Raw genomic sequence first — 257,460 nt, forward strand, 5'->3', positions numbered from 1 at the left:
CCAATCAAGTCCCAGGTCTGAATCAATAAGACATGAACCCTGGGTATTTCCCATCCCAGGTAACAACCTAAACCACTATTGAGTATTTCTCTCCATCCTCTCCTCTCATTTTAACTAGAAATTCCATCATGGAGTTGAGAAACTTTTCCAGTTTAAAATGTAGTTAGTTTGTTCCCCTGAAAAGTTTCAGTATCAACTTTTTCTAACAGAAAGTTTCATTATAAAATTCCTTACTAGCAATTTTGAAGATGAGACCACTTTTCCCCGGGGGTCTAATAAAAATTTAGTTTTAGGAAATTATTTTCCTTCTTCCATACCAAAATGCAATCTTCATATAACTTTTGGCAATGTATTCTTTGTTAATTAACATCATTTTTTGTGACAGAAGGGTATTTTTCAATATGTGCTGTACAACTTTGCTTAGCTGAAGTAACCAGACATCATAGCAAATCGCTCATAATTACGACTAATTCTGTGTGTCTGATGAGTCACCCAAGGAACCATTAATTAAAAAGAAAAGTGTAAAGGTTATTGGTGACACTTAATCTATCACTTCAGTTTTATTTATTACATATCACCAAGAATGGGAGAGATGTCCTGCTATAAGATACCCTTCTTCTATAAAGCAAGTTCCCTACTTTTGCCCAATACCCAGAAATGTTTCAGTAAGAGCATAACTGCAGCAGAACTCATTTAATTTTGTCATGCATGTTGTTGGGTTCTAAATGAGCTATCACATCTTAGTGGGGAAAAAATAGAAGATGAGGGAGAGAAGATGACTGTGAACAGTTTCATGACGCTTTGTAGCATCCAGATGAAAAGACTGAGTGGATGTTTCTTTCAAAAATCAGAAAATGGTATAGAAAAAAGTATAAAGGCTTTGTTGAAATTAACAATACATGGATATCTCCAGTGTTGTCTGGGGAATAATAATGGCTGACCGTCTTTCACCCTTAGGTCAGTATTTCAATTCTAGATCAGCTCAATGCTAACCAAAAGACATTACCGACAAAGGCTTATGATCTGTTGTTTAAGGGCCCCTGTAACAGAGAGCCAGAAGGCTCCTGTTACTTGAGAAAGAAAGAGCAGTAGGAGCAGCTAATTACAAGGAGACTGGACAGCCAGAGAAGAAAATAGAGGCCAGGAGGGCGTATTGTATAGCTGGGTACTTTGCAATAGTCCAGCAGGGAGTAGTAGGGCAGGGGAAACAAGACAGTCCTACAGTGGCTAGGCAGCAGCAGTAACCTACCCTGGGGTAGAGCCAGCAAGCCTAATCAGAAGGCACCTGTGGGTTGCTGGGGAGGTCACCTGATTGGAAAGGGGCAGGGCCTGGGAGATACAAGCTCAGGGCTGAGCCAGGGTAGGCAGTCTGTCCATGCACGCTGCCAGGAAAAGAGATCTGCAGAGAGAGATGCCAGTTGCTGGGTGACTGATTGCGATTGTGCTAGACCAGTGAAGTTACATAAGGGCTGAGGGCTGGCAGGGGATTAAGATCCAGATGAGTAGGGGTTGGTATACAGCTAGTGGACTAAGAGTTTAGTTATGACCAGGGGGCTTACGGTTTTGGTTTGCGTTTTGACCAGTGGTTCAGGTTTGGGACTACAGGGGAGGTTTGGATGTCCCAGCTGTGCCTACAGGATACACATGCACCTTGAGGGGTAAGGCAAACAGTGAAAGTAATGGAGAAGGGGCTAGGGACCTGGAGCCTGTGACAAGCGAGAACCAGGGCCAGGGACCTGCAGCCCATGAGGGGCAGGAGTCAGAGCCCATGAAGGGCAAGACCAGAAGCCAGGTCAGATACAATGGGCCTAGGCTAAGGGAACCAACGAGAGGGAAGAGGTGCATGTCAAGAAGGCTGAGGTCCCACCAAAGGTGTTGAGGCCTGATGTGGCCTTCTGTTGGATTGGGGCCAAGTGCCCACCAAAGGCATTGATTGTTAACATGTGTAAGGCAAGGGGACAGCTGTAGGGGAGGTCAGAGGCTGTGAATAGTTCATAAGGCAACAGGTGCCCTGGGGGGCATGTATGGGCCAGAAGGACCAACAGAGTGTGATCCTAGACCCTGAACAGGAAAGGAGTCAAGGGGCCAGCTGCCCCTGGAAGCTCAGGACTTTTATAGCCTCCTTTTGATCTTTATGAGAGGGACAAAAGTGGGACTGTCATGGTCCAAGGTCAAGCCCAAAAGATCCTAGACCTCCTTATGAAGGTAGTTCAGGATGTACAGGACAAGAGGGCGTACCAGTCCAGCAGAAATGAGTAACAGCCCAGTTTGACCTTGCTCAGCAGCAGCTGTGGGTATTAGAAATACCTCAAGGGAGGAAGGGAGAAAGGATTGGAAAAACCACTCCTGAAAGGAGTTGCAGGCATTTACTCCAAAAAAAAATATTCAAAGGTGATGATCAGGGATCCGGGTTTTTCGTTCACCATGGAAAAACACAATGACAGACAGATTTTCTCATTTTAAAGAAAAAAAATTTTTTTTTTCTCCTTTAAAGGAGAAAGATGCAGGAAAGGTGGGTTTCCCCCTGCAGGCTGGCAGAGTTCCAGCCTGCAAGGGGCTGGGGGGAGTGGAAGGAGGGCGATCAGGCAGGGGGTGCACACATGTGCATGTGGCAACCAGGAAGCAGGGACTGCAGCTCTCTGCAGGCAAGTCTGGGTGGGGAGCAGAGATTGAGACCCCCATAGTGAGAGAGGGAGGTAGGGAGTTGGACAGGGTTGGGGGTAGGGGCACTGCCCAGCTGGGGTGGGGCTTGGGGCTGGAATTTGTGGCCATAGGGCCCAGGTGGGAGTGGGACGGAGCCATGGGTGGCTTGTCCAGGGGGCAGTGTGGGAACTGGCTCCCCACTGCTGAACGTATTGCTGGGAGGAATGGGGGGAACATGCCCCCTAGATTTGTGCACGGGGTGGGGGCAGATGCGGGCTGGCAGCTGTGGGCTTGGGGCTCCCTGTCCTGCTGCCTTCCCCTCAGAGGTCTCCATGGCCCAGTAAGTAGGGCTCAATCTGTTGGTCATGCATCTGCTAATGCATGATAAGGTGCGACTGGCTTTGTTGATGGCTTCATTACACTGCTGGCTTATGTTCATCTTGGAGTCAACTATGACTCCAAGATCTCTCTCAGCATCTGAGCTGCTGAGGTCATCCCCCAACCTATAGGTGTGCTGGGGATTCCTCCTCCCTACGTGGAGTACCTTGCATTTGTCTTTGTTGAATTGCATCCTGTTTTGTTCTGCCTACTGCTCCAACCTGTCCAGATTGGCCTGTATCTAATCCCTGCCCTCCGGTGTGTGAACTTTGCCCCATAGTGGCCTATGAGGATGAGGCCTATGAGGTTACAACCTAGGTGGGACTATGAGATGTGACAACCTGATAAAAGGAAATCCAGACAGATATATCATGTAAATAAGGAACCATGGAAGGCCAGAGAATTACTGTTAGTATTAATGCCCTACCCAGCAGAGCAGGAGTTTGGGCCAAGCACAGAGGTGAAAGAAGTATTACAGGTAATACTGGGGACACAATTTATATCCCTTCAACCAGAACAAGCTAAACATCTGGTAAAGGAATGTCCAGAACCAGGCCTCTAACAATTATGTAATGAACAGGATAGAAACTCCTCTAGGTAAAGTTGTATGCAAGGAGTGGAGGCTTACTCTTAAGAAGCTTGCAAGTATAGGTGAAGACTGAACTGAAAAGGATGCTAGAGATGGGGATAATTAAAAATCTCAAAGCCAGTGGAGGAGCCCCATAGTAACAGTAACCTGTTCCTGTTGCTATTCCTATTCAGTATTCAAAGCTGTTCCTATTCAATATTCCTATGTTTTGATTTCCAGAAAGCAAATAGAATGGTACATTTATCTGCCTATCCTGTATTGTGGATGGATGAGATTCTGGACCCTAGAGCTAATGGGGGAATAATGGCAAATTCCTCTGGATCATGAGGTTCAAGAGAAAATGGCATTTCCAATGTTGTGGGGACTTTTTTGATACAAAAGAATGCCTTTTGGACTACATGGAGCCACAAAAACCTTCCAAAGACTAATGTACCAAGTACCTAGACTCCATTAAAAATATGTGGCTATCTATATATTGACAATATAATTATATTTACAGAGACTTGGGAAGAACACTAAAGAGTCCTAGAGGCAATGTTGAGGGGCTTGAGGAGAAAGGGATTAATGCTGCACCCCCGAAAATCTTATAGGAAAAGAGGAGACAGGCTACATCAAATTTCAAGTGGGGAGGAGGCAGATATAGCCCTTGGTAGTCTGCCTTCATCCCCTAAAAGTACCTCTTTCCAAGCACAGAAGAGAGCAAGGACATTCTTGGAATTAATTGCTTGTTGTAGACCAAGATTTTGTATGCCAAGATGTTGGGAGACTATGGTCCTACTATCGGACCTTATAAAAACTTCAGCACCTACAAAGGTCAAGTGGACCGTCGCATAAGAACCTGCCTTCCAAAGAGTAAAAGCAACATTATGCAGACATATGCCTCCAACCATAGGAGCAGACTAGCTGTCTTATCATAGAAAGAAGGAAACCACACACAACCTGTAGCATACATAAGCAGGAAATTACAAAATAAGAAGAAAGCATATTCCACAATCAAGAAGGAGCACTCAGCCCTTAAATAGGCTATCAAAACAGTGTGGTAATACCTCTTAGGAGGTCATTTTACAGTAATCACAGGCCACGCTCCTCTAAAATGGTTCCAACAAATGAAAATTTATAATGCCAGTCCAGATACGTCAGTACCTAAGTCTACAACAGTACCACTTTTCAGTAGTACACCTGTAAAGGAAACAGCATGTGGATGTAGGGTGTTTTGCTGTGGGAAGAGCAAAAAGGCAACTGAAAGGAAAAACAAACTTAGATCTACCTCTCAAGCAGGAAGAAAAGGAGGGAGAAATTTGTAAAAGGACCGTCTCTCACCCCAACTACAAAGAAGGAATGGAAAAAGGGGAAGGGCCCTTTAAGAGTGAGAACACAAACTGAGAGGCCTGCCCTTCCAGCTATATGAAGGAGGGCCCCTACAAGCCAAGAGCAGAAGGATGTCAGCAGCAGGGAAGAGTAGAGTATCTGCAGGAGGAGACTGGACCCAGGATGCAGACAGATTTGGGGAAAGTGCCAAAGTGGAGTGAAACTAGACAAAGACCAGGTAGGCCAAAAGGAAGACTGGGAATAGTGAAAGCATATGAGAAGGAGCCAGCTTTAAAGAAAGGCTTGTGCTGGGAAAGTAGATGGATGGGAGCAAGTCTAAAGAGGACCAATAGCAAATCCTAGGGGGGGCATTGGAAGGGGCAAGCCAGCTATCAAGAAGCCACAGGAGACTGCTAGGGTTGCCTTGGAGTCTCTAGGAATTAGATATAATCTCCAGGAGACTGTTGAGAGTCACCTGGGAGATAAATGATAGGGCATTCATTAAAATAAATCTTAAATGTTGAATCCAATTTATACAGTAGTCCAGTGGGTTTTTTAAATGTAATAGTAATGTACATTTGCCTTCCTGAGTACAGTACAGTAGATCAGTCATTAATGTCATTGTGATGAAACATCTCGGAATAGATTCAAACAGAGTTGGCAACCCTAGAGACTGCACACAAGGAGACCCTGAGGAGCAGAGGTGTAACTGGGCAATTCTGTCTTCTGGGTAACCCTGCTGCATGGGGCTGCAGCTGTGTTACCAGGTGATAGTGGCATACAGGCCAACAGCATGGCTGCTGCCTTTTTTGTATATTACCCCCATGGGAAGTGGTGCTTTGGGCTGGTAACCCCTTTAGTTATATTACTAAAGAGGAGGCTCGGTTGTGAGAAGCAGTGTATCCCTGCAAGCAAGGCCCCATCGCCCAGTGACACACTTACTGAAGTAATACCAAGGCATGGCAAGCAAGTCAGGTGGGGAAGCTAAGAGAAAGAGCTACCTAGTTCATGCAGGGACCATAAGAACTGCATCTCATCTGAAAAAGAGGATGTTGATGCATGGTTGCACTGTGAGATGAGCAGAGTTGGTGACCTCAGTATCCACATCTGTAAGTGTGTCAGTTTTGTACACTTCACCAACTTATATTTTGCATCTTTCATGAGAACTACATGTCCTTAAACTTTCAAGGAGAAGGGTGCCTGCTCTCCTGCTCTGGCTAACTTAGTCTTGCAAAGAAGGCATACTGAGTCCAAAATAGACTAACAACTGCCCTTCCCTGCATTACCCTAACTCAAAGCTGACTGTGATTCCAAAAGAAAAAAGGCCAAAGGGTATGAGACCCCTTGACATACAACCTAACTCAGTTTCTTTGCTCATCCTTCTGCTGTGTAAAAGCTCCCAGACCAAGTAGGAAAAGGATAGGAGAAGGCTGAGGTATAAAAATCTTGTTTAATTGTACCAAACAGGCTTTTCTGCTGAAAAAAACCCCAAATCCAGTCACCCGAGTTCATGTCTAGATGGAAGCTCATTTTTCATTTTGTATCGACCACAATAGCAGATGCACTGACTGGGACTCTTAAGCATTCGTTGCATGAAAATCCAGTCACTGGGAAGACAAAATGTCTATTCCACAATACCAAAATATCTCATGTCTCTATAACAGGGAGTTGTCCAGGGAAGGAATTTGCAGAACTTGAATATACCTGGGATATCATCATTTCTAGCTGTTTCAAGCTACCCTCACATTTACCATTTGCTCCCTTTAACTTCCACTGTTGGGATTCTGCTGAGTTTAGCAGCAGTCAGGGTTATGCTAGATGGCTGGAGTGGTTCAGGGAACTGGATAGGAATGCTAATTATTTTTTATTAGTCTCCACTTCTGCTATGGACCATCCAGCTTTTTTTGGTCATCAACAGAAATTAGGGCTGACTCCTTAAATCTATTCCAGAGAGCAGATGGCATTGTTAAACTGCATCCTTTCAGTTAGAACAGTTCTGAAGAAACACTGTGATTCTGCTGTGAAATAAGAATAACTTCACTGAAGACAGTGAAACTACACTAGTGGAAGGGAGAGCAGAACTGGGTCTCTTGAATTTAAAATCAGAGGGTTTCCTAATGTCTCTATGGATTGTACTCTATGTAAAGGGGCAATTTAGTTGTTGCCTCGTATAAATAGATGAAGGAGTTCAGCAGCAAAAAAAGCATTTTAGCTGGCACAAGCTCTCTTCCTGGAGATTTAGGATTGTAAACTATTGGACAGTACTGACAATCAGACTATAGACAGTTTAGCATAAAAAGAATTCCCACCTTAGCAGGGAGTTGTATGAGAGCAGGGTGTGGAGTGGTGCACTAATATTTTACTGGCATTCCCCACCTCTAAGCAATTTCTCTGGAGGCTTCTCTATGCCAGGAATTTCTGCTACCATTTTTTCTCTGCTTTACTGGTAGTAGTAACTGTGGAAAGCCAGGATGCCAGTGTTGCAACTTGCTACCACCAAGTCATTATAGGCACACTATTATCATCAGGCACAGACAATACCTGGGTTAAAACACTGATGGCTTCAGAGATGTTGCCTGTGCTTTATTGTGGCCACTGACAGAGGTGCACTGGTGATTGGAATTGCGTTTTTGCAACGGCCCATCTATCCCTTCCTCCAAGTAACTCTAAAAGGAGTGGGAAGCTGAGTTACAGTTCATACACTCTTCATCTTGCTGCCCATGAATCTTGCCTTCTGTGTTTCCTTTCCCAGTATTTCTTTGTCCTCTTCTGCTGATTTGAAGCCAACTACAAACCCACTCTCGGTAGTTGGGATAACATTTTCAACAGTATGAAAGGCTATAGATGTCAAAAGTCCCATTGTCTTTCAATGAGACTTAGTGTTGTCAGACATTTAAAAATGTTACCTTTTTATGTGATTAGGAGCTAATATATTAATAGTTCATTATTGAAGTTCTTTTATTTCTAAATATAACTTATGTCAACACTTTCATCTTGATTTTCCGACTGATGTTACAACAATTGCTATCAATTAATTGTTGTGACTTATTAGTTATAGAGTGTAGCGTGAACCCTTGGTACCATAAAACAGATAATATTTTTTATTGGACATTTACTAGTTACCAAGCAGTCATTTCAGTGCTGCTAGAGCTGGCCAAAAATTTCCCCACTTAATACTTTTCTGTAGGAAAATTTTGATTTAACTGAAATTAGAATATTCAATAGGAGCATGTCAGTGTAACACCCCCTTCCCCAAATTAAATTAAAATATCACAATCAAAATTAACCATGCCACTTTTCCTAAAAGGAAATGTTTGAGTGACCTAAATAGATTTTTAATTTCATTTAGGAGGAAATTTTAGTTTTTGATCATTTGTTCCAGTTCACAATGAAGCAAACTATGAAATTGGAGAATTTCACACGGAAGGGAAAATCCTGTTCCTTCCCAGATCTAAAGGGTGCATAAACTGTTCCTTAGCAGTGCTTACATGTAGATTTAAGCAGTTATTTACATCTCATCACACAATTATATTCCAGAGAAGATAATTCTGCTGGTACCTTTGGTGAAATCATTCATGTTTTGAGCACTGTTGACTTTAGCTATGACTGCTTTTCTTTCCTCTGTAGCAGAGCCATTGGTATGAGCAGAATTTTTTTAAGAAGCTCATCAAGTTGCACTACTGATGCACTATATAGTCAACCTTCCTAAACATGCTTTGCAGTTTTGCTGTGCTGCTTTCCATTCCTTTACTAAAGCATGCTGCTCATTTGAACCTTGGCTGTACTTACTAGAAATACAGTGACGCAAAAGTTGCCAAGATGCCTTCCCTTCCTCAAACCTGTCCCATCTTGGCCTTCGCACTGGGGACTGTCAATAAATTGTACTCTGTTAAATTAATTGATAGATTTTGGTTTTAATCCAGATAGGAACTGATGAGATGCATGCACAACATAAGGAGCATCTTACAAACCTTCACTGCTCTAACATTCACTCTCCCACACTTGCTGCTCCTCCTCCCTCAGCTATTACAGAATTTAGAAGATGGGTAGTATGAATTCAAATAGCTTGTAAGTGGTCTAGTGGGCTGCTTCTGCTGTAGAAGCCACCAAACCTAAAGGAACAGAGGTGCAGCTAGAAGGGTTTTTTGGTGTTATTTAGTAACCATGTCTAACTGCCTCATATTCTTTAACATTGTGTAAGCAGCAAGGATGCAACAGCTTTGCTCCACTGTATTCCCTTTTATGTATTGCAACCTATTTGGGCAGTGAATATATCTTCTTATTTCCGTCATCCATCCCTAGCACATTGAAATAAGAAATTAATGCTATGTGAGATCAAGGCACTTACCTATTATCCTTCCATTTAGGGGTGGATGATTCAAGGATTTTAAAAAAAGGCTCACAGTCAGGCACTTGGCTCAAAAATACAGTACTAAAAGCAGGGTTAGAACATTTCTGCCTGAACCCTGCATGGGCTCAAGCATTTTGTTTAGATTCCTCTATAATATTCTTTAGCTTGCACATGGAAGCTGAAAATGGCATTAATGATCATAAAGTCCTCCAGCCTTTCAAAAATCCAGCCATATTTATTAGTCTCAGTGACCTCTTGCTGGCTGCATTACACAAATATAATGTTCCCTTTTGGTTTGTACTAAATGTAATGTCTTTCACTTTCTCGTTGCAGACAGAGTGAAAAAAGCATCTCAACCAGTTTTCAATGTGCTGTTCAGTATTTTGTACCCCTCCCTCCCTCCCTCCCTCCCTCCCTTATTCTTCCTTTTTTTCATCTAAGTACTCTACTTCTTCTCAGCTTATTCCAAAACATAGTGGGAGTTGAGGGCCTTTAAATAGGTTCATCATCCTATGCATCTTTCTAATTCTTAATATGGCCCTATGCCCTAGGCCTGGCCCACACTTGCTGATACCATGCTGATGCCACCTGGTGCCAATTAGAATGGATTCTAATTTGTTTGTCTGGCATCAGCAGGTGGCAGCAATGGTTAGGTGGGTTACATCCTGCTCGCTTCTATCCATGACAGTTTCTGCAGCCCAACATAAGGCTCACATGGCTTGCACTGTCATTCATTTCACACTAGTACTGTGACCTAAATAATCTCTGGAGTTCCACATGTATCTTTTCTCTTCTCCCAAGCATGGCCCTATGTCTGATTGAATGTCACTATGACTATCAGATGCTCTCAAGAGCACATATTCTTTCTAGTGGTTGCAGCTTTCAGTGAATATAAGTCCTAAGAAAGAGGAAGATGATAGAGAAATGAGGAAGAGAAGGTCAGGTGAAAAGGGTGAGCTACTAATGGTACCACCTGTCCTGGAAACATTGTCATAGGCATCAGCTACTAAACTTTCAGGGAGCTGCAATTAAACACAAACAGCCTGTAAGACACTAAATTCATCCAACTTTTAAAGTGGATTAGTTAAATACCATTACATCCCTGTATGTATACTGTGCACAGTTTGGACGTGAATTAAGATGAATTGAATTAAGGCTACTCTAATTCTGAACAAATATGTCCACACAAAAATGTAATATGGTTTAATTAATCTGCTTAAATTAACACCTTAGTTTAGTGAAATTCAGCAACAGTAATTCATGTTGCTAAACCTTGAAGAGATTTTCTTGATACTATCCTCAACTAATTGTCCTTGATTTCCAGCCAGCTAATTTAGAGAACATTTTTAGGCTATGAAACCTATAATGCAGTAAATACAATATTGTAAGGGCAGGCATTGAGTTTATACAATGAATTGTATTTAAAAACTAACCCTCAATTCTAAAGTTTTGCCAAGAGCATTATAGAACCCTTCCTGTTTCCTCCATTTGTTCATATTTAGAGCTGTTCTTTCCTTTATTTGGCTATATCACTATTCAGTAAATTGTGTAGATCTGCTGTTTAGTTTCCTTACATGCTTATGGTGCACCGAAAGATGAAATCTAATTTCCAGGACACTTTTACCCAATAATATCAGAAACAATAGTTCTCTCCAATCGCATCTAGCTTTTCATCTTGTTATTCTGAGTGGGAAATTTCTAACAGTGAAAAACATCTTTTCAGTCTGGATTGTGGGGTTATGAAAACTCGTTCTAATGACATAAAAGTTTACATTTAATGATGCATATATCCAAATCTCTAATAGATAACCAATCTCTGAATGTAGAGCTCTGAGTATGATAACAATGAAATTGCTGATTTGACAGGGGGAGTATTAGGAACCTACATCTTGGTTTGACCTGTGTACAGGGCACACTTTATAGTGTGCAATCTTATTTCCCCTCTAGAAAAATACTTGAGGTTTCTGTGTTGAGTAGTATTACTAATGTGCGCATGTAGGTCTTATTTTGTGTAGCAGAAGAGTTATATAGCTAGTAGTTCTTTGCTCAGACAAGCTTTTTCTCATTATTTTGAAGACAAACCCGAACTAGAAAAAAACTTGTATAATGTATTTAATAATGCTTCCATTAGAATATAGATTTTATTTAATATCTTAAAAGTCAGTTTGGTTTTAATTGGAGGGTGGTTTTTATTCTATTTGTTATGACATCATGTGCTTGGAACTGAACATAGAAGAATACAGAGATCTGAAATCATAGCTGTGACTCCCAGCAAATCTGCAGTAACAGAATCTGCTGTCTAATAAAGGAGGTAATAGCAAGGCTGTAATTCACAGCAATAGTCTTTCCAAAAAAATATGTCAACCATCATTGTATTGGTACATGCAATTAATAGCTTTTGCTGAAGTCCTCTGTGGTTCGTATAATTTGTTTTGTTTACTTAACTCTTACAGTTTTTCCAGCATTGACAATTTTATTTGAAATAAATTGAAAAGTTCACTTTAATGTAGAAGGCATACAGCAAGTTACATAATTTCTATATATAGCTGCAGAAAACTCTGATTCTTCCTCCTCTAAGTCCTGAGAGAGAATATAAATATGTACACTGTATATGTTATATACATTTATATAATATATACATACAACCACTCTTGTAATGCAGCATATAATTATAATCTTGTGCATACATATAACCATGGTACTTGGAAATAACTTCAGTGGCTAACGGCTGTATTTTCTTTGCCACTGCTATAAATACATTTATACCAACCCTTCCAACTACATCACTATCTACAGCAAGATCCCACACTACTTGGAACTTTTTCCACGTCAGCTGTCCTGATTGAAATCATTTACAGTCATATAGCAGAAATTCAATATAATTGTTTTCCTATTCCAAAGATCACTTCTACAAGAAAATCATTGTACCTGATGTTTAATGTTCCTTTTTTTTCCCCACAGGTATAAAAATAATCTCAGGCATAGTTACCAAATTTTTCTGTCTCCCCCTTCAAAAACATACAGCACTACTTGGTGACAATCAATCAAAATTACCACAATAACAATTTTCAACCTAGTCTTCATAGAGACACTCACTTAAACCAAGTAGATGCATTCTGTCTAATGTGAGAACTAAGAAGTGGGAGTCAGAATTCTTGGAGGTTTAAAATCCTCTGTCACTGACAGAGCAACAACATTTTTATACCATTCTCAACACAGTGTGCATGCACACAAGGTGTCCAAAACTCACCAACACACATTACCACTCCTACTCAAAGATTTTCTTCTCTAAAGAATAGTAAACTGCAAACCTCATCTTCTTCCTAATGTTAATGTTTCTAGGAATTTTCCCTGAAAGATTTCTTGTTGCCCACCCAGTCTTTTTAAGAAAGATAAACATGCCTCTTATCCCAGATTGCAGCTAATAGGATCCACCTCATCTGCCTGTTAGGGTGAGTTTGTAGAAGTGCCCTGCATCTCAATCCAGATTGTTAATGTCCAATTCGTTTTGTTACCAGTTTTGCTGTCTGTAATATAGGTATGTAAACTCAAAAGGAATTCTGTGAAATTCATTACCTTAGTGTTTGTAAAATGCTTTGAGATTTTGGACTGAATACGCTGTAGTACTTAAAAGTTTTGGTTTGGGGGAGGGGAGGATTTGGATCACATAATATAAAGGGAAGTCTATAGTAATTTCATTTTAGCTTTAATAACAAATGACTTAATAAAACAATGCTAACAATGTAACAGAGCAGTATGAAGAATACATATTATTGTTATTGGTACACATAGTGGCCATTCATCCTTGTAGCTGTTGACAGATAATATTCCCCATTTCCTCAGTTTTCAGGTAAAGACAAATTGGTGTGTTGTTCATACCTGAGGATGCATGTATTGCAGTGTGACAAGCTAGCTCTTAGTGACAACTGCAAGCATATAAAATATAGCCTCTCCATAAAATAGCACAAAATAATGCATGTTTCCACAGGTAGAATAAAAATAACCTCTTTTTCTACATATTTCACATCCACAAAAGGGATCTGCAAAAGAGGATAGAGATAGGAGGTTTCATAGGCAACAGCTTACTTCTTCAGAGACTATGAATGGATTTGCACAGAGCAGGGGTACTAAATAGAAAAGAATAAAGTTATATAAATTCAAGGGGGTGGAAGGGAGGGAGCACAGCTGAGAGGTGAAGGTGTCTCTTGCCTTTAGTAGTGGTGCACAACCTTTGACCCCATGAGCCGGATGAATGGTGCGGAGCTTGTCTACAGGCAGGATCCTGCAGGTGGGGTTGGTCCACAGGCTGTACCCAGAGGAGGGCTGTCACTCAGAGTCGATCCATAAGTGTGATCCAACATGCTGGCCCAGCTCCATGTGCTGGATTTGGCCTTGGCCTGACCCCCCAAGCTGGCGTGATCTAGAACAAGGGGGGCATGCCATCCAGGCCACAGGGCTCCCCTGAGTCTAGAAAGTTGGCAGTAGGGGAGCAGTGGCAGTGATAAATTGCCATAGAAGCCACAGCAGTTAACACTGTCATCACTCCTCCACTGCTAAGGTTCTGGACCCATGGGGAATATCATGGGCCAGATGAAATGGCCAAGTGGGCTAAATTCAGCCTGTGGGCAGGACTTGACCACCACTGCTTTAATATTTTCAGAGTTTAAGCAAAAGGCCATGGGCAGAGTGGCCAGACAACTGTCTTTTGGGCCCTTTCCACAATGGATGTTCCTGCTGTTGCTATCAGTGGAGATGGAGCAGCAGGGGTACTGATAGTATATTTAAAAAATAAATGTGCCAAGAAATCACAGTCACTTGACGCCAGTTGTCTTCCTGCCTAGAGTGGGGTAGGGGGCTGGACCCAATGATCTGCGAGGTCCCTTCCAGCCCCTAGCAATCTATGAATCTATGAAAAATGCATTAAAAAAAACTTGACCATACTGCTGTTGACATCACTGGGAAGTTAGGCAATGATTTCATTGGGAACCAGAATGAAAGCAAGAATCTTTAAAGCAGTGGGATGATCAAAGCTGCACTGGGGAAAACTTTTCACGGAAGAGGATGGAAATATCTTTTTATTGCGCTACAAAGATTTGGTTGTAACAAAACCTGATAAAATATACTCTAAACAAAAAAAAAAGGAACAATAGTAGTAACCAAAGGCAACTGATTGGAGCCCATTTTTTCAGATGTAGGCATAAAACAAGGTGGCATATTTCTTTATTACTTTTCTTGTTATGGTCTGTTTTTGTTATCACTGATTTCTGAGGGTACAAGACTGAGCTTGCATTCCTTAAGGCACTAGACTAGGGGAAAAAAATGACATGCTAAATATAATGAGATTGAATACAAGGAATATGAATGTAAGACAGTATATAGCTAGCATATTCCTGTGGATAGTAGTAGAGTTTAGAAATCTGGATTCTAGTTTGGTGTCTCTTCCATCATTTGATTTTGTACAACTCAGATAACTGTTCAGTTTCTCAATTTTTTCATCTGTTAAAAAGCAGAATAACCATTCAGAGCGATCTTTGTAAACTGCATCAAGTGCTAAATATTATAATAATTATAGCACTTTGGGCTCTTGGACTTGGAACTTATGTGCAAGTAAAATTCTATTTGTAATTATTCATTATTAATGAACTCAGAATGTCAAGGAGAAGGCAAGAAATATAGGAATGGGGCTTGTTTGTTTAACAATAATAACATGTTTTGGGATATGGAAATGGAGATACAGTTAAGCAATAATGCTCATCATTATATTCCTGGGGTGTGCTTCCAGTCTTATGTACTGTTATGTAAACTAAGTGTAAGTCAGAAGTTGGCGCATCTAAAATCATTGGGATTACCCCCATATGCAAAATCAGAATTGGGTTACCAGTCATATATATGTAAGTTAGGACTTAACCTGTGACAAAATAAGAAAAACAGTAAAGAAATGTTTTACAATATATTTTGGAGAAAAACAGGATTTATTCGGTAAAACTGAACGAGATAAAGCAACTAAGAGAAAGGACACCTAAGGGACAGTCATTAAAGTTCAATGCAGTATTATAAATATCCCAAGATAAGCATACACTTTAGCAATAAACAAACTAAAACAGTGGTGCCCAACCTCCTGGGCCAGCAAGCTGGGTGAGCAGCATGGCATTGGTCCCCAGGCCTGATCCTGCACAGGATTGGTGTGTAAGGTCAGTGTGCGGGTGCAATCCTATGTGTTGGTCTGACCCCATGCGCCAGAACCAGCCATACACCAATCTAGTCTAGCACACAGGGCCATGTTATGTGGTCCACAAGGCTCCCCATGGGTCTGGACATTTTGCAGCAAGGGAGCTGCAATTAATAGTACCTGCTGCCAAATTTCCGGGCCTGTGAGGAGCCCTTTGAGCCAGGTGACATGGCTCTGCAGGCCAGATCTGGCATGTGGGCCGGAGGTGGAACACCACTGAAATGGAATAAGAAAGGCTGAGGTGGCTGAAAAAGGGAAAAAGTGAAAAAAGTTCTTCAGGAGAAGGGAAATTGCAAGGACAGGTTTTAATCACACTGGTGCTGAGTCAGTGAGGGGGCATGATTTATTTAAAAAAAAAAAAAAGACAGGAAATTAAGTTAAGGAATAGCCTGAGAAGGATATTGAAAATATCGATCCTATGACCCCAGCTGACTTCCTGCCCTTTGGGCAGGGGGCTGGACTCGATGATCTTCCGAGGTCCCTTCCAGCCCTAATGTCTATGAAACCTATGAAATCTATGAAAACGGGGAATTTAAAACACAAATGGCGAATGGTGTAAGTATGCTCAACTACATGCTCCTTTTTATCCATATCATAAACACAAAACTAAGCGGAATGTATAGAAAAAGGATACAAATATAAAACTGATATATATACCATAGACTGTTACTTGTTGAAGTAGCTGGCCTGTCTCGTGAGAAACAGAGAGATTTCAACCGGTTTTGAATACTACTTATATACTATTTATATAGTATACTTTAGATGGTATAAACAAAATTACAGGGAATACAAAACCTCACACTTAAGGATGTATTCCAAATACTACCAAGAGTAAAAAATTTAGGGAGAAACATCTCTTCTCCTTTAAATAGGTTATTTTTAACTCTGGTCAGGGATTTTTCATCTTCCTCTGAGACCTCTAGTGTTGGCCTCTGTTCAGCTCAGGTATGATAATTATGATATGTTTAAGGATGATGCACTGACTGAACAAATAGATGGTGCTAAAAATATGAAATGTTTCTTTGTTTCAGTCTTTAAAAGGCAAATCCATGACAGATGCCAGAACCAGGCAGATGTGAGGTTCCTTGAGGAAAAAGGAAATATTGAAAGAACTTGGACTTGTGCTAGAGTAAATGGTAAATACATTAAAAAAATCTAAAGCCTGACATAAATCAGGGTCATGTACCTGCCACAAAAATTCTGAAGGAATAGGTAAAAGAGGTGAAGGCTCTCTAGATATATGTAAGCACTTTTTGAAAGAAGGTTTTACAAGTGCTGAAGAAAATTCAATGTAACATGTATGCCAAAAATATTAATCCAGGAAGCTGTTGTCATTTACTAAATACTTAAAAATCATGCACAATGGGACTTTAGAAATATGTGACTATGATTCTGAAACTGGATTCATCTGGGTAGAGGCCTATCTGCCCTTACAAAGTCCCATGGATATTAGCATAGCTCTGAACTTTCAGAGGTGTCTGCTCTTGCAGCAGATTGCAGGGCAGGGGCCCTGATAGAAGGTGAATCTACCCCGATGTTCTTTTTCTTAGGGTCTAATCATGAAGGAAAGTACAAAATCAAGCCCCCAGGCACCACTAACCCTAACTGCATCTGATTTACTGGGTGGGTTGGAACAGCCTCTACTCAGCCATTCTTGTCTCTCAAGTAAAATTAGGCAAATGTTTTGCACCAAGGATTAGGCACAACTCAATAGTCTGGGGGTGTACTTTTAAACCTTTGGGTCTCTCCTGACCATTCAGGAGGCAATTATGGAGAAACTGCGCAAGAGTTACAAATTATCTCTAATTATCTTGGACAGACGCTTGGCTGGGAACTTCAGGAATGATCCTGACTTGAGCAGGGTGGTGGTGTGAGGAGTAGGGAGGGGGCTAGACTAGATGAATTAGTGAGATCCCTTCTACCTCACAAATAATCTTTCCTATGATCCTGTCTTCATAGATTCATAGATGTTAGGGTCGGAAGAGACCTCAATAGATCATCGAGTCCGACCCCCTGCATAAGAAGGACGGAGTGCTGGGTCTAGATGACCCCAGCTAGATACTCATCTAACCTCCTCTTGAAGACCCCCAGGGTAGGGGAGAGCACCACCTCCCTTGGGAGCGCGTTCCAGACCTTGGCCACTCGAACTGTGAAGAAGTTCTTCCTAATGTCCAATCTAAATCTGCTCTCTGCTAGCTTGTGGTCATTGTAACCCCCGGGGGTGCCTTGGTGAATAAATACTCACCAATTCCCTTCTGTGCCCCCGTGATGAACTTATAGGCAGCCACAAGGTCGCCTCTCAACCTTCTCTTGCAGAGGCTGAAAAGGTCCAGTTTCTCTAGTCTCTCCTTGTAGGGCTTGGTCTGCAGGCCCTTGACCATACGAGTTGCCCTTCTCTGGACCCTCTCCAGGTTATCCGCATCCTTCTTGAAGTGTGGCACCCAGAATTGCACGCAGTACTCCAACTGCGGTCTGACCAGCGCCCTATAGAGGGGAAGTATCACCTCCTTGGACCTATTCATCATGCATCTGCTGATGCACGATAAAGTGCCATTGGCTTTTCTGATGGCTTCGTCACACTGCCGGCTCATGTTCATCTTGGAGTCCGCTAGGACTCCAAGATCCTTTTCCACCTCTGTGCCACCCAGCAGGTCATTCCCTAGGCTGTAGGTGTGCTGGACATTTTCCTCCCTAGGTGCAGCACTTTGCATTTCTCCTTGTTGAACTGCATCCTGTTGTTTTCTGCCCACTTGTGCAACCTATCCAGGTCTGCCTGCAGCTGTTCCCTGCCCTCCGGCGTGTCCACTTCTCCCCATAGCTTTGTGTCATCTGCAAACTTGGACAGAGTACATTTGACTCCCTCGTCCAAGTCACTGATGAAGACATTAAAGAGTATCGGTCCAAGGACCGAGCCCTGCGGGACCCCACTGCCCACACCCTTCCAGGTCGAGACTGACCCATCCACCACGACTCTTTGGGTGCGACCCTCTAGCCAATTCGCCACCCACCGGACTGTGTAGTCATCCACATCACAGCCTCTTAACTTGTTCACCAGTATGGGGTGGGATACCGTATCGAAGGCCTTCCTGAAGTCTAAGTATACGACATCCATCCCTCCTCCTGTGGCCAGGCGTTTCGTAACCTGGTCATAGAAAGAGACTAGATTGGTCAGGCACAATCTGCCCGCCACAAACCCGTGCTGGTTTCCCCTCAGCATAATTTGCCCTGCCGGGCTCTCACAAATGTGAGCCTTGATAATTTTTTCAAAGACTTTACCAAGGATGGAGGTGAGACTGACTGGCCTATAGTTGCCCGGGTCCTCCTTCCTCCCCTTTTTGAAAATGGGAACCACGTTAGCCCTTTTCCAGTCCTCCGGGACTTGGCCCATGTGCCACGAGCGTTCGAATATTCCCGCCAGTGCCTCTGCAATGATGTCGGCCAGTGCCTTCAGCTCCCTTGGATGGAGCTCATCCGGGACTGCCGACTTAAAGGCATCCAGTTCTTCCAAGTGACTCTGCACCACCTCAGGATCTACGTATGGAAGTCTGGCGCCTTGCTGCTGCCTCTCTACAACCCAGTGAGAGATTTGTCGTGCCCCTCACTTAGGAACACTGAGGCAAAGAACTCGTTGAGGAGTTCAGCCTTGTCCCCCCTGTCTGTCACCAATTGTTTCTGCCCATTTAGCAGGGGTCCTATTCCTCCCTGGGCCTTCCTTTTACTCCCAATATATCTAAAAAACAATTTCTTGTTGTCTTTTACTTGGGTTGCCATCCTCAGCTCCATGGTAGCTTTGGCCCGCCTAACTGCCTCCCTACAAGCATGAGCAGAGGAGGTATATTCATCTTCAGTGATCTCACCCTGTTTCCACTTTTTATGTGCTCCCCTTGTGGCCCTTAGGCTGCCCTGGATTTCTCTGGTCAGCCATGGAAGCCTCCTGGCCCCTTTCCCTTTTTTGCCTCGCTTGGGGATCGTCTTGCTTTGTGCCCGAAGGATCGTTTCCTTTAGGCACAGCCACCCTTCTTGGGCTCCCATTCCTTCAAAACTCCTACTCTGCAGTGCTTCCTTGACTAATCGCCTGAGTGCATTGAGATCAGCTTTCCTAAAGTCTAGCACTTTCACCCTACTAGTTACCTTACCCACTCGATGTCTTATATTGAATTCTATTATTAGGTGATCACTGTCTCCCAAATGGCTACCGATCTGGAGGTCCCCTATCATGTCATCCCCTGTTGCCAATACCAGATCCAGTATGGCATTGCCCCTAGTGGGACCGTGTACCTCCTGTGTCAGGTGGAGGTCCTGTACACAGGTTAGAAACCTGCGTGAGGGGTGGGACCTTGTTGTCTGTGTCTCCCAGCAGATGTCCGGGTAGTTTAGGTCCCCCATGACTATCGCCTCTTTAGCTTTTATGGTCTCCGAGAGTTGCCGCAGGAGCCCCGCATCTATTTCTTCCCCTTGGTGTGGGGGTCTGTAGTAGACCCCTACCACCAAATCCCTTTCTCCTTGCCCCCCATGTAGCCTAACCCACAATCCTTCTACTTCCTCAACCTTGGATTCTGTCTTGATGAGGATTGATGTATATTGCTCACTGACATAAAGTGCAACCCCCCCCCCTTTCTTCCTCGACCTGTCCTTTCTGTACAAGTGCCCAAGCAGTTCCTCCCTACTAGGAACTGACGCCTGGCCAAATGCATTGATTTAGAAGTCCAAATGATATGGCCCCTGCTATGTTACATACATTACACAGTTAACTGGTGAACCATGCAATACATTTAGACCTGCCACAAATGCAAAGTAATTATCACATAATAAAAATGACTGTCCAGCTACAAAAAGAGCCAACCAGCTATAAAGTTAGTGCTTGAAAATGTGTAACAACTCTATAGCTAGTTTCTATCCAGCTTTCATTTGAATGTGTAGCAGGGCCCATAAACTGACCACAAGTGCAAAGTAATTATCATACCATCTACTGGTGAGTCTGCAATAAATTTAGGTGGGACACAGGTGAAAGGTAAGAGGGACCACAAATGCAAAGTAATGACCATATAATTAATAGGTTAATAATGCAATAAATTTAGATGGGCCACAGGTGCAAAGTAATTATCACAATTAACTGGTTAGTGGTGCAATAAAGTGAGACTGGCCACAGGTGCAAAGTAATGATCACACCATTAAGTGGTCAGTGATGCAATAAATTCAGACTGACCACAGCTGCAAAGTAAGACCCACCACAAGTGGAAAGTAATGCTCACACAACTAACTGGTTAATCACACAATAAATTTAAAGTAGCCACAGGTGCACAGTACCAATCACACAATTAACTGGTTAATCATGCAATAAAGTAAGACTGGCCACGGTGCAAAATAAGAGTGGCCACAAGTGCAAAGGAATGATCACACCATTAACTGGTTAATCCTACAATAAAGTAAGACTGGCCAGAGATGTAAAGTAATGATCACACAATTAACTGGTTAATTGTGCAATAAATGTAGTGTGGCCCCAGGTGCAAAGTATTCATTACACCATTGACTGATTAGCCAGCAATAAATTTAGACTGGCCACAGTGCAAAGTAAGAGTGACCACAAGTGCAAAGAAATAATCACACCATTAACCTGTTAATCCCACAATAAAGAAAGACTGGCCACAGGTGCAAGTAATAATCAGACAACTAACTGGTTAATCAGGCAATAAATGTACAGTGGTCACAAGAGCAAAGTAATTATTGCACCATTGACTGATTAATGTGCAGTAAATTTAGACTGGCCACAGGGTAAAGTAAGAGAAGCCACAAGCGCTAAGAGTAATAATCACACCATTAACTGGTTAATACTGCAATAAACTTAGACTGGCCAGGGTACAAAGTAAGACCCAGCACCCAGGGCAAAGTAATGATCACTATAATTTAACTGGCTAATCGTGCAATAAATTTAGAGGGGCCACCGTGCAAAGCAGCCATCACACCGGTGTTGGCCATCACAGAGGACATTGCGGTTTTCTGCTATTCTGTCCCCTATTGAAACGAAACCCAACGCCTTTATGTCCTCTATTTTTCTTTTCAAGCAGGTGTCATCACTGCCTAAATTTGTTGCACGATTAGCCAGTTAAATTACAGTGATCGTTACTTTGCCCTGTGTGCTGGGTCTTACTCTGTACCCTGGCTAGTCTAAGTTAGTCTAAAGGCGCCAGGTTGCGTGTCAGTAGAGGACAACCGGCCTGTCCTCTATGATGGCCACCCTAATCACACCTTCAACTGGTTAATCCTGCAATAAATGTAATGCTGGCCGCAAGCCCCAGCTGACGATCGCACCATTCACTACCGAGTCTGCTATACGCTTATTCGGAGGGGCCACGCGTGCAAAGTGATGCTCAGGGGACTCCGTCCAGCTAGGAAAAGCAGCCAGCCCGCCCCAGCCTGGCAGCGCTTGGACACACGGACTAGCTGGAGAGCCGGGCGCGTCTCGGGGGGTAGGTTGCGGCTGTGTCCGAGGGGACAGGCAGACGAGTTAGTCTGGGGCAGTAGGATCTCTCTGCCGAGCCCGACCGCAAGAGTTGGGGAAATTCTTCTTCGTGAGAGGGCCCGCGCCCCACGGCCGGGAGGCGTGGCGGGCCGGCGGGGGCACGGCGGAGGACTGAGGCGCGGGCGCCGGGGCGACGCGAGCGAGGCATCCGCGGGAGGCGGGCGGCGGCGCCGAGGGAGGGAGGCGCGGGGCAGAGGGGAGGGGAGCGAGCGAGAGAGCGAGCTGCAAGTTTGCTGGATCCGGATCGGGAGCGCGGAGCCGCTGCGGGCTCGGGGGCTGCGAAGAGGAGCCAGGACCCGGGTATGGCGCCCGGAGGTGGGTCCCGCGCGGGAAGGCGGCCCCCGGAGCCGGGGCAGGGCGGCTGCGAGACACCTGCGGGGGGGTTGAGGTGGCGGGAACTTTCTGCGCTGCTTTGCCCTTTCGGCGCCTGGCAGACTTGGTGGGGTGGTGGGGGGAGCCCCTGGTTGGCACGCGGCGCCCCTGCCCCCGGGCCGCGAGGGGACGCAGAGCCGTTCCCGCCGGGACTGCTGCCCCCAGCCCGCAGCGGGGGGAGGGGGGTCTTCTCCTCCGCTTCACAGAGCCGGGAGTCGCAGCACGGGAGAGGATTGGGTGTAGGGAGCTCCTCGGGAGGTGCAGCCCCCTGCTCCGAGCTGCACCGTCCCCACCTAGCCCAGCCCAGCCCAGCCCAGGGTCGGAAACCCCTCCAAGGATGCAGGTTCCCCAGCCCCCGGCTTCACCAGCCTCCTCGGTAGAGCGCCTTTGCGAATATCTGACCTAGACTTCCCCTGCTGCAACTCAGGCCCCGTGCTCCTTGTTCTGTCATCTGCCCCCACTCGGAACAGTCCAGCTCCATCCTCTCTGGAGTCCCCCTTCAGGGAGTAGTTGGAGGCTGCTATTAAATCCCCTCTCAGCCTTTACTTTTCCAGCCCTGGTGTCTGTGAAATCACTTCTGCAGACTAAATAAGCCCAGTTCCCTCAGTCTCTCCTTAAAAGTCATGTCCCCCCAGCCCTCTCACCATTTTTGTTGCCCTCTGCTGGACTCTCCAATGTGTCCACATCCTTTCTGTCATGGGGGCCCAAAACTGGGCACCGTACTCCAGATGTGGCCTCACCAGTGCCTTGTGGAGGGGAAGAATCACTTCCTTCCAGTCAAGGCAGAGCTGCCTCGTTCTGGGCTCTAAAGGACTTGACCGTGGACTCGAGTGCCCCTATCCCTGTCCCTATTCTTCTGGTGTGAGACATTAAAAGTTAATTGGTTTCAGTGAGCACCTCAGGTCCTGGACCAGGGGTAATAGCTTAATTCAAGATCTATTTGAGTCCCTCTGTCACTAGGAGGGTAGTCAAACCCTGGAACAGGCAGGCAGGCTGCCTGCCTGAAGAGGTGGAAGGATAGCCAGCCTCAGAGCTCTCTAAGACCGGGACTGACAAAGCCTTGGCTAGAGTGAGATAGTTGGGGCTGGTCCTTCTTGGACCAGGAGGTTGGACTAGATGACCTTCTGAGGTCCCTTCCAACACTCACATCTTATGAGTCTACCTTTCCCTCCCCTGCCCCTGTATAGACACACCTTGAGGACTGAGGGCTTTAAACTCCCTTGCCATTTCTGCCTTGAAACTTTGTTTGAACCTTCAGCTGCTTGAAAAGTAATTGACTTGGCTTTTGACACTGTTTGGTCAGGGACCACTTGCTCTGCTAGGATTCCAGGCACAAAGGTCAGTTCTTGGTTAACTGGCACAGGGCATCACCGTGGCATTTTGGTCTGATAAGAAAAGTGTGGGTTTTTCCCTTCAATGCCAGTTGAAATAAAGCTGCTGTAACTAGGTTCGCAACCAGGTAGAAGCAATCCATTGTTTTTTCCAGTGTAAGAGTGATATAGCTGTGATAGTTCAGAAATGGTGTAAAAGGGAAGGATTTCTTAGGATGAGACCAGTTACTATACTAACTGCAGAGTTAGGGTAGTTAGACAAGCTCTCTTTGAGGAATGTCTTGCATTAGAGTTAGACAAGCTTTCAATTTCAGCTATGCAGTTGGTCCAATAAGAGATACCTTCCTAAGAAAACCTTGCGCCTCACGTTGATTTCAAAGGCATTTTGCTCAAGATATGTCTAAACTTGAACTTTTAATCATTCCTCTCTTTAATACAGTGTTAATTAACATGGTTTATTTACGATAGACACCAAACAAATGTTTTTTCCAAGTTAGAGATGTGTTATTTTTGTCACATCTGTTGACGCATGTTAATACATTACTAAATCCTGTATGTACAGTGTTAGCATCTTTGTCAAGATTGGTCTGAAAACAGAGAATCACTGCTAGGGTCAGTATTGATTCAGGTGCATGTTGTTTAACTGTGCTGTGTATTCAGCATCGGTCCTGAAAACTGTGGTTAAGATGTATCAGAAGAAGAAATTCCTTATTTCTGGCTGCTGGAAGTCATGCTCGGCTACTTTCTGAAAATGTGGGCTCTCACTTGGGTGAAATTTTTGTTCTATAGTTGATTATATTTTACATAAGCCTCTGGTTCTTAAGGGAAAGATTGTCCAAGTCCACAAAGAAATGGTAAACCCCACCTGAATTACATATGGGACAACTTTTAGTACAACTTAAAACACTAGTACTATTCCAGAGGGGAGAAGTGTCTTTCCATTCTGTTTGTAGTCCACAATATTTCTATGGCTCTGAAAAGACTTAAAGGTGGTCCTTAAAGAAAGAAAAAGAAGTGTCTGTTCAGCTCCTCTAAAGCGTTGCTTATTTGCTCTTGTTACAGTTTGTATAACTCCAATAAATTTTTAAAAATTACTAGAAAAGCTACTGTTGAACATTTGACACTTCTTTCCTTTCAGATAAGGGCTGAAAAGGCCCCCCAAGTTCACATGGTTTTAAGTCCTTGAAAGATTTCCAGCAAAACAAGGAAGACCGGACCAGATGTCGTATGACTAATGTAAAGAACCAGCAGGGTGTGTGGGGGGTGCCAATCCTACCAGACCATCTTACACATTGTAATGGGGGGAAGTGTTGGGGGTGGTGTTAATAGACTCCAATTTATTTCCACTACAGTTGCTCTTATTTTGATGATCAAAATGTCAGCCATTGTGAATAATTCCAGAGTCAGACTTCTATCATCCTAAAAATTATTTCACAATCGCCACATATTTTCAGGTTATGCATGCCTAAAGCATTTATTCACTTGTTGAGGTGATTAAAGTTATTTGATTTGGCCTTAAGCCTCTGGTTTGATGCCTAATAACACATTCAGTAATTGTCAATAGATGTCTGTCATTTTATGGGCTCCATCATGAGGTGGTTTTAAAGGTGTTCGTGCAGAGCTTTCTGCTTAACATATATCTGAATGGCCAGGTCCTGCATTTGAATCCCTGGGAGCACCTGCAGAAATCCAGTTGTGGAGTCTAGTCCTAAATGCAGTTTTGTCTCTTGAGGGGGTTTTTTGTTTGTTTGTTTGTTTTGTTTTTAATGGCTCCCATTTCCCAATAGCTTTACACCTTGAGGGGGTTGTTAAATTTCTTGGGTGGACAAGGTGTTGAAGGATGCTTTTTGTCACATTTCTCAGTCTTCCCTCCTTGTTTGTGGTGAAGCCTTGGGGATATTACCTTTACATACCTGAGTAGGATTTAGGAAAAATCAAAGAGACTGCTCCCAGAGAATCTCTCTCTGCTTTTGCACTGAAACTAGCCCATGTTGGGATTAGGTTTTAGAGGTGACCATTAATGTTCCTGATTACATAGTTTCTTGTGATGCCTCAGAGCTTGTCTGTGCAAAGAAGCTTGTGTAGAATAAACTAGGCTGTGAAATTAAAGCATAATAGCTATTTCCTATTTGGATGTTTTTTCTTTGTTTTAAGTAGATATTACTTAATTGTGTACTCCCTTTTGTGTCGAAGTTCCCAGTTATTTGTTTAAGGAGCTCCCACTAAACTGGAAGACTATCCAAAATGGCTAGTGCTCCTTGCTGTTCCTCTCTGCATCAAAAAAGATTATCAAGCCCATTGAGTTAACCTGTTTAAAACACACTAGTGTCTATAGCTAGCAACACTCAAGGTAATAGCTGGCCACCCTTGACTCACCGAGTAAAATGACTAAAATACCCATTTACAGCTGGAACTAAGGGGCAACCTTTGGAGCAAAGTTTACATTAAAGCCCCTAGTAGTAAGATCCTTTACTCTGCTGCTTCCACATCTCTCTTCTTTTTGTGTGGTTGTTCTCAATGACTTGCAGAACAAGACGAAGGCACAGTAAAACTGAATAGATAATAATAGCAGGGAAGCAAAATCCTGGGTCCACTTCTCGAACGGGAAACCTTTCGTCTGCATCAAGACTGTGGGATGGAGTTTTGTCTTTTTCTTGCCAAGGGGAAAAGAATTAGATATAATCTGCCCTGAAATAATTGAAATTGTTATGCCCCTGGATGGAGAAAGTGCAAAAAGTGAAATGCAATTGAATGGGGACTACAACTTGAGAAGAGCCCAAGTCCTAGGTCTCATTTTCAAAAGGGTCTTTGGGTACTTACTAACAGGCTTTTAAAAGTATTAAGTTGGTTAGTGATGAGGACATGAGCCTATTGGACATTTAGGCTCTGATCTTTTTTATTTTTTTTTTTTTTCAAGAGATATGTAGGTAGCTAACTCCCACTAAATTACTTATTTCTATGAGAGCTAGGTGCCTGATTGAGTTTAATTATCGTAAGTCACTTGAAAATGGAACTTAGGCTCCTAAGTTACTTGCCCACTCTAGAAAATCTTCCCTGATGGGTATCAGTTCCACTTTGAATGTCTTTTAACAGTAGCACAAATGAGAGAACTACAAGAACTTTTGGCCTGGCACCTCTCCAAGCATCTGACGCATTGCATTGCACTGAGCTTTTTATTTGCTTAATTCAGATGTCACTTTTGAGTTACAAATTGCAAATTATCCTCTTGAGATTAATATCTCTGTCAGATTGATTTAAACAAAAAAGGTGTAGTAATCAATGGACTAAAATGTTTTGTGTTGTACCAGTTGGACCTTCTTGGGTATCTGTTAATTAGTCTTGACGACTCAGAATTACTTCAGATTTTGTGTTACTTGGGAGCTGTGATATGTATTCTTGTTTTGTGTTGCCTCAGAATCTGTATTCCATTTTGGAAAGCAATTTAACTATATAGAAGGCCAAATTGTGCCACCTCCATTCCCACTGGACATTGTTTCATGGTGTAAGAACTCCGTGCATTTCTGTGGGACTTTTGACAGATGGGGATTGAAGAATGGCAGAAGTCTCAAGCTGTTGCTGTTATAGTCAGTGACTTTTTTATTTTATTTTTTTAAAGCCATCCTATTATATGTAAATGGCTTTCTCCTCAATCCCCAGGAGACCATGGGTCAGAGACTCCCATCGTTACTGAGGATGAGAGATAGTACGTTACTTGCACAGGAGTCCCTCTGCCTCCAGAAGTCCACCTGGTGGGGAATGGCCCTGTGTCCACAGCACTCTAATTCTGCCCATTGCAGACTTAAACCCCTTTACAACTAACTGGAGACTAAGGTGGTCCAGGGGTGAGTGCTTTACCTGCACCCATTTCTGATGCTTCCAGTGACCTTAAGTGCACATATCCCAATATGAATACAAATCGTGGAGTTTGCAATAAATATTTTAAGTTGTATTTCGCTCTGAAAGGGTACAGGGAGTATATGGATTGAAATTAATCTTCCCAGATTTTCAATAGATATTGAAATCTCTGATGAACAGCCAGATTGTCTCAACATGTTTGCCATTTAATACAATTATATTAATAATAATAGTAATATGCAAAACTTCACTTAGTCACAGCTGTCTAAAAAGAAGTGTAGTATGCATGTTTTCATAATGCAAGGATAATTTAATGGGACATTTTAAAGCCATCCTATTTTATGTAAATGTTGTAGTCAAAGCTCAGAATGTGACCATCCTTGACTTTACTGTGGATGGAAAATAACTGCAGGAATCTAAAATTGTCAAAGATAAATGTTCTTGATAATGGTTCTTACTGTGCCACTGCTGGGAAAAGATGGAAGCACTGCTGCTATATCTAGGAATGCTGGCATAGTGGTTAAGGTGTTTTGATATGAGGACTTGAGTTGCACCCCTGTTCTGGACTTGTGTGGATAGCTAGGTCAACTGCGGACAGCCATGAATGCATGGCTGTCCCCAGTTTGTCTGGCTATATATGCATATTAGGCCATTCAGGCTTAGGATCAAAGACCGCAGGGCACTGTGGTAGGCATGTCACACCCTGTGGTCCATTGGCAGTAGAAACTAGTGCATCTTTGCTATGCTAGTTTGAGGGGCCATTTTGCTTATGTGGAACTCTGACTGTTTATATAGGACTTGCACAAAAGCAGTATTTCCCTCGACCTGCTCTCCTGGTTTATTAACAGTTGACAAAAGTGATCTTCAGTGTTGTCCTGACTGTTGGTAAAGTTCATCTACAAAAGGGAGAACTGAACAAGCCACGTTAATTTCCAGATCCGTAAGAGAGGCTGGAGACAAATCAATATTGGACAAATGGCAAAGAACATAAAGGGAAACGTTGTTCTCAAGCTTCTAAGAGCACTAAAAGTAACAGAGTCAACAACAATGAAATGATGAAAAAGGTGGACAGTGTCCTTCCAAAAGATGAAATGCAATGAATATTTAAGATTGTTTAACATTCTGGAGACCTGCTGTTTCAAAGGTTTGCTCTCCATTAAGAAATATGCAGCTCTTCAGAATGGAATGGCATCCTCTACAAGCACTTTGTAAAAATTAATGTTATCTTTTGTTGGCACTTTAATTAGGATTGTTTGCCTCCTCCCTTCTATTAATGGGTCCATTAGCAGAATAAATGTGCTGATTTCAACCAACAAGGGAACAACAGTTCCCTTGAACTGCCTACTGTCTTCTCTTTTGGCACTCTCACTTTTTCCTTCTTTTTTTGTCCTTGTGACCAGGTATTTAGCAGAACTCGTAGATTTGTTGGAATCTGGCTGGGCTGGGCTGGGCTGGGGGTACTTCTGCTGTGGCCTCATACTTGCAACCTCTGGGCTGTTGACCATGCATCTTAACCTCCTCACCATCCTAGCTCCTGCACTCCTTATCGATAGGAGTAGAAGCTGCATACACACAGTTGTGGACCATTTAATGCTCCTCTGCACTTGAACTGGTCTGCAAAGCCAGTGCCTAGTACAACAGCTTCCCTTTTGCTCTCCAGAAGTAAAATTTAGTACAAGAAGTTTGTCTTGAGAGAAATAAAATATTGACTTCGGTCATCACAATCAGAGTTTGTGCCTGGTCCCCCAAGAGTTTCATGAATGGAACAGATGAGCATATTTGTTTTCTGAGAGCTGCCATTCTGAATCTGTGCAACTTTTACCAACATTCAAAAATCTCTAGTCAGGCAGATTATTTGGATTAATTGAAAGCGTGGGTTCTCGGGTATACCGTAAAGTGACCTTCCTTTGTGCTGGCCGTGGAGTAAATTTCACAACAACAGGTTACCTGGTATCTGAATTACATGACTCCTGGAAATGTAAAATGTTCAGAAAGGCTGGGGCACAATACAATCAGTGTTAGATTAATTATGCCTCTAAGCAGTCTGGAAAGGTGTGTGTTTTCCAGTAATCTTTGTATCTTTGAAAATCTCCCTGAAAACATTTTAAAGTCTGACTAATATCAGGGCCTGTGGGGTTTGTTTTACTGAGTGAGTAATGAAAGCCAGAACATTGTATTTAGCATCAACAGCAATACTTGGAAAATGCTAATGCATACACTAAAAACTTGTTGCTTGTTCATATGACATAATGAAAAGATACATGATCCTGTTTAACAGGTTGAGGTTATCTTGTCCACAAGAATTACATACAGAAATCCCAGCCTGTGATTTATCATTGTTTCATGTGTGGATTTATTTATTTTTTAATTAACTCTTTAGGAAGAAAAAGAATAATGTTTCATGGAAGTGAGATGTGATTAACTGCTAAAAATGCATTATTAAGAATTAAAAGATCTGAAAGCTCAAATAAATAACCTTGAAGATAAGATAAGCTTGAGGAACATTAAGTTTGTTGACCTTCTAAGGATGAAGCAGGGAAGTCCTGGGGTGGCATTTTCTGACTGGAAAATGATGGTCGGCAGAAGAAATGATTTTGTTTGCCTTCAAAACATCATTGTAATGTATCGTATACATGGAAAGTCATGCAGGCAATGCACTTCACTGAGAGTGATCAATTCATGATACAGAATGAATACTGTGATATAAAACAACATCCTGAAGATAATACCTAAGTTGGTGAGGAGGTGGGAGAGTGTGGTTGTGATGATGTTGTTGGTCTTAGGTTTTGTGGGGGGCAAGAGGTGTCTCTGTTCTTATTTTGTTTGTTTTTCAGTTTAGAGCTTTACGCATGTTGTTTTGTAGCTAAAATCATAAAGGGTTTGGATTCTTCTTCATTCTGACTTAGACTGAAGCTTTTTCTTAGTGACTAAGTATGACACTCTTCCCCCTCAAATCATTCTTGATGATGATATCGGGCTGAGAGAGAAAAAGCCCCCAGATATTTTTCCTAAGAAATGGAACCCATGTCCTCGGAGATTTCTTAGAAGACATTTAAGTTTCTAATTTTGACATTTGAGACCGACTGCAAAAGGAAGTTTTCAAGTGTTGCTAGATGATGCATCATGACATCATTACCATTCTTAATATTGTTTTCCCTGCTTTATTTCATGCTGTCTTTTTTTCCTTTTTCCCCTCCTCAGTACAGAAAAGAGGACCATTGCACCCTCCCCATTGGGATGTAAGAACTGCTATTTCCTTAACGGAGGTGTATTTCTGTGTTGTGATTTCTGGACCTTTTACCTATTTTTGAGGACAATTGGAACATTGTCACACATCAAAACTCTGGTTGATCTAAGAGCACACCAACTTACTTCAGCACTTAGTGTATATATTGCTGTTGGTCCTTATCCATTTCATGTGGTCAAATCATTTTCATTGAAGACTGATAAGGCCTATTTACATGAAGGCCAGAGTGATAGCATTTATGTCCTATCCCTGTTTCCAGTTGTACATATGATTTTTAATCATGTAGGTAGTCTCTCTGGATAGTCAGTGGGAATGCTTAATAAGTGTTTTCAAGACAAAACCCTTAAACCCTTGAGCTAAGTTTATGTGACTGTCCGTACTTTCCAGTGGTAGCTTACTTTGTGATGTGCGAGTGTACTTAGAGCTTGTCTTCACTGCTTAAAATATAGGATATTTTTTGCCTTGGGGATGGTAACCACAAGCTCTTTTTGTTGTTGTTTAAAAAAAAAAAAAAGGTGTAGACAAGGCACTACAGTATGACTGAAGTGTGCTGTATTCACTAGGTTTTGTTTTGTTTTGTTTGCTTGTTTTTTATTTTGTTTACTCGTGGATATTTGCACATTAGTTACCACAAGCTAAAAACACACTGCTCTTCCAGTAGTGAAGGTGAGCTGTTTATTCAGGTTTGGATCCCTTCTGGCTTTTAAAGAAATCAAGTACACTAATTGATTCTCTGTAACAAGGTTCTTATTTTATCTTGGCTGTTTTCTTACTATCCCAAGCTATTTTCCTCCTTGTGCTCAGACTGCCAGCTCTCAAGAAGATAATTCTTTGGAGAAGTGAACTGGTTTGTTCCATGTTTGTACAGTGCCTGACCCAAGGACATCCTGGTCTACATCTGGGGCTCTTAGGTGCTGTCCTAATCTGAATTAATTGTGCTCCCATAATTAATAGGAGTTCTGCAAAACGCTCCACACTTCCCCTTACAACTCTAGAAGTACCTTAAAAAACCCCCATAAACTGGCTACAAGCTTTTTTATATGAAGAGTAGTAGAAAGGTATTATGTTACACTATCACTTTAGAAACTGCTTTGTTCCTCAGCCTGTGTTGTTTCACTAAGATTCTGAGATTTAAAATTTTATTCAACAATGTTAAAAATCATGGTTATTTGCATGGCTTTGTAGAGCTGTAAGATAACCTAGGACCCCATGCATGGTAGCTATATGGGTACACATTTGGTGTATGTTAACACAGTCAAAGGCATGCAATTGGTCATGCAGCCTGTGCTCGCTTGAGAGATAGGGGATTAAGAAGTTCCAGTGCCATACTATGATATGAAGAGAGGTAAGATCTGAGCATAGTAATTGCATCGGGACACAGTTGTGAAGTGGCAAGACATTTTTATCCAGTGATTTTTAGTATGCGCTGTACAATTGCTTGGGTGGGGAATAGTCAAAGGCATTAAAAGACTTTGTCAATGAATGCCTTGCGCCTCCCAAGGCTGGGGGGGCACAGTGACCAGCCTCAGATGCTGCTGGCAGTGTCAGGGGAAGGAGGAAGTGGCGAGTGGTGACCGGCCGCAGATGCCACCGGCAGCGACGGCAACAGCCAATCTCAGGGGGTGCATGTGCACTCACATGCACCCCCTATGCATCGCCAATGTTTTTGTCTGTAAATAGCATATGATGGAAAAGTTCAGTTCGCCATCTTGGTTTTGCTTCTGGCCAGTGATTTTGGGTGGCTGTCTTCATATTGGCAATGGCTCATGATATGTTCAACATCTGATGGTATCAGATACTATTAGATGCCTCATTGCTTTTATGTGGTGGTGGGGTACTCTGCAGGCTCACAGGATGCTCTCATTGCTCGGGTCCCATGCTCCAAGTGCCCCAGTGATCAGGGACTGTACCATCATGTCGTACCCCTTTCCTTTAGGGCAGCGGTTCCCAAACTGTGGTACGTGTAGCACCAGTGGTATGCAGACAACCTGTCAGTGGTACACATTAACAGATTTATTATAATTATTTTTATATGACAAACTTGCTGGTGGTACTTAAAGTAGAAATGAAAAATGTGCTAGTGGCACTTAATGTGATATCATTTTAAATTGGTGGTGCACAATCTGTCAGAGTTTGGGAACTGTCCAGTGGCTTGTATTTGGACAGCTTTTGCTCTTGGGCTTTGATAAAAGCCTGCCACCACTTCTCAAACAAGATTGTTGCATTGATTTTTTTTTTTTATTTTTTTTTTTTTTTTTTCAGGACCTTTGTATTGTCCTCATCTATTATAGTAATGTCCAGGTGCAGCCTGCTATCGCAACCTGGGCAATGTGGTTCATAGCTATCACCTGAACCCACACCAAGATGACCTTTACCAGCTGGTCCTGGATGGCATTGTGATCCAGGTGCCATGCTCTCATGTGGGGCTTGTAGCAATGTGGAGCAAAGTCTCACTCTCATAACTGCATCTCGGGCACCTCTTACCTTGGTGTCTGTAGTAGATGTTGCAGTTGAGATGGGCCTAGTGGATGAAGCACCAGTCTGCAGAGTGCAAAGTTCGACTGGAGCATGGATACCAGCAAACACTTCCTCTTTGAGGTCAGGTTTCCCCATGGGCAGTTCTAGGATTTTGGAAAGGAGGATGCAGATGGTGTGGTGCATCTTCACATAACACAACACCTACTTTTCTCCAGTTAAAGAGAAACTAGAAACCTTACTAATATGCTAGGGGCCTACCTAGCACTATAGTATTCAGTTTAAGATCAAAGCAAAACCAAATATAACTCTATTAGAATGTGCACTAATTACTTGATTAGTGTATAGTCCAATAAATGCAACAAACTAGGCCAAAAAAAGGCAAAATAGTGAGAAGATGTGGATTTATTAGTTTTGTAGTACTAATAGTAGTAGTATAAATGCACATCTCTTTATTCAGATTCATAAAACAAAATCTAGTTTTCTCAGGCACCTGGACATGGCCTCCAATACTTCACTGTCGATCATTTCTACACCTGAGTTAAGGTCTAGTTAGAGCTGAAAACAGATTGCAGGGCTGTGAAATAAAAGACAGATATTACCAGGAATGGCTAACAGGCAACAAAATAGCAAAAGAAAGGATAGTCTGAATAAGAGAACATCATGACCATTAAAAGTGAGAGGGGGTCCTTAATATCTATGGATATTAAAAATGAGAGGGGGTTCTTATCTATTAGGAACTGGATAGATTATAATGAGCCCTGAAGTCAGTTGACTCCCTCAGTGCTGCTCAAATAGAAATGCCGCTGTTCTTCCCAAGCAGTTGGTTTCCAAGTTTGGGTGGAGCAGGAATCAAAGGGGCTTTATCTGCACCACTTCATTCCCCTACCCCCGCCAGATCTATTCCTGGGTTTCTTCTTCAGATCACCAATGAACTTGGTCTTCACGGCATACTGCAGGAAGTTCTCCAGGACTGAATGTGGGAGGTTGATGCCTTTGGTAGTTGGGAGTGGAAACAGAGAGATCCCCAGTTCCTTCCACTGCTTGCACCAGGTCCAGCAACAGCCAGTGTGCTTGCTGAGACACCATCTGGTGTTGCAGGCTTGGCTCCACCACAAAGCAAGGTCTCCACTATCTCACCCAAACTTGCCCTTCATTGACCCGCTTGAGAATGTGGCCAGATCTTTGTGGATGGCAGCCTGGCAGTTGGTTTCTCAGGATTGACTGGGCCATGGGCAATCACTTAGTGAGTTACTGTAGGCAGGCTGGGGTCATACCAGGTGTCTGTGGCAGTCTGAGTAATCAGGCCAAGGGATGAGGCAGTATCATGGTCAGGGGAGATAGTAGATCAGAGCCAGAAGGCTGAAAACAAAGCAGGGGCAGGGATTGTGATGACTGGGTTTAGACAGGAGCAAGGCACAGGTCTAAGGAGCATGCAGGATGATGTTGCTGGGACAAGTCCCATGGGAAGTAGGAGGGGTTTTATAGTCTCTCTGTCAGGGGCTCCCCCCAGTCACCTGACTCCCTGTCAATATCATAGAATGGTAGAAAATTAGGGTTGGAAGGGTCCTTAGGAGGTCATGTAGTCCAACCCCTGCTCAAAGTAGGGCCATCCCTAACTAGATCATCTGAGCCAAGGCTTTTGTCTAGCTGGGGCTTAAAAACCTCCAAGGATAGAGACTCCACAACCTTTCTGGGTAACCTGTTCCAGTGTTTCACTACCCTCCTCTTGAGTTTTTCCTACCATCTAACCTACACTTCCCTTGCTGCAGCTTGAAACTATTGCTCCTTGTTTTGTCATCTACCACTGAGAACAGTTTAGCTCCATCCTCTTTGGAACTACCCTTCAGGTAGCTCAAGGCTGCTATTAAATCCCCTCTGTTTTCTTTTCTCCAGGCTAAATAAGCCTAGTTCCCTCAGCCACTCCTCAGAAATCATGTTTCCCAGTCCCTTAACTATTTTTGTTGGCGTCTACTGGATGCTTTCCAACTTGTCCACATCCTTTCTGTGGGCGGGGGGGGGAGTAAAGCTGGGCACAATACTTTAGATGTGTCCTCACCAGTGCTGAATAGAGGGGAGTAATCACTTCCCTTGATCTGTTGGCAATACTCCTACCAATGCAGCCTAGTATGCCATTAGCCTTCTTGGCAACAAGGGTACACTGCTGGCTCATACTCAGCTTATTGTCCACTGCAAGTCCCAGATCCTTTTCTGCAGAGCTGCTGCCCACTCAGTCAGCCCCCAGCCTGTACTGGTGCATGGGATTGTTCTGTTCTAAGTGAAGGACTTTGCACTTGTCCTTATTAAACCTCATCCGATTTCTTTTGGACCAATCTTCCAATTTGTCTAGGCCACTCTGAATCCTAGCCCTACCCTCCAGCATATCTGCTACTCCCCCCAGCTTGGTGTCATCTGCAGACTGGCTGAGGGTGCACTCTATGCCATCTTCCAGGTCATTGATGAAGATATTGAACAAAACTGGCTCCAGGACCAATCCCTGGGGTACTCTACTTGATATCAGCTGCCAACGAGACATCGAGCCATTGATTGCTACCCTCTGAGCCCGATGATTCGCAACCAGTTTTCTATCACCCTTACAGTCCATTCATCCAACCCATACTTCCTTAGCTTGCCTACGAGAATGTTGTGGGAGACCATATCAAAAGCCTTGCTAAAATCAAGGTATATTATATCCACTGCTCTCCCTGCATCCACAGAGCCAGTCATCTCGTCATAGAAGGCAATCAGGTTGGTCAGGCATGACTTGCCTTTGGTGAATCAGTGCTGACTGTTCCTAATCACCTTCTCCAAGTGCCTAGAAGTGGATTCCTTGAGGACCTGCTCCATGATTTTTCCAGGGACTGAGGTGAGGCTGATGGGTCTGAAGTTCCCTGGATCCTCCTTTTTCCCTTCCTTAAATATGGGCACTACATTTGCCTGTTTCCAATTGTCCAGGACTTCTCCAAATAACCACGAGTTTTCAAAGATGATGGCCAGTGGCTCTGCAATCATGTCAGCTAACTCCCTCAGCACCCTTGGGTGCATCCTGTCTGGCCTCATGGACTTGTATATGTTCAGCTTTTCAAAGAAGTCCCTAACCTGTCCTTTCACCATTGAGGGCTGCTTACCTCCTCCCCAAATTGTGCTGCCAGGTGAAGTAGTTTGGGAGCTGACCTTGCCTGTGAAGACCAAGGTGAAGAAGGCATTGAGTACTTCAGCCCTTTCTGCATCCTCTGTCACTTAGTTGCCTCCCCCATTCAATAAGGGACCCTCACTTTCCCTGACCTTCCTCTTGTTGCTAACATACTTGTAGAAACCCTTCTTGTTACCCTTCATGTCCCCTGGTAGCTGCAACCCAAGTGCTGTTGAGGACTTACTGGTTCAGCTGCTCCAGGTTCAATTTCCCATGGTCCTAACATTATCCTCTTGATGGTCTCCTTCAGGATACTGATGGTGATGCTCCTTACCAGTTTGTTGAGACAGGTCAGGAGGCAAAAGGCATGGGTGATTATTGCAGTGTTGCAGAGGTCTCTCATGGGAGGGGCTTTGGCACCCCTCTGCTCTTAGGGGGATGTGCAGCATTTTGTTGCTGGCTCATAGCACCAGGTTCATCCACCTAATTGAGGAGCCAGCTGATTTCACAGTCCACTTTCTTGAGAGTTATCTTGGACTGCTGAGCCTCTCAGCATTGAACAAAATGTGGGGGATGAGAAGGTGTTTAGACTGCTGGGGTTTTTTTTGTTTTGTTTTGTTTTGTTTTGTTTGTTTTTCCTGCCAGGAGGGGGAGTCAAGTGTTTAGGTATCCTGCATGATCCTACCTTCTCTTCCAGCATTTGTTTCACCTGGTGGCCAGTAGGTGGGCCCAGGTGGAGGTAGCTCTCGTTTTCCTTCAGGTGCCTCATGGGCTCGCCCTGGATCCTGGCAGTGATGGCCAGGATAGGTTTCTTTTTCTGGAGCCCTATTCACTTGACTGCCTCAGAGTTGATGTCCAACATCCTCTGGAGTTGGTTGGGCTAATTGGCAAGGAGAACTAGGTGGTGTCTGTAGGCCGGGATGTTCAGTTTGTCAGCTGACCTTGTCTTTCCCTTCCGTACCAAAATTCTTTTCCCCATGGTGTCAGTCTTATTCTCGGGCATTAGCAAAAGAGACCTTTTTCTGATCGTGTTTCTTTTGCTTCAGGCATCTCCTCTAACCTTCTCTGTGTGAAATGAATGGCTTAGACTAAAGCATGTACTGTTATATAAAGTATAATCAAGCTTGGCTGTATCAGTACATTTTCTTGGATCTCGGTGTCCATGATGTAACTGTTGTTCCCATTCAGAGATGGCTGGCTTGCTACATCTAACATTCTTCACCTAGGGATATTTTCTTGCAGTATTTTCTGGAACATTTGATTCTCTCATTTATTCAGACTTGTCCTTTGAATCTTGGGGGTTTTATGTTGTTTGGTAAAGTATGCCCTGTAAAGTACTCTAAAGTGTTTCGGGGAAGGGCTTATCTGAGCATGACACAAAAGCCTGTGAAAGTCTTTGAAAATGTGTGTGGGTTATGTAAGTTAATTAGGGTTACGTGAAAGGGAGAAATAAAAGGAACAATTTAAACCTCTCTGACAGGTTGAAGTATTCCTGTTACAGGTATATGCCTCCCTGTTCTTTGTATTGTATTTGAAACAACAAAAGGTCAGGACCAGTAGGGATCAGAAATGCACAGAATGTGCAACCTTTGCTTTATCCCTATAGAGTAGAAGCAGAACACCCCATGTTACATCCATAATCTTGACTTTTGATACTGCAGGATTGTAAATCTTTCCTTTTGATCTGTATGCACTCTAATGTAAATATCACTGAAATGTTTCCCTCGGTCCCTGATTTTGAGATTTATACGTTCAGTCCTCCTCAATATTTTTTCCAAGGCTTCATGCAGTGTAGCTTCCATGGATACAGCAGAAGTTGAATTTGTTCTGGAGACTTTTGATTATGGACTCTGGCAATCCTGCTTGGATGGAAAGGAGTATATTCATCTATTGCACTGGAGCAGTTCCAGTGATTTACAGCAGTGCAAATAAGAACAGATCAGGCCCCTAGATGTTTATTTGTCTGTCTTTTAGTTTTAGTATTGTATTTGTACCATATTCTAGAATAAAGTTCTCTCAGTGGCTGATGCCTTGCCATATTACACTATGTATTTACCAAAACAGAAATGATATCTAAAATGAGAGCGATCACTTAAATTTAAAAACAAAATTGATAATTTCTGCTGGTGGCCTAATATATGGGGTCTGATTTTGCAAATCTCTTCTCTTGTGACTAGTCCTGACTAAATAAGCAATCTTACTGAAATAAGTGTGAGTATTTAGATGAGTATGGGTTTTTCTAATGTGAGTAAGACTTTGCAGAATTGAGTACTTACGGCAGTTAAACATGTATTTACTCAGTCTCTCACATGCTAATTACTAGTTTAGAGTTCTTATGCTCTGTCACATAAGTATGGTTGATTGATTCTTTTTAATAAATACTGTATTTATGTATAGGTTTTATTCGCTCCATAGCTTTGTAAAACTCTGCCCTCTTCCATGTTTGACACCAAAAATGATTCCTTATGCAAGGACATGCCTCAGATTTTAAATGTTCGTTTTGAGGCACTTCAGCAAGCTCAATCTGTTCACTAAATGAGAGGAACTTCTCAGCTTGCATGGGAGAGACCTAAACCCCACATTTTACCCCACAGTATGTTTGTTATTTAATAGGCATTTGGGATTTAGTGTGCAGCAAAGGAGCTAATCTATGGGTGCCACGCTACATTCAGGAACACAGCAATCTTTGGTATGTGTTTTAGTTAGGGATTTGCGGTGTTTCATTGCTGCATTCTGATTCTTGCTCCTTTTGGTACCTCCAGCAGCCACACTTCCTGGGTATTTCTCATGCCAAGTCACAGAGGAGCTTTCTCAAGCAAGGCTTAGAGCAGTGGTTATCAACAAGGGCCTTAAGATCTTTCCATTGGTGTTTTGGGGTGTATCACAATGTTAGTCCTGTTATCTTGTGAATAATGTTTGCACACCTAAGCCCAGAGGTTTCAAATAAGAATTTACAGTATTTAAAAATATTCTGATCTTCTGTGGTCTTTCAAAATTGTTTGCAACAGAATAACAGTACTGTAATTTTTCTGTAGTTTGAAAAAAATGAAGATTAAGAACTGGCATTTTTCTGAGGCATGCCTTGAGTGTAAAAAGGTTGAGAAACACTGGTATAGAGTTGAAAGACTGATCTATACACTTCCCATGAGTCTCCCTTGTCCAACCCTTTAAATTTTTCACTCTGACCTGTGCTTGATCATTCTGGCAAAAATGATCAGTGTAGCTAGCCGTATTAGGACACTGTGGATACCTCTAGGTTGACCACTAACTTTGTGCTAAATTATTTACACTAACTTATTTTTGTTGGAAAGTAAATATTATTATTCATCTTGGAAAGGAAAAAGAGAAGGGAAGGGCTAGATTTTGCATGCAACCTTGTTCAGTAGTTGCTCTGTGCTAACTACCCCTCATTACTCTCTCTGCCTGTAGTAGAGTATGTCCTTGCACTTAAGCATTTTAGGCCACCAAAGAACACTTTCCACTACCTGCCACCTTTTTTTTTTTTTTTATTAGGAATTATGGTCCATAGTAAACCCCCTAGGAATAGTGGGAGGACAAATACTATCCCGTTCTTTCTCATCACCTTCTCCTGAAAGTGCAGAGCTTGCTATTAATAATTGTAACTATAAACCAGATACAGTTTATTCTGAAGGAGAGGGGAAAACAGATGCATAAAGGGAGTGGAATAAATCACAAACTATTTCAGTTTATGTAAGGTTGGCTCTTCAGATTAACGGTTGTTTAATTAGTAATTCATCCCTTCAGAAGAAATGCAGAAACTGATGATCCCTAATATGGTAATTTGATATACCAGTAGCATAACCAATATGGAATTGAATCTCTCTTTGCAAGCAAATCAGTGTGGTTTACTACCATCTCTTTAGAAAGCTCTCAATGGAGTTGGCATCCTATACTGCACTCCTTACCCTTAGCTCCATTGCAAGAATCATAATAAGCCAATAATGGCCTACTTAACAGAATTTTGATGGCTCTTCTCTTTTCAATAACCCAGTTATAGCCTGTACACTTGCTTAGTTCAACCAACCTCAAAATAAGGCAAATCTATTGAGGAGAGAGAGTACAAATCTCAGAGGAATTAAAAAAAAAAAATAATTTACAGTTCTTGGCAGGGGCCAATATTTACTTACTTTGCTTTTTCTCCTGAATGCTAGAACCCACTTCAGTGTGTCAGCTCATGCCATGTTTTGCATCGGCAGAAGTGGACCATTATTATTATTATTATTTTTAATTGTACCTTGGAGTCACCTTAATCTACAATTTTGAAGTTATTTTATGCATCACTGGACGTTTCAGTGCAAAGTAGCGAAGCAAGAGGAACAGCTGCAGTTTATATTAAATAGGATAAAAGTGTCTAAGAGAAATCAGACCCTTAAATTTTAGGGCATAAGCCAAACGCTTTGTTTGGGACTAGGAGCAAACTTCCCCTAAGGGCAGGATGTGTCGTTATGGTGCATTATGATGTTTTGGATACCTTTTTCATGAGACATTTGATATTTATCCTATTTTCTGTAATGAGCATTAGTAGGATGGTCCTGGCTTTGAGCCATCCAGTGATGGAATTTTAGATGACCATCAAAGGGAATCAGTTGGGCATAAAAGGATGAAAATCCTCCTCGCTTAAAGTGAAAAGCTAATGTAAAATTGCATACACAAATACTTTGGCTGGAAATTATACCAAATGGGAGAGGAATAACAACTGCTCAGGTTTGGCTTGGCGGGCTGCTCAGGATGGGACGAGCCTGCGCCGGTCAGTCCCGAGCAGCACACGGCTCCGCCGTTGCTTCTGCTGGCTGGTGCAGACCTGGCCGGCCTCCTCCCATCCCCAGCAGCACATGGGAAGCCGGCTTCAGGTGCATGCTGCTTTTCCTGGCTGGTGCCGACCCAGTTCTGCCCAGGCGGGTCCTGCAGCACCATGTCAACCTGGGTATGGCACGGGCAGGCTGGGCGGGCCCCAGGTTAACCCCAGCCTGGCCCTGAGGCTTCTCCAGCACCAGGTCAACCCGGTTGTAGCCAAGTGGCTCCTGCAACACTATGTCAACCCGGGCATGCGTGCCATGTCAACCAGCACCATGTCAACCTCTCAACTTCATTGGTGTCAAAGATCACGTGACATCACTTCCTGATATGATACCACTTCCTGTGATGTCTTTGAATATGTCTCGCCAGCCCACTGGGTGATAAAACGTTTGTGATCCAGCCCCACATTCAAAAAAGGTTGGACACCCCTGGTTTATAGGCTTGGTGCAATGCTCGGGTGAGGATGCATCTCCTGAAAATGTGCATTTATAGAGACACAATTGTTAATTGAACTATAGGAGGAGTTTCCAACAGCAGCTATGATCAGCTGACCAAACCATACAGAGCTATGCTGTATGAATAGAGTATATCTTGCCCTTTTCCTCTTGAAAGTGGCAATGGATTGATCTGAACTTCTCAAAATCTATTAGGTTTGTGTTTTTCTTAAAAGGTCAGCAAAAAAATTGACTTCATCCATCATTGACTTCATAAACCTCTCTGCAGGATTTCTTTTGCTTTAGCAGCTGAGTAAATTACCACTATGCTATTTCAAGAAATCAGATGTACCCAGCACAGAGTTCCTAGGTAGATTCACGTGATTTTTTTAAAAACCGTTCTTCCCCTAAGTTCTTCCTGCACCATGAAAATCAGGACTGTACATGCCCTTTTGCCCAGGAGTGAATTCCCCCTACTGAGAGCAGACAGACCATATGTCTACTATGAATTTCCCCTGGTGCCTGCCATTGGGTGTGCCTAGAACTATCCCAGTATGAGCAGCCAGGCAACTAGCTCCTGTGCACATCTCTGGAGGGAGGCCAAATCCACGTGGTGTACACTGAGAACACCAAACATGCGCTGACAGCACTGAGTATATAGCATAAAGCACAGCAGCCACTGGCCACTTTCATTCAGAAACAATAAGTGCTAATGGTGCTTTTTCTCTAATAGTCATGATTGGACCCCTTACCCAGGAAGTGGCAAACTCCAGTTTAATTTATTCAGTATATGAGTTTTAAACCCCCCGGTCCCCCATCACCTAAGGAAGTGTGCTAACTGCCGAATTATCGGTCACTTTGCAGGAAAGTACCCTTCATCCTTCCTGTTGAAGCTAGGTCACTGGGTAATGAAGAATGCAAGATTCATTGGGCTAGAAGGATCACAAAAAAACCCTGTCTGACTATTGGCCAGTAGTGTGGGCTCTCATCTGGGTGGAGCGGGGTTTACATCTCTGGTCTCTGCCCTCTCTCTGGGTATACAATTTATATTAAAAATGTAACTTGGATATAAAAAACCTTGAAATCATTCATGGAGCAGGGACCAAACTAGAGTTACCAGCCCTCCAAGATTGCCCTGGAGTCTCTAGAAGTTAGATATAAATCTCCAGGAGACTGCTGAAAGTCACCTGGGAGATGAATGATAGGGCATTCATTAAAATAAATATTAAATGTTGAATCCAATTTATACGGTAGTCCAATGGGTTTTTAAAATGTAATAGTAATGTGCATTTGCTTTCCTGAAGTAATGACCCGTTAATGTCATTACATCATGTGATAAACCTCCCAGAATAGATTCAGAGTTGGCAACCCTAGACCAAACCCTAGGTCTAGACAAATTCACGATTTCATGGTTTTTGTGGAAACCATGAATTTGGTAGGTCCTCCATGGAAAAAGCAGGAAAGCGGCCAGCAAGTGGAAGGGAAAAAAAATGGGAGGGTGGGGGAGGTTCAGGGGGGTCCTAAAGTATCTGTCAATCTCCAGAGAGTGGTGGGACTTCCAGGGCCCCTCAGCCAATCAGAGGCATAGGGGTGGGGCACGACACTGCCACAAAAATGGCGACTGGCACTGTACCAGGACTGTGAAATATGGAGACAGCCACCACCAATTAGGTAGGTCCCACCCCATGACCCATCCTCTGAATTTGGAACCAGTTAGTTGCTGGGTGACAAAATGTAGGGAAAAGTAGTAGGTTTATTTTGTGGAGTTCTGATTAAGTTTTTTAAGTGCTCTCTCATTTACCAGCTCCTGTTATGTTTCTGCTGTATCTGTGGGCTGTCTACGATGCAACTGAGTATGTTAGTACAGTCAAGTGCTTTGTTCTAATAATGTAAAAATAGTACAATTAATCAATTCTTATTTCCCACCTGTATTTTTAGTTTCATGTGTTCTCTGCAGCCTATAAGCTTCTCCCAAGCAAACAGTCTGGAAGAAGTAAAGACCACTAAATTCACAACACTAAAGAAAATGAGGCACTTAAATAGAAAAGGCAAAGACTTGACTCTGCAAGGAAATGTTCTTATATGGGTAAACGTATGTGCTTGTTTTCTCCCATTCGCACCTATCAGCTTTGAAATGTTTAGCTAAAATGCCTATAGCTAGCACCTGTTCTCAGCACCCACCTAGCAGATCTGTTTCATGTTGGGGGATAGGGAGAAGGCCAGGACCCTCACGATTTTTGTGCGTGCCCAGAAAGGGAGACTGAAGTTGATATTCCGCCCCCACCCCCCGTTGCCTCTCCGCTCCCTCTCCTTGTCTTGAGCCTGTCCACCTTTGCCCTGTTATTTATTTGTTCATCATTGCCCCAAATCTATCTCCCCTTTTTCCTCCCACTGCTTCCTCACCCACATACATTCCTGCCCATATTTACTTCCTCTCTATCAAAGAAAAGTATAAAAACTTTTAAAAGGTAACGAGCAGTTCACATTAGGGGTCTTGTATTGGGTGCTCCCCCAGGCTGAAATATAAGCATGCTTGGTTCCATCCCTCAGGAAACATAATGGTATTTCAGCTGTCTTTTTGCTTCCCTCTAGGCCCCCTCTACATATTACATGTATTATGCAATTAACTGGTGAATTGCACAATTCCTTTAGATGAGCTATGTGTGCAAAGTAACTATCATGCCATAAAAAGGTCCAACCAGCTATAGAATTAGAGCTGGAAAATGTGCAGTAACTTTTATAGCTGGTTGTTATCCAGCTTTAATTTGCAGGTGTAGTAGGGTCTGCCCCTTGGTTGGGAGCCCCATCAGTTGGTGAGACTCTCACCTGCAGCTGAGGAGACACTCAACCCTAGCTGTGCAATGCTCCTAGGAGAGTCCCAGCAGCGCTACAGTGCTACCACGTCTGCAAGTCCCATCAGCCAGGGGATTCACACCTTCGGGAGCACCCTGGGTTCCCCTTACATCAACAATAAGGTGTGACTGGATCTGATGCTGGGTCCCACAACTGTGCCTCCTTCCTTGCACGTGTGGCATGACCAGAGCTGAGGCCCAATGTGCATCAGATCTTATCGTGCCTTTACCTGAACATCTAGGGAGGCCTCTTGTTAATCAGGCATTATGCCAAAATCCAAAACCTGGTAGAAAAGTAGTAATGTACACCATACTCTCCTGTCTTCAAATAACGGGGATGCTTTTTCTTTTCCTTTTACCAAAAGTATGAAATGCCCTTAGAAGAGCAGACAGTAGCGGCATGCTTCCTGCAGGTCATTCTTGGATTTCTGCCAGGGACTGGGTTTAGTCTCACAGGCTAAGTACAGACCTTCAATAAGCCTAGGCCTGAATCAATTCAGTATTTACGGGTTAGTCTAAACTGTGTAGATTGAACCAAGGAGCAATTGAATAGACTTTTGCTTTTAATTCCAGAAATGCAGCACATGCCTGCAGTGGCTCAGGCTAGAAGCCAAGGGCGTTCATCAGTGGCGGGAAGGCTCAAGGGAAACTGGGAGAGAAGCCCTCCAAGCTTTTCCCCACTCCCTGCTCAAGCTGGTTGGGGGTGTGGCCAGGCTCTGGCAGGCCGAGTATGATTGGGGAGGGGTTTAAAACCCCACCCTGGCCTGCACTGTCCCCAGCTGGGGTCTGCCTGGAGGGGGAGAGAGAGGAAACAGCCCTTGCCAGGCTTGTCTCTGCCAATCAAGCTGTGAGCAGGGAAAGGGGATGTGGCCAAACCCTGGTCCCTGGCTGGCATGCTGAGGCAAAGAAGGGGTTTTAAAACCCCCTCCCCCCTATCTCCCACTGGCATGGGACCCCAGCAGGGGTCTGCCTAGCAAGGGTACAGCAGCCCCTGCCAAGCTTGTCCCCACCACTCCCCACTTGAGTGGTGGGGGCGGGGGAGGGGGTGTGGTCAGACACTGGTCCTGGGCTGACGGTCTGAGGCAACGGGGAGGCGAGGGAAGGGGGGAAGCCTGGCAGGGGCTGCTGTGCCTCTGCCAGGCAGACCCAGGCAGGGTTCCATGGTGGTGAGAGGGGGGAGGGAAGCAGGGTTTAAACCATGCCCCTTGCCTCCAAGCTGGGAAAAGCCTGGCAGGGGCTCCTGCACCCCTGCCAGGCAGACCCCAGCTGCAGTCCCGAGCAGGGTTTCCCACCTCCACCCTCTTCTCAGCCAGCGGGAGTAGTGATAGTGCTCCGGCTAGGAAGTAGAGGGGCAGAGCCAACCTTGCTCTGCGGAAGCAAACTGCATAGCCCAGCCCAGGGCTGCAAAACATTCTGGGATGCTGGGGGACTGCAAGTTAAGTTAAATCAGGCAGGCATCTTGGATAGAAGTTCCTTAAACTGGTTTGACCAAAATCGGTTAAATCTGATGCTGTATTCAACCAGATTTATCTTAAACCAGTTTCAGCCATTTTGAAAGCACTTTACTTGAGCTAAACTTCTGTTCGGTTATAGATTTATCTGATTTTCTGTTAACCTGGTTTATGTGTAACTTCTGTCCCTAGCCACAGTGGAAGAGTCTTATACCAGTCCAGTGACCACAACATGCCCCTTAGATCAGGTGACTGACAAAACGTCCCATCTTTGCAGGGACAGTCCTGTTTTAAATACCTGTCTTTGGCATCCAATCATTTTGTTTAAACAAATGCTTTTGTCCTGTTTTCAGCGAGAGTGCAGTGGCTATAGTGTTCAACTAGGGTGCACAGTAAGGGGTTGCTGATCCTCCAGCACCCTGCAGTGTTCTGCACCCCTCACTCCCTCTTCCATGGTGGTAGGGGAAGTGCTGTGGTATACTGGAGGACCCTTTGAAAAGAAAGCACTTGGGTAACCCTTATCTCCACCAATGCTGTTCAGGTAATTTGTTTTGAGACTTGTGGAAATGTGGTCACCCTTGGAACTAGCCAGCAACTGTAACAATAGGCCACAAGGAGCTTTTCTTACTCTAGTCTTGCTACACACACACTTCTGTCTCTTTAGCCTAGTCTTGGCAACTCTGTGCTCAGAAGACTGTGTAGTTGAACCACTAAGAATACTCCTCAGTACTGTGAGGCACAGAAAACGTCAAGATAATCCAAGTCCTAATAATACCTACCTCTCCATATAGTGGTTTGCAAAGAAAAATATTAACATCCCTACTCTATGCATGGGGAAACTGAGGCACAAGGCAGTGAAGTGACCTGCCAAGCTAATGACAGAACTGGAAATGGAAACCAGGTCTCTTGAATCATGATCTCTTGCACTGTCCACTGCACCATGCAATCTCCCTGTAAGAGTTTGCATTTTTGATCACTTAGAAGAATTGCTAATTGTGAAGACAGTGCTCTTCAGCCAGTGACATAGCAGAGCAGGTGCACCTACACACTAATAGGCACATAGACCATTAGAAATTTATTTCAGCACCTTCTGGTGTGATAAAGCAGATTAGACCGTAGCTAAATGTTGGCCTTAAAGTACAGGCGATTGCTGGGGAGATCAAGCTAATGAACTGAGGAAATGGAGTTGGTTTGGAAGTAGTTCTAAAAAGCTTCTGAGAGAGTAAGTGGTAAAAAAATTACTTGCTCTAGTCTGTAGAGTGGCTAAGTAAACATGGTACCACCTGACTCTACAGATCTGCTCCCTGTGGCTAAGGACAGACATTCAAAAAGCCAGAGCCAGAACTGATTCAACCTTTGTTGGTTAGCTTAACCTGCCTAGGCTGAACAGGTTTGTAATGGGACAAACATGGGAAAATACTAGAAAAAATCATCAAAAAGCGTATTTGTGAAAGCCCAGCAGGGGAAACAATGCTGAAAGGAAACCAGTATAGGTTTGTCACAGGTAGATCCTGCCTGACAAACCTTTATAGCTTTTTATGACCAGGTCACACACTGCCTTGACACAGGAGCGGAGACCGATGTCATCTACATGGATTTTAGGAAGGCTTTCGACACAGTTTTGCATCCTATTCTCATAGGGCTGTGGAGTGGACACCTACACAGTCAGGTGGGTGGCCACCTGGCTTAGGGACCGCACCCAGAGAGTGGTGGTGGACGGGTCATCCTCGGCCTGGAAAGAGGTGGGCAGTGGTGTCCCGCAGGGTTCAGTCCTTGGGCTGGTGTTATTTAATATCTTCATCAGCGATTTGGACATGGGCGTGGTGAGCACCCTTGCCAAATTCGCGGATGATACCAAATTATTGGGCAAAGTTAATACACCAGAGGGCAGGGAGCAGTTACAGGCTGACCTGGACAGGTTGGATCAATGGGTAGAATGAAATAGGATGCAATTCAACAAAGATAAATGTAAGGTACTCCACCTAGGAAGGAGGAATCCCCAGCACACCTACAGGTTGGGGGATGTCCTCCTCAGCAGCTCAGATGCTGAGAGAGATGTTGGAGTCATAGTTGACTCCAAAATGAACATAAGCCAGCAGTGTAATGAGGCCATCAACAAAGCCAATACACCTTGTCGTGTATTAGCAGATGCATGACCAACAGATTGACGGAGTTGATGCTCCCCCTCTGTGGCATTAGTCAGGCCACAGGTGGAGTACTGTGTCCAGTTTTGGGTGTCGCACTTCAAGAGGGACACGGAGAGTCTGGAGAGGGTTCAGAGGAAGGGCACCCGCCTCTGGTCTCTGAAAGACCCTACGAGGAGAGGTTGAGAGATCTGGATCTCTTCAGTCTATACAAAAGATGGCTGAGGGATGACCTTGTAGCCACCTATAAATTTATCAGGGGAGGGCAGCAGGGAATTGGGGATGCGCTGTTTCCCAGAGCACCCCAGGGTGTAACTAGGAATAATGGGTGCAAACTAGTGGAGAGTAGATTTAGGTTTGACATTAGGAAGACATTTTTTATAAGGGTGGCCAGAGTCTGGAATGGGCTTCCGGGAGAGGTGGTGCTGTCACTTAACTTGGAGGTCTTCAAGAGGAGGCTTGACAATCACCTGGCTGGGGTCGTCTGACCTTGGTCCTCTTTCCTGCCAGGGGCAGGGGGTCAGACATGATGATTCATTGGGTCCCTTCTGACTCTACAGTCTATGCATCTATGCTCTCTGCACTGAGGCAATGTGGGCACATGCCTGCAATTGCTCAGGCTAGGTGCAGGGGGTGCTAGAGCTGGCCCTCGGGTGCAGGGAAGCTGTGCTGGGGCGGGCATGGCCAACCCAGGCTCAACCAGCCAGAGAGGGGCTTAATTCCCTCTCCCTTTGCCACTGGCAGGGACCCGAGCTGTGTCTGCTCACGCTCCCCCCTCGCTGCTGCTGCAGCACAGGGGCGCCATGGCCCCTGAGGCAGAGTGGGGCTGGGAGCAGAGTTCATTTCCCCTCTACCCCACTGGCAGCAGTGTGGCTCCCTGCCCAGAATAGGCCCCTAGCTGTCCCCTCCGCCAGAGGCCGGAGGAATAACCCTGTCCCTGCCTCCCCAGGGGCCCTGCCTGGCCGTGCCCCCTCCCCACTGCTGCAGTAGGAGGGGCAGAGTCCTTATTGGGGGCTGCAGCCCCTGTCACAGGGTGGGGGAGAGAGAGCCCCTTCCTGGTGAGGGGCTGTGCTGTGGGCTCAGGCTGTGGTCTGGGGCCAGAGCCCTGCAAGCCCCTACAGTGCTGCCATGCTCCACAGCCGCTCTGCGGGCCCCACAGCACAACCCCACTGAGAAGCCATGATGGGCTTCTGCCTGTGGGACATGCACCACTTGCCGCTCCAGCTGCCGGGTGGGGCTGGTCCTGCTGCTCATTGTGTGCTGGGGGCATTTTCAAACTGGTTTATGTGCACTGAATGTCTGTTCTGTTACAGGTTTAAACCAGTTTCCGATCACTTAAACCATTTTATGTGTAATGTCTGTCCCTGGCCTGTATGACTGCACAGCCAGATGTACTTGCCTGAGAGAGAAATGTAACTTTCTTTTCTACTGTTTTCTCCTGTTTTGAGAAGCAGCACAGTTGGGTAAGTGGGTTTTCTCCTGGCTTGTATCTTATTCTAGGATCATCTGTGCATTCCCATTTGTCTTTGAATAATACCCTCACTTACACCTGTGCACCTTCTCTAACCTCTGTAGAAATGCACACTTGTAACAGGACAGATGTAGGACCATCCAACAGTATTTGGCTTGCTGCATTTTTATTGCTGGTGGTGATCCGTGAGCCAGGAAAGTCCCAACTTGTTCTTCAGATTCCTTTGTAGACTTCTTTTAACTCTAAACATTTTTTCTAAGCTGTGTAAATTTGACTGAGAAATTCAAGATGCAACAAATATAGAAGTGTCTTCCTAAGTCAGAGAGGCAGTTAGCTGTGTTAAGCTAAAGTCAGTCAGAAGGCAAGGTAGATGTGTACCTTTACAGATTAACTAAATAAAATATGTATTTATATATAGAGAGAGTGAGCACAAGCTTTCGTAAATCCAAGTTCACCAAAGTGTGTTTAGTTAGTCTATAACGGTGCATATCTACCCTTCTTCCTAAAACAGAGCTATGCTTTAAGCTGTGAAGCAAATAGCTTGTATAAGAATGCTTAGGAAAATTTTAAGACCCAAAATGCTAAGATTTTTGGCCAAACCGTGATTTAACTTTTAGGTTTCTAAGGTGTCTGTATACATACACAGGAGGTGTGAGAGATATGCAAGAGAGCACACCTCCTCCTTGATTACCACCTCCCCTCTCCATGTGGTAATTAAGGGACTGAAGTCGGAGAAAAGGCTGCGGTGTTCTTGTGTCTTTTAAAAGGCGTGCAGTGAGAAAGAAGGCATGGTTAATAGGAGAAGGGATTTAGGAGGAGGCAGTTGAGGTATTAAGTATTGTATTATTTCTGCCATGCAGGAAGTGTTGATCTTGTACACCTATTTAATGCTGCTTGAAACTGGATTAGGCTCAGAGAATAAAGAGGAGCTTAAGTGCAAAGGTAAGGGGGAGGTTGGATCGAGTTAAAAAAGGTCGCCCTGTCTAACTTAGTTCACCCAGATGTGGACCTTTACACTTAGACGTGGTCTCAGTGATCAGAAATCGGTCTAGACCCATAACTGTACAGAAGTTCCGCACACGCAGATCAGTCTAAAAATGGCAGAATGCAGTATAAGATGGACGTGGATTCACGTACACTCAAACTTAATCGTTCTAGTTTAGACTGGTGAATGGAACTTCTGTACCATTACCTGCACAGCCCCAGGACTGGGAAAGCCCAGCTGCTTGCTCCAGTCCCAGGGCTGTACTTCCCCTCCCCTCCCAGAACACCCCATCCCGCAAGGTTCTTCAGGTGCCAGTTTTATTGTTATTTGCTGCTGCCAGGAGCTCAGGAAGTAAGTGTTGGTGTGGGAAGGGATGGGAAGGGATAGGTTCACCAGGGAGCTAAAAATATTCCCTGGTCACCCCTGAATCCCCCCCATGGATCCCACAAACTCCTCTGATCCTACCACTCCCTTGCAGATCCCGCTTGCCCCCCTGATTCCCCTACAGATGCTGACTGCACCCACCCCCCGGTCCCCCTGATGAATCCCATGGATGCCACCTGCCCCCCTATTTTTTTTTTTTCCCCCCTGCCCCGAATCCTGACTTGCCTTAGATCAGGTGGCCATTGTTACTGAGATCTAACCTCCCCCTAACGCCCCAGATGTCTGTACTTAGCCTGAGTCACCTTGGATGGGTCACAGAATGCAGGTCTGGATAGGCCAGCTACTGGTTGCCTGATCACTGGCACCACTGTGTTGTTACAGCTTATGGGGAAGAGACAAGGCTGTGTGGAAGAAAGATGGCTCAATGTAACTAGTTGGAGGTTGGGAGTTTGATTGCCTTAGGCATCTGTGGACATGTTTGTCTTTGTGGGAACTTTAGAGATGTCTCTTTGTTTTCAGTGCAGGAGTTTCAGCAAAAGACCCATGAAGTGTTTCCTTAAATAAAAGCTGGCTTTCCCATGTGTCACAGCAATAGCTCAGTTTTTTTAAATATAGTACAGAATTTGCACAGGTCCTCACTGAAGAATGGATTCTTATGGCTATAACTAACCATAATGCAAAAATAAGTTTATCGGAGGAATATGCTATTGACAGCCTGACAGGAAGGAGCAGAATAAAAAGCAGTAACTGATATCAAACTAGTTCATGGATAGCAACAACATGGAAGCCAAGGGTGACTTGATCCATGGTTCCTGACATGTAGTAAGAAATCTGAAGTAGGAGGAATTAAAACACTTGCTTGTTCATTGAACAGGACAGCTGCTTCCCCGCACAACGTGTGAAGGAAAGAGAGAATTTCTGATGGAGGGGTACACTTTGGATTATGTGGCTAATACACTACTCCCGAAATATACTTCTAGGTGTGGGGTGACAGATGGGATAAGATTAGTCAAGATTCAGTAGAGAAGCCTACTCAATACTTATCTTGTTGTTAAGGTTGCAGATAGTACCAACGTGAGCCCAAATAAGGATTGCATTTCAGCAAACCAAATTTCAGATGATTTTGAAAAGTCTGAAGTAAAATCATGTGAAATAAATCAATGGAGGGAAGAAAGGGTTGGTTGCACAAATAGAAAGAACAACAGTCTGTAAAACCAGACTGACTTTGAATATTAGAAATTTAGTGTTTAAAAATACCTGCTAGGCAGGACACCTTGTCCAAGCAGTAAATTATGATACTGAAACTTAAAAATTACTGCATAGTGGACACTGTCCCCAAGATCCCAAAGGCCAAGCTTTCAAAGGCCTTGCAGTCTGTGAGTCTACATCCATGTAAACATGCAGGGCTCTGGAGCATAAATTCCAGTATCTGAGCAGGCAGTTGGAATAATATGAGAAGAAATATGCATGCACATTTTTCTCTTTTATACAAAGAAACTAAAAGGCAAGAGAAATTTGATCCCAAATATCCTCCCCCGCACCCTTTAAATGCTGCTTGGTAGTTTTTAAAAAATCTTTAATTATCAAGGGGTAGGCAAAACATTTTGTGTTCCTATATTCCCTCTATGGTGGTAGTTCATTTGCAAATCCTATTTGCCTTAGTTCATAAAACAGAAAGCAAAGGTGATAAAGAGGGTGGCAGTAATGCATGAAGTGGTGAATGGAAAAGTAGAGTTCATGTCAGTGTCCATAACAAGTACAAGGAAAATTTGTAGGGGTGGGGGGTTGTTGGGGGGGTTTTTTCCCAACTGAAGAGTCAGTTTGAACTATGATCCCTAAACTCCATTTAGGGCACTTAGATCATGTCTTTGGTATTCATGGAATCTTGAGAGGGAAGTCTGGAAGTTAGGACTAAAAATAATCATTTTCAGTTTGTTTACCTGTCTCCACTGGTGATGAAGGCCCACCTGTTGAGTGAGAATATGGATAATTGGGTCCTGATTGCAAAAAAGCATCTTTTCATTTTGTTTCTTGGAGACGATGCCTGCCAAATAATAGTGCATCTACCTCTAGCTGAAAGCAACTGTGAGTGCACTTTCTAAGACCTACACGTCTAGCTACCTGATGTATACATGGTGCAAAACATAACTGCATTTATGAGTGTCTATAGAATTGCGCCTGTAGCTATTTCCAGGTGCAAAAACTCAAAGGATGAATTGAGGTTCTTTTAATAATCAGCTGTTGTTAAATCTATATACTGATTTGCAGCTGGATTAATCAAAGGAAGGCTGACTGATAGTTTTCTGACAAAGAAGTATATGGGCCTGATTTACTCGGACTTAAGGTTTTTTGCAGCTTTTCTTCAAAAAGTTGTCCTCCTCTCCCCCAACTTGCAAAAAGTCATCATGTATGGTATTTGCTGAAGGTACTTGAGATGGATAAAGAACCACTCGGAGCTCAAGGACAGAGGATACTTATAACCTCTAGTATGTAAGGAAAGAAGAAAACTAATGGAAAGCCTAAAGGATCCACGTTGGACCTTATTTTTCATTTTGTTAGGAAGAATGTGCAGTGATTTATATAAAATGCTTATGATGATATAGAATTCTCCAGTTCTGTAGGGGGGCAGACAATGCGAAGGACAGTAACTGCTGAGATAAAATAAGTTGGAATGCAGTTTATTAAAAAAGCTGTTGGGGGGGCGAGGGGGAAAGAAAGAAAATGCTGGATTGTTTGAATAAAAGTGCCCCAGGGGGCGCACATGCACCCCATACACGTCGCCACTGTGCTGGGGCCCTAAGCTATGTCAAGCTTAAGAGGTCCCATAGCATTACCAAAAAAGAAGTGTATTATTCTAACAGAAAGGACAATGAAAATAGAAAGATTAAAACTCTATATTTGCATATATACGTAGGCAAAGGTGCAACGAAAAACTAATTAACTAAAACATATATCTTGCAATAAGTCTATTTGCATTATGAAATACTTTCAAGTTAAAATACTTTATGATTTCTTAATTAGCATATCTGAAAACTTTTAATCTACAGCAATACAAGAGCAATTATACAGATCAGCAGTTCCTAAATGGAAGCAGCAATACAACCTGTTCTATGTCTGTTTTGCACATCACATAAAATTTTAAAACATTTTCTTTCGTGATTTTTGGAGAGCAAATTCATTGATGTCCTCAAATGATGAGCTATGAAGTTTATCACTTTCTGTGCACATAATGCTTAGTGCCGACAGCTTTTCTTGCAGCATTGTTGTTCGCAGTTCATTCTTGATCTTTTTCAGACGAAAAAATGACCTTTCTTCTGCGCATTTTGTTACTATTAGATTCGCAAAGAGCTGCAATAATGCTTCTACATTAAGGAAAGCCAACTGAATCTTATCTTGGATGACGACTTGATACAGGTCCTCGTGGCATAAATGTCCTTTATCTGAACAATTTTGCTTGATATAAGAATGGAAGTGCTTTATTTCTCCAGTGAGTTTAACATCAATGTCATCAGGATAGTCTTTCATCAGAAGCTTTACACCTTCACAACTGTTTTTCTGAGGCATCAAAATCGACCAAAAATGAAAAAAAAAATTGCAAAATTTCGATATATGACCACTCTTTTCTTCAAGTTGGTTTCAAGTGCATCCATCATAGGAATAAAAGATTTCACTCAAAGCTTGTCTCTTGGAGAAAGCACTTCATTAGCATTAGGTGCATCACCATCCTTGACTTGTTTTTTTTTTTCTTTCTTTTCCTTTTATTCATAAACTTGTAGTATACATCAGGCAGATTTTTGCTTTGAGTTCAATTTCATCAAAACTTACTCAGGCTTCTTTCGAGAAGTGAAAGAGTGATGTGTAAAGCTTTGCACATGTACTAAGGGCTATTTGTATATCCTGTAGGGCCTTGCTGGTTTTGTGGAACTGATCTAACAAACGATTCCAAAGTTCTTACATGAACACAAACTCTAATTTCTCCATTTTCTCCTGAAGAATGCCCACTTCTCTCCTTGTATCACCTTCTTCACTGTCATCAGTATGAACATAAATAAGAGCATCAATAATTGAAGCATAACTCAAAGCTATGGCTAAAGTAGCCTTTACATGTGTTTCGCACCTAGTGTCAGAGAGATGTTTTGGTACTGTGGAATCAGGACCCAAAAATGATTTGAGCACTGCCCAGTGTTTTGTAGAGGCAGAGAAGAATGTGTATATTTGTTGCACAACAGCAAAAAAATGTACTGCGTTTAGGCAGCAATCAACTGCAGCTCGGCCAACACGATTCAGTGAATGTCCAGCACGTGGAATATATATAACATACTTATTTTTCTCTAGAAGTGTTTGCTGCTGCCATTGTACTGTCGTGCCGTGTTGGCTGCATTATCATATGACTATCCTCTGCTCTTAATGACTTACTAAAGTCAACTTTGCAGTCATTGCCTAGATAATCCAGCACCATGTTGGCCATACTTTCACCACTATGATTTTCTAATTAAAGGAAAGTTAGAAAGCGTTCAACTGGAAAACAGTCATCAGGTGACACATCTTAAAATAACAGTTAGTTGATCAACATATGAAAGATCTGGTGTAGAGTCAATAGACAAACTGAATTATCTCACTTTTCTCAAGTCATCCAAAATAGTAGGCCTGTGCGGCTAGCATTCAATTTGGATTTGGCCAATTCAGGGGACAGTGATTCGATATGGTGATTCGAATCACTGTCCCAAATTGATTCGGCCGAATCTGATTTGGAGATTCAGCTGCTGCCAAATCGCCCAGGCTCATCCCCCACCCGCCCTGGCTCTGGGCAATTTGGGGGGGAAAAAATGCCCAGACTCGCTGGGTCCTGCTGAGCCAGGGGGGAACAATCCCTGCTGCCCCCCACTGTCCCATGCTGCATGGGGGGGCTCTGCACGAGCCCCTGCCCCAGCTCCAGCCCTTTTAATGAAGAGAGAAATCCCAGACTCACCGGTTCCTGCCTGGTGGGGGATAATGCCCACTGCCCCCTGTGCCATGTGGGGGGCTCTTCCATGAGCCCCCTGAATCCCCAAGGCTGTTGCAGGAGCTGGTGAGTTCCAGGGGTTTTTTTGTTTTTTCTTAAGGGCCAGAGCTGGGGGGGAGGGGGCCTGGGGGAGTGTGGGGGGTTGGGGGGCTCATGGCAGAGCCCCCCATGTAGCATGGGGCAGTGGAGGGCAGCAGTATCACCCCCACCCCAGGCAGCACCCGGTGAGTGGGGGTTTATTTTTTAAAGGGCTGGGAGCTGGGGCAGGGGTGGGGGGGATGGGGGAGCAGGCAGGGGATGGGAGTGGGCAGAGGTCCCCTCCCCCACCTCCAGCCCCCCTCCCCCGCCCCCTACTTACCAGTTCCAAGTCTGGCTCCAGCTCCCTGCTGAAGTGGACAGGAACTGTTCAAATCATCAAAGATCTCCGAATCTTTTCGGAATCAATTTGGAGAGCTTTGAATGGATTCAGACCGTTTTATTGGTCCCCTGATTTGATTTGGATTTGGAGATTTGGCCACCGAATCGGGCCGAATCTCCTCTGAATCAAATCAGCATCCGAAGCTTCGCACAGCTCTATAAAATAGATCCTCTTACTTTTTTTGCCATAAGCTGGATGAGTTCATCACATATTTTTTTTAGATGAGTATGAAGGCTTCCCAGATCCACTGCTTCCATAATGTTTTATATGGTTAGCAAGAAATGGATCAAACTTAGCAATGAGTTCTGTTAAGCCAGGGATCCTGTCACGTGGTGAGCCAAACTTTTCATTGCCTCCCCTAAAGGCTAATCCGTGTTCTGCTAAAGTGCCCACAACTGCAATAACACGTTGAAGTACACTAGTAGTAGTAGTAAGAGTAATAGTACACCTGTACAGTGAATACTACTCTTGCTCCTATTTCGTCTGTTCCTCCAGGTATGAATACAAGGTTAAGCCATGTTGCCTTGTCAAATATGTAAGCAAAGCTGTTCTATGATCCTTAGAGTTCTCATGATTTTGAATTCCAGCAGGGTTTCGCCAGTCATTAAACCCATCACTAGCTAGTACTGTTGATGTTGAAAAGAGCTTGCAGACAAAACAGTAAACACAACCGGTTGTTGGAGAGTATACTAGTCACTCCCAATTGTATTTTTCACCATTTAGCTTTCCTTGAATAAAATAGGCCATTCGAACAATTTCTAATTTGGTCTTTGAATGACCACTTTGATTTCTCAAATAGGCTGTTCCAATGTTGACACTCTGAGGGACCTTTCTGTATGCGGAATGAGATATCGTCCTCAGTCAAGACACCCCCAGAGACCAAGATCATTGGACTTTGTGTATCTACTTTCTTCAGCTGGGATTTTAGGCTCTGTAACGTTCTCAGATGTAGTAGTCAAGTTCACCTCTGTATAATCTATCCTAGTAGAAGAGGTGGATGCCTGTGGTTGCTGTGGTCCTGGCTGACTGTCTTGAGTATGAGGTCCCTCCTTTATTACAGTGAAATAACTGTCAACTTTCGGTAATTGTTTTAGATGTCCTTCAACCAGCTGCTGCTTTTTTCTTTTCTGACATCCACTTTCAAAAGTCCTCTTTTAATTTTTAACAACCAATTATGTAAAACTTGAAACTTCATATTACAGTATAACCTCAAGAATCCAGATATCAAATACACGACATTCTCAAAATCAGGCACTTCCCCCAGCACTTCGGGACTGGCCGCCGCTTCCCCTTGCCAGCCTGGAAGTGGCAGGGGAAGCTTGCATGTGGCTGCTGCTGCCTCCATCAAGCACCCTGTGCCGCTGCTCTGGAACCCACCACCACTATCCCTCCACCCCTCCCCAGCTCCACAACTGGCTGCAGTCGTGGTTTCAAAAAACCGGCATTTTCAAATTTCCGATGTGCTCAGTCCTGAGCGCACTGAATTTGTGAGGTTTTACTGTATTTCTTTTTTTTCGTATTTGGAGGCCCCTCGTAATATGAGGCCCTAAGCTGTAGCTTACTTTAGCTTGTGCTTAAATCTGGCACTGCATAGCAGCTTTCAGATGTCAGAGATTTAAGAAGCTCAGATTTTGCGACTGCACGCCTCTGCCAATTTAAGTACCTACTATTGGATCTTTCCTTCAAGAATCTGCCTAATCCCCTTTGGAATTAGGTTATCTGGAGTTATCCACAGTTTGAAAGTTGCTGTTAGCCACCCTCAAGGTAGCATTCCAGCTAAGTGTCAGAGCCCAGGTTTTCTGATGCAGTGTTCAGATTTCCCCCCCCCCCCCATACCCTGTTAAAAAGCCTGTAAATCTCTTGTTTTGATTATTTTTTTTAACTAACAATGGCAGTTTATCCACAGTTCTTTTAGAGATCATTTGTTTTTTCTCTTATTAGCTATGCTCTTACCCCTTCAACCACTGAAAACTATAGCATCAACCTGGAGTTCATGTTCCTAAGAACTGATCTTCACCTTGCCTTCATGTATCATTTGGGAATGGGAGCAACAGGGGTTGAAGAAGCAAGTTTTCTCCAGCTAGTCTAGAATCTCTTGGGAGAGGAGGGGACATTTTCAGAGATAAGTGTCCCCCTTTCCCTTAAGAAAAATGGTTTTCCTTAGTAGTTGTTGCCTGTTTCAGAAAATTGACTGAACGGAGAAAGTTTAGGCAGGAAAGTGGAACCTTGAGAAAAAGCTGCAAGCTACTGCAGGTCAAAGAAATAAAAGGAAACTAAAAAGAAGATGAACCATAGAAGTATTGGCAGGGTCCTGTAGAGAATAAGAATGTCCTTGACCAAGAACTACAGTAGTTGCATTACTGTCTGCTATCCTGTCAGGTTAGATTATATCATTTATCTAGGGATCAATACTGTGCCATGAGTTGAACGAGGAGAAATGTAGAAAATGGACCCTGATGGTGAGGAGGTGGGACTGGTACATGATGAGTTGATATCTGTGGGAAGTTCTGTTTGGAGTGAAGGGGTGTGTGAAAAGGGAAAAGGAAATCTAGTGCTCTAATAGAGCATGACTTGGAGAGAGTAAAATTACTCAGATGGAGAAGAGATTCTGTCAGACTGGGATGTGAAACAGACTCTGCAGGCAGCTCTTCTACTTTGTCTTTTCTTCTTTTTTTTAAACATATATGAGGAAGGTGGCAGGTAGGAGGATGGCACAGAGGAATAAAATGCTTTCATCATGCTCCAGTAAAGGATGAGATTAAAATTTGCAGGAAACACCATGGTAATTAGTGACTTGGTACTGTACAGAATGTGTTTAGAGTAAGAACAGCATTTACACGGTAAGAACAGCTATAGTCCAGGAGAAAGCAGAACCATGATAGAAAAGTGGCCTGACGCAGGAAGTGACAAAAATTGAGAGCTAGTTAGCAGTTGCATGTTCATTGAGAGAACACAGAGGGAATTCTCTTTTTGTAAATGCCTGAGGTATTCATAAAAACTTCCCCAGTGTCCAGCCTGCATAGCTCCTCTGTATGCAGGAGGGTTCATTCATTACCTGAAGCTATGATCTGGTGGGAGGGAGTGGGGGCAAGGTAGGGAAACAGCTTAGGGAACAGATGTTCCTCCAAGATCTGCCTGCAGATGTTCTTTTCCATCTTTGCCCTTGGCCTGCCCCAGATTCTGCCAGTGTGACTGTTACAGGAGATTCCTTCGTGGCTGCTTCCCAATATGTGTTTTTCATTTTGTGTAACACCGCCACAAAGAATCTGCCAAGGCTGAGGCAAGAGCTATGCATATGGATTTTTCAGATCTCATTAATCTGCAAATCCTCTAAAATTTATTTACGTGTAGAGCGCTAGTATTCAACACTACTCGGTGGAGGAGACTAAAACGAATTTCCTTAATTTGGACATTAGTAGGTTGTCTGTGCTACACGAGAATGGTTTGGTTATATACAAAATGGGCTCTATTGTTTTATTAGCTGCACCTTTATAACATTTGTTTTGTCACACTCAGAAATGTCATATATTGGTAATGGAAAATGGCCACCAATTTACTGTTCGTATAGTGGCAAAACATAATATAGAGGAAATAAGTCGTTATGCTGTCATGGGCTGGCAAATTCAGTGAGCGTGATTATTTAAAAAATAAAAATAAAACAATTCAGAATAAGTGTTGAAGTCACTGGAGTTGTGTCAAACAAGTGGGGAGAAGAATCGGGGCTCACGTATGTTTTAAGTGGAAAGGAAAGCTAGTCCATTTGTCTTGCTAGCTTCTTCTAACATCCCTTTTCATTGGTTCTTAGGTAGCATTTCAAATTGGACTCTGCTTCTGTGAGGTGCAGAACATTGTTTCTCAAGGTGTTTGTTGCTCAGTGGCTTTTATGGGAGCTGAGCATGCTCAGCACCATGCTGGATTGGTCACCAAGGATTGTTCTGTCCCATTTCTGTGTCTACTCGAAATAGAGGCAAATATGGAATAAGTTACTCTTCATACCTTCATCTCCCAGCATTTCAGGAAATTAGATATTTTCATTTATTAGTCTCTGCAACAGAAAACCACCAAGTGATCTATGCTCATTATCATTTTATCTGAAATACTGCAACTTACATTCCTTAGTTGACCACAAGAGATTTAGGTAAGTGCTTTTTTTCTTCCACTCTCCTTCAGTGCAACTATAAACCTATCTGCATTTACTCATGTCTCATATTTATTTCACACTTTGTTTCCCTTGTAGATCATGCAGCTATCATTTGCAGCCACAAAAATGCCCCTGTAATCACTATACAGAAGCTGAGATTTACAGTATGAGTTAGAGTAATTATAAAATATTTGGAGGTTTTCTCTGTCTTAATCTCTTTTGTTAGACAAATGTTTCAATTTGTACTACCCATCCCCATTCTCACAGAGTACTCGCCATACAGGCTCTGACTCTGAGAGTTCAACTTCTGTTGCCTACAAAATAATTCTTTATTGTTTAGATAGCAGGTTCCTCTAGAGTGAGGCGCTCAACCCCTGCTGCGCAGGCCAGATACAACTTGCAGAGACATCATCCAACCTGTAGGACTCCTCATAGTTCCAAAAATTTGGCCATGGGGAAGTGGTGGTAGCATTAATTACTGCTCCCAGGCTGCCAAGTTTCTGGACTAGTGAGATGCCCTGTTGGCAGATAGTGTGGTCCTGTGTGCTAGAGCGGGTGCACAGAACTGGGGAGAGAGGGAGGTGAGGCAGGGCAGGAGGGGAGCAAGACAGGATCTGAGCAGTGTGGAGCAGGGCCAGGGAGGTGAGATCTGGGCAGCACAGCATGGGATGGTGCTGGGGGTGTGTGAGGCAGGGATGTGAGTTGGGATCTGAGTGGTGCCTAACAGGGCTGGGGGTGCAAGGCAAGAATCCAGGGGTGACGGGCAGAGCTGGAGGAAGTACAGGGCAAGATCAGGGCTGTGCAGAGTGAGGCTGGGGGGAGGGAGGGGGCAAAAGGTGAGCATTGAACATAGATTCCTGTGGGATGTGGCCCATGAACTGGCTACTTGTCCAGCCTGTGGGGCCAAAAGGTTGACCCCCACCACTCTAGAGCCCAGCACTCAATGCTTCTCAGACTGAGTGGTGACTGCAGAGGTTCAAAGATTTTTCTGTAGGGCCCTGAGCACTCCCAGACTTTGCTTTTTTTAAACAATTCTGGGGAATTGGAGTCACTTATTGCTGGAAAGGATCCCAGTGACAATAGGTTTGACAGGTACAGCTCCAGAAAAATCTAACCTTGATGTTCCTTTGTAAGCTAAGCCACTGAGGCTGCAAAACATGTCACATAAATTAAGGTCACTTAAAATACACAATAAATAATATAAAAGGAATTATGCAGTACAAATTGGATTATGTGCTTTCTTTTCAAGCATGCTCATTAAGTAACTGTTGTCTGCTTATTTACAGATGCTTACTAAGCTATTTAGATGCTAATGTCTGTGTTTGTGCTGCTTCATGGGAAGGCAAGTGCAGTTTTAATTCATATTTTATGAACTATTATATTAAAGGGTTTTTTGAAGGAAGGGGAAATGGCAGCTGTCTTAATGCGCACACTTCTCCCACAGCTTGTTTGCATTAACAATGGAAGTTGCTTGTTAGCAAGAGAATGGAATAAAATAATGAGGCTTTGAGAAGCAGAAGCCTTAGAATATGTAAAAGGGGTGACTAACTCTTCGTACACCAGATTGTGGGGCAAAATTCTAATGTCTCACAGAGCTGTTGTACACCCATCTGCCTTCTCTGACCCATCTTTTTACTATGCTGGACAACCAGAAAAGGGCTATCACAGAAGCCAGAATCTGGCTCCTTCAGTGCAGACTGTGCCAAATGTATAGCTGTTCATGGCATAGAGTTAAAAACATGATCGCCAGGTACAGTAGAAATTGAGTTGACTTTTCCCCCTTTCTTACGCAGCCCCCAGCTCCGTAAAATTCCATTTGCACCAAATAACTTGGAGGAGAATTGGGGCTGAGTGTTCGTTTCCCCACTGATACCACTTCAGCACCATGCTGTTGGAATCCGGTTGACTTAGAGCAGCTTTTCCAGCCAAGGAGCATTTTCTAGTACAGGGAATTCCCAGGTGGACACCAGAGTGCTTCAACAGCATATGCCTTTCCTTTGGTCAGGGCTGGGGTCATGGCTAAGGAAAAGAAGAGTGGCAGGACTGATCTGGACCTGGCAGTCTCTGACCCAATAAGCTTTTGGCCACTGGTAGAAGCTAAAGCACCCTTTGTTTGTGTCACAGCAGGGTCCTCGCGGAGGGCCGTGATCTCCTTGAGGCCCTCTCACCACGCTACTTCGGCCCGAGGGCACCCTCCATTCTCGCCCGCCACGTCTTTGCTCTTAAGGAAAATGCAATAGGGAGGCTGCCTTGTGTTTCCTCGGGCACATAAGCTCCTGGACCCCTCGTGGGTCTCCCCGTACGATGGGTGCTACTCAAGCACCCCAGCCTTATGGGCTGTGCGTGGCTCCTACCAGCCCCTAATACCATGCCCCAAGCCTCGCAGATGTAATAGACGTTGTTAAGTCTGCACGCCCGCTTCCCGGGCCTCCTCTATAGTGTAGCCCACTCTGGGCTCTGTCTCGTGCCCAGCCTCTCGCTGGGACTCTCGTCCACTCTGGGACTTCCCTGCCGGTGCGGTCCCGCTCAGGGACTCTCCAGCGGGCCCCAGCCCTTCCCTGGCCAACTGCACAGATACCCTCTCTGACCCCGGCTCACCGCGCTGCTACTCCCTGTCTTCTCGGGGCAACCGCAGCGCCCTGCCTCGGTCTGAGGGGTGTTGCCGCACTAGCCTGCAGCCAGGCTCGCTATGCCCGTCTAGGGCTGCTCGGTAATCGCCCCGCTCTAGGGCTGCTCTGTATAGCGCTCCCCCTCTTTGGGGCTTGCCGTGCCCCCACGGGGCTTCTCAATAATACAACGTGGCGCTCCCCCTCTTTGGGGCTCACCGTGCCCGCCCTGGGCTTCTCAATAAAACCGCCCCTTTCCCTGGGGCCGGGGTCTATGTCCCCTGCACGCGATCCGGGGTCTACGTCCCCCGCCTGCAACCTACCGGTTGCACCCGCAACCTACTGGTCGCGCTCCTCGCCACCAGTCACTCCAGCACTGGCATGTGAGCTGTGCCTTCACCGGCGCTGTGAACTTAATGTGCCCCCTTGGCGCTAGCCAGCGCCCTCACTGGTGCTAGGGCACCCCACACTCTCTGGGGCCCCTATGACTGAGGTCAACGCTCCTCTCTGAGCTCAAATGAGCCCACAACTCCGCCCTGTAAATCTCAGGGCCAAGCGTGCCCTCACTGGCGCCGGGGTCTCACACTCCCCTGTGAGTCCCCGATGAGGACACTGCGCCCTCCTGGCGCTAGAGCACCCCACCCCTATGGGGTCCCTATGATTGAGGCCTCCTCCAACCCCTACAGCCTCACCCAAGCCTCCGGGTGTAATAACAAAGTCAAACAAACTCAAGCCTCCTGGCTGTAACACAAACCTAAAGCCCCCTGGCTAAACCCTAGTGCCCATCCTCTCAGGGCTATCATAAGCTGTACTTGCAAGTCATGCTCCTTTCCACATCCTCACTCCCAGAGCTCCTGCCTCCCAGGCTGCTGGCAAAGAACTGCTAGTCTGGCTTCGGCCCTGGGCTTTATAAGGGACAGGCCCTGCCCCCAGCTGGCTCCCCTTAGTTGCTCCGGCAACCCGCAGCTGTGCTCAATTGGCTCTGCCAGGGCTCTCACCCTGGCAGTTTCTCCTCTCTAGGAGCAGGCACCAGGGTGCCCTGCGACAGTTTGGCTCTCTACAAAGATATGTGGTCACACAGAGTTTGTGAACTGCAGGTCATGCACAATGGCTGGCTGCTGAACTGGTTTGTCCTGTGGGAAAGGGTTGGCCTGTTGTTCAAGAGAGAAAAGCGCTTACATTGGGCTTGTATATCAACATTGCTTCTGCAGAAGGAAATCACCTGAGTGGAAGTGCCTCTTCTCCCCTGACTCCAGTCAGTGAACGGGCCTTACCAACTCTCTGGGTGACAATTGCAGCAACTTCATGTTCTTTTTCCCTGGCTAATTTGCCAACCTTTTGAAGACCATCAGGGTGCCCTTCCAAAGTGCCACATGGGGACATTTTGAAGCATTACCTCTGTGTAGGCATCAGACGTTTAAATCTGGAGTGGAGTAGGTGAGCTTCATTTTTCCATATCTAAACTGCTTATTTAAAGCTAGCTCTCTTTATTGCATTGCAGTCAGCAACGTAGACATACCCTGTAAATATGTGAGGGCAGCAAAGGAGAAATCCCCACTGAGAATGTGGAGGACCTCTGGTGGTGTGTACGAGTCTTGTATAAACCTACTGAGGCACACACTGAATAAAGCCCTTAGCTATACTTAACCCCAAATCCTCCATTACAAAAGCATCAATTACACCTCAGAATAATATACAGTGTAACTCTCAGCACCTACCAGTCAGAAGGGAGTGCTTGGATGATAATTAACTGAAATAGCTTGTAAGCCCACATCATTGTCTTGACTGGAGTAGGATTTAAAAAATGACAACATGGCGGGGGGGGCGGGGAGGGGAGAAACAAGCAAGTGTGGAGTGTGCCTGGGACGTTGGGAGCCGGCTCGGTGATTTACTGTTTATAACTGTGCATGCAGAATAGTGTATGCTTTATGAGCAACATGTCCTTTTGCAACATGAAATAACTGCTCAAAAACAAAAACTTGTCAGCAGCAGTGATGTTATAAAATGAACTCTGTAACTGTATTTTATCCTGACATTTCCGTCTATGTACTGGCATTTCAAGTAGGGAAGGTAGCAAGCAATTTGGCAGAAACTGAGGTAGGTCTAAATAAGGGAATGCGTCTCATATGGAGAGGGCACAAACCCTTCATATACCAGCCCATTAAATGACCTGTAAAACCATGTAGGCGGTAAATAACTACCTTGAGCATTTAACAAAGGCCTGGATTGTTTCTTGAACTTTGAAATTTCTTTCATAGCCCCTCCATTGTCCTCATAGCCCTGCTTATTGAAGTGTCCATCTGGAACAGGGGTCAGCAATCTTTCAGTAACAGAGAGCTGAAATAACACGACATATCCATAAGAAGGGACACAGTGTATAATTTCTTATGGGGTTGGTCTTTAACCACAATGTGACAAAGTATGTGTACAAGATCTGTTGGACTCACACCAGCTCCTTGCAGTTTCTCAGCAGTGGGAAGGAGGGATACAGCACCCACCAGAGCAACCCCCATCCCCCTACAAATTGTAGGGAGACGGGCTAGGGGCAGACATTACACACAAACTGGTTTGATCAGAAACTAGTTTAAACCTGTAACAGAACAGATGTTCGGTGCACATAAAGTAGTCTGAGAATGGTAGAAACTGGTTTGAGATAAACCTAGTTGAATGTAGTATCATGCTTAACTAATTTGGCTCAAACCAGTTTATGCAATGTCTGTCCCAGACCCCTTGCTGGTTTAAATTAAATCAGACTCCCCCCAGCATCCTGGTATGCTCTCTGGGCTGGATGGGGCTCTCTGTTCCACAGCAGGGCTGGCCCCTCCCCTCTGCTCCCTGGCTGTAGCTCCAGCAGAGACTTGCAGGCACAGCAGCATCTGCCTGTTCCCTCCTCCCCTGTCCACTCTGCTAAGCAGGCATTCTCCCATCCCTCGCAGACACCTTTCAGCATTAGCTAGCAGACCACATGCTGGCTACCTGTGAGCTGTGGCACACAGGACAAAGGCAGAATCAACAGACAGCTGGTAATGTCCCCCTGTTCCCTTAATGGGGTATTAAACACTGGGGTATTAAGGGTGATAAACATTCCCTACTGGGCTGTTCAGAAGTGAGGGAGCCTCTCCCTAATCATAGCGTCCTGCTGGAGCCTAGCCACGCCCCTCCTCAGCTCAGCACTGAGGAAGGGAAGGGAGGGCTGCTTTAGCACCCTCCTGGCTTCTAGCCTGAGCCACTGCAGGCATGTGCCTGCATTTCTGGGATGTCTGTCCGGTTACAAAACTAATTTAGCCTAGCCAGGTTAGACTAACCTGCAACGACTGAATCAATTCCAGCTCAGGTTTTTTGAATGTGTGTCCTTAGCCAGAGAGTCCCTAGCCCTGAAAGCTGGAATTAGGCAGCCCTTGCTCACGCACTGATTGCAGGCACCTCCTCCCTCACCCCCTTGCACTCCAAACCACAGCAAATTTTCCTACCAGCAGGCACGGTTGCCAAGTCTCTGGAAATGTATGGACAGTCAGTAAAAAAACAAACAAACAAACACTGTTAGCTTGTTTTCCTTTTTTTTTTTTTTTAACCTGTAAAGTCCATAAAAATTGAGCTGTCAGTAAAAAAACAAAACAAAAAAACAACAACTAAGAAACAGTGAAGATCCATCCTTGGAATGAGTCTGGATGCAAGTGGTGATGGATAGGCAGAGCAGAGCAGTGCTACCTTGTGTCTGATCAGGAGCAAGCCATGGAGATGGTCAGTGCAACTGGGTAGGAGTTGTGGGGCTGGGGATGAGGGGAGGGTAGGACTCGGTGCTAGGATGGCGGGAGCAGGGCTGGTGGGAGTAAAGCTGGGGGGTAGGCTGTGGCAGGGGCAGTATCAGGGTGAGAAAGTGGGTAGGGACACCTGTGGTGGGGGCAGCACAGCGTAATACCATTGCTATAGTCAAGTAAGACTGCTTGTCAACTTGTCATCACTCCTGTTAGTACTATGGATAAAAAATGGCAGCTGAGAAAAGAATAAGTGATAAATCTTAAAAATGGAAATGAACCTATTGCTCAGAAAGAAAATGTAGGCAAAACATGTACGTTTTTGTTTGCTTGGACATTAGCTAGTGAATCCAAAGAATGGATTTGTGAAGACAGGGCAAGCAAGCACAGCACTTAATGCAGCTAGTGTAAGGAGTTTACTGTAGCACTTAGTGTTGTATAAAATGTACACAGCCAGGCTGTAACAAACCCTGTTTTAGTTGAAGGTTGCTTGCAAGTGGGGAATTTTGTTTACTTAGGAATACACAGTTAACACTTATTTTCCCAGGTTTCTTGGTGAAGGCTTGAGCCAGATTTAGAAAGCTGGCATTACACCCCAAAACTTAAACCCAGTTCTGGTTACTACCATCCAGGGCCTGGCCATAAGAGTTACATTTACATTATGTATTATGTATGTCACTAAAGAAGCTTAGCTGTCAGTTAGAAGTTTGCTGAATGTCAAGGGGAAAATTTTCTTAGGTTGGCAACTACATTTAGAGATTGCTTCCACTTGCTGCAGCTGAGCATAAATAGCCCCACACTGATCTTTCCCTGACAGAGCTCCTCTAGTCCAACCATGTCTGGTTGGAGACCTGCTGCAACCTCTCTCCTAGCTCCTGCCATTGCAGCTGCCTGCAAGCAGTTGGTCCACCAAACTCGAGGACCTAGCAGACTGAGGAATGTACCAAAGCACAGTGGTGGCCACGCATCCATTCTGTTCTGTATCACACACCAGTCAGCAGCAGGCACAGGGACAGAGGCACCAATTTGCCCCCAACCAGCCTGGCATTTGATGCAAAATGGCGTCTGGATTTGTGGAGGAACCACACGCAGCCTCAGCTATGTGGTCCATCTGTGCTGCGCACTAGGCTATTTGGAACCGTGCTGGTGGCTCTGTCTCAGTCTCTGCTGCTGCTGCAGGTGTTGCCCGACACATGGTGCAGAATGGACCATGTGGCTGCTGGGCTCCTCCACACGTTGGGAAGAACACTGTGCTTCAGGACACTCCTCACAGTTTGGGTACTGTAGCTTGGTGGGCTGCTTAAAGCTTTGTGGGTCAGATCTGGCTTGCAGGCTGCATACTGTCACCCCCTGCTCTAGAATATGTGGTAACATCTCACGTATTGGGCTGGTTAAGTGATTGTTAGCATCTCAGATATACAGAAAAGCCACCCTGATGTTTGGTCTCTTGGCCTGTTGGTGTTCTCCAGCAAGATGAAGAAAATTTTTCTCAGTGTTGCACAAATTATTAATAAACCTCTGATTATGCCTAAAACAGGTGTTTCAAGTCTCTTGAAGCTGAAGGTATTTTAAGAAGCATTTGTTAGGACTGTTGAAAACAATGCAAATAATCTGAGGGGCAAGGGAAGGAAAAAAAGTCTTGTTTTACACCGTTTCACTGTTTTACTGGGTTTTTTATGGAATTAAATATAATCATTGAATGCAGTGGTGGCTGTTGGGGTGGGGAGAAGCGGAACAGCTAACTGCTGTTGGGTGAATGAAGAAGCCTCCTCAGTTTCATGTCACTTCTATCCTTCTGCATAACGGGGGGGGGGGGGGGGGGGGGGACGGACGGACTAGATCCATCTGTCCCTGATCTCAAATCCCATGCCTTCCCAGGAACCAGTCCTCACTGCTGCTGCTCCTGCCCAAAAGAGATTAAAGGTTTTGTAGTTCAGAGTTTGAGATGCTTTTGAAATAGAGCACCAGGATTGGAACAAAATTGAATAACATCTTAAAAGTGAAATTTGTTTTGAATTAAATATTAAACTAAATGTACAAGGGGTACTGCACTGATTATTACAGTATTCATTTTCATACTTAATTCATAAAAAAATATTCAATTTTTAAAGCTTACTTCAAGCTGTTACAGTATTTAAAATCCACAGCACCTGCATGATTCATAATTTTAGGTATTCCATGGTAAAGATAATCTATATAGGTTTCTTGAAAATAATACAGAAGAAAGCCCACGGACAGTGGCAATCTTCCACTGCGCACAAAGGAGCTTATTAACTATAAAAATGTAAAATGGAATAAATATATAGCACAAAATCTGGAAAGTCCTTGGGTTTAAAGACATGCAAGACGGGCTCCTGAGTTCCGTTTCCAGTGCATAATGTGGACAGTGCTTAGTTCAGAAGCAGCTATTCAATAGTTCGTCTTATTGCTTAGCCTATAGCTCCATGCCTTATACCAAAGCACTATTTGAGACTCAAGTCAGCTCTAGAAAGGGGGGTCGCCCTCTATGGCAGCACCATGATGTGTTACAAAACGATATAAAGTTGTTCAACATCAGTGTAGAAAGCTGGGTGGAGCATTTAGAATCCTATCTGATCTGAAGGAAACGTCTGGTACTGGGTGGAAGCAAAGCAAAAAAGAAGAAAACTGTGTGCTGTAAAGTTGGACTCCACCGATCCATATGTTGTCTACGCTGAAACTTGTAACAAGCCATGTCGCTCTTGAATCGGGCTTATCAGCCACAAATAGGTCTAGTCAGATGCCTGATGAATCTCTTGCATGTACATTATGATCTAGAGCATCAACAGTTGCCTACTAGCTGTTTAAAGGCTTGACTGTTCTAAGTGCTTCAAAATATACATGCTTGCTCAGATTGCTGTGAAATGTTGTGTGTTTCATGAAGGTGGGGATATAGAAAGGGCTAGTGTTCCAAATTCAGGGAGAACTGTGGAAAGGGTTTTCAGGAGCTTCCCCCCCTTTTCCCCACCCCTCCAAAAAAACCCAAACATACCCCAAACCCCCCAAGGTTTTCCTTAAGGCCCCTGGCACACATTGCATTTAAAGTGTGGTTAACACAGTAATTGTACCATAAATAACAACACTGCTATTGTGCCATAAGTCAGCTGCACATGTAAAGTGGCAAACTAGCTACAAAGATGTTTCACAAAAATTGTGGAATATTTGTGTAGCTCATTTGTAGGCCAGGGTAAAGCAAGAATAGAGAGCTCAGCTGGGTTAGCAGTGTGGGGCCTGGTTTAGCATGCAGCTAGGGTGATATGAGATACCACCAGGTAGCCTTAACTCTGTGTTAGAGAGAGTGAGTGTGAGAGAATTTACTGCATGTTCTGCAAATGATAGTTCTCAAAATGGAATGACTAATTTCCTCAGGGGCTTTTCTGTGGCACTTATCACTACATTATATGAGTGCGTAAGAAATATTTAGTGAATTTAATGCACGTGAAACTCCTGTGAACTGAAGAGTTGATATTATCTTTAGGTTCCATGTGGGGAGCTTGCCTATTCCGAAGAAAGGTTCACCTCTAGTCAGACAGGGAGGCAGATTGGATAGCTGTCCAGTTTACTCCTTGCTTCATTTCTTTCCAGCTGTCACTAATGCAAACCCACCTCTAAATGCTGCAGAAATACCATGATGATTGGCACCTTAGAAATACCTAAAATAGTTAGATCCCAGCATGCCATCCAAAGATGTTGTTCTGCATTGTTAAGACAGGAAAGGGAGAGAATCTAACTGAAGCTTCAGTAACTTGAGAACTAAATGATACTCAACAGCTACTTTATTTAAAGTAGAAAAGGAGTATGCATCTTTATTACCTACTTTTGTTGCCTTTGGTAATGATACCTTTCAACATTTCTAATACAAAGGCTTAATCCTGTCAAAGTCCATTGGACTCAGACAGACCCTTCAGTGAGATTCAGGTTCAAAACAAAACAAAACAAACTTCTACTCGTGAATTTTCTCTTAAGCAAGTGTTGGGTTTTAACCCCATTTCTTCAGAAACAGTGTTAGCTCCTAAACTTCTGTCCACTTATCCAAAATCTTTCTTTCTATAAATAGTCTTTATTTGAAAGGGGTTGAAAGAAACAAAACAAGTCTACATCCAACAGATGGAAGACAACACAGAATTGTTGATTTTTAATTAATTTAGTGTTGGATTAAGTCTGAAGGCACCAAGTTTTGGAGACTTTCGGGCATTCAGTTGTGCATGCTGTATACAGCCCTAGTTCAATGAAGTCTGGTAAACTGATACCTTGACCTAAAATGATGGAGACCCCTGGATGAAGTTTGCATTTATATACAGATTATACACAAGTTTATTTGAAGAGCCATGCTACTTATTGCTTTGCTTTTCTATTTTAATTAGCTTGTCTCATGCTAATCAGCCACATGCTCAGGGCATTTTTTTTAAAAATTGGTTCAGTCCTACCAAATTCCACATTAATTGCTCATACCAATTTAAACAGCCACTTCCTTCCTCTCGCCTTTAGACAGACTGTTTAATTTCTTGGGCTTACAGAAGTAGATGTTGCTTGTAATTATTGCAAAATCTGTCATTTCCACCTGGATTCAGTTGTGACATTAATACTGCACTTGGAGCCAGCTGTGAATGCAGAAATATTGTCAGAGACTAATATTTAAAACTTGTCTTTTGAAAACTGGTTACTCTGGAAAAAAAAGTTTCTTGTTCCTGTTGGCTTATTTCCTCTGAAAATTACTGTAAACTTGAAACAAAAGCATGGAAAGTGGTAGAAGTGCTTTAGGAATCTGATCTCGAGTTGTGGAATTGCAATTCACGTTTCAGTCTGGGTCTACATATCACTATGATGAAGAAATTAACTTTTTTCCAGAATTTACTTATCCTTTTTGTTGCAGATTCTAATCTGCTCTCTCTTGATCTGCCCGGCTGATTATTTTAATATTATGCTTTCTGACTCGGATGACTGATGTGCAAGAATTGGTACAGAATGTAACAGTTAGTTTTCTGGCTAGAGGTGTGCAGAATTGATTGTGTGATGCCAATCTTTGCCCATTTTTACTGTTTGCCAGTCAGGTTTCACATTAAAGAACTTATACTGACTCGCAAGGGCATATTTATAAAGAAACGGATGGGTGCATCTGCAAAAATGTCTATTTGCACCTGCAAAAAAGCCCTGCATTTATATGCATCAATGGGATTTTGTGTATGGAATTATTAGGTTTACAATAGAGGCTTTGGCAAATACAAGTACACCTTTTTCCACCCTATTTTTCTATGTGAAATATTTTATAGAAGAACCAAGTTGTACTGAAAAGTTATTGTCTTGTTCCTGCTGGTTCAGCTCACAATTCAAGGTCTTTGTTTCTTCCCTGGTCTTTATGCAGTTGTTATTCCAGATATTGTCTTTTTTCATAGGACTTATTATGTTTTAATCCTCAGGAATATTCCTTTGTCTCCCCTGCTCCCTAAATCTAAACTTTCCTTTGAATACTAAGTAACGTTAACTACTTTCATAGGATGGAATAACTTAATTGTACAGCATCTTGATACGCTTCCTTGACATAAGATACTTGATTGGTTGCCATTCATGCTATAATGGTTAGGAACTGGGTCAAATTTTTTTTTAAATGGCTGTTCGCTTTCTGCCTGCCCTCTCTGAGCCTGCCAGATCTCCATTTTTTTTTGTTTTGTTTTTTTTAAATCTTCTCTCCATTCCTCCTTCCCGTTCCTGCTGTGGAATTTATAAGGAGGAGGAGAGAAGAGGCTAAGTCAAACTTTGGAAGATGCTGCTCTGGATTGTTACTGGCAGCCTAACACTGTCTGTAATGATTTTTACTTGTCTGGGGGGATGTATGTATTGACTGATTTACAGCTACACAAGCTTAAGGCTCCTATCACTGTTATACACTATACGTTTTTTATATGGCTGCAAGAGTGCATAAACTTTTGACCCACCACTGCGCTGGAATACCTCTGACCTTTGTTACCATGCTCTTGTTCACCCCCCATGCCTTGATGGTTTGATTTTCTTAGGGAGGTTGGATGCCTCCTTGGGCATAGGTCTGCCTGGCTGGTTGCAGTTCTTCTGCAGGGCTCCATCTCCCCTGCACCTTTCCTCTTGGGGCTGTGGTGAAAGATCCCCATTGGTCTTGTGTGGGGATGCCTATCTGGGTCCACTCTCTGGACTCCTCTAGGTTCTTTAGTCCATCGTTTAATGGCTCTTATTTCCTTTCTCACAAAATCACTATTTGGATGTTAAGTTGATTAGTTATTCACAAGCACAACATTCATTCCAGTCTCATTGCTCAATTCCCCACACATCTTCATCCATGCTGCTCTGCTAATTAAGCCCATGAATTCATTCAGCAGGTCCGTAGACCAACTTATAGTGTTACTTAGTCAATTCCACAAATTCATTCAAACTTCACAAATTAATTTATTGCATGCCTTCTCTTTTTTTTACTCACTGATATAAGTTCATTTGAAGTTCATAAATCAGTTCCTTTCTTATTTCTTCATCACAACTCTCATTCATTCAAACTTACAAATCAATTCACAGCAGCTTCTCAGTTGCTGCCCTGAATTCATTCAATGTTCATAAATTAACCCCTCTTTCTTCTTAATCCCTTCTTTAATTCATTCAGAATTTATAAATCAGTCCTCTTACTTCTCTCATTTCTGGCTGGCTGTGCAAATGCCTTTGCTGCATATGCTGCACCTGCGGGGGAAGAACCAGCAGCATACCTGCAGGCTGGGGAACTCCCTTCTCATCAGTGCAGAGGCAGAAAAGGATCTTGGAGTCATTACCGATGCCAAAATGAACATGGGCCAACAGTGTGGGGACACGGTCAGGAAGGCCAACTGTACCTTGTCAAGCATCCACAGATGCATCTCAAGCAGGCCCAAGGAGGTGATCCTCCCCCTCTATGCGGCACTGGTCAGGCCGCAGTTGGAGTACTGTGTCCAGTTCTGGGTGCTGCACTTCAGGAGGGATGTGGACAACATGGAGAGGGTCCAGAGGAGGGTCCCTCACATGATCAGGGGGCAGCAGGGCAGGCCCTACGAGGAGAGGCTAGGGGACCTGAACCTGTTCAGTCTCCACAAGAGAAGGCTGAGGCGGGGATCTAGTGGCTCTTTACAAACTAGTCAGAGGGGACCAGCAGGCATTGGGGGAGTCCCTGTTCCCTGAGTGCTACCAAGAATGACTAGAAATAACAGTCACAAGCTGGCAGAGGGTAGATTCAGACTAGACATCAGGAGGCGCTACATCACTGTCAGGGTGGCTAGGATCTGGAACCAACTTCCAAAGGAAGTGGTGCTGGCTCCTACCCTGGGGGTCTTTAAGAGGAGGTTAGACGAACACCTTGCTGGGGTCGTTTGACCCCAGTACTCTTTCCTGCCATGGCAGGGGGTCAGACTTGATGTTCTGCTCAGGTCCCTTCCAGTCCTACCAACTATGAAACTATCCTCCAAATATATTCACATCTGGGTTCTTGGCACCCCTACTGGGTTTCACTCCCTGCACCCTGCTGCTGGGCCCTCGCTGAGTGCATTGGTATGAATCCCACTTCTGTCTGTCTCCAAAATCACCAGACTGACTCCTTCTAACCTGTCCACCCACTTTACTTATCCTTCTTTGCTGGGTCACTCAGCTGCACATACAAGGCTTGTCCTAGCTCCCGCGAAGCTTGTCAGTTCAGCTGGCTGGACCCTGCATCTCCAACTGGGTGGTACAGCTCTCTGTCCCCCCTGTACTATCCTCTCTCCAGGGGAAGCTGAATGAATGTTAGTCAGTCTTCCAGCACTTCTTTGAATTGCCCGGTCAGCCCTCCAGGCCAACCAGAGCAAGCTCTTTGTGACATGTGATCCTGTGCCCCCTGGGTCTACCTGTTTCCCAAGTTCTCCCTGGACTGTTTTTTCTTGTCACACTAGGGCTGTGCAATCCTCCTGGACCTGCCCAAGTGAGTTCCTTGCGTGTTTGGCTGGCTTCATTGGTCTGTAGCAGGACCTTGACTCCAACCCCTGCTACAATAGCCAACTAAGTAAACCACCAAAAAATATTTGAATGCAGTTTTACTTTTATTATAAGTAATATTATGCCAGGCTAACGATCATCTATTTAATCTTTGTAAGTACCTTGCTGCCAGCTTTTTAACATTTATTACACAGTCAGTTCACTTTGACAAAATATGCTGTAAAAGAACTCTAAATTTAAAGACCTTGTAAAAGCTTCAAACCTGAAGTGATGCTAATTTGGCAGACACCAAATGTTTAAAGTCTTTCAGTCTGTGTCCTTGATTGGGAAGAACATGTTGTCTTACTGTACTGCTGAAATAGTTTTAAAAAAAATTAGCATTTCCTCCAGAAGCACTGATAAAAACTGACTGACTTTTATGTGGTTTACTACATGAAGGAAGCAGATTTCATGCAAAATTACTAAAGGTTTTATTTTTCTTTCCTCCAAATTTTACAAAATGTCAATAAATTCCCATCCCGTGCTCTGAGTACCTGTCCCATAAGCACAAACACCTGACTGGGTTTCAAAAGCATGCTATATTAATCTAACTCGGTTCCTGCTAATGCATTTGGGAGTCTGAATTCCGCTCCCATTTGAAATCTATGCTAGGACAATATTAAGTGCTTTAGAGAGTCTTACCCACATACAGTTGTTAACAAGGCGGGACTCTGACAGACCAAGAAAAAATGCCATAGTGGAGGATCCCTCACAAAGAACACACCACCAGCAAATCTCTCTGCTTTCTATTGAGGGGGCTTAGGTGGAGCACTTCTTTCGTCTCCTTTTTATCATCTTAAAAAGCAGAAACAGACCGGTGCTGTTCCCATTAGTAGAGCAATTTGACCCCCAAGGGGAAAGAGGTGGCAAGCATAATTCAACCTGCAAGTGGAATAAGTCATCACTTTGTCAGAGATGTTTTGGCTTGTCTGCATGCATGTATTCACATCATCTTTTTCTGGCTATGTAGGTTTTTAATATGGTGTCCGTAACCGTCATATTTGAATTCCTGTGTTTGCCTGTTGCCTAACTAAAACCAGGCCCTGCTAACTCTATAGTAATCTCTATAGTTAATTGAATTGAAATAGATTACTAATATGAGCAGGACTTACTCATGTCAGTCAGAATACATGATCTTTAGAAAGAGAGCAGTCTTTTTCTTTGAGAACATCTACCCTGCAATATTTGTGGAAACAAATACTACTATGCAATATTTGTGGGTGTACTTGGTAGCCGTGTTGGTCTGAGACAAAAAGACATACAAAAAACTAGAACTCTTGTTCCAAAATGATACCTTTTTATTAGACCAACTGGAAAAGCACAAGAAAATTGTCCTTTTCTGCAAGCTTTTGGGATCAAAGTCCCTTCGTCAGGCTGTGGGAAAAGTATAGCTGGTACAAGATGGGAAAGGTATAGATGGTTCATACCAGCCCAGCCTCTGAACCTGAAAGCTTACTTAAAAATTGTTTTCCAACTATTTAAGTTGGTCTAATAAAAGATTCACCCAAAGAACCTTGTCCTCCTATTTATGGGGAATTTTTACCATCTTGTACCATCCGTACTTTTCCCAGAGCCTGACGAAGGGACTTTGATCCTGAAAGCTTGCAGAAAAGGACAATTTTCTTGCTATTTTCCAGTTGGTCTAATAAAAAGTATCATTTTGGAACCAAGAGTTCTTGTTTTTTTGTATACAGTATTTGTAGAATTTGTAAGTAAAAAAGGAGGGAGAGAGCTGGGAGAGTTCCAAGAACAAGGGCTTCAACACTGTGCAGGTTTGGGTAGGAGTCCAAACCCCTAAATGTATGAACCTCTGATCCTTTGAAGATGTTTTTATAGCATTAGTAATATAACAAAAAGCCCCAACCGGTGCAATAATACCAGATAATTCAATGGTTCTCTAACATAGACAAACAGCTATAGACACATGTCAGAATAATTACAATGTTGGAGTCAGGTTAATTTAATTTGATCATTTAACAAATGGAATTGTTTCAGTTCATCACATAGCATGGCACAAAATCAGTGAAAGATTTCAGACCAGAAACCCAACTTCTCAAACAGATTTGTTTTTTCGGGATTGGGGCATAAATATATTTTAAATGTGACCATTTTATGCTTAAAATTAATCGAACTCTTAAGAATCTTAAAGGAATTTCATATTTAGGACACATCCCATCTAATAAAGGGATGATATTCAATCCTTTATTTTATCAGAGCAGCCCAGGTTCCATGGCAACTCAGAGCCCAGGCCTTCTGTGACAGGCAGCTGGGAGGCTGTAAGCTGCTGCACCAAGGTCTTTGGAGCCCTGGTCTGGCTCATTGCCAGTGACAAATGCAGGCATGCCTCAGGGCGGATGGCAGGGGAGATGCAAGGGGTCCAATCCTTTTTGTGGCAGCACAGCCCCGGCCCCGGCACCTTCCCTGCTATTCATCCCGAGGAGCGCATGCACCCACCACCAGCAATGATCCAGGCTGGGGCTCTGCAGATCTGGGTGTAGCAGCTTGTAGCCTCTTGGCCACCTGCCCCAGCTAGCCCAGGCTCTGGGCAGACCCCTGCCACCCGCCATAGATCTTGGGATTGCTCACATGAGGCAGCGGGGAAGCTGCAAGCTGCTGTACTGAGATTTGCGGAGCCCTGGCCTGCCTTGTTGCTGGTGGCAGGTGCACACGTGCCTCTGGGCGGATGGTGGAGAAAGGGCCTGGGCTGCACTGACACCAACCAGGGGGCCAGGACCCTTTTGGCTCCCCCGCCATCTGCCTCTTGCACACCAACGTCTGACAAGTCAAGGTTGGGGTGTTTTTGGCACTCTGCCCAAAAATGTTGCGGGACTTAAAGCTAACAAAAATAAGGAAATATCTCTTCCATACTTCAGATATTTTGTCTGTTCAAGATAAAAGCTTTGGTTGGTTTTAAATCTTATGGGATTCTAAAAGCAATTCTTTTAACTTGGCTAACTTGTCAGAAATAAAAACAAAAAACCACAAATCTTAATCTCCTTTTTAATTTAACAATTACAATTTTTCTAACTTAAAATAATGTTGCATTATCAGGATTTTATTTATATTTTATTAATTTATTGTTGGACCTACAAACCCAAGTAGGATCCAGTCCCTTATACCTGTGAGGGCGGGGTCAGACCCCGGGCCCTTTTCGTTGCTCCGCACGCGGGCTGTGGCCGGCAGCCCGGGCAGGCCGGGTCGGAGAGGGAGGTCGCTGAGCTAGAATTAGGCACAGACACGTAACGGTTGATTTTAAGATTGTTTACTTACACCGAGATGGTCGCGGTGCAGGCTGAGAACTTGCTTGAGTTGCGGTTACAACAGAAAACACGAACACACGTGGAGCTTGCTAGGCTCCACACAGACAAAACTCCGGATGTCCAGGACAAGCGCGCATAAAACTCGTCGGTACGTCTTATAGTAGGCTCAGTTCGAAGACGGGAAGAGGTGGGCGGTGGATCAGGCCGCCAAACTCCTCTGGGCAACACACAGGGTTTCTATTACCCTGCCGCGCACACCCAGAGTCCCCACGAGATGGATGCGGAGTCCTCTTCGGCTTGGGCGGAAACAGCTCAAGCCTCTTATACGGCTAGCAGGCCAATCACTAGCCACCACGTGTGAATAATTTAGCACTAACCAATTGCGGGGCACGGATTTGCATACGACGAGCGGGAACTCTTTGCACTGTGCATTTCTGTGTTGCAAAGGGAAATGCACCCTGCAAAGACAGCTGCAAAGTGGCGGGAACACTCCTTTGCACGTGGGTTCTCTGCGCAGCAGAACTCCGCCGTGCAATGAAGCTGTAAACCCACGGGGATAATTTTTAGTGCCGAAGCACACACAAAAAATCAGACCTTTGGGTCATGACAATACCCAGCAAAAATACCGTCCCTGTTCCAAAGACCTTTGCAATCTAAATAGAAAGGACAGAAAAAAGTGCAGGGGAAAAATAGTATGTTTATTTTTGTCATAATAATCTTATTTTAATAGCTATACAGATAGGAAACTGAGATGATATAGCAGGTGACCTGGTTTACATCCTGTGGAAAGTCTGAGGTTGAAAAGTCCTAGTGCTGTACTTTAATTATGAGGCTAATGGAGTTTTTCATCTGTAGCTGATTTTGGCTGTCTTTAAATACAGTGAATAAAGAATGAAATCATAAGATATGGGAATTGTTTTGGTAATAGCTGCTAATATCACTTCCTAGCTTATCCAAGTGACTGAGCACTGCAGCATGGATCATCTGCTTTGAACAATCCTTCTGCCTCCAGAAGAAAAGACATGAAACGTATACTAATCCACCTTTCATGTCTGTGACTTGTTAAATCATGTCACAATATCCTGCTTTGTACCATAATGTATGTTGATTCCACAACGGACTCAGGAGTGTTACAGATCACAGAATACATGAACATAGACTACTATCATATTTGTAGCCAGGAGGAAGGAAGTACTTTGGATATAGAAAATATTTTCTTTATTATTATTTACTTCTAAGGAAATAGTTTACACTATCTCCCCCCCCCCCCCCCCCCGGCCATGTATGATCAGCCAATTGAAAGAGCGAGTGCTTCTTCAAGTGATAATCACCACACGCAGGTCCAGGTTTTCTCATCTGCTAGTGTCAAGGGAAGCTAGATGCAGAGTGCATGTTTGATTACTCCCACCTGCTTCTACCCAGCTGTTTGACTAAATGGTAGACATGCCAATTGAGTGAGGCTGTAACACAATGTCTGGAGGGGTTGGCTTTTAAAGGGATGCTCCTGCTTAATTATAGGTATGTGAGTATTTTGGAGAGCACCAGCAGGCACCAAGTATTTTAAGACCAGCATAATTCTGAACCACCCTTAATATTTCTGGGAAGGTCGTGATACATTCCTACGTCTACAAGTCAGCACCAAACATTCCAGAGGTGCCAGACTGGCTATTCACAGTGAGTCTTTGTTTATCTGTGGCAGAATTAAAGCAGCAGTGTAAGTTCCCCACACCCTTGCAGCACCATGGGCATCACTCAGATCTGACCAGCCAGGACTATCTCTCAGAGCAGCTCTTCCCTAAGTTTTTTGTGGGTTTACACTGTGTCACAGCACGGTCAGTCACTCTCGTGTTCCCCCGATCCTGCCCACGCTCCGGCTGCTGCTGGTGGCAGGAATCGGGGGTGTGATCTGTGTACATGCATCCACCCTCCCCTAGGAAACTTGTGCACTCTCTCAGGGGCTTCACCCCCCCCCTCCCCCCCTATACTTTGGGTAATGCTGCCCAGATCTATAGCAAGTGGGGGTGGGGTGACTGCCCTGGGTGCCGAAGCAAAGGGGTGCCAACAGGCACTAGCCAGCAGGGTGCGGGACAGAGCTGCTAGTGGCTCGTTTGGAGGGTGCAGGGATGGGGGTAGGGTGGCTTCCACCACTGCGTGCACCCCTGGGCAAGCATGGGGTGTGCATATGCCCCCCAGATCTGTGCACAGGACGAGGGCAGACCGCTGCTGTGGGCTTTGCCCTGGGCGCTGAACTTCCTTGCCACGGTATTTATGCTGCCTTAGGGATATTGTGAAGGGTAATGCAGTTCCATGTTTAATTTAAAAAATGTCCTCTGGGCTGAGGCATCCAAAAAGGTGCCAATTTTTGGTAATAGTGGTTTCTGTTATGCCTTTCTTACTGCAAGCAATAAGCCTGAGACCAGCAAACTCCTACCAGCTGATAGACTCTAACTTTCAGATGCACCTAGTGTTCCCCATATTGCACTTGCTGACCAAAAGAACATATGCTGCATGTGCCCTTACCATTATCAATTCCTATCCAGTCACCTGGCAACAATTTAACAAAAACTGGTTCAATTTGTTTGCCATTTAATCAACATCATTTTATAGTCACAAAATAAAAACATCTCATCCTCTTTATTCAGAAAGCTGGAAACTGTCTGAGAGCCCTGATGATGAAATGTAAAAACTGACATGCACGTCTCGTCATGACCTAATATCCCTTCACCCAGAAAGGGGCATGCACACTTAAATGCAAAGAAACACTGGAAGTATGTCTGGTCTCTTCTCTGTAACATCATGCTGATGGAGAACAGGGGAAGGCAAATCCTGGCCCTAATGTCAAAATGATGTAAATTACTTTTCATATGTTAACTTGTAAGACTAGTGAAGCATGAAAATAAAAGCCTGACAGCAGAAGAGTGACAGTGAATAGTTTACCTTATTGACAATAAGTAATAAGTACTACAAGCATATGCTGTGCTGATAGTGCACCCTCGCTATGGCAGGAGTGGCCTTTGTGATCCCAGGTGTACTCAAGTCTGTGCTATACAACACCCATCTCACAGAACATGTTGCAATGGGATGCCTGTTCTTTGGCTCTCAGCTAGTACTTTTCTAATGAAGTGTGCTATGCTCTAAGGTTGGTGCTGTCATGTAAAAGAACTATGAAGTATTTTCTTGTCCTAATAGAAGAGGTGACAATTTGACTGTATTAGTCTGGAAATTTTCACAGTATCAAAGAATAGCTTTGTGACTGGACACACCTTTGCCAGTCTACAAACAGCCTTTTCCTGCTCAGCACACAAACTGTGCAAATCAGATTGCAGAAGTCTGTTCAGTCTGAAGCTCCACCCAAAAATTCAAGCCTCTCCAAAGGCATCATGTCTAGCAGCCCTGCTGTCCTCAGGAACGCAAGACTTTCTTTGCTCTGCAAGTTCTGAATTCCTTCTGGGCCTGTGATGTTTCCTACTGTATCCTTTCCCTCCCTGCTCTGACCAAGATGAAGCTGTCGTGCAGACAAGCACATCTCATATCCATTTCAGATACTGAAACGTCATTCAGAATTTTCCACAAATAAAGCTTCATTGAAGACAGAGCACCAGCCAAAAAGATACTGTGGGACTTCCTACAAGTTAATTTGATAGTCTGTCTTTCCATATGGTTATGGTAGACCTATGAAGAGATGAAACTGTATGGACCTGCACACCCCCCCCCAGGAGAATACATATCAAATGTTTAAAAAATATCTACGGAATACATATAAAATAAAACATTCAAGACTCTCTTACAGGTTCAAAGGTACGTTAAAAAACAGAAATGTTTAATCACTTTCACCAGAAAGTATTGTAATTTAGTGAAATCTAAAGCAAGGAAAACAAGAGGAATTGTCTAAGTCAAGTATTTTTCCCTGTCTTAGTGACCTAACATGAAACTCTGGTATTAATTCCAGTGCAAAACATTTATCTCCTTTTAGTTTATCTACCTATTTTTTGTTTAATTATGTAACTTAAAGAAGGTAGTGAGATTAAATACTGAAAATCAATAGGAGCTGACCATGGAAGTACCTTAGGCATCACATTTCTGTCATTTTGGCTTCAGCACCTACAGCCTTGGGTGCCATTTTTTTTTCCTTTCTTTTTCCTAAACTGTGATTCAGGAGGTGGACAACACCTCAGTTCCTAATGAGGGTTAATATTTCATGGCACCCATTATTCATTCCATTAGCCCCTAAAATATTGTGCATGGACTGTGACCCATACTAGTGTTGCAGTTATGATTCAGTTGGCAATAATTAGAAAGAAAAGTAGCAGTGTGACTCATGTCATTAACCAAAAAACATCCTTCATTTGCTGCTGGAGATTCTTACAGATTAATCCACCTAAGAGTTGAGTGTAGCTTAAGAAAAGAAGAGCTACTGCATGGTCTGTGATTGTTTTTGTCATTGGATGTGTGGTTTCTAATTTCACTTAGCATTTACATATTCATTTGCCTTCTAGACCATATGAATAAGAATCCACATAAGCTGTGAAGTGATTTGCAAAATGTCTGTTCACAAGTTTTTAAATTTTTACATCAGCTTCACCAACCTGCCATCGGTGCTGTTAAGTTAACCCTTGTTCTATAACCTTTATTTGCTCTTTATTTTAGGCTCTCCATTTCCTTTAACTAAGATTGCACTTTATTTGCCATCTGTTTACAACCCTGATTTCCTGTTGGGGCCCCAGAATTTCCGAGTCTATTTATTGTCTTTACTTTGTTTCAACAACCTTTATTAGCCCAGGAGGATTTGAATGCTTCCCTGCTGTAATTCCTCAGTACCATTTTGAGACGCATTAATACTGCTTCAGGAGAACAGTGGATGGAAAGCAAAGAGACTGAGTGCTTTGTAAATGGTGGTACTGGGAGTAGAGAGGCAAGCAACAGGCAGTGAATAAATAAACGCAAGCCTGGAACTCCTACAGTGTTCACAATAATAATACCAGATTTACCTTTTTAACTCAGAGCCCCTACAGATAAAGGATATGTAACCAGAGACTTCCATTTCAGGTCAAGTAGCCAGATGTACGTCCCAGTTCCATAGGTTGCCTACCATACTTGCCTGAACTATGGTAAAATACTGGCCCTGTGTGCTGCAACCATTGCATAATATTGTTTCCCAGTTACTGCAGTGACAACATCTCTTGTTTACAAGTTACTGCTAGACCCAGTTGACTCTTAAGTTCAGATACAACTCCTGCTGCGATGCCCCTGCTAGCCAATGGATCTTCTATTGGAGTTTTGGCAGATCCTAACATTCCAGTCCTCCAGACATGGCCAGAAACAGCTTCTTAAAGTTCTATAGCATTGTTGATTTGGTTATGTTAAGTGATGATAATCAGTATATGATCTCACAAAATACTTTTTCATATAGTATGGACTACATGATACAAATAGGCAAACAAAAAAAAATCCATTAACCCATTTTCACTGTATTAATATGCAGCCTCTGATTGTGGGTACATCCATGCTGCAATTGGAGATGTGACTGTGTCATATGTAAGCAAACCCAAGCTAACTTTACTCTCTCTAGATCGGGGGGGGGGGAAATATGGCCCAGGGGCCGAATCCGACCTACCAGGCCATTCTATCCAGCCCACGGGGCCCCTAAAAATTTAGAAAATTTAATTTTTATTTGCTTCTGCCTACCTGTCAAAGATGACAGGAGTCAAGGGCAGTAGAACCCAGCAAGGCCCACCCAGCCCTGCTCCCTCGACCTGAAGCCCCTGCCTAGCAGAGGCTTCTGGCCTGGGACCATAGAGCTGTTCCTGCTTCCCTGCGCCAGAGAGGGAAATGCGGCCCTCAACAGCTTGCCAAAACTTGATAAGTGGCCCTCTGCCCGAAATAATTACCCGCCCCTGCTCTAGATCAAGTATCAATAGCAGTAAAGCCACAGTGGCACAGACTTTACGACCCTGGCAGAAATAAATATAATAACGTGATTAGGAATTTTATGTTCCTGGAACATTTTATGCCCCATCCAAAAAACACGTGTCCTGCTATGCCATATATGCACGGAAAGATGCCCCACTTCTGGGATGGGACAAAAAATTCCTCAGATCTCAATCACGCCATTGCAGGGGTTGGGACTCTCCAACCCAACCCCAGGGATCAGGCAGGGGAAGGCTATTTCCCAAACCCTGGGGCTGACCTGGTCTGATGCTGACAATCCACTGATTGATGCCGTCTGCTGAAACCACCCCAGGTCTGGAAATAGATGCCACATGTTCAATTTAAGGCACCATACAAACCAGCCACTGGGGCTGATTGTCCACTTGACCTGAAACTGCCCTGGGACCTGGTTCAACACCCAGGGCTATCCCAGGCTGATGCAGACAAGCAGCTGATTTTAAGCATCCACTGAGACAGTTCTAGGTCTGGAGACGCATGCCACATGTTCAGGTTAAAGTGCCATGATGTAAAACATCTTTGTAGCTGGTTTGCGATTTTATGGTGCCATAAATTGGCTGAAAGTGTAGCATGTTACAGTTCGTGACATGGTTGACATAATGTTTGCCAGGGCCTTAGCACAGGCTCTAATCTCTACTGTGCTCATTATGCTGTTTTGAAGTCTGTGCTGGCATGGTACTTTTTATCTTGACACCTGAGTTATCTTGCTAGATGAAAACTAGCTCAAGTATGCCTTTGTGTGCTGCAATCACCTCTGACTACACCATAGACATACCCGATGAGAACTTGTGGTTGCACTACAGAGGACCCTATAGTAGAGGTTGCTACTAGTCTTGCCTAAACAAAGTAAAGCATTCAGCAAAGTTTTATCCAATGACCATTGAAAGTGTAAGTCACTATTGTCTGGGGAGTCCAACATGCTGCTGCACAAACTTCCTCTATCCTCTTCCTACTCAGCCTTGGGAAAGGAACAAGGTATAGTACTAACGTACTGCTCGCATCCTCTTTGGTTGTCACTTGAAACTGCATTAATAGGTTGACAAGGCCTGAACACAGCTTGCTACTTGGTGGCAGAGGAAGAGCAGAACCCAACATTTTTGATCCCAGTATTAGGAGGGGAGCAAAAATAATCCTTAAAGATGCCTAATAAAATGCAAACAAATTTAAAAAACCAGAGAGGAAGTGGGGGAGTTTGTTTTGTTTTGCGTTTGCTTTCGCCATCAGAATGCTAGTGTCATTTTTTAATTTTTTTATTTTCTTTTGCAGACTGGTCATTTCTCTCTCTGTTCAAACATCTAACTTTGTTTCTCTGAGTAGTCTGGGTTCCTCCATGAACTTAACAAATGTATCAAGAAATGGCATTACTCACTGGGAACACAGATCCCGAGCTCACATCGTACTCTTACAACAATTTGGAAAACCTGTATGAGGTGCAGACCAAGAAAGGCTTTTTCTACAAAAAAGCCAAGCTTCTCCACCCTAGAGAAGACTTGTGCTGCTTGGCACGGCGAGAGGACCGAACCCGGTTTGTGATAATAAATGTAGGCGGCATCAAGTATAAAATTCCATGGACCACCTTGGATGACTGCCCCTTGACCAGGCTTGGGAAACTAAAATCTTGTAACAACTACGATGAGATAATGGATATCTGTGATGATTATGATGTCAACTGCAATGAGTTTTTTTTTGACCGCAATCCTTGTGCCTTTCGGACAATCATGACTTTCCTGACAGCTGGGAAGCTGAGGCTTCTCAGGGAGATGTGCGCCCTCTCTTTCCAAGAGGAGCTGATATATTGGGGGATAGAAGAGGAACACTTAGAGTGGTGCTGCAAGAAGAGACTGCGACAAAAGGAGGAGGAGATAGCTGAGTCTTCATTGTACGAGGGGGAGACGGTATCGGATGAAACTCCGCAGCAAGCCTTCCAGGACAGTAGCCGTTTGGGTATGTGCATGAGAAAGCTCAGGGACATGGTGGAAAACCCTCACTCAGGGATCCCAGGAAAGATCTTTGCTTGTATCTCAGTCTCCTTTGTTGCCATCACTGCTGTCAGCCTGTGTATCAGCACCATGCCAGATCTCAGAGCAGAGGAAGATCGGGTGAGTACAGTTACCTATGGCAGCTCTCACCTCATACTTTACCAACAGCAGGCCATGGTTGGAGAAAAGTGTTTTGCTTTATTATCACCTCTGGGAAGATCAAGGGCAGAGTGAACTTGATAGTCCTATTCATTTGCTGCATAGAGTATTTATAACGTGGAGGTCAGTCTGGGGTAGACCATAGGAATGCTTATGTGATTGTTAAAATCTAGGTAATACAATCAAAATATGTGGGTACATTCTCTGTTTTGCTAGTGGAACTGTGACAGTTTATACCAACAAAGATCTTTGCCTTCAGTTTATACCAACAGAGACCTTTGTGCCCCTACCACAAACCAGCTGGCGGAATAAGAGTTTGCTCTTTTGGTAGTATGAAAACGAAACCTGCCTTAGGCATGATATTTTGAAGTTTGGTAATGAGCTGTAACTATCTCTAGATGGTCAAGTCCACTTTTTCCTTAAAAGCAATTTAAGCCTTTTGCTTTTACAAACTACCAGAAACTCTGCATGAAGCTTGTCTGAACAAATTGTTCTCACTTTGTAGGGGGGGGAATGTGCAGGAGAGTGGAATCATTCATTAGACAGCAAGGCTTGTACACATGGCCTAATTTTGAAATGTGCTTAGTATTCACAGGACCAGGGGGGAGCTGAGGGTGTGGCTGCTCTGTGCCTCTGGAAAGCAAGTCTGTAGTAACTTGATTTATTCTTTGTTCAGTGAAGTTCCTTAGGGCTGAGTCTCTTCACTCACTGAAGCAGTCCTTATAGTAGAGTTAGTTCTGCTGGAGTCAAAGTTTGCCTATTTATTGAAAGAGGGAACCCTTAATGTTTACAATTTATTTAAATGTATCAAAACCAAAGGCAGCCTGAGACAACAGAGCATAAGAGGGTAGGGAGAAAGGATTTTAGAAAGGTTCTTTGCCAACCTGATAGTTTTTAGCAGACCACAATGTTTAAGTGGACAGATATTTGACTCGCATCCCAACTAGCCACTCATTGTTTGTGCTTGTTTTCTAGCCCAGTTGTCATTTAACATACACAAGCAGTTACCTGTTGCAACAGTAATATATCCAGTCAAACTCTGGATGTACAGTTCTGTACAAAGATCTCCTTATAGTACCTTGAAGGATGAGGTTTACCTTATGTCCTGAGCTCCTGTCACTGTTAGTGGGGCATAAGTGGGCCCAGCAGCTGGCAAAAGGCACTTAGTGTTTTGCAAACTCCAGAAGAAAGATGTCCAAACACACAGATGGTAGGTAGGTCTGGAAACACCAGAGAGTTCTGTGCCATGTTTTTACAAATACTTCATACACAATAATAATCTACCCTCTGTCGTTAAGGTATGAACAGGACATTATCAGATAGCCACAACCATCAGAAATGTTTCATCTGGAACCAGAACCATTGAGCTAGAGGCTAAGATGGGACAGGACCAAAAAAACCCCTGTTTTTTAAATTGTTGTTTTGTTATCTCCAAAAATGTTAGGATAGTAACTGATGTCATGTTGTTCTGTTAATTAAAGAAAAGAAATCACACTTGGAAAAGCTGGTGGCTATAAGTGAGCCGAAGTTTGTTTTTTTTTTATTTTACTTATTTGTTTAGATACAGTTTGTAAAATGAAAGCACTCAGTACCATTAAAACAATATTTGCTAAAAATGGCCTCGAACAGCTAACAACTACCCACTGTAATCTGCAGAGGGCTCAGAGCAACTTGATGCAGAACCATTCTCTAGCATGCTGGGAAAGCCATGTGCTTATTACCACTACCAAAATCACCTTAAATTTATCTGTAATCAGCAATGCCACATTCGTGACTCAGGGCTAAATCCAAGAGAACTTAGATGCCCTATTGCTGAGCATAGTGATGCTGTATTATTTTAGATACCTTCTGTCAAGGACATACATTTTCCAAGCTAACTGCCTGGAATTGGAATTGCTTTTTTGTTTTGTGTTTGTTTTTTTTTTTGCTTTTTTTTGTTTTAAGTTAGACGTATCAAATTAGCTTTGTTGCTTTACAATGCAGCAGTCTATCCTTGAGTGGATGGACTTTGTGAGTGAAAGGTTTATAAATCATGCATCCCACCTATTATAGCTGCAGGGAGAAAAAAGGCACTGATAGTAGAAGCAACTCCTTGGGAGTAATTACTTAGACCCTGATCCTACAGTATCACCTGAATGGACAAATCATTGTGCCCATATGATGACTCACAGAAGTCAATGTGATGAAATTATTTTAGAGATGTATTCTATTGACTAGGTGCCAGCAGATTTTTGAGAGAGTTTATCACAGAGGCAGATAGCCTTGTTCTAGTATCCTCATGCTGAATTGCTTTTCCTCATGAAGTCTCAAATACTGCCACTCTGATTCATGTTGAATAGTACTGTAGTTTGCAGATAGTCCCACTGATTTCAGATACTTCTCAGCTATCAAGAAGGGCAGCAGAATTGGGTACTAATTACTGTTTACTTTTTATTACCTTTTACATTTTAAGGTAGGACATTTACTTTATCTCGTCCAAATTTTTCAATGTAGTCTCTGCTTGGAAAGATAAAACAGTACCTCAGCAATGTGTTTAGTAATCACCGAAATGTTCAGGAGAGAGAGATGGCAGACATTTAGGAAGAAAACAAATCTTAAAAAAAAATTGAGTAAATCAACTTAAAGTAACAGTATGCTCAGGCTTTTATGGACTATCTACACAGGGCCTGTAGTAAAGAGTAAAAAACTCTATGCAAAAATACTTCTGAGGCAAATATATAACAGTAAACCTCAGACTGCAAATCCTTTTAAGACAATTAACGAAACAAAGTATCTCCAAGACACAAAAATAGCCAGGGGCATGTAGCATCTTTCAGGCATTGTAGGCATATAATAAGGCCATTTCTTAATATACCAAAGCAACGTCAAGGACAGAGTGACTCTTTAAGCAAGCAGTTAATACATCAGAGAAATCTTAAAGTAATTCTTAATATGTCAAGGCAAAAGCAATGCTGAGCAACCAGTAGTAACCAAAGGAACAGTCAAGCAACATCTGGTTACCAGATTTGGCCTGTTCTTACCTTATTATTGGTGAGAACTTCAAGACATAAGATGGTCTTTACTATGTAAAGAGAAGTGTTCTCTTCTTCCCTAGCTGAAGAGTGGTAGCTGAAGCAGGGTATGGACAAGTGCTTGTTTGTAAAGCTGCAAAGGCTGCAAATAGATGTTGCCTTCGTGCCACCATAAAAAATTTTATGGTGGCACAGTCTGAGGAAACATATGCCTTAGCCTTTCATTGCACCACAGTTACCCAAATTTGTGTGACAATTCCTACTCATAATAGTTTGTGCTGCCTTTTCTAGGCCAACTTCTGTTCACTTATGGCAGGAAAGCATAGGCATCTCTGGACTGTCTGTACACTCTAGCCACATTGGGCAGGCACTCCCAGGGTTTCAGGAACTCAATTCTGCATGTCCTGGGAATCCCACTGCTGGGATTTCCTGCAGCACATGCTGCTGTGCCCCAACTGGGGGGTGCATCTCTGTAAACAGAAGAACCTCATCTTTGCTGATGTGCACCCCAGTGCAAGATAGGATGGGATGTCTAGTGTCAAGGACTCTGATCAGGCAGAGCAGCCTGGGCCACACCTACAGCAAGCCTCAGCTAGTGAACTCTTCCCCAGTTCAGGAGCAGTGAGTATCCTGCTTGTCTGCTGGAAGTACTGTCTATCCATTTAACACCAGGTAGGGCCCTGCATTTGCAGGCCAGTTCTTTTGTAGCCTCCTGGTTACTGACCCTGTTTTTGGCTTATTTCTGGACTTCAGCTTTTAATTTCCCTGTGGTTTAGTTTCCTGGTTTGTCTCTGTTTTTCAACTTTACTCTGTGGATTGCTACTTGGCATCTAGCCCCCAGTTCCCAACCCTGGATTGTGTGATGGACTGTGCTTCAGGATCTCCCTCTGGCTTCGGTATATGGGTACTGCCCTTTGACCCAGCCCCAGACCCTGCTTTTCCTTGGTAGCCTAAGCATTAGGCCAAATCTTACACCCTGGTCCTTGACACCTGAGAACAGTGGGGACCCGACCCTGAAGGACAACAACTCTAGTAACATCTCTAGGCAGTAATGAAGCAGATCAGCTGTGCTGGGACACAGCACAGCTGATCCCACTTCAAACATATGTCCGTCTATACCCTATAACATCTCAGCATTTTGTAGCACTACAAACATGTGGCGTTATGAGGGTATATAGGCATTTAAGCCTCCTGGCTAGAGAGCTATAAAGCCACCTCAAGGTTGTCCCCATAAATTAAATTACTTTAAATATATAAAACATGTAGTTATCAGCTTTATGCAGAGGTGGAGCTGATGAGTAGCATAATCAGCAACTATGAGCTGAACATCTCCAACCCCAGTGTAAACCAAGGACTGTTCTAACATCTACGTGTACTGATAGGCACTCCCTGAAGGTTAGACTACCCAACTCTTTCTTGCTCAGCATTGGTTGAGTCCTTCCACCTTTCCAGCCAACTGAGCCATACTGTAAAAAAAAAGTCATTGATGTAATGAAAAAGCAACATATGTGAAGATTGTTTACTCCAAGAAATTGTTTATGACCCAACTCTCCTGGACAGTACAAGAAGTTTCCCTGTGGACCCCCTGACAACTACAATCTGCTTTTGGATATCTGGATCAAATATATGGTTACATATGCATAATTTGAAGCTGACCAACAAATATTTATCCTTGCTTAAAAGACAAGAAAATGAAAATAGCAACTTGGCTATCATTTATTACCTCGTAGTTAAATACTGCTTGTTTCTGATGTCTGCTTAAATCAGATCGGCTTTAAATATTTTTCTCTTACCTCTTTATATTTGCTTTTGCATTGGTTTCATTTGCCCTTTTGTTCTTCAAGGACATTATTTACACATTTCTGTTGAAGAAACCTGGTTCTAAAATAGGCAACTTTTCAAGAGTATAATAAGAAAAGTGTGAACATTCGGAAAAAAATAAACTTTTAATGTATGGCTGATTTTCAGTTCTCCCTACTCCAGTACTGGAATTCAGTGAATTAAATGAGTACTCTCCTTTCAATGATCACTTTGTCGTGTGTAGACCGCTTTAATGGTGTCGGTGTTTGCACGCCTCAGCAGCATATTGCACATTAATTCCAGCTGCTGTAGGAAATCCGGCAGCGTAATGCACCTTAAATGACTTGGGGTGCAACAAACTAAAACTGCCCCTACAGCCACAGAGCAAAGCACCAGGCTCCATGCAACTCAGGGGCTCCACAGGAAGCTCTACAGACAGCCTGGCAGCAGCCCGGGAAGGCAGGCTCTGCCCAAGAAAAGCAGTGAGCCTTATGTTCCTTTCCCCCACTCCTCCCAACGCCTGCCTGCCTGAGCTGTGCAGGGGCCTGGTGCTTCCCTCCACAGTTGCAGTGTCCCCCAGGACTGCCCAAGTCAGCTGCCTGTGGGTGGGAGCTGCCTGGGGGGGCTGCCACTGCTGCAGAGGGAAACACCAGCTCCCACAGCAGCCCAGGGACCACTCCACCTACCGGCAGCTCACCCTCCACTTTCTGCCGCCGTAGAGGCAGGTAAGTGCAGGGTGTGTGCACAACACGGGTTTAAAAACCCACTGCTTCGATTTAGGGGCCCCGTGTCATCTACACATGCCTTAGTCAGAAATCTCCTCTTGTATTGTACCAGACAGGGCAAAAGACGAGACTCTGGTGCAGTTATTTAAGTGACATGCTTAAAAGTGGCAGAGGAAAACCAGACCTACACTTTCATCTATGCCCTACTTTCTGCGTAATGGGAAGAGCTCTTCTAATTAAGAAAATTATAATGGGAAGTTACAGTTCAAGAAGCTTGAATTGGAGAACATATTACAACAGAGAGAGACTCAAATAATAAAGTTAATAACAGCACATAAAGAGAGCTGAGGTTGTTTAACCTTCTCAGTTTAATTTACACACATTGTATATCCTTCCTCCAGCTTTCACGTCACTTAGGATAGGGAAGAGATGTACATCATGAACGCATATTTTAAGTGACCAGAAGTATTTTTTCACTGAAGGTATACCCAGACGTTATTTCAGACATTGTTAGGGCCATTCCTGCATAATAGCGACTCTCATTGATCTGTTTAGATTTGTAAGCTACGTTCTGTTGTAGTTAAATGGGGCAGAGCTATAAGTTTTCAGGACTCTGGAAAAAGTGCAGGAAAAAGTGAACATTTGTTGAACAAATAGCATCAGATTGTCTCACCAGCCTCATGGCACTGGACTATTTTTATGTGCACCTGTCATTTTTAAGTTGAATCATTTATTTGTTTTAATGAAAAATAATGTAGTAAGATAAAACAGAGACTACCCTTGGCATTTTCTATCCCAAGAGGCCACTCCACTTCAAACTCTTTATGAGGTTTTCCATTAATCTCTTTCTCTGTCTCCAATATGCAACTGTACTTTGGCATTGCATCCTATCTTATTCATCACTATTAGAGCAGCACCTTTTTGTGAAATATAGGTGCTCTGCTTTCACAACTGAGAGTCTTAATGAGGCTTGTTTTATTCCTTGTGGAATGACAAGCTTTAGAAGCAGAAACATGGTCAACATAAGACTTGTATTTAAAAATGCTGACACCTGTAGTATTTGTTGCATAGTAGCTAGATGTTTCCATTGATTTTCAAAAGAAGCTGCAAGAATTAGACTTCAGGGCTTGTAGCCAAAAGTTTCTGATTGTCTGGAGTTAGGACTGTGTCTGTGACTGATGGAATACAACATTCAAAAGTTGGAGCTTCTCTTTGGCTGATTTGAAAATCCCAGCTTTTACTTCATTCATCATTACACTAAGTGTACTAGCAGTAATTTGTAACAACGTAAGAGATTCTTGCAGCTGAAATATTTCTGACCAGCTCTGATTTACTTTTTCCCATTTATACTTGCTTTTTGTGCTTTACCTGCTGTGGACAGATCAACCAGCCACTAGTTGGTGGGGGGGGGAAGGGACTAAGGCTAGGGACAGCTATTCAAATAGCCTGAACTGATTCAATCTTTGCAGGTTAGTCTAACCTGCAACACGTGAACCAATTTGGAGGTGGATAGACATTCCCTTTTCATTCTAGAAATGCAGGCACATGCCTGCAGTGGCTCAGGCTAGAAGCCGGGGGGGGGGGGCAGTAAAACAGCACTCCCTTCCCTTTACAGTGCTAAGCTGAGGGGGGTGTGGCCAGGCCCAGGCAGGACACTCTGGTTATCCCCCCTCTTCCCCCCAGCAGCCCAGCAGGGAATGTTTATCACCCCTAACTCAGTGTTTATCAACCCATTAAGAAAACAAAGCCTCTCTCCAAGCTCTTCTTAAACAGCTTTTCCAAGGAAGAATATTAAGCTACCTGTTGATTAACTCCAAAAAAGCCTGTCTGCCTTTGTTGTCTCCCACAGCACGGGTTGTAGCCAGCATGTGGTCCGCTAGCTAATGCTGAGGTGTCAGTGTAAGGCAGAAGGGCAGGGGAAATAATCCCTGTTTAGCAGGGAGAAGCCAGGCAGGTGCTCTGAGTCTGCAAGTCTCTGCTGGAGCTCTGGCCAGGGAGCAGATGGGAGGGGCCAGTCCTGCTGTGGAGCAGAGAGCCCTGTCCAGCCCAGAGAGGATGCTGGGAGAATCTGGTTTATCTTAAACCAGCAAGCGAGAGGCATTGCATAAATTGGTTTGACCCAAATCAGTTAAGTCTGGTACTACATTCAGCTAGGTTTATCTCAAACCAGTTTCAGTCATTTTCAAACTGGTTTATGTGCACTGAACTTCTGTTCTGTTACAAGTTTAAACCAGTTTCTGATCACTTAAACTGGTATATGTGTAATGTCTGTCCCTAGCCCAAATGTCCTAATAAATCTGTTCCATCTCTAATCACTGTGACGCTGTGGACAATGAAACTGATGTCCTTGCTTAGTGGGGCAACTGCTCACAGCACTGCATAGGAATATTTTCATTAAAAAAGAAGTCTTCATTATTTTTATTTTATAAACTTGACATTTTTTGTGTTCATGTAAAACTAGTTTTCATGAACTCCAGATTGCAAACCAGAAGCTTAGTGATAGCACCCTCTAAATTGCGAGATCCATAGCCATCAGAACTGTATGTGTTATTACTTTGTGCTTCTCAGTCTAGTTTATTCCCCAAGTATCTACAATTTGACACAGACTGTAAATTCTTTGTGGCAAAGTTGCTTTCTTTGTTGTATGTTGTTATAGTGACTACTACTGGTCTCTTAAGTATTATTATAGGACATACTATACACGTAACAGATTTTCTTAACAAGATCTGGAACATCAGTTATATCCCTGAGAGGGCCATAATGGCAACAGTGGATATCACTAACCTGTGCATCAATATCTCACACTGTGAAGGCACAACTGCTTGCATGAATTACCTCCAAGTAAATGTACCACACTTGGATCAACAGCTACAACACACATTTTATCTTCACCCCACAACAACTTCACTTTCAACAACTGTCACATCTTCCAAACCATGGACACAACTATCGGCACAAAGATGGCCCCAAATATGCCAATCTCTTCATGAGCCACCTGGAAGAAAAGTTTCTAGAAAACTCTGCCATCAAATCTACCTTATGCCTGTGCTATCTTGATGATATTTTCATCCTCTAAACTCAATACCTGGACTCACATATTGACTTCTGCCACAAATTCAACACCTACATCCCTTTGAAATTCTCTCAGGAATACTCCTATACAAGCATCAATTGTTTGGATACCACAATCCACATCCAGGAAAATAGAAAACCCACAGACCACCATACAGCTACAAAATCAGCAACCACTCTGGGCCCACCAATAAAGTTGTAATCTATAGTCAGGCCCTCGGATACTTTCACATATGCTCTGACAAGAATACTCATTATACTCACCTTACCAGCCTGAAAAATGCCTTTGCCTGGCAAGGACACTTCAGTAGAGAAATAGATTTTATCTTTGAATGAGCCACTCAAATACCCCACAATAACCTACCCCCTACTGATTGCACTCTCCTACTTTTTACATATTATCCAACACCGCAACCTATAAGAAGGATCATCAAACAATTATAGCCTATAACCAGAAAAGATCAAATCTTGATGGAAATATTCCCAACCTCTAGATTCCTGGTTTTCACGCAACCCCCCAAACCTGATACATCTCCTGGTCAGAAGCATGAACTTGAACTTGCATAAAAGCAGTCATGAATGTGAGGATTGTATTCCATGGGCTACAAATATAGTTCAAACCAAAACATCCAGAACCTTGTAGACTGCAAATCCAAAACCTTAACATTGTTCTGAACAGTTTGAGCATCTTTTATCAAACTCCCACAGAGCCTGCAAATATTATAATACCTACAGCAAAATTTTCATTGCAAGGCTCAGGGGGAGTTATGATTGTGTCCTTAGGTAACTTACTGGGAATTGTGTTTCCCTATGAATCATCACTGTGATCCAATCTTTAAAGAGAAAGAAATACCAGTATTGCTCTTTCTGTTGGTTTCGTGGTTATCCCATTCTGCCAGTGGGCTCTAGCTAAAGCTGTTCGTGTTACAGCATCATTCAGCGTGTTAGGTCCCTTTACTGCAAGCTAGCATGGCTATTATTCCATTACTGTGGGCTGAGAGGTCTCGCACCGCTGTTCTGCAAAGCACTGGTACTCACCGATGTGGCCTATCAGGTCACTGTTCTGCATCCCTGTTGCTCAGAACTAAAGCTGGCTGGAAGCCACCTAGACAAATAGCAGAGCATGGCCCTCCTTTGAGAACCATTTTCAGAGATAGCTGGTCCCTCCTTTGTCACTGAAGCAAGCTGCATAGGAATGGAAGTGATGTGAAGAGTAATTAGGGAATGGTGATAAAGCGCTGTGTGGATAGAATGCCGCGTAATCATCAATCATGGGTGGCCATTACTGTCCTGCTGAAGCAGCCATTGACAGTCCTAAGCTTTTTTTCTCTTCCACTTCGCTTGCTTGTTCCTTTTAGAAACTATTCTCTCTGCTTTGCAAATGAGGAACCAAGGTAGAGAGAGACTTGAGTGAAGTCATCCACCCACATTTTTAAAGTACAGTGGGCACATGCTAAGGGCTTACTTTTCAATACCCTCATTCATACTGAGCAGCATTCTTATCACATAGAACAGGGGTGTCAAAGATCTCGACCCTAGGTCTGCTCACAATGCTGTCTGCCACATGCATGTGTTGACCCTGGCTGTGCATGCTGTATGCAGCACACGGAACCCATCTAGCACAAGCTGCACATGGTGCGGGGGCTGGCCTGAGGTGCATGATGGATCTAGGGCTGGTCTAGATTGGACCTACAGACCAGACCTACAGACCAGCTTCCCTTGCTGGACCCAGCGCACAACGGGTCTGGCATGGGTGCCACGTGCAATGCATGCCCTGGACTAGCCCCACACATTGCATGCCACACACAGGGCAAGGGGCCAGTGAATGCTGTATACAGTGAGCAAGGCTACATGCTGTGCCTGCACAGGGCTGGCCCTGAAGACTGGATCTGGCATATGGGTCCTATCTAGAGTGACTCTGAATCAAAAAAGGGAGGAAGGAGGACCCAGAAACTACAGGCCTGTTAGTCTTACCTCGGTCCTAGGGAAGCTCTTTGAGAAAATTATCCAGGAGCACATCAGCGAGGAACCAGCTTAGGGGCAACCAATATGGGTTCATTAGAGGCAGGTCCTGTCAGACCAACCTGGTGGCCTTCTATGACCAGGTCACAAAATCCTTGGATGCAGGTGTTGCAGTCGACGTAGTCTTTCTGGATTTTAGGAAGGCCTTCGACACTGTCTCTCACCCCATTCTCATTAAGTAATTAGGTGACTGTGGCCTCGATGCCTACACAGTCAGATGGATCACAAATTGGCTGGAGGGCCGCACCCAGAGAGTGGTGGTGGATGGGTCTTCTTCAACCTGGAGGGATGTGGGCAGTGGGGTCCCCCACAGCTCGGTCCTCAGGCCCGCACTGTTCAACATCTTCATCAGCGACTTGGACGAGGGGGTGAAAAGCACCTTATTCAAATCCGTGGATGACACTAAGATGTGGGGAGAAGTGGGCATGCTGGAGGAGAGGGACAGGCTACAACTAGATTTGGACAAGTTACAGGGGTGGGCAGATGAGAACAGGATGGGTTTCAATACTGACAAGTGCAAGGTATTGCACCTGGGGAGGAAGAACCAGCAGCATACCTACAGGCTGGGGAACTCCCTTCTCATCAGCACACAGGCAGAAAAGGATCTTGGTGTCATTATTGATTCCAAAATAAACATGAGCTGCCAATGTGGAGACGCGGTAAGGAAGGCTAACCGCACCTTGTCATGCATCCACAGATGCATCACGAGCAGGTCCAAGGAGGTGATCCTCCCCCTCTATGCGACACTGGCCAGGCTGCAGTTGGAGTACTGCGTCCAGTTCTGGGCACTGCACTTCAGGAGGGATGTGGCCAGCATCGAGAGGGTCCAGAGGAGGGCCACTCTCATGATCAGGGGCAGCAAGACAGGCCCACCAGCACAGGCTACAGGACCTGAACCTGTTCAGCCTCCACAAGAGAAGGCTGAGGGGGGATCTGGTGGCCATCTACAAACTGTCCAAGGGGGACCAGCAGGCTATGGGAGAGTCCCTGTTCCCCCGAGCACTACTAGGAGTAACGAGGAATAACGGCCATAAGTTGATGGAGAGTAGGTTCAGGCTAGACATCAGGAAGCACTACTTCACAATCAGGGCAGCTAGGATCTGGAACCAACTTCGAAGGGAAGTGGTACTTGTGCCTACCCTAGGGGTCTTCAAAAGGAGGCTAGACAACCACCTAGCTGGGGTCATTTGACCCCAGCATCCTTTCCTGCCTATGGCAAGGGGTCAGACTTGATGATCTACTTAGGTCACTTCTGATTCTACCAACTATGAAACTACTGGGCTGGTTGAGCCAAGTGAATTTGATACCCCTGATATAGCTAGTGCCATTGCCTTCAGTGGGACTGCTGGTGCTGTGAAGTACCATTCAACACCGTTAGTGGTGTCACAGGACAAATGGAATATTGTGAAACTGGCTTCTGAAACTGTACTGGAAATGTATAAATTCCACAAAATTCTGATTTCAGTAGGTCCCTACAAATAAGGTGCACTTGTTTACAGTGAAGGTAATTAATGAATGAAACAGTTTTACTGAGAGATATAACAGATTATCTCTTTTGGAGTCTTTAAATGAGGTCTGGTTGATTTAAGGATATGCTATACCACAATCAGAATTTATGGGTTTACTGCAGGAATTGTGGTGAGATTCTTTGGGTTATGCAGGTGAGCAGATTGATGATGTGAACAGTCCCTCTGGCCTTAAAAAAAAATATCTGTGAATCTAATTCTGAAAGGTGCGGTGCTCTTACCTTACACTGGAGTTTCCAGGAGGAGTTTGCTGCCTTCAGTACTCCCAGGAGGTGCTCAGTGCCTTGCGGGCTCAGGGCCAGAGTCATCAACAACCAGAAGGGAGCAAGAACAGTGTATAATCACAATTCAGGGAGCAAGAACAGTGTATAATCACAATTTTTGGAAAGAAGATCCATAAAAATGCATGAGCTCTTCCTGAAAATGGTTGAGTGAAACTGTGAGTTTGGGCTATTTCAGGTAGTACTCTGACAAGAGAATCTTTGCCAGCAATGGCTCAAGTTTTTTTGGCACAAAGCAAGGCCAGGATCTAGCTCAAATTTTATATTTCAATCAAAATGATCGGTTGCTGTTTAGACTCAACCTGGATGTCATTCACGAGCAGGATGACTCAGTTGTTAACTGTGATAAAGGTCAGACTTCTCGTTGATTGACAGGACCCTGTCAAAGTGTATTCTGACTTCCTCATTCTACCCCACCCTCTCTCCCCCCATCAATAAAGGTATCGGATTACAGCATGCCTTGTTGAGCTACTGTGGGTAGGGAGAGAGGAAGCCTTTCACTCCCAGCTTGGCCAGTGAAGGTTGTCTTTTTATTTTCCTTCAGTTACCTGATGCTAACTTTGGATGCTTCACGCTGAAAGAAGCACCCAGAAATATTACTGTGAGCAAAGCACTCCCAAGGTTTGCAGGGTCTGTGTGCCCCAGGCTGCACAGAGCTCTACCAGAGACCAGTGCCCGGGTGGTGGCAGCATTACCCCAGGCTTCCGGGTGTTCACCAGGAAGCAGAACAGCCGGCTGTAGGCTCCCCAAGGCAGACTCCTGAAGCATGGTTTTGGGCCTGGCACAGTGAGGTGGGCTTTGTCTAGTAACAACCCCTACTGTGTATACCACACCTCCCACAGACCCTGCTTGCTCCCCTGATCTTGGAAACCTCTCCCCAGACCCCACCCCCACCTGTGGGTCCACCCCTGCTCTCTCTCCATGGACCCCAGTTACCCTCAACAGCACCCACAGACCCCACTGGCCCTCTAATCTCCCCAAGCCCCTACAGAACCCACTTGCTCCCCTGATCCCCCTAACACTCCCTGCAGACCCAGACTCTACTCGCCCCCTCAATCTTCCCAGTCCCCTCCACAGACCTTGCTTGCCCCCTTGATTCCTTCAACACTCCCTGCATACCTTGCTAACCCTATGATACTCCCCAAAGACCCTGCTTGCCTCCTCTAATCCCCCCAACACCCCCCGACCTCATTTGCACACCCAATCCTCCCAAGCCCCCACTACCCTGACTTACCCTAGATCGGGTGGCTATTTTTAACTCAATCTAACTTGCCCGAATGTCTGTATGTACCCTTAGAGACTGACTGGTTCCAGTGCATCTGAAGAAGTAGGCTGTCACTTATGAAAGCTCATGCCTTTCTGAACCAGTTAGTCCCTAAGGTGCTTCCCTAACCTACCTTTTGCCTGACTTCTGACTAACATGGCTACAGAACTCCTTCTTTTCTTAGATTATGTGATAAAGGAAGAAGGAAGGAAAAGCAAAAAAAGCAGTCTTAAAAAAAAAAAAAGTGTTGAATAATAGGAAGTAGCTTCACCTCCTCCTGTCAAGCCTATTCCAAAGTGATCAGGGACAGGGAAACACGCTACAGCAAAGTGGTGGTGCAATGACAGGGAGTCATAAGAAAATGGAAGGTAGAAGGCAAAGAGACTACAAGGATGGGGCAGAAGAAGAAAATAAAAGGGGAGAGAGAGAGAAGCAGCTTAATGCTGCCAAGGGATCAGATCAGCTTTAAAAATGAGGCAGACAAAGATATAAGGAAGGATGAGAGAGAAAGAGAGAATAAAAAGGTTAAGAAGTGGATTGCATGAGCTAAAACAGAATAGGGAGGGAGAGCATGAGGGAAACCCATCTTGTCCCAGAACTGTACATCTTGTCTGGCGGCATCTGTGAAGTGCATCCTGCCTTAGCACCAATTTCTCAGTGGTGTCAGGAGATGGGTGATTAAAGCAGGAGCATCTGAAAAGGGAGGACATCCCTTTCTACGTTCCAAAGTGTGAATGCCGTGCTTCTCTTGGGTAATTCCTTGCAGCTAAAAGTGTTAGTTCTTTGTGTTGACATTCCCCACTGAAAGTAATCAAACTGCACATAAACGCCCTTGGCATGGACTCAGCCGTGCTGTGGTCCTGTTTTGTTGTGATTTACATGCTGTAGCTCTGCGGACCAGCTACTTGTGGGAAATAATCCCTGTCTATTTTCTCAGTTCCTGTCATGTTTATGTGAAGCAGATGTTCAGTAAATTCCAAGTGTTGCCACTTTAGATTTTTGGGACAAGATCTCAGAGCAGAATCTTTCTTGTTCTCTTTGCATCTGCACTTAAAAACATTAGATCAGAGTTACAGGCTAGCATTAGACACAAATTGGATAAGCTGATTTGCAGGTCAGCTGAGCTCAAGTTCTTCTCTCCACATTGCTGCTGTTTAGGACCCAGCATCTCCTCAGAAATATACAGGAACGAATTACAGGGCATCTTGACAACTCCAGTCTCAGTACTGCTGACTGTGGTGCTGCCATTCAGATGCAGAAAAAAGAGCTGGGCTTCAGTTTTTAGGACAGGCTGGACACCTCTACTTGTTTATGGTGCATTAAGTTTAGTACCTGTAGTAACAGCTACTAAATGTGCCGTAATCAGCACTACTGCGCATTAGCACAGTTTTTGCCAGCCACGCTAATGCTAAGTTGAATTAGTCCAATGGGCATTAAGTGTCTTGTGTAGATGTTCCCATTATTGGTTTGTTTTTAATTGGTTCAGTCTAAATTAGACCAAAACCTAAACTTTTGCAATGTCATACAAATCAGAAATCCCAAGAAAATTCCATATCCGAAGTACCAGTGTATATTTTCCAAAGAGTATGATGTTTCCAGCTGCTCCAAAAAAATTAACATTCAGTCCAGCTTTGCTCTTGCTAATAGCAGCTGTATAACAGACAAGACTGAGCAGCTGCTTGGGATCCCAGGGTCTATGGCTCCACTTACAGCCAAGGCTTTTAGGGTCCCAGCTGCACTAGCATGGCTTGGTGTCAGGGAGCCTGATATTCCCCAGCCCAACCCTAGAACAAATCTACCTAGTGAAGCTGCTGAAGAGGCAGGGCTCTGAAAGCACTGGGTACCCCCAGTCCTGCAGCACTTCTGAGCCTGGATCTTATTCACATGGCCACCACCAGTTGCCTTTCTAGTTAAAAGTAAAGGGACCCTAGGGCTGAAAGAGACCTCCAAGGTCACCAATTCCAGTTCCCTGCAACTGCCTCAAATAATCCCTTTCATAAACTAATCAAGCTCCATTTTTAAAAAAAAGTGTCCTGGAATTTTGCTTCAGCTTCTCTTGATGGGAAGGCTTTTCTGAAACCTCACTCCTCTGTTGCTTAGAAACTTTCTTCAGTTCGCAGCCCAAACTCATTCTTGCCTAATTTCTACCCATTCATTCTTATGCTGATTTTGTCCTTCAGCTTAAATAGTTGTTTTCCTTCCCTGGCATTTAGCCCCCACCCCATATGTACTATGGAGAGCAGTCATATCTCCTCCTGATCTTTGTTTTATAAGGCTAAATAAGCCAAGCTCTTTTTGTCTCTGCCTGTATCCAGCATATATGGCAGCCTTTCCTTGCCCCTCATCCTAGTTGCTTTTCTCTGTTCTTGGGCTCTAGTTTGAGACAAACTTCTGTGGGCTGTTAGAGCTGCCCTCCTGATGAAGGTGGTAGCTGCCCTAGAAGGCTACCTCCAGGCCCACCGGGCCCTCCCCACCAAAGGCGACACCTTCCTGCCACTGCTGGTCATTCCAGAGGTGGTCAGTGAGCTGACCACCCTGAAGAGCCACCAAAACTGGCTCGCCGGGACCGGGATGGATGACGCCCTGCAGCTTTTCTGCCTGCTGGTGCGGGCCCACCTCTCACTTGAGTTTGAGCTTGTGGTCCTCTGGCGGATGGTGCCCACCTTTGAGGAATGCTGGGCCATTGAGGGGGCACTGTGCCGAGTCGAGGGGGGGACGCCTGCTCCTTGCACTGTGATGCCACCACCTGATCAGGGTGCGGGGGCGGTTCCAGTGAGCTGAGACCTCGGGCTTTGTCCATGCAAGCCGACCCCTGATGTCCTGAGGCCCCCTGGGTGTCCCCGCTGGCAGAACTGTATATATGTATATTTTTCTTTGTCCCCTGTTTTTTTTATTCTTGTCCAGAGTGTGTGGGCAGGCCATGAGCCCAGGCCTTGTCCTTGAGGTCCAGACTTTTGGACCAACCTGTATATAGTCTTTACTGCTCCCCACTTGTCACCTTCCCTGGAATAAATGCTTCTAAAAGTCTTTCCCATGAGTGATTCTTGCTTCTATACAGTATTGGGTTTTGCCAAAGAACTTATTCAAGGGACATGTCCAGATGGGTGTGGACATTTGTTTCTCTAGGGACAAGTAGCAGCAGTACATCTTGTGCCACTGCTGCTTGTCCCTGGGGAACACTCATGACACGTACTCTCTGGCGCATGGCAGGGTACCCTGGGTGGGGTAGGGGAAACTGGGGCAACTGTGCTGGCCCCAGCAGCCTTACATGCAGTCCTGGGAGTTTCCTAGGGTTGCAGCCATGACAGGAAGCCTGGCTGGCAGCCAAAGCATGGCTCCAGCTGGCCAGGTTCCAGTTTTGAGTGCATTGCAGCCATATGCACTGCCTCATTTCTTTTCAGTGTGGGGTTTTTTGACACCAGGATTTCCCAGGGTCAAACCACCTCCCCCCTCCCCATGCTGCAAGATAGCAGCGTGGGGAATTCCTGCATATGTGGTGTGTGGCCCTGCAGATGGGTCTGTGGAACCACATACTGCACGTCCATGCTCGTCTGGATGCAGCCAAATAGTACAGGATGAGTTTTAAAAAAAATTCAAATGAATTAACCCAAAACTTAATGAACGGGGTTCTAACCCTGAAGCCAAAACCTGAAACACAGAATCATAGAAAAGTAGGGTTGGAAGGGACCTCCAGAGGTCATCAAGTCTAAAACCCTGCTCAAAGCAGGATCATCTTATCCAAACTGTCTCATACAACTCCTTGTCTAACCTATTTCTAAAAACTACACAGTGGGCATGTCTACACGTTTACATTTACTGCTCAGTAACCAAAATTACTGCACCGTAACCAAAAATTACTGTTACAGTAATTTTTTAAAAATTACAGGCGGTGTCTACATATGTACGCCCATACTGAGCAGTAAATATGGCAACTTACGTCAACTTGGGCATAAATTTAAAACCTGCATGATGCATAGTATCACATTTATGCCCAATTAGTGCTGCACAGTAATGCGTGTGTAGACACCTTACTGCGCAGTAGTGCTGTGTGCGTGGACTGACTTGGAAGTCAGTCCATGCACACAGCATTACTGCGCTTTAATGCCTGCCTGTGTAGACGCCGGCGTAAACACACTGTGGAGTAAATTTAATGCACAATAAATGTATATGTAGATACACTCACTTGTCCCTATCACACAACTACAAGGCACGTTGCACAAAGACACCAAAAGCACCCTAATATGCCGAAGATAAAGCAACAGGACAAAGGCTGTTAGTATCCCATTGCTGCAAGGGTTGCTAAAATGCACTCATGGGGGGGCATCCAGACAAGCGCGGATGTGTGGTATGTGGTGCCACAAATGGTACCTGCAGCCCCCCACATCACACATGCAGCGTTGGGGAGGGGAGTGTTGATTCTGGGGTAAAAAAGCCCACGCCAAAAAAAGCAGGGCCGCACATGTGGGTGCAGTGCGCACCGCCCAAAACCGAAGCCTGGTCAGCTGGAGCCATACTCTGGCTGACGGCCAGGCTTCCTGCTGCTGGAGCACCATGGCTTCAGGTCTCAGAGGCCCCCAAGTCCCCAGGTAAGGCTGGTGGAGCCAGCACAGTTGCTGGCCCCAGCCTCCCCTACCTCATCCAGGGTAACCTGCCATGCAGCAGGAGTTCCCTGGAGACAAGTAGCAGCGGCACAAGGCGTACCGCTGCTACTTGTCCCTGGGGAAATGCACATTCCCACTCATCTGGTTGCACCCATGAGACCCAAGGAAGAGAACCATGGCCTCCACTACAGAGGAGGGCAAAGACCCTTGGAGTCCATACCAACCTGACCCTGAGGGAAAATTCCTTCCTGATCCCAAATGCAGGAATTGGTCTGACCCTGAACAGAGAGGTAAGATCCTTTAACAAGAAACCTCTGGGTTCTAAACCCCAGCCTTGACAGCAGCCAACACCCAGTGCTTCAGAGAAAAATGACAAAACTGTGGTGCCTGTAGCATCAAGAGAGGACAAAATTCTTTCCTGGCCCCACATGGCAACCAGCAAAGCCCAGAAGTATGGGAGAAACCAAAAACTCTCCAGTCTGCTCTGCAACCTGGGGACAGGAAGCATAACTTCACACATCTGGTGCCCTAACTGGACAGCCAGAACTCTTTCTGTACCCCTCAATAAACTTATCCCAGCTCTTTTAATCTTCTGTTCTGCTGCTTTAGTGTTCTAACAGTGAAGAAGTTTTTTCCTGATGTCCAGCCTAAACCTGCTTTGCTGACATCTGAGGAGCTGGCTAAACACACATGCTCCCCAAAACCCAAACATTTCAAATACAGATAGGTAGGAATACCACCTAGCCACAGTCTGGTCCTACAGAGATAGCAAGAAGCAGTGAGAAGGCAATTAGCCTTTAACAAGCCACCCTGACAAAATGTTCCTGCCACAATATTAAAGCACAACTCCAATCCATGCTCTCCTGCTGCCCCCTCACTGAACAAGGAGTGATACTGTTGATCTGGGGTTTACTTCCCTGTCATTTCCCATGCTCACAGTTGTAACCATACGGATCCAGAGGTTTTTTTAAAAAACTTTAAACGTCTGCATCTCAGGATGAGGTACTGTGTCATTCCTGAGAGACTTCTTAAGGCAATGATCACTGGGGGAGATGTGTTTCTGTATTTCCTGGTTTTTAATGTTTGTGTTCAGTATTTTTGTTGTGTGCATTTCCTGTTCCTTCAAGATGGATCTCAGTTTTTGGCAGCTCCCTTCTACAAGGCAATTTTATGCTATTGACTGCAGCATTTACCTAATGGGTGGAAGAGGCAGATAGAGGAGGCAAGTGAATCCTGATCTCCCACAGCCTGGGCGTGTGTCCTAGCTGTGGACCTGTCATATAGAAGAAAGGCACTGCTACCACCTCTGCAGACTTTGAAAAGACTGTGTAGGCAGCTACCTTATGCAGAAGGTTCAGGCCTCTGAATCCTGACATAATTGTGTAGGGAACCTAGATACTATCCCAGGCCTGTGGACTCTGCTTCAGGGACCAGGCACCTACATTTTAGGTGCTGCAGTGTTCACTCTTACAATACAGGTTCCCTACAGCCCAGCCCTGAAGGCGATCTTGGTGGCACGTGAGCTGGAAGTTGAAGACCTAAATCCAAAGGAACGTTCCACAAACCAGCACCTCTGTTGAGGCACCTGAGAGGCCCCAGTCTCCTAACCTTCTTGGTGAAAATGAGTGCTAACCCTGCATATTCCCAGAACTGCCACCACCTAAGTCAGGCAAGCATTTAGGTACCTATCTCCTACTTAAGGTCCTTTAAGAGTCATAAAGGAGGCTTCTCTGCCTCCATGTCCCTGGAAGGGCTCAATCCAGAAGGCATGCTTAGACCAGGCCGAACACACATGGGCAGCATTGAGATTACAACTACATGGGACACCCATTGTCACTTTCATTTCAAGACTAGGCCCAAGGAGGAGGTGATCATAGGTTTACTTAATTCATAGAAAAACAGGGCTGGAAAAAGGGCCTTTGGAGTTCGTGTTGTCCAGCCCTCGACCAAGGCAGGAACACCCTAGCCTAAGCTGTCCCAGACAAATGTTTGTCTAATCTGAATTTAGACATTTCCAGTGACAGAGCTTTCATAACCTCTCTCTCTCTCTAAGTAATTTGTTCTAGCACAAACCACCCTTACTGAGTTAGAAAGTTCTTCTTAATATCCAACTTTGATTTCTCTCATTGGAATTTAACCCCATTACTTCTTGCTCTATGTGCAGCCATCCCCTCTTTTAGACATTTGTCAAATTTATAGTAATCAACCCCAACTGCTGAGGCATGTATTGGGGAATTCTGGAAGCATGGGTCTTGATTCTAGAAATGCTAATTCTTTACATTGCTTCTTTACCCGCTTTGCCACTGCCATCCGCTGAATGCCATCCTCTTGCAGAGGAAGCGTGAGATAAACAGGCACTTAGTTCAGGTACAGGCACCTAGTTACCTCAGGTGCCTGTACACAAATGCATGGAGACTGGGAAACAAGCAGGAAGAATTAGAAGTCCTTGCACAGTCCCAGAACTATGATGTGATTAGAATAATAGAGACCTGATGGGATAGCTTGCATGGCTGGAGCACCGTCATGGATGGGTACAAACTTCAGGAAGGACAGGAAGGGAAAAAGAGGAGGAGTTGCACTTTATGTAAAAAGGCCGTATGCTCAGAGCTCTAGTATGAAACTGGAGATAGGCCTCTTTAGAGTCTCTGGGTTAGGGTCAGAGGGGAGAGCAACAAGGGTGATGTCGTGGTGGGGGTCTGCTATACACCACCAAACCAAGAGGATGAGGTAGGTGAGGCTTTCTTCAAACAGCTAGTGGAAGTTTCCCGAGCACAGGCCCTGGTTCTGATGGAAGACTTCAATCACCCTGATACCTGCTGGGAGAGCAATACAGCAGTGCACAGGCAATCCAGGAAGTTTTTGGGGAGTACTGGGGACAATTTCCTGGTGCAAGTGCTAGAGTGGCCAACTAGAGGCCATGCTCTTCTTGACCTGCTGCTCACAAACAGGGAAAAATTGGTGGGGAATGTAGTAGTAGATGACAACTTGGGCAGCAGTGACCATGAGATGATTGAGTTCAGGATCCTGAGGAAAGGAAGGAGGGAGAGCAGCAGAGTAAGGACCCTGGATGTCAGAAAAGCAGACTTTGGCTCGCTCAGGGAACTCATGGGCAGGATCTCTTGGGAAGCCAGACTGAGGAGGGGAGGTGTCCAGGAGAGTTGGCTGTACTTCAAAGAAGCCTTAGTGAGAGTGCAGGAACAAACTGTCCCAATGTGCAGGAAGAATAGCAAATATAGCAGAAGATCAGCTTGGCTTAGCAGGGAACTCTAAGTCACAAAAAGGAAGCTTATAAGAAGTGGAGACTTGGACCAATAAATAGGAAGGAGTTTAAGAGCATTGCTCGGGCATGCAGAGGTGAAGTCGGGAAGGCCAAAACACAATTGGAGTTACAGTTAGCAAGGTCTGTGAAGTGTAACAAAAAGTGTTTCTATAAGTATGTTGGTAGCAGAAGTAGGATCAGGGAAAGTGCAGGTCCCTTAGTGAATGGGGGAGGCAAACTTGTGACAGAGGATGCTGAAAAGGCTGAAGTACTCAATGCCTTCTTCACCTCAGTTTTCACAGGCAAGGCCAGCTCCCAGACTGCTGCACCTGGCAGCACAGTTTGGGGAGGATGTGAGCAGCCAACAGTGGTGAAAGAACAGGTTAGGGACTATTTAGAATAGCTGGACATATACAAGTCCATGGGGCTGGATGGGATGCACCCAAGGGTACTTAGGGAGTTGGCTGATGAAATTGCAGAGCCACTGGCCATCATCTTTGAAAACTCATGGCAATCAGGAGAGGTCCCAGATGATTGGAGAAAGGCAAATATAGAGCCCATATTTAAGAAAGGGAAAAAGGAGGATTCAGGGAACTACAGACCAGTCAACCTCACCTCAGTCCCTGGAAAAATCATGGAGCAGGTCCTCCAGGAATCCATTTTTAAGCACTTGGAGGAAAAAAGGTGATTAGGAACAGTTCTCATGGATTCACCAAGGGCGAGTCATGCCTGACCAACCTGATTGCTTTCTATAACGAGGTGACTGGCTCTGTGGATGCAGGGAGATCAGTGGATGTGATATACCTTGATTTTAGCTAGGCTTTTGATACAGCATCCTCACAGGCATAGAATATTGGCAGCAGGATCCACAAAAGCTAGGGCTTCCTTTCTCCCACAGGAGCAATAGAAACCACTTCTTTTTGCTTGTTATTCTGTGGGCCCATGGATCTTACATTTCTTGTTGCCCACTGACTTAGCTTCAGCAGGAGGAATGGAAAGTGGCCCCAAAGTTAACCATGTCCCCAGCCCTCTCTTGGCAGGTACAAGATGAGGATTTGAGGCTCAGCAGAGCCTGGAACCGAGGTCCCCTACAGGCCATACCAAGTTGCTCTAACCATTAGGCATACTGTGCAGAAAGTTAGGTGGTACCTTCACCCCATCAGGTACCTTCCCAGGGGCTGTTCTGGCTCCTAAAGGGATGGCTTCTATGCAGCCATGGGTCAGAGGCCCACATCCCTCCCCACCCATAGCCTGTCATTTTATTTTGTAGACGCCCCCTTGCCAAGTGGATACACATCCTGGATTCCCCTTTGAAGGCACCCATGTTTCCTCAGTCTCTGCCTAGGGATCCTGAACAGCTAACCCCATCATTTTAGTGCAACACACCTGCACTTTTGATATTGCAATATTTAAATAGGGGTGCCTACCAGGTTGAGTTGGATTTGCCCCTGCAAATTTTCCTTTTCACAGCCTAGTGGAACCCCCATAACTGCGGGATAAGAGCCTCAGTTCTGTTTACAGAGCATAGGGGGAATTAGGTGCCTAAGAACTGCAGCCACCAGCTTTAGCTTATCAATCAAGGAATCAGTAGGAACCAATAGAACCCACTCCCTTTCCAAGCCTTAAGTGCCTCATTTCAGATGAAGGAGGGAATTGAATTTAGGTTTCCTGCTTCCAGAATAAGTGCTTTAACCCTTGAGTTAACTGGATAGAAGGGGAAGGGGAAGGGGAAAGGAGTGCTACAGCTTCACCTTCAGCTTCGCTGCCAGATGTATTTTGTTTGGAGCCTGACCCATGCAGTTTGCTCTGAGACTGTCCACTGGGTCAAGCCCTGTAGGCAAGCGAGGCTGAGGAACAGCTGGTTTGTGAATCCTTAATGGAGCCCAGGTGTGAGATGGTCATTGCATGGCTCACCAATGACTAGCTTGATCTGGAAACCTCAAAATAGAGGTAACAACTGGGGGGAGGAAACAAGGCACTGATAGAATCCTGGTGCCTCCAAGGCCAGATGGCATTTGAGCAGGGTTCTGGGGGATCTAAATTGTGGACTTCAGCACTGACCCACTGCTTACATCCCTTTGTGCATGGAGCTGTAGGTGCCTAACTTGGTTTTAAAGAAGGTCATTAGGCAGAAGGCCACCTAAGGGTTGGGCATTGCAATATTGAGCAGAGCAACAGCTTAATTACTTTTGAAAAGCTGGACCTCTGTGGCCTGGCACACAATTAGCATTCTGCTGGATCTCTGCTTAGCACATTGTAAAAAAAAAAAAAAAAAAAAAGTCCTGATGCAGAAGGGACTCTTCTTCAAAGAGGCCCTTACTCTCTTCTAGGTCTTTATTTAGCATTCCAGTCTGGCTCTGTGTTTGAATTTTAGAGCACTTTGAACTTTTAAGGCATGTCATTCGCCAAAGGGAGCTGTATCTCAGGAACCTCTTGATCATATCAACCCCTGATTTGCACAAATTTGCATACAAATTTCCAAGGCATTTTTTACACTAATTGTTATTTTTAGAGTGCTTTGAAAATTGACTTTTAAACTGAAATACAAAGGCAGCCTCTATGCATGTCTCACTGCTTCTGGTGTTGGACATACCAGGCCTGCATGCTGGCTGGGGGGGTTTTGCAGGCAAAGTTGAGGGCCTGATAACTCAAGCATTATTGGGGGTTGGAGCTGTGTGCTGGGAAGCTGCAGGAAAGGTCACTGAGGCTAGGAACAGACATTCAAAAAGCCTGAGCCTGAATTGATTCAATTTTTGCTGGTTAGTCTAACCTGCAAAACTTGAACCGATTTGGAGGTGAATAGACATTACCTTTTCATTCTAGAAATGCAGGCACATGCCTGCAGTGGCTCCGGCTAGAAGCCGGGGAGCACTAGGGCAGCCCTCCCTTTGCTTCCACAGAGCTGAGCAGGACATTCCTATTATTCTTCCCCTCACCCCGCCCCAGCAGCCCAACAGGGAATGTTTATCACCCCTAACTCAGTGTTTATCAAACCATTAAGAAAACAAAGCATCTCTCCATTAACTAATGGAGCTCTTCTTAAACAGCTTTTCCAAGGAAAGACATTAAGCTACCAGTTGATTAGCTCCAAAAAAAACTATCTGCCTTTGTTGTCTCCAGGATCCTGGTTTTCTCTGATTTAAAATTGCAAATTCTCTGATTAAAAACCCAAAATCTGTGATAAAAATTAAAGGCCCCCCACAGCGCTGCTGGTGCCCCACACTCCCCCCACACAGCCTCAACAGCCCTTCCGATGACCCTCACAACAGACCCACAGACACAGGCACAGACATGCAGACACAGAGGCACACAGAGACACTGATACTCACCCCAGCAGGCAAGTGTGTGGGGGGGGGGAAGGGGCGGAGAAGGGGGGGGGAAAGGGAAGGTGCTGGGGTGGTAGATCAAGAAGTGGGGGAGCGTGCCCCTGTGCCCACTCCCAGGAGCAGGGGCAGGGGGTGAGGGCAGGCGTGCTACTCTGCGGGCCACACACGCACCAGCTGGACTGATAGGGGGTTCGCACACGGAGGTTGCCACTGCAACTCTGCCACTGCACCCTGCGCTACCATCCCATGGCCACCAGCATGGCTTTGTGGGCAAGTGGCACAGGGCATGGCAGTGGCAGTGCGGTGGCAACCACCATGTGCAGGCCAGATATATGCCACCCAGCTAGGGGGTGGAAAGGGGGCCTTGCATGCAGTGGCCACCACTGCACCACTGCTTATGCCCCGCAATTGGCTGCACAGCTTCATGGTGGTACGGGGTGGTGGCAGCTGCGTGCTGGCTGGGGGGGGCCGGGGGGGCTTTGCAGGCAAGTGCTGCCACCATGGAGCCATGCCCTTCACCCCTGGATCCTAGAGGTAAGTGTGGTTGGGGGCTGTGGGGCAGGGCTGGGGAAGGTGGTTGGGGGCTGAGGAAACGGGGGGTGCTGCCGGCCCTAGGCAGCACACTGCAGCCAGGAGCAGGGCCAGGGGATGAGGGCAGGGGTGCCCCTCTGCAGGGGGCTTTGCAGGCAAGTGATGCAGAGCACAGTGTGGTGGTGACTGCCATATGCGGACCACACATGCCACCTGGCCAGCTGCCCAGGGGAGGAGGAGGCTTGCATGCGGCCAGCTGCACAGCTCTGTGGCTGGCTCTGCAGCAGTGGCGAGGGATGGTAGCTGGGGGGGGCCTTGCACAAGGCAGCCACTGCTGCTTACCTGTGGGGCCATGCCAGCGGTGACAGCCACTGCGTACAAAACCTCACTGTGTTGCTGCAGAGCCATGCCCAGAGCTGTGCGGCTGGCAGCAGTGTGGTGGCGGCCGGGCAGCACGCAGCACGCAGCCATCCCCACCACCATCTCAGGTCTCCACCACACTGCTGCTGCCACCCTGCGCGGCCCCACAGGCAAGCAGCAGTGGCCACTGTGTGCAAGCGGTGATGGCTCCTGCATACAAAACCTCCCTGTGCCACTGCTGCTGCTGCAGAGCCATGCCTGGAGCTGTGTGCCCTTGTGGCCACTGCGCAGTGCAGGATGATGGTGGGGATGGCTGCATGCTGCCCAGTCACCATCACACTGCCACCAGCTGTACAGCTCCAGGCATGGCTTCACAGAGGTGCGGGGAGGTTTTGTACTCAGCGGCCAACACCGCTGGTTTGGCCCCACAGGTAAGCATCAGCAGCTGCCTTGTGCAAGCCCCCCACTGCTTCCCCAGCCATCATCCCTCACTGCCATTGCAGAGCCGGCCACGGAACTGTGCAGCCAGCCGCATGCGAGCCTCCCCCTCCCCTGGGCAGCTGGCCAGGCAGCATGTGTGTGGCCCGCACATGGCAGGCACCACCACACGGGCACCACCACACCGTGCCCTCTATCACTTGCCCACAAAGTGCCCTGCAGAGGGGCACCCCTGCCCTCACCCCCTGGCCCTACACCTGGCTGCGGTGTGCCACCTGGGGCCAGCAGCACCCCCTGCTCCCTCAGCAGCCACCTTCCTCGGCCCTTCCCTACAACCTGCAACCCCACTTACCTCTAGGGTCCAGGGGCGAAGGGCGAGTCTGAGCCTGAGGCCAGCCTTGGCTGACTCAGAGGCTCAGGTTCTGCCCTTCCCCCTCTCCCTCCCCCTCCAGGTAGGGCTGGGAGTTTCCTGCCCTTTCTGCAATGAGTAATTGCAGGCTGGAGCTTTGCCAGCCTGCAAGAGCTCTTTATAAAAGCAGAGAATCTGCAGATTTCTCACCTAAAAAGGGAAATCCGCATTTTCTTTGATAAGAAAACAGAGAATTCATGTTTTTCTCCATTTTTCCATGGGAAATGGAAAACCTGGATCACAGCCCAGACCATAGCCAGCATGTGGTCTGCTGGCTAATGCTGAGGTGTCTGTATAAGGCAGAGGGGCAGGGGAAATAATCCCTGCTTAGCAGAGAGAAGCCAGGCAGACACTCTGAGTCTGCAAGTCTCTGCTGAAGCTCTGGCCAGGGAGCAGAGGGGAGGGGCCAGCCCTCCTGTGGAGCAGAGAGTCCCACGCAGCCCAAAGAGCATGCCAGGATGCTGGGGGAGTCTGGTTTAGCCTAAACTATCAAAGGACCTGGGACAGACATTACATAAACCAGTCTGACCCAAATCAGTTAAGTCTAATACTACATTCAACCAGGTTTATCTCAAACTGGTTTCAGCCATTTTCAAACTGGTTTATGTGCACTGAACATCTGTATTGTTACAGGTTTAAACCAGTTTCTGATAATTTAAACTGATTTATATGTAATATCTGTCCCTAGCCTGAGAAAGATTCTATGAGTTTTACTGCTCTTTTTTTCCATAGTCATCTGTACCAAGGAAGTGATCATTTCCCATCCCAATAGCAAGTGTGTCAGACCCTGATTGCCTGTTGCCAGTTATGGGCACACTTCCAGTGAAGTCCCAGCAAAGTTGTGATTACCTTAATGGGCAGCAGGGTCAAAGTAAAGGACAGAAACACTTGGACCTTGTCACACACAAAAGCAGTCAAAGCAAAGATGATATAGTAGTTTGGGAGGTAATGCCATCCCCTGCTTTTTGATGGCTTTATAAATTAAGACAATTACTTTGAATTCATGGCATGGATGTTGGCATAGAGATTTAATGAATAATTTAGAAGTAGCAAAATCACATAGTCTTTGTGCAGTATTTCCAGCAATATATGAAGGTGAGTGCCTGCAGCCCATCCCAGCTTTAATCCCAGACATAGTGAAGTACAACAATCAAGCCTGGAGCTCATGGATAAGTGGATCACTTAATGAGGTAGTGTGTGTGTCTAAAGATAGAATGAGACCCTGGTGTGACTGACAATATCACTCCTGCACTTAGCAAGGGGAGCATATTCACAGCCCACAATTTCTTACTGTGAGAGCAGCTTGGGAATTTTCCAACAAAGTAAGTGCAGTATTTTTGGTTTGGTTTTATCATGACTTCCTAGTGAGGGAGATGGGTGGAGGCCAGAGTAGCCAATAAATTGGTGGCCTGGGATAGGGTGGTCCAGCTCCATGTTCCACTGTCTGATTCAATCCAGGGACATTAACATCAGTCTCCTAAGTGCCAGGTGAGTCTTTTGACAGCCAGGCTATTAGTTATTTTGAGATGAATGCCTTAGCCATTGGGCTATAGAGTTTCTGGCAGTGGACTAGATTATTTTCTGCTCCCTCTAGTCTGCTCAGATCAGCATGTTTAAGTTGTCCTATTGAATTTAATGGGACTACTTTAGCACTGCAACTCTTGCCATTTTATCAAGAGTCTCATAATACTGGTACTTGGTATTAGTTACAAGTCTACTGGTTATTCTAGAATGAATTTCTTTAAAGAAAGTTTCAAGCCCTATTTATACAGAGAAAAGCTGAAAACCTGAGTCTGAAGCTTCAAGAGATAGTGGCACATAAACATTTTTTATCTCATTAACTTTAGCCAGTTGAGCACTTTTTAAGATATAGCTTCTGGCTTTAGGACCCAACTCCTGCTTCTTGAAGAGTAAATGCTACTCAGTGGGCGTATCTACACATATTGTTAATGCGACGCAGTAAACTCCAGTGCAGTTCACACTGGAGTTTATTGTCCCCCAGATGCACATGTGCCAGGAACTGCAGCACGTTGAGCTGCAGTGGTGCAGCCCTGGCTGGCAGGGGGCCTGGAGTGTCAGCCTGCCAGCCTGGAGCTGCTCTGGCCCTGCTCAACATGCTGCAGAGGGCCTGGCTGGGGCACAAGGGTGCTCCAGTGTGGCGCTAGGTGGCAGGCAGCCTCTACACTGTAGCACCCTCGTGCCCCAGCCAGCTCCAGTTACCATCTACACATGCATTGCAGCACAGTAAATAACTCCATCGTAGGATAGTACTTGTATCGGGCAGAGTTAATTACAGATTCACAGAAGATTAGGGCTGGAAGGGACCTTGTGAGATCATCGGGTCCAGCCCCCCTGCTCTGGGCAGGAAAGATTGCTGGGGTCAAATAACCCCAGCAAGGTATGCGTCCAGTCTCCTTTTGAAGATCTCCAGGGTAGGTGCCTGCACCATCCCCATTGGGAGTCTGTTCCAGAGTCTGGTCACATGTACCATGAAGAATTAGTTTACTCCAGCCTAATAGTGCTACATGTATATACAACAATGCTTTACTGTGGAGCTAATTAGTCAACTTTGCAGTAAAGCACATGTGTAGATGCCCCCAGTATGAGGAAGAAGTTGGCATTTAGGTCTTTGGAAGCACTGAGTGGCCATGGGCCACACACCTCTCCACTTAAAGTAACAAGGGAATTGTGGTGGTCAATGGATACTCAGGTTTATGGATACTCAGGTTTTCAGACATCTTAAAAGCTGAGAAATAGGCAGACATGGTAACAGCCTGCGACAATCCAGAAGTTATTTATGGACTTTCCAGGAGACTGAAAAGTGTCAGGCAAGAAATTAGATAGCAGAGACTAGAATATTGATAAAGTTTTGATAAAGTGCAGGAAAGTAGTAACAGAAGAAATCCTGCTAGAAGATGGGCAGATAGACAGACACACACACCATTAAAGATACCTCCAGTTTCTACAGGAAACATACAGAGCAATGAGAGAGTCAGGTTTGCACTCCGTTGATACAAACTTTTTTTTTTGTAATTTTCTCAGCGGTTTCCTTGGCAAACAATGAGCTTCACTGTAAGAGATACTGCAGTTGGCTTTTTGACAGCAGAACTCTATAAATCTTGAGGAAAGGTACTCACTTTAATTTGGCTGCATGAAATAAAATTTGCTCACTGAAATGCTCTTTATTTTCTTTCTCCAAGTGTCCTGAATTGACATTAAATACAGAGCCGAAGAATGTCTGTGCAACTGCAGGTATTTCCCCATATAAGAAAAATTACTAAAGGAAATTTTATTAAACTTGTGTGTTTAATATATATTCTTAGGAGAAAAAAAACTTGTTTCTAATTATACCTTTTTAGTAATAACGTTCTTAAAATGTTTATTGCAACACATGACCACACATAGAAAGGAAGGTTAAGCTTTGAATTTTAGTAAGGTGAGACTCTTTAGTGCTTTAACAGCAACAAATCCCTGATGGCAGTGGCAAACTATAATCAAGGCAAAAACATTAAAATAATGTCTGTAAAAGCTAAACAACAAATGAAGTAGTAGCAAATTTTATATCTAACTCAACTAGCAGCACAGATGTGAAATTGTAAACAAGAAAATAAATTAGATGAAAGACCAGAAATTCTACAGTTATTCATGTAGCTAACTCAGCTATTTTGCAGATATAAAAAGTGATCTGTACTATTTATTTGCAGTGTTAATGTCATGAATCACTGCAGCTTGATATGCTTTCAAGAATATTGGGATCTTTTGTTCAGAAAGATATGACTATTCTGTTAGCACTTTCTTTTCCTCTTGTTCCTTTTGTCATGTTAAGAGTGAATGTTTTATGTTTTTTTTATACAATTAAAAACCCCATATGAAATATTGTGCCATGCAGCTAAGTTGTTGGGTAACCATCTGACAACATCAGAAACAAATAAAAGTCTGGGGTTTTCTTTACAAAAAATAACACCCCTCCCCCCCAACCAAGCCGAATCAGCCATCTAAAAAAAAAGGAGCAAAGTTGAGCATGATGCAGATTTTTGTTAGCATGTGAAACACTGCACATTACTGTAAGTGAGATCTCTGTTACTAAAAGGGGTGGCCAGTCCACATAGATTCAATTAACAATAAATAAATAAATAAATAAATAAAGAGAGATCTCTATTTGGCTGGCGCACACGTTGGTATGTTCTGTAAGGGCCTGAATCCGATCCTGTTCCAAAGCCCACTGAAGTTAATAAACATCTTGCCACTGACGTGCTGTCTCATTTGGAGTGCAGTGGGTTAGTAATGATGTTGAGGACTGTGGTCACTGAATCATTGTCTGTGTTTATATGGAGGAGCTTTGGTTTGTTTTTGAGATAGGCTGGCCATGTAGCTAGTGGCTCTGTCCCTCTGCAAGGCCATTCATAGCATCTGATGAAGTAGGCTGTCACATATGAAAACTTAAGCCTTTATGAATGAGCTGGTCTCTAGGTGCCACCCTGCCCTGCCTGTTACAGTGATGTGACTCTGTGGGGAGTGGTCCCTCTGTAGACTAGCTCTATTGGTGCTCTGTGGCATAAGAGAAATTATTTTCTTCCCCCATGCCATACCCTTGTGCAAAAGCAGTTCGCTGTAGCTCTGCAAAGGCTGGAAAAAATTGAATCCATAAGGGTTACATTTACTGAGCTGCGACAGCGTAGGTTCTACTCTGGTACAGCTTCATTGTTTTCAGTTAACCCCTGTCACTGCTAATGAAGGTGACGCACACATCTTCAGACTCAGAGTTCAGGCTCTGCAAAATCAAGAATGCTGCCCTCCAGATATCTCTCTCGAGCCCGTATGTTAGTCCTTGTTGATTTGAGTAATCCCAGGATTGGGTGCTTTGCAGTGCTATCAGTTTAGAACCCAGAAATGTTAGTTTTTATTAGACTATTGGTCTGGGTTACTACACAGATGTGTAAATAGATATTTTTGTGCATGCGGCCACCCCAGTTACACATACATTATTGTAATTGCTCAAAAATTGGTGATGCATAATTGGATCCTGTTTTTAATGTGCAGAACTTTATCCTGCTGCCTTAAGAATGTGGCCCTCAGAGAATTGTGGGAGGAGGTAGGTCAAACCCTGTGCACCTCCCCAGCGACTACAGTTAAAAAAAAAGGCTGAGCTCTATCTAGCTTTTGTGCATGTAGCGTTCCCTTCAAAAACATCTTGCTTATAAGACAAAATAATTTGTGTCCATCTCCATACCAGCACATATTAGCACTCATGATTTAGTAGCAGTGACTAGTTTGCGAACCTTTTCATATTTAGTCTTTGTTCCTGTACAGTGTGGTGAACTGCTGTAGCTAGGGGTGGTGCACTGGGGTATTTGGGAGTCTCCAGGTAAAGACTCTGTGAACAGACAGAAAGAGAATAAAGTAGCCTTACTTTGCAGAGAGAGAAATTGGTCATTGATTTCCCTTCTTGCCAGTCCATGCTGATTTGTTCTGTTCACATCCATTCTTCAACAACATGACTGCAAAAAAGAGTCAGTCTAGCGCAGTAATACCAGGATTATAAATCAACCACAGCTATTGCCTTCATAGGCCAAAGTCAGTATACAATCTCTGACAAGCCCTAGGCTACACTGCTGTTTGTGTTTGCCTGCTTGATTATTTTGTGGTGATGGGGAGATCAAGGACTGAAGGGATTTTTTTTTAATAGACCCTTTGTGCAGTGGGTGAGTTAGTTGTTGTATGCTGCTCAGCAGTTAGAAACTGGAACATAAGGTGTTTTCAGAGCTTGATTTATTTACTGTATACAGCCAGGTTCATTGATGCAGGTCACCTGCTCCCCTACTCCCTAACTGGGAGATCCCAGCAGCCACCTTTGGCTGAGCTGGAGGTGGAGAGAATCTCTTACAGGCAACGGCTAAGAGCATGTAATTGCCAGAGGACAGACAAAGAGCAAAAAGGGTGCTGAAGTCATCATCACTTTTCAGTTGTTTGATTCAGAAGCAAGGCTTAGAATTGTCATCCCCAAGAATGCAAATATCAAACTTCTATAGGAAAAAGATGCAAAACAAAACAACAACAAAAAAGGTCACAGGGGAACATTGTTTTGAATTAAAATCTTCTTTATTTTTGCAATTAAAAATATTGAAAACAGTCGATACAATTCCACTGTCCAGGGCAGAGTCCATTGAACTCAATAGCAATCTTCCAGTGAGCTTGGCACAGGCTCAGATTAAACCAAGTCTGCAAAATTATAGGAAAACGGCTTTCTCCTTAGTAAAGGATTGACCAGAATTTGGTACAGAAAAAAGCCCTGAACACAGTCCTTTTCGTCACAAACATCACAGCTATAATAAACATGTATATCTACTCAGGAACTAGTTTCACAGGAGGAAGTTACAGACAGGTCTTTTTGATCTTTGTATCTATCAGTTCATCTGCATTCTCTATACTGAAACAAAATTGTTCTTTTCTGTGTATGACCTGAGGAAGAATGTCTTGCATTTGAAAGCTTGTCTAACTTTATCCCAGCTACATAGTTTGTCCAATAAAAGATATTACCCGAAGACATCCTTGCCTAGCGCATAATTTCTGGACCATCACAGCTACATCACTTGTACACTACCTTAGACATTAAGAGGCATTTCAGTAGAATAAATTGTTCTTCTCTCTAGTTCACTTATAGGTTGTATGACCCCTGTGCACCTGATAATTTATATCTTACACCAATTGAATTTGGTATCCTTGGAAACAAAAAGGTATAAATACAAGGTTTAGCTATATTTTATGCTGCTTAATGTTACCACCATAATGGCAGGGTCTGAAGATTAATTCCAAAATTTCAAGGAATGGTCTAGATATCAACAGCCAGATGTAGTCAGAGCTTAATAGATACTGGTAAACAAAAACAGGAAAAATGTGGGAGGGGAGTCACCATTTGGCAATACAGGAATGAGGAATAGGGTTAAAGTAGTCCTCACTGCAGTCTAGCCAGCCCTCCCTCAGCCATACTCCTTGCTACTTTAGTAGTCCCCCCCTGCAACTCTGGTGGTCTCTGTCACCACTAGCTCCCTTCAAAAAAACCAAAAACCTAAATACCCCATTTTTAAACTCTAAAATGGACTGGGGCCTTCCAGAGCCCAGGAAGTTTGAAATGGGTTTCCTAGAAGAAGGTCCTAGCTTTCAGGAAGTAAGAATACTTCCAAAGTGTGTACACTGACCCAAAGGCATTATTTCTAGAGATAGGTTGAATATAATTTGAACTAGGCTGTTTGGTGGCGGAGGGAATCTGGGTGCTCAGCTGCTATTGATTTCCAGGCAATGGAAATACTTTGAGAATCTGTCCCTTAGTGGCCACAGGACTTTTCATTGACTACTCTGATATCAAATAAGATGTCTTATAAAGACAACCATGCTTCCTTCTGCTTAAGGCTGCAGAGCAATAGCATTTCTGTAAGGGCACGTGCCACTGGCTACAGTGTGCCTCCAGCACACTAGCCTGACAGGCCCATTGGCTTGGGTAGACTCTTGCTTTGAAGCGAGGACACTTTGAGCAGATTCTGTAATTGCACCTGAGTCAGCCACTTGATTTGCGAAGTGATGAGAACCATGCAGATGGGGGGGTTGTAACCATGCAAAGCAGAGAATTGCCAGGGCATCTAAGACATGAAATTACCAATCAAAGAAGCATCATAATTATGATTCACCGCTGTTCAAGTGCTCCAAGTTTAGTTATTTACAGTTTGTAAATAAAAAGATCCAGAGAATTGTGCTAATTTTCTAGTAAGGCAGCTGCCCGGGGGGGGGGGGGGGGGGGGGGGTGGTGGAATTATTCAAACAATTCTCTGCCTGCAAAGGCTGAAGGGGAAAATTGTGGTGATTAAATGAGATGGCCAAAAAAACCACATCCTCCCCTCAGCAGGAGTTTGAGCTCTGTGTTTTGATTTTTTTGGGAATAGTCATGTCTATAAAGAATTTAAATGGTAAGTGATTGTTAAGCATGTTATCCCCCCTTCTGAATGACAGAGTACACATTATTATAAATTTACTTTAAAACTGTTATCACTAGTTACAGGCCAGAGGTATAAGCAGGCTATATTGCTCTCAGAAAACAGTCATTTATTAAAAAAACTCCGGATTCTTTATTAACACTTTATGAAATGTATGAAAGTTTCAGTGAAGCGTGATTTGTCATTCTTTCAGCAGCCCGGTGCTTTGGATGGCGTGCCATACCGAGCTCACTGCAAGACTGGGACACTACTCTGGTGTCCTGACAGGTCAATGAAGCAGAGTTCCTTCTCAACATCAGTTACTCTGCTTTTTAATGGCCCATCTTGGGTACTTTCTGCTGTGATCACTAGCTACAAAGAAAAGGGAATCTGCATACATCATACACACAAGCTGAAGTTTCTATTTCCTTTTTCTTTGTTGATTCTCTGACTAAATCTTTCCTGTCTTTCTTTTCTGTTTCCTCCTCCTCTTTCTCCCGACCTAGGGTGAATGCTCCCAGAAGTGCTATGACATCTTTGTGCTGGAGACCGTTTGCGTGGCCTGGTTTTCCTTCGAGTTCCTCCTGCGCTCTATTCAGGCAGAAAGCAAATGCGCCTTCTTGAAGACCCCCCTCAACATCATTGACATCCTGGCCATCTTGCCCTTCTACATCTCTCTCATCGTAGATGTGGTCTCCACCAAGAACAGCGGCAAGCCTGGCAGTGGGGCTGGAAACAAGTACTTGGAACGCGTGGGCCTAGTTCTGCGCTTCTTGAGGGCCTTGCGCATCCTTTATGTCATGAGGCTGGCACGGCACTCGCTGGGTCTGCAGACGCTGGGCCTCACCGTGCGCCGATGCACCCGGGAATTCGGACTCCTGCTTCTCTTCCTTTGTGTTGCCATGGCACTCTTTTCTCCATTGGTTTATTTGGCCGAAAGAGAACTGGGAGCCAAGCAGGAGTTCACTAGTGTTCCCACCAGCTACTGGTGGGCTGTGATCTCTATGACGACTGTTGGCTATGGAGACATGGTGCCTCGTAGCATCCCAGGACAGGTGGTAGCCCTAAGCAGTATCCTGAGTGGGATTTTGCTGATGGCTTTTCCAGTCACTTCCATATTTCACACTTTTTCCCGTTCCTACACGGAGCTAAAGGAGCAGCAGCAACGAGCTGCAAGCAGACTGTCGTACCAGCAGGAAGAAAGCCTCAAATTCCAAAACGGTGATAGTTCTCAGGAAGTGGAGACCTCATCCCCACCAGAGGTTGAAGAGGGGCCTCCACCATCACTGAAGCAGGACCCCAAAAGGAGCTATTGAGTGCAAACAACTAAAGACTTAAAAACAGCCGCACTGAAGTAGTGGACAGGAGAGGCGTTCAGCTCTGAAACAAAAAAACCTATGGAACTGTGTTGATCAGGGTGTACAGTGAGGGCTGGGTGGTCCACGCTGAGTGGTCCTTTGTCCTACAGAGCTCTCTGCAGTGTCCATTCAAATGATAATGAGTAGTCTGCTCCATCTTTAGTAAAAAGCCACTTCTATTAAGCAACTGATTTTTTTGTCAGCCCCGAGAAACAATCGCTCAAGGTGGAGAACCACTGGATCCAATAACAAGAAAAAAAATATACTGAAAAACTGAGAATTCCCCACAAGGGCCCAGTTCAGGGAGAAGCTAGGATACCCTTCACTGTTCGTTAGCTTTCTGGTGACAACGATGGAGCCGTGTGGAAGCTGAAGAAACAGGCTGGACTTTGTGCTTGGGCATTCCCCCAAGCCCTTGTTTCCTATGCACAGTGGATTCATTCTGTACAACACCCCCATGGGGTAGAGGCCAAAAGTTTAAAGGGGGGGCAAGAAGTAGAGTGGCGGGAGGGGTAGGGGTAAGGGAGGGGAAGGATCCTGTCTGGGCCATCAGAATGGCAAATGTATCCTTGTTCTCTTATCCTGTAATAGAGATTTTTTTAATGCTTTTTCTTATCAGGAACCAGTCTGGGCTGCTCTCCGACAGGTTTGCCTTGTGCTTTAGCTCTCTATACATTATTTAGTAAACCTGCATCTTCAGCGCTTTGTATCCTAGACCTGATGACAGGTGTATACATGGACAGCCTTGCTATCAGTGGTGTTGAATGTCACCTTGCTTTCCTTTGTTCCTTTGTTCAGATCTGAATGTAACAAACATCAGACAAATGTTTTCACTTTCTCTTTGTTGTTCTACAGTCCTCTCATCCCTCATGTTTTAAAGACTGTTTAATATTGCAACAGAACTCAAAGGCGCCAGCCCAGGAAGCGGAGGGTCAGGGTGGAGGTGGGAAAGCAGTAGTAGCTGCAGGGACTTCATACCTGGGTTGTCTTCTGCATTGGTGCTGTGTCTTGACTGTAGCTGTGCACAAAAGGATTGATCTCAAGGCAGTGAAGTCACTAGGAGTCTTTCCATAGACTTCAGTGGACCCTCGATCAAGCCTCAAAAACAAAGAGTTATTACACCCTATGCAACAGCAACCAATCTTTTTTTGGCAACCTGCCCAAAGTTAAGTCAATCCAAAATGCTGAGAGAATGCCTCTCTCATATAGTCAGCCACTGTCCTAACCCAGGGTTGCTGAATCTGGTCATCACTGAGATGTAGCAGCAGTGCTAAATTTGGCAGTACCTACTCCCCCCCCACCCACAACTTCCAATGGCCTGCAGCTCCCACTGCTCCCCACCAACTAATTGGTTAAAATGTCACCCCAATCCCTGCCCCCCCTTCCAACAACTTCTACCCTGACTCCTATTGTCAGCACCCCCTTGAGCTCACTGCCAGAGGCTCACGTGCCAAACATACTGGCTGCATGCCACTTGTGGCATATATGTCATAGGATGTCACCACAGCACTAGAGCATACACTTGTCTGTGTTCTCAGCTGGGAAGAGATGATCATTTCAGACAAAGGCCAACAGTTCTGCTCCCTCCTTCCCTCCCACCCCCTGAGTTTCATAATGGTCATTTAGGGGGAAAAAAGTTTGAACCATAAAAACCACATGGCTTTTGTTTACTGATTCTCCTCCATGTGCATCAGGTGCCTCTGCCTGCTCTCCACCTCTTCCTGCTCCAATGTAAGCTGAGGCATGTGGCTGGCATAGTTCAATGCGTCATGTTCACCTTTAACATGTAGAGAAAGCACATATCTAAGAGCAACTAGAGTACACTGTCCTGTCTTAGCTTGTTCCTGCAGTTAAGACACAAACATGCACCGATATACAGCAGATGGGGTTTGGTCCTCAGCAGGTTGTGGGAGATTGACCCTACCTTACTAGGTTAATATGTTAAGCCGTTCCTCGGCATCCTGTTTCAAGGAATGGGTTGAAAGACATAACAGGCTCATTTTTAATTTTAATAAAAGCTGGACGCTTTGCTTCTGAGTAGTGGCATCTGTTTTTTTCTTGTAGAAGCAAGACCTTTCACATGCTCCAAGCTCCATGCAACTGACAGCAGCCACTTGTTAAAAACTTTGGCAATAAAGGCCAAGGAATTGTTTTAAAAATCTGTCCGCTCTTACATGTTTTATTGAAAGACAAGAGGAGAGTTTGATCTGGCTTCCAAGCTGGAAGCCCCATTTTCACGCTTCACCCATCCCAGTGTTTTCAAGATGGGCAAAAGCCTGATACAGGAGGTCGTCCTGGTACAACCATGGACTCCACAGAGTTCTCCAAAGGGGCCTCCCAAACGCACAGGAATCCTGGCAACATGTTGGAGGGAAACTGTGCCCTCCTCCGTGCCAAATCTCCCATCTGAGTTGTGGTAGGAGCATTCTAGGAGCTACATAAATCACATGCCACCCTTTCTATGTCTTTGCAGCTTTGTGGTACTATGATCAGATCGAGATTAGCATGCTGTCTGTGTGCAGCTGCCATCACTGCTCCAGGGCTTCAACAAAATAGTTCAGTATTTACAGTTTGATGGCCGCTGTTGTGCTACCACCACTTCAGTCCCCTCACTGCTGTGCCAGAGGGAGCCTCAGGAAATAGCAACTATTCTGTGCAATGCGAGGCATTAAAGACCAGTTAAGAGCTATTTTCCCCCACCCTTGTTTGATATCCAGGAGCTCAACATGGATTAAAAGCCACATGCTATTTTCTGTGTAAGAGAAGCAAAAAACAAGAGGCCTTGCCCCTTTGCAAGCTACATCTAAGCCTGGCACGTGCTGCCAGGATCCTCAGCCCTGGCATTGTCAAGTAAACTATCAGACAGACGTAGCATCTGCCCACAGCTTGAAACTCAGCACAACAAGTAGAACAGCAGGAGTACCAGCTTGCAGAGAAGGGTTAAAATGAAGTCTAATGCTTCTGGAGGACTGCCCGTATGCCATGTCCTGCTCTGACTCAGATTTTGTTTTGAAAGTGGAGCAAGATGCTCAGCAGTTGGGTCTCTCAAGACTCATCATCAAGGCACAGCTTTTTAGCCTCAGGAATGTCAAGCTCAGATGGCTGTATGGTCACATCATGTATTAAGAAAGGTCATTAAAAAGGCACACTTGTCCCCAGACTTAAAATTAAAGCAGCCAAGAGATTTGCCAGCTGAACTCTGTCATTGCAGAACATTTACTTTCTATTCCATGCCCATCACGTTATTTCTACACATTCTTACAACTGGACTCGGCTCATACACTGGATTTGTGAAACGTACATGTGATGATGCCCCCTCCCCGTACCCCATGTTTAGAAACATGACATTCATTCTAAAGAGAGCACGCAATGGGGTTTTTTCCTCCTACAGAAAGGAAACAAACCTTCTTACTTGGTATTTTAATCAAGCCACCATTAGTGAAAGCCCTTTATGGATCAACAGCATGGAAAACTGTTTAGTTAGGATATTGGCCTCAATTCGCTGTAGCTCTACATTTATAATATTACAACCACTGCAATTCTAATAATGACAAACGTAGAACAAGACTGACATTGCATGTCTAGCATATTACAACCCAAGGTCATAAAGCATGATTGTTCAAAAAGTAGTATAGCAATTCTCTGTTATCTCACATCAGCCAGCCTTATATTTTTCAAAAGCTCTGCAATTAAACTACAGTGAACACGCAGTTCTAATAGTCACACACACGCACACAAGCACACACACACTCAGTCTTATTAGTCCTGTTACATAAAGCCTGGTGTTTAATAAAAGTTCAGCTTAATCTGTTGAAATGACAGTCCCGTTACATAAAGCCTGGTGTTTAATAAAGGTTCAGTTTAATCTACTGAAGTGACAGGTCAGGAAAACTATAAAACAGAAATATGTTAAATTACTTTGGAAGTCTAATAAAGTGGTTTTTGGAAGCTTTATAAAGCACTGACTGTCAGATATGAAAGGTACTCAAAAGGAGAATGCTTTTTATTTAATCCGGCATAGTTCTTGTCCCTGGTGCCTATTACATTTGATCAACAACCAACAAAAAGCATTCATATGGTTTCACCTTCTCTGACAGTGACTGGAGGAATTTTTCACTGTTATCCTTTCCTACTGATTGGTAACTTTAGGCTATATACCAACCTGCTGTCTGCATTTTCTGACCATCTTGGTAGGCATGCATGGGCATTTCCTGTATGATGTATACTGCTGATGGAGACTTCATAATTAATATGTTTTTCCCCCCCTCAGGGAAGGACAAGCAAATGTTCAGATGTATCTCTTTTTTGCAATCGGAGTCCCAAAACACAATGCTCAAATTGGCATCTTACACATTGCCATCGATATGACAACATCACAATGGCATACCTACCTTAAGAGGTATCAGACTCGTGAGCTCAAAGAGAGGCACTCATCCTACTGAAAGGGCACATCAGTGTGGCACACCTTTGCTCTCTCAGTGCATCACTCCTTACATTTGATCATTCTTAAAGCCTACAGAGACATGGGCACACACAAAGCCTGGTCATAAGCATCAGTGGGTGAAGGCACATGATCAAGTTTTATGTAGTTTTTTACCTCTCTCTGGAAAGGCTGTGGCAAGTTTTGGGTAGCTGGATAATAAGCAACAGTGTTAAGCAAGCAGAAGTCAGTGTCAGGCAATAGTGTCAGGCCAGAATACAACAGGCTTAGGTCAGCTGCACATTACTGAACTCATGTTTTGGGGAGAAAGAAAAGTGAAAATGCCCCCAGCTACAGGTCACCAACTCCTGGGACCTTCATAGCATGAGTGCAAGCCCCCTTCCTCCTCCCACTTACCCATTGCAAGGCATGCTGGACTGGGCACTCAATCCCACCCCCGGTGTCGGAGCCACAGCACTTTACACACGGTTGTGAACTAGTTCCCTATCAGTGACATTTCAGAACAGCTCAACTGTTACACCAGCCCAAATACCAAATGAAACAAAGCAACACAGCATCTATGTATAACAATATTTCTTTATTTACTTTTTTTTTTTAAATCACTGCAATAGACACAGTGAGCTCCATGAAACGTGCCATACATTCAAGAAAGAGATGGTATCTCAGGTAACTGATTTGTTAATTCTCTGAGGCAATCACTGCTACTGCTATTTCCTGATGCATAAAAAGTTCTGTAACATTTTGATTCTAAAGTCTCTATCCAGCTGAAGTTTGAATGCTGCTGGCTAAGAATCCCAGCTTTTTAAATGCTGTAAATAGAAAATGACTTTAGATACTAGTCCGCTGGCTTCATTTCCAGCGTTCGCAACTCTGGCGTGAAAGAAACATGTCCACAGAGCTTGCTGTTTTTGGTAGTGACGGCAGACTGTTAAGAATCTGCACAGCAAAGAGTTCCAAAAGGACACAAAAGGATTATTTTATCTTCAGTAATACATGCTAGTCAAAGTCAAGGAGGCGTTTGGGACCACATCTCCCCTCAGGTTAAGTCACAACATACAGAAGTATATTCCTTAACAGCCACTTAGTAATTACACCCCTGTTCCGTAGACCAGTAGAAAAAAAGACCACTATATACAAAAATCTTAACATTGCAAGTTATTTAAAAAACAACCCAAACCATTAAAATGTGAGAAAGTGTTCGTTTGCATACAAGTAGAAATACAATCCTCGTTGAAGCAGCATACCAGAGAGGACAGTTGTTAAAGAAGTCTGTAAAGGACAAAAAGCCCAGATGTTCTTTTAGTACAACCAGAACATTGGAGAAATGAGAGGACTAAAACATTCATTGTCTGCCGTGCCAGGTTTGTCATCTTTGTAAGGTCACTTTAGGCATAAAAGAGTGTGGTGTCAAACAAAAAGCATGGAGGCGGAGTTTGACCATAGCACTCTATGCCAGGCCTTCAGATAGAACGACTTTCCTGAGATCGGGGCTATTTGTGTAGGCTGTTTGTGCAGTGGTGGGGGGGGGTTCCCTGTGGTCGTTCTCTCCTCCACATCCACAAGCCACAGCAGGGACGGACACCTGATCACCTCATGGGCTGCTTCTTTGAGGAAAACAGAGGCTCCAAATGTCCAAATACAACACACATGTACTGAAAGGGCCAAACCCTGGTCCTGTTAAAGACTATGGGAGTTTTACCAATGGATTCAAGATTTGACCCACCTACGCAAAGGAGGTGGCCTCCAGGGAACACATAGCAGGGTGGAAGCCCAGAGGTCAGGCTGTACTGTAAACTTGAGTGATGCCAAGTTTGGAAACAAGAAAAACCAAAAGCACAACAGCAGAGGACAACTGGGTGTTCATTACCTTAAAATAAACACTCCTGATGGATTTTGCTACATTGTGATCCCAAACTACTACACCTCTGAAGACTCCATCTGGCCTCCCTTAAAGGCGATCCAAACGCAGAGCGTGGGATCCCCAAAAGCAGCAGGTTAGCGAGAATACCTGATTTAAAACCGAAGATGTGATATCCTCGTCTTGTTGCCTTATTTAAAATAATGTATCCTTCTGGGATGTTCTCGGAGAGCAAAATGGCTTACTAACAGTCTATCACTGCCCTCACCAAAGGCAGCTGCAGTAGGAGAGGATTTATCTGGCAGTAAAGAATGACTCTCATAAAGAAGGCAGTGCAGACACAATGGTTCTTGGGACTAAGTATCTCTCTGTATCCATCTCATTCTGATGAAGACAGGATCATTATGGCAATCGGCTGCAGCCCAGGGGTTTGATAACAAACCATTTCAAGCTGTACACCGCTTAGCATTTCCAGGTAAGTGCCAGCTGTCAGAAAGGGCACAATAAAGGATGCTGGCAAATATACAGCATATACAACTTTTACATTACATATATAAATTATAACCCCCTTAGACTTCTCACTCCCCCTCCAAGCTATTGGAGCTCTCTAACAGCAAACAGCCTGGAAGTTTTAAATAGCAGAAAAAGAATGACACCACAGTCCTGATCCAATCCCCTGTGGCACTTCCATGTTTGGCTAACAAAAAATAGCCCGGAACACAAAGTGGTCTCATTTGGCCTTAAGTAATACTAATGAGAATCACAGCATTCAGTTAACTACATTTCAGGAATAGAAAGCTACTCTATAGAAAGCTACTTCATTTCTTTCCCTCGCATCCATCTCCATCCCATACTTTAGCAGCCTTGAAAGTTGGTTACTACTTTATTGCTGGTGCTCTGTCACTGCCTGGAAATGTTTCACTGGTTTTTCTCCTGGCCCCATTCTGCAGCCTACCAACCTACTCCAAACATCCACACGTTTTCCATAGTATTGCACCCTATCAAATTAGGAACCCCTGAAAGTGACTGCTTCAAAGCAAGACTACTAAGACTCATACTCTCCCTCCCCTTTAATTCTCCCACCTTGTTCCTATCAATATCCATTTGATTTGGCCACAGCATTGTGCACCCCATTACCCCTATGAAATCTTTCACCTTGATTGAGTCACCCATCACACTGAACCAGCAGTGTGAGATGCATCACCCAATACATACACACTTGATACTGGATAATTGGTTTACTTCAAGTGGTTCCCATCCTAGGGTTCTCCCCCCCCCCCCCCTTTACTGAAAAACTTTGCATTAAATATTTGATAGTGTCTTCACACATTATTAAGATATTTGACCCTAAGAGATAATCCAAACTTACTGCCAATATACATACTTTTTATATAATATAAATAGGTAAAAGCTTCAGACAAAATATTCTGATTTCTGTGGTTTAACATCTTTAAATAGCATTAAAAACACAAACATCCAGCCCTTGTGATTATATGTACAAACACTGGTGAATGTATAAGGCTCACAGGTACATAGGCAAAAAGAAACTAACTGTCCCTCCAACAAGGGAACAATATTCTATATGATGAGTCTGAAACCAAACAGAACAAGTTGATTTTCAACTCTAACTCCAGTGATAGAGCCCTCCTACTTCCTAGGCGTGCACTCATTCATATTTTCAATTCAACAGCAAAACTAGTATTTACAAGAGGAAAGAAAGCTGCAAAGGTTGACTTCTCAACACTGTTGACCTATCACCATTTCCACAGCAGGTTTCAGAGTGCCTTTGTGCTGACTGGGTGTGCCGTGTGTGATGCTGGCTTCTGAGGGTAGTAGCTGTAGAAGTAAACCTGCAGCAAGATGGCGATGTCCACAAAGACCTGGAGTAATCCACAAATGGAGAACTGGAAAGGAGCTTGGTTGAGGATAAAGTAGACAGTCTTGAAGGTATCACCACTGGTCCACATCACCACCATCTTGACGCTAAGAAAGGGAGGAAAAAAAAAGAATTAAAGATTGAAAAAGCTGGAACTTGGATAGAGGAAACCATATTGTGACGATATATACGGCTCTACAAGTCCACATAATGCATCTAAACAAATTCTTGCAGTCCTACCCATGGATGGAACAATCTCCTGACCACTAAAACCAGTCGGCTTATTGCCTTAATTACTATAGATAAAAGTGCTAGCAGTCATGAAGTTATCCAACGGCTTAAAAAAAAAATTATGATACTAAACTGGATGACTTGCCACGGAAGTGAAAGTCACATAGTAACTACACTGCATATATAATGAAGTAACAAGGGTGCATGACAAACAACAGATTTCAAATCTATTTACTGCAAGTTATGGTTTCTTGTGTGAGTGTTTGCATGAGCACTCACTCACTCACTTCTTCCCTGATCAATCTGTAGATGAACCTACATGAACCTGTCTTGTATATTATATGATGTATTTTGTGCTCCAGAGTGAAACGTCCAATAGCACATGCATAGAGAACAGTAAATATGACAGCAGCATTAGAAGGGCTCTGGCATGGGTCTTTCTCCATAGAGGGATGCCCAAGTTTAATATTTTTTTCTCTCTCATTATTCCCTTTTTTCCCCTTTTTTTTAAACTTCCGACATCTTTGAACCATCCTTCTCACCTCCTGCCCAGAGGCTTTTCTGCCCCTGCCATTTTGGGTTCTGCAAAGTCTGGGGAATAGAAATCATTCTTAATCCTAGCACAGGGGCATTTTCCATGTCAGCACTTCAACACCGAGTCCAGAATATGCAAAATCCGTTGCTGAAAATGGGTTTAGGCTTTGTGCATTACGACAGGACAGCTTTATAAACAGATGAGCAAGCAGTGCTGAACAAAAGCTTTGCCATTCACAACTAAAACCCTTCAGCATAAATAGTCTAGAGCCCCTGCATGAAATGTCACAATTATGAATGATTACGTGTTTCCAGCCTTGGCTGTAAATTTATCAAAGCAACTGTGCACGCAAAGTATCTGGTGTTCATTTCTTACATGTTTAGGAGGACAGGATAGGATAATCTGGAATCTTGAATACAAATACAGCACATAACCCTAATATGAATTAGATCCTGCAGTCTATCCTCAAGCCTTTGCCATAACAGTGGCCAAGAAAGCCAGCAAATACAGCCCATTCATGTAACAGGAGCATAACCCGTCTTACCAGTCACTTATGACCCCAATCACTGTGGTTATAAATGAAGATCCAATATCTGTAACAATACATCATGGAGCTGCTAAGGGACTGTATATGCAAGGCTGCAACCTGGGCATGCAACTGAATACATAATACTTATAGACCTAACTCAGTCTAAGTTTTGTATACAAATAACTACCAGAAAGAAAAGGAGAAGGTTACCCGAGGTCAGCCATTCACGCTCCCTGTAGCAAAGTGGAGCCCTGAGGGGTTAGCAAGCCCTGCCAGGCAGGCTAACATGCCAGGTTATTGAACATTTGTCAGATATTTTCCCAGTGAAGATTTTTTTTTTTAAACAGGAAAACAAATCTGAACAGCTTGAACAAGAAAGAAGGGAGGGCAATACATCATGGTACGTTGCTTGTCTGCAAGCCCATATGACTCCTAATGATAGATCAGCAGATAGGCATTTGCTGTGCAGTCAGCGGGGGGGTGGAGGGAGAACCAACAGGATTTAACTGAGAATCTACCAGTTCAGATTTTGGCTAGTTTGGTCAACAAAAGCCCTCATGGGCCAGACAAGGGTGGGCATGCCCTGCAAAAATATGAATGGTTAATAGACATCAAGGTAAAAGATGCTCCGTGACATTTAAACTGGAGTCAAACATACCAGGCACTAAACCTGGGACCTCTCTTCCTGCCAGATCTTCAATAAAGAAAAGGTCCCACTCACTCAGGAAGTGGGCTGCTTAAAAATATCCACTGCTTTTACCAGAGGGAGTGACTGTGAGGCTGTTCACAGAAACGCACCTAATGTCAGCAGACTTGTTCCCTTGCAGGGAGTTTAAACCCCTGATGAGAGAACTACAGCCAATACGGGGAGGGGAACCTGTAGGATAAATGCAACCCTGAGCTTTCAGATCAAAGCCCATACTGACGTTAACTGTAACTACAGATGCAGGATCCTTTCTCAAGCCTTGCTGGACAGTCTGAAGCCCTCAGGGTGCATTTTGAGAAGACCGAGATCGAAATAATTTAGAATTAACGGAACAGAACGACCACAACATAAATCATTCACGGTGCCAGATATCACCAGAAACGCAGGGCTCTGCTCTTTGCAGCTACTCTGATGCAACACCAGGAGAAAACCTGACAATTATTCCAGGTTTCCCATAAAGAGAGAGGCTAGAAAACAGTGGTGTGAGCAAGACTGGGCAAGCAGGGCACCAGCCCTAGGCACTGATTTGGAGGGGGCAGCAGCAGCAGCCTGCGGTAAAACTCCCTAGTGCACAGCACCCTCCCCCTCTCCCAGCTTAGGACACCAAAACCAAAGCAGACAGCTCTGACAAATCTTATGTCTCAAATGCATCTAGGTCAGGGGGACCAGGCCACAACTAGGTCCATGTTGCCCGGGCCAGGGAAGTTCTCCCTGCCTGACCACGTGCCATTATAAGTATAAGCAACTGAAATCAGGGTTTTAAACATGGGCAAACATTAACTATTTGAGCTGAAGTTTTCCATGTCAGGTGTCTGCTTCAGCTGAGTCCAACCAACACCAAGTCAGCTGTTTGCAAGAATGAGGCAAAGGGGTCAGGCCTTTCTTAGAAATACTCTCATGTTCCCAAGGTTTTGCAGTGGGCAAGTCAAAGCTGGCAGGGAGCAACCTTTGGGGAATGCCTTCATTGTGCTGCTGGCATACCCAGGCAGGGACTGCCCAGCCAATGCACCCAAGGGGCTACTCCTTCCCGCTCACACCCCTCCAACCCAGTGGCAGTGAAGACACTTTGGGCATCCCCAGTGGCTGCTCTCAAGCATACCAGAGACTGAGGAGAACAATTCTGGGCTTGGCTGGAAGGAAGACAGGAACTGCATAGAGAGGTTTAGTTTTGTTTCGGTGTGGGGAAAGGCCGGGTTAGGGTTTGCCTTTGTCCAAACAGCTATTTTACAAACTTATTACTATCCCCATTCAGAGAAAGGGTAGACAAGTGTCAGTCCTGTCTTGCAAGATGCAAGGCATATTTAACCAGCGGGAAGCATGATAAGACAACCGACAAAACATCAAAAAAGGTGCCAACGCTGAAGTATCCCCCCCTCGGTAATGTTTAGAGAAGCCATATTTCAAACTTCACTTTACAGATATTTGATTGTTTGCAAAAGCAAGCACCCATACCTTCTAACCAAGCTGTCATGCGTGGCATATAGAGTCACATTAGACCTCAATGCAGATGAATCTTTACTGAGATTATCACTCTAATGTTTGGAATCTGATTCAGGACAGCCCTAGCTCTCTGCACAGCCAATAAAGAAATCTCTATGAACACACTGCTCCCAGAAAAACAGAGCTATGTAGTAGTTACAGGCAGAGAGAGAGGCAAGTCAAGCCAAAATATGATTGCTTAGGAAGAAGGAGATAAACAGCATAAGCTTCTGCAAGTGCAGATGAGCCAAATGGAGGGAAGGAAGCAGGAGTTGCTCTGAAATAGATGTTATTGCCAGAGGCTGAAGCAGACGTGCAACAAAAATAGCTCTTCCCAACAATGTAAATCGTTATTGCAGGATCCAGTGACAACAAGCCTCTGAAAACAAGCGACTTTCTTACAGTTCCACTTGTTTCAAGCAGTTATTAATGGAGTATTGCTATATTAGCAACTCTACATAAAATAGCGACTGACCACGAACATGGAATCTGGCATTTTTTAGCTGTGATTGACTCTTAAAAACATGAATTGAAGGCATTTTATTATGCTGTCAAAATCAATTCCCAGAAAAAATCAGCAGGTGTTCTCAATACACAACAGGCATGCAATAACGCCTCTATCTGCAGGGTTTGTCAAATACTAATTTTTAATATGGAACATGATAATTTGAGGCATTGCAGCTCCGACCCAGCATGAGCACATATCTCTGTTTCATAGTAGCTAGGGTCAGCAGGGACCTGAACAGATCATCTAGCCTGACCCCCTGCCACAGGCAGGAATGAATGCTGGGTTTACAAGACCCCAGACAGGTGATCATCCAACCTCCTCTTGAATTTGCCCAAGGTAGGGGCGAGGACCACCTCCCTGGCAAGTTGGTTTCACATTTTGGCCACCCTAACTGTAAAATATTGCCTTCTGATCTCCAACCTAAACCTATTCTCCATCAGCTTATGAGTTTTCTAAAGCGAGTGAGATGCACAATGATACCCTGGAAAACTGTGCATTTGTCCAAACAAACAGCTGTTTCCCCCTCCCAGTTCCTTGCGTGTCATACATTAACACAGTGATTTCAGATAAAAGTCAATTACAGAAGTCAGGGATGAACAATATCTTTTATCACTCCCCAGGCCAACAAAGCCTTGTTTCTATAGAATGATCCTAGAAGTGCTCTCTCGAGCCTCCAGGATAATTTTACAGTAGCTGAAGGGGAGAAAAAAAGATGTTCTATCCACCAAAAGTGAAAAGAACTTCATAAAGCCATTCCCCCATCATTATTTGCCTCAAAACTTGATGAAGTAATGCAGCAAAACATTGGTTGCCTACAAAGAGCAGCACATAGAGTCACAGTGTTGTTTGACACCGAGATACAAACCTACACAGGGAGAAATACAGAATAGCATTTGCTTTGCTTGATTCCCAACGACTCTCTCACATCAGTGTTATGACTTCATGTGGCTGTAACTTAACACACGAAACCAAAAATATCCTGAGAGCTGGAAGATGTGCAAAAGATCAGCCATTAGGAAATACTTCCGCTGGGAAATTCCACAGTGATTTGGCCACACGTCAGCGCACAAATAAAAAACAGGAGGCATGTGCTGGGCTGCTGTAATTACACCCCTGCTACAGAGTCAGGGAGGCAGAGCTAATTTTGTTCTATGATAGTCAAAGGAATCCCAAATTCTAAATTTCATTTCCAGGAACTGGAGGGCAATATGATTTGTCACCATTTTTTTACTTCAAATGTTATCCACTAGTGCCATAAACCAGCAGAAAATATGAACAAAGAACATTTGAGTCTGATCCTCTTAAATTCACTGGAATGTGACCCTCCATTCACCTTAAGAGGGAACTGGACACCCTGCGAGATGGGCAAGACTTTAATCTATGCTAGTTATGTCCAAAAAGCTAAAACAGCAAACCTTCCACGCGTGTGTAGATGCAGCTTGTAAATTGGCAAAAAAGAGCTTCTACTGGGACGGGTTTTGTTGGTTTGGGAAGCAATAAGCAACATCAGCAAAGGCACTTTCATATACCAATAGGATTGTGCTTATTTTACATTTCTTCAGGTACAGAAACTGCCAAAAATAAAAATGTTGCCACCGAACTGCTATTACCAGCAAACAACTGTGTGAGACAAACAGCAGTGTGGAAATGTTTCCTCTTGCTGATAAACTTCAGTGTGTGTGAGTTGCCCAAAATCATGTAATAAATCTGAAACAACGTTCAAAGTCCCAATTTTCCCAAGTGATGCCTGTATGCAACAACATAAGATTGCATACTACCATGCTAGGAAACTTCAAAATTTTCAGAGAAACATGTTGTTAAGATCGACATTGTGCTATGCAACAACTAGCTTCTGTTTAGCAGATTTAATTGAAAATCCTGACCCCACTGGTGTTAGTTAACTGGAGCTTGGTCACTTACATATTTGCAGCTGGGACCTCACGCTAAAGGGAAGGTTATTTTCAAAACTATATGAAACATCCAATTCCTAAGCAAATCAAATCAACTTGCAAACCCCTCTTCTCTGGTCTATCTAGAAAGGACAAATTTAGGATTAGGGGACAGAAGGGGGCTCAGGTGGTGTTGAATTCAGCTGCTGGTTTTCCCAGGTTCTGATGAATTACTTCAAATCTCAGCACCCTGCACCTGCAGCTGAAAACATGAGGACAATATTCTTCTATCTGATAGGGTACAAAGAGGATAAGACCACTGATAGCTACCCAGATTCTTCGGGAATTAGGCTCATAAAGTCTACAAGGTTAGGGACAGAAGTTACACATAAACCGGTTTAAGTGATCAGAAACTGATTTAATCCTGTAACAGAACATAAGTTCAGTGCACGTAAACCAGTTTCAAAATGGCTGAAACTGGTTTAAGATAAACGTGGTTGAATGTAGTATCAGACTTAACTTTGACTGAGGTCAAACAGGTGTTTGGTTTGACCTCAGTGAGGGAAGGAGTGGGGCACAGGCAGGAGCAGGGGCTGCACTAATTGGCGCCCTGGCCAGGCTGGGTGGTGAGACGAGTGGAGGCCCGAAGGGCAGGTGCCCCCCAGGCCTCCACTTGTCCCCCACGCCCCCAGCCCCTGCTCCACCTGTGCCCCGCTCTCTCCCTCACCGCTGGGGCTTCAACAGTGGTGAGGGAGGGAGTGGAGCTGGGGTTGGGGCAGGCCCTGCATGGGTGGGACACAGGTCAGAGCCGCAAGCAGCTCATCCGGGGGACGCGGGGAGGGGGCATGCAGCTCGGGAGGGCATGGGGGACATACCCCTGGATCTGCACAGTGGCCGGGCTGGCTGCCACTGCGGGCTGGGGCCAGGGCAGCTCCAGGCTCTTCCCAGGGGTCTCACCCGAGCTGTGCCGCAAGCCGGGGCCTGTTTGTGCTGCAGGCCTTGCTGCACTGTGCGCCGGACAAAAGACACCACTGCCGAGCACTGACATTGTCTCGCTGCTGCTTTATTGTTCTGAGCTGCCGGTCCTGAGCTGGGGGCAGCTAGTGTCAGCCGTACAGTGCCAGGGACAGAAGAGGACCTGGAGCAGAGCAGCTGCCCGGGAGTGGCAGCTCGGGCTGGGCAGTGGTGGTGGCTCTGGGAGGGGGGGTGGGGATTGGGGAGGTATGGTAAATTTTCAGATGCCTGCAGCCCCCCCAACCTCTAGCCCCATTCCCAGTGCCACCACCACCAGGCCCAAGCTGCCACTCCTGGCCAGTCTTGCCTCCATCCCCAGCACCACTGAGCTGACACAGGTTGCCCCCAGCTTGGGACCGGCAGGCATTGCCCTGTCCCAGGCAGACCCGGGCTGGAGTCTCCACCTGCCAGTGGGCTAGCCCCAGGCTGGTGCCTGCCCACGCCCCCTCTTCTGGAGCAGGGAGGAGGGGGAAAGCCTTGGAGGGCTTTTCTCTTCCCTCCCCCTCCTTTGGTAATGGCTGGCAGGCATGCTCTAGCACCACCTAGCTTCTGACTTGAGACACTGCAGGCATGTGGCTGCATTTCCTGAATCAAAAGTGAATGTCTGTTCATTTGCTTATCGGTTCAATCTGTGCAGCTTAGACTAACCTGCAAAAATTGACTTGATTCAGCCTCTGGCTTTTTGACTAACTGTACTTAGCCCCAGTGAATACATTGATGTACTCACAGTTGGGGTTGGAGGGGGTGGAAAACAAACTCCCCTTCACAATCTCTTTCAGCTGCCATCACAATCTGTTTACACTGGAACACTTAGAGCAAGAAGCTGGTTCCACATTTGCTTCTAACGTCTTGTTGTTGGAAAATTTCAGCTCTTGTTCAGGTTTTGCAAAGCAGCTCTACTATCAGATCCACCCAGGGGAAAAAAAGCACATGTACACAACAGCAGCATTTCAATTGGAGAAACTGTCTTGCTTACACCAGAAAAGCATACATCCAAATACTATTCGTTAAGTGTAAGTAATAAAAATAACCAAACCACATTTCTCCCCAGCTGGGCTGAAACAAATCAGAACTGGCACTAAGCAACTGGGAAACCACTACATTTTTTGTCTAAGCTGTCAGACACAATGGGAATTTCCAAAGGCAGGTGTCCAAAGTTTGCAAATCTGGAAGTCAAATATGCACTCTTTAGTATGGGTTATTTTGTGAGAAACAAACATCAGCTGAACTTCTGAAGGCCCAACCAAGCAAATCCCAGACAACTTACTGGGAACCTTAAGTTCCAAGCTCGATTCTTCGCTCCTCTATGTCAAGCTCATGGAAGAAGTGCCTTACAATCACTCTAGCAGCACTTCCTCCAACACCAGTGTGATGCTGGAAGTTTCCAGAGGGAACCACATGCCCAGCCCCTGGCTACCAGAACCATTAACAGGAACTTGAGGTGTGGGGTGGAAGGGGTCTAGAGTTTATTTTAGAACACGTGTCGGGGCGTTTTTAAGCCTTCCTTAGAGACACCGGGTGTCAGCTGCAGCCAAGGCTGGGGACTTTGACTGGGGTGTGCTAGTGCTCCTCCTAGGACTTCAAGCCAGAGATCCCTCTGCTCAGGATCAGACAAATTGCTGTATTTGGGGTCAGGATGGAATTTTACCCCGTGGTCACATTGGTATGGCCCGGGGGGGGGGGGTTAACTTCCTCTGTAGTGGGAGGGCATGGCTCTTTAGCTGGGATCTCCTGAGCATATATTAACAGCCTTTTATAGAAGCAGGATGTTGGCTGCCATGGTCCCCCTGTTTTACCTGCAGCAGGTTGGGGTGTTATGTCTTGAAATGTTTCAATTTTGACAGTAGTTTTGCTAAGAGGTTAGATTATGGATTTGTATGGGATGGTTTGGATAGGGATGATCCTGCCTCAGGCAGGGGCTTGGACTAGATCAGGGATTGGCAACCCCCAGCATGTGTGCCACGTGAAGGCATTTTCCTTGGCATGCACACCTTAGGGCAGATGGTGAGGAAGGGGCCATGGCTGTGCTGCCACAACAAAGATTAGGCCCCTCATGACTCCCCTGTTATCTGCCCCCGAGCTATACGTGCACCCACCACTGGCAACAAACCAGGCCAAGGCTCTGCAGACCATGGTGCAGTTACTTGAAGCCTCCTTGCTGCCTGCTGCAAGCAGCCCAGGCTCCACGACAGGTGACAGAGGCCTGCCCAGAGCCCAGACTGGCTGTGGCAGGCAGCTGGGAGGCTGCAAGCCGCTGCACTGGGGTTTGCAGAGCTCTGGCCCAGCTCACTGCTGGCAGTGGGTGCATACATACCTCAAAGTGGATGGTAAGAGAGCTGCAAGGGGCTAATCCTTACTGTGGCAGCGCAGCCCAGGCCCCCTCCATGCTGTCTGCCCTGAGGCACATGTACACCTGTGCCAGCAACGAGCTGGGCTGGGGTTTTGCGAACCCTGGTGCAGCTGCTTGCAGCCTCTCTGCCTCCTGCCAAAGCTGGGCTGGGCTCTGGGTAGGCTCCTGCTGCCCACCACAGAGCCTGGGCTGCTCACAGCAGGCAGCAAAGAGGCTGCAAATAGCTGCACCAAGGTCCATGGAGCCCTGGCCTGGCTTGCTGCCTGCAGCAGGTGCTTGCACCAACATCTTACAAGTCAAGATAGGGGTGTTTTTGGCACTCTGCTCAAAAGCATTGCCAAACTCTGGACTAGATGAAAAGGGGCAACCGGTGCCTCCTGAGTCCGGGGGTCACCAGTTGCCAACTGGAGGGGGGAGGGCGCGGCGGCGGCGGCGCAGTGGCCAAGTGCCAAGCCAGAGGCAAAACCAGAAGTGCACTTCCAGTTTCACAGCTGGCGCTTCCAAGGGGTGCACAGTCAATCTCAGGGGGTACATGTGCACCCATGTGCACCCCCTACTCATTGCCAATGTAGATGACCTCTGGAGGTCCTTTCCAGGTCTACTTCTCTATCACTCTAACTTGAGTGCTAAGCTAAAGCCATATCCAGGAGCAGTGGATAGTATACAGGGCAGTTTGCCAGGCCTGTCTATTTAAAACCCCTACAACTCTCGAGCACTGTGCAGTTCCCTGGCAAAGTTGCACCACAGTGAAATCTGCATTATCCTTGCAAACACAGAAGTTCAGATAGATGCATACCATAGTGGTTGTGTGTCAGAAGCTGTTTATTCCATCTCTTTTATGCAGCCACAAAACCCCAAGAGAGAGAAATGGAGAAAAGAGTTACGAAAAACTTGGGAGTTAAATCAGCAGAATATAGCTATTCAAATATACAGCAATATCTTTCCATGATTTTCAAAAGGATGAGTAACTTTCTATTTCCCCAGAATGCCTAATTATCAAGTATTTCTGTATTGTTTACACCTCACAAGCTAGAACATTTTCAACAAATGGAATTACAGGAAAGGTGGAGAGATTTTCTTATGCTCTGTACCCTGATGGTTTGGAAAAAGGATTTAGGAATGAGGGGAACAACAGGCTCAGGGGTCTGCTTTGCCTGATTTTGAGTAATTTGGGATGCAACAAGCTCTGCAGAATTTGAAACTGGGTCTGCAGCATCCCAGGCCGCTGCCCTCAATACGAAGAGGTAGAGAGACAGAAGCCTGCTCATCCCTCCCACCTGACTGCATCAAAAAGTTCCCATTTGGAGTGGATGACAAACACATGCAGGGCTAGATCTAGGGGGGGCAATGGTGCAGTTGCACCCCCACTTTGATTCCTGATTCACACAAAATTAAAACCAACTTCCTAGCAATGGCAGGAGCATTTCTATTCAGGCATCAGTGACAAACTCAACTGACTTCATGACCCACTAATCTACCTGATTCCTTCCAAGCTCTTCATTCCACATTAATGACCCTCTCTTCTTTTTAATAGTTTTGATGCTTGAATAGTCCAGCTAGCCTTTCTTCTGCAATTCTTATGTCCGTTAGTTCCTCCTGGTAATTTAGCTCCTATTTCACAGTCCTGCAGACTGTTTTTAATTCTAGGTAAAAACTAACTCAGCTGTGGAAATAACTTTCCGAGAAGCACTAGGATGCTCAAGAAGACTAGATTGTGGTTTATGAATCTGAAAAAAAAAAGATGTCCATTTAATTTTCCTGACTAATGTGAAACATATTTTGATTGTTTTTACCCAGTATGTCATCTTTCTATACATAATATATGATGTAGCAAATTTATATTTGTTTTTCTCTGATTTTAAATGGAATAATACAGCCTAGACCCCTAGTTTACAAGTGAAACTTCTAGTTTCTTTTTAACTTAAGAAAAATATGCATTGTTATACATTATGATGCACAATACCATCTGTACCCCCCTTTTCCAAATCCTAGAGCCTCCCATAGACACAATTATCTCTCCTGAAGAACAGTAAAAAACAACACAAGAACCCCACAGCATTGTGGGTTATTTGTAAAAAACAAAACAAAACAAAAAATCCCATGGGAAAAAAAACAACCCAGATTTTGGATCTTTGACAAATGCTCTGAAACAGAATTGTTATCTTCTGACCCACCCAAATAAAAAAGTACAAATTGAATAATGAACTTTATACACGGTACATTTCAAGTAATATGCTTCCCTACCACACAGCCAAGCAGGATTACCATAGCTTTATTTAAAAACAGACTGTACCCAGATAAATCACCTTTAAACCTTTTTAAAAGGCCCCTCAGTAATTGCCCTATTGTATAAGAAACTGCACACATACCAGGTGTTACAGTCTATGGAACAGAAGGATGTTTGATAATGTATGTTGCAAAGGTTCCTTTAGGAGCTGTTTAATAGGTAATACCCTGCAAAGTCAGTCAGTGTTATTAACTGAAAGTCACTGTATCAAAGAATAACCAAAACCCCTCAAAATACCCAAGTGAAGGAGATCAACATTAACCCCATTTCACAAATGTGTAAATAAAGGCACTTTGCGGCTAAATAAGCATAACCACTGGCCAGGCAGAGAGTCTTTAGCACAGCTAGGATCTGAATACCCGGTCCTGCAATTTGCTTTGTGATACTGCGCAAGTGAGAGTGTCCTGTGCTCTAACCAAGGCACAGAGGTATATTTTCAACTACACATAATTCAGCCACTTTTTCATAGTGGAAGTAGTAATGCAGAGGGAAAACTCCCTGTTCAATAACATTTTAATTATTTTTACAATTCCACAGAGCTTCCAGCATCCATCATTTAAAACAGAAAAAATAAAGGGGTGGTGGTGGGGGAGCTCATTCTTGGGCACAACTGGGTATCCTGAGGTTTGTATCATAGCCCTGATTTTTAAAAACTTTCCTGCCCCTCTCCCCAAAAAGGGATTTATAGCAAGAAATATGTTACCCTTAATCTAATTTAGCTAAGGTTATTGTAATACATTTGTACCTTTATCTTAGGGTAACCTAATGGACAACCTGCCCATGCTTTTAAATAGTATACTGATTTAAAGCTGCAATTACTGCTAAAGTCAACAAATACAGAGTAACAGATTTCCAGGTCTGCTTTTAATATTCCCCATGTTCGGATTACTGTTGTTCAGGAGCGCCGTACAAAAAGCTGGAGCCTCAGAGAACAAAATGTAATGATATTACAGTCATTACTTTTCATGAATTGATCACATCCTTCAGCTAGTAAATGCTTTTTATATCTTAACAAAACATTGGAGAAATAAAAATCCCAAACATACTTGTGTGTAAAAATAAGAACGATTACTCAGAGGTCAACTTGCTTCTCGTTTCCCATTACCTCAAGTGTTCTGGAAGTAAGACTAGAGATTTTTTTGCCCAAAATGAGATTCACAATCACCTCAAAACCATTTTATTAGAATAATACATTCAAGTAGGAGTGTGCCTATCCAAAAACAGTTGCAAACTAGGCATAAGAGGGTATTACCAAGACAAAAGGTCTTTATGCAAAATACCAGGTTTCAAGCATTCAGAAACAAAACAGAATGCCTTGCAAAAGAGCGTGCAGAGCCGCCACAATGCACAACACACTCATACGCGTTCCTGTTGTACAGCTCCGAGTGCCTAGTCCAAAACTAGAATAGAAAAGATGAGTCTTTGTTAGAAGATACCAGTCAGATGATGGTACTTTTAAAGTAAATTAGCACAAATAATATTATAAAAGCATCCAACCACCCTAGTCACTATGTCATTGTCACAACCCAAAGTTGTGATTTGTTGTGTGTGCGCGCTTCGGCAAAGCTAAATTATGTTCCCGCTAAACTTACAGTTTCCTTGCACGGTAGAGTTCTCTGCTGCGAGAGAGAACTCTGGTGCAACAGGGGATTTCCCGCCAATTTGCAGCTTCTTTGCAGTGTGCATTTCTTTTGCATCTCAGAGATGTACGGTGCAAAGGAGTTCCCGCCATTTGTATTTAGATTCGCGCCACATTATTGGCCGGTTCTAAATGTAGGCACACGTGGTGGCTAGCTATTGGCTTGCTAGCCGTACAAAAGGCTTGGGTAGTTTCCACCCAAGTTGGAGAGAGAGGAAACCTGGAGAGATACAGAACTCGCCAGGAGGAGGAGACTTCGCGCTGTGTGAAGATCTCTAAGCAATGTGGACCCTTGCGGACCCAACGCGCCTCTCTTAAGCAGGCAACAGAGGTCTAAACAGCCTCTGGCCTCTCCCCGTCGCCAAGCGCAATCCTAGATGTATCCCTATCCTATATACCCAATTTTCGAACTCACGGAGTCTTAACAGCTCCAGGGACCTGGGAACCGAACAAAATCCATGGAGCTTCGACAACTCTGTGAGGAAAGAATTGCCGAACCCACGGAGCCTAAACAACTCTGGGGCCAAAGAACCGAGTTTGTCAGAGTCCTCCAACGAGGATTTAAGCGGAGCTGCACCTGGAAACTGTCCAGCCTACACCGCGACCATCTTGGGTGTAAGTAAATAATCTTTTCAATCAACCACTACGCCTCCGTAACTAATTCTAGCTCGCGCATACCTTACCGCCCCGCGGTTTTCTCTGGCCCCGCGTGCCCAGGCTGCTGGCCACAGTCCGCGTGCGCAAAGACGGGCCCGGCTCGCCCCCGGCCCGCACAGTCATAACCCAGAAAGAGAGATTACCTGTCAGAAAGATAACAAATGAAGCATGGGGACAAGGAAGGAGTCAAACAGTCCAACAAAAATATGAACACACTCCCCAGGCAGAAACCAGGTAGCCATCAGATTTCTCACAGCGAACAGCAGAAAGGAGACGACCTTTTAGGCTACCTACACCGGCGATTCTCAACCAGGGTGCTGTGTCACCCTGGGGTGCTTTCAGACCCTTTCAAGGATGCCGTAGAGTGCCACACAATGTTAACACTGTTAGGTCTGCAAATCTGATTCACAAGGTAAACTCAGAGATTTCAAACAGAAACCCATTGCTGCAGTCTTGCCGAGTTCTTTGCATTAGAAAAACTGCTCTATTATTCTTCTGTAGGCAAAAAGAAGAGCTGAAAACTAGGGGCTGGCATTCTCTGAGGGGTGCCATGAGTCTACCCAGGGGTGCCTCAGGTCTTAAAAGGTGGAGAAACCTAATCTAGATCATCCTCATGCTAATGAATGGGATCATCCCATGCTAATGCATGGGTATATCCTACGGATTATTTTCAGGGCTTTACCTAATTTTGAACCCTTGTCTCATGGGATGTGGTTTCTAGCATGGGCCCTTAAAGGCTCCTCCACAGTGCAGATGATCTGTCAAGAAGTTTTTCTGGATACTGACTTTACACTCTCCTATACTTCATAACATAAGTCACTACTTGGTATATCCCCATGTACCATACTAATCAAACTATTCTCCGAGGCTGCTATAAATACAGTTCAGGTGCTTACAGACTGTCCCCCTCTTACCTATTAGCAAGCCCCACCCTTCACCCTGTCCCTCAACTGTCAATCAGTCTTCATTCACTGCAACTCTTTCCTGCTCTCTTTCCCTTTTTGTCTTCCTCTCTGGAGTAGCGAGGAGCCCAGGACTAAACACAGTACTCCAGGAGCAGTTTCAATATACAACAGACTTCCCTGCACTGCTATGCAAAGGCATTTTCCAAGCAGGTCAAAATTCCCCCGGCTTATTTTTCCTGCTATTTTGTATCCTTAATTCATATCTGATCTACCAAGCACTGGTACCGCTAACCACCCAGGCTAAGCACAGACAGTAAAAAAGCCTGAGGCTGAATCGATTCAAGTTTTGCAGGTTAGCCTAAGCCAGTGGTCACCAACCAGTCGATCCCAATCGACTGGTTGGATCAGGGAGCCCCTGACAGTCGATCTCAGTCTGGGGGAGCTAGCCTGTCAGAGGCTCCACGATCAGGAGTGGCGGAACGCACGTGGGGAGTGGCCGGGATGCAGTCCGGGAACGTCAGGACATACGAGTGGCAGGATGCCCGTGCTGGGTGCGTGGGACAATCCACCTCCATGCCACTTGCCACAAGGTGAGTGGGGCCCCAGCTGGGTCAGGCCAGACTGAGGGAGGGCCAAAGCCCGGGAGGCTCGTCCAAGCGCGCAGAGAGGTTCCTGCTGCTGCACGCACCTCGTTGGTGTGCGGTGTGAGGTGGCTGCCACTGCATGCTGAGCTTTGCACCCCGAGCCCTGCTGCAGGTCAGAGCATGAGGCACGAGACCAGGGTGTAAAGCCAGGCACACGGCGGCAGCCGCCTTGCTCCACGCACAGATTGGACGTGCCCCCTGGGCCACCGCCAGGGTGCATGCAGTGGCAGAAGCTCCCCCCCACACGCGACCGGATGAGCCATCCGGGTTCTGACCCTCCCCTGGCCTGACCGGGGCCCCACTCATCCCTGCCCCTGCCCCACTCCCTCCCTCACCACAGGGGCCTTGATCTCCCCCCTTTCCCCCTCTGATTGACCTGCTGGACAGGGAGCGGGTAGATCCTCACCTTAAAAAGATTGGAGACCACTGGTCTAAACTGTATAGATTGAGCTGATAAGCAAATAAACAGACATTCACTTTTGATTCCAGAAATGCAGCCACATGCCTGCAGTGGTCCAGGCCAGAAGCCAGAGGTGCTAGAGCATGCCTCCCTGCTCAGCTGGGGCAGACAGTTTGGGCCAAGGCTACCCCACCCACCTTGCATGGTGGGTTTGTGGGGGAGGTGCTAAGCATCCTGGGATGCTGGGGGACTGTGAGTTAACTTGCATCTGGAGGGGATCTCAGACAGAAATTCAATACACTGATTTAACCTAAATCAGTTAGGTCTGATACTTAAGAGATGCACCAATATATCAGTCACATATCAGACTGGCACCAATAAAAGGAAAATTAACATTATTGCCATCGGCTTTTTCTGGCCAGTGCAGCCAGTGACGTCACTGATAAATGCTATGTGCATGTGTGCAGCCACAGCATGCACACAGCCAGGAATGCAGCCCAGCAACTTGGAGAGCAGCACCCTACCAGTAAGTCTGTGGAAGGGAAAGGGAATGGGGGTGGGAAGGAGAATGGGGACACATGAGGCCTCCATGGTGAGGTAGAGAGTGGGACAGGGGCAGGGGCAGCCAAGCCAAGGCAGTGAATATGACCCCAGGGCAGGGAGCGGGATACAGCTGTGGGCGGCTTGTCCAGGGGGCACAAGGAGATGGGGGAGGCATTGGGGCATGTGCCTCCCCAGATTTGTGTGCAGAGCAAGGGCAGTCTGCCCACTGTAGACTCAGGGCCAGGGGCTGTCAGCCTCTTCCTGGCGGAGGGGCTGTGCCAGGGCTGGAAGTGGGGTGGGCTCAGCTGCACGAGGCAGGTGGTGGCAGCAGCAGCAGCACTGGGAAGGATGGCTATAGGGGAGCTTCAGGGAATTTTGGGATGGCTATAGCCCAGGGGCAGGCAAAATACGGTCCACCGGGCACTTCCATCTGGCCCACTGTGCCCAACAACAAATTGCACCCCACCCAGCCCTTCCGCCCACGAAGGTGGGAGTGAGGCACCCACATGTATACACAACCCCACACATACCCTATTTTACCTTGCTTGCACCTTTGTGGGCAGAAGGGCCTGGCCCAGCCAGCAGCCAGCTTCCAGGCAGGGCTGCTGCTGCTGCCACTGCTGCAGCCCCCAGGGACCTGCTCCGCTTCTCCAGGCTCCCACTGGCTCCAGGCAGCAGGTAAAGAAGCGGCAGAGCACGAGCTGCAGCTGGGCAGGAGTGCAGAGCGTGGGTCTGGGGGCAATGCGGAGCCTGCACCCAGGGAGACTTCAACAGTGCTGAGCTCAGGTGGGCAGTGGGGACCACCCCCACACTCCCTCCATGGCATGCAGCCCCAGAAGGCGGTGGCAGCAGCAGGAGGCAGGGGCGCCCAGGGTACTCGTGCCTGGCGCAGTGGCTGATGCCCGGCAGGTTGCAGTTCCGGTCAACGCTGCACATTGTGGCAAGGGGTGCCTCTGCCTGGCAGTCTCTGTTGCCGGTGCTCCCCTCCTCATGCACATATAATCCCTGTGCTCACAAGCATGGGAGGGAAGCCCCACACACTGGAGCTGGCTGCCTTCCCTGTCAGGGCTGTGTAGCACAAGAGGGAGGTCCCAGACGCCTTCCTCTGGGGGGCAGGGAAGATAGGGAAGATAGCCGGCTCCAGTGCCTGGGGCTTCTTTCCTAAGCTGCGAGAGTGCAGGGGCTGCATGTGTGTAGCGGGGAGCACCAGCAACAGAAAACACCTGATGGAGGCTGCACCCCTCACCACAATGTGCAGCACCGACCAGAGCTGTGCCTCACTGGGCACCAGCACCTGCACCGGGCACAAGCACCCTGTGTGCCCCCGCCTGCTGCTGCACCATGGGGGGAGTACAGCAGGGGTTCCCACATCCCTCTCACCCTCCCTCACACCCCAAAATGCCACACACCCATACCCTGCCCCTATAACCCCTCACATATACAGAACCCCCCAACATACTCTATGCCCCCCACACACCAACCATACCCCTCCACAATATACAAGACTAAGAGTTTATTTTTGAGTTATTATGCAATCACCTCAATATACAGTATGCCATCACAAATCACGACAAATATTTTTTGTAATAAAATTAAAATGTGTTATAGTAGGTGTTTTACTTTTAGTATATGTTTTGGTTTTCTTCTGGTTCTCAGATGGCAACCCCCACTCCAAAAAGAAGTATTTCAGCAGGGCGGGGGAAGAGAGCAAGGACAGGGACTTCCAGTGGCAAAGGTTTTGGGTTAGGGGTGGGACTTCCATTCCCAAGATAGCAACCAGGGGATGAGGCAACTGTCAGGGGGTAGGGCTACCCCTGCAGCTCTCAGCAGCTCACCAAAACTTGTTAAGCCACCCTCTACCTGAAAAGACTACCCGCCCCTGCTCAGGGCACTTCACTCTCCTGCCTTTCCCTCGACAGCGCTGCGCTGGCTGTGTCTCCCCTGCCTGCCCCACAGTGTAGGGCTCCCGAGAAAAAGGCAGCAGAGGGGGTGCCTCAAGCAGAGGCAGCACTGGGAGGGGGACTTGGGGGACTATAGCCACCCCAAAATTCCCCACAGCCCTCCCATAGCCACCCCTCCCAGCACCGCCACTGCCGCCCACCCCATTCCTGGCTGCTCTGAGCCCAGCCCCACCATCCGGAAGAGGGTGGCACAGTCCCTGGCCCCAAGCCCACAGCAGGCAGCCTGCCTTTGCCTCGCACACAAATATGGGGGAGCACATGCCCCTTGTGCCTCCCCTGGGGTTGCATGCAGCGGCGGAGAACCACCCCCCTCCCCACCTCCCCGCACCCTCTGGATGAGCTGCATGCAGTTTCATCCTGCTTCTGGCCCTAGGGTTGCATTCAACACCCTGGCTGGGCAGCGCCTGCCCCTGTCTGTCCCAGCGCCTGCCCCTGCCCCACTCCCTCCCTCACCGTGGGGACCTCAATCTGACACCCCCCCCATTCCCCTTCCCTTGAACAGATTTACCAGCAGGACGTTGGTCTCTAAGCTGTCAGGCTGCGTTCCTGTAAATCAGCTATCAGATCAGCATTGGCCAATATGGCTGGCTAATAACTGGCTATCAGTATCAACCAAGAAAATCTTTATCAGTGCACCCCTACTGATACTACATCCATCCAGGTTTATCTTTAACCAGTTTTGCCATTTGAAAGCGGTTTATGTGCACTGAACTTCTGTTGAATTACAGATTTGAACTGGTTTCTGATCACGTATACCATGTATACCAGTTTGTGTTTTGTCCCTAGCCCCCAGTGACTTTTCAGATTGCTTCTTTGGGCTAAATATTTATCACTGGGACTGAATCTCATATTACTTCCTTCCCATATTTCTCATCTCCCTTAGTCCCTTTAAGTTTTGAGGCATGATTCTGCAACCATTCACAAATACAGGGGTTCAGGAAATACGTGACGGGCAAGAATTTTTGTAGGCGATATATTTTATTGGAACGCCTGCATCACTGGGACATATCTGAAAACTTGTCCCAGCGTGACTCGGAGACCTCAGGCAGGGTACTGTGATATTCAAAAGCTTGTCTAAACCTATGCCAACCATTCATTTGGTCTAATAAAAGATATCACTCACAAGAATTCTTGCTTCTTACAAATGCAAGTAACTTTTCTCATGCAAATAGTTGTACTGAACTCAGCCAGAATAAGCAAAGCTTTTAAAATCTTTGTTGGACTATGTAAGCTCAAAAGGCTATTTATTTCCAAAACTCCACAGGTATTAGGAAAAAACGGGAACTACTTAAAAGCCAACAAGTTTCTTCCTAACCTGTCACTATAAACCCTGTTTCAGCCAGCTCCCCCTGTAACTTAGCAAGATCTCAGCTAAGCCACCCAAAGTATTTTGTGTGTGACCTGCCTGCTGAAAACATTTTGATGGGAAGAACACATGGCATCTTTGCAACTGCACGTGCCGAAATACAGCATTTTCGTTTTTCAAAATATTCTGAGGCATTTTGGGGGAAACACACTTCTCCAGACAAGCTCCAGTCAAACTCCAGGTTTGCTTTATTCATCTGTGTTTTAAAAAAAGCTTTTGACTACTTGGGTATGTTGGATGCTCAAGTTGGAAGACAATACTGCACATTTTTTAACCAAAATTTTGCGCCTTTCTTAAGGTGATCACTGACACCAGGGAATGAGGAAACTCTCTCAGGGGTAGAAAGATGCACAGTAATCATGCACTTGGGCAGCTGACATGAAACCTGGAAGTCATGCCAAGGTTTAAGAGGGAAAGGGAAGAGACTTGCAACTTTCATCATTAGAAGAGGTGGCAGCAGTTTAAGAAGAGGATGGCCTCCCATTTCCTCCCTGGTTTTTCAACCCATTCCTTATTTTAAGGCCTAAAATGATTCATACAGGGGTGTCAATAAACTGGTCACCCCTTCCAGTGTGCTAGCTGTAGCCACCTCCACAGAAGACTGCTGTAAGCCAGGCCAGAGCAGAATCTTTGGAGCCCGAGACCCTGCCTTGCTGTGCAGCACTGAGAATCCAACTACAGGGAAGCAGCAGATGGCAGGAATAGAGGCAAGCACTGAACTGACTCCAGAAAAATCAGTACTTGAGTCCATGCTACAACATTTAGCGAATCAAATGTAGGATCCTGCTCCACAGGGCTAGAGGAAGGTAAGGATCAGAGGCCTGATCATAGATAGTGGTTAAAACCAGCAAAAATACATCTGCTCCTTAAAATCAAATTCAGATGCTTTTATATCAGTCCCCCATCTGGTCCTCAACTCTGCATGCACAGAAGACAGAGGAGGCCCCTTTTTGTCCCCATCAGTCTCAAAATGCTGTGTATTATTCTGACTTTGAACAACTAATCACAAGCAAGGGAAGGAATTTAGACCTATTAAACATTATCTTTTTCTCTTTCTATTCTGAAGAGGATGAGGAGGGAGGATTATATTATGGGTATTTGCTAGAACCACAAATGGGGAGGAGCAAAACCTATAAATTGCAAACTTTGTTATACCACAACATTCTGGCCTAGGAAGTGAACACCTGAAAAGAAACCTGAAGATAATGTTAATGGGTTTTCTGCCCCTCAACTCACTATTTGCTGCTATTTTTTAAGCCACAGCATGTCTATTAAAAGTCTTTCAGTGTCTGTTACACCAAGCCACTGCTCCAAGTATACGTGCGTATACCATGTTCTCATATCAGTATTCCAGAAACATTTAATTCAACTGCTCTATGCCCTTGAAGCAGGTATAATTTCCAAATCAAATGTAGAAAAATGGAGGGACAGGCAGATGCTAACTGAAATACCTAAGGTCAGAGAGCAGTCCAAGTAACAGCTGGAAACAGAACCCAGACAATATTGTTTCTTAAGTCCTGTACTCAAGACATAAAACTTCTTCACGAATAATGTGATGGGAGAGCAAGAGCTACTGAGGAACAAAAAAACCCCCAAACCCACAGGAGGGCAGGTACAGAAAGCACATAAAAGAAAAGAACTTGGACTTTCTGTGCTAATACAAACACTATAGAGGACTAAGGAGGAAGTACAGAAAGTTTTATTGTACAAGGGCAACTTTGCTTTGGTTGGCATTATGGAAATGTAACAAGATAACATACATGATAGCATTGTTAATATAGGTTGACTAAATAGGGAAGAAGAGCAATTAAGAGATAAAAACCGAGAAAGCTGAAATGCTTAATAGCTACTTTATATCAGTGTTCACTAAAAAGGACAATATTAACTAGACAATTAGTGCTGTTATAGCTAACAAAGAAAGGAAAAGGTCACTAAGCAAAATGATGAAGGAACAGGTTAAAGAATGTCAGGATACTTCAGATGTATAAATGGTATCACAAGCCCTGACAATTATTTTTGAAGAATCATGGAGAAAACTGAAGGTCTCAGAATAACGGAAAAGGGTAAACTATTTTAAGAAGGCATATTTCACATTTGTGAAAATACAGATTCCTAAGGTTAACATCAGCCGCTGGTAAATAGCGTGAACAGTTAAAGTAGGCAATCTGTAACCACTCAGAGAAAAGTAAGGTGTCACACAACACTGATTAACTTACTGGGAACAGGAAGGAGTGAAAGTAGGGTACGGACTTCTCAGGCTTGCAACTAAGTGTCCTAAGGAAGAACAGTGCATCTGCACCGATGCATCATTTTTCATTTATGCTCCACCTAAGATCCTGAAATCTCCCTTAGGTGGTGTCCTTATTCTGGGACCAGGAGGACTGAAGGGTCTTTTTCACACCTATAGTCTATGAACAGTTTGTAAACGTTCCCCAAAATTGTCTTGGCCTCAAAATGTTTTTCCACCCACTTGGGTCAAAAGATTTTAACCCATAAATCTGCAGTTCTGCTTATTATCTTGTGCCTTCCACCTCCAGTCATTTAGCTTTAGTATGCTAACAGGTGTTATTTTAAGAATGACTAAATTTAGAGATTAAATTATACCAGCACTTGGAAGCTAGGATTCTAGTGATATGAAACTATTCTTTTATCTCTAGCAGTTCATGGTAGCAGCTGTTAAAATCAAGATAGTAATCAAAATGTCATTGTTTTAAGATATAATATCTTGCAAACTGACAGAGATATAGAAACAAATTCTTCATAGCCTCAGTAAGCTGGAAATCCAGGTATTTTCAGTGTTGTAAAGCAGCAATTTTACAGCCTGACTGGTTTGCAAGGGAGAGAACCATAATTGCTTTTGTTGGTCCCTTGGTACAGCAGTGCTTCCTTGGCACTGGTCCTGAACTGGAGACAGTAAGACACTGACTGTGGAAAAATGTATTTGACAATCTCTGCTTTTATGCTTATGCCATATTTAAAAGGAAAAAAAAAAATCCCATTTAGCTTCAATCCTACAGCCACAGGGAAATTTAATTCCTTTTCATATGTTTAGTAACAATCAAAAATAAGGGTTGGAAAATGTAAACCAGTGTTTCTTTTGTTCACTTCCTAAGACTTTAAAATGTATGCCTTGTATTATTAAGTTTTTGGGGGGTGGGGGGTAAGTTTGCATGTCATCTTCACTGGAAGCCTCAACACAAGGACAGAAATGCGGTCAAACAGGTGCTGCACATTAGGACTGAAGCCAATATCACTTTAATAGGAATTAAATTTGTTCACTGTTGAAACAATTAATCTAAAGTTAAGGTACAGGACTGTGGATATGCATAATTATTTTTTAAATGGTGGATTTCCTGTTAGTGAAAGGAGTGATCTGAGGTTGTCCGGCAGATTTTAACTTAAATTCTTTTTTAAGATAAAATAAGTGGTGCTATTTTCAGAACATCTCCCAGTGTGATACGGTCAGAAATCAAGTGACCGCAATCACTTTCAGCTCCTTGATTTTTTTTAGTTTCAGGGTTGTCTAGGTTGTTTATATCAGCACAAGAAAACCTCTAAACAACAAAACAAAAACCCCAAGCCCTGAACTAGGCAAGCTCAGCTGCTGTGCTGCCAAAAGTGTTAAAGCTTCTACGCACTATGACTCATCTGCCAGTCTCTCATTCATAACTGCTGCCCATTCTCCAGCAACCACTCGACACTTAATGATTAACACAGGCCTTTTTCAATTGCTCTTCTGTAAGCACATGGCTGAAGTGATATAAACATAGATGGAAAAATCCCTCAGTTCCCCATGCCTGTTCCCATTGTCAGCCTGTAACTATTTTAACAGAGGCAAGGGTCTCAGGAGCAAATTCTGTTCTCACCATGAACTTCAGAAGGTAACCTACTGAAGTCACTTCTAGTGGCAAGAGCAGAAGCAGATCCTCTGTCTGTAGGGCTAGGGACAGAAGTGACACATAAATCAGTTTAAGTGCTCAGAAACTGATTTAAACCTGTAACAGAATAGAAATTCAGGGCACACTAACGAGTTTCTAAATGGCTGAAACAGGTTTAAGATAAACCTGGTTGAATGTACTAACAAACTTAACTGATTTAGGTCAAACTAGTTTATGAAACTTCTGTCCCAGACCCCTTCCTGGTTTGAGTTGAGTCAGAATCCTCCAGCATCCCTGCATTTTGCAGCCCTGGGCTGGGCTGTTCTGTCTGCTCCAGAGAGTAGGGCTGGCCCCACCTCTCTGCTCCCTGCCTGGAACAGTAAGGGCTGGCTCACCCACCCCCCCACCACGAAAATCCCTGTTGGGGCCTGGGGCCACAGAGTGGAGTTAAACTTCCCTTCCCCGAAATATGGAGCTGCCCTGCCCCGCTTAGTGCTAGCTGTGACCATGGACTACAAATCCCAGAGGCACCTAGAAGCAGGAAGAGGAAGTGATGAGCAACCCTGCAGAATCCTGCTGCTGTGACTCTGGACTGCAAATCCCAGAGACCTCAGGGGCAGCAAGAAGAGGAAGCAAACACAAAGCTCATGCTGGCTCTGCTCTAGCATCCCACCCCCCCATCTTCTGGCCTGAGCCACTTCAGGCATGTGGTTGCATTTCCTGAATCAAAAGTAAATGTCTGTTCATTTGCTTATTGGTTCAGTCTTTGCAAGCTTAGATTAATCTGCAAAGGCTGAATCAATTCAGCCTCAGGCTTTTTGACTGTCTGTACTTAGCCTAGATGGAAAATACTGGGGGTAGAGAGCTTCACTGAATAAAAAGTACCCCCCTCAGAATGCATGTCTCAGATGATTCACCCTGGGCAGGGGAGCTAATGTGCACTGTATCTATTTTATCACATTAGTGTCAGCTATACATGATGCTTGTAAAATGTCTTATAGCTGGGTTATAATTTCAAACACTTCTGATTGTATGAGTGCTCTTAAAATTTGCAATTCTAAGCTCCTAGGGCTTGAGAGATAATTAATGCAGATAGCTTTTTCTTCAGTGACTGTTGGTTCTTTTACTACGTAATTCTAGGGGTGCTCGTAATATTGGCACAAAGGGGCCAAATTAGCAGCTTCTTTATTGTTCTTATATTTCCCTAGCTTGAGATCTCAGCATGCAGTAACGAGACCTAATGTAATACTGCAGCTCCCCCACACAGCCTTTAATGGTTTTCCAAGTTCAATGTTCACAACTGTTTGTGGAAGTTTGTTTTTTTTTCCCCAAGAACACTTCTGTGCACATTTGTGTATACAAACCAGTCAGCCATTTGCACATATGAAAGGCCTTCAGATATTCACCTGGCTACAGGAGTGGCCACAGCCTGATTATATGCAATTCAATTCAAGCTGTACCCTGCTCCAGCGGCCTGGGCACTGGGGAGAGTGGCTGGAAACCCAAAGGTTGAAAGTTTGAAGCCACAGAATTAGTGCTCAGTGTGGCCCTGTCAGATTCCAAGAAATCTGCAAACTCTGCTAAATACCTTGTCACAAGGACACGCAAAAGGAAAGGAAGGAATTCAAGTTAGCAGTTGTCTGCTGTTTCTAGATAGAGATCTTAGTGAAATCTATTCCAGGGTCCATGTAACATGTTATGGTTCCAGATCAACCAGGTAATTATGCATGTGCTTAACATTAATTTGCTAAATTGGGACCCAAGTATAAAGTATCCACTATTACACTGTACAATTAACATTGTTACAAGTGGGTACAACAGGCTTCCAAGTGAACTAGCTCTGACAAGTTAGGACAGCTCTGGCCAGTCTGGATAACAGTTTCTAGCTCTAAGACTTAAGGGTACACAACCAGGCTCAAACCTCTGGCCTGGCATCTGTCCTTGAGCTGTAGGATGGTGTCCTTCATCTGCTGCAAAATTTTAAACCCAGTATCTGACACCTGCTGTGTTTTGCCTCTAGTCACCTACACTTACTGGCTGAGAGCTTCACAGAGGTGGTGGCAGGAAGCCAGGAATGTAAGCTTAGCAGAGGAATTACTTAACCGTGACTTTACTCTTAAAGCATTAAAGAGTATTACAGTTCTTTGAAGATAAAATTGGCAAACACACCATCCCCTATTCCAACCTCACCCCTTCTGCAAGCCTGTGCTTTGTCAGCACATCAGGCTTGGCCAAATCCCTCATAGAAGTCCTTCTTAAATTTGACAATGGTAAGCTTCTTGAACCAAGTGAACCCTGCTCTTGAGTACAGCCTCCATTTCTGTGCCATGCACACACACTGAGAAAGCCCAGATCTACTGTTGCTGTTTGCCATCAAATTTGTGGGTCCCTGTGAGCGCTGTTCTGGGCCAGAAACTGAGTCATTGTTGATTCGAGATTGCTATTCAGATAGCTCCAGCAGAAGGCAGGGCAGGGTGATATCTTAGAGACTGACTGAGAGAGGCATGAGCTTTGTCAGAGCCGACTGTGTCAGACCATAGCTCAGCAATGGTCAAAAATAGATCAGTCAGCCAGCTTTCCCAGGCAGCTGTCTAGAATACAGCATAACAGACTACCCTGGGACAAATCACAGTATTGCTATTCCACACACACAGCGTAACGCAGGGTTCATAATTTGATACAGACATATCCCACCCCATCAGGCAGCTAATGTGATTTTCTGCTCTGAAATGAGTGCAGGAACTATGTTGTTTACAGCAAGTAAAATTTTCTGTGAGGAAACTCTTTTGTATCAAGTTTCTGAAGTGGTCTTAATGGACAATTATAACACATTAAAAAGTTATGAACAGTCTTTTGTCTTTCTAGGTGTCATACTTTTGCATATAGTAGGATTATCCCTGTATGCCTGGGGGGTTTTTGTTTTGTTTTGATTGCTATTTCTTCAAGATGACGATTGAAAATAAATTAAAACAGAATTATTTATTGTGAGTTTAATTCATCCTGGTAACAATTAATTGCTATAAATTATTATTTTATAATACGAAAAAAAACCAGGTGACTTGATAGAATCCTGGACCGACTAGGGATTAAATAATCATTTCTTTGCTATTCACTTGTGCCTCTTTAGGAGCTGCAGTACCTTTGTCAAGATTATTGCCATAATTAACAGGATTATAACTGTACTGTCTAGATTTTCAACACTTGAACAGAGCTTCAAGTTCCCACAAAGTATGAATTTTAAATATAAATTTGGTGAATCAGTTAAAAGCAGCCCTCAAAATTTCTGTTTCTAGTTCTGCATTTGTTCTAAACATTTATTAAATAATGAGAAATTTCTAACCTTGAATTATTATTGTGCCAAGACACCTTTACTGGATTCCTATCATGAAGTACTATTATTCTGCACACATCTTCCCCTCAATTTTACATTTTTCTTCATCCCCATTCTCCAGGTCTTCCCTTTGCTCTCTGTACCTGAAGCCTACAGCACAGCAGTCCTCTAGTTGGGGCACATTTGGTATTATGGCACACACAAAAAAAGACAGGGAGACAAAGATAAAGATAAAATAAGTACTGGCATGGAGTCAGATGAAAGTTGGCTAATTCATTTGTGACAAGTGGGCAGTAGACAGAATATATTCAGATGCAAGTAAGCCACTAACAGAGCAGCTTAGATTTGTTTTCAGCAGGCACGTCTACATGTGTATTAATGTGCCGTAGTTACTGCACATTAAGTTTAACACCTGTAATAATAGGTACTAACTAAATGCGCAGTAACTGCCACTACTGCTCAGTAGCACCAGCACACACCTTTTTAGCTATGTTAATACACAGTAGACTAATTCTACTGTGCATTAGCATGGCTTTTGCCATGATGTGCTAATGCGCAGTAGAATTAGTCTACTACACACTTAGCTTCTCATGTAGACACATGCAGAAATCATCAAGTCCCTTATTTGACTCTTAGACCACTAAATATATTCTGGCCTGAGTCTACGTAAGTTATGATGAGGCATTATATCATCTTCAGCCAACTGGGGCACAAGGTCATGCTACAGTTGACCAATAACTGTACATATTTGCCATTTGCAGGAGAATCTGACCTGCATAATGACAGCCTATTTATTTTCCACACATACAAACTGAAGTCCCTGTACTCTGGCTCAGGAACATTACCAAACAGACCAGGAGGTATCAAGTGATTGTGAAGATCCTTCTCCATAAAAATACTGTCCTGATGCAAATGACTACTCAGATTGCTGCCCTGAGAACTTCCACAAGAAACACGGCTGCATCAGCTTCTGAATCAACTGGAACAGAACCACACCCCACTCTGTCAACCCAAATAACCCTAGACATTGTACTCATTTTGGTCAAGGGACTTGAGGACATTAGCCAAAGGAAGCAGAGATGAGATGATTGACAGACCACTGTGACAGCAGTGCATGTGTTCACCATTAATAACCATGCACTCCTTTAACATTTCTCTCGACTCGCAGATCTCCAAATATATTAATTGCTATGCAGTTATTACCTGAAGATAACTTGAAGGTGGTTCTTACATTTCAACAAACAGTCCAGATTGTTTTTTCCCCTTCTGTATTTCTTTTGCAGAAGCCACACAGTGTCAGAGGGAGGAACTCAGGGCCCTTTGTTCAGCTAAAACCAAAACTTTTTTCCTCTCTTAAGCACTCTGGCACTTTAGTTGTTTTTTTTTTATTAATAATTTGTTAAAATAAATCTAAGTTTAAACATATGAGCCACTACTTTGACCTAATTAACACAGATGTACACTGATGGCTGTATTTTTAATCTTAAACCTTGAGGACCTCCAGAGACCATTCTTATTAATTTACTGTGTTTTTTGTACTGTTCATCAGACACTCCTATGCAAGCATGCATGCACTAATCCCATGTAAAAAGGGGTAAGTAGGTAGAGTGGCAGGGGACACAAACTGGATCCTGATCCTGTAAATGCATAAGCATGTTCATAACAACTCACATGAGTAGTGTGACTGAAGTCTACTGCCACCACTACCGCTTATGCAGTTATGGGACTACAGTCTTGGGCACATCCTTAAGAGAATGCATGTGAAAGGAGGTTCACAGGACAATTTTAAAACAATTTTTTTTTTTGCTGAGGGAACACATATACAATATAACATACCAATGATATTTTGGGTAGCAATAGTATACTGCTGTGTAAAGACACACACACACTTCGCAGCTGCACTCTGAGAAAGCACATTTACAGTTCAGTGAATCTTTCTTGAAGACAGCATTACATTTTAGGAGATGACCTTCACATGCATTTTAATATCCTTATAAATAGTTTATTGAAACAGTACTCCACTTGTTACTGGCCTGATCCATAATCTTATGCAGAACATAAGAATTAGTAGTTACAGAACAGAAATGGGGAAAGAAAGGAACAAACTACACAAAATTCACAGAACATGCCCGTAAACAGGTTTTAGTGGTACCAAATCATTCATATGCTAAAAGAGAGTTCCATATGTTTCACTATTTTTTTTCTTCAACAGAAATGCAACAGTCTTGTCCTCAGCATTTAAAAAAAAAAAGAATCCTGTAGTTCTAAACTTTATTCTTCAAAGGGAAAAAGTTGGTTGGGGAAGAAAATATGTGCGTGTGTTTCACTTCCACACACACAGTTAAATACATATATAAAGAAGGTTGTTCTATATATATATATATGATTTGGGGGAGGGAGGAAACCACTAGAAGTCAAATCCCAATGTAATTAAGAAACCTCATGAAGTTAACTGGAAGTGGCTACCATAATATGCTATTATGACACTATTACACATGGAAGAAAAGTCAAAACAGAGCGATAGTGTGGTCAGACATTACAAATCCATTTTCTTTCTTGCAAACTACAGGTACAGAATTTAAGATGATGGATGTGTGCAAAACATAAATATTTAGGTGGAAACTCCTGACTTATGCAATGCCAGGGGGACTTCTAATCAAAAGATGCCTTGAACAACAGAGCAAACATCAAAACATTTCCTCAAAAATATCTCAAGCTGAAAAACCACTTCAGTCAGTAGAAGAAATGTCTCCAAGCCAAAACCAGCAAGCAAAGGGAACAGCACCAGCAGGTGAAGGCAGTGGTTTTTGTATTTGGTCAAAGCAAAACAAAAAAAGTTTTTCTAACACGTTGAATATTAACGGATGGGGTGGGAGGAGGAAATTAGGCGATAGCTAATAGGTCACAAATCATTGCAGTGTTTGGTAAAAGGAATCTGCTGCCTTAGTAAACGTTCACAATGTAGGGGTCACTTTTAAAAGATTTATCAATGCCGAACAGCTTTGGAACAATACTGTTATTTTGACATCTAGCAAACACCCTAGTAGCATAATGTAGTCTAACATCCCAAGTGGTGGACATGAGCTCAAAGTTTTCTTTTACTAAAAAGTGTTTTAAAAAAAAACAAACCCCTCTCCCCCAGCCATCAGTGTAAATTAAGTAATGGTAACATTTTTATTGTTTTACATGTTTATGGTTGAATTTCAATTTTATATACAAGACGTTTGTTCAAGACATGAATTAGTAGCAAACATGCGAGCTGTGTCTTGTGTGTACACTCAAAATATTGTCCCTGCCTCTCTACTATTTTTGATAATCAAGTTCTCCTTACCCTATACATAATAACCAACACTTCTCAATTTGGCTAAAAAAGAGATTAACATTAGCACTGCATAAAATAAAGTTACATGCGAGACAATATCAATATACAACCAGTAATTAAGAGAAATCCCAACAACCATTTTCGTAAACCTGTTCATAAGCAGGGATCTAGGCTTTCTATTTCCCATGGAAAAATGAAAAAAACTGCAGGTTTTCCCTTTTAACAAAGTAGATTTTTCATTTTAAACGGAGATACCCATGGATTTTCCATGCGTGCAAAGAGCTCTCTTCAGGCTGGCAGAGTTTCTCAGAGTTCCCCTGAGGGAGCAGGGAGATGTCCGCAGGAAGCCCTGCGGGGAGGGCCAGCCCAGCCCAGTGGCACATATGAACCAGGAGCTGTGCGCCATCGGGCTGGGTGGAAAGCCACACATGGAGGCACGGAGTCACACACACACACATATATATTGGTAGCTTTTCATTTTAATCACAGATTTGGGGGTTTTAAATCAGAGAATTTGCAAATATGTGATGTTTTATCAGAGAAAACCAGGACCTTTGTTCATAAGCTACATTTGGGAGGCCTTCACATTTGAATTTAATGTCAGAGTTCATTTATGAGTGAATCTGTATAATTGCTCAACAAGAGGTGCTGGATCCTATTAACACAGCCCCAACAGCCACAAAAGCAGTAAAAAGATGCAATGCACCAGACCTGCAGGAGTCAGACAGAAGAAGTCTTAGGCCACCAGCACTGGTGGCCTGACACAGAGCCCACTGAAGGCAACAGTAAGACTCCCACGGTCTTCAGCAGTCTTTAGACTAGCAGAATGATGCTACAGTATAGGTGCTTTAGAAAAACAAGTCAAAACTCAAAGAAGTGTCCTGAAGTCAAAAAAGGTATCAGTTAGACTATGACAGGCTGGTTGCTACATGCATCAGCCAGGTGGCAAGAGAAAGATGAGATAGGGAAAGAGTGACAGAGAAATCATGTTTTGTGAGGAAAACCAGGTATATCTTGCTTTCAAGAACACCCATTTGTCAGAGTTTGGGATGACATCAAGGACAGAAAACAGACCTGTAACCGCTGTCTCTCTCTAAAACCAAAAGCAGAACCCAGCACAGTTTATTTTACAAGCAGCCTCCACCAGAGCTGAATTGAGGAGCTTATTAAGACCATAGGTCAAATCATCAGCTAGTATAAATCACCGCAATTCCACTGACCTCAAATAGTGCTATGAAACCTTCCAGCAGCTGAGGAACAGACTTTACTAGCTGCTCTGTCAGGCAGTAAAAATTCAGGAAGACATTCCTCATACTGGAAATTTCTTCCAGAAATACTGGCATTCATGTGTGCATGTGGGGACACATGGACGCACAGTTAAAATAAATAGCTTACCTCATTCCTTCAGTTGATCTATTCTGGTGGTTCCGGTAGAGCTGTGGGATACCTAACATGGCCTCTGTGAACACAGCAAGGAAGCCCAGTGTTTCCACAAAGAGAAATGAGTCAAGTGAGAGGTAAGTGATGTATCCTGTAACCCCAGTGAAAGTCAGAACACACTGCATGTAGTCTGTAAACTTGCTCCAGTGCCAAAAATACTTCAAGTCAAAATCTGAAACAGAATATTAGAAAAAGTCAGGATGAAACGTCCCAATTCACTTTATTACGCTTTCTTAATCTTTAACTAGGTAGACTTAAAAACAGGACCTCATGGGGCAGTCAGCACCATCCTTGATGTGAGAGATTAAGTGAAGTTGGGAGGGAGGACGAGGAGGAGGAAAAAGAATTAGAAACCCAATGCCTAAAGCCAAAACGGAAAACATGACTACAGCACACATTTGTCATGGGCGGGCTGATATGGAATCAAAGAGATGCAAACATTTCCCATCTCTTATCATGCTTCCAAAGCTGACTCTTATCAGAAGTCACTGCCCTTCCAGGAGCAAACAAGAGCAACACAGAACAATTCCTGAGATTGCTAAAATAACGGTGCTTTACAGGCAACGCACACTACAGGCACCCTGCCCCAAAGCACCTGTAATTTAAATGCATTCAAATTCAAGATCATAATCCTTGTCTTCTAGGATACTAGATACCTAGAACATCACCTGAAGCTCTTGAACAAAGACAGTGGTTGATAACTCTGCTCCTCTGGCATAATGCAATGGTCTTCTCCAAAGATAATGCTTGTCCATGTAGGAGGCAGAATGTTCTCAACGGGCTGGTGAATTTCCCTAGGAACCAAAGACCCACCAACCACCTCGACACCTTCCATTTCAAGCACAAGGTGAATGCCGATTTTACCTTTCCTAATACGGAATGCAGCACAACACCTATTATTACCAATCTCAACACCACACCAACAACACAAAACACTGTATAATACAAAATTCCCCCCTCTCCCTGTGGGAGAAAATAAGAAGAATAGGCCACATATATAGATATTTGTCACGCAACTCAAAGCATGGTTGGAAGCTACTTCCCCACTTCAGTGCTTAGGGTGGTATAGACCACAACTGATAGGTAAATACATAGCAACAGTTTTATTGCAAAATGATAATTCAACCTCCAAAATAAATACTCCTGAAAGAATGACTTACTGGTAGCTACCGTACCAGCATCTTCTACTCTAAGATTTTTTTTTTTTTTAAAGAAAAGGGGGGGTGGGAGAGTTTGTATGTAAAAAAAACCCCGAAACCACACCTGTTTCCCTAATGACTTGATTCTCTTGCTCATCCAAAAAAGGTGACATGGGGACCACGTATTAACCTGAAGCAGCCAAAGTGTTTCCAGGAAGCAATATACTGATTGGCAATCAGCATCTTTGGTTCTCTCATAAAAGAAAAAAAACATTTTTTTAATCTACTGTTAATAGTAATCTACTACCAAACATCATGTCAGACCTGTGTTTTGTCCCTAATCTGTTGTGCCTGATTTCTCAAGTTGAGTTTTGGAAAGTGAATATGTGCCTATCTATTTAGGTACCTGAATACCATACTAAGATCTGTCTCTTGGACACCTCTATTTGCAAGTCCAAGTGAATGTCAGCCTCTGTGTCCAGCAAATCCAATTCACCCAAATAAATGAAGAGGAAAGCAGACTGTATCCCCCCCACCAAGCTATAACAATCCTGTTTGGCTATTAGAGAATGCCGTGACTAAGCACTAAATTGAACAATCTATAGCACAGCTATTCTCAAAGTAATGTTGACCTTGGGTATTTAAACCAGCAGTTCCTCAGCCTCAGAAGTCATCCGTGGTAAAGTTCTTTGATTAAGGGTTTCACCAGTGCTGGCACTCTGAGCCAAGCTGGCATCCTAGAGCAGTCTGTTCCTGCTGTTCCCTAGAGACTGTGCCTGCTCTCACATGCGGAAAATGAAAGAAGAGTGCAAGAGGAAAGAAAGCAGCTGAAGAGAGAGAGAGACAGGCTGGCAGCTACACCATTTGCAAGAGTACATTATTGCATTTCCAGGGCAGAAAGGAAAAGAAGACTCCATTAAATCCTAAATGTTAAGGGAGGAATGATAGCAGAATTCTCCCCCTCCCCACCTCTACCTGACCAGCACTTGAACAATAAACTGTAGCAGGAGGAGGGAGGGATATGGTAGTTTTAACATAATTCTGCTTACAGTCATTCAGCTTTGCAGGCAGGAACATACACAACTTAACAAGATACAACACTGAGCACTATTCAACAGAGGCATTAGAAACAAAAGCACATTGTGGAGGGACAGGCATTTAGGCTTACAGTGGGGAACAAATTGTAGGCAGTAACTAAGGGAGGAGCAGAAATGTGGGTAAATGGAGCGACAGAAAGAGAAGGGAGAGAAGCTCAAGTATTTGCTGTATTTGACACATGATGATTAATTCCTTTTTCAAATAGTATTATTAAGTAATAATTACAGAGGATAACACTTATAATGCTCTTATATACTGCTTGTCACTCACAGACCCCAAAAGGCAAGTGTCATCACCCCTGTTTTACATATGGGGGAACTGAGGCAGAGTGGTAAAATGACTTGCCCAAAGACGCTCATTAGATTATTAGTCAAGCCAACAACAGAGCTCTCAACTCTCAACTCCTAAACCAATGCTTCTCCACCTAATAGGCTTTAGCCCTACAGTCCCCTCTTAGGGGTGGGGAGAGCTACAGGCCCTGTAGAAAAATTTCTTATGTTTGGGGAAAAGAGAACAATAGACATGCTTGAAATACAGCTTAACAATGTCCCTTTACAGCAGTGTTGCCCAACCTTTTTGCCCAGCGGGCCACATAGTGGGCCGCAAACTGGATCCAACTGGTGGTCCTAATCTGGCACCTGAGGCCAGCATGGCAGGACCCCATCCAACCATGCAGTGGTGGGCAGGGGGCAAAACAGCCCCAATCCAGCTGTGTGGTAGAAGGGGGCTTGGCCCAAACCCAGCAGCAGGGAGGGGACATGGCTCAGCCCTGATCCAGCCACGCTGGAAAAGGGAGCATGGCTGGGCTCTGATCTTGTCTAGCAGGTGAAGAGTGTGTGGCGCAGCCTTGATCCAGCTGCACTGGGGAAGAGGGCTTGGCTCAACTGAAGTTGGCCCTACGGGGTGGAACTTGGAGAGGTGGGGTGGGGAAGGGGAGGGGAGGGGGATGTGGCCCAGCCCTGATCCAGTTGCAGGGGGAGGGGGCATGGCCTGGCCCTGATCTAGAGAAAGATGCAGCCTGGTTTTGACCCACTTCACAAAGCTTGGAAGTTTGGCAGCCAGGAGGGATAGCAATATTAGCTGCCACTGCTCACCTGCTGCCAAATTTCCCCAACCATGGGGAGCCCCACGGGCCAGAGGTCATGGCTCCGCAGGCCAGTTTTTTGCCTGTGGACTAAAGGTTGAGCGCCCCTGCTTTATAGGACTATTTCAATTATGAACCTGAACAGCTCTGATGCAGACTTCAGATCTTTATGAAAGCAGGCACTGTGCCAGCCTTCAATGCTTAGTAAGTCAAGGCTGGCATCTGTTCAGATTACCCACCCTGTTCAAACCTGCAGTGGACTGAAGGTCTCCATTTACATTCCAGAAAAGGTTCATCCAACTCCTAGGAAACATCAACAGATAAAGGCTCTGAGCAACATAGCACAAACTCTAGCAGCCAGCAGCAGGTACAGCCAAGGAAGCTAGCAGTGCATGGGAAAGACAAACCTGACAAAAAAGGCTCCTGGCCAAAGGCTTCTAACCCAAACCCAGATGCAGGCACGTCAAAAATGACAAGAAGGGAGGCACACTCTGTATCCCCTCTCAAAGCTTTTCTCCTCTCTCCTGCAGTAGGGCAGGAGGGATTGGGACTGGGAGTTGCCCAACAGGTCCCCTGTGGCAGTCAGCCAATCTGTGCTGCCTCGTGTGCTTCGCTGCTCTTCAACAGCTAGGGGAGCCTGCAAAACATGCTGGGATGCATTCACAGGAGCCCCCTGGCTGCACCCTGGTGCCAGCATAAGCTATCTGTGCGGTACCTATCCACCCCCTCCAATGTTTGTATAGCACTCTCCTGGTAGGTTTTTTTACTGGGAGAACAAAACTGCAAGACTTCTCACAGTTCATTTCAATGCTTGTATGTGGCATCAAAAACAAAATCCAAGGCATTTTGTCTATTAGGGAACTTTTACATGTTCACCGGGGAGGGCGAGGGGGGAAGTAAAAGGTAAAATCCACTCTTTACTCCATTTTTCCATGGGAAACGGAAAAACCCAGATCCCTGCTTATCAGTGGCCCCCTGCTTCAAAATGGTTGTGGGTGTGCTTGAACCAAAGCTCATTCAATGAGCTTTAGTTCAAGCACCCCTGCTGCCATTTTGAAGTATGGGAACACAAATACAAGAGACACAGGAGGTTGCTGGAGCGCAGTAACTGCCATGCTACAGCACATCGGGGCAGCCTCCACACTCATGTATAGGTGCCTGTAGGTTTCTTGCTCAAACCACCATGAGGCTATATAAATTCTAACCCACTAAAGTAAGTTCTGAATAATTTTTCATTTCAGCTATAATTGGTCCAATAATATTTTACTGAAAAGGGGGTGGGGGGGACAACAAAGACAAGAACAATTATAACCTTGATAACAGCTTTTACAAGAAAAAGATCTGAATTATGTTAAAAACAACCCAGTACATAATCAGCAATTGTTCTATTTAACAGATGCATTTTCCAAATGCAGAAGACTATTTTGGTACATTACGCATCATAAACTACTGCATCACCCTGATACTGGCAATTCTTTCTTTTGGGAATAAGTAAAAATTGACTGGACTGAAATCGAAAAATACCAAACTTTAAGTAGATAATATCATGTTTACTCTTCATATGATCCCTAGTTTTGCTGGCTGTCACTTAGACTGTTGAACTAGCGTTTTGTCATAAAAGAGGTTTCAGATGTTTTGCAAAGCAATTTGAGCCAAAACATGCTATCTGTTCTAACAATTGATTTTTCTTGAGCATCTGAAATCACAAATAAATCAATCCAAGGCTGGAAATAAACTGTGAATCATTCCTTCCAAGTATCTTCCATCTCCAGAAGACTCTAGCTATATTAACTGAAGAAGTTATATAACATCAGTTATACACCTTCTCATAACAACAAAATAAATTATTGTTGGCCTAAACTCTTCAATAAAGTGTATGAGAAACAGCTTTTGGAATGTCCCCAAACTAGCAAGTTGAAACTAACCTTGCATTTTTTTTAAAAGAAGAATACAAAGACACATCAACTTAGGGCTCAGAAGACTTCTCATGTTAAAAATATGAATGTGAGCTCACATGCCTTAACTGAAGGTACAAGAATGTAAACCAAGGACTCAGTTCTGAACAGTTAGTTACCTTTTACTTGCATATCTTTCAATCTCTGATGTCATCATTTCACTGTTTTCTGGTTGCCATAGCATTTTCCACAGTAACCCCCCCTCCCAAACACACACACACACACACACACACTAAGAACAGACCGTCAAAAAGCCTAAGGCTGAATCAATTCAGTCTTCATAGGTTAGCCTAAACTGAGTAGATTGAACCAATAAGAAAGTGAAAGGACATTCACTTTTGATACCAGAAATGCAGCCACATGCCTGCAGTGGCCCAGGACAGAAGCTGGGTGGGGGGGGGCTAGAGCATGCCTCTCTGCTTGCCTGGAGCAGATAGCTTGACCAAGGCTAGCCCGCCCACCGTGTGAAGGAGGGCTTGTGGGGGAGGTGCAAAGCATCCTGGGATGCTGGGGACTGTGAGTTAACTTGCATCTGGAGGGGATCTGGGATAGAAGTTCAACAAACCGATTTAACCTAAATCAGTTAAGTCTGATACTATATTCATCCAGGTTCATCTTAAATTGGTTTCAACCATTTTGCAAGCAGTTTATATGCACTGAGCTTCTGTTGTGTTACAGATTTAAGCCAGTTTCCAACCATTTATACCAGCTTGTATGTAATGTCTATCCATAGCCACACACACTGAAGGTACAGAGCAGAAAAAAAACCCCAAACCTTGGGCAAAATGATACAGAAAAAAATGGATTTGTGCCCCCTTTTTGCAGACTGCTTTTAAAAAATGCAACAATACAAATACTTTTTACATATGTTCAAGAGCACTGTGTTAAGCTTTGTGGCTTATTATAATCTTTGAAATAAGAACATCTTGCTTGGATAGGTGATCCACCTATGTTCAATCCTCAGCTCTTGTGTCAAGGCTGCCAACAAAGAGCACATGGATGCAGACTTGCAACCACATTTTTTTGATCCAAGTCACTTGAATAACAAATCCAATGGTAATTTCCCGTCACTACTGGCCTGGTTGGATTTGAACTGGCAACATATAAATTAAACGTTCTATATTCTATTATCAGTCCCCTGAGCTACTTAATCCAATAAACTGACTAACTTTGCTAACATGATAAACCATTAATGGATGAGAGAGTTATACTGGAAAATCCTATTAAAGGGAGCTTATTGCGTAAGTCCTCCATGGCTTGACAGGAGTATACGTCTATGTGGTTTGCGGGCAGAGAAGAGGAGGAGAGGTTACCAGCTCAGCTCTGGAATTCATGCTAGGACGAAGTCTAGCCTGCCAATTTACCATGCCCTGCAACAGTGCTCTTGTCACCCTGCTCCAAGTGCACAGCTAGAAGCAGCATAACCAAGTCTGCAGCTTCTCAAAATGGCCTAATTGGCCTTGTCACTGCATAGTGCTAATGAGCCCACTCTAGCATGGCACAAGACTTGCCTATTCTGCTTCCCGTTGGGGAGGTAGTCCACACACAGAGCAGCAGGTATGTTTTGAGGATACTACTGCTGGGCAGTCAGCTGGTGGTCTAGACATGGCCTGGACATGTCATAAGTGAAATCTGAAGGAAAACAGAGAGAGAATGACAAATAGCTACAGCCAGCACTAGCAGAGCCAAAAGAAGTGTAAAACTCAGTATTCAGGCTAAATGTCTAGCAACAGAATGACAGACGGAAGACTACACAGCATCACCCTCCATTTAATGGTGACATCAAACCTCTCACTAACTCTCAAACACAAAACTAGCCCATTCTCTTTCCTGTCAAAAAGTCTTCCAGAAGGTTAGTTATCATGATGTCCTTTCTGGAAAGCTGGGAATAAGTAAGATTTTTGTACTGTGTTAAGAAGGCAAAAGCCAAAGCCACTGGAAATTTGGCATCTTGTAGGCTGTGAGGCTGAAAAGCAACTGAGACATGGGGCTTTATCAAAGATGTCAAAAGGTGCAGAGATCTGCCAACGAGAACAGCTTCCTAGCTAACAAGTCCCCAAAAACAACTGGGAACAGGGGAAGGAAGAGCAAAAGACTGCTACAGCGGTTCTAAGGAGCAAGCAGCCTTCTGACCAGCATACAACAAACCTACCAGTCTTTTCACAAGGCTTTAAAAGCTGTTCAGAGGCCAAATGGAAGATGAAAGAGAGAGAGAAGAGAAGGCTGAATTTGTCTTTCACTACAGAGAGGTAGAAATATGATGCTGAAGACTAACTGGGTGTTCGCTCAGAAAGCAGCCTGGGCCATTTCACTGCTGCATCAGTATAAACCATACTGTATTAGTCTGTGTTCACTGAGAGCAGCAACAGATGTTGCCAACTACACTTGTCTCTGGGAGTCTATTCTCCAAGATAGGCCGATTGCACCACCGTCCCGTGCATCAGACATTACCCCTCATAAGATCATAATCTGACAGCATCATCTAAGGATGAAGGAGAAAGTCATTTTATACTTTAAAATCCTCTGAATAAGCTGTATCCATCTTATTGTCTGCTTAAGGAAGCTGCCTGTGGATCAGTTAGGTAATCAGGGTGCGTTATAAATGCATCAGAAACATGAAAAGCAAGTGTCAAAACTGGCTTTGATTTTGCAGATCTTGGAACAGGTGACAAACTACTTCAACTGACAGGTTTTATTTTTTCTTTCCAGAAACGAATGTAATTTACTAAGTATAAGTAATCTGAAAGCACTTTGACAAAAAGGCACAAGCCTTTTCTTGTTTATTCCTTCTACTTTTTTTTTTTTTTTAGGCAAAAGAAGAGACTAAGCTTAATTTTTCTTGCAAAACTGATGCAGAGCTCCTCTTCAGATCTATGCTAGAGAAATATAGTCATGCAGAGCAGCAGTGCAACTGGAGGAGGGGAACAAGTGGGGGGACCAGGGCAGCAGCCCCAGATGCCACCTTTGTTCAAGAGTGCAAAAAATAGCTGTGACTGCACTGATCACACCACTGCAGTTGCTACCACGGAAGCTGGGACTGCCCTTTGGTGTCACACTGCTGCCTCAGGGATGCAACTGCCTAGGTAGGTCTCTGATGCAGATGATTCATAGCAATACGCAGGCTGAAAGTCATAGAGTAATTGCTTGTAGCAGATCAGCTAATATTTCACCAAGCCCAAAATGTTGTCTGGCAGTAACAAAATGATTCAAAGGAAGCTGCACCCACCTTAGTAGACAGCTGTGAAGTGACCTGTCCAAAGGGGATATTTCTTACTAATTAGTGAGTGGCTTCCTTAGGCTCCAAAGCATGAGGGATTATAAAGTTTGTATACCACACAAAAATGAATCAAGAACTCGGTGAACAGCTGTTCACCAGGGCACCCCTGGGGAAGACCAGGAGCAATGGATACAAGCTCCTGGAAGGCCGCTTCAGGCTCAATTCCAGAAAAAAACCCTTCAGAGTGAGGGTGTCCAGACTGTGGAATAAACTCCCTCCAGTGGTGGTGCAGTCACCTACCCTGGAAATCTTCAAGAGGAGACTGGACAGTCACCTCGCTGGGAGTCACTTGACCCCAGTTGTCTTTTCCTGCCTAGTGCAAGGGGACTAGACCTGATGATCTACATGATCCCTTCCAGCCCCTTAGTCTATGAATCTGTGACTGCCACCAGCAACAGTCTTACTACCCATACAAGCATCTAACCCTTTTGTGAAACTGTCTTAACTCTTGGCCTCCACAATTTCTTGCGGTAGCAAGTTCTAAAAGCCAATTCTAAAGATAGGTAAAAAAATTAATATATTTTCTTAAATGTGTTGGCTTTCAGTTTCACCGAGCATCCCTTAATCTTTGTACTTCAAGGACTGTGCTCCACTTTCTCCTGCCCATGTAGTGCAGCTCTGTCACATTCCTATTTAGTCACAGTATAGTGATTTGGCATGCTAAGTAAAAACAGCAGCACTACAGACAGCAATCCAAACCTGGGCTTCAATGTGTTGAAATCATACAAGCAAATGTTGATGTTGTCCATGCCTAGAAAGTTTTAAAATCCAGGAGGAAGGACAAGCAGCAGAGGATCAGGCAAACATAAGGCATTTTTTAGATTAAAAGAAAATAAATTAGCATTGAAATTCCCATGCGCAATTCAGTTTCCCATCACAAATGTGACCATTATACATATATTTATTTTTTATGGATGCTGAAGCAGAAGTGAGTCATTAAAAGAGACATGCAAAAGGAGAAAGTTCAAGCCAGGGAAATCTTACCATGCATAAGTGGGTAGTTTGGTAGGAAACACCAAAAGGCTTGTAGGAGGAGCCAACATAAATGGGTAACAGCTGGGATCACAAGTGGTACAACAAGGATGCAACAAGATTGAGCAGGCCAGCCTGATCCTCCATTTGAGAGCAGTTCCATCATCGCAGTATTGAATACAGGACCCTCAAGCAGGAAGTTAAGATTCAGGTCACAGCTTATAAAATAGAAATTGCTTTTCTTAAAGCTCTGTACAAGAACAGTTGAGTGAGGAATAACTTGTACACACTACTTTACAATGGAAACCCACTTATCACCCCCTCTCATCTCAACCCAAGCCATGAAGTGCAGTTAACAGCTCTGCTGCGAGTGCTCTAGTGACACTTCACTATGGATACAGTATACCTGTGACAGAGAACTAGGCTTAAGAGGGCTGGAGGACTCCAGATTTAGTTGTTGCCAAGTGGTCTGTGACGGGCTTTGCACTGCTTATCAGCAACAGATACAGCCAAGTACCTTTCTATTTTTTAAATGAAAGCAGCATTCCAAGCAGACAATTAGCTTGGGTGGGGGGGTTGTTTTTTTATTGTCTCTCGCTAATAAAAGAAAAGAAAACAAAAAAAACCCCATGGCACTTGGTGCAATACCAAGTGTTCTCATAAATGAGCTGGGATAGAGAAGATGCTGATTAGACCTCAGTCCCTGCACAAGATACACAAGAACTTTTGCACCAAAGCTTTTTATAGGTTTGAGCCAAGCACATCTTTTCTCTGAAGAAAACTCTCTCCTATCCCACAGTTTTACTCTGCAATTTTTAATGCTGCTATTACCCTCCTACTCAGTGGGCATGGTGTCTACACATGCTATTAATTTGCAGTAGACTTACTGCACAGTAAAATACTGCTCAGTAAACCTTCCTGGGAGCACATGCTCCTTGGTGAAAGCAGATTTACTCCCAATAGGAGCATCCCTGTACAGGACTACTCCTGCCCTGCTCTGTCCCCCCGCACCAGCCAGGATGAGCTCCAGGCTCCCCTGGGTGCTAGCCTGAGGGCTGACAAGGGGCACAGGGCAGACCCCAGTGGGCACAGGGCCAGGGGAGCTCTGCTGGCTAAGCCCCATGAACATCAGGAAGGGACCCAGTGTGCACCAGGTCATGAGACAGTTGCCCCTGCAGTAGGCAGAGCTCTCCTGGCCCCATGCCCATTGGGAAACAGCTGCCAGCAAGCCCAGTGCTGGGCAGGGAAGCTGGGGCAGCTGCTGGCAAGCCTCCTGTTTGGAGGGGGGGCCCACAGGGCTCACCAGCAACTATCCTACTTGACAGGGAGCTGTCTGCTCTGGGAAGCAAGGGCGGGGGAAGGAAAGCCAGGGAGGTGAGCAGCACCAGGCCCAGGGACAGAGAAATCCCTGTACCCTGTGGCCCCCTGCTGCCCAGGAGCAAACCTGCTCCCGGTCAGCATCTACATGAATGTTACTGCACAGTATCTACTGCACAGTTAGTTTACTACCTGTATTTTCAGGTAGTAGCTAACTGCACAGTAAAATAATTTCCTGCTCAGTAAATGGTGCCATGTGTAGATGGTAAAGAAGTTAATGCAGACATGCCCAGTGTGATCTGGGAGTTTTCATTTCTACTTTAGGGCCTTATGTGACCATATCACAATAGGTTCTGAGAACTTGCTAGTCCTTAGTGTTTTTATTAAGGACTCAGTGTGAAATTAATTGTGCATAGGTAATTGCATAATATATATAACATGTATGTAACATGTATAACATATACCACCCACTGTCCTCCAGAGCACCTCCAAAATCCAGGGTAAAATTTTTAAAAGAGCCCTAGGATCTTTTAAGGTTTTTGTCCCTAGTCTACCCTAGCCAAGCTACCCCAGTTTAATTCTGTTTTTAACTAAACACTGATTTTTAGCTAAAGAGGAAAAGAACTAGATAAATTGTACAAATCTGATCCAGGCTCTTGTTCTGGGTTGCACTGCTGTCAGCTCTTGCAATATGTGGTGTATTTCAAATCCTAGCTCCTGAGGAATCATCCAACTATGTGAGAACTGTTAAAAAAGGGAAAAAGACTGGAGAAGAAAGAGGAGAGGGTCCTTTGTATTGAAGAGGTAAGAGCAGCAATAAGACAATGAGTAATTATGGCAGCAATATGAATGCTAGGGCTAGTCTCCTGATAGAGTCACTTTAGTTTAGAAACAGCTACAATTAAATAAGTACCACTGAAGTTTCCACTTTCCTTCTTCATTATTAGGACCTTGTTCTCTTCTTCTCTGTAAGGGCCAGCCTAGAGATTAGTCTCAGCAGTACAAAACCTTACTGATCCATAACTGCACCTGGACTAGGGCAGTTCACTTATTTAACTACAGTGTTTCTACACTAATATAGTTCTCATGGTTCAAACACTGCACATAGAACAGCCCTGACATTCACATCACTGCCACTATCTCATTGTTGCTCTTGCCTCCATTACAGAAAGACCTTCCCCACATCCCTTTTATTTTCCAGCTTGCTCGCCATTCTCCTTGGTCTCTCCCTACTTCAGGCTTCAAGGGTTAGGAGAAGCAACCTTAAGCTGGACTGCAGCAGGGCTGGTAAAGGTCAACAGCCCAGTAAGGGAGGCAGTAAAGGGAGCTCAGAGAGCCAGCTAGGCATGGCTTCTCTGCCTAAAAAGAGTTGGTGTGAGAGGAAACAGCCAAGTGTTTTCAAGTATGGGTGTAGCAGACATAATTAGCTTTGGGAAATATGGAAGATTTAGACAGCAGCAACTGCAGGAGGAAAGTTTATCCAAATAGTGGTTTGAGGGATAGGAGCTGTGAATCACAAGGAACAAGATATCACAGAAGGAGTTTCAGGTCCTCTGCATCAATGAGAACGTTCTTCCAAATGCCTCAAATTCAAGCCAGGAGGCAATCTCTTATGTGAAGAGAGCAACAAACTCTTCTTCTCAGGAGTCTTCATCTGCAATAAAGGTTCTGAAGTCAGAACCTAGTAACAACTGTGCTAATGATTTGGGAGCCAGAATGAAAACAAGCTAACTCTTAAGCTCCTTGGCTATTGCAAGAAGCAAGGAGAGCAAGTAGAGCAAGGAGCTCTACTCTACTAGCAATAGACAGCTTTATTTTTTTGACAGAAAGCTAAGCAGATAGGATATAAAAGTCACAGAGGTACAGGAATGTTGCTTTTTATAATCATTCTAGCAATATTTTATACCATCCTTAATTCAACGTAAGCCACAGCCCCTTCTTGGCAGTAGGCAAAAGCCTCCAGACAAAGAATCATATGACCTACAATACCAAAAGTATCACTGAGTGAATTAGAGTAGTGAAGCAGAGAGCCTTGACTATGAATACTTTTTAAATTACAGTTATAAGCTGGAGGCATTCCCCATGCAAAGCTTTTTTCATGCATTTTAAATAGCACTGTAGCTTCTCCTTGGCTTCTCCATTCCATGATGGCATATGTAGACCAGTATCCCCATTTAGCAATTCAATGTGACATAAGCTGTGTACCTCAATATGTAAGCCCACAGGATCTGCACGTGTTCAGCAGCCTCTTTGAGTCTCCTATGCCTGAGTTTTGTGTCTTCTCTCATAAATCTGAACTGAGACTGCCTACCATTCCAGTGACTCTATGATGGAGATAATTAGTGGAATTTGTCAGAATTGATAACAACTTGTCAGAATAGATTATTAAAGTCTGATTATTTTTAATTATTTTACTAGGCTGCTTCTACTCTACACAGTCAATTATCTAAGAGGCTTTAAAAGAAAAATGTGATCAGTGTAATATTTCTAAATATTTCAGTCGAGGGAGAGAAGAGAGTGTGTGGGCGTGTACACGTGTATAAAAAAGCATAGTTTTTGTCCCATATACTAATCTGAACAGTTTCTAAACATAGACTACAGCCCTCTCTCCCCATTTAGGATTTTTTGGAAAGTTGAATTCTTGTTTCCTAGGTAACACACTACCAGCCAAGACAGATCCCAGCCCCAAACTGGCCATGCTTATTTAGTTTCCAAATAAAAAAAGCGTGCTCTGCAGCTGCATCCTTTATTATAATAATGCTATGTCGCCTGCCAACAAGAGCATAAACATTTCTTGGCAGCTGCCAGAGTTAACTTCATAACTGCTTTCTTTCAATAGCAATAGTATATTTCAAAATACAGTAGGAGGATGGCAAATTGGTAATGGGAGGTCCATCAAAAAATTGGAGTGAGTTTTTAAAACTGCATTAAAAAGAAAAGCTGACACCTTGGGCTGACTATACAATTCACTGCAGTCAACAGATCTTATTTAGCCGACCATAATAAGGAGTAGGGCTCACTTGAAAACGAGACCTGTAATTTGCAAAAATCATCATCAAGATTTGTTTTTGTTCTACTTTGGGATAAAAGCAAGACCTTTCAAATTCTACATTCCAAGTGGCAGCTTAATTTTCTCTTAGGAGGCATAGGTTCAAGTCAGTGGATTCTCCCATACCCCAAATGATCAAACCACTGGACCATGAAATGTAATTGAGTAGGACTTCGTCAGCAATCCTGTCTAACCTCAAAAACATTTCCTAATAAAAGCTTCATCCAAAAGTTTCAGTTTCTACTAATTGACATTTAACAACGACAACAAAAAATCCCTTGGAAAATTCGCAACCAATACAAGATAGAAGTATTTACTTCTAATCACTTCTAGCGAGTCAGTCCATACGCTGAAAACATGCTTTTACATATAATGCTAGATTATGGAAAGCAAACCAGTTAGAAATGTGTCTTGCAGGAAGATGCAGCTTGCACATTTCAAGAGGAATAAAACTTTCTTTGAAAACAGAAAATAGGAAGGTTCCTGTTATGAATGGGCATTCCAGCATAGAGACATACAAGAAGAGAGATGTGTTCTCATCACTGTCAGTAGGAGACTGAGTAGTAATATATACGGCACTAGAATCGAGGATTTGGAAGAAGGAAATTATATCGGGTGCATCTACACGTGCCATTCGTGAACAACAATAAACTGCAGAGTTTATTGCTCCACAGTTTATTGTTCCCAGGAAACTCCCAGGCATGCAGTTTACACGTGCACCCGAACTGCAGGAGATTGATCCAGAACAAAGCAGCTCCAGTGGACAGGGAGCCTGGGGCTGCACTGACTGGGCTCAATGCGCTATGAAGGGACTGGCTGGGGCACGAGGGTGCTTCAGCAAGAAGCTAGCTAGCAGGCAGCCCCCACACTGAAGCACCCCCTCATGCCCCAGCCAACCCCTCCAGCTTCTACATGTGCACTGCTGTGCACGAATAAACTCCGCAGCAGGGTAGGTCTTGTATTTATTTACAAGGCCTACCCTGCTGCAGAGTTTATTAGTTTCATCCACCCTAACAGGGGCACACATGTAGATGCCAAGACATTTACTACACAGTTAATTAGGCTACTGCATAGTAAATGTCTCATGTAGATGTGCCCACTGGCAAGTTAACTAATACCTCAAAAAAAGATAAATTTCTCCAACAAAGGTTAACCAAACTTCACTTCATTTATACTGTCAATTCTGCACAAATTTAAAATTACTATTCTTAACGATTGAATGAATACAGGCAAATTTTCCAATCAAATGGCTAACACTGCTTTAACAGAAAGAAAGTGTGAAACGAGAAGCCATTTAACAGATTTTTCCAGGGAAATTTGCAGCTCATCTCATTGATTCCAATGACTGTGATAAGAACGTTAGAAGTAACAAGCTTGACTGAGCTGTTATAAAATAATTTCTTTTCCCCCTTCAACTTCAGTTGTTTGGCTTAAACCACAGAAGAATCCCTGGTCTAACATGATCTAAAAAGTTATAAAAAACACATTTTAAGGTCACCATACTTATAAGTATATTGTATTTGTACACTAACGCTCCAACAATTAAGCTGAATTCAATTTCAGGAGGAAAAGGGGGTGGAAAAAAACTAGAATGCTGAAATGTATCATTTGTTTTCTTTTAAATGCTCCGAGTCATTTTTTTAATTGACTACATTTGTACAGAGTAATAGAGAGAAAAACAAAGACAGGAACATAACCAGTGTTCACCAATTAGATGAATTCCCCCCACCAATCAGCAGAGGACTTTTTATGACTCATTGATGTAGAAGTTTGTCCTCCGTTGTTCTACATATATCGCTTTTACACAAGGGTGTGGGGGAAGAGGGGAATGATGACAGATGAGCTATTAGAACAATGAACCGTGCAGTCTTCTATATCTACTATATGCAGAAATGTAATTAGGGATTTGTGGATAGGACTATTTAAATCATTATGATATTAAGTTTGTAACTATGCACCGGGGAATAAAAGAAGCTATTTTACTACATCCTGCTCACAGGAGGGGGTGGAAGAAAGAATGATGATAGAAATATCAAAGCTTTTCTTTTGTAGAAGCTGGAGAGGATTATGAATCAAATCACTATTGATTTTACAAGGCAGGTGATCAGATCCTACAGCAGGCTTGTCCAACATACGGCCCGTGGGCCGCCATGCAGCCCTCCAAGCTGTTTTCTGAGGCCCGAGGTGCTGCGACGGGAAACAAAAGTAAACATTGTATTTTCGTTTCGGGGAGGTAATGTGATACCGCTTTCTGTGTGGTCTTTGAACATGGCTCGCCAGCCCACTGGGTGATAAAAAGTTCATGATCCGGCCCCACATTCAAAAAGGTTGGACACCTCTGCCCTACAGTGACAGGTAGCAATGTAAGACCCTAGGTATTTATATTATAGGTTTTTACTTGGGATGCCTTTTATATTTGGAAAGAGAAGAGGAAGTTCAAGATGACTAACTGATTCTTCAGGCATTATTTATGTGAAACCAAGAATGGAAAGTTAGACATCTTCATGCAGAGTTTGTTATTGTTACAAACCAAGCCACCAAATCTGTGGTGAGCAAGTAGGGGAAAGAAAGGAGAGGCTATTCCTCAGGACTTAAAAGCTAAGCCACAACTGACTTTTTTTCTTTTTTTCAGAGTATTACTTTTAAAAAAGTCCCTTTTTTTTTTTTAGTCTTAGAAATGTCAGTTTTGGTCAGACTTTTATCGGAGGACACGCTGCCTGGAGATATCTATTTCCAACCCACAACCCTTAACAAAAGATGCACAAATGTTTTAATCTTAAACAGACCTCTTTCTTCCAAATGCTAATTATGCACTGGACATAAACAACAAAACCATCCATAAGCAAGCCTTACCAACTCCCCCCCCCAAAAAAAAAACAAAAAACACTCCTCTTCTCAAATACTCAGTATTCAATCACTTGTGATGTCATCATTTCATGAGCTCTCCAGCCTTCATAGAATCTAACAGGGTGAACAAGACCATATTTTAAATATACAACGCAAGGAAAAGTCAGCAGGATCTAGGTTTTGGGCTCATTTAAAAGGTAGCTTATTATAACAATTTCTAAATGTTGATTTTCTTCATTTTCATTGAATTCCAATGTCCATAAAAAAGTCTGATTCAAATCACAAGTATAATTAATAAACCAGTAAATTAAATGTGGTCCATAATATTTCTAATAAGAAAAATATAACAGTTAAGAATATGAATAAATATATATGTTAAATTACATAGTTGCTTGAATGTGTTCACAGGACAAACTCCTGAACTGAACAATGAGAACAGAGTGTTCTGTAAAAGAATAAGTAAAAGCATAGAACAAGATTAAGATTTATTATTGATACTAAAGTTTTTTGCTTACCATTTTTTAATCTATCCATTCTGACAGAAGGAAGGGTAAGGCAAAAATTCACAAAAACCCCCAAGTATTTAACTTCAGCTCTAGTTTTTAAATCCATTACTGGATTTGTTTTTCAATAGTGAATAAAATCAACTGCTCAAGTCAAAGGGAGTCCATTAACTTTATGGGAGTTTGATCAGGTCTCACAGCAGCAGCATGCACAAGATATCCAATCATGCTGCTATACTTTGACCATGGTTAAATAAGATTGAGTTGAATTTTGTGCTTAGATCCAACCATTTTGTTCACTTCCAAAGTTATAGCATTTGGAGTTTAAATACAAAATGAATTTTCTGAGAATTACAAATAAATCAGAGAGTTTCTGAATTTTTTAAAAAAAATATTGAATCCTTTAAGAAAAAGGTACAGAAACTATCCAGGTACAGGAAACATGCTAATTGGGAAAGATGGAGATAGATAATTGGCACTTCTAACTAAATATTCCAACTAAGGAGCGTTCCAGGACTACCCAACCAGAAACAAAAATAAAAGTCTTCTAAGGAACCAACGCTGACTTCTAAGTAGGTAGAGAAAGAAGTCATAGTTATAGGCATCTCACAGACTAGGAAGAAAGGAACAACAGGCATGTCATTACATTAAGTTAAATAACATATCATCAAATAAAAATAAAATCCAAAAGCTCGACAGGAGAACTGAAAAAACAAAGGGACTCCTAAATACCTTTCCTTACATTTACCCAGGACAAACTCTACTTTTTATCTCAACTGATGTTTCAGCAAATCACAGAATCATAGAAGTAGGGTCGGAAGGGACCTTGTAGATCTTCAAGTCCGACCCCCTGCCTGGGCAGGAGGAAAACTGGGCTCAAGTGGCCCCAGTCAGGTAGGCATCAAGCTGCTTCTTAAAGACCCCCAGGGTAGGAGCCAGCACCACTTCCCTTGGAAGTTGGTTCCAGATCCTAGCCGCCCTAATTGTGAAGTAGTTCCTACAGATGTCTAATCTGAACCTACTCTCCAACAACTTGTGGCTGTTATTCCTTGTTATCCTGGGGGGCACTGGGGGAAACAAGGTCTCCCCCAAACCCTTCTGGTCCCCCCTAGTGAGTTTATAGACGGTCACCAGGTCCCCCCTCAGCCTTCTCTTGTGAAGGCTGAACAGGTTCAGGTCCCATAGCCTCTCATTGTAGGGTCTGCCCTGCTGTCCCCGGATCATGAGGGTGGCCCTCCTCTAGACCCTCTCAATGTTGTCAACATCCCTCTTGAAGTGGGGCGCCCAGAACTGGACACAGTACTCCAGCTGCGGCCTGACCAGTGTCACGCAGAGGGGGAGGATCACCTCTTTGGCCCTACTTGAGATGCACCTGTGGATGCACGATAGGGTCCAGTTAGCCCTGCCAACTGTGACCTCGCATTGTTGGCCCATGTTCATCTTGGAGTCAATGACGACTCCAAGATCCCTTTCTGCCTCCGTGCTCTCAAGAAGGGAGTTTCCCATCTTATAAGTGTGCTGCTGGTTACTACTGCCCAAGTACAGCACCCTGCACTTGTCAGTATTGAAACACATCCTGTTTTTGTTAGCCCACCCCTGCAATCTATCCAGGTCTTGCTGCAGTCTTTCCCAGCCTACTAGCATGCCCACCTCACCCCAAATTTGGTATCATCAGCAAATTTAAACAGGTTGCTTTTCACCCCGTCGTCCAAATCGCTGATAAAGAAATTGAACAGTGCGTACCCAAAGACTGAGCCCTGGGGGACTCTGCTGCCCACTTCCCCCCAGGTCGAATATGACCCATCCACCACCACCCTCTGAGTATGACCCTTCAGCCAATTTGCAATCCATCTGACCATGTAGGCATCAATGCCACACTCGCCTAGTTTTTTAAATGAGAATGGGGTGGTCGACAGTGTCAAAGGCCTTGCTGAAGTCCAGAAAGACTACATCCACGGTGACACCTGTATCCAATGCTTCTGTGACCTGATCGTAAAAGGCAATCAGGTTGGTCTGACATGACCTGCCCCTAATGAAACTGTGCTGGTTGCCCTTGAGCATCATCCCCGATGCCGGCCCATCACAGATGTACTCCTTGAGGATCTTCTCAAAGAGTTTCCCCAGGATTGAGGTAAGACTGATGGGCATATAGTTGCCCGGGGCCTCCCTCCTCCCTTTTTAAAGATGGGGACCACATTGGCTATCTTCCAATCATCTGGCACCTGGCCCGAGCACCACGAGTGCTCATAAAGCCATGCCAAGGGCCCTGCAATAACCCCTGCTAGCTCCCTCAACACCCTGGGGTGGAGAGCATCTGGACCTGCTGATTTGAACATGTCCAGCCCCTCCAGAAGCTCTGTAACCCGGTCCTCCTCAACCTTAGGTCTGGAGGCATTCCCCTCGAGTCCGTCTTGAATCATGGTGGGGGAGTCCCGGTCCCTGCACAAGAAAACGGAGGTGAAGAATTTGTTAAAGTGGTCTGCCTTCTCTTCTGGCGCAACCACCAGATTGCCCAGCGTATCTTGCAGAGGCCCCACGTTTCCCGGTGCCTTCTTCATCCTCCCTATATATTTGAAAAAGGACTTTTTATTATCTTTGATCTTGGATGCTAGCCCTAGCTCTATGTCCGCCTTAGCTTTCCTAACAGCCCCCCTACAGGCCCGAGCAGTGGCGGTATACTCCTCTTTGGAGATAGCTGCCCCACCCCCCCCCTTCCACCGGGTGTACACCGCCTTTTTGGCAACCAGGCATTCCTGGATGTCCTTGGTGAGCCAGGGGGGCTTTTGGGCACTCTTGCCCCCCTTGTTTCTTGTTGGGATTGTCACCCCTCACAAACTCATCTTCTGTCCATAATCACCTGGGAAGGATTCCCTGTTGGGCTAATTATTACCAAAAGCAACCAAACTCATTGCTACAGCCTCTTTTTAAATATTTCTTGTAACCGCAAGTTCCTCCACTGGCAAAACAGCAGGCAGGCAGCCAGGAAAACATGTTGCAGTAACTGTTTACTGCATAAACATGGTGCATTTTAGCCTGTAGCCTACCCATGATACAGTGTGAATGTCTTAAATTCAGTGCTGATGCTCTTTTGCCTAGATTGACATGTACAATAACATGAGCAACTGATAACAGCATTGTAACTGTGAAGTTCTATTGCTTGACAGAAATACACACTTATGGTACTTAATAGAGCAACACTAGTCTTTTGGCCAAAATTGTCATGTGCTAGTTATTTCAGGAAAAAGATTTTGTTTTTCTATTCTCTCTGCAACCTAGCTTCTCACCATAAATTGGACTGATATAGACACTGGTGATGTAACAAAATATGGACTGTATTTTCCAAGTGTCACTCACGGAATGAAACCGTATGCTTACTTCAATCTATGAAAACAATATAGAACCATTCATACATGCATGCCTAATTTTTTTTTTACAGAAGAAAAGATTCCATGAAGTTTAAATATACAGCAAAACATGAACTGGAAAGCTCGGGCACTCTTACTATATTTTAGGAGTATGCTTTATTCTTGATTAATAAAATTATGTGGGAAAAATATGTACATATTTAAATTAATAAATGCAAGTTATTATCATTATTTATATGTGAAAAATAACAGCACATTTGACAACCTATTGCTTGTTTTCTATATTCATTCAGTGAGTGTTTATTTACAATGGCAAATGGCAAAGCTACTATGAACCTCAAAGTTTGCCCATCTGCTACGTACCTACAGCTTTCTCACATGAAACAAGTATACATGAAAGAAATCCTATGCCGAACATTTACCTTACCTGAGGGTTTCAGGATAAGGGGTTGATATGGCGATTCTAAACCAGGGTGCTATAACACATTGGGTTGCCTTTAGATCCTTTCAAGGGTGCCACCCAATGTTAGCACTGTACAAACATGAGGAGTCAAAAGATAAACCCAGAGATTTCAAACAGAAATCCATAATATCAAAACCATTCTGCCCTGCTGGGGGCTTTCCAAGTTCTTTGCAACAGAAGAATTACTCTAGTACTTTTCTGTAGTCAAAAACTGAGCAAAAAGCAAAAGCTGGCATTGTCCAAGGGGTACCCTGAAGTTTAAAATGTTAAGGATGCCTGGTTTAATAGAACACAAAAACTAAAAAAGCTGATGCCTACTGAATCATAAAAGTGCAGATGTTGTTTCCCCAAACACACTGTAGCTTAATCTTTTTTTAACATCTAAAATATGCAATTCACCTTTAAAAACTGTTTAAATTAACCTTCTCACATTTAGGAAAGGGTGCTCAGCTGCCCTGCCCCTTGTCCTCCAAACTTTTCCTAAATATTTAAAGTAGTGGTGGACAGCCATTAACCACCACAGAGCACTGGTTCTTCCTCAGATTGATTATCATGTTTTGATGAGGCAAAACAAAGAATGGGGAGGAGGGAAAAGATATTTAAAGTGCTTGGAGAAAAGTTCAGAAGCAGCAAGTGCTGCCAAAAAAACCCATGATGGAACAGGAGTGCCTGGTTATTATTTTCTTTTATCTATGCAATCTGTGCTAATGCTGCACTTACACCAAAGAGCCCAGCTCATTTGTTGTCAAATACAACGTCATTTTTCATAATAATGTCCCCCAAAACAGAAGGCCAGCAGCCATGAATAATTCATGAATCCAGATTTATTCTCTTCAGCAATTATCAATAGATCCCTGCGCATATTTGAAGACTGATGATCATTAAAAATAATGGTTTGGCACTCTGTGTGGGAACTTTATTGTTTTAGGCGTTGTTTTTTTTAACATAGAGCTTAGGCCTAGGTTTTCATTAAAAATGTATTAAGAAAATTAATGATAAACAGATATTAATGAAACTTCATATTTTAAATTGTTTCAAAAGAACAGCTAGTAAGCAAAACCTAACAAAATTTAAAGGGCAGGGAAAAAGACAAAAAAAACCCAACTGTGCAAAATACTAAAGGTACGAGTAGATAACATCAGACAACATGTTAAAACACAGAGCTGTCATCCTGCGATACCACACACACCACATCTGAGCACAGTGCGGCATCACACCATAGACACATACCTAGCGTCTGCGACTTATCCTGAGGACAGTGGCAGTCAAAGATAAAGCTGGTCAATGAATTTGGTCAAGGGATTTGGGAGCCTCAGTAGACTCTTGATCATCTTTGTTGCCCAGTTCTGGAACCTCTCTAATTTTCCCATGTCCTCTTCAAACTGTGGAACCCAGACCTGCACACAGCAGTCCAGAGGAGGCCTAAACAGTGCCAAGTAGACAGGCACTACCACCTCTTTCATCTTGCATCTAATGCTTCTATTGATGCAGCCCAAAACTGCCTCATCCTTTTGTGCAGCTGCATCACACTGCAGACTCATAGCGAGTCTGTGGTCTACTGAGGCTCCCAAATCCCTTTCCATACAACTGCCGTCTAGCCAGGTGCCCTCATTTTGTATTTGTATCTTTGGTTATTCCTCCTGAGGTATAGCACCTTACATTTGTCCACAAAGGTTCAAATCTCTCTTTTTCTGAATTGGGCAGATGAGGTAAATGAGCCTGTATCTTTCACATCCTAAATTTCCCTGTACATTCAGGCCCTGTATGAATGCCTAACTACTCTGTATCAAGTGGAACAATTTCAATAGGAGAGAGATTCCATTCTAGAATAGCAAGTTTCTTGTTTGGGAGGACAAACCTATATAATATGAGGCATATTGCTTTGGAAGGCAAGGCATATGAGGAGAGGCTGAAGGAGCTAGGCATGTTTAGCTTGTGAAAAAGGCTGGACTGGATTTGTTGACGGGCTGGATTTGGATATCAGACTGGATTTTGCCCACCCCTGACCTAGGCACAGCTATGCCCATTTTCTACCATGGATATTCCCATGCTTCTGCGCTTTGCTGGTTGATCCCCCTCAACTTCCCCAGCTTTTTTTTCCCCCTATATGTGTCAGGGTGCTTTTAAGCCTCCCCAGAGGCATTGGTTGTTGGCTACAACTAAGGCTGGAGACTTCAACTGGAGTATGCTAGGAGGTTCCTGGTTAGAGGGTCTTACCCTTCCAGTCAGGGTCAGACCAATTACCATATTTGGGGTCAGGAAGGAATTTTACCCCATGGTCAGATTAGTATGGACTAGGGGAAGGCGGTCTTGCCTTCCTCTGTAGCAGGGGCCATGGCCCTCTACCCAGGACCTCTTCAGTGTACATTGACAACATCTTATAGAGATGAGACACTGCCTGTAGCGATTCTCTTGCTTTACCTGTGGCAGGCTAGGGTGTTAGGTCTGTGTTGTGTCAGGGTTGAGGGCGGTCTTATGAAGAGTTTAGATTATGGTTGTACAGGATGCTTTGGATACGGATGATCCTGTCTCAGGCAGGGAGTTGGACTAGATGACTTCTGGAGGTCCCTTCCAGCCCTACTTCTCTATGTCTCTTTCTCCCACATCCTAGGGATGGGGCTATTTGCCATTTTAGGTGGCTTCTCTTACTTTTTCACTTGCATCTGAGACCTGCCTTTATCTGAGATAAATGCATGTCTCAGATGCTTTCAACTTTTATCTGAGACCTGCAAAAAAAGTCTCAGTAAAAATTTCTGACGACTCCAGTCAAGGGTGCTCAAAAGATAAGAACCTTCCTGAGTGCATGATAAAGAAATGTTATTTCCTCTTGATGGGAACAACAAAAATAGCAAAAAATGTTTCAGGTGGATAAAAGTTTCCTTATGTTGTTTTTAAAGGTATTTCTTGTTTATGTCATTGTTCAAGGACAAAAGTCAGTAAACCACCCCTTAGTTATTTTACAAAGGCACAAATAATGCGAAGTTACTATTTTATATTAATATATAAAATATATAATTTATTAAAATTAACAGTCATATATAACATGCATAATAGATACACAGTGGCCTAATGCAGTTTAGAGTCAGGAACATCCATGACATCAGCTCAAGATATAGCATTAGGTATGTGGCATCAACTCAAACTTTCTAAAGATAGTCAGCTTGAGAATCTTGTAGTCTCCAACTAACTAAACAATCTCTGAGCATCTGGTCTGGGTCATTTCGAATTGGACACCCAAATCAGTGGATATCTTTTGAAAATGTAGGCATTTACCACCATGGGCCCAAACCTGCTCTGATTTATAAACAGTGACTCCACTGGAGCTGAACATCAGGAGTGAAATTACTCAGGCCCACTGTTTGACATCCTACAGTGGCCCAGCGGGCAGCTTTTTACCACTTTGTCATGACAGAGCTTTCTGTTGAAGTCAGTGACAAAAACTAGGTGCAAGCTCTGACCCTCAGCTCCCTTACAGGAGTATTTGTCACAAAAAAATAATACTTATGCTTTTATTATTTTTAAAACTGTATATTATTTCACATGTATACAAAGCATCTGATCAGCTACGATTTATAGCAAGATCATAAAAGTGATGGGAAACAGATTTCCCCCCTCCCCCCACCCCCAAACAAGCTCAGTTGCCAGCAGATCCATTGCTCCAAACGGGCAAAGAACTTTTGCAAAATCTTGGCCAGAAAAGCATGTTACTTACAAAAGTGCATGGACATCATTCACATAATGCAAGATGCTATTGGTTTTGAATGGTTTTCCTGGATACTGCAAGGTTTGTGACCACTTTAAAGCGTATCATTACTATACATCTTCTGTACTAAACTCACAATTAATCCCATTAGGTAGGAGACTGTGATCATGTTTGTTCTATCCACTAGGTTGTTTCACTATTTATTGTTTCTCAGAAAGTGCAAGAGTTCTGGGATGAGACAGGCAAGAGGGCAGGGAATTGCGGATATCAGGCAAAACAAACAAACAAAAAAACTCCAAGAAAAGAATCAAACCCATGTCCTTTTAAACCTATATAATGCATTTCAACAGATAAAATTCTACTCATGTTTTAGGAGTTATCTTTTTTTAAACACTACATTTTCAAAGAGCATGGATGCATTCAAAGAAGTTTGATTGGATGAGTTTGCATTTCTCCATTTAAATCTGAAGTGCAAGTGTTTTACTATATATATTACCTTTAGGATATATGTACATATCCCTATATCTAATGTGTATATCTAATCCATATATACATACTTTCAGTATGTCATTGTTCCCATCAGTTTACAATAGTGAATTATATTCTATACCTCCTTTCCCATAAACTAAGATATCTTAAGATCCAGAAAGTTTCACCAACCATTTCTATATTTAGAATCTATACTCCTGAGAACAAGGTGAAATTTCTGTAATATTTAAATACGTTCCTCTCTTCTACTTCAGTTGCTCTACACACATAATTTAGAAACCCACGAGCACCCTCATGTGGTCAGATATAAACTAAGAGCTACAGATTTTTTTAAAAAAACCCACCAACTGCATCAGCCAAATCTGCACCTTGAAGTTTTTGCTACCAAAATACGACTTGACCAAATCATCATCAACCAGTCTCTTCAATGAAGCCTCTGTGCCATTTACTCGGTTTCATTTCGCAGTGATATTTCACTAGCCTGAAAAGTTACACAGGTGATGTCAAAATGCAAAAAGAAGAAAAAAACCCTGTGTTGACTGTCCCAGAAGAGAAAGATCTCAAGACAGGGCTACGCTTTGTGTTTGGTCTCCCTCATGGCTGTTTGGTATTATGGCCCATTTCCAAGCTGCTGGCAGTATGCAAAGTAAATTAATGCCATTTCTACCATTTCTCCTCTTTCTCCTGGAGTCAGAAGCAGGTTTTCCTTTTCTAAGATAAAACTAGAATACCCTGTATATCCTGTAAGCAACAAAAGCATTTTCATGGGGGGCTTTTTTGCTTCTCAGATTGTAACTTCAAAGAAGGGATTCAGTCTTTTTGTACTTAAATAGCCTAGCACAGAGAAGTGTATAAATGTATTTTAAACTACATCCAAAACACAAAACTGAGAGGGAAAAAAAAAAAAGAGCACCACTTTCATGTTGAGATCATTTAGCAGCAGGAAATGTAGAAAAGGAAGGCCCACAAGTTTCCTTCTCCAGGTAGGATCTTACTGCAGTAGTTCTGAAGACCAACCCAGGGCTGCAAATCCCACTCCCCTGTGCAACAACATGCCCCCATTGCCAAAGAACATGTGCATCCAGAATTGGGCTCCTCAGTCACCTGAGGACCCATCAAGCCTGATGGACATCATCCTCGATTTCATAAGACAAAAATTAGAGACGGTATGTGTAACAATCGTTCAAGATTCAGCAAAATGTTCTTCATTGGCTACATCTTATTTAGCAACGGTAAGGTGGGTAGAGAAGGAAGAAAGGCAGCAATCTTCAGAAGATATCATTACTTCTTTTAACTATAGATAACTGCACTGAGCCCTGACCAGGGGTCAGTCCTGGGTCTGGTTTTGTTCGATATCTTTATCAGCAACCTGGAAGATGGGATGTAGTGCACCCTCAGCAAGTCTGAAGATGATACCAAGCTGGGGAGTGTAATAGATATGCTGGAGGGTAGGGCTAGGATTCAGAGTGGCCTAGACAAATTGGAGGATTGGGCCAAAAGGAATCTCGTGAGGTTCAATAAGGACAAGTGCGAAGTCCTGCACTTAGGATGAAAAAATCCCATGTACCACTACAGGCTTGGGACTGAGTGGCTAAGCAGCAGCTCTTCAGAAAAGGACCCGGGGGTTACAGTGGAAAATAAGCTCAATAGGAATCAACAGTGTGCCCTTGTTGCCAAGAAGGCTAACTGCATACTGGGCTGCATTGGTAGGAGTGTTACCAGCTGATAAAGAGAAGTGATTGTTGCCCTCTATTCGGCATTGGTGAGGCCACATCTGGAGTACCGTGTTCAGTTTTGGACCCGCCACTACAGAAGGGATGCGGAAAAATTGGAGAGAGTCCAGTGGAGGGCAATGAAAATGGTTAGGGGCTGAGGCACATGCCTTCTGAGGAGAGGCTGGGGGAACTGGGCTTATTGAGTCTGGGGAGAAAAAGACTCAGGGGGTGGGATTTAATAGCAGCCTTCAATTACCTGCAGGGTGGCTCCAAAGACGATGGAGCTAAATTGTTCTCAGTGGTGGCAGATGACAGAACAAGGAGCAATGGCTTCAAGTTGCAGTAAAGGAAGTTGAGGTTAGATATTAGGAAATACTTTCTCTGAGGAGGGTCATGAAGCACTGGAACAAGTTACCCAGACAGGTTGTGGACTCTCCATCCTTGGAGGTTTTTAAGACCGAGCTAGACAAAGCCTTGGCTGGGATGATGTAGTTGAGGATGGTCCTTCTTTGAGCAGGGGGTTGGACTAGATGATCTCCTGAGATGTCTTGCAACCCTAATTTTCTATGATATAATATACTTAAAAGCATTTGATTCAGTACCACACAACATTCTGATGAAATTTGTTTTAAACAAAACCATTAGAGCAGACTATCAGTAGCAGCACTTCAGACCTTTTAAGTCAAGAACGGATGCATTTTCTAAACTATCATCATTATGAACAAGTTCAACTATAAATGTTTCTGATCGTTACAGGGATTAAACTTTATGGCCCAATTATGCAAGAGTCTCAGACAAAGCAATATGAAGAGTCTCTTCTGATCTAAGTAATGAAGGTGTTAAGCCTAAATTAACTTAACCAGACATAATTAATTCCTGATGCGGGACTGAACTGCAAAAAAAACCCAACAACAAAAACCCAAACAAAACTAAACCCAGTGAAATGAAGCAGGACTTTTGGAGTAACCATCAGGCAGAAGAAAAAATTCAACACAGCCTGTCAGATCCATCCTTCTCAGCACTCTCAGGAAATCATTTGTCCATCAAAGCCCACAATTTTTTTTAAAGTATAGATTGGAATTAGACAAGCTGCACTTTCAGCAAGGGAAAGCAGCAGAGCGCCAAATCCACTTTCAATAGGTTGTTTTCAGACTTTCTCTTTTTCAGCTGAAGATCAAAATTTTCAGATCAGAAGAGCAGAGTTTCATTAAGACGTAAATCCAGTTTTACTGCAAAAATCTGTTTCCATGGGAGATTTTCCTATTGCCCTACATACATGTCATTAAGCGTAAATCTCTGCTGGGAGAGACTAAAGGAAACTGCTGCCAAACTAGGAGGGCTCAAAAAAAAATTGTGAGTTCTGAAATATTTTTAAAAAAATAATAGGTCATGAGAGGAGGTGGGGTGGGATATTTTTCTTTAGGTGCCCTTGGGTAACATTTTCAAGCTTCTCTCAGCAACCCTAAAGGACAAAATTTACCTTTTAAAAAAATGAAACCATAGTTTCGTATGTGCTCGCACATGTCAGAAGCTGGAGCTCGAAGTCGCACGTGCCAGAAGTTTCACCATAAGACTGTGTGGAATTCAAAAGAATGGCTAAGGCCTGAGGGAGGAGAGAGAAATTCCTTAGATAAGAGGAAGATGACCACTAAAGCTGTCTTGAAGGACACGACACAGATAGCCCCAAGGCCGGGCAAAACTAGTTTAGGCTGCTTTCTGGACTCCTGATTGTTAAGCAAGTAACAACCCTTTGTCTTGAATCTATAAAAAGGTTAAAGCCCTGGTTGTGAGTAGAGAAGCCAGAGGAAAACCTTCCGGTGACGGTTTCTCTCTGACAGCTATCGAAATAAAGTTTCTACCTGACCCAATTCTAAATCCTACGGCATGATTCTTCCACGACAATTAAATGGTGCCGTGACTCGGATTCACAGCCAACGGCGTGTTCGGAGGACCGCGAACCGTTCCCCACCAAAACCAATAAAGGTAAGAGGCCTTTGAAATCTCTATTGGGGTGTCGGAGGAGGACTGCTCATAGGCTCCCTGATCGCATTGGGTAGCTGGATTCGAACCTTTGTTACAGGTCAGTGTAGAACTAAGACCGGTCATACTAATCTGGTAAATTCTGTCCGTCTCTGGAAAGCGCACATAACTGATAGGGAGAATCTGTCTGTTGCACAAGCACTTGCATCCAGCACAACACTGGGCTGTAGGAAATCTAAGTGGGTAATGGGAATAAGATTGTGACCCTGATTGAATGGTGATTTGGAATCGATCCAGGGTAAATTCTGAAACCACGTGCAGCCGCCCCGAGACGTACGCAAGCCCGGTTTGGGCGATGACCGGCGCAACTCGAATGCAAGGGTGCGTGGTGGAAGAATAGTCACTGGGAGCCAAGGTTGAGACACAAAATCAACCCTTCTTTCCTTCCCAGTGAACTTTTCACTGGTCCCTCACCCTCTTGTTTTGCTCTGTGTCTTGTGTCCCCTCCTCCATTCATGAGCCACTATAGATCCAGTACCTGAAGGTATGTAGCCTGGGTCATCAGACGGGGCTACGAGCAGGTTTCTGCGACTTTAGCAGACTCCTTTTGTTGTTCCCCCACCCTTATTCTACCGTGTATATAAACGGTCTGTTTATGAGCCGTTGCAAAATCCAGAACTCATCTCGGCAGCATTGCGGGCTGAAGTTCGGATCGGCACAGACTTCCTCAATAAGCCATTCCCTTGTCTTGTCTTGTCTTTCCCTGTGTGATTGTGAAATGGGTACAGGACAGTCAAAGCAAGTGCCAGTCCCCTCTAAGGGAACTCCAGCGTACTATATGTACACACATTATTCTCCCAAGACTTGCAAGTACCTGGATAAGTGGTACTGGTATACCAGGGATGATCCTTCCAAGCAGTTCCATGAGGAAGGCACATTCAATCTAGATAAAATAGTGCACTTAAGAGGGACGTTAGAGTCCTGTGGATCCAAAACTCCTCAGTGTCACTGGAACGCATTTTTCGATTGGTATGAAGAGATGTCAAAAAGACGCACTGAGTCTCAGACCAAGAGCCTAAAAGACTCACAGGAAAAATTTAAACAACAATTGAAGGAAACACGGGAGAAATTGGCCGCTCCCCTAAATTCAAACTGCAGTCCATTATACCCAGTATTGAAAGGGGTACCCCCACTAACTGAACCTCCAGAAGACATACTGGACTTTTGTATCAATCCAGCCTTAGCTGAAAATCCGGCCCCATCTGAATCAGAAAATAAACCAAGCCCATCAGCTCCCCCTCCAAGTTATTCTCCACCTTCCTCCATCTCATAACCACTGACACGTCCCAGCACCTCAACGCCCTGGCAAGTCATTGAGCACACTCCAACTTCAGTTCACCTGAAAAAGGAACTGGGCAAGGAGGACTATGAAACTCCGATGCCCGCCATGCCTAAGACACCCTACAATCTCAGGAGTTACATCTGTAATGGCCAGGGAGCCTTCCAGGCCCCGCTCCGACAAATGTCGGGTGTAAGTCAAGAGGGAGGAACGATAGTAACTGTACATGCTCCCTGGAGCGCTACTGATCTGTTTAATTTAGTACAGAGGTTCCCTAAGATTCGAGATGACCCTGTAAAATTCCAGGAAGAGCTTCAAGTAGTAATTGACTGTTATAACCCCACATGGGCTGATATGAACCAACTTTTACGTGCTGTATTACCCCGTGAAACCTTACAATGTATGTTAGAAAAGGCTAAATGGCCGGCCCAAGATCCTGGCACTGGACCAAAGTTGAGACTCAGTAGGGAAGACGTTTTAAAAGCTGTCCTTGAAGTTTGCCCCAAAAAGACTGATTGGACCAAATTAATGCTTGTAAACAGACAAAGGATGAAAACCCAGCTGACTTTCTGGAAAGACTTAAAAACTGTTTTGACCACCATTCAGGCATGACTAATACTGCTGAAAATGCCCGACAGCTGTAGTAGCAGCTTTTGTTCAAGGACTCCAACCAAAAATTTCAGAAGGAATCCGAACTGTGCTTATAGGCTGGGAAGCCAAAACTTTAGAGGAAGTTTTGGCAGCCACACAACATTTTTTCCATAAGGCAGAAAGACTTAAGGATAGCAATGAAACTAGATTGATGGCCCTCCAGATTCAGCAACTTCAAGCCGGTAGGGGCAGACGACGAGGAGGGGGAAGGGGAAGAGGACTGGAAATGCCAAGCAGAGGACGGAGTAAGGGTATAGGCCAGGCTATGAACCACTCCAAGTATGGCACTCAATGTAATTATTGCAAACAGGAGGGTCATTGGAAGTCAGAGTGCCCAAATCAACCCGGAGGCATACCTAAATACCAGGCTCCACAAGGGTCCCAAGAATATTGTCCTGACGGAGCTTTCACTGCACCAGCTGAACTTCAGAATATTCCTCCTTTCCCTGCCCAAGTGTAGGACAGCCTGAGGGATGACATCATCGCTCTACTTATTTCACTTAACCAAGCTGGTCCTTTTCTTAATTGTTCTGTAAACAGCAGGATTATATCTTGCCTGGTAGACACAGGAGCTTCCCTCTTCACTTTAAAAGACTCTGATTTCTCTAACATACCTCTTTCTGAAAAAATTGTTAATGCTGTTGGCATTAGCAGACACCCTATACCCCGCCCTGTTTCCAAACCCCTTTCTGTCTCTATCGGTCCCATTTCTGAGACACATGCCTTTTTGCTTAGCCCCTCTACCCCTGTAAATCTTTTAGGAAAGGATTTGTTGTGTAAATTGGGCTGTGTTATCTACTGTTCCCCAGATGGCATATACCTAGAAGTGCTGGAACCAAGGGAGGCTGAGTTTTTGGCTCTGTTACAGGAACAACTGGAGGATGATTTTGAAGCTGACACTTCCTCGTTGCAACAGGAACTGTTGGCTCAAGTCCCTCCACAACTTTGGTCTACTCACGCCAATGAGGTGGGCCACATGCTCAGCGCAGAGCCTGTGCGCATCACTCTCAATCCTGCCAAACCTCTCCCTTGTGTTCCGCAATACCCTATTTCTAAAGAAGCCGAGGAGGGCATTCAACCTGTTATCACTTCCCTCCTTGAACAAGGGATCATCATCCCAACAACACTCCTATCCTTCCTGTTAAAAATCCTGGTCGAGATACTTATCACTTCGTACAAGACCTTCATGCTGTCAATGCTGCAGTCCTGCCTACTTTCCCTGTCGTTCCCAACCCAGCCACTATACTATCCTATATTCCTGCTACTGCTACTCACTTTACTGTAATAGACCTCTGTTCTGCCTTCTTTTCTATTCCTATTCACCCTGATAGTCAGTTTTTGTTTGCTTTCACTTACCAAGGTCTTCAGTACACCTTGACTAGACTTCCACAAGGGTATAATGAAAGTCCCACCTTGTTTTCCCAAATCCTCAAAAAGGATTTAGATGCTATAGAATTCAAGGGGGGCTCCACGCTAATCCAGTATGTGGACGATCTTATGCTGGCTTCACTTTCTCTGGCAACATGTGAACAGGATTCCCTCACCCTACTCACTGCTCTGGCCTCTCAGGGACATAAGGCCTCCAAAGCCAAGCTGCAGTTATGCCAACCCAGAGTTCATTATTTAGGGCATGATATTTCAGCAGGACAAAAACATCTGTCCAAATCCCGAATTAATGCCATCCTCCAAGTCCCTAAACCAACTACCCGGAAACAAATGAGAGGATTTTTAGGGATGGCTGGGTATTGCAGGCAATGAATTATGGGTTATGCCTCCATCGTCAAACCCCTACAGGCCCTCACCCTTGATTCTACTCCCGAACCACTACCTTAGCTTCCAGAAGCCGAACAAGCCTTTATTCAGACCAAGCAAGCCCTCGACAGAGCACCTGCTTTAGGACTTCCTGATTACAAGAAACCCTTTATCCTGTATTGCGATAAACGAGATGGCATTGCCCTAGGGGTGCTCACTCAGCTTCATGGTAACAAGCAACACCCCATTGCCTATTATAGCTCTGCCTTAGACCCTGTTGCAGCAGGACTTCCGCCCTGTCTCTGATCTGTAGCTGCTGCTGCCCTGTTTGCTGAAAAGGCTGATTCCTTGGTTCTTGGACACCCATTAACTGTTGCTGTTCCCCATGCTGTTATGGCCCTGCTCCTGAAAGGCAAAACGCAACATATTTCTAACTCCTGACTTACCAAATATGAAAAGCTTCTTCTTTCAGCTGCCAAAGTAACTTCAACATGCTGCTCTATCCTGAATCCTGCTTCCCACCCCATCAGACGGAGAACCTCATGATTGCTTAATTGTAACTACCCAGCTTTTGACTCCTCGTATGCATCTTAAAGATACACCACTACAGAACCCAGATCTCCTGCTATATGCAGATAGCTCCTGCCTTAGAAACTCCAAGAGACAGCTCACTGCTGGCTATGCAGTCTGTGATCAACACCAAGTTTTAAAAGCTTACCAGTTGCCTCATGCCCACTCTGCTCAAGTGGCTGAACTGGTAGCCCTCACTCGAGCATGCACCTTGACTAAGGGTCAATCTGCCACCATCTGCACTGACTCCAGATATGCCTTCAGTTTTGTACATGACTTTGGTCAACTTTGAAAACAAAGAGGATTCCTTACTTCTGCTGGGACTCAGATTAGTAATAGTTCTTATGTCGACGATCTTTTACATGCTCTCTTATTGCCTTCTGCTATTGCTATTGTTAAATGTAAAGCCCATGAACTCCCTAATGATGATGTCACGCGTGGAAATGCCCTAGCTGACCATGCGGCTAGGAATGCGGCCCTTTCTGGCCCTCAGGCTCCTAATGATGTTTTTCTTTGCCTTTTAGCAGACCAGTCTCCGTTGGCCAATCTCTCGGACTTGGCCCTACTCCAAGATCAGGCTCCAAAATTTGAGAAGGAGGACTGGCTACGCAAAGGATGTCAGTTGCATCCTGACACCTTGTGGCGCTCCCCGGACGGCCGCCTGGTGGCGCCCAAGGCTTTGCTACCTTACCTTGCTCATCTGGCCCACTCGGTGGCCCATATGAGCAAAGCAGGGATGATTGCGACAGTACAGCGTGATTGGTTTGCCCCAAATTTTCCCTCCATGGCACAGCAGTACTGTGGCACTTGTCCCATTTGTCTTGCCCATAACATCGGTCAGAAGGTTAAAACTAGACAAGCAGCACACCCCCCACCATGGGGACCTTTCGTAAATTTGCAAATGGACTTTGTTCAAATATCAAAATGTTGTTCTTTTGAATATATTCTTGTCATTATTGATATGTACTCTGGTTGGGTAGAAGCTTATCCTTGTAAACATGCAGACTCCACCACTGTAGCAAAGAAACTTTTGAAAGAATTCATCTCCAGACTTGGCCTGCCACTCACGCTAGACAGCGACCGAGGAACACACTTTACAGGGCAGATTGTTAGAAACATCTGTAAGGCCCTGAACATACACCAGCACCTGCACTGTGCCTACCATCCCCAATACAGTGGCGCAGTAGAGCGAAAAAACTCTGACTTAAAAACACGCCTGTCTAAAATTTGTGCTGAAACTAACCTGAAATGGCCAGATGCGTAGCCACTGGCACTCATGCACATTAGAAACACTGCCAACAGAAAACACGGACTGTCCCCGCATGAAATTCTCATGGCACGTCCCATGAGAATAGCCACTGCACCACCCCCATTTCCTCATCAGACTAATCTTCAGTTGGATGATGAAACTGTTTTAAATTACTGTAAGGCACTAATGAAAGGTGTCAGATCTATTCATTCACAGGTTCAGGAAGCGCTGCCACCCACTGCAGACATCCCGTGCCATTCGCTTGAGCCTGGAAACTGGGTATATATCAAAGTTCATCTATGAAAAAACTCACTCCAACCCAGATGGAAGGGCCCCTTCCAGGTGCTCCTAACCACTAACACTGCCGTTCGTTGCCAAGGCCACCAGACGTGGACTCACGCCTGACACTGTAAAAAGGTATCACCTCCATTGGACCCCAAGGCAGCTGAATTCCAACCGGACAGAAAGACTCCACAAGCTGGTAGTGAGCTCAGCACCTGCCAGCAGAAGAATTCAGGACCAGTGGTGAGCATAGCGCCCACTGACAAAGAGGATTTACCACTACAGAGTGAAGAAGATGCGCCCCCGTGACACCACTATGCCCTCCAGGAAAGGAAAAAGGTTTCCACCTAGTTCCTGGTTCCCGAGATGGGATTAGTTGGTTGTGACTTGGGTAATTCTTAGTTTGCTTGTTTGGATCATCCTACACAAATCTAAAGACTCAGTAACTGAAGAAAACATGATAAAACAACTTAATATTGCAGAATAGATCAAGAAGGTCACTATTTCATCACCAAAATGTTTTCCTCCAATTATCTTACCAATTCGCAAAGGACTTAAATGTTTCTCAATGTTGGATTGAGAATACCCATGATATCAACACCTTTAAACACCACCCAAATGTTGGCCCCTTACTATTCAGATTTTAAAGGAAATGAAACCTGGCAGGATATAAAATGTAACCAATTTGATTACAGACAGTTAGCCTATGCTACCCTGGGAAAACTTTGTTAGACCTGTAACGGATTTGAATTTGCAGTAGAAATCAGTAAATGTGAGATAGAATTTAAGATAAATGGTGCATAGTTCTCTAATGGTTCCTGGATATCAAATTATACTACCAAAGTGGATTTTCAGGTTATTATACACAATAAACGATGAGACCACGCTGTAACGATAGCCGCGGGTTTACTGCACTAGCTGGCCATTATTTCACATGTGGAGACAAGGCCTATAAACACCTTCCTTCTGGTTGGGAAGGAACATGCTATGTCTCTGCAATATATCCCGCTATTGCTGTTAGATCTTACTTGCCAAAAGAAAAGATTCGCAACATGCAGGAAATTACAGAAACTCAGAGATTTTAGAGAATCATGTTTCCCAACTATAGCGCAGGCTTGGTCATGTCTAAAATAAAGAAGGTTGCAGCATCCCTAAAGAAGATAGCTAATGCTACTGCCATTAGTCTTCATGAAATAAATAATGAAATGAAAGAAATAAGACAGATGACTCTACAAAACAGACTTGCTTTAGATTACATGTTAGCCAGCAAAGGAGGCGTCTGTGCTTTAATTGGTAAAGAATGCTATACTTACATCCCCGATAATTCAGAAAAAATACAAGATTTGGCTGAACATATTCAAAAGAAAGCAGCCAAATTACATGAGCCAGACAACTGGAATTTAAGTTCATGGTTCAGTTCCCTTTTTGGCTCCTTAGGATCCACCATTATTCATGGATTATTGATATTCTTTATTATTATCATCCTGATATGTGTAATTTTCATGCTCGTATGTTGTTGTCTAAGCTACATATCTAAGCAAACCCAACCAGGGAATAGATTAATGTTCCTGCAAAAATCTGAACAAAATCAGCAGGAGAAAAAATGAAAGAAAACACACCACAGAAACTAAAATAATGGCACTACAAAGATGTGAGCAGATTGAAAGAAAAAATATATATATCGAAATAAAGTTTCTACCTGACCCGATTCTAAATTCTACAGCGTGATTCTTCCATGACAACTGCAAGGTGGCAGCACTGCACTGGGCTGAAATGCTATGTGGGCTGATTCTGTAGTGTGGAGAGGTTTTCTTGCTCAACTCCTTCCTCTGCAAGGGAAACCCAGCTGCACAGGACCCACAGCAAGAAGTACGTTCCCCAGTACAGGAAGTTCTATAGATCTCCTCCAAGTCTCTAGTCATACAACTTTGCCAATAGACCCCTGCCAGACATACAGGTAAATGCACAATGGGATCTGATGCAAAATCCACACAATCGCATTTCCTACCATGCCACACGTGCATGGCAAGAGGCACGATTGGGGGAAATCGCACATCTGACACCTTAAATTTCACTGCAGTAGGAACCCAGGATTACACAGACTCCCATGGCTGGTAGTCCCATCAACTGACAGGGCTCCCAGCTAGGGTTACCATATGTCCAGGTTTTCCTAGACATGCCCTCTTTTTTGGCCCTCTGTGCTGTGTCCGGGCAGGTTTTCTAAATAAGAGCAGATGTCCGAGTTTTCTGCTCTCCTGGGTTGGCTGCTTGGGGCTGGGAACAGCAGGTAAGGCGACTGGCTGTTGGGGGTCATGTGCTCCCTGCGCAGGCCCTGGCAACAGAGCGCGAGAGCACGTGTAATGCAGGAGGTGCTTGGGCAGCAGGGCAGGGGGGCAGGGATCTGCAGGTTGGGAGTGAGAGGCACCAGCAGGACTGGGAGAGGAGCAGGGGGCTGCAGATCAGGAGTGAGGGGCACAGGAGATGGGACAGGTGACAGTGTGGGGCACTGGCAGCACCAGGGGGATAGGGGTGGGGGGCAAAGTACTGCAGCTTGAGAGCGGCACTGGCAGGGCTGGGTCAGTGGGTCTGGAGTGAGGGGCAGCAGCAGAGCTGGGGGAAGGTGTAGCTTGTCAGTGAGGGGCAACAGAATGGACAGGGGCAGAACACTGCCCCCCCACCCCCTATCATATTCCCCTTGCCTGTCCCCCCCAGTGACAAGTGTCCTCTTTTTTGGACCTGGAAATATGGTAACTCTACTCCCAGTCCCAGGGGTGCACCTGGACACATGGCAGGAACCAGCTACAAAGTCATTATACATTTTTTGTGTGAAATTAGTTTGTGGCTTATTCCTTGTTTTATCATGCCATTCATTGACTGAATGCAAGGCTGCATCACAATTTAAGATGCGATTAACTGGTTGAGTGTAATGTGTGGGAGGGACCTAAGTATACACAGGTAACCAAAAAACCTTCACATTTATAAGGATTTATTTATACAAAACTTAAAACTATCCATCCATCCTGAGACAGCAGAACAGAACAGAACAGAACAGAACAGAATAAATACAGGAAGAGTAAAAGAGAACACACCCACCCCTTTGACAGAATGACAAGCAGCTAACACACTAAGGCTAAGAACACTCAAACAGCATGAGGGTGAATTGATTCAATCTTTCCATCCTGTAATGGCCCAAGCCAGAAGCCAGGGGGTGCTAGAGCATGCCTCGCTATTTGGCTGGAGCAGCCAGCTTGGGCCAAGGCTAGCCTCCCCACCCTGCAAAGGGGGGGCGTTTGCAGGGGAGGTGCAAAGCATCCTGTGTTGATGCGAAATACAGAGTTAACCTGAATCTGGAGGGGATCTGGGACAGAAGCTCAATAAACCGATTTAACCCAAATCAGTTAAGTCTGATACTACATGTATCCAGATTTATCCTAAACTGCTTTTGGACATTTTGAAAGCAGTTTACATGCACTGAACTTCTATTGCGTTACAGATTTGAACTGGTTTCCGATCACTTATGCCAGCTTATGTGCAATTTCTGTCCCTAGCCTAAGGCACTTGTACAAGCTGGAAAACACACAAAGCAAAGGAGGGAAAAGTTAATGGAGTAAGTTAGGAAAGCCTGCACAGCTCAAATGCCACTTCATTAACCAGAACTCTTTGATTCTGTCAATTCTTCAACTTACATCAAGAAAATATTCCTAATGAAGAAACCTAATGAGACATTTGCCATATGCTGTGATAACAGATACAAAACTTTAAAATATGATTCTAATAGAATGTCACAATTCTGTAGAAGTATGGAGTGAAGAGATTTCAACCCCCTTGTTAGCTCTGTGCACATCTCTTAGGGGTCATAGTTAGGTGCTGGCAGCCAAATCCAGCAACAACTATTTTATGTATTTAAATATATACCGCTGGCCCAAAGGTATCTGTAATTGACAAAATAAATGCAGAAGAAACAAAAAAAAACACATCTAAATGATTGCTGATGGAAACTTCAGCTCTGCCTCATCTTCAATTGCAGTGACTGTGGTGAGGACAAAGCACAGTACACATAGTATATGTTAATTTACAGTATACCCACAGATGCTCATGGTGCTTTCCTACATAATAGGCCAACGTGGTGCCTATCTTCAAGAAAGGGAGGAAAGTGGATCTGGCAAACTATAGGCCCATCAGCCTGACCTCTATCCCGGGGAAGGTCTTAGAAAAGTTTATTAAAGAGGCCATCCTTAATGGACTGGCCAACACCAACATCCTGAGGGATAGCCAGCATGGGTTTGTTGCGGGAAGGTCTTGCTTGGCCAATCTCATTTCCTTCTATGACCAGGTGAACTATCACCTGGACAAGGGAGAAAAGATTGATGTCATATATCTTGACTTCAAAAAAGCCTTTGATCTGGTATCCCATGATCACCTCTTGGCGAAACTGGCCAATTGTGGCCTTGGGCCCACCATGATCCACTGGCTGGCGAATTGGCTCTGTAGTTGGACCCAGAGGGTGGTAATTGACGGAGAGGGAAGTCAATTGTCTTGGTGCCCTATGACCAGTGGCGTTCCCCAAGGCTCTGTCCTTGGACCCATATTGTTCAACATCTTCATTAATGATGTGGACACTGGAGTCAGAAGCGGACTGGCCAAGTTTGCTGATGACAAAACTTTGGGGCAAAGCATCCACACTTGAAGACAGGGGGGTAAATCCAGGCTGACCTTGACAGGCTCAGCAAATGGACGGACAAGAACCTGTTGGAGTCTAACATTGAAAAATGCAAGGTTCTCCACCTTGGGAGGAAAAACCTGCAGCATCCTTATAGGCTCAGCAGTGCTATGCTGGCTAGCACTACAGAAGAAAGAGACTTGGGGGTCATCAATGACCATGAAATGAACATGAGTCTTCATTGCGAGGCTACAGCTAGTAAAGCGACCAAAACGCTGGCTTGCATCCATAGATGCTTCTCAAGCAAATCCCGGGATGTCATTCTCCCCTTGTACTCAGCGTTGGTGAGGCCACAGCTGGAGTACTGCATCCAGTTTTGGGACCCACAATTCAAAAAGGACGTGGAGAAGCTTGAGAGAGTCCAGAGAAGAGCCAGACGCATGATCTGTAAGTTCTGTTTTCCTGACCTCTGACAACAGGCTGAGAGCTATGGGGCTCTTTAGCCTGAGAAAGTGCAGTCTCAGGGGTGATCTGATGACCACCTATAAGTTTATCAGGGGTGACCACCAGTATCTGGGGGAACGTTTGTTCACCAGAGCGCCCCAAGGGATGACGAGGTCGAACGGTTATAAACTCCTGCAAGATCGTTTCAGGCTGGACATAAGGAAGAATTTCTTACTGTCTGAGCCCCCAAGGTCTGGAATAGCCTGCCATCAGAGGTGGTTCAAGCACCTACATTGAACACCTTCAAGAGAAAATTGGATGCTTATCTTGCTGAGATCCTATGACCCCAGCTGACTTCCTGCCTTCGGGCGGGGGGCTGGACTCGATGATCTTCTGAGGTCCCTTCCAGCCCTGATGTCTATGAAATCTATTAAATAATTGCAAGCATAAGGTGTCTGCAAGAAAGAGAAAAACAGAATCTTCTCCTGTGCTATAAAGGACAAGGTACAAGACAAGAGATTTAGATGAAAGTTTAGGAAAAACTGCTGAACTAAAAGAGCCGTCAGATAATGGAACAAGCTGCTTAGGGAAGTTATGGAATCTTTTTCATTGCAAGTTTTCAAGAAAAGCTGGACAGGCATCTGTTTGGGATGGATTATGCAGGAACTAAATCTGGAATCTACACCAGGGATTCAACTAAATGACTCTTAAGGTTTCTTCCAATTCTGTGAGCAAAGAGAGGTTCAACACAGAGGGAGCTGAGAGCTACCTAAAGCTCAAGTACCAGGACTCAACATACTAACAACAGAGTTAAGGGTTCAAGAGCTTGATGATTCTTCATTTTTCACTACTTTATTGGTCTCCTAACTGAAATAAAGGGGAGAAGAGAAGGAGGCAGCAGCAGAGAAGTGATTTACTACAACTAGCATGCTACAGTCACTCACAGCTCTAGTTAGAGCAAAAGTAATGCACACTTAAATTTTGGAATACCTATCTATTTAATCACATTGCTGTATTTCCAATTCATTTATGTATCAGTACTGCCTAAATGAACTGACTTATGCAGAAATGTACTTTTGCGCACACAATTTTTAAAAATACTTCTTGGTATATTGTTGTACTGAATAAGTTAAGCATTTGCACTAAGGTGGTTTTCTTTTTCTTTTTGGTGGGAGGGAAGAGGGGGTTATTTGTTTCCTTTTCTAAACTTTGATATCATTTGGACTCTAGCTCTCTGGACTAGAACTAAGCAAAAGTTCAGGCCAGTATTCTCACGCTATTCAGTACTGTGCGAGACAACCAAACAAGTTATTTTCAAGATTGAAAATAAATTTTACACACAAAAGGAGAACCCTCCCCCCCACCAATGTGTTTAAATGTTTGAGTAATAAAAAAAAAAAAAAAAACTGAACAAAAGAGGGCTAGTGTTTCACCAGAACTGTTGCTTCTTAGTTCTTCCTTTTCCTGAACAGGAATACATTTCATTTCTATATACGAACCAGAAGCCAACACCCTAGGGCAGATGCTCAGCTGCTGCAAATCGTCATTGCTTTATTATAGCCAATGGGGCTATGACAAATGACACCAGCTGATGGCATTCTCCCAGTCAACAGCATCTAGACGGCTTTCAGAATCAAGCATCAGATAAAAGCTTTTCAGGCTACAGTTATGAGGAAAAACAGGGGCATTAAGTGGTTTGCTGGATTACTGAAAAGTATGCTTAAGCCAGATCCCTGAGAGCAGAGAAAAGACTCAGTTTCTTCAAAAGGGGCATCAGATGACAACCTCAGCATTCATCTAAGAAGTTCACCACAAGTGCCATGGGACAGAGTGAAAATATTACTGTCAACAGTTTGCTTGTCATGTAATGAAGCAACTCCCACGACCACCAAGCTTAGGTTAAAAATGAGCACAATATATTTATTGTAAAGTCATTACGCAATTGTAACACAAATTTAAGTAACTCCTGTAGGTTGGAATGGGAGTTGTAGAAGGGGCAATTTGGAGGGTCCAGACAGACTCCCTTTATTCAGGCACAGAGCCCTGTACTTGAAACAACTCCCAAAGCCTAGAAGCACTAGAAGAATTACTTAGTTACTAAAATGTGAAGTTGAAAAGCCCAGTTATAACCTCTTACTTGAAAAAGCAGTGCTGTACAACTCACTGCAAGACATACAGAAATACACAGCCTCCACACCTAAAACAAACCCCCACTCCCTTATGTAACATTTTCATGAGAATCCCCAGCCAGGCAAGCAATTAACTAAGATCTGAGCTGGGGACAGAAGTTACACAAACTGGTCTAAGTGAGCAGAAACTGGTTTAAACCTGTAACAGAACAAAAGTTCACTGCATATAAACCACTTTCAAAATGGCTGAAACTGGTTTGAGATAAACCTGGTTGAATGTAGTATCAGACTTAACTAACTGAGGTCAAACTGGGTAGACCCCTGTGCTGGAGGGAGAGGGGAAATAAGCCCCCTCCCTGCCCTCGTTGCCTAAGAGGGCCACCCCGGGCAGCCTCTGGCCATGCCCCTGCCCCTGCCGTTGGAGCAGCGAGGGGGAGGGCCCTTGATGGGGCAGCAGCCCCTGTGATGGTGTCCCAGGAGTGCAAGCTTCTTCACAGAATGGGGGTGCTGTGCTGCAGGTGGGAGCGAGGCACGCAAAGCTGCTGCAGACTGTGCAGGACGATTGGAGGCAGCGCACTAGTGGGGGCTTAGGGGGTTGTGGCCACCCCTCTGAGCCTCAATGCCACTGCTCGCCCCACACAGTCTGCAGCAGTTCTGGCCACCCCACTCCCACCTGCAGCTTAGCACCCCTCCCCCGCCAGGAAGGGGCTTGCGCTCCCAGGACACCATCATAGGGGCTGCTGCCCCACCAAGGTCCTTCCCACCTCACCGCTGGGGTCCTGGGGAGAAAAGGGCAGGGGGGGGTGAGAATAAACGCCTTCCCTGCCCCCTTCGCCTCAGGGGACCACGACAGCCAGCACCTGGCTGCGCCCCAACCCCTGCAGCAGTGGAGGAGGGGAGGGCCCTGACACAGGCTGCGGCACCCAGGCCAGGCAGACCCACTGGGACAGGGGACAGAAGAGGGAATTAAACCCCATCTCCATTCACACCAGGCTGGTGCTGGGGATGGCCATGCCCCAACCACTGGAGTAGCAAGCAGAGAAATGCCTGACAGAGGCTTCTGTGCCCCTGCCTGGAAGACCCTGGCTGGGGTCCGTGCTGGTGGGACAGGGGGGGAAATAAATTTCTTCCCTGCCCCCTTTGCCCTAGTGGGGCTGGCATCTGGCCATGCCCCTGCCCCTGCTCTGTCTAGGGATCAGAGGGGTGGGGCTAGCCCTGCTCCAGTGGAGCAGAGAGCACAGCCCAGCCCAGGGCTGCAGAGCATGCTGGGATGCTGGGGGACTCTGATTTAACTTAACCTAGGAAGCAGTTTTGTATAGGATTTAAGCCACTCCAAGGCAAGAAAGCACCATGTCCCCCACCACTCGGATTTTTTTAATTCAGTAGTACATGATATGCCTGCCTATTTACCTGTATGTTTCAGAAGCATTTTAAACATATCTAGACTAGTAAGAAATGTACGCTTTTTTAACAAGCGCATACACAGAATAGACACAGTAAACTGAACAATTGAAGTTGGAAGCACTCATGTTAACCTGCCGTTTTCCTATACAATAGGGCAGGGCTGTTCAACTTCAAAACATCTGGGGGCCACATGCCCCACAGGCTGCAACAGCAGGGGCCCACACACTGCAAAGGCAGCACTAGTGGGGCTCATGGGCCCCCGGGGCTGCATGCTCCATGCATGCATGTGCAGGTGGGTGCACCCCTATGTAGCACAGCACCTCATTTCACCTTCAGCTCCCTGCCAGGTCCCTTGCATCACCATGCCACAAGGGCACTCCAAGCTGCCAGGCCAAGAGCTGGCAGTGGCACCCAGGCAGGATCCCAGGGGCTACGGGTTAAACCCTTAGCCTACGAGCTACCAGCTGGACAGACCTGCAGAAAGGGGAAAAAAAATTGAGTATTTCTTTTGATCCCTCTGGCTTTGCAAAGCTCAGGCTCATTTTTTAATTTGCTCATCACAGGTATCATGGAATTCAGTTACATGAGCACTTCTACAGAAACTCCTAGGACCAGTATCACCTAATACAATTAGTGAAAGCTCTTAAGCAACTGATATTTAGAACTTACGCATTTTGGGTTTTTTACAAAAACAAACAAGAGCTAGTAATACAGCATTCACCAAATCATTTCCATTGCCTTTATTTTCTTGAAGCATTCAAAATTAGCCAACCTTTACCCTTCAACAAATGGACAGAAAACTATTTCCACCTATAGCACCACAAAAGAAACAAATGAATATGGGCAACAAGAATGTAAACAGGTTACTTTCTACAGGTTAGTATGTTTTGATGCAGCAAGCCAGAGAGAATGACTAAAAACTAGAGGTAAGACAACCAGCAAAACGAACACCATTTGATGGCAAATCTCAAAAAAAAAAAGCTTTTGCAAAAGGTATAATAGGAAAAGGTGCTTTTCAAAATAGTGGTATTTAATCAACATGCACTTTTGAAATACTACGATAGAAATGTTTTCAGAAAAATCCAGATGAATACTGCTTTTGAATACTCTGGGTGCATCTACACGTACATTAATGCACATTAAATTTAGTACCGTCAATGTGAGGTACTAAATGAATACGTACTAGGCTGCACGCTTTTTTTAGTGTTGTTTACTGTGCAGTAGACTAAGGGTCGGCAACATTTTTGGGAAAAGTGCCAAAAACACCCGCAACCTTAATGTATAAGATGTTGGTATGCCAGAGGCACACAGTGGGGAAACCACGAGGGGCCTGAGCCTTGTTGTGGCAGCGCAGCCCAGACCCCTTGCTCACTGTCCAACCCGAGGCATGCATGCCAAACAAAATGCTTTCACGTGCTACGCTCTGGTACCTGGGCTGGGGGTTGCCTACCCCTACAACAGACCATTTAACTACACATTAGCATAATGTTATTTTTTTATGTCATGTTTTAATACGCAGTAAAATAATCTACTGCACATTAAAGCGCATATATAGACATGCCCACTGTTATTTAAAGATCAAATCCCCAGGCCTGGACTGAAAGTTTCAGGGAAGTGCTCTGTGGTACACTGCTATGCAGGAACTTCTCTACTGATCAGAGACTGCACCCTTATTTACCTATGTTTACAACAGATTAACTTATAGTGATTTGAAGTCCCACCGGTACTCTTATTTTGAATGAGGAATTCCATGCTATGCTCTGTTATGACTTCCCTTACATTGCCTCCTTGTCACTGCAAGCAGAACTGAAACACAGCATTCATAATCCAAAATAATCAACACCTACATGGCATTTTGCATCATCTTAACAAATTCAGTGTAGAAACCAACTTAAATTCAAGTGATGCAACTTCAGTGTTTATACTGGGACTTGTTTCTCTGAACTGGCATCTAAGCTCCTTCTTCAACTAAGAAGCTTGTCACAGTTGCAAATCATTGGAATGCAGTGATCTACTACTATAGTACATGTTAGGAGATAAGCCTTGCTTGAAAGGGAACAAGTTTGCAATGCCACCAGGACACTTAACACAGGCTAAACTGCTTGAGCACGGGTCTGTTTGCTAAGATGACCTTGCTGAAACAAATACAGTCATAACAACAGACTCTTCTGGTTACTGAACCAGAAATGGTATACAGACACAGAGCATGCTATATTACTCCCTCTCTCTAGCTAAGGAACACTCAGAAGTTAGAATGGATTCAGTTGAGATTTTAATAGTGACAGGAGACCAACGTATGTGGGATCCATGGAAAATTAAAGAATGGAGTAGGAAAGCTTCACTGATCTTGTTACCGACCACTGTTATTTTGCTGAACTTGAGATACTATGGCTTAGCCTAAAGCCATTCCCATACTTTTTATAGCTTGTTTCACAGTGGAAGCTTTCCGGAGAAAGGGCTCATGATAGGGAAGACAGTTCTGTGGGGGTTGAGGAGATAAAAAATATTGGCATGACTCCACAAATTCCATTCCACAATACTTTGCTTCTCTAACTGGGTTAGAGAAAGGAAAATAAAATAAAATCAAGTAGAATGATGGGTTGTGCTGGCAAATTCAAAACCTCCTTTTAAACAACTGGTTTCTAGCACAAAACTGAAAGCATCTTTTCCTCTAGAAAGGTTAAAAATTAAACAGATTTCAGCATCTCAAGAAAAGATAGAATAAACATCTCCGTAGAAATGATCATACTATCATTTCTAACATGGTAAGAAAAAAAAAGCAAAAAGTAAAGAAGCATGAGTTATGTTTGAGATGGCAACTTCATGCAGGGTGGCCTTGCACAGTACATACCCAGATAGGATCTCTTGGGAGGTGCTTTGATGTCTTCGTCCTTACTATCTGCGGCTACATAAAAAAAATAAATTGAGAACAGGGACGAAGAGAAGACAAAACAAGCTAGTTAGATCCAATACAATTGTTGCTCTTTTAGTTTGTATTCAAGTTTAGTTGGTTAGTACACTTTGCTGATAAAAAAATAAATCATGCCAAAGAGTTTGAGATTCCATGCCATCTACGGACTTTCCCCAAGATCTCAGGGAAGACTGAAAGCTGAATGGTCTCAGTATTTGACCCCATAACAATGCGATGGGAGAGAAACTAGGGGAGAAAATAAAAACTGCATGTAACACGCAACCTTCAAATTATGGTACAAATATGCATCTGTTTTCTACAGAAATAAAGTTTATATTGCTTCTTTTTGTCTTATAACCTCAGGTAAAAGCAAGGGTGGAAGAGATTTTCAGAAAAGAATTACGTAGGGACAGGTAAGTACAGTATATAAAAACAATGGTCTGCCTCAGGGTTTTGCAGGGAACTGTGCTCAAGAATGGATTTCAACCAACTTAAACTTACAATCACTTGTGTCAGAGGCTGATGAAGCAAACTGCCAATGCAAGTAATTCATATCCTGAAAGATTTAATTTTATTCCACACACCCTCTGCAGGTCTGAATTCCAGTTATAAACCACATACTGCCCAATATTGTTTTTCCAGGGCTCTCTTCAAGGGATCAGGGCATTATAGTAAATAGGGATAAGACAACACTAGATCGAGGGAAAGAGTCCAAAACAGAGGAGAATAAACAAGTTGATTAAAAAAATAAAACAAAACAACCCAGTGGAGTTCTTGTTCCACTTAGTCCGAGGCAAATGCTGTAAGACAAATAATAACTAAATGGGAACTGCCATCACCATCAGTGCAAGACACTGTAGCCACCCATGTGCCAAAAGAGAAACTTTCCAAGGTAAAAGTCGTCTTTGCTTAGGACCAATAGAAAAAATATTTAAGTGTACCTTGCATTCGGCCACATGCTACTAACAAAAGATTCCAGGGATACAACTGGGGATAGGGCTGGGGGGAAGGAAAAGACATCACTGCCACATTGGGCCTAACTATATCTGCCCAGGGTGTTCAAAAAGTGCTTTGTAATTTTAGTTGCTTCCATTTTTAGATGGCAGCTTGAATCTCCTTTAAAAAGGGACTCAATTTTCAGAGAGTGATTGCCTCACATTCTGACTCTAAACCAGGCATCCCGTAAGAGAAGCTCTTCCCCTCCAGAAAGAGAAAAAAAACCCCACCAATAGTCACTTTTTAAAATCTTGCCCTTTTAGCACACTTGCACTGATGTACGAAAGAATGCACAGAGCAACAATGAAAAGCTGATTTATACAAAGAAAAGAGCTTAAACAAAATAAAACCCCAGCAAACTCTGAGCTATTCTGTACTAAACAATCCAGCCACAATGCACACTACTGCTGCAGACACTCAATTAAACTGGGCAATGACAGAGGAGGGCTATTACTACCATTACAATAGTGTCAGGATATCCAAAAATACAAAAGTCTGAGTATTATCAAAATGGAATTAAAAAAAAAAATCCAATAACTTATGTCTGTGACATTATCTAAAGCCTACCTCATATTAACATAGCTTTCATAGCACATTGTCATCCATTTGAAAGGGAATTTTAACTTCTCAATGGTAGGAAAAGTCTCTTGTATCCTATATCTTCAATAAAAAACTTCAGCTATAAAAAAAAACCCACCACCGAAACACACAACAGGATGCAATCCCTCTTAAGTCAACTATATTCAATTGTGAGAGAGACCTCTTGAATAAAGGGGTGGGGGGAGAACAAACAGCAGCATGAAACGGGCTTTCCTACTTCCAACTGACTTGCAGTTTGCGAGTGCATAAGAGGATAAATCTTTCCTAGAAGTCCCAGAGGGAAAGAAATAAATATTCCAGTAAAGAAACCAAAAGAAGCAAAGTTTCCCTAATAACGAGGCAGGAAGAAATAACTCTCAGAGGAGATTGTGTCGCTCTGAGGCTAGGGAGGCTACACTTTTGAAGCTGAAAGGGACACCAGATAAATGAACATGTCAGCAATTTACACTGCTTCAACTAAACGGGTTTATGAATATACCTAACTGCCACTAACATGCTCTTCAAACCAGTGTTCAAACTCACAAAACTGGTCTGTCAGGATTGAGAATGACCACTCCCCTTACTGCCAGGAAGATAAAAAAGTTCACTTCCTCCTGAACTAGCTATTCCAGAGGGATATTTTGGATAACTAGGAAGGTCAACAGGGTAAGGAGATGGAAAACAAACAAAAAAAAGCCCCATATTACTTCTGTATAATTCAAGACCTATTGGGCCAATGTGCACCAGGGTTATTAGAAAGCAAAATAAGGTAGCCACCATTAAATGAAGATGGAGTAAGGACATTTTTACTTTTTAATTTACAATTATTTTGTGAGGACATTAGAGAGGAGGAAAAAAAGATTAAAGAAGTCCTACAGTGCTTGGATATATCACATCACAATACAGAATTTGGTACTCTCCATCCAGAGATCTCAAATACTACTCAAAAGTACTAAACTGAAGCTTAGTCTAGGAGGAAGTGAAGTACAGAAAGATTTTAAGAGCTAGCTCAGAATCACATGATAAGTTGTAGCAGAGCCAAGATTAAGCACACAGATCATGTGATTCCCAGTTCTATGCTTTAACCTCAAGCCTATCCTTCCTCTCTTGATATAGAACCATTTATGCCTACGCACCACAAAATGCTGATTTCAAGTCAGTATGTTACAACTACCAGTGAATTCAGAGATTGTGCATGTTAATAGTTTCCATTTTTCCCCCATCCAGTAAATCTTACTACTGTAATCATATCACTAAATAGCCTTATCACTTAAGAGAAAGCTGTGGGAGAGAAAACTTGGGAGAACCACACAGTTGTACTGTGCTGTTCCAGTAGCAGACAGTTTGCAAAAAAATACAATAAGCTTTTTACTTCTTTTTTTTCTTTGTAGCAAAAGCCCTCAACAGGCCAAATTAATTTCTCTGGCTGATTAAACATATAGCAAAAACTGACTCCTGGGGAAGGACATCCAGTGACACAACAAGCTCCTGCAACAGGTATCCTTACATACTAATGAAAAAATTGGTTTCTCCAATAGGTAACTGTATATCAGTACAGGCAGGGTTTTTAAAAGGGAAGGTGTCCTGGGCTGGATTGGATTCCCGTCTCTAGCAGTTATGTAAGAAGCCTGCCAGACAGAGGAAGAGAAGGTGGGCTGACCCAAAGATTTACTCCTTAACTATACAAAATGCAAACACAGAGATGTCTACACAAGATGTTTACTGTGCAGTTGCCTAATTCACTGCAGTAAATGTCTCAGCATCTATAGATGCACCCTAACAGGGGCACACAAAACTAAAACTCCACAGCAGCACAGGACTTGTAAATACAAGTCCTACCCTGATGTGGGAGTTTTTTTGTGCAAGCTGAGCCAGCTGGCTGGGGCATGCGGTTGCTCCAGTGCGGGAGCTGCCTGCAAGCTAGCCCCATGCTGAAGTACCCTTGTGCTCCAGCCATTCCCTCCAAGCACACTGAACTCAGCTAGAGCACACCCAGGCTGGCAGGCCAACCTCCAGGGCCCTCTGCCAGCTGCAACCTAGCTCCATGTGCTGCAGTCTGGGTGAACATGGAGACACGCACAGGGGGAAGCTTTCCGCTCTTTCCACAGCCAACAGGAATCCTGAGGCAGAGAGTAAATGTTCTTCTCCCAATACTTCTTTACACTTCAATCCCTGCCAAATGTGGGAAGCTTTCTAAAGTCATTCATCCTCTTAAAACTAACACTTTCAGAAAACAAAGTCCCAGACAAACAAAACAGAACAATGGATGGGGAAGAGAAAGTTGCAGATGATTTCATGTTCTTTAGGAGGTCACTTACCTGGGCAACTTTACAAAACACTCCAAAGAAACTGGGGCATGAGGGTAGGAACTATCTTTCTATTAAATGGATAATGTATTAATCTATTAAATGGATTACCCTGTTGCTGAGCACCATGTATGGCCTTTTCGGGCTCACTCACCCTGGAAAGGCTGTGGTACATGAAGCTGGAGCAGACCCTCACTTAAGGAAAGAAACAGATGGAGAAAAAAAAGTTACACACCTATGTTGCCAAAACAAGTGAGAAGCTGACAGGTTTGCAGTCTGTCACCAACAAAGACAGGCGGAAAATAAGATGTGGAAGTAAGAGATCTGCGGAAAAACGTCTTACATTCGAAAGCTTGTCTAACTTTATCCCAGCTACATAGCTGGGCCAATAAAAGATATCACACTAAGAACTTCTTGCCTCTCACATAATTTCTGGACCATCATGGCTATATCATCATTCTGACACTACTCAAATAAAAGTCTGCATTTTTCCCACTTCCAAACTAAAAGAAGAAAGTTGCTACAGTGCAAATAGCATTATTACAAGATTTATTTAAACCAAAAAAAATGATATTCAGGCCCACATTGGAAATACTGACATCAAAAAGCTCTGCATACAGCAAGACCACAGCAACATGTGGTACTACAATGTATTCATTTTAGACATTCAAGGGACATTGCCATGTTATCACCCCTTACATTGACAATATGGTGACAAGAATAGAATATTTCATGTACCAGCAACCACACAAAAGTTGGACACAGCAAAATGAGGTTTCCAACACTGGCCAGTTTCATCTCTCTGACCTAGAGAGTTGGCATGAAAGTACAGCAAAAGGAATAGAAGTTCTGCGCTCATTCAAGCTTGACTGTAGTATAGTCAAGGCTGGCACTTTAGCATGACTTTCAGAACCACTTCCTAAGGGACTGCATTAAACACTGAAGAGAAGTCAGTCTCTAGGCTGAACTAAGACCCATTTAGAAATAAATTAAATCTTAAAAAAATTATTTGGAAGAAAATTACTTTAAATGAAACATTCAGGAAGTCCCATGCTGGATCATCAAGAAGCGATGGTTTGATGCAATACATACAGAACTTTTACCCAACCATAGATACTTTAAAAAAATTAATTTGGAAACACTGTGCCTAGGAACAACCTGTTACCATCACTGACCTGCAAAGGAGCGGCGTTTTAAGTTTAATTCATTTGACACGCGTACTTCAGTGCATAGTTTCAGCATCAGTAACATAGTAATGATCATGATAATGCTCTGCCACAAAAGAGGGGACTCAAAACGCCTTCCAAACCTAAAAAGTAAAAAAATAATAATATATTAAGCATCTCAAAAGATGATGAGCTTTATACTCCAATTATCTCCACCCATCAATCATAGCTGAATGTTTCATGATTGGATCCTAAACAAGGACCATTTGTGAGAAATCTGCAGAGAAGTGCACTAACTAAATATAATCACAATCCACTTGCATCTGATGTAATGCCCTTGGATAGGATGTCACTGGAGACGGAACCAGAGAGCTAAGGATACAAAAGCAGGAGCATCTCCTGCTGGAGCTAAAGGCCAGGTTTGTTAGTATCAACAAAGATAAGCCTCCAGTGGCCCAACCACACACAAAAAGAGACAGCAAGCAAAACTGTGTTAGAATGGGGGGCGTTACGTATGGCTTTTGAAGTGGATGTACAGAAGCCAAGTAGAGTCCCTCCGGCACCACACTTGGGACTCCATAGATATCATTTATGAAATACATTAGATGAACTCATACTAGCAACTGCATTCACTCTCCCCATCCCTGCCCAAGAAAAATATCATGACTAATCTGACATTTTGAATTAGAACAGCTCCCTCCCTCCCATCCTCCAACACAACTACAAGCATCAGGCTTCACTGTTCCCCCCCAGTCTCCAGCACTCTGGGTAACTTGACAACATGCACCAAAGATCATTAAATCTAAGCTAATCTGAACTGGGGAGATGGGGAGGAAGAGATCAATTTCAAAAGCATAGAAAAAACACCACTCAACTGCATATAGGGACGTGGCAATATCCTCCCCTGCCCACCCCTCATTTTAATTTATATTTGCTTATGAATGATGTTTGCAGGGGATTAGTGAGCTCTCCTATACCTCATGCAGAAAGAGAAACATGGATTGTAGCCAGAGAGCTACTATGTTTGCACTAGATTCTGTCATAGGAAACAAGACCCCTTCTTCCTATATTACTTGCGGAACAGCTCAACAGTCCCCCTAGACATCATCCATAAGCAAATTAAAGAGAAAGGAGTGGGAGTAAAGGGCGAGGAAGGCAAGAGAGAAAGGAAAGTCTGTCACACACAGTTCTTGCAAGATGTGTTAGATTTATATCAGGGAGGCATCAGGTATGCAGTTGTGAACTTGTTCTCTTTTACTCTCTCCTCTTAAACATAGTTGTTAGGCTTTGCACCTGGCTGTTTCTTAAGGAATATGGTAAAGACATACTGTCAAGCTCTGTAGCTTCCTGCAGTGCCACTCAAAGTAGCAGGAAAATGATTGGTTAGTTAATGTTTTATGACACTTCAGCAAAAGGTAAGAAATAGTATGCTTTACTTTATATTGCTATAGCATAAGTAAAGGGGTTTGATGCAAGGTCTCCCATCTGCTGGGAGTCCATCTTATAAATGCCCGCAAAATTGGTTCCAGTAATGCCTGAATACGATTTTTAAACTTGATTTCTCTTTTATAGCAAAGCTCTGGGCAAGGCCAGAGAGATCAGCTATGCTGGTCATCAAGCCCTAGCACCGTGCAAGTGCTAAGTAAGTGAAAATAAAATGTACTACAATCATGTCTTTAGAGAGTTTAATTTTTATTGTTATGGATCAAATAAGTCCCCAGCTAAATTATTTCCTGACAAAAGAAAATGGAAAGTACCCAAGTGCAGGCTTACTGAGCTTCCCTGGAATTATTCCTTTCTCTGGGGGGGGCCAGGTGAGTCTCCTGCAGAAACAGACCATTCAAACAGAAATGGCCAGGTATTTAGCTGCCTAACCATACCCACCTAAAGTACTCCAAGAGAAGTCCATAAGCCTCCACACTACCACCCATGATCTCCAGCTCTTCTGGCAGCCACATGCAAAAGGCCTTCTCCTCTACTACTACTTTTGGGGAACAGGTAATCAAGAGAAGGTTTCAGTTTGTGGGGGGGTCATACCATGGCAGAGTCAGGACAAACAAATTCAGAGGTTTGCTGCAGGATGATGGTGGGGAGATGATACAGCCAAGTCTAGGCATCCTAGTCAAAGTCACAGGAAGAGCTTCCATTGTGTCAGGAAGAATGGGTTGGGGGAGAAAACAAAGCAGAGGTGCCATTGTGGCCCCAGCCCCTCGCCCCTCTCAGTCAGATTCAACTAATGCTGCTGAACCTAGAGGTTCAGGCCATTCTTATTTATAAAGCCACCCATGACCCCTTGTGTTTTGCTAATCACACCCTAGAGCAGCATGAAGAGTGAGCACAGCTAAGTGGCAACAGCCCTTAGATGGCTCCTTCCTTCAGCACAGTCATGATACATTGTGTATCCTATTTAACAAGAGAAGTAACCACAATCCCTCCAACACCCCTGTGCACTGCCCCTCAAGCTCTGGGCACAGCAGAGGAGTGTGGGAGACACAAAGCAAATACTGGACCTGGCAACCATGGGGCCCAAGGCTAGGGATAGATATTCAAAAAGCCTGAGCCTGAATTGATTCAATTTATGCAGGTTAGCCTAACTTGGCTAGGCTGAACCAGTTTGTAACCGTGAAGACATCCCCTCTGGACTCAGCCCATCCACAAAACAAAATCCTCTCTCATTAGTTCAAGCTCTTCTCAAACAGCTTTTTCCAAGGAAGGAACAGAGGGACATTACCAGCTGACCTGCTGATTAGCTCCAAAAGCCCTAAGGGGACACTGTTCTGTCCGTGTCCCAGTGAAATTGGACATGGACTTGGACAGACACCCCCCCTCCCCAGCATTAGCTAGCATATCACATGCCTAGGGTCCATGCTGTGGGAGATGGGAGGGAGAAGGGGTATCCCTGCTTGAGCAGCGAGCAGGAGGTGGGGCAGGGAAGCCAGGCAGACCCTGCTGTACCTGCAGTCTTTCCTCGGAGCTCTGGCCAGGGAGCAGGGGGACGGGATCAGCTCTGCTCTCTGGAGCAGACAGCGACACCCAGAGCTGCAAAACATCTGGGATGCTGGGGGACTCTGGTTTAACTTAAACCAGGAAGGTGTCTGGGATAGATATTGCATAAACCGGTTTGACCCAAATCAGTTAAGGCTGATACTACATTCAGCCAGGTTTATCTTAAACCAGTTTCAGCTATTTTGAAACTGGTTTACGTGCACTGAACTTACCCTCTGCTACAGGTTTAAACCAGTTTCTGATCACTTAAACCAGTTTGTGTGTAATGTCTGTCCCTAGCCCAAGTGAATCATTTTGCTGGAGGCCCCCAAACTGCTTGAACTGACCCTGTTCAGTTGCCTCGTGGGACTTTCAGAAAGGAAGAATCTGTCCAACTGTTAGCAACAATTGGCAAAAGCCCTCTACAGTAGATGTAGGAAATGCTTATCCCGTTACAAGAGCATTTTTAAAAGGTTAATTCAGTTGTTGTAAGAGGTGCTGAGCTAGCAGCACTATAGGCTGCAGTTCTATTTACTTTTTCCAGGAAAGACTGTGGTAGTGCTAGTTCCCTCTGACTGATTCACTAACATGCTTCAGTCTTGACCCAGAAGGAACACACTTGAGTCTCTCCTAGCCCATTTAAGCCCTGGTACATCCATTGGGACCGCCCCCAGTGGTATTAGACTCTTGTGATAAATGCTGCCCACTTCAAACAACGAAACATAATTGCCTCAGGCTACCATGCATCAGATGACGAGGTACAATCCCCATAAGTTTGTTTCATGTTACAAGGGATCGGGAAGGAGTCAGAAGGCTCTACTGCTAACGCTGAGTCATCTACCCTTTTAAAGCTAATGATTATTGAAATGGCACAGAAGTCACATGCAACTGAAAGTAAATGACACAATTCTTATAGTAACTGCAAACAATATATGAGATATAGATTTAACATATCACAGCACACACAGCAGAGTTTACACCACAAACTGTCATTATCAGTAACCATTCCTTCTTTAGGTGACATGCATTTTCTAGATACTGTGTCTATCTTATCCTAGATAAGATAAAACTTACAGAGCATCCATTTTGCTCAGTAGTATTAAAAATGAATGTATGGGATGGGGGCCAGGGGAGGAACACATTCCAACAGGCAAATTTTAATTTGTATATGAAACTAGGTTTCAAAAGCTGGTCTCCCAGTAGCACAATACTACTGTTTTGGCATCCAGATTCAAAATTCTCCCTGTCTCCATTCCCAAAGAAGAAAGCACCAGGAGTGCTGGGAAGGCAGGGAAGACTAGAAGACCCTGGTGTTGCTATTTAGGTTTCAGGAGCTGCATTCAACCATCTTTTCTACCTGACAAAAGTTGTTGCTCATATTGTTATTAAAGCAGGGACTTGTGGATGGGAAGGTTCAACAAACTTTTTCATACGGGGTAGAAGATTCCATAAGGTACAAAGGTGCCCAGGGAAAGAGGAGCTGTAATGTTAAAAGATCCCCCACCTGCTTTAAGCCAGCTGGAAGCTCAGAATGCTATCACACAGCAAAATAACTATGAAATCTGCAGCATGTGGAGGGCCCAATGGCAGATTTAAAGCACTTTCCATGCTTTTTTTACTTAAGGTTGCCTATAAACATGGAGAGAGGCTGCTTTGACGCACTGTAATTACAGCACATCAGAGCAGACTCAATTCATCTAATCTGCTGGAGCATAGTAATTACCATGCTCCAGCAGATTCCAGCATCACATGTATCAGTGTCCCCAAGCTGAAAAGTGGTGGCAGGGGCACTTTAACTAAAGTTCGTTCAACAAGCTTTAGCTAAAGCACTCCCACCACCATTTTTCAGCATGGGGGCGCTGATACATGTGATGCTCCAGGTGCTTTAATTAGAGCAGCTCTCAGATCCACTCAAATTAAACCACCTCCACCCCCACCACCACTCCCAGAGCACATGTATAAATGCCCCAAGATGTTAACCATCAGAAAATAAAATGTAGTTCTTGAAGGTGCAACTGTAACAAAAAATTTTAGTAGTATTCAGTGGATCTTAGTCCATGTGAAACTGAGGAGGACTAAAAACCTCATCTAAAGCCAAGTGATTCCAAGCAATTTCTAACAGATCATAAAGTAGGGACCTCAAGAGATCTAATCCAACCAGGGATCAAACCTGCAACCTTGGTGTTATTAGCACCACACTCTAACAAACTGAGCTCAATAGCTATATACCACAACAAGCAGGCTTCTCCATGTAACTCCACCAGTACACCTAATACCAGCTGCAACAATCCTGTTACAGTAGCCCTGAGCCAAACTTGAACAAAAACTGGAAATGTCATTGTAAAACTGACAGACAATCTAAAAAACAAGAAGCTGATGAGACCAGCCTCATCTTCAATAAAATCCAGTTTGGTTGTTAATGTTCAAGAGGCAAAAGAACAGCAACTCTTCTTTACTAGGATGCCTTTAAAAACACAACACAAAACTTGATCGCAATTAGGGTGCTGAAACTACCATCTATTGTGCGACTCTGGCCGCATAATTTCCTAATAATCCCCAAACTATCTGTCTCCATCTATTGGTTTTTTTCTTATAGCTAGATTGTAAGCATTCTAGGGATAGAGACTATGTTGTGTTCAAATTGTACAGTACCTGCCAGTACACTCCTGATCCACAATCAGCACCCCTGGGCATTACAATAATATGAATAAGTAACAACAATGACCTATGACAGTATTTAAAACTCAGGTCAAATCCTTCTGCTGTAATACAAGAAAGAAACAGCAATAACCTATGACAGCCTTTAAAACTCAGGTCAAGTCCTTCAGCTGTGCAAATAGATTGTAAGCTGGAAGGAAGCTGTTACAATTCAATGCTTTGCTGCCAAGATCATGAGAAGGGAAAATGTTGCAGCACTAAAATGGTAGCCAGCAGGAAATGTCACAGAGAAACTCACTTCAAAATACTAACTGCCTGGTGAAATCTGCCCTTTGGTATGTGGTCCTTCATAACATAAACTGGTTTAAGTGATCAGAAACTGGTTTAAACCTGTAACAGAACAGAAGCTCAGTGCACATAAACCAGTTTCAAAATGGTTGAAATTGTTTTAAGATAAACCTGGCTGAATATAGTATCAGACTTAATTGATCTGGGTCAAACCAGTTTATGACACTTCTGTCCCAGACCCTGGTTCAAGTTAAATCAGAGTCCCCCAGCATGCTTTCCATCCCTGGGCTGGGGTGGGCTGTCTGCTCCAGAGAGCAGGGCTGGCCTCACCCCTCTGCTCCCTGCATGGAACAGTGAGGGCTGGTTGACAGGGGGAAGCCCGGCTGAGGATGCACCACAGTGTGCAGAGGAGGCGACTGCCCCCCCTAGGCAAACTCCAGGTAGGGTCTTGGGCCAGGGAGGAGAGTTAAACACTCCCCCACTCACATTTACAGAGGCACCTGGAAGCAAGAAGAGGAAGTGATGAGCAACCCTGCAGAGTCCTGATACTGTGATGCTGAACTGCAAATCCCAGAGACCTCAGGGGGGCAGCAAGAAAAGAAAGTGAACACATAGCCAGAGAGCTGTGCTGTAGCAGCCCCCAGCTTCTGGCCTGAGCATGTGGCTGCACTTCCTGAATCAAAGTAAATGTCTGTTCACTTCTGTTTCAATTTAATCTCTGCAGTTTAGACTAACCTAAAAGACTGAATCAATTCAGCCTCAGGCTTTTTGACTGTCTGTACCTAGCCTCAGGGTTTACTTCAAGATGAAGAACAGAGAAGGACCAAACTAAGAAAGACTTCTGCAGTCAATAACTGGGTCTGTTATAGGAGATACATTGGATAGAACAATTTCCCACTACTACATTCTCTTTGCTGGGGGACTCCTTTCAACTTCATCATCAGTTCAGTCTTATAATAATGACCAGCAACTTTTTGCCTGTGAAGCTAAAACAGGCTTGAGAGAGAAATTTTGCCCAGCCTGCAAATAGTTCTGTCAGCAGCAAGCCCTGGATCACTATCAGAAGCAAAGAACTGGTAAGAATGAGAAAAACAAACAAACAAACAAACATATTTGCAAGTGCCTGCTGTTCTCCTTCATGCTGTGCAAGCTAGTCTGTGAGGTTTTTGGTACAGACATCATCCCTGTGATCTGGGTTTGAACAGCACCTAGTACAACCAGATCCTAGTCAATGGCTTGGGTTCTCATTCTCTACAGTAATAAAAACAAATAATAGTATCAATCAGGGAGCCTAACTTAGGCAACAGTGGGTATATCTACACGTACCAGTAAAGCGATGTGATAAAATCTGGCGAGTCAGCTGTTCCCAGGTGCAGCATCTGCACATTCAGACGCTACGTCTGGGACCGCAGCACTTTGAGCCAGGGTAGAGCAGCCCCAGGCTGGCAGGGGACTCAAACGGGGGGAAGAGAGGTCAGCCCCAGGCTCCGGGAGATGGCATCATGTGGTAGATGAGTTGGCTAGGGCACCATGGGATTAGATGGCAGGCAGGGGTCTGGCCCCCTGCTGCCTGGGCTGACCAACAAAATGTACACTCGGGACAGTACTATCTTACGGCAAGGTTAATTAATCTACTGCACTGTAATATGGGCACTTGTGTGGACAGTGATGTTTCTAATATGGGCGCTTGTGTAGGCAACTCTGCAGTAAAGCGCACGTGTAGATGTACCCAGTGAAGCAAAAAGCTATGTCTTATTGGGCCAGACACAGATCTCAAATCAATCCTGACCAACTAATTTCAATGAACTCACTTGTCATTGGTTACAAAATACCAGATTCCAGCCCCTTTTGGATAAAACAGAGTGGAGACCAAGTGTAACAGACTTACAAAAATTAAGCTTGCAGGTGAATAATGAACTGAATGTTTACAAATAACATCAGATATAAAAAACGGATATCCCTTAAATTTGCCGCAGCAGCTTTAATGAAGGTCATTTCTTGAAAAGAGTTCCAAGCTTGCAGATTTCTTTTTTTGGGAAGGGTGTGGGGGTGTAGGCTGAAACCGTTGAGTGACTCTGAGATCACTGCTCATCAGACACGGTATCCCAGATAATTTAGGAAAAAGTCTGGGTGTAATGTTTGATTGGCTAATTTAAGCTGATAGGAACCTTTATCTCCAGGCCCACATATAAGTATTCAAATATATACTACAAGCTCAGAAACTGATGGCATCTTTTCAGTGCCTTTGACTTAGGGGCATCATGCCCACGGTAACCATCATTATTCAGTTAAAGTCAGTTTTCCCATTACAGTTTACACCCAATTTGAGGGCTTGCCTCCTCAGAGACTTTAATGCATACCAAAACAGTCATTTAAACATGCAAAACAGATTAAATGGTTCATCTGTTTGCTTGTTTTTTAAAGCAGTCAAAGAAATAATTTTGCGAAATTGTAAAAGAAAAATGGTCTCAGGGAATTACATCTATGAATTACATAAATGTGTTTCCCCTCCCCTTCACCCAACACCCCTCAGTCAAATTTTGAGCAAGTCAGCTGAGGAAATGCAAGTTAGGTTGCATGTCACTATGCCCATCTTACAGCTGGGGAAAACTGAATGCATGAAGGTTAGCTGGCAGGCTAGTGGCACAGCCAGAATAGAAACCAGGTTTCACACATCCCAGTCAGTAAGCTCTGTCCATAAGACTGCCAATTTAAAAGGTAAGTCTGGTTTCTGTATTTTTTTATTAGTACTAAAGGCAGCAGCATTTCAACCTGCAATTTAAAACAAACAAACATGGGTAATTTGATATAGCAGTTAGTACTTTTCTCATGGAGAAAACAAAAGATTGCACAACTCAAAAAAATTCCACCCTGCTGGGAACAGCAAGAAGCAATACTATTTTTGACTGATCTTACTCAATAGGAAGTAACTAAAAACGCCTACTATCTACCTTAGGGACGTCCTTCCAATTTTCATTCCTTCAGCTTTCTATTTATTCTGATTAACTTGAAACAAACTCTGAGCAATTTTGATCCCTAAGACATGTACATCAAGCTTAGGAAAAGTCACACGTGAGCACACACACACACACACACACACACACACACACACACATGCGCACGACTGGTGGCTCCTGAGTGTAGGGAGGGCACAATTTGTGGGCGGGCCAAAAGCCCCATATCCTCTCCTATACTTTTGTGCCATGGCTTAGTGTGTTCCCCTCCCCTCCACCCCCCCACCTGCTCAGCAAAAAAACTGCCCCATTCTAAGTGGTGCCAAGTCAGGAGCCAATCCCAGGGGGGGCATGTGCCCCCCCATCGCCTGTGCATGTGCACACATGCGCACAGACGCTAGAAAATTCTTCCCTCCTTGCAATCCCACCAATCATTCAGGTCCTTCTTCTATATGCTTGGTCCTGCAAAGCAATGAACAACCTAAATGCCAGATTGGAGGCAAGGCCCTGAATGCCATTTCTATCATATGACACCGGATATTTTAGCAGTTACACACAGCATTTTGGTCTACCTACAAACGGAGTAACTCAAAGACAAGCAGCAGACACTTTGTAACAGCAGCATGCATTAGGATGTCAAACAGGTTCTCAAAAGGGATAAAAGTCTACCAACACAATACTTCTAAAGCCAGAACAGACATTAAATGATCAGAAAATGTATTGTAGGAAGGACCTCTGTCTTGATATAGGCATAGACCATATGATCCAATCAGAGGCTTAAAAAAGAAAAAACAAGTAGTACTCATTTAACTACTACGATGCAATGACAACAAAATAATAAATAATCCTGGTTTTAGTGTCCAGACAGTCATGTTCTTTGAGTGCTGATCTTGTCTAGACTGGTCACAAAGCAACACCAGCAGTCAGATATACATGTCCCATGGGTGAAAGAATTATCACAAAACTAAATATCAGTTAAATATTGTATAGCAAATATAATAAGTCACCAACCTGCTCCATGACAAGTTAACACATTATATGCACGTTGATATGATTAAGAGAATGTATCTTTTAAAAAATGAATCTTGCATTTGCATACTTCCCTCACACACATTTGAAGACTGTTACCCCACCAAAAAACCCAAAAAACCTCTCAGCACTTAACTGTCTTACAGTGGAATAGTTACCTTAAATCTTGAGGAAATAAATAACCTAAGGAAACACAATGCTGTTTTAAAATCATAACAATTGTTTTACAGTGATGCCAAACATCTCTGTATCAGTGGAACTACTTACATAGTACAGGGCTATTCACTATGAGCAAGGGTGGAAGAATCAGAAACTTCAGGCTGGGCAAACTAAGAGTGTATAGAACTTCACTGAACTTTATTTTAATGAGAGTGGCTGCATCATACACTTTAAGCATGTTATAGGATACATCCAGTTTATAGCTCTGACAACACTCTGAATCATGTCTGTGTGTCCTGGTCACAGCAGAGGCCATCCATTCAAAGCAATGCAAGGGGTCTTTCAAGGGATCAGAGGGCAGAACAAACACAAAGCTAATGTCCTTTAATGCAGTGTTTCTCAACCAATGGGTCACAAGAATATATGAAAGGGTTGTGGACAAACTTTCAAAATGGATTCTTCTTTAAAGAAGAAAAACATGGGAAACTTGCAAGGGGTTGCTTGGGGCTGCTTGGAGCCCACCCCCTGCCCCACACACAAACCTTCCCCACACACCCACCCCCCTGCCCCACACACTGTGGGGCTAGGGGCAGCGGGTCAGGAGTGAGGGGCACTGGGTCAGGACTGGCCACTGATGTTTACAAAAGGGTCCTGGTACAAAAAAAGATGGAGAACCACTGCTTTAAACAGATCCATCAATAATGTATAAATACTGAGAGAAGCCACATAAGCCATCACAACCAGGTTAAAATACGTATTATAATAAAGACCCATTTCCTCTCTAAATTTACACATTAGACATGGAAGTTTTCTTACCTGAAATTTGATTTTTCATTATTTACACAATTTACTAGGGGTTAACTGACAGATTTTTGGGGCCGATACCAATAGGCGATTTTGAAGAAGGCAGACTGGCCAATACCGATCCAATTTCCAATACGCAGCTCTTCAGCTTGAAAAGCTGCATCTAGCTGGTATGTCTGGTGTGGTAGGTAGAAAGGGAGGGAAAGGGGTGGAGGGGCAGATCAAGGTCCCTGAGGTGAGGGAGGGAATGGGAATGGCACTGGGGCTGACCAGCTGGGGCAGGGAGGGGCATGGGACAGAGCAACAAGCAGCTTGTCCTGGTGGCAGGGCATGTGACACCCCCCCCAGGCGATCTGCATGGTGGAGGACAGGCAGCAGCTGCAGGCTGGGGCCGAGGCCAGGGTGAGCATGGGACAGAGGTGCAGCTCGTCACAGGGGCACAGCTCCTACCACTGTGCACAGCTCATTGAGTGCTTGTCTGGCGGCTCCTGCCGCTGCTCCCGTCACTCGTCTGGGAGGGCACAGGGGGGGCATGTGCCCCCAGATCTGCCCAGACAGGAAAAGCCCAGCCTCAGCCCCACCCCCGGATAAGTGACAGGAGCAGTGGTGGGAGCTGCCAGACAAGCACTAGACGAGCCGCGCAGTGGTGGGAACTACTCCTTCCCGCATCCCGCGCGCACTCCAGCTGGGCAACCTCTGCCTAGCCCCAAACCCCAACTCCACACCTTCCCACACTGAAGGGGCCTTGATCTGCGCCCCCATGTCCCTTCCCCCTCCCACCACACCAAACTGACCAGCTGCCTGCAGCACTCCACGCTGCCGGCTTTGCTCCTCGCTGAATACGTGCTGTGCCACAGCTGCATACATGCATTTATCAGATAAATTATTGGCCACATCGGGCCGATTTCCGATACAGAAAATTTTCTTTATACTGGTGCTGATCCAATATCGGACCAATGTATTGGTGCACCTCTACTATTTACTTTTCACATCTGTCTCAGACTGAGTGCTTAAGATAGACTAAAGTTAAGGATTTTGTAATTTCATAGTGAGCCTCATCCTAAAATGACAATTCACAAATGCCCAGCAACTGTACAGTTCCTCCATGCCACTGACAGTACTTGCATACACATAAATGCAAAGTACTGATGTATTCTAACTGCCTCTAGTGTCACAAGTGTTTGCACAGTTTTAAAAATATAATGTTTACTTTGACCTTTCCACTTCTCATTTTTTTTCTCCCTCACTCATCAGTTCGGTTCCTTCCCCCCCCTCACATTAGTCCGTTAGTTGCTTTCTCTCTCTGCTTCCTGCTTATGCTTCTCTGCCATTGGTTCTTGTCTTCTCTTGTACTCATCTCCTGCCTCCTGCTCCCCGGTAAATACAGCTCCAGCCCCACAAGTAGTTCCGATCCCACTACTGACAGCTCCTACATCTCACTCTAGCTCTGGTCTCAGAGGACAACCCCCATTTCCTCTACTCCTCAGCATCAGATTTTTTAGATGCTTTTATAAGAACCCAGGATGCTTTTTCCAATTAAAAGCCTGAAAGAACTTTAGAAGCAGTTGGAAACAAATAGGTCAGGAGTGGCTCCTCCTATCAGCTCTCTGCAGATTATGTGCAATGCTCCATTAGCCAAATTACTCTCAGATTAGTTTTTTCTATTTGCATTCACTTTCCAATCAATTACACGTTTAGTTTCCCAGGTGTGCTCACTCACAGTGCAGGAATATTCAAGTTACAAAAAAAAAAAAAAAAAAAAAAAAAATGCAGAGGAACATAACTTTCTAAAATTTATTTTTACAAGCAGGGAAAGAAACTGTGGAAATATTTAATTTTACTCCATAAACACAAAACAGAAAATCTGTTTCAAAATCTAGATTTTGAATGTCAAGAGTACTTTCTACATGAGTGTTTTCTAAAACATATCTGTTTTTATACGGGATCTTCTTTATTTTAGGTTGCTTTTTAAAAGAGTGGTTCTTAAATTTTTCAGCACTGTGAGGTGCTCTTGTCCCTATGAAGCCCATCCATGGGACTTCACATGCCTGCAGGAACTACTGGTGTGAAACCACACTAACTGCAATGGAGATGACGAAGGATCCTGGTTTTCTGACAAAATAATTCCCCATTTTTGGATTTAAAAAAGTAACCCAAAATCCACATTTTCCCATGATTAAAATTTAATATAATTTTTAATGATGGAAGGATGTGGATTTTGGGTTACTTTTTTTAATCTGAAAATTGGGGGGGGGGGGGGGAGTTAATCAGAGAAAACCAGGATCCCTGAAGATGACTTATATGGAACATTATATTTTGCAATGTAACATGAATGGGAAGAGAAGGGAATGAAAAGGGAAAGATGTATTATGGATTAATCCAATTCTGAGCTACACTAGTGCCCTCTTTCAACCTAAGAGGATGAGGCTTTGAAGTGTAACTTATTAACGCTGATAATCTCACTAGGAAGATGCAAACAGATCAAGCTTGTGCAGTAAATTCCTCTAAGGTTAGTGCAAATGCATCTACTTACACTGGGACTGTAATTAACTTTACCTCTTTATAGTTGCATCCTTGGAGATTTTGCACCCAAAGCTTTGTAATCAGTATATAAAACTGGCTTGAAAAGGGGGAAGAAAAGAGTTACCTACTTACCAAAAAAGTATCCTTAAAATATTTGCAACCAATAATACTAGACACACGTAAGTGGAGAAGCCCTCTGCATTCTGTGTCCTTTTGATGTCTCTGTACTGGGGGATGTATGGCACCACACCTCCAAAAACCATGGCACCAGCTGCACCCCAGGAAACCAGCTGCTGCATGGGAACCACCAGCCACTCCAAGCCATTTGTCTCCATGACAGCTGGAAGAAAAGAATGTAGCACCAGGACAGATGCAAACAAAGGGTCTCTTTTCACTTCTTCCTCAGACCTGGTTGATTTTAGTCATACACCTGGGGCGATCTCCTGCCATGCTTATGTCATCCCTTACACTGTAACCTAAAGAAAGGAAGCAGGAGGGAAACGTAAATAACCTGTCAGCAGGAATACAAGCCCCAAGCCCTACATAAGTGCCCGATCAGGTCAGAACTCCAGCTACAGTACCAGGTGTGAGTCCTGCAGTAGGAAAAAAGCAGCGAGCAGGGTCAAATATAGTACACCAAGTTCTATCACTGAGCCCTGACTCATCTGGTCACCAATGAAGAGGGGTTATTTTATGCTGGGTCACTTCATTTTGTAGGACTGCAATCCTTATGAAAAGCACTGATTTGAAAGCTCTGACAACCAATGTCCTGTATACCCACAAAACAGGTATGGCACAGCACAAGCTTTCCCACGTTCTTCAATGGGCTTCAGTCCCAACTCCAACAACCAAGACCAGGAGGGAGAAAGCAGTTCAGACTTGCTCAGCCCTGGGCTTCTTTCCCATGAAAACCAAGAGGAATGCAGATTATACAGAGCTGGCTGAAAGGTGGGGACACTGCTCCCCTGGCTGCCAGACCAAGCTCATCTCACACAGCCCACAGTGGAGTTCTCGTGGCTTGGCCTTCTGGCTTACAGACGAGGATGCCTACAGCCAGCTCCGTTATGTACAGCCACCGCACAAACCCTCAGACTTCTTTCAAATTACCACCACAAAAAGAAAAGAAAAAAAATCACAGGTTGGGCAAAGCGTGGGTGCTGGAAGCAGAGCAGGGAGGTCAAAAAGAGCTGGGAAATAAGTTGGCATCTCACTGCCACATGGATCAGGAGGGTGGGGGAGATGGGGATAAACGACCAGCGGGGGGGAAAAGGACCAGCAAGAACATTACCAATGCCAACGGAGTGCAGGGAGCTGGAGGCCAGGGCAAAGGGGTCACTGGAGAAAAAGAGAGGTTGATCTTGATCCCCACACCCCTTAGCACAGCAGGGCGGTACTTTCCATGCTATTCCTCACCCCCTTCCTCCGACAGGCAGGGTTGAGGGTCGGGGCCTCTCTCTGCAGCCTGCCCCCAGCCCAGGGGCGCAGAGGACAGAGCAGGTCTTGCCTGGCCCATGCACCTGAGCCTCTTCATGGCCCTGCCTGCCCGCCCCAACGTCCCCGACAGGGATGGGACGGAAGCCCTCGCAGCCCCCGCCTCTCACCTCGGGCCGCAGCAGCAGTCAGGCCTCGGGTGGGCAGCGGGCAGAACCAGGCCCCTCCGCGCCCGAGTCACTCATCCCCCTGCCTGCCGCGTTCCGAGACATTCACCGGCACCCGGGGCTGCCTCTGTGACATCACAATCACCAGTAGCGTCATGAAAGCCCCGCCCCCTCCGCTGCTGCCCTGCCGCCTTTCCTCAGGTCCTAGAGCCGCCTGGATGAGGCAGCGTTCTAGAGAAGGAGAGGGAAGTGTAGGTGAGACACAGCCCGCACCCGCCGCCTCTGCGATCTCAGGCTCCCGGGGACCGGGATTGACGTGATGGCATCACAGCAGAGCCCCAGTTTACGGATCAGGGCCCCGCTGTGCTCGGCGCTGTACAAACAGGGCGCAAAAAGAGCCTCCTCCTCCAGTCTAGTCAAATGCTCAAGTGACTTGATTAGGCAAGTCAGTTCCATCCAGGAAGCGCATTCCTTCACTCCAGCCAGGAAGAACACACACCAACTGCAGAAGCTTCCTCAGCCTGATGAAGGGTTTTTAAACCAGAAAGCTTGCTAAGAACATTTTTTTCCAGCTGTTTAAGTTGGTCTAATAAAAGGTATCAGATTCACCCAAAGAACCTTGATTAGGCAAGGAAGGGTGCTTTACTCAAGATGCAGACAGGAGGCAGCAGAAAGGCCAAAGGAGGAAATGATGATGGATTACTCTTCTTATCCACTGCAGGCATGAGATAGTGCAGAGAATTTAAGGCCCCCGCCCTTTGACCCCCTCCACCAATAACGAGAGGAGCTGACCCTCTGCATGTGCTCACATGCTTCTCTCCCATTCTTCTCAGTGTTTTTTGACTTCCCAGATTATGGTCCTGTCCTTTTAAGTTTCCTTCCTGAAGAGTTGTCAGGCCTCCCAAAAAGCCTCCATGTACCAGGTTTCCTGCTCTCCCTTGTTTTTTGCCTCCCCCCAGTATATCTTCAAGAGGTCACCTGACCCCCAGTTGTCTTTTCTGCTTGGCACGGGGGGCTGGACCCAATGATCTTCCAAGGTCCCTTCCAGCCTTACAATTATGAATCTATAAATCTAAGTATGCTAATAAACACATTTATTCACATACACCAAAACTACCGTTTACAGTCTCATTCAAAAACCTTCCCCTGAACATATGGAGGCTTTGCGTTATTTTGCTAGAGCTACTCAAAACATGGGGATGATTTTTCTGAAGGAGGGAAATATAAAATGTACTTTTTTTTTTCCAATCAAAAATTCAACCAGCTTTAGCTTTCCCTGTCCTAATGTGGGACAGGGCAGAAATGAGGACCCAGGACTGTTGGAGAAGAAAACGAATGACTCAGAACTAAAACGAACTATGTTTAGTGGAAGTTAAATACTAAGCTGAAGAAGGTGGCAATTTTGAACAAACTGAGAACAATGCTTTTAGACAATCAAACTTAAAAGTAGTTGCATCACTATTTCCATTTTCTGTTTCAGACTCTCGTGCCTTGCACTCCCTGTAGTCTTTCTCAGTACTCATCACATTTCACAATGTAGAGTGAGTTTTCTGCAACAGAATTTTGGGCTGCCTTGCCTTGTGGTGAGCTTAGGAAGGTAAAGATCTGCCTGCTTCAGTGCCTCTAGATACCTTAATTTTGCTGCCATAAGATTTGTTTCTGCACAGTACAACTAATCCATACCTTCTCACAGCGTATTATTCTAGCATTAAAATGTACAGTGGTATATAAGCTACGTATTCATAAGGAGAAGAGTTAGGTGTCAGCATTAATAAAAGACATACCTGAGCTATTGTGCTGTGGATACAACTGAACACTGGTTTGTAGCTGCCTTAACCTCTTGTGTGGTTAACATTCAGTGCCATGACCCACTCTTCAATTTGCTGAAGTGAAAGATGCACAAGGAATTATCTTCTATTAATGGCATAGCTAGATGCTCATAGCTCTGCATGGATACAAAACTCTTAATTAAGACCAAACTGTTCAAGAACAGCAGGGACCACCTCCACCATAGGAACCTCTGATTCATTCCCACTTCACACAACTGGATATGTTATTGGTCTGTTGTTGCTCTCTCATGTTTGGATGGCAAGCAAGGCTGCCCAGAGATATGTGTGTTTGAACATCACAGAATGCATCACCAGCAGTATCATGGCATTGACTTCAGTATTGCAGTCAGGTAACAGAAAAAGAGTAAGCTTCCCACCTGCCATGCAGAAGTGACAACGCTAACCAGCTATTGTGGCTGTGGCAAGAGTAGAATTGTCTGCTGGAGAAGTAGTGCTCATCTGAAACTTGAGAAACAATTGCTCATGCATGAAAGACTTGTCTTTGTCTTGTCAATGAAGAGTTCAGTCACTTGCATATCTCAGCACAACCAGAGAAAGGGAATAGACCTAAGCAAACCTTATGTGGATTTCTTTTTCTAGCTATTGGATAATCAGGAAGGAGAGAATCAATTCCTTACCTAAAAAGACCCTGTACTAAAAGCAGAGGCTATTAGAGAAATAGCTCCATTCAACTGCAGGTCATGAATCCATCTACATCAGTCATTGCATCATGTATCAGTGAATCAGAAGGTGAGCATATTTCTCCCAGGGTGTGGAGGAACTTCTGATACAAATCCCACCTGTTTTTGGAACTGCACTGCCTGCTGAAATGACAAGAGCAGAGAGTATATCTCATGTGAGCTCTTAGAAGGGTTATATAAAGCTTTTTATTATTTACTGACTTAATATTAGTGCTATAGGGGAAATTAAAATTAATATGCAAGCATCATTGGCTATAAGCCAAGAGCTAACATGTATAATATTGCTGAAAAAGTAGTATCAAGGACCATAGTGATACAGTCTTGGATACTACTTGGCCAAAGAACAGCAATAACCATGTTTTTAGATTAAGAAAATCCAATAGCAATTATACCCATCAGAAAGCATGCTTCCTTTAAGCAAAATTAAAAGCGGTAAACAGATCACAGACATTATAAATGGAGTTCAGTTTAGATTTAGTACTGTTGATGTCTGAGAAACCTTTTTCCTACAACTTTGTTCCATAAATTACTATTCTATATTAGGCCAAAAGAAATACGCTCACCTGTGATCCTGCAACTGAACCCATGTGGGCCAATCACAGGTAGAAAATCAGCAAAAGTAGTGAAGTGAATGAGTCAGCACACATAGGTCCAGTTTTAAGAGCGGAGCCTTAGTAAATTTTTCACAATGATTTTTGCTGTGCTTCTTAGAGAACTATTTGCTGCAGGTGGATTATTTGTAGTAGCAAGGGTGCCCCACTGCTGCAGTACCCTGAGCATATAGGCAGCCTGTGGGCCTTATCTACTGATTTAAAAATAGAGAGAGAGAGATAATAAAAGCACCATGTGGGCTGTGTTTGACAAATGCTGACAAATATTTGACAAATCCACACAAACAAGTGGAAAAGGAGCCTTAAATGGAGTCCAAACCATACAGCACAGGTTTCAAACAAATCTCCTGGTTGTACGATGAATGTTTGAATGCAGAAAATACTGTATGAAAATTCTTGAGGTTGCCAGCACACCTTTCAGTTATCACCATAGCCATACTAAACAAATACATTCATGGTGTGATTTTGAAAGAGTATTAACAAATATTTCTAAACGCTACAGCATGTTTAAGTAGGTCAGCTCACTCACTCATTCCCATCAAGATGTAAATACTACAGCTGAGTCCAGGCTCTCTCCCACCCCACCCACGCATCAAGATCTGGTTTCCCTAATGATTTCATCTTTCTGCTGGGTAGAAAAGATATTTCCTCACAAAACAACAATAATCCCATGATCTCATGCTCCACCCAACAATCCCTTCATTACTTTACTAACATGGAGCTTAATGGTGCTACAAAAATACATTTACGATGTCGGAAGTCACCAGATGGTGACTTCCGCTCACAAACAGGGAAGAATTGGTGATAAATGTAGTAGTGGATGGCGACTTGGGCAGCAGTGACCATGAGATGATTGAGTTCAGGATCCTGAGGAAAGGAAGAAAGGAGAGCAGCAGAGCAAGGACCCTGGACTTCAGAAAAGAAGACTTCAACTTGCTCAGGGAACTCATGGGCAGAATCCCCTGGGAAGCCAGACTGAGGGGGAGAGGAGTCCAGGAGAGCTGGCTGTACTTCAGAGAAGCCTTATGAAGAGTACAGGAGCAGTCCATCCCAATGTGCAGGAAGACTCTCAAGTATAGCAGAAGACCAGCTTGGCTTAACAGGGAACTCTTCAGTAAACTAAATCACAAAAAGGAAGCTTGTAAGTGGAAACTTGGACAAGCAACTAAGAAGGAGTATAAGAGCATTGCTCGGGCATGCAGGGATGAAGTCAGCAAGGCCAAAGTGCAACTGGAGTTATAGGTAGCAAGGGATGTGAGAGGTAACAAGTAGGGTTTCTACAAGTATGTCAGTAGCAAGAGGAGGATCAGGGAAAGTGTGGAACCCTTACTGAATGGGGAAGGCAACCTTGTGACAGAGGATGTAGAAAAGAATGAAGTGCTCAATGCCTTTTTTGCCTTAGTCTTCACGGAGTTGTCAGCTCCTAGACTACGGCACCAGGCAGCACAGTTTGGGGAGGAGGTGAGCAGCCCTCCGTGGTGAAAGAACAGGTTAGGGACTACTTAGAAAAACTAGATGTGTACAAGTCCATGAGGCCAAATCGGATGCACCTGTTGGCTACAAATGTCCAACTTGGGATCCTTAAAATTCTGGTTTATTAGGCGGATTGAAACACTGTAATGAAGTTAAATCATAAACCTTGGGGCTGGTCCCCACACACATGCACACACATAGTAGCAAGCTACAAGAGTCAGGTATACCTATCCTACAAGCGCTGAAGTCTGCTGTTGATGGCCAGTCGAGGCTTCTTTCAGCGTGGTGTTATCCTCCAGAAGGGGGTCGCCAGCTGGTCTTTCTGGCTGGACAGGTCGGGTGCTGGTCAAGTTGGAGATCAAGAGGGTGCCGCTGAGGGTCACTTTTCACTGCTTTTTATCTGTCTTTAGCAGACTTTGGTGACTCCCCAGTTTTCAGGTTTGCCCAATCCAGGGGTCATTGACCCTCATGGGACTTTCCCCCTCGGTGGCTACTGGATGGCATCTGTCAGCCCCAGGGGTCGTCCGCATGTACATGCAGGTTTGGGAGTCCGTTGATGAATTTTGAATAGGGCTCTGGGAGCGGTCGATTTGGAGATATTCAGCCCAAAAGTTGGTCCCCAGTGTTGATTAACTCAGGCCAGGGCTTCTAGCCCTTGATCAGTGACGTTTAGAGGTTTCCCGGTTGTTACATTGTCTTCTATTGAGTTCTTCCGTTGGTTGATCTGCGGTTTCCTTAGGTGTTAATTGCTGTCTGCTGCTACAGTGTTACACATTCAATCACTGATTCACTCGCTCTTTCAGGGGCCAGCCTGATACAGGGAAGCGGAAGTTTGACTCCTGCCCTTGTTAACATTGTTACTAAACACATTTATAGTTGAAAGGTGAAGAGTATAAAATATAAGCTACAAATGCCATGGCACACAAATAGATAAAAATACCAAAATACACGGGGAGATACAAAATGCACACATACAAGTTTTAAAACACAATTCCTTATCTTAAAGTGAAAGAAAGAGGAAGGAAGAAAAGGTAGAAGAGGAAAAACATATTCAAAGAGGGGAGAGCAAATGCAGGCAAGAGGAAAAGGGGGCTTTCTGCTACACACCCAACGGTGCTGAGGGAGTTGGCTGATGTGATTGCAGAGCTATTGGCCATCATCTTTGAAAACTCATGGCAATCAAGAGATGTCCCAGATGATTGGAAAAGGGCAAACATAGTGCCCATATTTAAGAAAGGGAAAAAGGAGGAGTCAGGGAACTACAAACCAGTCAGCCAATCATGTCTGACCAACCTGATTGCTTTCTATGATGAGGTGACTGGCTCTGTAGATGCGAGGAGACTGGTGGATATGGTGTACTTTGATTTTAGCAAGGCTTTTGATACAGTCTCCCACAGCATGAACAACACATGCCCCCAACAGCTGGGGGGCACGGCAGCAGCAGAAGTGCAGTGGCAGCAGTAGGAGCGCAGTGATGGTAAGCCAGGGAGCTCCTGCAGATGTTGACGGTGCTGTCGGTGGCAGGGGGGGATGGTGAGTGCCAATCAAGGGTGGCCAACCACCCTCAGCCGCTGCTGGCTGCTGGCAGTGGCAGCCAGCAGGGATTGCATACTGTGTGCAGATGCCACCAGCGGTGTTGGCGGCAGGGTGGCAAGTGGCGACCACCCGCAGATGCTGCTGACAGTGTCGGCAGCACCTTTCAGTAGGAGGTGCACCGCCATGCTCGGGGGTGCACATCGCCCCTGTCCTACAGCATTCTCACTGGCAAACTAAGGAAGTATGGGCTGGATGAATGGACTGTAAGGCAGATAGAAAACTGGCTGGAGCTTTGGGCTCAGAGGGTGGTAATCAATAGCTTGATATCTAGTTGGCAGCTGGTATCAAGTGGAGTGCCCCAGGGGTTGGTCTCGGGGCCAGTTTTGTTTAATATCTTCATCAACGACCTAGAAAATGGGATGGACTGCACTCTCAACAAGTTTGCAGATTACACCAAGCTGGGGAGAGTAGTAGATTCAGGGCTAGGATTCAGAGTGATCTAGACAAATTGGAGGATTAGGCCAAAAGAAATCCTATCAAGTTCAACAAGGACAAGCACAAAGTCCTGCATTTAGGACAGAACAATCCTATGCACCAGTACAGTTGGGGGGCTGACTGGCTGGGCAGCAGCTCTGCAGAAAAGGAGCTGGAGGTTACAATGGACAATAGCCTGAATATAAGCCAGCTGCGTGCCTTTGTCGCCAAGAAGTCTAACAGTATACTAGGCTACGTTGATAGGAGTGTTGCCAGCAGGTCAAGGGAAGTGATTATTCCCCTCTATTCTGCATTGGTGAGGCCTCATCTGGAGTACTGTGTTCATTTTTGGGCCCCCCACTACAGAAAGGATGTGGACAATTGGAGAGAGTCCAGTGGAGGACAACAAAAATGGTGAGGGGTTTGGGGGAACATGACATATGAGGAAAGACTGAGGGAACTGGGCTTATTTAGTCTAGAGAAGAGGAGTCTGAGAGGGTATTTAATAGCAGCCTTCAACTACCTGAAGACGGGGTTCAAAAGAGGATGGAGCTAAACTGTTCTCAGCAGTGGGAGATGACAGAACAAGGAGCAACAGTCTCAAGTTGCAGCAAGGGAAGTTTAGGTTAGATATTATGAAGAATTTCCTAATATCTAACCTAAACTTCCCTTGCTGCAACTTGAGACTGTTGCTTTTTCACTAAGAGAATAGTAAAACACTGGAACAGGTTACCCAGAGTGGTGGTGGAAGCTCCATCCTTGGAGGTTTTCAAAACTCAGCTAGACAAAGCTTTGCCTGGGATGATCTTGCTGGGAATGGTCCTACTTTGAGCAGGGGGTTGGACTAGATGACCTCCTGAGGTCCCTTCCAACCCTAACTTTCTATGATTCTATGGTATGATAGGTCCAATTAAGGCCTGCTCACAGAAATCTTGCTTAACAAGTGCCTGTTGTTACCATGGGGCAGCTTTTAGAAGGTGTTACTAGTTGGGCTGGAGTCCTTCCATTGAATTCAGTGGTCTTTGAAGTTTGAAACAGCATCAGGAAAGTATGTTCTACTTAAGACAGAAAGGAAACCTCCTAGGCAGAGAAGGAACCTCCTAGGCATAGCTAGTGCTTATAGGGTACCCATACACATAGAGCATTAAATAAAATCAAGTGTACATGTCTCACAAGACAACCACTCTCTCTCCAGTCTCTCAGTTCTACTCCTCAAAGGGAATTTACAAAACGCCTTTCGTAGACAAGCCTAGGAACTTCATTTCACATATCTGCTGGATACAAAAAATCATCCACTAATTATAGAAATTGGATTTATGGCACATTATAACCTGTCTGCCATCTGATAACCCCAGGTAACCTTTCTACATTTTACCTGCTATGCTACATTTTATCACAGGTCAACATTCCCTTTTTTGGTCCCCCACCCCCTCACCCCCACATCTCACACCCAATAACTCCTATCCCCTCTGATCTTTCCTGCCCTGTATTTGCATTTTCACAGACCTGCATTTTGCATATTGGCTTAAGCTTCTATTCGACCCTAGAGGGTACACAGACACCAGCAGACTCTGAAGGGTCAGTCTGAAGAAGGGTGTTTGTGTACAAAAGCTTGTAAAAACAATGTTTCCAACTATTTGGTTGTTCTAATAAAAGATGTCATATTTGCCCAAATAAACTTGTCTGCCTATGTCCTTAGACCAACACAGCTACAACCAACACTCCTGAAAGAAGTTATTCTCTTTACACATTAGACACTGGCCATGTCTACATGAGTGGCAGACTGTGCAGTTGTTACTGTGTAGTACTTACTTATGCAAGAACTAAATGACAGTGCAGTAACTAGTGTTACTGCATAGTACAGTCACCGCATGATTTTTTTCTGACACTACTGCACAATAACAATGAGCTACTGTTACTACTGTGCAGTATCATTGCATCACGGTTAGTGCCCAGCAATGCTACTACGTGGTAACAACGCAACACTGCACAGTGGGCACATGTACACATGCACACTTACTGCACAGTAACCAAAATGACTGCACAGTACAGGCGCGGATCTATATGAGCACACTTGTACTGCACAATAAATATGACGACTTATGAAGACTTGGGCGTAAATGTACGTGTGGACATGTCCAGTGAGAAGGAGCAAGCACACACCGGCAGGGGCAGGGGGTAAGGTGTGGGAATTAGAAGAAAAGGACGTATCTGTGGTTTAACGCACAGCTGCTTGTGACCTGCAGTCAGACACGCTGCACTGGCACACTAAGGTTATCAGAAATAGCCCTCTGCTGTGCCTCCCCTTCAAGACCAAGCAGCCACAGCTTTGTGACATTTTCCCAGTATCTTGTAGAAGGTTTCATGGCATGGGAGCAGGCAAAGCGCTTTTCCCACTGCTTCTTATATTATACCCAAGATGTCTCTGGGGGCTTTTATTTGATCTGAAGAAGTACAAGAGAAGCCAAAGCTAGTTCCTCCAAACTATACTGTGATTTATTGGGATGTCATCATCAGTCACACAATATTCACAAGAGCAGCTACATACAGCAGAGAATACATACACTGACATATATTCACTACCCGGTGGGAAGCCCTCAGAAACCTTCCTCCAGGCTTCAGGCAATTTCCAGTCTCTGCCTTTGTGTGGGGGAGTTTTATACAGTTCAGGTTTCTGCACTCCTGCCCATTCCTCTGAGATAAGGGTCTCTTGGCCAATTCAGGAGGGAGCAAGGAAACTGTGTCAGGGGTTTGTGACCATTGTTCTTTCCTAGGGTGGCCTTATTAGCCTTGGGTGTGATCACTGGCCTGTGCATCTTGACTCCCTTGAAACTGTCCCTCACAATCTGCTTCTCTCACAGGGTAAGCATTGGGATTCAGGCTGGACTGCTCCTGGGGACAGGAGTGTAGTGACACACAGAGCCCAGCCAAAAGCAGGAGGGGCCTCCAGGACTCCCCACACCCCCTTCCTAGTATCTTGGGGCAGGTTTCACAGCTAAGGGGCCAGGCAAAGAGCTTTCCCCGCTGCCCCTTCCAAAAGCCACAGTGCAGATGGGCATGAGAGGCAGCAGTGCTTTGCAACAGACAGCAAAGCCTGAATTGCCTGGGACCAGAAGACAGAGGGGACCAGAAGACAGCTACACATTGGCATGTCACTTGTGAGAGCCTGCCAAGCTGTTCCCAAAACGCACGCACACACAGAGTGAGCATATCCCACCTAAGGCGAGCACAGGCACATACACACACACTCCTAGGGTGAGCACACACACTCACAGACACAAACACACCTCCTAGGGTGGGCACACATGCATGCATACACACCCAGGGCAAATCTGTGTGTGTGCACACACCCATCCCCCTAGGATGAGCACACACACAACTAGGGTAAGCAGACCCCCACTAAGGTGAGCGCACGCACACACATCTAGGGCAACTGCAGACACACACACCTGCAAGGGTGAGTTCACATACACGCGTACACACGCACCGAGGGCAAGCGTGCATGCACGCACACACACCCCTTTCAGAGCGAGGAAAACCGGCCGGCTCCTCGGGGAAGGAGGGGCGGCAGCAGGTGGGGCGGGTCCGCGCAGGCAGATCTGGCCATGCCACCTCCCGCCAGCCCATGACCACGGTCGGTTTTCCCCCTTACTTGCCTTTGCAGCCTATGCAGTGCCCCCATCCTCCCGCGCAGGGGCACAAGCCCTGCGAGCAACGGCTGTGAGAGGCAGAAAAGGGAAGTGACCCCGGTGTGATTTGAACACACAACCTTCTGATCTGGAGTCAGACGCGCTACCGTTGCGCCACGAGGCCACACGGGGAGTGCTCCTTCCCGCTCCTTGGAAGGCTGCGTCCCTGCCACAGCCTGTGGTTTCCGCCTCTAAAGCTGCGTCCCGGCAGCTGCCCCCGATCCCCCAACCGCGCACCCATGGGGCTGCCACAACGGACCTGCCACCCACACACCCCCTGGCTGAGGCAGGCCCCCGCCCCCAAATCAGTGCCTACTAAAAACGCCTGGCACCTCCCAGCTTGCTGAGGGAAAAGGGAGCACCGCTGACCCCGGTGTGATTTGAACACACAGCCTTCTGATCTGGAGTCAGACGCGCTGCCGTTGCGCCACGGAGTCAGCTACAGATGGAAAAAAGCCACACCTCCCCCCTCGTTTTTTTGAGTTAAACCCCTAGCCTAAAGGGTGTCTCCCTCCCGCTGGTACATGAAGAAAGCAAGCCCTGGTCATGGTTGAGCCTTCCCCACAGCGCCGCTCCCCATAGCTCTGCTTCTGCTGCTCGCAGCCCCAAGAGAAGCAGAGGGGGAGCCCAAGGCGAGACAAATACACGAAGGGAGCCCTGCACTATATTGTCCTCGACAGAATTGGGTCCAAAAGAGGCAGCTATGACCCTGGTGTGATTTGAACACACAGCCTTCTGATCTGGAGTCAGACACACTGCCATTGCGCCACAAGGTCAGCTGAACACAGGGTGGCACTGGCCCACCCTTTCCCTGAACCACCACAGGGCCCGCCTGCCCTGCCACTGTCCTGGGACCTCCAGGCTCTCCCCTACTCAATCCTTCTTAAGAGAAACGCTTCCCACAAAGCACACTGCAGAAAGCAACCTAGAGGGGCAAGAAGGGGATCGAGGAGCCCCCCATGGCTTCAGACTGCTGTGCTAGAGGCGCTGCTGACAGCCCCCAAAGGGAACCCAGGAGCCTGGGGAGCGTCCCTTCTGCAAACACCTTCGTTTCATCACAGCCATTTCCTTCCATATCTTCTAATATTTTCCACTGGCTTAAAAAAATAGACAACTAGTTTGATTCAGATCTCAGCATTTTCTCTAGCAGCAACCTCGAGACCTTACAGAGGACAAGCCCGTTGTCCCGCATGAAGTACCTGTGAAGGATCCAAATTACCACTTTGACTCTTCCTCTGCCTGACCAAAGGTGTTTGTGCATGAAAGTTTGCAAATAACATTTTTTTCCAACTATTTGGTCTCATAAAAGATCCTTGTGAATCTGAGTTTGGATCTTAGCATGGCACTAATAGCCTTTTCCCTGCTTGATGCAAGGCTCTTGATGTCCTCCATCCCAAGGTGATTTTGACTTGCATGTACCTTCTAAGCAGGAGGAGATAAATCTTTGCTTGACTGACTATCTTTTACTGTTGGCTTTAGTCTGCTGGTTTTAGTTTAGTCTTACATACAGTGCTGTAGTACAGAGGTTCCCAACCCCTGGGCCACAGCCTGATACCAGGCTGTAAAGGGTTGGCTGCCAGTCCGCAAGAGGGTCGGCTGCCAGGCCAGAAGTCCAGAAGTGACCAGCAGACTGCAAAGCAGCAGCCAACACTTTTTTATACTGAGTATAAATAAGTTATGAACATAGCTGAGCTGCTTCATTGCCATAGGGAGGAACTCTCAAACGAGGATCTTCTTGAGCTGGATAAGGAGCGCCATGAAGAGGAAGAGCCTATGGAAGAAAATGAAAGGCCCTCCCAATGAGTTCTCACGATGAAAGGCATGGCTGATGCGTTCAAACTTTTGGATGATTACCTAGCCTTCTTTGACTAAAACGACCCCGATCATGAAAGAAGCGCAAAGGTTGCCGGGCTGATGAAGGAAGCCAATGCCTGCTACACAGAGCTTTACAGGGAGAAGCGGCACTGCTCAGTGCAGTCTTCCTTGGACAAGTTCTTCAGAAAGTGGGACATCACTATCTTGAGTCAATCAACCAACTCTCAGCCCTCCACTTCTCGGGGAGAGCCAGCCACTTCTGGGGAGAGATGTCACCACCATCTTTTGATATGTTCGACCTGGATGAAGACTCAGCTCCCCATTGATGGATGGATTGAAGATTGTTGTATGTCCATTTTGTACTTTTTGTGTGCATTTCTTATAATGTAACTGAATAAATATGTTTACAATATGTTTTTGTAACATAATAAATAAAGTATTGGTTGAAAAAGGTTTTATTTTGGTACCTTTGGTGTCATAAATGTGAGGTCTAAGGAATGCAACCCTTCACTTTTCTATTATTTCCTATGGGAAAATGCACCTCAAGTCGCGCAAATTCGACATATGCGAGATTTCTCAGGAACGCAATATACACGTAAATCAGGAGTCTACTGTAAATTGGATTTTGGACTAATCAACTACAGATTAAACCCACTGCCTGTTTTTAGCCCTTGTAATTTGGAGGCTGGATGCACCCAGAGCACGCAGGAGGTTCCTGCTAAGAATGAGTCTTACACCTTGCAAAGGATGACTGCCACTATAGGTTGGGCAGGCCAGGTAAGGATGACAAGGGAGTCAGGGGCTGGAGGGTCAGAGCTGCACATGTGAGCAGCTTTACTGCAAGCACTTTCTGCCCTGAGCCTGCAGTGCCCACAGGCAGTCCCAGCCTTCCAAAGCACAGTGAATCTTCCCTTCACTTCCTAAGCTAAAAGTGCTGTGATTGAAAGTAAAAAAAGCCTCTGCACATCTTAGACCCTCTTCACTTGTTAAAGTTAGGGGTAGAAAGTGGGCCAGGTTTGGAGCTGTCTTTCTGGCTGGGGGTGGTAGGAGTCATGGAGCTATGTTTAGGTCACTGGTAGGCAGGGAAGTCCAGGTTCCTATCCTGCTCTTGCGCTCCCCACAAAGGAGGCATCTGGGGTTGCTGCTCCAGTTGCACCCCCTTCCCCCAGTTACATTACCATTAGTGGCCTTCCCCTCTCCTCTCTGCCTCCCCTTTGCTGGGCACCATGATTTCATCCCCTTCCCATCTCACAACCCCACCTCACCCCATTCATCTGCCTTTACCTATGCTTTGTTTAAATGAGCAAGAAACACAAATCTCCACACATGCTGGTTGGGAATGTGGGAACTTATAGAATTGCAGACACTATGTTTTAGTGATTTCAAACTTTTATGTAGTCTTAATACTATGGGAAGTCTTTCTGTGGCTTCAGAGCCTCCCTGAAGGCATTTGTCAGCCAGCGTCAGGATAACTGTGAGGCATTGCAAGTACATGTGACCCCTAGTTGGATTTGGTAGGAGTATGGAAAGCAGTGGCTGCATCCTGTGTTGGTTCTGTGGTGTGTGAGGTGGGGTGGGTCTGTGTCTTCCTTTATTCCATGAAGGTAAAGGCTAAAGAATGGTGGGGAGCTGGAAAGGGACAGAAATCCCTATGGCCAGCAAGCATAAAGCGTTCTGGGGATGCAGAAGTGTGAACCAGCTCCCTGTGCTTCCCTGTCACAGCGGTAGTGCCTTTGACTACATCAGGAACTTGTTTAAATCACACAGGGGTCAAGTTTTTCTTTGTGGGTTATTTTTCAGTTCTTGTTAGTTTATGTCCAAACTCTAAGATTTCAGAGGTCTGCTGGCAGTGAGGGACTGGGCAGAGGCAAAGGGAGTTTGGCCAAAGGCTGTAGTGGAAGAGCTAATGCCATTTCCCAGAAGACTGAGGCAGACAGGAAGGGTGTCTGGTATGTATATTAGGTGAGTACACAGTGAGCCTTGAAGCCTATCACAACTGCCTTTTTATGCAGAAGGGGAACAGAACAGATTTGAAGGGAAGGTTAAATGAAGAGGCTGGAAGGTGAAAAAGGATATTGGGAATTACTTTTGATAAGAATTATTGTAACTGTTTTAATCAACAATAAGATATTACTGCAACCATAGTAACTGGTTATTTTGACATTATTCTAGGCTGGTTCATCTTGAATGACAGAATAAATTACAGAGTTTAGAATAAAAAGTTCTTTTAATTATGGGCATGTCACTTTTTTTTTTTTTTTTTAAGTGCAATGGGTTTTGAACTTGAGGAGTACATGGATGACAATGCTGACAGCCATATGTACTCTGGGCTTGATTTTTCAAGCCCTTTGGCCTGGTTAGATTCTAAACAATTTGATCATTGTGTCCAACCACACAAGACAGTTGAAACAAAATGAGCCATCTCAGATTGGCTTCTTTTGTTAGAATTTACAGATCTAGAAATATCCTAATGTCAACACATTCATAGATTTTATGGGAAATTCTTGCAGCTCGGGTCTCTGAAACAAATCAGTCATTACTTGCATATTGCTCTACTGAACATTTTAGGCTTTGTGTGGGTTACTGTACTATGCAGTTAAGAGAAAAACAACACCTCACTGTGCTATTTAATGACAGTTTGATCACAAGACAGGAAACCATAGCCATTAAAAAAAAAAATTATCAAAAAGCATTTCACAGACTCACTTGGTTAAAACTCAAGTTTTAAAACTATACCCAGCATAACTGCACATCTACTAGTTGTAAATGTTTTGTGTTTGAATCAAAGGAAAATGCATCAGTCTATCAAACTCTTCACTAAATATTTACCTGAGAGACTCTTTTGAGGCCCCCGCTACACATGCAGGTAAAGATGCAATGGGATCTAATGCACAGTTCACACAATCATACATTAGATCCCATTGCACCTTAAGATTGGTGCAGGGGGAACCTGATCTCTGGCTCCCTCTGCACTGGCAAGAAGCAAGCTCCCATGGCTGGGAGCCCCATGCATCCCAGTTGAGGGGCTCCCAGCTGGGGGAGGGGGTCCCACACATTCCGGGGGCCAAAGGATTGCAGCTGCAGTGATCTCCCTGCCCTGGGGGTTGTGGGAAAGCGCTGAGGCGGGAGGATCACAGTGAACACAATTTCCCAAGGCAGGGGGGAATACCCCTGTGGTAATCATCTGGCCCAAGGTATTTCTCCACACCCCCAGGGCATGGGATGATCACCCCCGCAGCAGTCCTTCAGCCCCAGGAGTTTCCCACAACCCAAAGGCTTAGGGATTATAGCAGCCATGATCCCCAGGGTCCACGGGTTTCCTGCACCCCCAAGCCCTAGGGATCACAGCTGCCATGGTCCCTAGGGTCTGGGGATCTGTGTGAAACCCCCGGACCCTAGGGATCACTGCTGCTGCAATCCCTAGAGCTAGGAGGTTTTACACTGGCATGGTTCACCCCTGCAGCTGGGAGCAGCTTCTAGCCACAGGTGAAATCCTGCTACATGTGCAAATTAAAGCTTGATACCCACCAGCTATAAAGTTAGTACACATTTTTTAGGTCTAACTTTATAGCTGGTTGGAGCTTTTTATGGTGTGATAGCTACTTTTCATGTGTAGCTGGTTGTTAGGTAATGGTGCAATTAACTAGTTAATTTTGCAATACCTGTACCCTGTAGAGGGGGGCCTCAAGGTTGCAGAACTTGATCAGCTACTGGTTTGGATAAATGGGAGAAGTACCTGAAAGTCAGTTGTGGAAGACAACAATCCTTTTCATGTGTTAAAACAAGCAAACAACAAAGGTTACCGCAACAATTCAGTAAACTATCAATATTGTTTCTACCCTCCTGCTCTTGGCTTGTTCAAGCTATTTCCTCTAAATGCTACCTTCTTCCTTATAAGCTCAATAAAATAAACTCTTGCTCTAAAAACAAAACAAAACAAAACAAATTCAAGCAAGCAAGTGAACAAAAACAATCCCCAGAATAGGATTTTTTTTTTAATCTGCTTTTATCTTTTTTTTGCTGTTTTGTACCAGTAGGACATGAATTTAATCATTTAGAGTGCTGCTTTTTTGGATTGAATCCACATATTCACATATTAAAATGACAATCTATTGAATCCAATGCATGTTTTTCTCTTTCTTTTTAATGTATCAGTGTCACTTTGATTATGCTAATGTTTTATAGCAGTCAGCCTTCACATTTAAAGTCTCATTTAACAGGGAGAGATTCTATGTAAAATAATTGCGCATATTTTTTAATTTGCACTCTGATAAGTGGCTATGCCTACTTTCTTAACAGTAAACATTCAAGTTAATCATCAGAAATGGAAGCAGAGTCACTTGTTTATTCACTCATTTGAAAAATTTAAGCGAGGCCAGGGGTCACCAACCTGTGTCACACATCACAAATGGCACAGGCAGATCAGGAAGGGAACAAGCAGCATAATAGCAGATTGGGCAGAGGAAGGGGATATGAGTAACACTTAGGGAGGTTGCAGATCTAATTAGTGGCAGGCTTGTCAAAAAGTTTGACACCCAACTGGGTTAGGCAGTTTTATGTATGGGTCAAGTCTCATGGGACACTTAGCATGTGTTAAATTTATTTATATTGCAAGCATTCACATATTTAAGCAGGATAACATGGGCTAAGTGTACTGGTACAGTATTGGGTCATAGCACAGTTACACTTTTTCCAGCAAGAAGTATCTCTAGATTGTATTAAGTAACACACGTTGAGCTAATGTTGGACTGCTCCACAGAGATAATCCAATCAATTGCAGTCCAGGGCTGGGGCTCCCAATCCACTGATTGTAGGTCCCAGCAACAGGACAGCGTGAAAGTCTCCAAACTGGCTCCGGTGAGGTCCCAGGTCTGGAGCTGAAAATCAGCTGATTTTTGGTCCCAGACCTGGGACTGCAACAGAGTTTCTAACAGCTCTGATGCAGGGCACTGGTGGGATCCAGTAATTGAAACAAAACATGAAGAAGTTGTGCTGCACACAAGCTATGCATGTCATGAGATTGTAGTAAGCATTGTCTAAGTTTACCATATTCTAATTTCAGTATATGTTAAATGTCCCATGCAACAAAGCCCTATGTCTGTTAGAGATAGTGTACCATTTTTGGTGGCAGTCCACATACAAATGTCAAACATGGAGATGGTCTTTTTAATTTTGTGACTAAGGGAGGAACAGAGGCGGTATGAGTAGCAGTATCTAGCCACCTGTGTGCGCCTGTCCATGCCAGTGAATGAGTTAGTCTCTAACATGCCACCCTGCCCTGTCATCTGCCAGTTTTGCCTGCATGAGAATGTTTGTGAATGCGTGTCCATGGATTTGTTTGTTCATGTATTCCTAATGTGTTTCTTCACTGAAGGCCAGACAGGAGCATTAGGTTATCTGGTTTTACTACCTGCATATGCTAATGAGCTTGTACATTTAGAAAAAAACCCAGAAAAATAGGACAAGAAAAGATGGCAAGAAGCCATGTAGTCCAGTTGCCTGATCAAGGCAGAATCATGGGTGTACTTATGTACCTAACCCTCTGTATACAGTGACTTCCTAGTATTTGGCTCTCCAGTTCTGGATGTGAGGCAGCCCTAGCACAGAGAGCTGGGGTGTGTACATCCCTGTCTGTCTACAGCAGCGGTTCTCAAACTTTTTTGACTCTGGAACATTTTGGAATTGAGCAGCACCTTGTTTCAAAGACGGATTCCACTCATTTTTTGGCTGTGGAAAGGAAAAAAAGAGCCTTTCTTCTGTTGCAAAGAACAGAGAAAACTCACAACAGGTCAGGTGACTTGTGACACTCTGGATTCCTACTTGAAGTCTCAAGGCTGGTGGACAGAGGTGATATCTTTTATTAGACCAACAAGATTTTTGCAAAAAAAAAAAATCTTTAATTGCAAGCTTTTGGGTACAAACACCCTTCATCAGGCATCAGAGAAAAGATTGTAAAAGTTCTCTTGGGTAGAAATGAAAGTTCATATTTCATAAGATTTCACAGAGGAGTCAATAGATGGAAAAACTTCCTGGGCAGCAGTTCTTAGCTGGTAAGAAGTCTCAACTCTCCTGTGAGGCTGTGATGATGATGCAAATTACCTTAGACAAAAGCAGGAGCAGGATCTCAGGTTTCAGGTGGTCAAAGTTGTTTCCTACTTAGGAAAATACGAAGATTTAATTTAAAAAATAGGCTAAAATTTGATATCTTTCATGTGCCAGGTATCCAGGTTGTAGCTGTATTGGTCTAGAGGAAAAAGGAATCAGGGCTTGTGGACAGGGGTGATATCTTTTATTGGACCAACAATTTTTTTGCAAAAAAATGTCTTTAATTGCAGGTTTTCAGGCACAAACACCTTTCTCTGATGCCTGATGAAGGGTGTTTGTGCCTGAAAGCTTGCAATTAATCAATTTTTTTGCAAAAATCTTGTTGGTCTAGTAAGAGATATCACCTCTGTCCACCAGCCCTGATTGCTTTTTCGTTTAGACCAGGGGTTCTCAAACTGTGGTCTGCAGACCACCACTGGTCCACGAGCTCCATTCAGGTGGTCCGCAGAAAGGTTGTGGAACAATCGAGAATATCTGTACTTATAAGGTATGACTTCTGATATTAAAATATGAGTTGTGTACTTTGATTTGTAGAACAAAGAAAAGTTTATTAAGTGGTGTGACAAGAAAAAAAAAGAAGGGTCCATGAAAAAAAAAGTTTGAGAACCACTGCTCTAGACCAATAAGGCTACAGCCTGGATACCTGATACTTGAAGTCTCTGGGTTTATGTGGTGAATGGGGAGGTGCATGAACATCATGTGCCTCCCGAGGCTGGGGGGCACAGTGGCCACCCGCATGCGGTGGTGGTATTGGTGGGGGTGTGGTGGTGGCAAGCAGGGAATTCCTGCAGGCAGCCGCAGCAGTATCAGTGACGGGGACAGTGAGGTGGCGAGCACTAACCAGCGATCGGTGACCACCTGTGGTTGCTGCCAGCAGCGTTGGTGGTGGCCAGTGGGGATTGGTGACCGTGCGCAGACACTACTGCCAGTGTTGGCAGTGTGGGGGGGGGGGGAGTGGCAGCAGCCGTGGTAGTGTCGGTGGCAAGGGGATGAGGTGACAAGTGCCAACTGGAGATCAGTGACCACCCACAGACGCCACCGGCACCGTTGGTGGTGGCCAGTGCAATTGGCAACTGCCCTCAGATGCCACTGGCAGTATCAGTGGCAGGGGGGGGCGGCGAGCAGCGACCACCCACAGGTGCTACCAGCATCATCTGCGGTGGCCAGTCTCAGGGGGTGCACACACTATGTGTAGCCAGTGGGGTGGTGAAGAGTGCTAACATTGCAGGGTACCCTTCTGGAGGGTCTCGCGGCACCCCAGGGGCTGCATGGCCCTGGCTGAGGATCACTGCTCTACAGCACGTCCAGCTCGTCCCTCAGGAGCTTCTCCACCCTGACTGCTGGCTGTCAGCGCTACCTGCCTCTGTGCACAATGCATCTGCCAGCAGGGGCGTCTCCACCCGTCCCAGGGAGTGTCTGGCATCCGAGGTATGTGGCAGCTGGTTGGCGGGGAGAGGGCCTGGCACCGACGGGGCAGAGCTCCCTGCCGCCTTGGCCGGGCGGGCTCCTGCCTGGTCTGGGCGCTGAGCGCTTGGCGGCCCGGGGAGGCGGGAGCCGGGCGGAGCAGGGACAGGGCGAGGCCAGGAGCCGGGGCAGCATGGCAGAGAGCGACCCGCAGAGCGCCCGCGGCCTCTCGCGCTTCGTGAGTACAGGCTGAGCTAACCCCGCGACACGGAGAGAACGAGCCCCTCCGCCGAGCACTCGGGGGGACAAGGGCTCCTTGTGACGTCACAATGCGCTCTGCGCTGCCCCCCTCCCGGGACTGACCCCGCCTGCCTCCCCGCCCTTTATTGGGCCCCTCGGGGCGCCAGGGATGCACGGCCTCCTGCTTAAGGGTAGACCCGAAAGCTGCACTCAGCTCTGGGCGGCTTGACTCATCATCGGAGCCTGGGAGTGGTACCCCAGTGACCTAAGAGGCCTCTGCCTCTTCCCGGCTAGACCCGATTTTTCTGACCCCTCAGCCACCTGTATAGACTGTAGCTCAGTGCTTCCCAAACTTTTCCCCAGCATGACCCCATTTCCTTCAACCTGGCCAACACTCCCTGCCCCCCCCCCCCCCATGTGCTGATGTTGGACCCCAAATGGGGTCTCCTCTAGGGTTGGAATTACACTTTGACTCTTGGGGGAGAGGGGCGGGTCTGAAAAAAATATTAGATGGGTTCATTGATTAACAAGTCCACCTAAGTGAAGGAGCAATCCAATCAGAGACCTCCACCCAGGTTACGATTTTCAAATTTTAGAGGGTTGCCTCCAAACTCCCCCTTAATTCACGCCCTGGCTGCAACTAAGTTTGGGACTGGCTGCTATACATGCTTCCCTGTGCTCTTTCTGTTGTCACATGTATCAACTTCCCACCACCCACTGCTTTCCCAAGTCCTTGTGCCCCTGGACAGTCATCTTGCTGGGGTCACCTGACCCCACCTGTCATTCTTGCTTGGTGCAGGGTGCTGGATCCGATGATCTTTCGAGGTCCCTTCCAGCCTTACAATCTATGAATGTGTGAATCTTACCTTTCACCGGCCTCCCATGCAATTATTGCAGCAGCTTTCCTTTTCACAGGATACAAAGCTCAAGTCATGAGATGGTCTGGCTGAGGTATGCTTTCATTAGTCTGTTTTTTTCCTCCAGGCAGAGAACTTGCTACAGCAGCTGCAGGACAACTTTCAAGCTTTGACTGAGGAGTTATCCCTGAGAAATATCCTTACTGTGACTCCCTGTGTTCAGAACTGAATAGGGGGAAATGTGATATAATTCAAACAAGCTTCTATAAAGAAGCATCATGCCAGAGAGTGCAATAGGGGGCTTGGTTATGACTCAGGATCTACTGGCATTTGTACTTCTGTTTGGTATTCAGAGAGATATTGAACACAATTGTGCCTTTTTGGTACGTTGGTAGATGCAGCTATAACTTACCTTATATAATTACCAGGTAGCCTATATTTTCACAGCAATTTATTGAGGCACATTTTGCAAGAGAATAGGTTCTTTAAGGATGAAATATGTTCCAGCTCCACTCGGTAGGTAGACAGTCTGAATCACATTCAGAGCACAGCTCCTTTTCTCTTTATAAGAGTAATGAAGAAGATTGTCCTGGGGTGTCCCTGCCCACTTCAGTTTGCATCAAGCAAGCCAGAAAAAGGTATGCTATTGAGGAAGAGGAACTTCACCCAGGGAAACATTTACAGAAGCTAAAACCAGCAAAACTGTATTATGAGTAGCAGAAGCTCTAAAGTTCTCCTTAACTTTTTACTGGATGAAATGGGCAAGCGAATCAGTGACCTGGAAGAGCATGTCACTGACCTAATGGCACACGCTGGGATAGAAAACACCAATGGAGACTTGATGGTGAGACAGATTAGTTTGCAAAACCACATTGTGCATAATTATGCCGTGTAGTTAATAGCATAATAATAATTATGCTTCTACAATACCGGACAGGAGGGTTCTACACTATTGCCCAGGCTATGGAAGCAATATCTATTCTCCACCTCTTGTAACAATGGGCTTGTAAGCTGCTGTTTACAATCCCAAAACCTGGAATGGAGAAGGAACAGTCTCTCCCTTTACGCTAATGTCTTTTTTGGATTCAGATCACTAGGAATGCACTGTTTCTCTAACAGTCCAAACTCCTGGTATAGATAAGGCTAGTGTAGGTAGTAAAATTTGCTCCTAAACAGCAACACCAACGTATTTTTTGTAGAAATTAAGTTGCTGGTATCTTAAAAAATAAATGACACTTTACATCTTTCCACTTAGTCCTGACACCTGAAATGACTGTCAGGATGCCAGGTACCTGCTTAAGCAGTTCCTTAAGGGGATTTGCCACATCTACAAGGTATCTGAAAAGAAAGCATCACCTTGTGGATTCCATTTAAATTCTTTATACAAATGTCACTCGAGAATATATGTGAACTGAAGAGCTCTCGCAAACAAGACAGCAAAATAGAATTGCTTTTTAGCAGACGAAGAGGATAAAACCTGAAACCATTTTTTTTTTAAGTGTTATGAAGTATAAGTCTCTTCATCTGCTAAAAAGGTATTCCCAGATACAACTAATTATTTCCCAACAGGAAGCAGAAAAGTTAAAAACTAATAGTGCTTCAGTTTAGGACCCCAATATATTCTGATTAAAAGCGTATGTATAGGTTGAGCTAGAATATAATTTTATCCTTGTGTTCCATCATAAACATAGCTCCTGATTTTAATCCACTGTCTAATTATGCACCTTTGCCATGTAAATGTTGCATTTATTTGGAAAATAAACAGTATTTATTTTGTTTAAGCAGCTTCTAAGATCACTTTAAAAATCATCATAGTTGGGATTTGAATCATAGAAAGTTAGGATTGGAAGGGACTGCAGGAAGTCATTTAGTCCAACCCCCTCCTCAAAGCAGGACCATCCCCAACTAGGTCATCCTAGTCAAGGCTTTGTCTAGCCAGATATTTAAAACCTCCAAGGATAGATTCCACAGCCTCTCTGGGTAGCCTGCCCCAGTGTTTTACCATCCTGCTATTGAGACAGTTTTTCTTAATATCTAGCCTAAATTTCCTTTGCTGCCACTTGAGACAATTGCTCCTTGTTCTGTCATCTGCCAGCACTGAGAACAGCCATCCTCTTTGGAAACTCCCTTCAGGTAGTTAAGGGCTGCTGTTAAATCAGTCTTCTCTTCTGCAGGCTAAATAAGCCCAGTTCCCTCAGCCTCTCCTCAGAACTCATACGCCCCAGACCATTTTCACTGCCCTCTGCTGGACTCTCTCCAATTTGTTGACACCCTTTCTGTAGTGGGGGGGCCAAAACTGAGCACAATACTCTGGATGTGGCCACACCAGTGCTGAAGAGAGGGCAACAATCACTTCTCTTAATCTCCTGGCAGCACTCCTAATGCAGCCCAGTATGCCATTAGCCTTCTTCACAAGGGCACACGGTTGGCTCATATTCAACTTACTGTCCACTGTAACCTCCAGGTCCTTTTCTGCAAAGCTGTTACTTAGCCAGTCAGTCCCCAGCCTGTAGCCATGCATGGGATTGTTTTATCCTAAGTGCACGATTTTGCACTTGTCCTTATTGAACCTCATGAGATTTCTTTTGGTCCAATCCTATTTGTCTAGGTCTCTCTGAATCCTAGCCCTGCCCTCCAGTGCATCTACTACCCCCCCCCCCCCAGTTTGGTGTCATCTGTAAAGATGCTGAGAGTGCACCCAATTGATGGAGGGGCCCCAACAGCCCTGCCGCTTGCTGTTGATCAGCTGGGAGGCAAAAACCATGCTTTTACATATGCAGCAGTTTTTGCCTCCCAACCAATCAGCATCAAGTACCAGGGCTGCTAGGGCCCCTCCACCAACCAGGGGTGTGGCAAAACAAGCAAAATTAAAAGAGCTGTTGCACAGCACACTACTGCCCTGATTCCAATAGGTCTTTAATTATACATAGTTTTTACTATATATCAGTAGGGATGAAAGTGCTGGTTAAAAGTGCGTGTATGGAGTACCTATGCTGAAACTTACAGAAGTTTCAAAAGAGGTAAAATGCATCAATTCTGGATGAACTAAGTTACTACAGGCACATTTATTTCAAAGTCTATTTTCAAATTTGCTTATTTCTATATGCTCATGGAGAGCAGAATCTAGCAGTGGAGGCAGGGGAGGGCAAAGGGAAGGGGCTACAGGGGTAAGAAGTTCAGGGGGCAGAAGGCAAGGCAGCCACCTGATCCCCCACAATTAGTTTTCTCTGTTGTAGCAGTGAGAGGGAGACAAATTCACGGCAAAGCTCCAGTAAATAGATGCTATACCTGGAATTTTTTAAAAAAATATATAATTTTTGCATATATAGAATCAAATTATTGGGGGTCATTTTATATTCAGGGTAGTCTTAGATTCAAGTAAATATGGTAACAATAGAGCAATCTGTCCAGCTTTTAAATTATAAAAATGTTTCTATGGTTTTTACTGAAACACATTAATGAATAATTGAAGAAACTAAAACCTATTTACCAATTTGTTACTTCTTTATAGAACTGAAAATGAGAAATCTAGTGACCAAGAAAGATAGGTCAAAATCTGTGCTGCACTGAGTTTGGAAAGACAAAGATCATCTATCAACAGGCCATATATTTCTACAAACTTATTAAGTGAAAAGCAATATCAAACTCTATAAAGGACTTTGCATGGTGTATTTTCATTTTATGATCATGCACAATGATTGATACCTAGAATATCTATTTATAATAGGTAAAATATACAAACCTATATAATGAGCAACTCCAGTGAAAGAAAAGAATATATGAATATAGGTTCTTAGGCATGTGAAGACTCCATTCTTTTTTATTTTTGCTCTAGTAAAAGGGTAAAATATTAAGTTTGTGACCATCTCATAAATGACGCATTTTACTTTTTTGGAGGAAAATGCTATTTTTAAAAAATACAGCAATTGTAGAGGGCACAAAATTGCTGTACCCATACCATAATCTGTAATGAATTTTCTCAGCCATGACATTTTTAAAATAAAGGATTAAATAAAAAGTTGTACATTTTTATAATATTTTAAATGGTTTGATAAAGGTCACTAACTCATTAAAAAAAGAAAACAACACTATTTTAATATTTGCATTTGTTTCATGACTTTCTTTTTTTTCTTTATTTTCTCAAGTTATATGTTTCTGGAATAACTAAGTCCGACTGTAACAAGGTATTTCCATACCACCTTGAAGTGGCACCAACAGCATCTGCATGTGGCACACAAAGGGAGATGACAGGAAACACAAAAACAGAAGGCCAAGAAGATCAGGGAGGGAGCACATGGCAGGAAGCAGAAAGCAGAGCAGAAGATTGGGCATGAGCACAGAGTACAGAGCAGAAAGAGCTGCAGATTGGGCAAAGAAGGGGGTCAGAGTGGTACTTGGGAAGGGTGCAAGGCTAATTTGTGGCATGCTTGCCAAAAAGGCCCCAGTTTTATATAGTGTAAAAAGCAAAGGTAAGATAGGGTAAAATATCTGGACTGGAAGAGGCTAGCAGCGCCTTTTTCTAAACCTGGTCAACATTAACTAATGCTCAGAGCCCATCCTGGACTCAGCCTTTGACTAAGGAAGCTCAAATGTTTTACAAATGATTTAATGCATTTAAATTTGACTATATTATAGGTTTACCTCCATCTAGCTAGGTCTATTTAAAAAAGATTTAGCTAATGTAGTGTAATTTTTCAAATACAGATGAAACCTCACTCTTGGTAAGTGATGGGAAAAAAGATCCAGATTAGATATATCTACACAATAACAATGGTCTGCTAAACATACACCCTTCCTCTGCCTAATTATCTCATCAAGACAATCCAGTTTAATGTAGGGTGGAGAGCTGGGGGAAAACAAAACAATTAAATCAACTACTTTGCAAATGTCAAATGATTTGTCAGCTATGTTAAAGAGAGATAGATTCAGATAGGCGCTAACCAAGTTTTTAAAACATTTCTAGACATTATTAATCAAAGCATATCTAGGACACTTCTTCCTTTTATCTTAAAATATGCCATCACAGCTAAATACTAAACCCTCCAGGGTCAGCATCTCTCATTCACTCTACCATCCAAATTAAGTTTTACAGACCTAAATTTTGAAGCCATTCCAAAAGCTGCTTCTGCCTTTCGGGAAGTTCCCAATTAAACAAAGAAAGCAGGCAAGCACCCAATGCTGCAAGTGTTTATCTTGACGCTACTATATCATGACTATAAGACATAATTAAAATGTCCACGCCACAAAGCATCAGCTTTGATCTGATGGACTTGTGACAGCATGACAACTCCTTATCCTGTACATAATGCCTGAATTCCTTTCCCTCCAGTGTAAGACTGCATTTGTCCATATTAAAACATTTTGGCTAGATGGGCTGAAGTTACCAACCAAGCCTATTTGAGTGCTCTCTTCTCATAGTTATTTACTATTTTGCTAAACTTTGTCAATAACCCTTACACATAACACAAATATTTATTTCCAGAGTATTGATTTGATTTTGAACAGTATTAGGCCTAATATGAACCCTTATGGAACACCACTGGAAAGATCCCCATTCAATGATTAGTTGTCAAAGGGAAACATTTTTCAAAAGAAAAACAACTATCAGCCAACTCATAATCTACTTGCACGATTTACTGAGTGTAGACTTTTTAAAAAAAATCAGAATTTAGTTTAGTATTAAATCAAATGCCTTCTTAAGACATCTAGGATATCTATACAGTCCTTTCATCAGCCACATTTACAATCTCAATAAAATGAGCCAGGTTTGCTTGTAAAAAAACCAAACCAAATCCTCTATTCCTGTTGTTTTATTCTTCATCCGTTTCATATTGTTTTAGCCAGAACAGATGTGAGGCTTAGTGGTCTTTAAGGGCGCTAACAGATGCGCAGCTCCCTGCTTCACAGAAAGCACTAAGTTACAGCAAACCCTCCCTCAACCCAACAGACGTATCAACTGCCTGTCTGCAGCCTTTCTCCCCCAGCCTCTTCTTCACAGCTCTGGTGCTGTCTGCAGGATGCAAGGCGGGAGAAAGGAGGAGAGGGAGATCTGGGCTGGGGTTTACCCAGCCTGTGCTGGAGTGGGAGCAGGTGTGTTGGAGCCCCCTGCATCAGGGGAGCACCAATCCACCTGTCCCCCCCTACTGCATGCCTGACAGCATCAAGGTATGTGAAAGGAGAAAGTAAAAAGGGAAGAGTATAAGAGCATTGTTTGGGAATGCAGGAATGAAGTCAGGAAGGCCAAAATGCAATTGGAGTTGCAGCTAACATGGGACCTGAAGGGTAACAAGAAGGGTTTCTATAAATATGTAAGTAACAAGAGGAAGATCAGGGAAAGTGCGGGTTCCTTACTGAATGGGGGAGGCAACCTTGTGACAGAAGATGGAGAAAAGGCTGAAGTGCTCAATGCCTTTTTCACCAGCCTTTACAGGCAAGGTCAGCTTCCAAACTACTGCACCAGGCAGCTCTGTTTGGGGAGGATGTGAGCAGCCAACTGGTGAAAGAACAAGTTAGGGACTATATAGAATAGCTGAACATATACAAGTCCACGGGGCTGGGTGGGATATACCCGTGTGCTGAGGGAGTTGGCTGTGATTGCAGAGCTGCTGACCATCATCTTTGAAAATCATGGCAATTGGGAGAGGTCCCGGATGATTGGAAAAGGGCAACTATTGTGCATGTCATATTTAAGAAAAAGGAGGATCCAGGGAACTACAGACCAGCCAGCCTCACCCCATTCCCCAGAAAACTCATGGAGCAGATCCTCAAGGAATCCATCTCAAACCACTTGGAGAAGGTGATTAGTGAATCCATGCTAACTGTTTCTAAGGCCAAGTCATGCCTGAACAACCAGATTGCTTTCTATGAGACAACTGGCTCTGTGGATACCAGGAGACCAGTGGATGCGATATATCTTGATTTTAGCAAGGCTTTTAATACGTTCTCCCACAACATTCTTGCAGGCAAGCTAAAGAAGTATGGGTTGGATGAATGGATGGTAAGGTAGATAGAAAACTGGCTGGAGCATCCAGCTGAGAGTAGTAATCAATGGGCTCAGTGTCTAGTTGGTAGTTGGTGTCAAGTGGAGTGTCCCAAGGGTCAATTTTTGTTCAGTATCTTCATCAATGACCTGGAAGATGGCAGAGAGTGTATAATTGACACGTTTGCAGATGACACCAAGTTAGGGGGAGTAGTAGATATGCTGGAAGGTAGGGCTAGGATTCAGAGTGACCTAGACAAATTGGAGGATTGGGCAAAAAGGAATCTCATGAGGTTCAACAAGGACAAGTGCAAAGTCCTGCACTTAGGATGGAACAATCCCATGCATCAGTACAGGCTGGGGGATGACTGGCTGGGCAGCAGCTCTGCAGAAAAGGACCTGGGGGTTACAGTGGACAATAAGCTGGATATGAACCAACAATGTGCCCTTGTTGCCAAGAAGGCTAATGGTATATTGGGCTGAATTGGTAGAAGTTTTGCCAGCAGGGCAAGAGAAGTGATTATTCCCCTGAATTCAGCACTAGCGAGGCTATATCTGGAGTACTGTGTCCAGTTTTGGGCCCCCCCACTACAGAAAGGATGTGGACCAGTGGAGGGCAACAAAAATGGTGAAGGGGCTAGGGCATGTGTCTTCTGAGGAGAGGCTGAGGGAATGGGGTTTATTTAGTCTAGTGAAGACTCGGAAGGGATTTAATAACAGCCTTCAGCTACCTGAATAGGGGTTCTAAAGAGGATGGAGATAGACTGTTCTCAGTGGTGGCAGATGAGAGAACAAGGAGCAACAGTAGTTTAGGTTAGATATTAGGAAGAATTTTCTTACTAGGATAATAAAACACTGGAACAGGTTACCCAGAGAGGTGGTGGTATCTCTACTGTTGGAGGTTGTTAAGACCCAGCTAGACAAAGCTTTGGCTGGGATGATCTAGTTGGGGATGGTCCTGCTTTGAGCAGGGGGTTCACTAAATGACCTCCTGAAGTCCCTTCCAGCCCTAATTTTCTATGATTTCATGATTATTAAGGAATCAAGGGAGGGAGAGGAAGAGAGATTCAACAGCCTCAGATATATAGTTTCAAAAGAAGTTGAGATAGCAAATAGCAAGTTAGGTCACCAACTGGGAAATGAAACTTAGTTGGCTCTACCCAGGAACAAATGAGGTTCTTGTCCCAAGGCCTAGCACAGGATCAAGGGAGACCTACAAGACCCAGAAAAGTGGAGGGGCAGGGGGGAAAGGTGTCAAGTGTGTTAAAGGCTGCCTACAGAACAGGAAACCATGAATCTCTTCAGGTTCAATTTTATTACAGATTTAACCTTTAATCTCCCAGACTTCTTAATTTCCCCAATATAAAAAACTT

The 257,460-nt window shown here is 44.4% G+C and overlaps 3 protein-coding genes and 3 non-coding genes across 10 annotated transcripts; 2 read left to right on the forward strand and 4 right to left on the reverse strand.

Annotated features, from left to right (window-relative positions):
- The first annotated feature begins 21,464 nt into the window (after window positions 1-21,464).
- KCNG2 (potassium voltage-gated channel modifier subfamily G member 2) lies at window positions 21,465-122,698 on the forward strand. Of its 2 annotated transcripts, none has more exons than XM_019490452.2 (3): window positions 21,465-21,965; window positions 85,375-86,207; window positions 121,342-122,698. In XM_019490452.2, the coding sequence occupies exons 2-3, from the start codon at window positions 85,452-85,454 to the stop codon at window positions 122,149-122,151; spliced, it is 1,566 nt and encodes a 521-aa protein (XP_019345997.2). In that variant the 5' UTR covers window positions 21,465-21,965; window positions 85,375-85,451; the 3' UTR covers window positions 122,152-122,698. The 2 variants fall into 2 exon arrangements, with proteins under 2 accessions (XP_019345997.2, XP_014462103.2); XM_014606617.3 differs by lacking the exon at window positions 21,465-21,965 and adding an exon at window positions 22,202-22,333.
- Window positions 122,699-129,760: 7,062 nt separating this feature from the next.
- SLC66A2 (solute carrier family 66 member 2) lies at window positions 129,761-228,524 on the reverse strand. 4 transcript variants are annotated; one of them, XM_006258247.4, is made up of 6 exons: window positions 228,378-228,524; window positions 226,909-227,116; window positions 213,386-213,519; window positions 208,270-208,323; window positions 161,938-162,154; window positions 129,761-130,475 (listed from the first exon to the last, which is right to left on the reverse strand). In XM_006258247.4, the coding sequence occupies exons 2-6, from the start codon at window positions 227,109-227,111 to the stop codon at window positions 130,268-130,270; spliced, it is 816 nt and encodes a 271-aa protein (XP_006258309.1). In that variant the 5' UTR covers window positions 227,112-227,116; window positions 228,378-228,524; the 3' UTR covers window positions 129,761-130,267. The 4 variants fall into 4 exon arrangements, with proteins under 4 accessions (XP_006258309.1, XP_019345999.1, XP_019346001.1 ...); XM_019490454.2 differs by having other exon boundaries at window positions 226,909-227,252; XM_019490456.2 differs by lacking the exon at window positions 228,378-228,524 and adding an exon at window positions 228,190-228,288 and having other exon boundaries at window positions 226,909-227,252.
- Window positions 228,525-238,739: 10,215 nt separating this feature from the next.
- On the reverse strand, window positions 238,740-238,811 carry TRNAW-CCA (transfer RNA tryptophan (anticodon CCA)). The gene has a single exon. It is a non-coding gene; the product is annotated as a tRNA-Trp (tRNA).
- A 241-nt stretch (window positions 238,812-239,052) lies between these two features.
- Window positions 239,053-239,124, reverse strand: TRNAW-CCA (transfer RNA tryptophan (anticodon CCA)). Its single transcript has one exon. It is a non-coding gene; the product is annotated as a tRNA-Trp (tRNA).
- A 267-nt stretch (window positions 239,125-239,391) lies between these two features.
- Window positions 239,392-239,463, reverse strand: TRNAW-CCA (transfer RNA tryptophan (anticodon CCA)). The gene has a single exon. It is a non-coding gene; the product is annotated as a tRNA-Trp (tRNA).
- Window positions 239,464-248,050: 8,587 nt separating this feature from the next.
- Window positions 248,051-253,205, forward strand: HSBP1L1 (heat shock factor binding protein 1 like 1). The gene is made up of 4 exons (XM_006258257.4): window positions 248,051-248,249; window positions 249,236-249,302; window positions 249,858-249,952; window positions 252,620-253,205. Exons 1-4 carry the CDS (start codon window positions 248,205-248,207, stop codon window positions 252,623-252,625), a joined length of 213 nt encoding a protein of 70 aa, XP_006258319.2. The 5' UTR covers window positions 248,051-248,204; the 3' UTR covers window positions 252,626-253,205.
- Window positions 253,206-257,460: the final 4,255 nt, after the last annotated feature.

The sequence above is a fragment of the Alligator mississippiensis genome, chromosome 3 (genome assembly GCF_030867095.1).
Source record: "Alligator mississippiensis isolate rAllMis1 chromosome 3, rAllMis1, whole genome shotgun sequence".
NCBI lineage: Eukaryota > Metazoa > Chordata > Crocodylia > Alligatoridae > Alligator > Alligator mississippiensis.

Excerpts from the sequence above, each read along its gene's own strand:
- KCNG2 (XM_019490452.2), top strand. The coding sequence starts at position 85,452 with ATGTATCAAGAAATGGCATTACTCACTGGGAACACAGATCCCGAGCTC. Across the intron at positions 86,208-121,341 it reads TCAGAGCAGAGGAAGATCGG|GGTGAATGCTCCCAGAAGTG; the intron begins GTGAGTACAGTT and ends CTCCCGACCTAG.
- SLC66A2 (XM_006258247.4), bottom strand. The coding sequence starts at position 227,111 with ATGGAGACAAATGGCTTGGAGTGGCTGGTGGTTCCCATGCAGCAGCTG. Across the intron at positions 162,155-208,269 it reads TCCCAAGAGATCCTATCTGG|ATTTTGACTTGAAGTATTTT; the intron begins GTATGTACTGTG and ends ATTCTGTTTCAG. Across the intron at positions 130,476-161,937 it reads AGATCAACTGAAGGAATGAG|CGTCAAGATGGTGGTGATGT; the intron begins GTAAGCTATTTA and ends TCCCTTTCTTAG.
- HSBP1L1 (XM_006258257.4), top strand. The coding sequence starts at position 248,205 with ATGGCAGAGAGCGACCCGCAGAGCGCCCGCGGCCTCTCGCGCTTC. Across the intron at positions 248,250-249,235 it reads CCCGCGGCCTCTCGCGCTTC|GCAGAGAACTTGCTACAGCA; the intron begins GTGAGTACAGGC and ends TTTTTCCTCCAG. Across the intron at positions 249,303-249,857 it reads TGAGGAGTTATCCCTGAGAA|TGGATGAAATGGGCAAGCGA; the intron begins ATATCCTTACTG and ends TTAACTTTTTAC.